This window comes from Aotus nancymaae, unplaced genomic scaffold, assembly GCF_030222135.1.
Source record: "Aotus nancymaae isolate 86718 unplaced genomic scaffold, 86718_ANA_hifiasm-v0.15.2.pri h1tg000059l, whole genome shotgun sequence".
NCBI classification, from domain to species: domain Eukaryota; kingdom Metazoa; phylum Chordata; class Mammalia; order Primates; family Aotidae; genus Aotus; species Aotus nancymaae.
Window position 1 is genome coordinate 47939767 of NW_026988473.1, and position 288358 is coordinate 48228124.

The 288358-nt window shown below is 39.8% G+C and overlaps 2 protein-coding genes across 3 annotated transcripts; one reads left to right on the forward strand and one right to left on the reverse strand.

Annotated features, from left to right (window-relative positions):
- Nucleotides 1-26302: 26302 nt before the first annotated feature.
- DKK3 (dickkopf WNT signaling pathway inhibitor 3) lies at nucleotides 26303-73733 on the forward strand. The gene is made up of 8 exons (XM_064365174.1): nucleotides 26303-26401; nucleotides 26749-26987; nucleotides 33727-33864; nucleotides 36799-36882; nucleotides 68250-68342; nucleotides 69869-70013; nucleotides 71016-71172; nucleotides 72265-73733. Exons 2-8 carry the CDS (start codon nucleotides 26775-26777, stop codon nucleotides 72485-72487), a joined length of 1053 nt encoding a protein of 350 aa, XP_064221244.1. The 5' UTR covers nucleotides 26303-26401; nucleotides 26749-26774; the 3' UTR covers nucleotides 72488-73733.
- A 3926-nt stretch (nucleotides 73734-77659) lies between these two features.
- On the reverse strand, nucleotides 77660-214426 carry USP47 (ubiquitin specific peptidase 47). 2 transcript variants are annotated; one of them, XM_012456659.3, is made up of 29 exons: nucleotides 214191-214426; nucleotides 175524-175583; nucleotides 168992-169195; nucleotides 164329-164442; nucleotides 156008-156146; nucleotides 150704-150800; nucleotides 145594-145739; nucleotides 145109-145188; nucleotides 142902-143051; nucleotides 124818-124913; nucleotides 124569-124721; nucleotides 122169-122336; nucleotides 109264-109395; nucleotides 108721-108797; nucleotides 108088-108143; nucleotides 104984-105096; nucleotides 104176-104280; nucleotides 101618-101825; nucleotides 99222-99337; nucleotides 96709-96828; nucleotides 94148-94925; nucleotides 89097-89272; nucleotides 88667-88747; nucleotides 86937-87052; nucleotides 86461-86579; nucleotides 84099-84229; nucleotides 82034-82081; nucleotides 81654-81784; nucleotides 77660-80817 (listed from the first exon to the last, which is right to left on the reverse strand). In XM_012456659.3, the coding sequence occupies exons 1-29, from the start codon at nucleotides 214227-214229 to the stop codon at nucleotides 80643-80645; spliced, it is 4128 nt and encodes a 1375-aa protein (XP_012312082.1). In that variant the 5' UTR covers nucleotides 214230-214426; the 3' UTR covers nucleotides 77660-80642. The 2 variants fall into 2 exon arrangements, with proteins under 2 accessions (XP_012312082.1, XP_012312084.1); XM_012456661.2 differs by lacking the exon at nucleotides 175524-175583 and having other exon boundaries at nucleotides 214191-214425.
- Between the last annotated feature and the right edge of the window lie 73932 nt (nucleotides 214427-288358).

Genomic DNA, 288358 nt, shown 5'->3' on the forward strand with positions numbered 1-288358 from the left:
ATGGTGTTGTCTAGGTATAGAATTACATAGTCTGCAAACAAAGATAGTTTGACCTCTGTGAATCCATCTGGTCCTGGGCTGCTTCTGATTGGTTGGCTTTTTAGTACTGATTCAATTTCAGAACTCCAGGTTATTGGTCTATTTGGAGATTCAGTTTCTTTCTGGTTCAATCTTGAGAGGTTGTATGGTTCCGGGAAATTATCCATTTCTTCTATGCTTTCTCATTTGTATGAATAGAAGTGTTTACAGTAGTCTTAGAGGGGTTTCTATGTTTCTGAGGGGTAGGTGGTAATGTCTCCTTTGTCATTTCTGAATATGTTTATTTGGATTTTCTTTTTTTTATTATGTATTAATCTTATTTCATTCTCTTGCCTGATGGCTCTGGCTAGGACTTCCAGTACTATGTTGAATAGGAGGGGTGAGAGTAAGCATTCTTCTGTTGTTCCAGTTCTCAAGGGGAATGCTTCCATTTTATGCTTATTCAGTATGATGCTGGCTGTGGGTTCATCATAGATGGCTCTTATTATTTTGAAGTATGCTCCTCTGATGCCTAGTTTCTTGAAGGTTTATAACATGAAGGGAGTTGAATTTTATCAAATGCCTTTCCCACATCTATTGAGATAATCATGTGGTTTTTGTTTTTAGTTCTGTTTATGTAATAAATCACATTTATTGATTTTTATATGTGTTGAACGAACCTTGCATCCCTACTTGAGTATGCTGGATTTTCTTTTTGATATGCTGCTGCAGTTGGTTTGTTAGTATTTTGCTGAGTTTTTTTGCACCTATGTTCATCACGGATATTAGCCTGAAGTTTTCTTTATTTGTTATGTTTCTCCCAGGTTATGGCATCAGAATGACGCTGGCCTCATAGGATAAATTATGGAGGATTGCTCTCTCCTCTATTTTTTTAAAGAATAGTTTCAATAGGAATAGTACCAGCTCTTCTTTATATATCTGGGAGAATTTGTATGTGAATCCTTCTGGTCCTGGGCTGCTTCTGATTGGTAGGCTTTTTATTATGGATTCAATTTTGTAACTTGTTATTGGTCTATTCAGGATTCAATTTCTTCCTGGTTCAATCTTGGGAGGTTGCATGTTTCTAGGAATTTATCCATTTCTTCTAGGTTTTTCAGTTTGTGTGAATAGAAGTGTTCATAGCAGTCTGTGAAGGTTTTTGTATTTTTTGTAGGGTCAGTGGTAATGTCTCCTTTGCCATTTCTGATTGTGTTTATTTGATTCTATTCTCTTTTTTCTTTATTAGTCTAGTTAGTGGCTATCGATCTTATTTATTCTTTCAAAATACAAACTCTTGGATTCATTGCTCTTTTGTATGATTTTTCACATCTCCATTTCCTTCAGTTCAGCTCTGATTTTGGTTATTTCTTGTCTTCTTCTAGCTTGGGGGTTGGTTCACTCTTGTCTATTTCCTCTAGGTGTGATGTTAGGTTGTTAATTTGAGATCTTTCTAACTTTTTGATGTGGGCATTTAGTGCTATCAACTTCCCTCTTACTTTAGCTGTGTCCCCGAGATTCTGGTATGTTGTACTTTATTCTAATTAGTTTCAAAGTATTTCTTTATCTATGCCTTAATTTATTGTTTACCCAAAAGTCATTCAGAAGATTGTTTAATTTCCATGTAATTGTATGGTTTTGAGCGATAGTCTTAGTATTGATTTCTATTTTTGCACTGTGGTCCAGTAGTGTGGTTGGTAAGATTTTGCTTTTTTGAATTTGCTGAGAATTGTTCTATGGCCAATTGTGCAGTCAGTTTTAGAGTATGTGCCATGTGGTGATGAGAAGAATGTATATTCTGTTGTTTTGTGTTGTTTTGGGGTGGAGAGTTCTGTAGAGGTCCATCAGATACATTTGGTCCAATGTTGGGTTCAGGTCCTGAATATCTTTGCTAATTTTCTGCCTTGATAATCTGTCTCATACTGTCAGTGGAGTGTTGAACTCTCCCACTATTATTGTGTGGGGGTCTATGTCTCTTTGTAGGTCTCTAAGAACTTCTTTTATGAATTTGGGTGTTCCTATGCTGGGTAGACATATATTTAGGATAGTTAGGTCTTCTTGTTGAATTGAATCTTTCACGATTATGTAATGCCCTTCCTTGTCTTTTTTTTTTTTTTAATCTTTGTTGGTTAGAAATATGTTTTGTCTGAAATTAGAATTGCAACCCCTGCTTTTTTCTGTTTTCCATTTGCTTGGTAGATTTTCCCTCCATTCCTTTATTTTGAGCCTATGGGTGTCATTATAGGTGAGATAGGTCTCTTGATGACAACATACTATTGGGTCTTGCTTTTTTATCCAGGTTGTCACTGTGTGCCTTTTAAGTGCGGGCATTTATCCTATTTACATTCAAGGTTAATATTGATATGTATGGATTTGATCCTGTCATTGTGTTGTTAGCTGGTTGTTATGTTGGCTTGTTTATGTGGTTCTTTTATATGACACTGGTCTGTGTGTTTAAGTGTGTTTTTGTATTAGCTGGTAGCAGTCTTTCTAAATTTAGTGCTTCTTTTAAGGTCTCTTGTAAGGTAGGTGTGGTGCTAACAAACTCCCTCAACATTTGCTTCTCTGAGAAGGATCTTATTTCTCCTTCACTTATGAAAGCTTATTTGGGTTGATATCAAATTCTTGTTTGGAGTTTCTTTTCTTTAAAAATGCTGAATATAGGCCCCCAATCTCTTCTGGCTTGTAGAATTTCTGCTGAAAGGTCCACTCTTAGCATCATGGGGTTCTCTTTGTAGGTGACCTGCCCCTTCTCTCTAGTTGCCTTTAACATTTTTTTCTTTCATTTTGGCTTTGGCAAATCTGATGACTGTGTGTTTTGGGATGGTTGTCTTGTATACTATCTTGCATGGGTTCTCTGCACTTGAATGTTGGCCTCTCTAGCAAGATTAGGTAACTTTTTATGAACAATATTCACAAATATATTTTCAAAGTTACTTGCTTTCTCTTTCTTTCAGGGATGCCAGTGAGTCAAAAATTTGGCCTCTTTACATTATCCTTGATTTCTCAGAAGTTTTGTTCATTCTTCTTTATTTTTGTCTGAGTTACTTTGGAGAACTGATCTTTGAGCTCTGAGATTCTTTCCTTGACTTGGTCAATTCTGCTGTTAATACTTGTGATTGTATTATGAAATTCTTAAAGTGATCATTTCAGCTCTATCAGATCAGTTTGGTTATTTCTTAAAATGGCCATTTCATCTTTTATCTCCTGTGTTATTTTATTGTATTCCTTAGGTTTCTTGGACTGGGTTTTCACTTTCTCCTGAATCTTGATAATCTGCATTCCAATCCATATTCTGAATTCTATCTCTGTCATTTCAGCCATTTCAACCTGGGTAAGAACAATTGCTGAGGAACTAGTGTGGTTGTTGTGGAGTTAAGACACTCTGGCTTTTTGAGTTGCCAGAGTTCTTTCACTTGTTCTTTCTCACTTATGTGGGCTAATGTTCCTTCAATCTTTGAAGCTGCTATCCTTTGGGTGGGAATTTTTGTTTTTATCTTTTTTGATGCTGTTGGGGGTTTGATTGTAGCATGTAGTAGGTTCAGTCTACTGGTTATGCTATGGTTCAATCTAATGATTATGTGAGATTTTAGGGGGCCAAGGCTCAGCACTCCTGGCCCATGTGCTCTAACTCTGGGGAGGGGGCTGGCACTGGGCCCCCAGCTTTGTTTTCTGGCCCTTTGAAGTTAGAAACCTGCTACACTGGAGGGATCAAGGTGTTCCCAGTCCACTGGCCACAACATTCCAATAGTTGGTGCCAGCCAGAGAACTTCATCAGGGTGATGGCAGTGGGATCCATGCTCGGTCCCATGTGCCAGCAGCCGTGGCAGTGCAGCTGGGTGCACATGTCAGCTGGGGTTCTCACTAGTGGGAGTAGGGCTGCTGCATTCCTGCACATGCTCATTGCAATGGTGGTGGCAGCATGATGGGCGCAGGGTGCTGGTGGGGTGAGATTGTTGATGTCCATGCTCACACTCACACCAGTGAGTCAGTGGTGGAAGGGGCAGGGTGCTGGCAGGTGTGGGGCTGCCAGCCTCCATGCATACATTCACTAGCTGCATTTGTTCTAAAGATTTTCCATGCCATTCATCCTTCCAATACTTCCTGAGTGCCCACCATGTACCCGACACATGCTATGTGTCATGTGATAGGGAATAAAACATAGTCCCTGCTTGAAGGTAGTTTAAACCGTATGAATGTGCCATAATTCAGTTTCTATATTACTGGACATTTCAGTTGTAACACTTTTTCTCTGTTGGTAACAATAATTATAGATAAGATTTGTTAAGCACATACAAGCATTTTATGTGGATTATTTCATTAATCTTTGTAAATAGTCTACTCGGGAAGATCTAACAGATGAAGAAATGGAAGATAACAGTTAATCATTTACTCAAGCACGCAGTCATTTAAGTGGCAGGGCCACAATTCAAATGTGGACAATTTGACTTCAGAGCCCAGACTTTTCCAATAAGAACTATAATGAATACATTTGTTCAGATTTCTTTTTACATTTACGTCAATATTTTTCAAGAATAGATCCTTAAAATTGGGATTAGTGTGCCCAAAAATATACAAATATTTTTTAACACTTTAAGAGGGAAATGAAAATATCCATTCAGCACTGTTGAAAGATCATTTTTGTGACTAATCAGCCCTGTGCTGTTCAGCAGGGCAACCCCTAGCCACATGTGGCTACTGAGCCAGTGAGAGTTGAGATATGTTCTATGTGTAAAACACACATGGGATTCTGAAGGCTTAATATGAAAAAGGGAATATAAAATATCTCAATCTCATCAATAATTTTTCTATTGCTTACATGTTGAAATAATAGTATTGTGTGTCCATTAGATTAAATAGAATATAGTATTAAAATGTATTATACCTGCTTCTTTTTATATAATGCAACTACTAGAATATTTAAAATAACTTTTTTTTTTGAGATGGAGTTTCACTCGTTGCCCAGGCTGGAAGGCAATGGCGCCATCTAGCTCACCGCAACCTCTGCCTTCCAGGTCCAAGCTATTCTCCTGCCACAGCCTCCTGAGCATTAGACAGCACTACTGGATGAGAGGCTGGACTCACAGCGGACTGAGAGGCTGGAAACCCCTTTGGAATAATTCAGGTGGCACATGATGAGGACAGGCTTGGAGCAGAGGCCTTGTGAGTAGGCTGGAGCTGAGGGGCTGCCCCAGCAGGGTAATGAGGTTTTGGTGCCCGGGAAGATCATGGTTGTCAGACTCCTGGTTCCCTGTCTCTGCAACAAACTCCCCTTCCCCACTTTAATTTCTGCACAGGCCCTTTTCCTTGAAGCAGAACCGTCCCCATCTGCAAGGCTTGGCCAGTTTTCCAGTTTCTAAGTCTAGTCCTAACGCAAAGCAATGTACGTCAAAGTCCCACCAACCCCCAGCTACCAGGAATTTGGCATCTAGTTGTTCTCCTGTTTTTTAACCACTTCAGAAATGGTTTTTCTCCACGTCACGGGCTTCTGCTGTGGTTTCTGGCTCTGAGTTGCTTTAGAGCAGCCACCTGGAGCCTATTCCTTGGGAGGGCCAGGCCCTGTTTGTAGCCTGGAGACCAGAGCTGTATGTCCCCTGAAGGACACAGAGTGGGGGACTTGCCCAGTTGGAGATGCCACTGCTGGGCTATGTCCTCCTACCATCTGTCTCACATTTGCCTGCCAGAATAAAGAGAAGATGCAGTCAAGAAAGGTGGGCTCCCTGGAACCATCAGAGAGGTAGAGAAAATATCCCCCCTGCTCTCAGGAATTTTCTGTTCCCTGTTGCCCTTTCCTTGGGCTGAACCCCTGGCCCATGCCTCTCAACCCTCAGAGATGTGGGGCTGCCCGCTCTCTTCTGGAGACAGGGCCCAGAAGCAGCCCGAGGAAGACCTGAAAATAGAGAATGGCCACCTTGACCCCAAAGTGGCAGGACGAGTGTCTCTAAGGGATCTAAGGAAGGCTCATTTGAAAGTGACAGGACTTGTCAAAGAAAGAGCAGATTCAGATTTGGATATTTTCCCCACTGCTTAGACTCACTAATTAAAAAGCCACTGTAATTTCTATGGAGGGACAGTCTCTTCTCATAATAGGGACAAGGTGGTTCTTGTTCTTTTTCTCTTTTGATAGAGGTGAAAAATGAAATTTGGCTTATCTCATTCTTGTTCTCATTCCTATTCTTAGACCTCCTTGTAGTTCTCAAGGAATGTTTAAGCTTCCATTGTCTGGCGTCTGTATGAGGATACAATGTATTGCAAATTTAAGCTTGTTTGTCAAAATAAAAGAGACAATTATTGGGAAAATTTTTGTATGAAGGAAATAAAAAGCAACAAAAGCCTAGACTGTAGGCACTAAAATCTACTGTAGCAGAATTTCTGGATATGAAGATCAGGCATTGATGGTTTAAAAGCTTCCCAGAAAATTCTATATGCATCTAGTGTTAAGAAACTGGCCAAAATTAATATCAATGACTAAGGCCACTACACATTAATTTTGAGTAACTTTTGAGTAAGACCTCCTCCTCCTCCTCTTTTGGGTTTCACACATACACGCAAATGAATTTCCTATGGAAAAAAGGTCACCATTTCTGCTGCATCTGTTAATGTATAGTGAAGGTTGGTGTATTTGTGTATTCTCACACTGCTATAGATAAATACCTGAGACTGAGACTGGGTAATTTATAAAGAAAAGAGGTTTAATTGACTCACAGTTCTGCAGGCTGCACAGGAAGCATGACGGCTTCTAGGGAGGCTTCAGGAAATTTACAATCATGGTGGAAGGTGACTGGAAAGCAGGCACATCTTACAGGGCCACAGCAGGAGGAAGAGAGAGAGGGAGGAGAGGCCACACACTTTTCAATAACCGGAGCCGGTGAGGACTCTGTCATGAGACAGTACTAGAGGGATGGCGCTAAGCCATTAGAAACCACGCCCATGAGCCAAGCACCTCCCAAGCCCCACCTCCAGCGCTGGGGATTACAATTCAACATGTGGAGGGGGGAACACAGACCCAACCATATCAGATGGGAAAACTAAGTGAACTTTTGTTCCTCTTTCTACAAAAATAAATACTATGCTCGTTCCCTCTTAGAATAATCATGTTTAATCTTCACTTCTGATGTATAGTTTTGGCCTGGAAGATAATTAAGAATATGGTATTGGAGCGTTTATACATGGTGACAACAGAAATTCATGAAAAGGTGGCAGCATGTTATTTCGTTACTTGCTGTTTTTCCAAGTAGTCATTGAATACATGCATTAAGGTACGACTCGTGTTCCACAAAATCGTTGAAATCCACTCTAATTACACTTTACTGGGTCTGCCTTTTGCCCTTCCATGGGGAAAGGGGTGGTTTTGTTTGACAAGACCTTCGTGTGACACAGGAGAGCTGGGCAAGCCATGAGCCGCAGGAGGTTCCGACCACTTGCTATTCATTAGAGCTGGGACCTCCAACAGCAGAAATAAGGAAGGAATTCAGAATTCCAGCAGAGTCAAAGAGGCTACAGATGACTCACAACTGAGTGTGAAAGGTCAAATAGAGCAGCACCAAATTTAGGGTAGCTGGTCAGGTATTAAATATCTTGAGAACCAAAGAAAGGCAGACTTAAAGGTACACTTTCCGTTATCTACACATTAAGCATGACCAGCATCCCCAGCCCATGGCCATGTAAAGGCAGGTATTCCCATTCTCAGTTACACCCCCAGCACCCAAGAGTGGCAATAGAAGCAGAGAGGAACGTCAGCTGCCATCTCCGTGTCAGGCCTCAGGCTTCCATGAGTAGATAGAGTGCCTGACACAGATCAATAACATTAGAAAGACTTTTGAAATAATCTTTATTCATGATTTGAATGAGACAGTGGGAAGGTTAATTGCCTGTGTGTTAGAGCATTACTTAGATTTAGCAAAGACTTGGGAGCAGGGGGTGTTAAAGAAAACATTATTCATGATACTTATCAAAGAACAGCAAGGCAGACCTAATTCAGGGGAACTATTGCCATCGGTATAGGGGCTTCTGCAGTGGGGTTTGGCAGTGGGGCAGAGAGATTGGGCTCAACTCTGAATACAACAAGGAAAAGTGGGAATTTAAAGCTAAGGAGCAGGATAGGATGTCAGGGGTGAGCAGCAGCTCTCTGGGCCAGTGGTGCAGGGGTAAAAGAACTTACCAACACAGTTGTAGGTAAAGAAAGGCAGATTTATTGCAGAAAGTATAAAAATACATTGCCAGGGAGCAACAGGCAGCCAGCAAGAGAGAAGCTGATTGCAAAGAAACAAAAGCTTGCTGGAGATTTTATAGAATAGTTCTTGGGCTACAGGGTGTTATGTGCAATACTGATAATGCCAAAGTTGCAGTGAATTAACTTGGAATTTTTTTGTATCAGCTGAGGGTCTGGTGATAGCTGGGTGCAGAAAGATTGTGAATTATTTGTGCAGGAGGGCTATATGTCCTGGACCATGAAGAAAAGGAGACTTGTAGCTTACCTGCTTTTTCTTTGGCTTTCCCCTGGTCGCACCAGCCTGACTATTTTTCCCGAATTAGGACTCCACGTAGATGTCATTGGATGGGAAAATACCAAGAGGAAACATTGGGGTATGAGGGAATTCTGGCTAAACAGACCCAATCACTTTCTTGCTGAAGACAGGCCAAGGTGATTGGAGATCACCTATGGGATAGTAGAGGAACCTGATCGGATATGGAGGGTGAGAGGTTCAGGTTACAATGACTTAGAAGGATCCTTACTAAAATTGGATAATGCAGACACAAACACAGAAACCCAAAAGTCAGAGCCTATTTAAGAACAGAATTCAGAGTTTGGTCAAGGAGAGAATCTTGGTCAGTGGTGCAATGGAGTATTTAGGGTAGGCCTGAAGCACACATCTCCAAGCTGCCTCTCACTCGTCAGTCCTCCACCTAAGCCACCTCTTGGCCTTGCCACATCTGGGAATGTGGTACTTCACGACTGAAGAGGAAGAAACTGGGGTGGGGGAATGTGTGGGTGCATGACAGAGCCAAGCTGCAGAATCAATTTGTTTTGTCTGAGATGTGACATGGAGTGATGGAGCATAGAACCCAATTCACCTATTTATTTCACATTTACTGCACAGTACAGTGCACCAGGGGTTCTGCTAAATGCCAGTGCTGAGATTAATTACACAGTGGCCTGGACATCCAAAGGCTCTCCGACAAAGATACGACTATAGAATGGTAAGGTGAAAGGACATGTGTAAGTCCCCGGTGACACAGCAGCACATTGGAGGGGCTTCCAACCCAGGCTGGGGGGCCAGGGAGGGTGAAGGAAGGTCCAGGGAGGCACCAGAAAAAAAGGAACAAAAGGCTTTGTGAGAGCTTTGGAGAGCTACCATGGAAAGAATCAGAATTTTGTGTCCTTTGCAGTTCTTATTTTTAAACAGGCTGATCCCATTTGTATTTGATTGCAACTGGGGGCCACCATTATTCTCACCCAACTCTGCCTCTCAAAGTTAACACTTAGCAGGCCTTGGAAACATCCTTCTGCCTACCTCACCCCTGCCCATCCTGGCTTGCACAGAATTTGTTTTTTGTTGGTTAAGCAAAGCCAGAAATGTGAATAAAAAGTGAAACCAAAGGGTTAATTTGATCAGGTCTGCCCATACTGTTTGCTTTTCATTATTTTATTCCCTTTACCCATTAAGCTGAAGGTCAACATAGCTGAAGGCTGTGCTGCCGAATGCAGAAACTTAACCTTCACTGGCTGCTTTATAGATAACATTCACAGGTCACTATGGTAATGGTTGATTCTGATGTTTTTCAGAAGCTTGGCTCTGAGAGCCTTTGGCTGTCCAGGACACTGTGTAATTAATCTCAGCACTGGCATTTAGCAGAAGGCCTAGTGCACAGTGCTGCCCAGTAAATGTGAAATAAACATGGACCAGTTTCTGTCCAGTTCAAACTGGTTGAGACCTCTGATCCTTCGACTGGGCCTGTGCACATGCTTGAGAGGTGGCCTTTTATGTTGGAGGGACAACAACCTCACCTTCAGATCATGCAAACGATGTCATTTTCTGTACATATGTCCTGTGAAATGCCATGAACTCCAGCTATGCTTCTGCAGAACGAACCTGTTACTTTATTTCATCCACTGCCAATTACCTTTCCCTATGCCTTAGCCACTCCACTTCCCTCACCCATAAATATCCCTAAGCCTTATCTATGGGAAGGCAGATTTGAGAGCTGTTCTCCCACCTCCTGGCTTGGTGCCTTTCCGAATACATCTTTTCTCTTTTGCGAAACCCACATTACAGTGATTGATTTACTGTGCATGAGCAGAACAGACCCGGACTTGGCTGGTAACAAAAGAGGTCTCCAGAGTTTTTCTCTCTGTGTTAGCTAGGACTATTTAGTCCTAGCTATAACATAACCGATTTGAGCTAATTTAAGCAAAATGAAGAATTCATTCTAAGTTGGCAGAGGTGCCTCATGGATCTCAAAGATGTGGGGAGGTAGGCTGCCTCTGAAAGGGGCAGGAACCAGGGACAGGAGTGCCATCTCTGGGCTTGGTCTCTGCTTCTCTCCAGGTGAGGGATTTGTTCTTGCCTTCCTCTGCTGACTGGCTTTCTCTATGTCCATGCGTGTGGTCGAGCTCTATCCTGAAGCCCATACAAGAACACACTTGACTTCAGTGTGCACGGGCAGCCCAGAACATGGGCTGTGGTCACCACTCTCAGACTTGGAGTGTCTCACTGGGGTGTCTGATGCATGTGAAACTGGCCCAATCGTCCCACAGAACTGTAGTTTCTATAGTTTCTTTTAAATAAACACAGAAATTGATCCCCCCAATGTTAAAACTTAAGGAAGTTACATTTCTCTTATCTGAGTTATTTTCTCAGGAAACCAACCATCAGGCCTCCCAGATGTATCAAGGAACTGAAACTTACCAGATCATCACATCTGGACAATGAGATGCCAGACCCTCACCTATCATGATTGCCTGAGTGACTCCTTGCTTCCTGTTGACCACCTCCTCTTCCTTGCACTTCCCTAATTCCTGTTTTCCTGCATGTAGTTAGCATTTCTTCTCTACCATATAAACCTCTGATTTTAATTGGTCAGCAAAATGGAATTGAGACTGATCTCCCACATCCTTAGCTGCAGCACCCGATTAAAGCCTTCTTCAGTGATTGGCTTTCTGCGCAGTGAGCAGCAGGACCTAGACTGAACCCTTGGTGTTTCAGTAACACATGGCTTTGCTTTTACCTTTGGTTTGCAAACCCTCAAGGCCTCTTACACGATTGAAAATAAAAAATCATGCATAGATTTGGGAAGCGGGGTTTAAATTGCATTTTTCTTGCTTTCTCTTTTCTTTCTTCTTTTAAGGACCTGGTTGATAACAACCAGTGGCACAATGGGAATTATATATTTGGTCCTTGACCCTGGTTCCTGGCACACAGCTCCTAAAATCTTGGAATATCTGGAGTGATAAGACTGTCTTTTGTATGCTAATGAGATGATGTGTGGCTGGGGGTGGGCACTACATAGCTTCAGGTCTGGTCACCAGATAGGCCAAGGTATGATTAGAGGACTAGAACTCTCAGCCCCAGCCCTGACTTTGGGAGAGGCAAGAGGGGCTGGAGATAAAGTTAATTATCAATGGCCAAGGATTTAATTCATTATATCCGTGTGTTAGAACCTCCATAAAAACCCTAAACAATGAACCCTGGAGAGCTTCTGGGTTTGTAAACACCTTGAGGTGCTGAGAGAGTGGCGCACCTGGACGGCACATGGAAGCACGTGCACCCCTCCCTGCCCCCCACACCTTGCTCTGTGCGTTTCTGCTCTTTGGTTGTTCTTGAGTCATATCCTCAATAATAAACTGGTAGCAGTAAGCAAAGCACTTTTCTGGTATTAATAAGTAAAGTCAACAAATGAGCAACAATGAGTGCTTTTCTGTGAGCAATTCTAGCCAATTATCAAACCTGAGGAGGGGTCCATGGGAACCCTTCATTTATAACCTGTTAGTCAGAAGCACAGGTGACAAGATGGAACTTGCCATTGGCCTCTGAAGTGGGGGCAGTCTTGTGGGACTGAGCCCTTAATCTGTAGGGTCTGCACTACCTGTGGATACTTAGTGTCCGAGCTGCATGAGCTGTATTGAATTCTAGAACACCCAGTTGGTAGCCAAAGAGTTGGAGAACTTGTTGCTGTGGAGAAAACCTAAACATTTAGTGTCAGAAATGTGAAAAAAAAACTATCCACAGCCACTTACTCAGCATTCACTGAATCCCAAGAACTGTGACCTTCACATGCACAATCTCATTAACATACTTGACAACTGGGAAAATAGGTAGAATTATCATCCCACATTACAGATGTGGAACCCGTGACTGAGACAACTCAAACGACACAAGCACATAAGCTGGGGAGCGGATGATCTGGAATTTCAGCCCAGGTCTGACTCTGAACTCAGCACTGGTTTTTAAAAATAGTTTTGTTTTGCAAAGGTAATAGATGCACTAAATTTCATCAGGTACAGAAAGGTAAATCATAAATAGGGGAAATTCCATGCTCATATTTGCACAGTAATGTACTGCACACAGTGTTTTGCACTTCTTTTTTGCCTTAGCAATTTGTCTCGGCATCGTTCCATGCCTCACTTTTTTTTCTAGTAATTTATTGAGGTGAAATTCACATAACATAAATCAATTGTTTTAAAGTGAACAGTTCAATGGCACTTAGTATATTCACAGTGCTGTACACCTAACCACCTCTATATAGTTCCAAAATAATTTTCATCACTTCAGAGTAAAACCTTGTACTCATTAAGTAAATAGTTTCTCCTCTTTTCTCCCACCCCCTCCCCAGCACAGAGCAATCATGATGAATGTATCTATTGTGGATATTTCATATAAATGAAGTCACAATATTTGTCCTCCTATGGCTGGCTTCTTTCACTTAGAATAATATTCTGGAGGTTCACCCACATTGTAGCTTATATCAGCATTTTATTCTTTTTATGATCAAATAATATTCCATTGTGTGGATATACCACTATTTGTTTATCCATTCATCTGTTGAAATTTGGGCTGTTTCTGCCTTTTGGCTATTATGAAGAGTAGTACTATAAACATGTGTGCATATGTTCTTGTTTGAACTTTGGCTATTATGAATAGTAATACTATAAACATGTGTGTATATGTTCTTGTATGACTCCCTGTTTTCAACTCTAGGAGTAGAACTTCTAGCCGTATGGTAATTCTGTGTTTGACTTTTTGAGGAACTACTTCCAAACTATTTTCCATAGTGACTGAACCATTTTACATTCCCACTGTATTAGTCCATTCTCACACAGCTATGAAGAAATACCCAAGACTGGGTAATTTACAAAGGAAAGGAGTTCAGTTGTCTCACAGTTCTGCATGACTGGGGAGGCCTCAGAAAACTTACAGTTATGGCAGAAGAGGCAGCAAATGTGTCCTTCTTCACATGGCAGCTGGAGAGAGAAGTGCCAACAGGGGAAATGCCAGACATTTACGAAACCATCAGACCTCAAGAGAACTCACACACTATTACAAGAACAGCATGGGGAAACCACTCCCATGGGGAAATCACTTCCCACTGGTTCCCTCCCATGACACATGGGGATTATGGGAACTACAGTTCAAGATAAGATTTGGGTGGGGACACAGCCAAACCTTATCATTCCTCCTTGGCCCCTCCCAAATCTCATGTCCTCACATCTAAAACACAATGATGCCTTCCTAACAGTCCCCTAAAGTCTTGACTCATTTCAGCCTTAACTCAAAAGTCCAAGTCCAAAGTCTCATCTGAGACAAAGCAAGTTCCTCCTGCCTATGAGCTGGTATAATCAAACACAAACTAGTTACTTCTAAGATACAATGGGGGTACAGGCATTAGGTAGATACACCCATTCCAAATGGGAGAAATTGGCCAAAACAAAGGGGCTACAGGCCCCATGCAAGTCCAAAATCCAATAGGGCAGTAATTAAACCTTAAATTTCCAAAATGATCTCCTTTGACTTTATGTCTCTCATCCAAGCAGTGCTGATGCAGGAGTTGGGCTCCCATAGCCTTGGGCAGCTCTCTGCCTGTGATTTTGCAGGATATAGCCCCGCTCCTGGCTGCTTTCATGGGCTGAAGTTGAGAGTCTGTGACTTTTTCATACACACAGTGCAAGCTGTCAGTAGACAGATCATTCTGGGGTATGGAGGACAGTGGCCATCTTCTCACATCCCCACTAGGCAGTGCCCCAGTGGGTACTCTGTGTGAGGGCTCCAACTCCACATTTCCCTTTCACATTGCCCCAGCAGAGGCTCTCCATGAGGGCACTGTCTCTGCAGCAAACTTCTGCCTGGACATCCAGGAATTTCCAGACATCCTTTGAAATCTAGGTGGAGGTTCCCAAACCTCACTTCTTGTTTTTTGTTCACCTGCAGGTTCAACACCACATGGAACTTGCCAAGGCTTGGGGCTTGCACCCTCTGAAGCAATGGCCCAAGCTGTCCATTAGCCCCATTTAGCCACAGCTGGAGCTGAAATAGCTGGGATGTAGGGCATCATGTTCTGAGGCTGCATAGAGCAAGGAGGCACTGAGCCCAGCCCACAAAACCATTTCCCTCCTAGGCCAGGCCTGTGATGAGAGGGGATGTGTGAAGGTCTCTGACGTGCCCTGGAGACATTTTCCCCATTGTTTTGGTGATTAACGTTCAGCTCCTCATTACTTATGCAAACTTCTGCAGCTGGCTTGAATTTATTCCTGGAAAATGAGGTTTTCTTTTCTATCGCACTGTCAGGCTGCACATTTTCCAAACTTTTATGCTCTTCTTCCTCTTGAATGCTTTGCTACTTTGAAATTTTTTCCAACAGATATCCTAAATCATTTCTCTCAAGTTCAAAGTCCCACAGATCTCTAGCGCAGGGGCAAAATGCCACTAGTCTCTTTGCTAAAGCATACCAAGAATGATCTTTACTCCAGTTCCCAGCAAGTTCCTCATCTCCATTTGAGACCACCTTGCCTGCACTTCACTCTCCATATCACTACCAGCATTTTGGTCAAAACCATTCAACAAGTCTCTAGGAAGTTCCAAACATTCCCACATCTTCCTGTCTTCTGAGCCCTCCAAATCTCCAGAAAGTTCCAAACTTTCAGGCCGGGTGCTGTGGCTCATGCCTGTAATCCCAGCACTTTGGGAGGCCGAGGCGGGACGATCACCTGAGGTCAGGAGTTTGAGACCAGTTTGGCCAACATGGTGAAACCCTGTCTCTACTAAAAATACAAAAATTAGCTGGGTGTGGTGGTGGGTGCCTGTAATCCCAGCTACTTGGGAGGCTGAGGCAGGAGAATCACTTGAACCCAAAAGGCAGAGGTTGCAGTGAGCCAAGATTGCACCATTGCACTCCAGCCTGGGTAACAAGAGCAAGACTCCATCTGAAAAGAAAAGAGTTTCAAATTTTCCCACATTCTCCTGTCTTCTACTAAGCCCTTCAAAGTGTTCCAACTTCTGCCTGTTACTCAGTTCCAAAGTCACTTCCACATTTTTGGGTATCCTTATAGCAGTGCCTTACTCCTGGTACCAATTTACTATATTGATCTGTTCTCACACTGCTATGAAGTACCCAAGACTGGGTAATTTATACAAGAAAGCAGTTTAATTGGCTCACACTTCTGCATGGCCCAGGAGGCCTCAGAAAACTTACAATCACAGCAGAAGGGGAAGCAAACATATCCTTTCTTCATATGGTGGTAGGAGACAGAAGTGCCAGCAGGGGAAATGCCAGACACTTATAAAACCATCAGATCTTGTGAGAACTCACTCACTACCATGAGAACAGGATGGGGGAAACTGCTCCCATGATCCAATCACTTCTCATAGAGTTCCTCCCACAACATGTGGGGATTATGGGAACTACAATCCAAGATGAGATTTGGGTGGGAACACAGTCAAGCCATATCACCCACCAGCAATGTACGAGGGTTCCAATTTCTCCACATCCTTACCAACACTTGCTGTTTTCCGTTTCCTTTTTATTATAGCAGTCCTAATGGGTGTGAAGTGGAATCTCATGGTAGGTTTGATTTGCATTTCTCTAATGACTAATAATGTTGATTGGTATTTCTCTAAAGAAGATATACAAATGGCCAAAAAGTACATGAAAAGATGTACTAAAGGTTTGGTTCCTGGACCAATAGTATTAGAATCATCTGGGAACTTGCTAGAACTGCAAAGTCTAGGGCCCAATCCAGAAGCTTGTGTTTCACATGCACTCCCTCTGCCCCCAGGCGATTCTGAAACTTGCTAAAATTTGAAGAAGATAGAGGTTGGTATGTGTTCCTGGCAGTGGTGGCCAGTGGGTGAATTTCCAAAGTAGCACAGCCAAACAGCCAAGAGGCTATCATCTTGCAGAGATACAAAGCAAACAGACCCACTCCTGGGAGGGAATAAACGGAGCATGACGATAGAGGAATCAAAATGAGAAGATACAATTTTAGCAGTATCTATCCAAATTGTTCCAACCCTGTGAAGTCTTTCCCTTGTTACCAGTGGGACTTTAGATAAGTCCCTTAATTTGAATCTTGTTCATATTTCATCAGAGGGCCCGGTGGAAATTATATTTCAGGGAGAAATGTGGAGATCCTGAGATTTTGAGAAAAAAAAAATGAGTCTAAAATATGAGAGCCTCAGCCACAGGACCTAGGCGTGGACGGGAACGCATTCTGGGTACAGAGCATGTTTATTATGTGAACTTCTTCTGACCCAGCCATCCTGGCAGCACTGTGCGCTGAGGCCGATAAAAGATTTGCCTGCATAAACAGAAAGAGCTGTCTGCTCCAAGACCCTCCATAACCCTTTGTGGTCTAAGCAAAATTGTTGTGAACACTTCCCTCTCCCTGCCTTCCCATGAGCCCCACTGGGTACACACAAAGGGAGCTCTGTTCTTTGCTCACTTTGCAAAGCGTTGTGGGCTGGGCCTCGTGATGAAGTGGATACTGATAATATAATAATAGCTAACATGCACGGATGCTTGCTCCTTGCCAGGCATTTTACTAAGTGTTTTAAGGAACCATTTCTTGTAAGACTCATAACAGTCCTAGGAGATGGAGACCTCCTTTTATAGATGAGAAAAATGAAACTCAGAGAAATGGAGAAATTTGTCCAAGTCACCTGGGCAAAGAGGAATGCAGAGCTGGGGTTGCTCCTAAGGCCCTGATTTTACAATTAAATTGCATGGCCTCTCAACATGGATCTTTTTAAAGGTAGGCTTTTATTATTCTCAAAGGAGAAACTACATAAAAGATGAGAAAATTAAGGTTTAGAGATATATATTAGCTTATCCAGTATTACAAATCTATAAGGTAGCAAAACGACTAGAACACAGTTCCTTTCCCCACACTACGATGCCCCACTGCTTGCTTCTTCCTCTGACAAACCTGACCACAGACAGCGCACCCTTCCCTAAGAAGTGGCCCTTTTCCCCTGTAGAGCTGACCAAGGGTTTTGAGGGGTCAGGGGTCGGGAGCTGGGAGTTAAACACACCTATCTGAATCCCTGGCTCTTATCTTAGGCAAGTAACTTTACTTTTCTTCCATTTTATTTTAATTTGGCTATAATTTTTATATATATTACATTTAATATTTTTAGTGTACAGTTCTATGAGTTGTGACAAATGTATACCGATGTCATGTATCCACCACCACAATCAAAGTATAGGATCCTCCAAATGTTTCCAGGCTCCTTTGTAGTTCACCTGTTCTCCAACCTAGACTCTGGCAACCAGTGATCTATGTACAGTCCCTATAGTTCTGCCTTTTCTATAACATCTTACAAATGGGATCAGCGTGTGGCCTGTTCAATCTAGCTCTTTTCACTTAGCATAATACATTCAAGATGCACTTACAGTGTTGTGTAAATAAGCGGTTCATTGCTTTTCACTGCTGACCTGCAAGGATCTTAACGTAGCAAAAGATCAGCAGGAGCTGCCCCACCTAACTGGAAACACCCTGTCTGAGAGCAGCACCTGTGGGTCTTGGCTACTGTCTTTGAGATGGCTCAGCTCTTTTGAAGATAGCGGGAATGAAGGTGACTGGAAATCTTAAAGGTACAAACACATCCTTTGGAGCTATCTTAGATGACCTGAGTGACAGCTAGTGGGGGCTAGGAGCCCTGTGGTTTGAACTAGAGAGCCCTGGGATAGTCAAGTCATGGTAGGTAGGGTCAGAGCCAGAACCCAAACCCTGGCATGTGTAGTACAAGTTCAGCTCTTTCCCTTACTCCAGCAGCTTCCAACCGCATCCACAGGAAAGCAAGCACTGCTGGGCCCGACCAGGCTATGCCAGAGGTTAGAAGAGAGGTTGATGGGGTGGGAGGAGGGCTTTGTAGTGAGGCCTGATAAAAGACTCCTTAGCAAGATTCTCCCTTATGGTCTGCAGAACTAGGAATGGGCCACAGTACTAAGGGGCCCCATCTCATCATACTTACTGAATCAGCATCTCTACATGCAGCACCCAGGTATCTGTATTTGCTTGTCAAACTTCTAAAAAGGTGACACTATTTTGCAGCCAGCATCAAAAACTGCTCCAGAGAAGAAATAAACATATCATTCTGTCCCAAGCGGTGGAGAGAATTGGGTAGAAACACATTTCTAGATATTCTTCCTCTGAAGTTGTCTAATAACATCAATTATTATTTCCCTTTTATGGCACTGGTTCCACCAAAATTCTCTTGCTCCTTAGTCATCCTCTACTTTAAACACACATGCAAGAAAATACAGAGCACATGTATCCACCTGCTGAATAAAAAGGCAAGACAGCCAGGCTTGAGGCTTATCCCTCCTGTGTTACATTTCAAGGGTGATGGCCAGAACATGGTCCTCTGGGTCTCTTATGCTCACCCACCCACAGAAAGTTGGCAAATTAAATGTATGTTTTGGACATTCAATGGCTGTTACTCATGGAAACCCTGAATCCATGTGAACACTCTTTCCAAAGCCAGATGGAATTTCCACTCAGAAAAATCTTGGCACCAATAGGCAGGAACTGGGAAGCCTCCATTAAATTAGTGGCTGGCACTGCAGACTAACCAGGGGAGGTGATCCTGGTGGGAGGCTAACCAGGGGAGGTGATCCTGGTGGGAGGCTAACCAGGGAGAGGTGATCCTGGTGGGAGGCTAACCAGGGGAGGTGATCGTGGTGGGAGGCTAACCAGGGAAGGTGATCCTGGTGGGAGGCTAACCAGGGAGAGGTGATCCTGGTGGGAGGCTAACCAGGGGAGGTGATCCTGGTGGGAGGCTAACCAGGGAAGGTGATCCTGGTGGGAGGCTAACCAGGGGAGGTGATCCTGGTGGGAGGCTAACCAGGGGAGGTGATCCTGGTGGGAGGCTAACCAGGGAGCGGTGATCCTGGTGGGAGGCTAACCAGGGGGAGGTGATTCTTTTCCCTGTTTAGCAGGACTTGGTGGCCCTCTGATTCTTACTCATGGGTCTCAAGGCAGGGTGGCAACTTCCTCGAAAGCAGACCTCCCTCAAAGAGGAATGCCTCATTAAACTACAAGCAGCCTCAACGCAAACATTTGTAAGAATGATCAGTGTCTAAATTAAGACAGTTTGATAGACAGTAACAGAAAGCCACCAAACATAGCTCAAACCAAAAGGAAAGTATATAAGAAGAACGCCAAAAACATCTTACCATCCTTCAGGGCCGATAGTGCAGCTGGTTGTCAGAAAGGCTCATGCAAGACTGGAACCAAGAACGAGAGTGACATTGTGAAATGAAACAGCTACTCTCTTCCTCTCACTCTTCCTATCCCCCACCATGCCCAGGTTCAAAGACAGCTAAATTTTTCTCTTACTCAGTTCAATGGTTTTTTCAGCTTCAAAGTCCAAGGAAGAATCTGATGGGTCAGGCTTTAGTCAGATCTCCACCCATGGTCCAATCAAGTGGGGTGGTCATCCATACTGGTACCACGTGACCTCCCGCTCTCATCTTAGTGGGACCAGGGATGGGCGCCGTTCATGGGCATTCAGAAAAGAGCCCACTTTTATTATTTTCTTCACCCTCCCTTCCTTTAGTTGCCAGTGTCTTCTTGTCCATCCCTCCATCTTACTGTCTCATCATCGCCTATTTACCCTGTTTCTTTGCTGCACTGTAGATTCTTTGAGGGCTGGGATCTCAGCCCCTAGCAGGCCTGCCTTTATTCAGCTATCCATATTGAGTGCTAATTCTCTGCAGGCCCTGTGCTGACCTGGAAATGGCTGCAGGGACCAGCATCATTCCAGTCTCACATGGCTTGCATTCTAGCAGGGTCAACAGATGCTAAATAGTCACGCAGGCACATTATCTCTCATCACAACTCTTCACATTTTTTTCTCAAGTTATGTTCAGTGTAGTCTGTCTAAGAAGGAAGAGAGAAAAAAAGAGAAGGAAATATGTAATAAACTCTCCCCTTGTCTAATTAACTATTCAGAATGGTTAAGGTTTTGAAAATCAGGGAATAACAGTCACCTGTCCAGACTCAGTGCCCTTATGTTCCAGATATCTGAGGTTTCTTCATTTGAGGAGTGTTCCATTCTGGGTAGCTGAGGGACATAGACAGGTAAGTCCCATCTATTCCCTCATCCTTACCACCTCCCCACTCACAGCAGGAAGTACCTAACCATTCAGACAGACAAGAGGCCTTTTATTTTTATTTTTTTTAATTACAGATTCAGGGGGTACATGTGCATTATGCTGGGCTTTGGTCTCCTAGTGAAACTGTCACCCAGGTAGTGAGCACAGTACCCAATAGGTGGTTTTTCAACCCTTGCCCGCTCTTTTCCTTCCCACTTTTGGAGTCCCCAGTGCCTGTTGTTTCCATCTTTAGGTCCATGTGTACCCATTATTTAGCTCCACTTACAAGTGAGAACATGTGCTATTGATTTCCTGAGTTATTTCACTTAGGATTACAGCCTCCAGCTGCATCCATGCACACATCACAGGTGTATTTGCCCAATGCCTGTACCCCAATTGTACATAGAGGGAAGTAACATGGGCAAATGACATGATTTCATTCTTTTTCATGGCTGTGTAGTATTCTATGGTTTTATATATATATATATATATATATATATATATATATATATACACACACACACACACATATCACTTTTTAAAATCCAATTATCTGTTGATGAGCATTTAGATTGATTCCATGACTTTGATATTATAAAACTGCTGTGATAAACATATGAATGCAGGTGTCTTTTTGATAAAATGATTTCTTTTCCTTTGGGTGGATACCCAGTAGTGAGATTGCTGAGTTGAATAGTAGTTCTATTTTTAGTTATTTCAGGAATCTTCATACTGTTTTCCATGGGAATTGAACTATATATTAGTCTATTCTCACACTGATAATAAATATATACCTAAGGTTTGGTAATTTATAAAGGAAAGAGATTTAATTGACTCACAGTTCCACATGACTGGGGAGGCCTCTCAATCATGGCAGAAAGCGAAGGAGGAGGAAAGTCACGTCTTACATGATGGCAGGCAAGAGAACATGTGCAGGGGAACTCTCCTTTATAGAACCATCAGATCTCATGAAACCTATTCAATATCACAAGAACAGCACAGAAAGACCTACCCCTGTGATTCAATTGCCTCCCACTGGATCCCTCCCATGACACATAGAAATTATAGGAGCTAAAATTCAAGATGAGATTTGGGTGGTGGACACAGCCAAATCATATCATTCTACACTGGTCCCTCCCAAATCTCATGTCCTCACATTTCAAAACCAGTCATGTTTTCCTAATAGTCCTCCAAAGTCTTAACTCATTCTAGCATTAACTCAAAAGTCCAAGTCCAAAGTCTCATCTGAGATTAGTCCCTGGGTATCCACCCAAAGGAAAAGAAATCATTTTATCAAAAAGACACCTGCACTCATATGTTTATCACAGCAGTTTTACAATATCAAATGATTTTACCTGAGAGCTGGTAAAATCAAACACACATTAGTTCCTTCTAAGATACAATGGGGGTACAAGCATTGGGTAAATACACTCCCATTCTAGGTGGGAGAAATTGGCCAAAGTAAAGAGGCTACAGGTCCCATGCAAGTCCAAAATCTAATGAGACAATCATTAAATCTTAAAGTTCCAAAATGATCTCCTTGACTCTATATCTTACATCCAGGTCATGCTGATGCAAGAGGTAGGCTCCCATGGCCTTGGGCAGCTCTGTTCCTGTGGCTTTACAGGGCACAGTCCCCCTCCTGACTGCTTTAACAGGCTGGCACTGAGGGTCTCTGTGGCTTTTCCAGGTGCACAGTGCAAGCTGTCGGTGGATCTACCATTCTGGGTTCTGGAGGACAGTACCCCTCTTCTCACAGCTCCACTAGGCAGTGCCCTAGTGGGGAGCCCCTGTGAAGGCTCCAACTTCACATTTCCCTTCCACACTGCCCTAGCAGAGGTTCTCCATGAGGGCACTGTCCCTGCAGCAGACCTCTGCCTGGACATCCAGGTGTTTCCATACATCCTCTGAAATCTAGGCGGAAGTTCTCAAACCTCAATTCTTGTGTGCACCTGCAGGACCAACCAACACCACATGGAAGCTGCCAAGGCTTTGGGCTTCCACCCACCAAAGCCACAGCCCAAGCTAGATGTTGGCCCCTTTTAGCTATGGCTGAGGTGGCTGGGATTCAGGGCACCAAGTCCCAAGCTGCACACAGCAGGGTTGTCCTGGGCCCGGCCCATGAAACCATTTTTCCCTCCTAGGTCTCCAGGCCTGTGATGGGAGGGGCTGCTGTGAAGGTCTCTGACATACCCTGAAGACATTTTCCCCATTTTCTTGGTGATTAACCTTCTGCTCTTCGTTACTTATGCAAATTTCTGCTGCTGACTTGAATTTCTCCCCAGAACATGGATTCTTCTTTTCTACTGCATTGTCAGGCTGCAAATTTTTCAAAGTTTTACACTTTGCTTCCTCTTGAATGCTTTGCCACTTAGAAATTTCTTCTGCCAGATACCCTAAATTATCTCTCTCAAGTTCAAAGTTCCATAGATCTCTAGGGCAGGGGCAAAATGCTGCTAGTTTATCTGCACAGCAAGAGTGACCTTTACTTTAGTTTCCACCAAGTTCCTCCTCTCCATCTGAGACCACCTCAGTCTAGACTTTATTGTCGATATCACTATCAGTATTTTGGTTAAAGCCATTCAACACGTCTTTAAAAAGTTCCAGACTTTCCAATATCTTCCTGTCTTCTGAGCCCTCCAAGTCTCTGGGAAGTCCAGACTTTCTTACATTTTCCTATTTTCTTCTGAGCCCTCCAAACGCTTCCAACTTCTGCCTATTACACAGTTCCAAAGTCACTTCCACTTTTTCAGGTATCTTTAAAGCACTACCCAGAAAAATTTGCTGTATTAGTCCAGTCTCATTCTGCTAATAAAGATATACCTGAGACTGGGTAGAGTGTGTGTGTGTGTGTGTGTGTGTGTGTGTGTGTGTGTGTGTAAGGTTTAATTGACTCACAGTTCAGGGAGAGGTCCAAGGAAACTTACAATCATGGCAGAAAGGGAAACAAACATGACCTTCTTCACATGGCAGCACCAAGCAGAAGTGCAGAGTGAAGGAAGGGAAAAGCCCCTTATAAAAGCCTTCTGCTTTTATTTACCAATTTATTCACAAAATATTTAAAATATACCAAAAATAATAAAAAGAACCAGTCACACACATATACCCTGATGTAAGTAATCATCATGGTTGATTAAACATATGTGAATATTTGGAGACTTTTGTTTCAGAATTCCTCCATGCTGGTACACTCCCTTTCTTGAAGAAATAAAATGTTATGAATACAACTGAAGACATCCTCCATCCCTTCCTTGCCTCCCACCTCAGGGGCAGCCTGCACGTTTCTATATTTTTATTATATGTGAGCATCCATAAACAATATGTGCTACTGTTTTTTAATTCTAAGGTATGTACAAATAGTATCCCGTATGTGTCATTTTGCCTTTTCCACCTCATATTATATTTTTGAGAGTTAGTGATGCTGCTGCCTATAAATATTATTCCTTGTTCTACCTGCTGTACTTTATTCTATTATTGCAAAAGCCCTGGTCTATCTAGTCTCTTGCTGAAAAACACTGGCAAGTAATTTCCACATTTTTTACTATTGTAAATATTGCCTCAGCAAACATCTTTATACATGTCTTCTTTTGCACGTGGTCATGAGTTTCTGGAGGATGGACAGCTAGATGTGAAACTGCTGTGTGGCCACTTTCTAGGCAAATTTCTGCAAGTTACAACCGCTCTGCTGCTATTTCCTCAACCATGAAATGGGACCCCAGTTTATGATCCAGTAGCTCCCTCATAGAGAAAATGTGAGAATCTAAAATTTTAAGTAATAATTCCAAAAAGTGTTTCCAATGCCCTAAAAGAAAAAATGAACTGTTCCTAGTGGATACAGAGCTTAGTCAGTGACACAATGGGAATTGTGGAAATGTAGAATGTTCTCTACATATGGTTGTCCTGGGTGGCTCTGCACTCTCTCCTTGCTCTGTGCCCATGAATGTCTCAGGCTGGTGATAGGACTGGCATGGAGCTGGGCAGGAAGGCCACTTACATTTGAGACCTGTAGATTTTCTTACCGTTTCCTCTCTCTCATTTTCTTTCTCTCTTTCTTTCTTTCATCTTTCTCTTTCTTTCCATTTTTTTCTTTCTTTTGTAGTTTCACCTAATAATGAAACTGTTGATAAATTATTACATTTGGGAATACAAAATGTAGACTCCATACAAGAAAACAAGTGTCCCTTTGCCTGACACTTGGGGCAGTTCAATATATAGAGATTTTTAAGTTCAGCCTTAAAGTCGAGACCTGGAGACTGCATGGCAAAAGATGTAAGGCAGAGGACAATGTTATCTGGAGAAATTCCTGGTGGTTTAAGCCAGCAACACGAAGGACTGGAAGAGTGTCATGTGCTCTGTAAACCCGCACCACTGCAATTCCTAGCTCGGCCCACAATATGCCCCACAGCATCCTTCAGTTCAGCCTTAGTTTCTTCCTAATGTCCACCTGCCCAAAGTGACAAGCTGGGGCATGTGGAGACTCCGCTCCAGGTTCCTCAACCCCGGGGTCAGCCACTCCCAGAAAACTAATGAATGCTCAGCCAGGGCTGCCAGATGCCTAGAGGACAGAGCAGGAAATGCAGGAAAGGGGGCTTTCCTTGCAGTTTAGGAGGGCCCTGCCCTGGAGGCCCAGAAGTAGAAGGGAAAGCGGCTGGAAGCTGTGTCTTGGCGGTAAACAGCAATGTGGGGAGTGCTGCAGAGAAAGGCAGTCTTGAGGCCTCTAGCTGGAGGTAACCAGCTGCAGAGTCAGCTACACTCAGAGCCTCTGGCCAGCCCTGCCTCCACCTGCTGCTTGGCCTCACCGTCTAACTTCTCTGATTCTGCACTAGTCACTCAATATTACGTTTCTGAGACTTACCAATATTTTACATTAGGGCTAATTGGGACGCAAACAAATGTGGTAACTTGGCAGAGCAGGAAGGTAGGAAAGAGCTGAGCTGGTTGCAGGTGTCTGGTCCTGACCACTCCGCTATGCCACCCCTGAGGAGCTTGCTGACTTTCTCATGATGTCCTCCTATTCCAGGAGCTGCAGGTGCGCTGCCCTGGCTGGAGCACGGTGTCAACCATGGCAGACTAAGGACAGCGGTGATGGCTTGAAAGCCAGGCTAGGGGACCGGGGATTTTTCCTGAGGATTGCACGCTGGGGCGGAGGTTGGCTTGGAAAGCCCACGGTGGGGACTGAGGAACACTCCCCCCGCCACCCCCAGCCTGGAGGCCGGCGAAGACAGGGGCCTGGGATGCCGCGGGTGCAGGGGGATGCAGGGAAGGAGATGGCTGCCTTCCGTAGAGCTGGTCGCGGGGGCAGAAAAGAGGGCGTGGGGCGTGAGGTCGCCTGCGCCCCGGCTGGCCAATGGCCGGGCGGCGGCCCCTCCGCGGGGCGGGGGCCTGGCGGCCGGGTGGGCGGGGCGCGGGCTCTCTCCGCTACCAGCGCTGCCGCACCCCGCCGCGCTCCCGCACCAGCGTCCCGCCCACCGCGTCGCTCCCACGCCCGCAACTGTACCCGCAGCCCGGCGGCCTCCCGGCGGGAGGAGCAGATCCAGTGCAGCTCGCAGCGCAGCTCGGTCCAGTCAGGGTGGGTGAGGGGCGGCGGCGGGGTGGGGAAGACTCGGCTCAGCTCTGCCTCCCTTAGGTGGGTGTGGGGCGGGGCGCTCAAGTCGGACCCGACGCCGAGGGGAGGGATCTGACCTGTGCTCTGCCCACCCAAGGTAGGAGCTGAGAGGTTTGGGGTGGAAGCGGGAGTCGGACATTCTGACCTGGTTGAGGAGGGCCAAGGGTTCGAACCGGCGACAGAGTCGAGGTGAGCTGGGGCTTGGGAGCTACTAGCGTAGAGGATCCAGGTTCGGTTGCTCTGGCGAGAGAGCTCCGGCATCGCAGGTGATGGATGAGCAGAACTCAGCTTGTGCTCGAGGATGGGGGTGCGGGGTCGCGGGGCGATCGGGGCTTGGGCTGGAGCGGGTGGGGTCGCGTCTCTTTGGGTGTAGGGGAAAACGCGTCTCTTTGCGTTTTCGGGTGCCTCGGTTTCCTCCCGTCTCGGGGCAAGTGCGGGAAAGAGGGGCGCCAGGGGCCGACGGCGGGGCGGGGCGGGGCGGCGGACCGGGCGAGAGGGGTGGTCCGCGCCCTCTGATCGCGTTCCGGGACACACAGGCGGCGGCTGCGGGCGCAGAGCGGAGATGCAGCGGCTCGGGGGCACCCTGCTGTGCCTTCTGCTGGCGGCTGCGGCCCCCACGGCCCCCGCGCCCGCTCCGACAGCGACCTCGGCTCCCGTAGAGCCCGGCCCGGCTCTCAACTACCCACAGGAGGAGGCCACGCTCAACGAGATGTTCCGCGAGGTTGAGGAACTGATGGAAGACACGCAGCACAAATTGCGCAGCGCGGTGGAGGAGGTGCGTGCGCCCTGGCTGCGCGGGGCTCTGGGAAGCGCCAGGCTGGGGGGCAGCGGGGGCTGGGAAGGCATGGAGGAGCGCTGGCCAGGGACCTGGGATCCCGCGGGGGCTGAGAAGGGCCGACAGCAGATGCGGAGGGGCCTGGAGGCAGCGCAGTTTGATCCCGACTCTCGCCTCGTTTTGCCTTCCTGCCAAAAAGTCTGGATCTGAGCCTGTCCACCGAGAGTCTCTGAGGCTGGACCCTCACTAGGTAGCTGGGGCCACCACCTGCCTGCAGTTGGCGTCAGGCACGCAGTTGGCCTTTTCTATTGTAAGCGAAGGTTTGCAGGGCCCCTGGTATTCCAGCACTGTGGTTTCACACAGACCCGGGGCAAGCTCCAGACATCGCCAAGTTCTAGCTTGTCCGTTATGCTTTGAGCTTGTTGGGATGCCATGTAGGGACAAAGAGGCAGAGTCCTGAGCTTTGCTGGCAGTCTGTCTGGGCTGTCTTGCTTGTCATGCCATGTGGGGGCAGAGAGGGAAGATGGAAATCCTAAATCTCAGCACTGTATGAGTGACAGATGAGGATGTGAGAGGCAACCCTACCTCCACCCAACAGTGCTTCGCTGTTATTCCTGGCCTCGGGTCCTCCTCTGCCACTCAGTAGCAGGGTGACATTGGGCAAATCATTTAACATCCTGCACCTCAGTTTCCTATGGCAACTAAATGTCATAAGTGTGGGCACCTGGCAAATAATAGGTGCAGAGTATTTAGCAGCTATTATTATCGGATACCTTGTACCTTGGCAAAGCTTTGCCTATCTTCTGACCTCCATCACCTCCAGGTCTAAACACTGTGGGTGGCATCTTGTTCTGTCCTCTATGGCGGGCACCCATGCATGCCGAGGGCTGCTTGGGCAGGAGATGTCACTGTCCCAGCCCTCTCCATCCAGGTGTGAGCAGCTGTCCCTTGTGTCTGGGGTGGGTAGGCATGGGCGCTGTTGGGTCCGGCTCTGGCTGTAGCCTGTGTCTGGAGAGAAGCCAGCCATCCCAGTGAAGGAGCCAGCAGGAAACCACTGTCCAGGCTGGTTCACCCCGGCTTGGTAGCCCCCGTGTGCAAAGCCTTAACTGCTGGCGCTTGTCTCCAGGGAGAAGCTGCTTTCTCCTCACAGCCCTTTGTAGTTTAGGGCTATATTTCCTTTCCCACTCCCCACAGTCAGCCTGTGTAGTTTGCAGTGAAGGGGACACTCACTGGCTTGGGAGGCAGTGAATTGGGCAGCTGTCCTTGCATATCCACTGGACAGTCCCAGATCCCAAGACCCATGATCTTTCTGTGATTCATGTTCCTGGGATTGCAAAACAATCATGACATGGAACAATTAAAGGGTGAAGGGAGTCAGATAGGCCCCAATGTCTCTTAACTATGAATCTTCAAATTAAATTGAGTTTGTGATGCCTCTGGTTCTAGGGCAGGCCATCTGCTTTCCTTATCTTATCCTAGGACTTTCCCTCCTGCACACAGATTCCCAGTAAGACTGACTAAGTCACCTCTATGTTTTTGTGCCTGCCACTGTTCAGAAAGTTTGTAGCATGGTCCTCTGCCGTTAGATCCTGCTGAGGGAGGAGAGGGAGCAGCAAGGGCTCTTCAGTCTCCTCTTGAGCAGAGCAGTGTGGGGCCCTGCGGGACCTAGTGATGGGGTCCTCTCCATGGGCGTTATCCACAATGGGTTTTGCCAAGACCCCAGCTTTCCTCCCTCTAGATGTGGCTCTGTGTAGGTTGGCGGGTTGAAGTTTGCTCCAGGGGAGACACAGGCTATCACTTCTACCCCACAAAGAGTGTCCTCACTGACAGTGGGTACAGGACACCATGGCAGGAGAACAGGCAGTGGAGACTGACTTTCCCTCATCCAGTCCCTGCTCTGCCACTTACTGGCAGTGGCATCCCGAGTCTGAAGTGGAGAAACGTCCATGTCTTGGGGTAAGGGGAGAATTAAATGAGAAGATGCAAGTCAAGCAAATCAGTGAGTTGGGCAGCTGTCCTTGAATATCCACCAGTCAGGTCCAGAGCCCAAGATCCACTGTTTCTGTTTCCTATGATTGCAGAACAATCACGACTTGGAACAATGAAAGGGTGAGGGAGTCAGATAGGCCCCATTGTCTCTTAACTCTGTAGCTTCAAATTAAATTGAGCTCGTGTTGCCTCTGGTTCTAGGGCAGGCTATCTGCTGACTGCCTAAAATGGGGTTAAGTAAAACAGGTGTAATATAGGTAGCTTCATTGTGAGGTGGCTGTGAGGATTACATGATTGTTGGTTGTAAATAATAGCTATCATTATCATATTAATAGTAGCAGTATGAATGGTAACAAAACACCGCCAGGGTCTGATAGATTCTCAATAGAATCTGTCTTTTAAAATATCTTAAACCATTAAAAATTAGTCTTAAAATATTTGAAATATCTTTTAGATGTTTTCAAAAATAGAATACAACAGGTTGTTAATAGACTATGGTTATTAGTATTAATTTTTTGTAAAGAGACTGCCAGACAATCATTAAAAAATCTGGAGACAACAGATGCTGGAGAGGATGTGGAGAAATAGGAACGCTTTTACACTGTTGGTGGGAGTGTAAATTAGTTCAACCATTGTGGAAGACAGTGTGGTGATTCCTCAAGGATCTAGAAATAGAAATTCCATTTGACCCAGCAATCCCATTACTGGGTATATATCCAAAGGATTATAAATCGTTCTATTATAAAGACACATATACATGTATGTTCACTGCAGCACTGTTTACAATAGCAAAGACCTGGAACCAACCCAAATGCCCATTGATGATAGACAGGACAAGGAAAATGTGGCACATATACACCATGGAATACTATGCAGCCATAAAAAATGGTGAGTTATTTTTTATGGCTGCATAGTATTCCATGGTGTATATGTGCCACATTTAAATGGCAATTATCCCATGTCCTTTGTAGAGACATGGATGAATCTGGAAACCATCATTCTCAGCAAACTGACAGAAGAACACAAAATCAAACACCACATATTCTCACTCATAGGCAGGTGTTGAACAATGAGAACACATGGACACAGGGAGGGGAGCATCACACACACTAGGGTCTGTTGGAGGGGACTAGGGGAGGGACAGTGGGGGTTAGGGAGGTTGGGGAGGGATAACATGGGGAGAAATGCCAGATATAGGTGATGGGGGGATGGAGGCAGCAAACCACATTGCCATGTATGTACCTATGCAACAATCCTGCATGATCTGCACATGTACCCCAGAACCTAAAGTACAATAAAATATATATGTATATATATATAAAGAGACTGCCAGAAAGCCCCCTAAATCTCATAGACAGGGGATAAGTGCCATTTAGTCACTGTTCAGGGGAAAAATCAAAAAGGACCTGGGCCAGATGCATTATTTGCTTACATAGTTGCATCATGAATCTGCTTTCAAGTAACTTCCTGGCATTTTCCATGTTCCAGCTGACTCAAGCTGCTGAAGTTTCTTTAGGGGAAGAACAAAGCAGCTCTACTTGTAGAGTCATTATTGGGAGAAGCAAATCTTCAGATGGCTCCAATCTGTATTACCATTCTGTATGCTACCAATTAATGTATTCTGAGGATATAGCCACTGTATTTCTCCTCCCCTCGTTGCCAGCTCGGTAGCTCGCTAGTTTTAGAATGTTCTTAACTGCCTTACCTATTCCTAGCAAGAACTCCAATACCAAGCCTGGATTCATCTCTTCAGTTTTTCCTGCTGTACCTCTTTTGCAGACACACAGATTTAACCAACCATAAATGCCATTTTTAATAGCATTCACATTCCTTCTCTATGAAACAGCTCCTTTTGCTTCAGACTTAAGTTTCTCTTGCTAGTGGCAATAATAGTTGTGGTTGAAATTTCCATTGTAAACTATACTTTTAGTTCATGGTGCCATTTAAGAACCGTTAGCTCGTTCTGTTGAAATAACCAGTGGCTGAGCTGAGGGGAGAAAGGTTTTAGAAAAAGACTATATCTGCTCAACCCAGAGCAAACTCTAGGTTTGGCAACTTGTCAATTATTTGAAAGCCAAACTGATCCCAATGGGAATTTAAAAAACACTAAAAACACATTCTCTTCTTCTGGGTGGATCCTCTCCAGCACCTTCAGTCTTCTCTTCCCAGCTGTATCTTTTCTGTCATTGACCAGAGTGGTAACTGGGGGCAAGGTCTCTTGCTTTAAAAAAAAAAGTCATTTTCTTGCCCATTCTGTCTTCTGTCTTAGCCTCATTTCTTCTCCGCTTTGTCGGCAAGCTCTTCAAACACATGATATCAACTGCCTGCTCTTCCTGCTTCTAGTTCCCCATTCCCTTCAGAACTCTGGCACAACAAACTGGCTTCTTCTGAAACTGCCTTCTTAAAAGGCAATATAATGAAAACTGCTGTGTATTTCATTTTTGCTGTGTGGCGGGTTTCATACCTGAATTCTTGTATTTACTTCATGGTCCTTAATTCTTGTATCTACTCAACAAAGTAGGACATCCCTAATTTACAAATGAGCAAGCTGAGGTCTAGTGGGATTTGGTATCTTGCCCAAAGTCATAGAGCTACTTTGTGGTAGAGCCAGGACTTGAACCCACCTTGTCTGACTCCAGAATCCTGGTATTTTCTACTGTGTTCCTCTCCGAGGATGCTGCAGGCAACGACTTCACTCATCCAGTGGCCATCTCTCAGTGACTTGATCCTTCTAGACTTACTTAGAGTCTTTCTCACCTAGAAGGCCACTACCCAGATGGAGCCTCCATCTCCTAGCCTAATTCTGGCCAGTTCCCTGACTCCCCTCTCTTTCTTGTCTAGTCTTTATGTTACTTTCCCGCTAGCCTTCAGGAACTTGCTGTAACTCCCTATTGCCTAGAACAGAGAGGTTCTTAACTGCGGGTAGAGGAAGGGGAAGGAAATCTTCAGAATCATCTGAGAAGCTCAGTGATATCGGGGGTCTCACCTCTAGAAATCCTAATTCAGTGGGTCCGTGAAGGGATCCAGCTATGTCGATTTTTCAAACTTTTGGACATGACTCTAATCACAGCTTCCCCATAAAGTTGCTGTGAATATTCAGGGCATCTGGTGCAACGGCTCAGACATAGTCAATGCCCTAAATGTGGGCGCTATGCTCAGAATTACTATTGTTATGAAGCCAGTGATCAAGTTTCAGACATCCCAGCAGCCGTCTCAGAGTTCAGCACAGCCCTGTGTGCACAGCAGCCACTGACTAAGTCCTTGCCAAGCCTTTATGCCTACCAGGTTTTCTTCACACTTCGAGTTGTGTTTTCATGTTGCATTGAGACCTCTGATCCTCCTCAGCTCAGCAAAACTGGTGGTTAAGGTGGGGGCTCATCTAGTGCTTAAGGGGATATAGAGGACAGTGATTTTTTTAAGAAAGGAAAATACTTATTGAGCATTCATTTTAAAAAATAAAAATAGCCCAGAGATAAAAATAACAGTGTTGGAAAATTGCCAACTATCAAGTAGAACTTCTCTTTGTGTCTCTCATTTTACGTTCCTAGAGAGAGTGTCTGATTGGCTCAATTAGTCCATGATGTGGCCTCCCTTTGGGTCCCATCAGCCGTGAACAGGTCACATTGTCAACTGCCCGCTCATCAGGAATACGACAGGGGATAAGTCTGGAAGGGGAAGTGGGTGCAGACGTGAGGTCACTGACTTATCTGATATAGATGTTACGGAGGCTCATGAGACTGGAGGATTTGAGGACAGCGGCCACAGAAACCTGACAAACAGAGAAGAACATAGGTTCAAGAAGATCAGAAGGGGTGTGGACCCCGGGGATTGGTTACTTGACCCTCTGCAAGGATCCCTCTGCAAGGATTTCCTACAAGGGTACCCAAGAGATGGGGTGGGGAAGGAGACACAGCTGTGGCCCTACCTGCAGGGAATAAGGGACTGCCTTGGTTTGGGTTCTCTCCATCCCCTGCACCTACCACCACCACCAACAGGCCAAAGGATTTAAGAGCAAATAGTGTATGTCAGATGTGTCCCCAGAAAACGCTAGCAGGAAGTGGGAAAGTGAGATGAAAGAAAAGAAAGACAATCAATGGTATGCCCACAAGCAGGTTACTGCTGCGGGCATCTAGGGCTCCATCCCACGGGGGCCTCAGAGGAAACTACGTAGATTCTACGTGCTTTGGAATTGTCTACCGAAGGGAGAAGCTGGAGTGTTTACCTCCATAGCCTGCCTGTCTCTCATTGCTAGAATAGTAATTCCCTAGCACTTGGGGCCTGTGCAGACTGAGCATACTTTGGGGACCATAGAATGCTCTCAGAGAGAGACAGAGTTGGTTGTTGGCAGGTATGGGAATTGGCTGCAGGTGACCTCCAGATTAGACTGCCAGGAGATGGGCAGGGCATCAACAGCATCTGTACAGGGAGCAAGACTAGCTAATGGAAACATGTTCAAATCCCAGCTCCACCCTTTTCTGGGAACCTGGGGAATTTAGTCTTCCTGAGCCTCAGTTTCCCTATTTGTAATATGAGGACAGTAACACCCACCTCCCAGAGAGATTGTGAAGTTTCAGTGCTGTAATATATGTAAAACACTTAGTATAATGTCTTGTCATAGTGAGTACTCAATTAATACCTATTATCATCATTCTTTGTAATTGCAGAAGAGGAAAAGAGATTTTTTTTCTAATAGACTCTCATTTGTAACAGGAGAAAATAATTTTGCTCATTAAATTCATTGCCTTAATAGATGGAGGCAGAAGAAGCTGCTGCTAAAGCATCATCAGAAGTGAACCTGGCAAACTTACCTCCCAGCTATCACAATGAGACCAACACAGACACTAAGGTTGGAAATAATACCATCCATGTGCACCGAGAAATTCACAAGGTAAGTCATGGCCAGCACTTCCTCCTTTCTATAGGAATTCCCATCAGAGAACTAAGGTTGTTTTTTTTTCATATGTGATATACAAGCCCAAAATACAAGTGAGAATTGTAAAATACAAATTAAAAACCAGAAGGATTCTGTTTAAAGTGGAGAGAGAATGTATCAGGATCCTAAATTGCTTTTGCATTTATGCAATATATTTAACCCTAGGCTTCCTGCCAGTCCAGTTGCAAAGGAATGTTCAGGGATTATTATTTGAAAAAAGAAAGCAAACAAATGTCTAAAAAGACCTTTTCCTAGCATTGAATTTGTGGAATTGATCTGTCTCATAGGCTTCTATGTATGTCTCAGTAGAGATTGAACCAGAGAACACGTTACAGTGAATTGACCTTCACTATTTTTTATGATATATCCCATTTCTGGAAGAGAAACCCTCTACTGCCACAAAATTAAACATTCATTTGTTTGCTGGTTGTGTGTTCAAAATTCTATAGCAGATTTTCCCCTCAAACTACCACCTGTCTGAGTGCCTCTTGGTCTAACATCATGCATTAAGAGCAACCAGGTTCATTCCCATTCTGACCTGACAAAGAAAGCTTTGCAAATCTCGAGGAACATAGCACTAGCCTGCCCCTGGTGTGCAGTGTCTCTGATGTGATTTGGCAGGACTCTGAGAGCAAACTGCAGAAGACTGTGTGCTGTGCAGATACTCAGGGTTGTTGTTAGCATCCTGTTGTGAATATCAAGGAGCTTGCCCTGTCAGCTCATCTCAGCTTCGGCATGCAAGGCCACAGTGGCTTTCACGAAAGAGCTTCACTTTTGTTCAAGGGCCCAGGTAATGACTTGGTTGAAACAATAGTGCTTCTGTGCCACAGCGCTAGGGGATCAATTTTTATGTGCTGTTGCCTTGACTATAAAGTAGCTTTTGTGTGGTGCTTCTCCCACTGCATAATAATGGGCTCAGTTAGATGGATCAGCTACAGAGTGTATCCCCCAGGTAAATGAATGAGTTTACCTGCAGAACACAATCCTTTGGCATTGCTCATCTGCGACTGGAGAATGTTTTCAAAAGTGATTATGTTGTCTTGTCAAAACCAATATCAAGTCATCCTTTCTGATAATAATTAACCAAAAGGTTTGGTTGCTCCTTAAAGTTGCTTCTTGTAAATATCAAAATACCTGAGTGTGAGTCCTACCAGTCACTAGTGTGATTTCTGAAAAATGATTTAAATGTTCTGATTCTCACTAGTTGCATTTATAAAATAAGAATATCAACATCTATATGACAGTATTGTTCAGGTCAAATGACCTAAAGTATATGAAAGCTCATTGTAAAGTGCAATGCAAAAATCAGTGTTCTTATTATTACTATTGGTATAATAAAGTTATGTCATCAACGCAGTGCAATAATTCTTACCTGGGTTTTATAGAATACTAATCTTCTGCTGGGCATGGTGGCTTATGCATATAATCCCAGTACTTTGGGAGGCTGAGGCAGGAGGATCACCTGAGATCAGGAGTTTGAGACCAGCCTGGCCAACATGGTGAAACCCTGTCTCTACTAAAAATACAAAAATTAGCCGGGCATGGTGGCATGCGCCTACAGTCCCAGCTACTCGGGGAGGCTGAGGCAGGAGAATCGCTTGAACCCAGGAGGTGGAGGTTCCAGTGAGCCAAGATCATCGTATCACTGCCATCCAGCCTGGGCAACAGAGCAACTCTCTGTCTCAAACAATAAAAATAAAAAAAAACAAAAGAACAACCAAACAAAAAAACACTAGTCTTACGCAATGCTTCATAAAAGAAGGGCTCAGTAGTGGCGAAACATATTTGTAAAACTTCTTATATATTCTTCTGGAGATTTAAGAAAAATACATATTGTTATAATAAAGGTTCTAATAAGTCATGCAACCCATACATACAGGCTTATAGAATTTTTAAAAATATGATATTGGTTGATTCTATAAAAAGCTAGCATAGAGGAAGAGATCATTTCTTTTGGGGAGAGGAATTATTTAGGTAAAAATTTAAAAGCATAGTGATTAAGATGTGGTTCTTACCTTCTCAGAACTAGAACTTGATTCCTTACTGCAAATTAGTACAAGAGTTTCCACCTTGTCCCGGCTGCAGGTCCTGTGATATTAGAGCTAGCAGAGACCCTAAAGATGACGTAGAAGTGAGAAAATTTTGAATCAGAGAAGAGATACAATTTGTTGCAGGTGACATACTAGCTGGTTATTGGCGACTGAGCCAGAGCTCAAAGAACACACATCTCCTAGCTCCTGAGCCAGCATCTTTTCTATCCTTTATCACCAAACCAAACTTTGGACATGGCCTCTCATGGGGCACGAACAGCCTGAGTTCTGTGTTAGACTTAGCTGTGGGATGCCTGCATCTGGTTAGAGAATTGGAGGCAGACAACAGATAGAGGAATATTGAAACAAGTCTCTCATTGTACTTATGCACTTTTTTGATGAAATGAAACCATTCACCAGAATCAGATAGGGCTGCTAGAGTTAAAACCTGCTTGCTTTTCATGAAAGATGTTCAACCGGACACCCAGACTTGCAATTTGTCAAAAACAAAGCTGACATTGAGTTTCAAGTGATGACCCCCAGAACGATAGCAATAGCTGACATCTTTGACCATTTTGCTGGGTGTCAGGCACTGTGTGGAGTGAGTTCTCTGGATTGCCTCATTTCCTCCTCATAGCAGCCCTATGAGGCTGACTCTGTTATCTCTTATCACTGTGTCCAGGGGAAGCTGTCCATCTCACAGCTGCTGTGGGAACTCAGGAAGAAAGGGAGGTGGGCATTTCGACTCCTTTACCGGGTGCTCCTGCTTCAGAAAATGGAAAACAAAACACAAAAACAACTTGTGGAATTTGTCCAGAAGTCCTTCTATTTTACTTTCACTGTACCTGTTTTACTATAGATAACCAACAACCAGACTGGACAAATGGTCTTTTCAGAGACAGTGATCACGTCTGTGGGAGATGAAGAAGGCAAAAGGAGCCATGTGAGTTGTCATTTCCCCTGCACTTGCACCCTGGCAAACTCACTCTCATTCAGTTTGCCCACAGCGACTCAGATGCAGACCATGGGCGGGAGGGGGCTGACTCTCCTGTGCCTCTCCTGACTCATTTCTACCACGATCCCCCAATGCCTACACTTCTGACCAGACCGATGCAGTCCAGAAATAGGTTACGCCTCCATGAACTTGGCATCAGAAACAACAGAGAAATGAAATTCAGTGGTCATTTGCATGGCCCGTCTCAGCTTTGAAAGGGGACAAGGAAGTATTAGACTGTTGACTGGAACCCTGGTGACAGTCCTGGTGTATCAGATGGTGAAATCCCCAAAGCCTCGGGGACGGCCCCACCTTTTGTAATCCCACCTCTGGGCGGGCGGTTTGAGAACAAGAACACCTTATGTGGAGCCCAGTGGCCTGAAGGGAAGAAGGCTGTCTGTCCATTCCAGGGTGAGGCTCTGGTGCCTGTGATTGCTTCTGTTAGTTGCCTGTTGCTTAGTCCAGAGGCAGGATGGATTTCACAGAATTATAGAGTCCTAAATTTGGAAGGGATGTGATTTCACAGAAAGAAAACCTGGGCACAGGTCGGGGTATGACCCGGTTGGAGTCACTGGTCTCCTCCCTCCCGGACCAGAGGTGGCTCCGCTGCACTTCATCTTCTCAAAGAGATGTCTGGCTTCAGATGCACATGCCTGCTGAGGAGTGGACGGCAGGGAGTGTGCCTTCTTTATGGAGACTACAAGAAGCCAGCCTCTCTGTACCCAGATAACTTGTGCATCCTTGGCCTTCCCAGGGCATTGAGGATTTTCCCCACCTTTTCTTGGTCTTATGGCTGGAAGAGAATCAGCGTACTGATAACAGTTAGGAAGGTGATGCTGTCTTGGTTAGTAGGTGATGGATGTTTTTTCTTATTTTTGGCACAGTGCTCAAGTGTCGGGAGCTGGCCGACATTTACAGCAGGCTGGGGGTCCAGTTGGCCTTGTGCAATGGTAGTGACCCACCATTCAAGGGAGGTTGGGGGTGGTGGGGAGGAACTGCAGTGAAATGGAAAGGGCACTGGCTGTGGAGTCTAGAAGCCTCACTTTGTCACCTACCAGCTAGGGCACCTCGGTTTCCCCATCTTCAAGTGAGGTAACAATGTCCATCATCTCTCACCGCCCTGGCAGCACAGAAGCCTCTGAAACAAAATCGAGATTAACTAAGACAGGGATGGAAGAGAGGCTGGCTTCCAAAGGTGGGAAGAGAGAGAAGAAAGCAAAAGAAAAACCAGCCAGCCATAGGTATGATCATGGTTCTAGAGGGAAGTGCTTTAGAGTGTTCCAGATCTCAGGCTGTGTTTGGGGCTTGAAGGATTGAGGCCGGAGCAGAGTTGTGGAATGGAGAGGGCAGGGGAAGCAGAACTCACAGGGCTGTGAATTAGGAGAAAAGCCTTTGTTCTCAAGTCAAAAAAACTTAATCTATCATTGCACAGTGGTACAGCTGTGCTCTGGGGAGGGCAGCAGCTGTGCCTATGAGCATCCCTGCACCTGCTGGAGGACCAGGTATACAGGAGGCTGCCGCACCTGCATCCCATGCTGCCCCCTCCACCCTCTCAATGAAGCAGCTGGTCAAGTTTGTGCCTTTTAGTTGGGGGAACTGAGACTCTGAGAGTGGGGTGGGGAAGAGACAAGATCTTGAACATGCCAAGGGCATGCTTGGAGCAGAAACCAGTTGCCTGCACTTTTGTGCCGTGTGTCAGTTTTTCCGAGCATGCATGGCCTCATGTGCCCCTGTGTCCTCTGCTTCAGGACTCTTCTGGGAGGTTCAGAGTCTCCACTCCTGCCCATGCAGTCTCCTGTGGCCCTTGTGTGACAGAGGACACACCTTGGTCCCCTTGTGCAGGGCAGAACCTGAACCCCTATATATGACAGTCCTGAGAATGCAGGAGGTTGAGGGGAGCAGTAGATCTAAGAACCCCACATGCTGGAGGCTCACCAAGGTTGTCTTGATGCCTGCTCAGACTCTCAAAATAGGAGCATATCAGGTTCCCGTATGAGAATAAATTCCCGTTTGATTGACTAGAAGGGAGACCTTGGTCATCTGATGCTTGGCTAGCTAGTGTCTGGAAGATCCCACTGGGCTTTGGAGAATGGATTGGAGACTTTTCAAGCCACCTGTGAGAGGGATGTCATATGGCAGAAAAGGTGGCATGTGTGCCTCACTTCAGAGCCACACTCATTGTCAGAGTGGCTTGCCGAGAGTCAGGAAGTGAGATCCAGTTTCACATGTCCACAGAATTGTTTCATTCAACTGCCTTCCTATTCCTGGGCTCACCATCGTCCTAGCACAATTGATCTAGGGCTTCAGCATTGTCTTTACAGAGACATGAAGCTCCTTTTTCTGAACAGAAAGGTGTAAAGACTAGTTTACTATCAAAGGAAGGCAAGGGCTGTGCATTGTCACCACTGTCCCATTCTATCACTTTGCAATTTAATGATTTTTACAGTTTGCTCTGAAATGTGTTACACACTGCAGAAACTTTCTCTAAAAGGGATTTGCCATTGCAAAGGACAAATCATATGCTGTGCAAACCTTAAAATACTATAAACAGGAGCTAAATTTTCAGGATTTAAAATTTCCAGATGAATGCAATTCACCAGGCACCTTACACTTTCCTTTCTTCAAGTGCTGGAATGTGTATTAATATGTATGGGAACCCGAGGAGCCTCACAGAAAGTTACAGACAGTAACACTATATGGCTGTCTAGAAATTGCACGCAGTATGTGCAAGGCCCTGGTCTGTTTTTACACTCAAATGTGAAAGGGGAAGAGGATGCCGCGGCTTGTTATTTCACCTGAGCGCGTCGGCCGATGGGGATGTGGTCTGACGTCTTTGTTGTGAGGCTTTTGTGCCAGACTTTCTGCCTGCCCCACTTCACAGGCCAGGGGCAGGCACACTGATGCTGTGCTGCTTTCGTGCTGGGAGTGAGGAGGAAAGCAGCACGAGAACCTAGAGCATGGGCAAGCCATTGTGCATTAATAGGACGTTTTTATTCATGGAACCGTGTCCGCACGTAGGAAGAGTCTGGCCCAATTAGCCAAGGCACCCTTTTGATGGGACACATCCTCTTTAAAATCCAACTCACAGCTACAGGGCTTAGCATGTCCTGCATGTGTGGTCTTTCCGGTTTCACGCTAGAGTATGATGTTAAAAAGTGAGCTGGTTTGTATCTATGTGAACACACCTACTTTGAAGCTATAGGTTCAATCATGTACAAGCGACTCTGAGATACTGGCCAAGACTTCTGAGAGGCTGGGTACAGTGGCACACGCCTGTATTCCCAGCACTTTGGAAGGCTGAGCAGGAGGATCACTTGCAGCCAGGAGTTTGAGACCAGCCAGGGTAATAAATTGAGACCCCTCTACAAAAAAATTAAAAATAATAGCTGGGCATGGTGGCATGTGCCTGTGGTCCCAGCCACTCAGGAGACTGAGGCAGGAGGATTGTTTGAGCACAGGAGGTCGAGGCTGCAGTGAGCTATGATTGCATCATTGCATTGCAGCCTGGGTGACAGTGATAACCTGTCTCTAGAAACAAACAAAAACAACAGACTTCTGAGGCCACAGGTGGATGCATTTTCCTGCTAAAAACACACAGCTTGTAGAGATTTGAGTGATCCAGTGATTTCCTTGTTCCAGTGCTGGTGGTGCCTTTTTGACTGGGTCAGCAGACTGAGGACAGTGACCCTGGAGTCCTCTACAAGTGTGAGGCCACTTGTTGTGAGGATACTTTGCCCGTGAAATGTGTTGGAGCCTTGGGAGAATGGGCTGTTAAACCGTGGCCATCTTTTCCCATGGAGCAGTGAGCCTCCATCACCTCCAAGCCCAGAGAGACCAAGTGAGAGAGTGGGAGAGGAAAGTGTGTTGAGCAAGCCCTTTCTCCCTCAGGCCTCATCAAGGTCATTCCTCAGGCCTATGTATCATTCCCTGACCCTAACTTGTTCATTCATTCTAGAGTGGACAGTAGGGTGCTGGCTTTGTTTTCTCCCTGCACCCTGGTTTTTGATGCTGAGCTCTATCCATTTAATGGAGTGTCCAGAGGCACCCTGATGAGGAATCCCAGGGGGCTTTTATTTTAACAGAAGTTGCACGGGGGGAGGGCGTGGCACCTCTAGAGGGACTCGATTAGTTCCCAGAGGATCTGCCTCTTGGGGAAACCTGCAAGGTCCAGGGAGGCTGGGGTGGGGGCTGAGTCCCAGGAAATGCAGCCCTTCCCTTTTGAGGCACAGAAGTCTGAACAAGGTGAGATGCAGACCTCGGTTGGAGCCCTGTGTTGACCTTACAAGCTCTGCCCTTTGTGACTCTGTTTCTTCAACTATCAAATGGGGCTAATAATCCCCCTTTCACAAGACTGAGTGAGAATCTAGTGTGGCAAGTTTCTAGAAGCTCTTTGTGTGAGGTTCATTATTACTGAAGAGTAATTAAAACTGGGTTCTAATTGGCTGGTTCCCAGCAACTTTACTGAAAAAAGAAGGGCGTGAGACTGGGGGAAGTTCGTAAGGCCTCCACAGGCACAGGCGTCTTTCCGCTGACGTTTGTAGCCTCAGGCTGTTTTCATTCTGCTGCAGCCTGCCTTGCTCTCTGAGTGACGTTCTCTGCCAGAAGCTCTGTGCTCCTGGCCACGAGGCTGACTCATCCCGCTATTGTTCCTAACTCTGCCTGTCAGGTATGTCTAGGTTGGGCACTGGGGATACAGACAAAGGGAAGTATAGGTCATATGAAGGACCAGGGGAATAGGCGACGATTGGGTACTGGCAAGTTCCAAGTTGGGGCCCGAAGTTGGCAAGGGGTGATAGTGGTTTCTGCAGAAAGAAACAGACGTGCTGTCCTAAGCTTGACAGCATAGGCTTGTGTAAATGTTCCATTCCATATTCTGATAAGCACACAAAGAGTTTGGGTACATTTGTGTTTCTAGATTTATATTTTGAGTTGACTGTGATTTACGACTAAGTATAAGGCCCTCATGCCTTATTCAGTAGGAAAAGAGATAGAAATGGGTAAATAATTCCCAAATAAATATAGTTGATGTGGGTGAGCAATTTTTATGGGGTAGGCATTTCTTTTTGTGCTGTTACCTGGTGTATTAAGTTGTACTGTCCTCAACCTAAATATCTTCCAAGAAGTAATTTATTAAATAGAAACGATTCCACATCGAAAATCAAAATACTGTGGAGTTAATACTGTGAAGATAGTATAAAAGGTTGTCTTCAAGCAAACATTAAGTGAAAAAAAAATTACAGAACAGTATATATAATATTTAAAGTACATAAAATATACATACACAGTGTATGAAATATCTTATTTTTAGAAAAAAGTATCCATAAAAAAGACTGGTAAAATATATATTAAATCATTAATAGATCTTTCCAGAGGATTTTAAGTTTGCAGAGACCTTTCCTTTATAGATTTCTTTATTTTAAAAAGAGTTTGTGAATTATTTACAATTTTGGTATAAACATATCTCTATATTTTTGAATGGTTTTGCAAATGCTTTCAGTATAAATACTAGAAATTAAATTGTAAGTCAAAGGTTATGCATATCTAAAATTTTGAGAGATACTGACAAATTTTCCTCTAGAAAGGTTTTACTTATTTTTATTTTTAGCATCAATTTCTGAGGCTGTGTTTCACCAGCCCTCACCTACCGTGGGTGTTAACAGTGGGTGATCATATGATAGGCAAAGAAAAAAGATATCTTCTTTCTGTTTATATTTCTTTGATTATTAGGTCAAGGAAATCTAAACAAGGGGGATGGCTGTTTGAGAACTGTTAGTTGTATCAGATGTAGAGTCTGCAAATGCATCTTATCCCTTCTTCTCTTTGCCAGGGAGAAAGGTCAGTTTTGCATTCCAGGTCATGGCTAAGGCCAAATACCATCCATTCCAGTATGAGGTGATTAGGGAGGTGGGAAGTCCTAGCGGGAACATCTGAGTGCTCAGTGTCTTTGTGAGGCGGCTGATGGGCTGAGTCACAGGGCGTGGGTGGTAGGGACATGCAGGCTACTGCCTCCACCCCCCGTAAATACAAACAAGGTTTAGATGACGGCTGATAGAAGCAGCACATCAGCGCGGGTGGTTAACAGCTCTTAACAGCTCGGGCACCGGCAGATCCAGTTCAAATGGCAATTCTATCGCTTATTAGCTGTGTGCCTTTGTTTAAGTTCCTTAATGGAGTGTCTAAGTGCTCTAAGCCCGTAGTTTTCCCTTATGTTAAATGGGCTTAATAAAAGTACCTTCCCTATAGTATTGCCATGCAGATAAAAAAAAAAACCCAGGTCAAAATCATATACAATACCTGGAACATGAAGAACAAGAAGTCAGTACATAGCAGCTATTTGTTATGATTTGATTATTTTGATAGCCCAATCCATGGCTATCAAAATTATCAGTATTAATTATTCAATTCATTTATTTGCACATTCTTTGAGCACCTGCAATGTTTCTGGCAGAGAAGTGTAAAAGACAGTCTCTAACATCAGAGAGCACCCAGGCTAGTAGTGTACAAAAAAATAAACAAGTTGTTACAATACGGGTGCATAATTTTGAAAGGCAAAGGTTGCACAGAGCATTGTGGGGGCATGGTTATGGGGACCAAACCAGGAAGCCAGGGAAGACCTGCTTGGGAGACAGTTCTTTATGAGTTTCTTGTTTCTCTCATTTTATAAGCAAAGGCACTTCTTAGTCCATTTGTATTGCTATAAAGGAGTACCCAAGCTGGGTAATTTACAAAGATAAGAGGTTTATTTGGCTTACAGTTCTGCTGTACGCTGTACAAGCATGGCACCAGTATCTGCACCTGGTGAGGGCTTCAGGAGGCCTCCACTCATGGCAGAAGATGAAGGTAAGCAGGTATTACATTGTGAGAGGAAGGGGGAGGAGAGAGAGAGAGAGAGAGAGGAGATGCCAGGCTCTTTTTTGTTTTTGTAGTGACAATGTATCACTATATTGCCCAAGCTGGTCTTGAACTCCTGGCCCCAAGAGATTCTCCCACCTCAGCCTCCCAAAGTGTTAGGACTATAGGCATGGGCCACCATGCCCAGCCTCCTCTTAACAATCAGAACACATGGGAACTAATAGAGCGAGAGCAGCACCAAGCCACTCATAAGGCATCTGCCCCCATGACCCAGCTACTTTCTATTAGGTCCCACCTCCAACGGTAGGGATCAAATTTCAACATGAGATTTAAAGAGGACAAATATCCAAACTATGTCTGACACTAATTGACCTCTTGTTCCAGACGGTCTTTTCAAGGATGTTGTATAGGCAGTGGCCTTGAAAAACAGAGGTAGCCTTGAAAATCAGAGATAGCTGTCCCCCCATGGCAGAGGGCAGGTTTGCTTGCAGTCCATTATCAAAGGTTTGGGTTCTCTGAGCTTGAGATTCCTTAGGTGTGATGTAAACCCAATGCATGTGCAGCATCCACCCGGACCCCTCCACGTGGCAGTGTGGAACCTGCAGGCAAGGAGAACTGACTCGGACAAGAGGGCTTATGCTGTTTCTGTATTGCCGAAATAAAGTCCTTTGTCTCTGATCCAGGAGTCTCATGTCTTCTGCTAGTAGCCATAAAACTGGGACAGGCACATGTATCATCTTGCAAATAGAATGGAATCTTAGACCCTTCGCACTTCTTGACAGGCTCCCTGGAAGAGGTGGCAGTTGAGCTGCATTTTGAATGATGTCTAAGAATTCTCAGTTGTGGGGAAGAAGGGTATTCCTTGAAGAAGTATTTCTTGTTCAAAGTCAAGGAGGCATGTGGAAATAAGAATATGTTGGAGGAACACTAAATGGTCTAGAATGCTAGAGCTGGAAATGTGCTTGAGGGGCAGCAAATGAAGCTGGGGAAAGGCAGGGGTAAGATCAGGCAGGCCTTCGAGAGCCATGCCAAGGAGTTAGGACTACATGCTGAGTAAGGAACATATCCTGCATCTGCAGTGCTTTACCATGCCTTGTACTGTCTAATGAAACTTCATGGAATTCCCAGAGGAAAGGGCCAGAAAGACATGGTTTGGAAGACAAAGACATTAGTGGACACAGGGCTTTGCTTAATCCTGCTGAAGCTGGAGGCCTGAGTCCCCTTTGGGCTGCAAAGCCTGTACCCTGCAAAAAGCCTGGCTTCTGGCCTTGAAATCTGGAAACTGTTACTTAGAAATGGAGCACTCTGCTTTTGCTTGGTGCCAGTAGACAGGCCAGATAAGTGACAGTAAATGACTTGAAATCTCATTAGGCTGATGGTGTCGGCTGCAGAACAAGCTGATTTCTGTGGTCTCTGAGTAGCCTGGGCATGTCAGGGGCCAAACAGCTCCTCCATGCAGGTGTGTGGCTGTCCACTGCTCTCACGACCTGGGGATCCCTCCAGACCAGCCTGGATAACTTTCACCATAGGTCTTTGTATCCTGGCTGCCAAATACGTGGCCCTGTCCTTCTTTACCTGTTGGCATTATTCCAAAAAACTGTTTTGTTTTTAAAATAACATCAAGGGCTGCAACATTTCTCAATAGTCCCTTATTTAGTCAGGCACTGTGCCAAGGATCTGACTTGCGTTCCTTCACACAATCCATGTGACAGTGCTACAAGGCAGATACAGTGGAACCCATTTTACAGATGAAGTAACTGAGGCTCAGAGAAAATTATAAAACAGAACTTGTAGGTGGGTGACCCAGTACTAAAAAAGAGAAATAAAATGAAACAGGTCTTCTTGATTCCAAAACTTCCAAGACTAATTTTTTTTTTTTTTTTTTTTTTGAGATGGAGTCTTGCCCTGTCTCCAGGCTGGAGTGTAGTGGCATGATCTTGGCTCACTGCAACTTCCGCCTCCCGGGTTCAAGTGATTCTCCTGCCTCAGTCTCCCAGGTAGCTGGGATTACAGGAATCCGCCACCACACCCAGCTAATTTTTTTATTTTTAGTAGAGATGGGCTTTCACCATGTTGGCCAGTATGGTCTAGATCTCCTGACCTCATGATCGCCCACCTCAGCCTCCCAAAGTGCTGGGATTACAGGCGTGAGCCACTATGCCCAGCCAAGACTCGTGTTCTTAATGGAACATACAAAAATTGTGGTAAAATGTATATAATATAAAATTACCATCTTAACAATGTTTAAGCATATAATTCAACAGTATTAATTGCATTCACATTGCTGTGCAACCAGTCTCCATGATTCTCTTTGTCTTGAAAATCGGAGATGCTATATCCATTAAACAGTGCCCCCCTCCTCCAGTCCCCTGACAACCACCATTCTACTTTCTGTCTCTATGATTTTGACTACTCAAGATTCCTCATATGAGTGGAATCATACTGTATTTGTATTTTTGTGACTGGTGAATTTCACTTAGTATAATGTCCTCAGGGTTCATCCATGTTGTAGCAGGTATCAGAATCTCATTCCTTTGTAAGACTGAATTATACACTGAGTGCGTATATACGTGGACATGAATATATGTATATCTATGTATACACACACACATATTTTGTTTCTCCATTCGTCAGTGCACCTAGGGTTGCTTCCACCTTTGGGCTATTGTGAATAATGCTGCTATAAACACAGGTTTGCAAATATCTCTTTGATATTCTTTCATATCAAATGCTTTCCATTCTTTTGGCTGTATACCCAGAAGCAGAATTGCTAGATCATATGGTTATTCTATTTTTAATGTTTTGAGGAACCACCATACTGTTTTCCATAGTGGCTGTACCATTTTGCATTCCCACCAGCGGGGCACAAGGTAGAAGTTTTTTTTTCAACCTTTCAGTCTTCATGACTGTAGACACCAGTGGACATAAGCGCCCAATGTGAGCTGAAGGACTGTCGCAAAATTCCTGGCGCCTGCTGCCCTTGCATAAGGCAGGGCCTTCCCCAACTCTGGTTCCAGCAGTTGCCTCTGCAGTGTGGCAGCCATAGTCTCAGAGGGTGTCTTTAGAGCATAACCGATGCCACTGACTTGAGTTTCTCACCCCACACCCTGGCCTGTAGCCAACATGCTGAAAACGTCCCTGAGGTCTGGTGTATGCAGCTCAGGCTGCATCTTGGAGATTGGGGGATCAAAAGACGTGATTTTTTTGACAATTCAGGAATTAACACCCACTCCACACCCTCCTATATGACCCCCACCCCCACCCCCTCCATGGTGTCCTCAAAGAACTCCCAGAGGCATGAAGGGCCTCCCACTTCCCTGTAAAGGGGCTCCAGACTCCTAAGAGGGTCCTATGGGAGACTCAGGTCCCCAAGGAGGTTTTGTGGTGATGATGGTTGTTTTTTAATTCCTGCCAGTGGTAGTGAGGGGTTCCGGGAGGTAGACCAGGGGACAATGCCAACAGAGGCCTTGGTCATGCCGTCTCCTCTTCCAGGGTCACAGCCAGGAGCAGTGGAAGGGAACTGGATCTGGATGGGAAATGGGGAATGCAGAAGGACATGTTTGATGCTCCCAGGAAATTCACAGTCATGCTCCCAAATCTAATAAATGAGCTGGTCTCTCAAATCAGGCAGGAAGCCTCTACTCTTGGTCACATCCCCAGCAAACTGTGGGAAAAATGATGGATGGAGACTGAGTCATCTAAATGTTTGCTCAGATCTCATTGCTCTGTCTAGACCGCCTGTCAGATTCAATTTTCAGCTCCACCTCCTGGAAGAAAAGGAATAAACAAGATATTTGGGTACGTTTTAGGGGAGCATAGTGTGGTAGAATTCAGAATCCAAACTGCTGCGAGTTGAAATCCTTGCTTCTGGGGCAACTTCCCTCATGGCTCTGAGCGTTGGTTCTTGCTCTGTGAAAGGAGGATTTAATGACCGCCCAAGTAGGGTATTTTACAAGTAGGAGGCAATGTCTGGAAAATGGTGTTTAATAGATGCTGAATAAGTGTCAGTTCTCCTTTCTGACCTAATTTCCTGGACCCCTTGTGGCAGGAAGCAGTAGTTTACTGAATATGAGTGTGATAAATCAGTAAATATGTTTATTTTGTTGTAAGGCTGCTGTTGCTTTGAAACGGTAACTGAGAAGGCTTCTGAAAGGTGATGGTGGCTAAGGTGCCAGACCAAACAGATGAAAACGCTATTTGTGTAAAGACAGGCCTCATGCCAAAGATAAAGTAAAACAGTATTTCACTGAGTCACACAATTATAAATGGTAGAATTCACAGGGTCCCTTGAACTCCTGTAGACCAGGAAGGAGCACATGTGGCCCATCCACTGCCGTCCCCCACCTCCAGGCACATGCAGACATTGCTAATCTATCACAGAATTGTTTCCTTATGAGCCCAGATAGTCTCAGTACTTGAGGGAGCACAGCACTTCAAGCAGCCACTGACAGTTGGAAAAGGACTATCCTTGAAACCTATTTTCCACTCCTGCTTTAAACCAAACCTCCCATTTTACAGATGAGAAAACAGAGATGGGGGGATATAATTTTCTCCAGATCATGCAGCCATCACATCTGGAACCCATTTCCAGTTCAGTTCAGTTTTTATAGCATGGTGGACCTGGAATTTCCCGTTTCAGGAAGCAGGGTCTGGGTGCCCTTGTTTTTGTCATGTCGCAAAACATTTAACAATTGAGAAAATGGGCCACCTAATGCTGAGAAAGATGGTGAAGACCAATAGGGAAAGAGTGTTCTCAGGCCCAGGGAAAAAGTTTAGAAGTTCATAAAGAATTGTCTAAAGACTGAGCTCTGGGAAGACAGGGACTTCACCTGTCATGTGTCACCTCTGCGTCTCCGTATCTGTGCTTGGATGGATAGGTGTTGAATAGTTGAATACATACTTAGTAGATGAAAGCTGTGTGACCTAGATGCAAGTTGGGGAATAAAAACAGAAGTAAAAGTCCTTGAAGATAAGATTCCATAAAGAGCTGCAAGAAGTAAATGAGTTTGATTTGTTTGAAAAATGAACCTCTGTTTTTCTCTCTCTTTTTTTTTTTAAATAAAGATGGGGTTTCACTGTGAAGGGCAGGCAGGTCTTGAACTCCTGACCTCAGGTGATCCACCCACCTCGGCCTCCCAAACTGCTAGGATTACAGGCGAGAGCTACAGCGCCCGGCCGAACCTCTGTTTTTCTTGCCTGTGTTCATTCATCTACATTATTAGACACCTACTGTTTGTTGGGTTGTATACCCAGTGTTTTACATGTTTTATTTTCTAATTCTTTAAACACTATGAAGTAGACATAATATAGTTTTATAGATGAGGACACTGGTATTTAGGGAAGTTAAATTGCAAAAGCCATGGCAGATGGTAAAATGGTAGAACTGGAATATGAACCCAGATGTAAATTTTGGCCATTTTATTTTTTTTGTTGTTATTTATTTATTTTTAAGATGAAGTTTCACCATGTTGGCCAGGCTGGTCTTGAACTCCTGACCTCAGATGATCCACCCACCTTAGCCTCCCAAAGTGCTGGGATTACAGGCGTGAGCCACCATGCCCGGCAATTTTAGCCATTTCAATAAAAAGATATATTTCTGATAAAGTCATGGTGGTTTGCAGCCATAATGTTGGGTTGTTTTGATCACAAGCCTTCCATTCCTGGGTTACAGCTTGTGTCATTTATATCAAGAGTCATTGAGCCCCTCCCCCTTCCAAAGGCCTCAAATGGAAAAATCAACATCCCAAAAGGACAACTGTATGGTTTTCCCCTCCCAGGGATGGCAGAGCCCCTTGGGCTCAGGGGAGAAGTTATCAGAGGAGGATGGTTAGGAAACTGTGGAATCTCTCACCCACTTTCTTTTGTTCTCACCACTGATGGGGTGTCAGACTTGCTGCTGCTGAAAAGGAACATTCTAAACCACCAGAGGGGCATTTTAAGTGGGTGGCATGTTCCCTTGTCTGAAGAAGTTGGCCATTGACACATTTCAGTGATGCGATGTGGAAAATAACAGCCACAGGGAAAACAGCCTGAATTTTCCATAGTCTCATAATTCAGGGCCTCCCAGAAAGGAGGCAGGAACAAAAGAGTAGTGGCTAGGATAGAAAAACACCCTGGCTTGAAGATGGCAGAGGGCCTGCTCACAGGGCAGGGGTCCTTGGGTGGCTGGGGTGGGCAGAGGCCAGCACATTCCACCCTTCTCATGCCTGGCAAGCAGCAGAACATAGGCTCAGCCCCACGTGCACGAGATTGCTAGCAGCCTTTGCTTTTCCCATTGTTTCCAGTATCCTTCTTTTTTGATTAAATCTATGGGGACCTTCTTCCCCAGAGAGAACACATATCCTGTAGCAGAAAGTTCAAATCAAAGGCCAGAAGTCATACTCAGTGCCTGCCTTGTGCCGAGCTGCTCTCCTCTCCCCGCACCCCTGGGTTTTTGCTGGGATTTGGAAGGTGAGAGGAAGGAAAGAGAACAGTCATTAAGCATGTACACAGGTGCTGTGTGACCATTTCGTATGAGCTGTTTTCCTTCATATTACCAAACCTACCTACAACACAGTGTACTAGCCCTGAGTTAAAGATAAGAAGTGCAAACTCACTCAGAGTGACTTGCTAAGGTCACCCAGCTAGTCAGTGGTACAGTTGGGATTTATAATTATTTCCAAGTAAGTCTGTCTTACTCCAAAACCTAGACTCCTTCTAGTGCACAGAACACTGCCTTGCAAAATGATCAGATGGTGGGAAGGTCACTAACAGTAATGGAATGTCTGGCACACACCATGAAATGTGGTCATATTTATCACCCTTAATCTTTCTGACAACTTAACTGGTTAGGTTTTATCATGCCCATTTTATAGATGAGGAAATGCAATGTAATGAAGTGAAATGACTTACCCAGGCTTGCCCAGCAAGAACTGAGGAGGACAGCAGGCTTGGGGAGCTCACTGTGCGGGGAGTGGGTCATTTTAGAGCTTTTTGCCTGAGTCTTGGCTTGGAGAGCTAGGGCAGGCCTGGGGTATGGCTGGGCTCCTTGGTGGTGGGGCACAAAGGAATCCCCTAGCCCCAGCCAGAAGCACCAAGGCCGTCGTGAGGATGGGCGGCTCCATGGTGTCTGGAGCAGGAAACTTAGGTGTGCCCAGACCACCTTCCCTAGACTATCTGCACATGGCCTCCTCCTTGGAACTGAAGCTTTCCAAGTTTCTTGCCATCCCACAAAAGTGAAGCAAAATTCGACGTGGCCACTTGTGAGCAAAATGAGGTCAAAGCATATGTTTTTCCACCACTGAAACATTAAAGTTTTTCCCAGGCTCATTAGCATACATGGTTCAACTTGAAAAGTTAAACAATTTCGGGAGACCCCTTTCCATCCTCACTGTGGAAGAACGTTGTGGGTAGTGTTGGAGGAAAGAAAGAATAATTCCTCAGGGCAGGGAAGAGGCTGGAAGGCAGGAGATTGGGCGCTCTTTAGAGGCTGGGGTGGGGAATGCCAGGCGGTCCCAGCAGCCCTGCCGGGGGCTGGGGAAGTGGCTTTTTTTCTGCCCAGGGGAAAACAAACTGGTTTTTGTTTTGTTCTGCTTTAGATTTTCTTCATCCTCCCCACCTGCCCCCGCCCCCTGCCCCCACCCCTGCCTTTGTTTTAGGAAATTGAGCGAATTCTTTGAGTTGTGTTTACAAAGAGGGCAAGGGATTAGAGGCACTGAAGCAGTGGTTCTTCACTTTGGGCATACGTCAGAATTATTTTCTTAATCTGGATACAACTCATGGGAAAAGTAATGCGTTTTTGTTTTCATTTACTTTTAAATTAAATTGAGCACTTCCTTTAATCTGAAATGTAGACAACAGACCCAGTTATTATTAGCAGTACCTTTGTATCGATAGCAATCACAAATATTTTTATTTTCTCTGCTGTTTTATACATATCTTAACATAGCATTTATGCTCAGCCCTTAGGGAGGAAGCGAGCTGTCAGAGCTGCCCGTAGGTCTTGCTATCCAGTGTGTTCATTAGAAGCCCACAAAATGCTGTCTCTCAAAATGTTTGATAACTTGATTTCAATGCAACCATTTTTTCTTTGTAACCCTGTATATTTGCCTTTATTCATCTAACTCTGTTATTCTGAGAATAGGCTTTATCTAGGTATTAAACGAGTCCCTAGTACAAAAAAAGTTAAGATGCCTTATTTTATTTTATTATTATTATTTTTTTAGACAGAGTTTCACTCTTGTTGCCTAGGCTGGAGTGCAATGGTGCGATCTTGGCTCACCGCAACCTCCACTTCCTGGGTTCAAGTGATTCTCCTGCTTCAGCCTCCCAAGTAGCTGGGATTACAGGCATGCACCACCATGCCTGGTAAATTTTGTATTTTTAGTAGAGATGGGGTTTCACCATGTTGGTCAGGCTGGTCTCCAACTCCTGACCTCAGGTGATCCGCCCGCCTTGGTCTCCCAGCGTGCTGGGATTACAGGTGTGAGCCACTGCGCCTGGCCAAGACTCCTTATTTTAAAAAGGTCAGTGTTCACACTGGGGTCTCCTAGTCACTCCTAGTCACAGATATAGACATGGCCTAGTGGGCAGTGGGGAGGCTGTAGAAGGGTCTCCTGCCTCTGTTGGAGTGACATCCCCACCATTGTAGATAAGACTTAACCCTGAGGTTTCTGGAGTCGCGCCAACCTCCTCATTCAGATGATTTGAATCCTGAAGACTATGACGAGCCATTTTTGGGAAACTGAAGATTGAGAAGATTCTGATTATCAGCATTGTTGGGGTGGGGTCTTGAAAATGCTGGGCCTGGGCTCCGTCTCAGATGTAGGAGTGCCCACCTCATCCTGGGGAGTCTCCCACACGGACCATTTGACACCAGTGTAGCCTAGATAGGGGCCCGCACTGACTCCTGCTGCTCCCAGCTGCAGGCAAGGCTGATCTTCGGTGGAGAAGGTCCCCGGCCCCTGGCCCGTGGCCGCAGCTTGGCAGCCTGAACTGTTGGGTGAAGCGTCCTCTGACTCCCTTCTCCCTCGGCAGCCTGTCTTACCCATGGCGTAGCTGGAGGATGAGACATGACGTCCAGTGGAGATGTGTGATATGTCAGGAGGGGGCACAGGCCACGGCCCCTGGAACCTCATCTGTCCCACCGAAGGCTCCAGGCCTAGGCCTTTGGGATGGACAGAGAAAATACAAAAGGATCCAATTTTCATCACCTCCCGGTTCTTTCAAGTCCACCTGCCTAGAAGCACTGTCTCCTGAGGAACCAGCTCTTGCATAGGCACTATCTCCAAGTGCTGAGAGTGTAGAGGGACTTGGCACATTTATTACTTTCTTCCCAAGGTAAAGGAAAACCAAATTTAAGAGACTGAGCCAGGCCAAGTCAGCTCGCTGGCTCATGTAAAAAGAGCAAACAAGAAACCAACCGAGTCAATCTGGAGAAACTCTATCCGTCCCCAGGGCGTGGGGGAGTGTCCTGAATGTGATGAACATGAGGCTGGGCAGTGAGGACACTCTCAGAGCCTGCTTGGCTTTTCGTAATTACTGAAGAGCAGAAGCAGGTGCTCAGACCCTGTCCCTGAATCCTGCCCAGTTCCTAGCCCTCATCCCCTGCATCATTCTTTCCCTTGCATGAAGGAAGGAATAGCACAACCAATCCTGTGGACAGTCCCAGGCTTAGCTGGGTGCAGGTAAATCATCCAACCCACGCTAAACTTAATCCTATTAATTGCCGTGTTTGAGAGAAGGGATTTCATTACGGCCTGCAGAGGAGTTTTCTGGAGGAGACACAAGCTGTGGCTACCCCAGCAGGCCCTGCCTGGACCCTCAAACCACGGTTGTGGGAACATCATCCTCATTTGTGACCTGAGGACTGGCTGTGGTCTCCCTGGCCTGTGGAAGCCGGAAAGCTCAGAACTCTGTGGCTGTGTTGGAGCGCTGGTATCCTCCACCACTGAACACTGTTAGCCTGGGGCAGATGTCAGCTCTGAGGGGTCCGCTGATTCTGGTGCATCGCAAAATGTGGCTGAGGACTAGATACACGGAGATGCAGGATATGGATGAAGCTGTGAGCCAGAGCTCTGTTTGCACCCCAAAGCCAGAAAAGGAGGAAGAGAAGGTGGTGGAGATTTGTGGAGGTGGCTGAGTACATGGAGGAGAGGCTGGGGTAGAGCAGGTGCCACCCTTCAGACAGTGCCATGTGGAAGCTCATGGGACATGTTTCTGCCAGCTTGCCAGCTCCTAGGAAACCTGGCATGTCACCCAGACTCTTTACCCAGCAGGCCTGTCATCTCCCCTAGGAGGGCTTGTCATGATTCCCCAGATCTCTCTCCTCCAGCAATCTTCTGGGAGGCTTGTCACCATGCCCCTGACACATCGTGGTCAGGGAGCCCTGTGACTCCTTCAATGACCTTGGAGCATCCACAGCACTCCCCAGAGGCATCTCCAGATGTCTGCTCTTCATTGCCTAGAACATTTCTTTTAAAAGAGAGGCCCTCATCATGGACTTCTAGCATCACAGGGGGCAAGGCTGGGACTGGGGGTGGTCCCTTCCTCAGAGACCAACCAGGACCATGGGGAGCACCTGCAGCAGCTGACCCAGAGACCAGGACATCCACAAGGACAGATACCCTATGAAAAGTCAGGTTCATAGGAACGCTAGCTCTGCTGGACCCTGCATGGTGGGGAGAGCTGCCTAGCCATGGAAGATAATATCGAACTGTTTGGCCTGGAGAGCAACCAAGAAGGCCCAGGGGTTCTAGCTAAGGCCAGGCAGGATCAAAGTGAGATGGAAAAGTTGGTGACATCAGCCACAGAGCTATAAAGTGGAGGGATGGAGAGAGGGATAAGGCAGAGGGATATGAGACAGGCCTTTTTTCTCTAGGTGACTGTGTGATTGCAGAGGGGACAAACTCCACCATGGTTATGCTTCTGGTTAGCCTCACTGCAGGGAAGCAGGCCCCCCAGCCCCATGGGCATTGGTGATAGCTGCCGAGCCCTGAGACCATCACCTTAAAAGTGCCCAGCAAGAAGGCTGGCAAGGCAAAGGGCGAGTTTGGGTGCACCGTGTTCTGGGCATCTGTTACCCCAAACTTAGCAGTATGAAACAACCATTTATTATGTTCCTGGATTCTGTGGGTTAGGAACTTGGACAGATACCATGAGGATGGTTTGTGTCTGCTCCATAATGTCTGAGACCTCTGACTTGAAGCCAGGGTGACTCAATGACCAGGGCTGGAGCCATCTAGAGGCTCTTTTCACCCAAGCTCCTGGCTGTTGCCTAGGACCCTAGCTGGTGCTGTTGGCCTCCTCATGTGGCCTGGACTTCCTCAAAACATAGTGGCTTGGTTTAAAGGGCAGGCACCTGACAAGGGAAAGAGCCAAATGGAAGCCGTGTTGACTCTTAGAACCCAGCCTTGAAGTTATACAGCATTTCTTCCTCCACAGTTAGTTTATTAGAAGTGAGTCATTAGAGCCAAGTGCTCTGCTAGGATGAGAATGCTATGACTGAGGGGTGGGTATGCTGCCCTTCCAGCCCCTACTGTTTTGTTTCTAGAAGCAATCCCTTGGTCAAAGAAGCTCTGAGTACTCTGGGTAGAGAAGAGGCCAGTGATTTCAGTGCAGGTCTTGGGGGCTTTAGGGACAGAGGCATTCCCCTCCTTGGGTTGCCTGGAGACATCAGTGACTAACCAGCCATGGGTCAGCTGCACAGGGCCATCCCTCAGAGAGAAAAGCCAACTGTGAACACTTGCGGCCCTCCCATATGAATCTTGGCTTTCCCAGCGTGAGTCTTGGCAAGTCTTATAACCACCTGTTGATCCTTTGAGCCCCGAAATATTATTCTTGTCTTCATCACCCTTGCCCTCAGTACCCAACTGGGTGCCCAACTGGGGTGGGTACTGAGGGCTGGGGAGCACTCAGGAGAGAGGCACTAGCTGCCCAGTGGGAGAGTCGGGGAAGGCTTCCTTGGGGAGGAGACATTCTTGTGCTGCTTCTTAAAGATTAATTGACAGATAAGGAAGGTAAGGGCATTCTAAAAGCATGGGCCAAAAATCTGGGTCCTAAGGAGGTCAGAAAAATCAGTCTGGAAAACAAGTTGGGAGCTGACCATTAAGAGCTCTGTATACCCTGCAGTTTGGACTCTGGGTTATGGTTGCTGGAGAGGGTGGAGAGATAGTCAGTTGCAAGGCAGAATATGCTCAGGGTGACAGTCTTATGGGAACTCATGACCTTGGTCAATTTGCTAGAGTCCAGAACCCATAAGCCCTGCAGATTCAGAGACCGGACCTTCTCAGCTATTTTGCTAACTAAATTCCGACCTCCCTAGTGTGTAAACCAAAAGCAGAAGTTATTAACTGGCAGGGGTGAAGAACGCCTTTTCAGTGGCAGGAATGTGGGGCCCCCCATCCAGAATGCCCCTATGTGGTGTCAGGGTCCTGGGGGTCAAGTTTGGTTGTCCGTAGGTTGCTGGGTGAGTGAGAATTAGAGCCAAGGCAGCTTGAGATGGTTGAAGGGACGTCATGGGTTCTAGGGTGCCTGATGCAGTCAGAGCAGAGAGCTGCCATGGAGCTCCAGGCCTCCCTCTTCCCGGGTCACTGGGGACACACCTTTTGTTCACTGCTTCCCTCCTTGTCACATTCTTTTATGATGCCAGAATCACAAATGCGGGCTGACTGTTCCCAGGGCCTGGAAGGCAGGCTGTCTCCTCTGATTATGTGTTGATCGAATCTGTGCAACCCTCAGCTTTCTCCAGGGCCCCTCGGCTGGAGCAGCTTTCTGAACAATTATGATCAAGGACGTGCATGATCAGGTTTGTGTTTTAGGCAGATAACTGGGGCTGCAGAAAGGAGTCTGGTGGAGAGGGTGGTAGGCTGGTGGCTGGACGCCGGCCTCCGTGCTGCCACATTGTGCTGAGAATGAGGTATGACTTGGTGGGAGCATCCGTGAGGGTAGCGAAGGCTTTTCCCTGGCTGGGAGGACACCCCGTGACCGTGACCCCCAAACCACCAGAGCCCCTCCTCACCAATTTCCTGGCCTTAGCAGGAGCTGAGCAGAAATAGAGACTTCTCAGGAGGGTAGAGTTAGGAGTGAAGCCAGCTTCGTGTCTCTCTGGCACTCATCTCCTGGGATCCACATCCGGATTCAGTTCCTGGGAGCCTGGTGAGAACTTGGCTCTCTGCCTGGGACTGGAAGCATTTCTCCTGGAGTCACATGGGGGACTTCACACTGACCTGGGCCGGCTCTCCTGTGCTCCATCCAGATACTGTAGGCTGGGGGAGGTTTGCAGCCTGGAGTTTGCAGCCGCTGAAAGGCCTGTGAGCCCTGAGCAGATACAGCAGCAGCTGCGAGGGGCTGCTCCTGCCAGGGCTCCCCCGCCCAGCCTCCATTTCCTGACACAAGGGTAGGACAGTTGGGGCTGCCTGCGGGTTGGGGAACAGAGGCCAAGGCCCCTGAGCGGATGGGAAAAGTCAGCCTGGGGAGAGTCTGAGGCTGTCACTGCCATGATTTGTGCCTTTCTTTGTGTCGAGGAACCTGTCTGCCACCTCTGTGGCTGCTCTTGTTACCATAGGACACTCAGCCTGGCCATCTTTTTGGATCCCAGCCCCCATCTGCTGCCTGACCTAGCAGGAAAGCCAGCCTCCTGCCTCACATCCCAGCTCCAGCACTCACTAGCTGTGTGACTTGGGCAAGTTACTCAGACTTTCTGTGCCTCCGTTTCCTCATCTGTAAAATAGAAAGGAATGATAACAGTCCTCTCTTAGTGGATTGTTTTGGAGATCACATGAGTTAATGTTTAGGATCCAGGACAGCTCTGGGAACAATATATAGGAAGCATTATAAACATTGGCCATTATGGCTATGATTGTTTCATGACAACCCCATCATCACACGGAATCCAGAGGGTTTTTCTCTAAGTACAGAAGCTGCACCTGAGCATGGTTGCTCACACCTGTAATCCCATCACTTTGGGAGGCCAAGGTGGGAGGATCACTTGAAGCCAGGAGTTAAGGCCAACCTGGGCAACAGAGAGAGACTCCATCTCTATCAAAAAAAAATTAAAAACAAAACAAATTTTTTTTTTTAAGAAAAGAAAAGCTGCACGTGCTCACAGAGCCCCTGAAGCACAGGCCAGAATCTAAGGTGGCGAGTGGGTGGGGTGGGGGAAGGGCAGTGCTTCTCGGCCTCCCGGGGAGTGCTGTGTCGTCCACTCCTGCCTGGGGTCAGGAGCAGGCACCCCCATGTCATTGTTGACTCATCTTCATGGATGTCTTTGAGGCCCCCTCTCTTTCTGCGGCCACCAACTCCTCCTCAACCTTCTCCTGCTCAAGGCCAACCCCAAGATACATACCTGTTGAATCTTCCCGTTGATCAGATCAGCAGCTAAAAATACAAGAAACCCTGTATAATACTAAAAGAATTTTTGCTATGAGTCTGTCCCATGCAATAATTGGGGCATACTATATGAAAATATTATTCATTGTTTATCTGAGATTCAAATATGACTGGGCATCTTGTAATTTTATTTGCTAAATCTGGCTAAATCTCCTTTGATCTGTCCAGTAACCTCATGAGCTTCCCTACTTTGAGGCCCCTAAACTAAGAGGTCCCGTGCAAGGGGAACAAGGAGCCATTGAGGAGGCGGTGGGGCTGGGAGGCTGGGAGGTGCTGCTGCACGTGTCAGTGCATTTGGGCCTGAAATGCCCGTCAGCCTCCTGGTCTTCTGTATATGGAGCGCTAGCTGTGGGCTAGGTGTGTCTGGGGAAGAACAGACGCAGGCCAGGCTCAGCGGCTCCAGCCATACAGCGTGCCTTTGGATAGGTGGTGGGGGCTGTGCAGACCCTAAGTCCCCGGAGAAGTGCTGGTGGGAGTGGGTAGAGAGGGCTCTCCCCATGGCTGTCAACCCAGGCGGGATGACAGGCACTCAGATGAGTAGAGACAAGCCGCTTCCTTTGGAGTTAAATATGGGTCTCACTTCTCGAGAGGAAACGCCACTCAGGCTGAAAGAATGTTGGAAGGCTCTGTGTGTGAAGGGCTGGCTCTCTGTGGCCTGGCAGCAGGACAGGATTCCTGGAGGAGGGAACAAGCTTTTCCAGGGACTGACAAAGAGAGGAGGCTCCCAGAGGAGCCCTGGAGGTGGGAGCACATGTATATATTGGAAGGGAAAGAGGGAGGACAGGAGGAGAGGGAGAACTCCAGGACTGTTTCCTTAATGAGCAAGGCATGACAGGCACTAAAGGGTGAGGAGCAGCGTTCTCCATACCAGGGGGTGCCAAGCTGTGCTGCTGGGGGGTGCATTTTCCTCTTTCCTGGGCTGTGTGACTTGGGGAAGAAAATTAGTGGGAGCAGCCCCAGGCAAGCCAGGCTATTGCAGATATTGGCACTTCAGAATAATAATAGCTGGCGCTGATGGGCTCCTGGCTCCTGCCTGGGTTTTTCCACGGGGCAGTCTCTGCGCCGGGTCAGGCGAGAGCCCCTCAGTGAGGTTTGGGGCCCCCACCTCCTGAGCTGGCTGAGAGTTTCCAATGTAGCAGCCAGCCGTGCTGTGTTCCAGACAAATGTGCATCTTCCAGGCTCCTGCCACTGGCCTGGTTTTAAGGTCAAAAATGGACTCTCAGGAATGGGGAAACCTGACTCAGGAATCCTATAGTATAAAAGGGAGGCTGCCTGCTGCTCTTCCCCTGGACGCCGTTACTAATTCTCCGGTCACCTCATGCCAGGGCCAGCCTTGTGGACCCTGCCGTCCTGCAGCAGGCACAGCTGGCAGCACTCCGCCTCCCTGAGAGTACCAGAGCTCCCTCCCGCCTCACACTGCTACCTCCTGCCCCCTGGCTGGGGCCCCAGCCCAGCCCACCCGCTCCCAGGGACAGCTCCGTAAAGCACTGGGTTGCAGCTGAATGGAACCTGGCTTGAGTGCAGCTCTGCCACTTCTTACTTCTGATTTTGGCAGGTGACTTCATTGCACTGTCTCAGTTTCCTCATCTGTCAAGTGGGGCTACTCTTGCTTACTTTGGAAGACAGGATGGTGTGAGGATGAGCTGAGGCCATCTTGTTGGTAGTTGGCCCATCCTGGGCCCTCTGGTAGTTCCATGTAGCTGTCCTCCTTCCTCTTGTCTTCCCCTCCAGAGCACAGGGCTCTGGGATGAAGCAGGAGGTTGTGCTGTGGTGATGGGACGGGCACTGGCTCAAGCCAGATGTTTTGGGCCTTTTCAGTAGAAACGTATTCATTAACAAATGAGACCCATTGGCCCACACTTCTCAGGAGAGGCCATCCTTTGAGCTTCTGCTGTGAGTTAAGCACTGCAGATAGAGATTTGCTCTAGGGGTAGAGTGGGTGGAGGCCGCTAAGCACTGTGCACCTGTTATCTCCTTTAATCTCTCCAGTAACCCCGTGAGGTTCCCCACTTTACAGATAAGACCCAGAGAGACTCACTAATTAGGCCAAGATCAGCTAGCTTGTAAGCGAACATGTATTAGAACCCAGGCATGTGCGCCAAAGCCTGTCTCAGCCATACGTGGCCCCGACACACTTGTGCCATATGGTCTTGACTTGAGACCCGGCAGTACGGCAAGTGCAGCCGCAGAGCCTGGAGAGGGAAGTGCGGGAGCCCAGTGGGGAGTGGGGAACTGTGCCCGAACTCTCCCAGTGTTGGCGCTGCCAGTCCTGCATCCCAGGATGCCCCTAGCCCTGGTTGAACCGGGACCTTGGCCACTTCACCCGCACTGCTGGCTCTTGACCAGGGGACCACCTCTGCTCAGGAGAGTGCCTGGGCCAAGCTGCCTCCCTGCCCATAGGTTCTGGGAACCACCTCACATGCTGAAGAGGATATTTGTTTATCTCACAAATGAGACCATCTGTTCATCCTGGGAGCACGCAGGGCCTGGCATGACCACCCCACACCCAGGGTGCCAGGAAACGGCCATCCACAGATAACATGCCCCACCCAAACCTTCAGTGACCAGAATGTGTGCGGGCTGGGCTGCCAGAGCCTGGTCAGCCGAGAGACCGTGTTCTGGTCCCTGCGGCTCAACATCCTTTGGAATGCACCAGCGCCTCCCTGCTAGCCACCCCTCTGTTACCTTCTAGCAAAAGATACTGAGGGCTTGGGAACAGAGTTGACTGTGCATGGAAGATCCAAAACAGAGGACACCGGGGCTGCTGGCTTGTTTGGGGGGAAGGTGCACGTATTAGTTTGCTAGGGCTGCCGTGACAAAGTACCCCAAACAGGATGACTTAACAGAAATCTATTCCGTCACGGTTCTGGAGGCTGCAAGTGTGAAATCAAGATGTCAACAGGATTGTTACCTTCTGAGAGCTGTGAGGGAAGGATGCGATCCAGGCCTTTTTCCTCGGCTTGTAGATGATGTCTTCACACCACTTCCCTATGCATGCCTGTGTCCAAAGATCCCCCTTTACGAAGGCAGCAGTCACCCTGATGCCTGCTGCACCCTGATGACCTCACCCTAACTGTTTGCATCTGCAGCTGTCCTATCTTCAAATAAGGTCACATCCTGAGGTACTGGGGGTGGGACTTCAACCTATGAAATTTGAGGTCACAGATCCAGAACAGGGCATGGGGAGGCAACGGGGGGGCATTGGAAAGACTGGGTGCTCTTATGGACTTGTGGGTAAATCAGAACTTTCCTCCATCAGCACTTTTGGGCTCTGAGGCTCTATGACCAGAGGTTCATCCACTCATCAGTTTATTCTTTCTTTTATTCTTTTTTTTTCCAAGATGGGGTCTTACTCTCTCGCCCAGGTTAGAGGGCAGTGGTGTGATCTTGGCTCACTGCAACCTCCACCTCCCAGGCTCAAGCGATCTTCCCACCTCAGCCTCTCAAGTGGCTGGAATCACAGGTGCATGTCATCATGCCCAGCTAACTTTCAATTATACTTTTAGTGAATGGCAGCTGTGAGTCAAGCACATGCTGGGAGAATCAGCAGTCAGAGACTGCTCCAGAACTTACGTTGGAATTCAATTGCCCGTTTTAATGGTATTAAGAGGTGGGACCTTTAAGGGGTGTTTAGATCTTGCGGGCTCCACCCTCATAAATGGATTAATGCTGTTATTGTGGGGGTTGGTTTCTTATAAAAGGGCAAGTTTGGCCCCCTTTTCTCTTGCTTTTTCTTGTGGCCCTTTCACCTTCTACCAGGGGATTATGTAGCAAGAAGGCCCTCGCCAGATGCTGGCCCCTCAGTCTTGGACTTCCCAGCTGCAGAACCATGAGCGAATACATTTCTGTTCATTATAAATTACCCAGTCTCAGGTATTCTGTGATGGCAGTGAAAATGGACTAAGATGGTGACTGACCTCACAGGGTGGCTGTGGGGATCCGAGAGGCACACCGTACCTCATGCCTGAAGCACGTGCAGGCAAATGGTTGGCGCTCTCTAAGCCTCCAGTCTTGTCCTCTCTTCGTGCACAGCGTGAGGAGCTCTGAGGACAAGTGCACCTGTTGGTGGAGGTCCTGGGCCTCCATTCCACCTGCAGTTGGCCCTCACCTCCTGCCCTGACGATGTCCTCTCCAGAGCCATGAGCTTGAGAGGAGCTTGGGGAAGGCCCTGGCCCTGGAGGCATCCATCCCCAGCAGCCTCCTTCTTGGGGCCTCCAGTGAACAAGAGTGTCTGGGATTCCTGAGAAGTATGGGAAATCCACAGCCAGTACAAGGAATGAGGCGCAGCAGCAGAAGGGTCCCAAAGAAGCGGTGCCTCCGCATCCCCCACGCAGACCCAGGGAAAGCCCCCAGGGACTCGCGTGTTGGCCGCGCCCTCCTCCCAAGTTGTGACTTCTGCTCTCTTAGAGCCTCTCTCCTCTGATCAACTCTAAACTGGAAAATGGAAGACTCAGAATGGCTCCTTTGCCATTTTCCACTATTTCATGATGGGGTGGAAGCACCGGGGCTGCTTCCAGCCCGACATCCCTGCCAAATCTATGCCGTGTTCCCGGTCAGCCCTCGCTCCCGCCAGCTTCTGAGCTTTCTAAATATAGTTCCCTCTTCGAGACAACAAAGAAGCCATCCCCTGAATGGCTGCATTCCCCATGGCCAGCTTCTGGGCTGTTTGTCAGGTTTCCCCGGCAGGATGGGAGGGAGGGGTGGGGACAAACAGTAGGGTCCAGGCCCGGAGAGGAGCTGCTGAAGTCTGTGCCGCAGGGTTTTGTCTTCCAGCCGTATGACATTTGGGCCCAGATGCCCAGGGGCTGGGGCCTTGACCATGAGTTCCTGCCTTCTGTCTCTGGGGATGTGTGGACCCAGGGCTCTGTCCGAGCAGGCACTGCTAAGTTGGGACTGAAGAAGAGAGAGAAATGGTGATCTCCCAGCAGGGAATGGAGAGAGTCTGTCAGTTCCACTCCCACCAAACTGGGTGACCTCTCGGCAGATTCCTTCCTCCAGTCTTAGTTTCCACATCTGTGAAGTGGGTTTAAGGACTACGTCAAGGGGATTAGAGAGAAACTGTGCCAGGTGGCGGGCCCCAGTGGTCCCATCGGGCCAGGGCTCCGTGCCTGCACAGGGTGGATTGCAGGGCAGCTTCTGAACTGCTTTCAGCGTGCCTTTCATATTAGCCTGGCGCAGAATGGAGTCCCTCTTCCGGTCCCAGGGCTAAGAGGTAGAGGCCCTGCAAGGTCTCATTCCTTCTGAAAACAAGACCCCAAGCCCAGAGCCTCCGCCTTCCCTCCCAGGCGTCATATTTCTGATCTCAGCTTCTCACCCATCCCCCGCCCAGTTGGGTGCTGAGGCCCCTTCAACACCTTGGCCCAAATGTGGACAGAACCCTTGAGCACACCTAACAGCAATTGGAATCATTGAAAAGAACAAAACCTGGATCTCTCAGCTCTGGGCCTGGCTGTGCTTGGGAGCACTGGCACCTGTCCTCTCCACCCACCCACTCAGCTCTGCTAAGGGTGCAGGGCCTGAGCTCTTCCTCAGGTCTCTAACAAACACCGGGAAAGGTGAGGCCTGCCCCCACTGCTAGAGGTCCTCAGGAGAGACTCAATACAAACAGCTTTACTGGATGGAGAACCTGGTCTTTGTACAATGAAAGGTCCCTCTGTCCCAGGACTTCCCTGGGGTGGGCATACAGGCCGCTATCCACCTGTTTGACACTCTTAGGATGTAGGTAAGCCAGGACTAGGTGTTTGATCCCCAAATGCTGACCAGGACAGATGTCACATTCTGGTGGATGCCTTAGGGCCCTGTTGTTTTAGACCTGCCTTTCTGCTCACAAGCTGGTCCCCTGGCGGGGGTGCATCGTGGCGGGAGCAGGCATTGGAGGGCGGAGGAGCAGATGCATAGCTATCTGTTGCTATGGCCACCGTTCAGCGAGCATGAACTCAGTACAACAGCCCTGCACAACAGCTCCTGCCTTCATCTTTGTTTCCAATAGCAGTAGAATCAGCATTCCAGGGTTTCACCGCTGGTAAGTGGCAAAACTAGGATTCAGTTTGTGCACCTTGGAATCCCGAAGTTTCTAGTATGACCACAATTCTTTCTGTTTTTTTTTATACTTTAAGTTCTAGGGCACATGTGCACAACGTGCAGCTTCGTTATATAAGTACACACGTGCCATGGTGGTTTGCTGCATCCATCACCCCGTCACCTACATTAGGTATTTCTCCTAATGCTATCCCTCCCCAGTCCCCCCACCCCCACATGACCACAATTCTTAAGGAGTGTGTTCCTGCTGGGAATGGGTTGCACATCCAACCAGGCAAGCGGATGGACTTTATTATAACAAAAGCCTCCAGCTTTCTTGAGGGGAGTCATGCGGAACGAACCTACCAGCACTCTTTGCTGACATGTTTCTGATGCCCCAAAGGAAACCAATAGCTTTGGTATATTTAGATTTTTCAAAAGTCTTTGGCAAAGTTCCATGCCAAAAAAATCCTTTTCCATACCTAGAAAAACAGTTAAGTCTGAAGGGAATGCTTCGTCATAGGAGCCTGTGTAGGGAAAGGAAGATGTTCCTAAGGAGGAAAGTGTACTTTGTCTTGAGGGATAATTGTAAACAGCAGGGTCTTCAAGGAGTGGGTGCTGGAAGAGTCTTAGCTCGTATTTTTAATTAAAGATCTGGAAGAGGAACTATATAGTGAAAGGTCCAAGTCTACTAAGGCTTTTTTGGGGGAATGAGAAGCCAAATGAATGGAATGTATGCTTTTTGCACTAGTTCTCAAGTCATTGCTAATGACCAGCATTTTGTTAGCCTGCTTGCCACAGTAAGATGCAAGTGGTATCACCCACTCAACACATATTTATTGTGTGCCCAGGCACTGTACTGGGCACGGGCACGAGTGTGGTGTTATTCCGCTTTACAAAAGCGTATGGTTTCAGCATTTGCTTGCTTTTGTTTATGGTTCTCACACTTGCTTGTCTTAGAAATCATTATGCAAAGAACGACTTCATTCTTTTTAATGTCTGCATGGAGGGGTTTTTCCACGAAATGACTGTACAATAATCAGCTCCTTCTTGTTGGACATTTCTGGATTATAAATAATAAAAGAATATAGCCTTAAACGTTCTTGTTCTCAGATATTTACATATATGGACAAGTGTTTCTGAGGGTAGTCACCAGGACGGGAAATTATTGGGTCAAAGGACATATGCATTTAACTATTTGATGGATGCTGATAGATTGCCTGTTGAAAAAAAACTTCAATTTTTTTTTTTTTTTTGAGACGGAGTTTCACTCTTGTTACCCAGGCTGGAGTGCAATGACGCGATCTCGGCTCACCGCAACCTCCACCTTCTGGGTTCAAGCAATTCTCCTGCCTCAGCCTCCCAAGTAGCTGGGACTACAGGCATGTGCCACCATCCCCAGCTAATTTTTGTATTTTTGGTAGAGACAGGGTTTCACCATGTTGACCAGGATGGTCTCGATCTCTTGACCTCGTGATCTACCTGCCTCGGCCTCCCAAAGTGCTGGGATTATAGGCATGAGCCACCGCGCCCGGCCTTCAATTTTAATTACTCCAAAGCATTTAGCAATGCCTATTTCCTGAAGCCAACATTGAATATTATGTTAGTTTCCTATTGATGCCTTAACAAATTACCACACATTTAGTGGATTAAAACAACACAAATTTTTTATTTTCCAGTTCTGGAGGTCAGAAGTCCAACACAAATCCCACTAGGCTAAAACCGAAGTGTGGGCAGGGCTGTGCCCACACTTAGAGCCTCCCTGGAGTCTCTAAGAGATTCCGTTCCTTGGCCCCTGACCCCCTTCTGTCTTCAAAGCCAGCGATGGCCAGCGGAGTGTTTGTGACATCTTGTTGCATGATTTCACTCTGACACTGACTCTTCCTCTATGCCCTTTTCAATTTTTAAAGTCCCTTGTGATTCCATCGGGTGCTCCTGGATAATCCCAGGTGCACTCCCTGTCTTCAGGTCAGCTGATTAGCAGCCTGAATTCCCTCTGCCTCGAATTTCCCCTTCCTGTGTAACACAACATACCCACAGGTTCTGGGGAATAGGTTATGAACATCTTTGGGGGTGCCATTATTCTGCCCACCATGGAGACCTTCAGCTTTTCTAATCTTTTCCATTCTAAGTGAAAAAATGGTATTCTGCTCTTTTAACTTGCATTTCTTGGTTGATTTCATTGTTGAGGTCGAATGCCTTTCTATTTGAAGAGGGAGATTTCTGTTTTTCTGAGTTGTCTGTTCATCCCCTTTGTCTCCTTTGCTCCTGGGTTGCTCTTTCTCTCCTTTTTCTCTCTTTCCAATTGAATCATGCATTTCTTAAGGGCAGAGGCCTCCTCGCATTCACCTTTGTGTCCCCAGTCCCTCAAAATATGGCTGGTTCACAGAAGGGATTCCATGCCTGTTGGCCCTTCGTTTCTCCCAAATGTCATCCCTCCCACTCTTATTTTCTTGCCATTCTGCTTTGGAAGGAATGTCAGAAGGCTTCCGGCTGAGCAGCCTGAGTTGTGTCTGTGCACGGGCGCGTGTGCTGGGCTGAGATAAAGCCCATCTGTGATTTGCTCCTAGCCCTGGGACTTCTCTGGCCACTGGGGCTCTGGCTGAGACTCAGCCCCTTCACTTGGCGGCTGTTCACCCTATTCAGAGCCTCAGTTTTCTTATCTATAAAAACAGTGATGGTGTTGATGGTGTCGCCTGACATTTGAGGGGTACTAGGAAAGTAATTGAAACAAAAGTATCAGTGCTTTGCAAGGGAGCCTCCTGGTTGCTGGGCTGCCAGCACTTGCAGTGTTGTTGAGAGCAGCAGAGCCCCTGGAAGGGGACGGGAGGCAGCTGTCGGAGGTCCAGGCTCTTCCAAGTGTGTCTCCACACCAGCCTTCAGGATGGGAGGATGCTCTGGGTTACAGTGGGGAGCTGGTCCCTCCCTTTCTCAAGATCCTTCTGGAAGGTCTACTGGCCTCCAGAATACCAGCTTTGGGAGGGTCTCTCTCACCTCTGGCTGCTGCATGTGGAGCCCTGAACCCCCTCAACTCAAGGACTGGTGGTGGAAAGAGACCTTCTACCCTGAACTAGTCACATTATCTTGGGGGACCCCTCTGCCTTCATTTCCCAGCTGGCAACGTAGAGAAGGCAGTCCCTACCTGCTGCCTGCTGGGAGGAGTCACTGAGCCAGATCAGGGCCGTCAAGCCTGATACCTCAAAAGGGCGATCAATGGCTGTTCCTGTCATCACGTTTCCTCCTCCCCGGCCCTCCTTCCCCTGCGTTAAAGCTGCCAGTTCCCAGGGCTGAGCCTGACAGCAGGTCCAGGAGCTGAGGCAGCCCTGCTCTTGCCAGTGACCAGTGACTGTTGACCACGGCGGGCCACAGTGCCCTCGGCCGTGCCTCCCTGCTCTGCAACTCAGGCCTTGGGGTGGACAGACTCCGCCCACTCCCTCTCTCCCTGTTTCTCCAGCCAGGTGGAGCTGGCAGCCGTGAGGAGACGGCACCTGGGCTGGGAGGGCTAGACTCCAGCCCCTTCCTCTAATTCATTTCCCAGTTGGCAGCTGCCTTTGCTTCTTGCAGGGACCCTAGACCCAGGACCCTAAGCGCGCTCCCTGCGGGCAGGGCTGTGGCCATGTGGCAGGGTCCCTGGTGATGCCCCCTCTGCTGCCTCCAGGTCTTCACAGTCAGCAAGGCCCTTGGGGCCTGGGCTCCAACCCTTCCTGTGCAGTCAGGCAGGCCTGGACTTCATTAGCACTTTTTATTAAATCCATCTGTTCTGAGTGGACGACCGGCCCTGAGTCCCTGTGCTCCTGCCCTGGGTGTGGGCGGGGGAGGACTGCGCACAGATGGCGATTGTGTGCATTTGGTGTGGGATCCTCCAGGCTCTGAGTTGCCAGGCCTGCCAGGCATGGAGACGCTGAAGGGCAGCACAGCCAGGTAGGCTTAGAAGTGACTGGAGTCCGGAGGGCTTTCCTGACCCTCCTGAGCCTGTGGGGTCAAGCGTGGAAGGTGGAAGCGGGCCCGACTCTTCCTGGGCACGGTGGGCCTGCTGCTCTGCTCTCCATTGATGCAGCTGCTCCTGTGCCCTCCCCCAGGAGTGCATCATTGACGAGGACTGTGGGCCGGGCAAGTACTGCCAGTTTGCCAGCTTCCAGTACACCTGCCAGCCATGCCGGGACCAGCGGACGGTGAGTATGCCAGGGCCTCTGGGGCGCTGGCATCAGGGTCTTAGGCCCTAAGGGAGAAGGCCAGGGTCTCCAGGGTTCTCAGCTGGGCTTCCCAGAAGAGCTTCACAATGATGGGGAGGACCCAAGAGGGATCCCCAAAGGGCTGACTCCTAGAGTGACCAGGAAGTCATTCCAGTCTGGGATGACAGGAAGCCATCTGCAGACCCAGGGCCACTCCCATCCTGCCCCATGTCCTCTGGTCATGTTGTGTCATTGATGGCAGAGAAGGGGAGGGACGGCCAGGCACCATGGCTACACATAAATCCAGCACTTTGGGGAGACCACGGCAGAAGGATCACTTGAGGCCGGGAGTTCAAGAGAGGGGAGGGAAGGAAGAGGAGGTATCCCTACAGCTGTTCCTTCCCCTGGGGATAACCCATCCTTGTAGACAGAGACATCCTGGCAGGCCCCAGGCAGGGAGAGGGGCAGCTGCTCTCCTTCTGGGCCTGCACCCCACCTGTCAGGTCTTTCTCCCAATCTGCCAATAAGAGAGGGCAGAGGGACGGGGAAGGAAGAGGCCAGGGCACGTCCCCAGTGGAGTTTACACTGGGAAATGTGAAGCCAGGGCAAAGGAGACTCTTCCTCCACCCAACAGGCGTTTTGGATGAAGACATGTGAACCCACAGACGTTTCCTCATCATTTTTCCTTATTCAGACAGTAACATAGCATGCTAATAAGTTTGGAAAGTAGAGTGGTTCTTATGACCTTACCCGGCTGTCTGTGGTGAGGCCACTGCCGTTGCACTCCCAGCCAGCCCCACTCGGTGCCATCACTGGGCACAGCTGTGGGGACCTCACTTTGCTCTCTAATTGCCATGCCCTGTGTGGCTGCAGGACCCGGCACCCACAGGTCTTCCCCATCTTGGGCCGGCCTGGGCCTTAGTTTAATCAGCTCATCGTTGGACCTTGCCTCTTTGGGCCTGGACCTAGGGACCTAAGGAGAAGAGGGAAGGGCACAAGTCTGTGGGGACCCACAAAGACCCTCTGCTGTCCTTTGCAAAATCTTAAGCTGCATAGAAAGACTCAGATCCGACCATCCTGGCCAATATGGTGAAACCACATCTCTACTAAAATATATAAAAAATTAGCCGGGCATGGTGGCACGCGCCTGTAGTCCCAGCTACTCGGGAGGCTGAGGCAGGGAAATTGCTTGAACCAACCTGGGAGGCAGAGATTGCAGTGAGCTGAGATCATGCAACTGCACGCCAGCATGGGCACAGAGTGAGACTCCATCTCAAAAAAACAAAGAAAGAAAGACTCGGATCCATGACACCTCCCAGTACCATTTTTCCAGTGTTCTGACCCCTGTATCTCACCAGTCAAGCTCCCTTCTCTACCCTGCTGACTTTCACTAACATCTCAGCTTGGTCTACCTGTCTCTACATGGGAGGACGCAGGTTAGCACACCTGTGGTATCTTCAGGCTGGGCTCTCAGCAGGTCCCCGTCCCTGAGCCGCTGGCTCTAGGCTCTTCCCACCCCTCCGCAGCTCTGCACCCGGGACAGTGAGTGCTGTGGAGACCAGCTGTGTGTCTGGGGTCACTGCACCAAAATGGCCACCAGGGGCAGCAACGGGACCATCTGCGACAACCAGAGGGACTGCCAGCCCGGGCTGTGCTGTGCCTTCCAGAGAGGTGAGTGGCTTCTTCTCAGATACAGGAAAAACCCTGTCCCAAGCTCCACCAGACTGGGCCTCCTGGGGCCACGTCCATGCCAACCACACGGGTTTGGGTCCCACCTCCTGGGTAGGCTCCCAAATGCTCATCAGTGTGTGCTGACTCCCACAGGCTCTGCCCAGAGTGGGAAGACCACCTCCTTTTCTAACCCCTGTTGATGCTCAGAAAATCTAAATTACTTCAGAATGCAAGAGCCCAGTCTGGAAGGAACACCCCCAGATGGGTGGGACTGGGGCAGCCCCTTCCCTCCCTCCACTCCCTGTTTCCCAGGTTCTTTTCCTGTGAATCAGCTGCTTCCACTCCCATCTTCCCTTCCCACTGCCTCTCCCAGGTGAGGTCTGCTCAGGCTCTCTCCACCCCCACCAGGGTTTTGAAGAACTCTCATTTGCTGCCTCCGCAGCTCTGCATCCCCAGCCCACTAGTCCTACCTTGCCTGCTGCCTCTGGGATCTTCCTACAGGGCTGCTTTTTGGGTGTTGCTCCCTGGGACCTGCAGCAGCTCCTGCTGTCTCCCACGTTGTTCAGGCCCCTTGGGCTGGCCTGCGAGGCCTCACCCAGCTCCACTTACCGTCCTCCTTTTCTCCCCACTACTCCTTGGCCTATTTGGGAATTTCACAGGCCCTGACATTTTCCACTGAGCTCAACCCCAGGCCTTTGCTGGTGCCGTGCCTGGGCCTGAATGCCTTTGCCCCACTGTTAATTTCTCCAGACTTTCTGGTCCTCAAAATCCAGCAAAGCCCACCTCTTCCAGGCAGTCCTCCCTGCTTCAGCCCTACTGATCACTCCCTCCTGAGCTTAGGCTGCCATTTTTGTTTCCTGTCACTCCATGTCTTCAAACCTAACCTGCACTTAGGGGTTGAGGGTGGGAGGTGGGAGGTTGCACTTCATTTCTTTGTCCCCTCCCCGTGGAGCCCTTCTGCCCTACATGGGGCACACAGGGGTGACTCCGGGCTTGTTCCAGGCCTGCTGTTCCCTGTGTGCACACCCCTGCCCGTGGAGGGCGAGCTTTGCCATGACCCTGCCAGCCGGCTTCTGGACCTCATCACCTGGGAGCTAGAGCCTGATGGAGCCTTGGACCGATGCCCTTGTGCAAGTGGCCTCCTCTGCCAGCCTCACAGGTGAGGCCCCCCTACCCTCCCTCTCAGGGAGCCAAGGGCCAAGGAGGTGCCATCCAGTAGGGGCACAGGAGCAGGAGCAGGTTTTCCCTGGGGAAGATGTAGATTCCCTTTAGGATTGCTTTGAGAGGTCATTGGGTCATGCAGATGGAAGGGTCCAATCAGCAGTCGGTTCCAGGAGTCTGGGGTCCAGGCTGCCCAGGAGGCACAGATCTGGGGCTCATCCAACTGGTGGCTAAAGTTTCATGAGTAGATGGCCCAGGGAGAGGGCATGCGTGGAGAAGAGCCTGGACTCCCTCCCTAGACCCATCACAGTGATGGATAAGCAGAGAAAAAGGAGCTGGCAGAGAGGCCACAGGGAGGCCAGGAGTGGCCAAGGCTGCTGAGACTCCATGGGGCATCAGGCTCGGGCCTGGCCAGCTTCTCAGGGCACATCTTCCTGTCCTCCCCACAGCCCCTACTTAACCTTCTCTCCCAACAGAATCCAGGGCTGCTGGGCAGACAGGCAGAACTCCCATTCCCCATGGCTGTGTGCAGTGGCACAGGCCTGTAATCCCAGAGCTTTGGGAGGCCAATGCAGGAGGATTGCTTTCGGCCAGGGGTTCAAGCCCAGCCTGGGCAACATAGGGAGATCCCGTCTCTACCAAATAAACAAGTTAATACTTTTTAAAAAAGGAATTCTTCCTCCCCACTCCCACAGGGGTCCATGGCTCCCTGCATGTGGCTAGACTACACCCCAGGGTCTGGCTGACTCCTGCCTGGAGGCCCAGGGTCTTGGAGGAGCTGTGGTGCTGCTGTACAGCCCTCGGGTCCTGCCCCTGGCTGCGGGGCCTGAGAGTCACAGGGGGTCAGGCCTGTGCTGGAGGAGGGGAAGCTGTCCCCCCGTCGGCACATTCTTCCAAAGTGAGCCTCCTTCAGTCATCATTTTAAGATAGATGTTGGTGAGAAGTGAGGCGTGTTGAAGAGACAGGAGAGGAGGGGGTGTGAAGGGGAGGCTGGGAGCCCCACAGGGTCAGGGTACCTTAGCTTTGGGCCTGGGCCTCTCCCAGGCGGGCTCCCACATTTAGAGCCTGGCTTTGCCCCATCTCTCCCCAGCCACAGCCTCGTGTACGTGTGCAAGCCAGCCTTTGTCGGGAGCCATGACCAAGATGGGGAGATCCTGCTGCCCAGAGAGGCCCCTGATGAGTATGAAGTTGGCAGCTTCATGGAGGAGGTGCGCCAGGAGCTGGAGGACCTGGAGCGAAGCCTGACGGAGGAGATGGCGCTGGGGGAGCCTGCAGCTGTCGCTGCTGCACTGCTGGGAGGGGAAGAGATTTAGATCCGGACCAGGCTGTGGATAGATGTGCAATAGAAATAGCTAATTTATTTCCCCAGGTGTGTGCTTTAGGCGTGGGCTGACCAGGCTTCTTCCCACATCTTCTTCCCAGTAAATTTTCCCCTCTGGCTTGACAGCATGAGGTGCTGTGCTGTTCAGCTCCCCCAGGCTGTTCTCCAGGCTTCACAGTCTGGTGCTTGGGAAAGTCGGGCAGGGTAAGGACAGGACCAGGCTGCCACCCCTGTCCAGATCATTGGCTGCTTTGCCGGTTGGCAGACGGCAATTTGTTCTACATGGCTTTGATAATTGTTTGAGAGGAGGAAATGGAAAGAATGTGGAGTCTCCCCACGATGGGTTTTGGGAAATGGGAAGAGTGCCCTGCTTTGCAAACATCAACCTGGCAAAAATGCAACAAATGAATTTTCCACGCAGTTCTTTCTATGGGCATAGGTAAGCTGCGCCTTCGGCTGTTGCCAGTGCAATGTTCTGTTCACCCTGCATTACATGTGTTAATTCATCCAGCAGTTTTGCTCAGCTCCTACCTCTGTGCCAGGGCAGTGTTTTTATATCCACAGTCAGTTCCTTCTCTCAGCATAGCCTGGGGAGGGGGCCATTCTTCTCCTCATCCATCAGGGATCTCAGAGGCTCAGAGACTGCAAGCTGCTTGCCCAAGTCACACAGCTAGTGAAGACCAGAGCAGTTTCACCTGGTTGTGACTCCAAGCTCAGTGCTCTCTCCACTACCCCATACCAGCCTTAGTGCCACCAAAAGCACTCCCCAAAATGAAGGAGAATGGGATTTTTCTTTTGAGGCATGCACATCTGGAATTAGGGTCAAACCAATTCTCAAATCCCTCTAAGATTAAACTTCTGTTAGGAACAGCAGTGCTCTCACAGTGCGGGGCAGCCGTCCTTCTAATGGAGACAGTGGTGTTGACACTGTCCCCCTTCGGCAGTTGCATTAGTAACTTTGAAGGTACATGACTGAGCGTAGCATATAAGTTAACTTGCAGAAACAGTACTTAGGTAATTGTAGGGTGAGGATTATAAATGATATTTGCAGAATCGCTTAATGAAGACCATTATCAACTACATGGAGAAAATCAAACCAAGCAGGGCTGTGTGAAATATGGTTGTAATATGCAGACTGCAAACACTGAACTCTACGCCACTCCACAAATGATGTTTTCAGGTGTCATGGACTGTTGCCACCATGTATTCATCCAGCGTTATTAAAGTTTAAAGTTGCACATGATTGTATAAGCATGCTTTCTTTGGGTTTTAAATTATGTATAAACACATGTTGCATTTAGAAGTCAAGCATAAATCATGTCAACTGCTCTTCTGTAGTTCTCGGATTTCTTTTCCCTTCTGACTTTGAATAAATGTAAAATCCTTTTAGCCAGAAAAAGTAAAAAAGAAATGACCTGTATTAAAAATTCTTCCATAGAAGCGAATTTTCCACACAACTGAAGCACACCTCTTTGAGCATCAAAATATTTTAGGAATCTTAACTATCTTTGGATGGGAATTTGTCTTAAACAGTGTAAATGCTTCACTGCCCTCTGAAGGGATAAACGGAACATGACTGCTATTTTTAGGGGAGCCTTCTTCAATCAAATGCAGTTCTGGGCCATAACACAGAAAGATCCTTAGGGACCATAATATTAGAGCTACTATGTTGAAGTCAGCTGCGTGGCAAGTGCCAGATCAGGCAGTCTACCTATATTCATTCATTTTATCTTCACTGAACTCCATGAGTATTTCCTTCATTTCACAGATGAACGAATGGAGGTGCAAAGAGATTGACAGAGTAGAAGTCAGATGAAAATAGCATCTAGTACAGTATGCCCAGGTTATAGTGATTTTTAAGATCACTAACGGGGAGCTGTTCTCTATTCAATGTCAAAAACCCTCAGGAACATCCTACTTTCTTATTACTCAACCGATTATCTACTGAGAGCCTGTCAGAACCAGGGGCTGTGATACGCTCTGGGGTGCCAAGCTGACCCAGATAGGGTCCCTCCCCTGAAGCCGTCCCAGTCTCATGAGGGAGACACAGCCAGAGCAAGCAACGACCTGATGTGGGAACAGTGTTGCGGAAGCCTCAGTGGAGCACTTGGCTCGGGAAAGCTGTCATGGCAAGTGGCTTTCAAAGATGATGGGAGTTTATCAGGAAGCCACGGGGCACAGGAAAGGGCTTTCTGGGCCGTGGGCAGAGGGAGGGAGGCGCAAGGGTCAGGTGCCATGTAGGGGAAACGCCAGGTCATCTGCAGTGGCTGGAAGGCAAAAAAAGCTTGAGGAAGTGTTTGGAGGAGGCTAAAAATTACATCATCCAAAAAAATGATTGAAAACATTGTGGTGAATGAGATAAAACTAGTTTCCTCCACAGTTGCATATGCCGATATAGTAGGCTGCTCCATCTTGTCATGACAGCCACAAACTTGTAAGACATGAGAGGCTTTGCAAAACCCTTAGCTGAAGCCTGCATCTTAGCCGGAGAGTATCCTTTACTCAATCCTGAGTGAACCGTGGGAAGGGCTGGGTGGAGGTGGAGCTTCAGTACCTTGCTGCTGCTGTCTCCCAGAGCCAGGGTTCCTGCCAAGAAGCCATGGCAGATAAACTCAACAACTGCTGTCAGGTAAAGTCAACGGCTGTTCCCAGTCCCCCCTCCAGCAGCTAGGGCTGGCCGCATGACCCAGGAAATGTAAGGCAAGGGCTACCAGAGTTTCTGGAATTTTTTTCCCAATTGACCAAAGGAGAGTGGGAAACAAGAAGGGAGCCCCTGCCCTCCATCCACTTCCCCTACCTTTCAGTATGGTGCTCAGGAGGCGGCATTGGGCTCTGGGGCAGCCATGTGATGATCATGTGACCTACAGTGCTGCATTCCTCTGGACTAGGAATGGGGAGAGTCCATTTCCTTGCTGTTTTTTAGCCTCTGTGGGTCACTGGCATTCCTTGGCTCATTGCCCCCTTCATCTTCAAATCCTGCAATGACAGTTCTGTCCTTCTTAAGTGCCAGCTCTCTGGCTTTCTGCAGCTGGGAAAGGTTCTCCACTTCTGAGGACTCGTGTAATCAAACTGCACCCACTTTGATAATCCAGAATAATCTCCCCGTGTCAAGGTCCTTAGCCTTAATCGCATATGCAAAATCTCTTTTGCCCTGTCAGCTAAATATTCACAGGATACAGCATTTAGGACGTGGCCCTACCACAGAAAGATAAAGAGCCTGAGTCCTTGACGTTGAGGAGGAAACCAATCCTGGTCTCCACCATCTCTGAACACCTTAAATAAACCGCCGATATTATTATTAATAAAGCTGCTGTTAGTTTTTCTATTTGAAGTCAAAAGCATTTCCGACACAGGAGCTATTTGGATGATGAACTATAGCCCGCAGGACACAAAGCCCAACCAGTCCGGTTCTCTGGGCCTGTGGGGAAGGAGGATGAGGCTGAAGAGGAAAGGGAGGGGGCATTAGGTATTCCTGTGGCCCACATCCCCTCCAGATACTCAAGAGATGTAATTTAACTCTTGGGAGATTACTTTTGGATAGCGATGGTTGGTTTCTGAATTCAGGGCAAACAGCTATGGAGCTGGGCTCCGGCACACAGGGTTTGCTTAAAGTGGTCACCTGAGCAGCAGCACCAGCAGCACAATTGCCCTGTATAAAGATGACAGAGGGAGGATGAAGTCCCCTTATGGGAGATTGTGGTGTTTGGAAAACAGATTCTTCCCCTCCCTGACACTTCCCTTGAGGGAGGAGAGATTATATTTTATTCCCTTAGCTGAAACCTCTGAGGGGAACTTTGAGACACTCAAGGAAGATCAAATTGAGGGTTGAAGACTTGGTAGGGACCAGTGCAGCATGGGATAGTGGTATGCAGTTAGGTGGGCAAAAGACACAGTTTAATTTCATCAGGGACAACCAAAGCTGTTAGGAGTTGGGTCCTTTGCTGACAGGACCCACAGAGCATCTACCTTCTCATCTATAAAAAAGTTACTAGTGACCAGGCAGAAGGGGACAGTAACCTCACCACCTCCACTGCTAAGAGCCGGTAAGCACATGTCTTTTCCCTGCTTTTCCTGGCCTCTTCCAACACCAGTCAAACTGGTGAGGAGCTGGCAGGGACAGCATATCTAGGAGGCACTATATGGACATTCAGGAGAGCTTTGAATGAAACCACTGAAACTTCAAGATGGTCTTAATAATGCAAAATAACTTAAAAGTTATAGGATTGCACTGAGCACTTGATAAGCCCACTGCCCAGTAGGAAACTGCATTTGACAAAACAGTTGGCACAATTATGAAAAAAATGGAAGCATCAATATTTCCATCTCCATAAATAATACTCTTCAAGCAGGTTACTTAAGCATTATAAAGACGGTGAAAACAGTTGGGGAAGGGGCCAGTTGGAAACATGGAAAGCAGAAGGAAGGGAAGCTTGGTGCCCGCCTGTGAGGGAGGGTTATGGGGTCCAGTGACAATTTTTGACCTGGTGAGCTGACGCTCACAGTCGAGACCAATTTCTCCTCTTGGACAGGTGAGCTGGTAGGGAGGTGGGAAGAGGCAGTGCGGTCATGGGGAAGGGGCAGAGCACTCCTCTCAACTCTCTTTTGCCCTCCTAGCTTGACCTACTGATGGCTGCCCTCTTTTCTAAATAGTAACACATGCTCCAATGCATGCTTGAGTTTGTGCAGTATTCTGGTTTCTGAAAGCCAAGTTGTGACAGTTAATGCTGTATCTAACGAAATGATCATAGCCTCCCTCTTCCCCACAGGAACTAAAATCAAGGAGCATCTTCCGATTTCATGAACACTAAACCTAGGTGGCCACAAGCTTCATTTGGGCCATGAACTCCTTTGAAACCCTCATAAAAACTGTTCTACCAGCTCCCTGGAAAGTCACACACACACATGGTTTTGCCTTTCAGGACATATGGCCTCCTAAGATTTTGACTACTAGTGACCAAAATATTGGTGTTTTTTTTAAAAATTACACAGAATTGTTAAGATGGAATAGTTTTATTTAGCAAACAAAAACTTGCTATTTCAGAGTATCTTCTAGTCCATGTACTGTGGTTTAGACTACATTTGCAAAATTAGGGCCTTGACGCTGAGCAAAACAAAATCCAGAGGAAGAACTACAGTATCCAATCAAAAAGGAAGTACTAGCAAATGAGCCAGAATAAAAGATTTTATTGTATTCCATACATTCACAGGTCACGTCCAGATTTAGTAACAACACTGCAATGCTAAGATGCCGTGCGGTCGTTTAGCTTAAAACCACAGTGTAAGTTGGTAGTTCTCTCCTGCTCGCTTGGCCTCTAGATGTATCACAATACAATTCCTAACTGTGGCCTGGCAACCAATGCCTATTTCCTTTGATTATTTTCTGACTGGGGCATGGGTTCATCACAGCTTCCCAGAATTTTGAAGTATCTTCCCTTACATTAGAAGCGATGGCCAAACACTCTAGTGTGAAGGCTGCTTCACACACTGTTTTCCTCTATCATGACTGCTCTTTCTTACACACACTTCCTGTACAGACCAGCTACACATGGCATGGTCCTGAAACCACAGCTTTTGTTTCTTTGGCCAGAATGCACCCCTCACCTTGAGTGCCTGCCTTAGAAACGCAGGTACTTTGTTCTCACAGGGTGTGCATGATTGACAAGTTCATCTGCCCCACGGTAAAAGCTCTTCAAAACCTTTGCACAACTTGTGGGGAGCAGGGTCACAATTTGTTGCATGTGGCCTGCCTCAGCCTCAGAAGGTAAGAGATCATGAGGCTCCACTGCCCCCAGGCTCAGGGAACTCGATCTACACTGCTGGGGCTCTGCCTGTTAGGTTATGGGTGCTCACCTGATTCTATGAAGCAGAGGGAGGCTGACACAGATTAGCTTTTATTAAAGTTATTAAAGTGCAACATTGTGTTTTCACTCTATCAGGCACTGAAAAGCAAGAAGCTTTTAATTTTTCTTTTCGATAATGAAATATATTTTCTTTACTCTTATTTGTATTTGTAATACACCTGCAATTAGAAGCAGCAGTTAAACACAAAACAAAGAACAGAGCGGAAGGCACAGTCTAAGGAGCGGGTATCAGAAGAATTTTACCATTTACTCCCATAGGAATACTAAACCAAAGCCAATCAGACCAAACTCCAAAGCCCATTTTGTTTACAAGTCTGCCTCCTCAGTGCGATAGCAAGTCAGTCCTTTAAAGCAGAAACCCCATTTATTAACCCTATATCCCAAGTAAGCAGGCCTGTATCAGAACCAAATAGCTGTCCTCTTACATCAGAAAATCTAAGTGATCTGAAAGACAATTCATCACAAGTGCTTCCAATGTTCTGAGAACATCACCAATCCCACCAATGCAAACTCAAAACATTACTTCAGTCAAGTTTAGCTCAATTGTACACAGTTTCTTGAAATAAAAATTAGCCAGAAAAAGACCTTAGAAAAGATTTTTTTTTTCATTGTGGATTTCAGGAGACTTTTAAGACATTATGGAATTCTCATTGATTATATTCAAATGGCAGAGCCATGTCTGCTAACACTATTTTCTAATTTTATCTTTCTTATAAGAAAAAAAGGGTAAAAATCTGATCTGAAATACTGACAGGATTCCCCAAAGTTAGATATTAAGACATCTTTTCATTTCTCTGAGAACTTTACTGTAAATATACCTTTATCGTAGAAATGAGATATTCAATACACATTACAAAATGTTGTATTTAAAGATGATGAATCTATTCTTAACCCAGATTCTTCATCCACAGAAGTTTAATGACTAAAATAACACAACAGAATGAACGAATGTTTTATTGGCATGTTCATTGTTGTAAACAGCATCTGGCATGAAAAAGTTTTACCAAAACCTTTTTTATTGATTTTTATAAATTAGATGGTATTTCAAAATTTATGTAGAATTGTGTTCATTGAGTACTTTTATTTAGCAAAGCAAAAACTTGCTGATTCTAATAAACTTTGCAATGAAATCATGTTGACTGCATCAGTCTGTACCATGACCTGACCTCACTAGCAAGTTTATTCAAAACAATGTTAAGACGTTTCCCCAAAGTTTTAAACTACATGTAACTACAAACTGACTCTAAAAATTAAAACTGGACTTACAAGCATTCTCAAAGATTCAAACTTGAAGTAATCTATCTTCAAAACTAGATGTACAAAGAGAAAAAAATTGAAGCCACTCAACAGAAAAACCTCACTAACAAGGGCAAGGACAATCCTATGGGACCTAGCACTGAGGAACCTCACTGAGGATTACATTTATATAGATTGCTATACTTCTCAATGTACACAAATGTACATAATGAATGATACATGAAAAGAATAACCATGGGAGATAGTTGAACTGCAAATTTATGATAACTCAACAGGATCAATTTTATTTACATGCTGAATAAATGAATGAAACATATTCTCTACATCCATAACTTAAGTACAATCAGTTATAATTACAACACTGCAGCAATCTGAGCTGCCACCTGCTGGGAGCGGTCTAAGGGAAACGTTTTGATATTCCAGAATAATGTCTTAATACTCTGCAAAAAATGAAACAAAATAAAAACACAACTTCATAAAATTCCTTACTGGGTTACGGCTGGTTCTAAGAATTTCTTTTCTTTAGCTCCTGTTTTTGCTGCTTTCCAAGAGTCAACACACGTTGCATTTACTTCTGAACTGTCAATGAGGTAATGTGTGTATCAGTGAAATAAACAGAAAATTCATTCATCCATGGCCTTTGCACGGCTTTTATTATTAAGCTATGAGCATCCTGTTTGAGGCTAGTTTTACTAGCGGCTATGTGCACATTTATCCGCAATAAAAGATGCTTACTCATTCCCCTGTCCCCTTTCCTAGTAGAAGGTTTGCTTTTTTTTATTATTATTTTTTATTTTTTTGCACATCCCTTTTCACTTTACAGTACATTTGACTATAGTGCACAACATGATTCCAATTCAAAACAGCGGCCCACTGGGCACTGAACTTCTGATTGGTGTAGGGCAGTCCAATCAGTGCTGGTGTCACCGGGTTACCCCAACCATGTCCAGCCAAAATGGCACTACTCAGTGGTAGTGAACCATCTAATTAAAACCAAACTCCCCCAGGGAAAATGCTACACTATCAGAGTCAGTCTTGAGTCAGATCTTTATTTGGTGCTCCATCCAGATATATTTTTAGTGCTTTCTCTTTACGAGGTGAGTATGTTACACGATGTCCAGTCTTCTGGAGTCGACTGCTTTCTTTTTTCATCAGTTCATTTCTTTGCTCATCTGTCAATTCCATTAATTCTTCAGTTTTATCCCTATATATAAAATATTAATCACATATTAGGCCAGTAGAGCCCTCTGCCTCTATTAATGTATGCTTCAATGCTATGATGCTCCTCAGCAAGATAATGAAATCTGATTGTTACCAGTGAAGTAATATTATTTCATATCCTAGGATGTCCCCGATTTCTAAGGTGTTTATCACAGGAACATATTGCTCACTTCTAAAAATGGCTGAGAATAATCTCCATGTCATTAGCAGTAGTAACAGCTATCACTATTGAACATCTATTTATAACAGGCACCGTGCCAGTTATTTTACATGCAATAGCTCTAATTCTCATAAAATCCTGCAAGGTAGACATCATTGTTGCAATTTTATAGATGAGGAGCTAGGTAAATCAGAAAGCTAGTTTTGAACCCAGATCTGTGAGGCTCCAGTGACTCTTCTTTTTCCTCTACATCTGTGCTATTAGCCACATGTGGCTATCAAGCTTGTGAAATATGCCTGGTCCATATTGAGATGTGCTGGAAATATAACAGACATACAGTATTTCTAAGACACAGTACAAGAAACAAATGCAAAATATCTTATGTTTTTTTATATCGATGACATGTTATAATAATAATATTTTGGATATATTGGATTGGATTAAAATATTTTAAAAATTAATTTCACCTGTTTCTTTTTATTGTTTTTAATGTGGCTATTAGAAAACTTCCAATTATAATCATGTATGGCTGTCACTGTATTTCTATTGGTTAGTGCTGCTCCATACCATAAAAATAGTAAAGATATTTATGGAAAGTAAGCTATTTATGCACACCAAAAATGTATTACTAAAAGTAACAAAAACATTATGAATGTTACCTATAAAATATGACTGCACCATCGTCACAGATATAAAGAGGCCAGACATTCAGGGTAGAAACTTTGGGATTCCAGTCTAAATCTTGATGAATATCAAGGACAGAAATATCACAGGGAAATGTTCCTCTACCCTAAAAAGAAAAAGAATGAATGAGTGAATTCTGCCACTAGCCATGTTTATCTTGCAGAAATACACAGATGGAAATGAATCACTCCACTAGCCGTGTTTATCCTGCACAAATACACAGATGTGAATGAATGAATCATGACACTAGCTGTGTTTATCCTGCACAAATACACAGACGTAAATGAATGAATCATGCCACTGGCTGTGTTTATCATGCACAAATACACAGATGCAAACATCCTCAGGGCTTTACCTTAGCGAATTCAATATCTTCCAAAGCAATCCCGCTGATTTCACTAAGCTGTAAAATAAAACATTTTACTTGAGTTCATTTAAAAAAGAAACCTGCTTAGAAAAGTTGTTTTCCTTTACCCCACAAACAGAAATAGCTTGGTTTAAAAAATGTTTGATATAAAAAAATTAGAAGAAAAAGGATGTGGCCACTCTGCAAATCCCATGTCCCAGAAATACCAAATATACAGATTCCTTCGGATCTTTTCCTATGCATACACAAACTACATCCACACATTTCTAAAACACGTACAATTAGATTAATATCTCTATATAGTAATTCTGTTCCCATATAGAGGAATAGGATACAAAGTGACCACATTCTCTTCAATAACTGAAGAGTATACCATTTTATCTTCTGTTGATGGACACTGAGACTGTTTTCAGGTTTTCCCAGTTACAGTGCTCTACTGTATACCTCCATGATATCCTTGCACATGGTGAAACCCTATCTCTACTAAAAATACAAAAAATTAGCTGGGTGTGGTAGCATATGCCTGTAATCCCAGCTACTTTGGAGGCTAAGACAGGAGAATTTGAACCCTAGAGGCGGAGGCTGCAGTGAGCTAAGATCGTGCCATTGCACTCCAGTCTGGGCAACAAGAGTGAAACTCTGTCTCAAAAAAAAAAAAATTCTTTTTTCTTGAGACAGAGTCTCACTGTGTCACCCAGAATGAAGTGTGGTGGTGCAATCTTGGTTCACTGCAACCTCCACCTCCTGGGTTCAAGCAATTCTCCAGCCTCAGCCTTCCAAGTAGCTAAAATTACAGGCATGCACCACAACATCTGGCTAATTTTTGTATTTTTAGTAGAGACAGGGTTTCACCATGTTGGTGAGGCTGGTCTCAAACTCCTGACCTCAAGTGATCTGCCCGCCTCGACCTCCCAAAGTGCTGGGATTACAGAAGTGAGCTACGGCACCTGGCCTGCAAATACTTCTATAGATCGAATTCCTAGATGTTTAATTGCACATCTGAAATATTGATAAACTGAACGTGAAAAAAATCGTATCAATTTATACACTCAACAAAGGTATGTATTGTCTGTATCCCCTAAACCTTGACAACTCAAGGTATTTTTTGATTTTCTAAATCTTCAGCAATTTAAGAAGTGAAAAATAATGTTATTGTTTCAATTTGTATTTCTTTTTCTATAAATTGCCTATTTATGTTGTCTTTCTTAAAATTAGATCTGTTCATCTTTTTCTTATTAAGGTAGTAGCTCTTTATAAATTATGAACAGCATGTTTAATAAATATTTTAAATAATTTCCTCCTAGTTTATTGTCTTTTAGCTTTATGAGTTCCTTTTTAAATACCTTTTTCTTTGGCTGTGCAGAGAATAGGTTTTTATATGGTCTATAGTTTCTTTTTTTGGCTTTTGGTATTATGCTTACAAATATCTTTCTCTAGGAATATGAAAATACTTTTAGTATTTAATATTTTACATATTTTCACCTAGTACATTTACTATTTTATTTTTTATACAAACTTAATACATTTAAAATTTATTTTTGTGTTTAGTGTGAAGTATGGAAATGAATCTTTTTCAAAATGCCCACTGTGCTAGTACCATGGATTGACTAATTCACCCTTTCCCCAGCGATCCTTAGATAAACCATCTTAAAATACAAAACAGACCTTTATCTGGATTCTCTATACAATTCTACTTCATTTGGTTTTTTTATTTTAAAAGACATATAGCAATTTACTCTATTAAACGTCTAACTAATTCTAACTACTTAGGACAAAATTGGTCCAAGTAACAGAAAGTGAGAATCCACTTCTCAATGGCCAGGAGCCAAAGTAATTTTTCAAAGAATCAGGAACCTGAAAAAACAACCAGAGTGTGCCACAAGGTGAGACAGAAACCAAAAAGAAAGGTTGCTGCACCAGTGTTTGGTACTGCTTCCTAGGTTTTCTCTTATGCAACATGGGAAAAATATACTGTTCATATGGTATATATTTTATAAGTACTGTGATATACCAATACAACATAAGATACATATTTTGTTTAAAATGAACTTACCTTCTCTCGCAACTCATCAACACTACTGCTTTCCAATACAACCTCCTGGAAAGGATCCAACTTCATCTCTGAAGGCTTCCACCGTCTTGACAAAACTGCAAGCTGTGACATGGACTTCATCTTCTCTACCCCTAAGAATATGCAAGATTAGGTCATCATTCTATTTCCTCTGAAGGTTCATAATTTGACTTTTCCCTTAGTGCCTGACTAAACAAAAAGACTTACTTCAAGTGTTATTCTTCAAAAGTGGACACAAGAAAAAACCCAATTATCCTAAGGAGTTTTTGAGAATGAAATATTTACTCTCTTCTCTCCAGTCTCAGAAGTTAATTCCTCTCTTCTGCAAACTATCGTTTAACCAGTACTCATAATTCCACTCTCTCCTGACTCCTGTTGGACACTGCATTAACAATTACTCTCTTCTCTGGATCTCCAATCTTTGCTTCTCTATTGGCTACTACCCTTATCTAAAATCATCATCAAATCAACTTCACTTTATCCTCTTTTTTCACTCAAGCTATTATTAACCCTTCTCTTTCCATTTACTCCCCAATTTAGTGATTCTTCAAAATTTTCACTTTTCCATTGTGTCACTTTTCAAGCATTAGCTCAACTGTCACTTTTCTCTCTGGTGTACACATGAACAACTTCTAATGATTCAGTCCCTTAGTACCTATTATTTTAGAATGACAGGTTTGGAGCTCTGTTTCTTCCACAGACTGTGAGCACCTGGAGAGCAATCAGTTGTTCTTACTCATTTTTGTAGCACAAGGGATTAGTAGTGTCTGGCAAATTGCAAGTCAATAAATAGCTCTTGGATTTAATCATATGACATTTCTTACTCAACTATTTTGAGGCTAAAACATACTGAAATAACACTGATGCAGGCACCCATCATCCAGTACTATTTTTAGACGAATCCATCCCTGCTAATACCTACTTAATCCTTGCAAGGGTGACTTGTCATTAATGATCTCTTCCTGACTTACCCAGACACAGTGATTATTCCCTAAGACCCCAGACACTCAAAGAAATCACAATCTGGAGCACTTGCCTATGCACCATAGTAGATGATGTCCTAGTTGTTTCTTACCTCCCAAGTTAACTTGTCAATTAATCAGAATTTCAACCATTTAAATTTATGGTTGAATTAGACTTGAAGTAGCCTGAAATAGGGGAAGTGTTAGTATTATTGAGCCCTCTAAAAACTAGTATAATCTTCTAACAAAATATCCACAATATTTTACTTTCTATAGACGAAAAGGAAAATTTAAATTTTTCTAAGCAACAGCAAAAAATATATAATTAGTTATTTACCTTGATGTGATCTTCTAAAAGCCAACTTTCCCCCCACAGCCTCCCTCCAAAAAATAATACTTTAAAGCTACCAATGTTGACAATGAAAACTGGGAGGCGTGACAAATAGGTCTGCTACTTAGACCTCCTCAAAGTCACTGTTATGGGTTGAATTGTGCCCCCCCCCGCAAAAAAGACATGTTGAAATCCTAATCCCTAGTACCTCAGAATGTGACTTTATTTGGAAATAGTGCCTTTACAGTGGTACTAAAGGTAAAATAAGGTCTTTAGGGTGGGCCCTAATCCAATAGAACTAGTGGTTTATGAAAAAAGGAAAAATAATACAAACAGACAAGCCCACAGAAAGAACATCATATGAAATTGAAGGCAGAGACTGGGGTGATGCATCTACAAGTCAAGGTTGCCAATGATGGCCCAAAACCACAGAAGCTAGGAGAGAGTATGGAACAGATTCTCCCCAACAGCACTCAGAAGGAACCAACTCTGTTGATACCTTGCTCTCAGATTGTGAGACAATACACATCTATTGTTTAAGCCACCTGCCTTAGGAAACAAAGTCTCTGATAAATTATCAGTACCATGTCCTCAATACAAAATAAGCCATAATAATAACAATAAAGAAACTAAATAACAAACATGGCTAAGAAAATATTAGCAGAGTTTTCTTAAAATGTATTACAAACCTAACTTTGTAATTTCCTTGTAAGGGGAAATTAATATTCTCAACATTCAAAAAAAGAACATTTAAAAGGCAAATGGGAGCCAGAGAAAGATAGGAGAAAGCTGAAAGACACCGATTATTCTCTCAAAAATAACTTAAGCAGTTACACAAAGACACAGGTGAAGAAAATAAAACTCCCAGGGATAAGACGTAGGTAGAAATCACATCAATCCACACTAAGGATATCTTTATGCTTAACATAACACAAAACACTATATTGTATATTAGATTCCTTGTAACTCATTATTTGATTAAAAACTTTAAGCTTCTATGAGTTCTAAAGTATTTCTAACTAATGCTTCCCCCCCAAAATATTAAAAATACCATCAAGAACTTCAAGGAAAACCTCCCAGTTGCTGGAAATATTAATATCTTCTTCATAAATATGATAATCCAAAAAGACAGTGCCAGGATTCTTCCATGTTTTTTTCCTTAGACGAAACCTACAAATGTGAAGACATTTAAAATGACTATAATTTGAAACTCTCAATTTAAAGACTGACACTAATCTGACACCAAAGAAAAATGAACTATGTTCAAATACAAAAGTCAAATAATGAGTTGTTAAAATTTGGGGAAATAAAAAAATGCTCCCAGTAATTCTAATTTAGAATCCTCTGTAGGAAATCCAAACAAAATTGTAATATTCTTGCTTAGTCCTATTAAACTAATCTGTTATACTAAAATTCTGAATAGTATAGGAAATTTTAATTCTCCTAGTTTTAGAAAATCATACCAGTCCATTTTAACTGACCACATAGTCTTTCTTCAAATCGCTGATGACATGGATTTTACTTTACCTGTCAATACTGAGCTCTAAACCACATTGCTCCCTGAGCTGAGGAATTAATTCCTCTTTTGATTGCCGGACAGTCATTCCTTTAGCAAACACAGCATCTAGCAGAAACTTGCATGGCTAGAAATGTAAACATAAACTATCAGAGCTTGAATTACACGTTAATTAAATACATTAAAATAAAAATTACGAAAATATTTTATTTGCAACTAAGGGCCTGAGTTTCAGAGTCTATCTTCCTGTTTTTCGTTTTATTTTTGAGACAGAGTCTCACTCTGTCATCCAGGCTGGAATGCAATGGCAGGAGCTCAGCTCACTGTTCACTGCAACCTCCGCCTCCCGGGTTCAAGCAATTCTCCAGCCTCGGCGTCCCAAGTAGCTGGGATTACAGGTGCCCTCCACCACGCTTGGCCAATTTTTTTGTATTTTTAGTAGAGATGGGGTTTCGCCATATGGACCTCAGGTGATCCACCCACCTTGGCTTCCCAAAGTGCTGGGATTACAGGTGTGAGTCACCATGCCTGGCCTATCTTCCTGTTTTGAAACCTTAGGTCTACTATTAATGAGCTCAGCTATCTTGATCAAGTTTACTTAAAATCTCTGTGTCTCAGTTCTGTAAATTGGGAACAGTATTTTCTTCACTGAGTCATTGTAAAGATCAAATAAGATAACACATTCCCTTCTTATAATAGTTACAATTTTCAAAGCAAAAAGAACCACTTTTATGGACTAAAATGAGAGAAATGCATACTAATTCTCCAAATACATTAAATAATTGTCTTAAAAGATTATACCATAGTTTCCACAAACTCAGATGAAATATGTAAGTCAAAATGACTGCAATGGGTCACATTAAGAGAAGTAACACGTGTGAGATAAAATACCTTGTTGTATGAATAAAGGCATTTTATGATAAATTTATGGTTTTTGTATTTGTCTAGTTCTATAACAATGTTATAACAGAATGTTATGACAATAGGATGCTGTAACATTCTGAAAAATATAATCTTTGCCTTTTTCTTTTGGGTGTTCATGGTAAGGCTAGTATACCACAGGGACTAAAATGGTTCATTGATGATTCTTTAAAAACCACAGCATGTTTAGCTCACACCATTTACAAGCAGTGTGACCTTGACCAAGATACTTAACTTCTTTGTGCCTCAGTTTCTTTATCTATAGAATGGGAATAAGAAATAATGCTTGTATCATAGTTAATTGATGAGGATTAAATGAGTTAATATTTGCAAACACTTAAAGCACACAGTAGATACTATATAAATGCTTGTTACATAATAAAATGACTTTCAACTGCTATTCACCTGTAGCATTATATGATAATTTCCAGAAAGTAAGCATACACAAACACACACAAAATTCTTTTTAAAAGCAGGAAAATGTTGTCTCATTTCAGCATTTGTAGCAACACTTTAGAGCAGAGGGATGACAAACAGTGGTCTGAGGGCCAAGTTCACTGCTGCCTGCTTTTGTAAATAAAATGTTGAGACACAGCTATTCTCATTGGTTTATTATTGTCTATGGCTCCTTGTGCTACAATAGCAGAAGTGAGTAACTGCAACAGAGGCAGTATGGCCTGCTAAACTACAACAAGGCTCAGAAAAAATTTGCTGACCTCTGCTTCAGAAAAATAAAATGACTAGGAATAAAATCTCTACAACGTATGTTTTTAGTAACTGTAAAAAGTAACCTTATATTGTTCTTAAACGTATTACTTACCTCTTGTTCATTGACCAAAAGCTGGTACACTTTAACTCTGTATTCTCCTTTTTTAAGTGCTCTCCCCAGTCGAATTGTAATCTATAAGTTAAAAACATTTTTTTAGATATGCTATCTCAGCAGAATAAACAACCCATTCTCATCCCATTTCTAAACCTTCCAAAATTCTCTAGATTATAGGCTGAGAACAGGCATAACTTTTACCTCTGAATCCCCAGCACCTAGAACAGTAACTGACACACAGTTAACATTTTACAAACGTTTGTTAGATGAGTGAAGAAAAACAACAATAAACCCCCCAAAGTACCATTAAACATTAAAAAAAAGTTTGTTCTAGTGTATCTACTTCACCTTACTTGGAAGTAGTAAAAGCTGTTCTCAAATCTATCATTCAGAATACTCTAACTACTTGAAGATTATTTTAATCAACCTTATTGTCATCAGAAAATGATGAAAGTGTCTCATTCAGCCGGACGCTCTCAAACTCTTGATTGCTGGCATACACTCGAAAGACCTTGAAGTGAGAGGATAAAACTCCAACAAAGGGCTCTAGGTGTTGTTTGAAAGCTGCCAGAGTAATTCTTTTATCAACATGCACCATCAACCCTAAGCACACACACACAAAGAAAAAAACAAAGCAGGAACAAAAATGTAAAAGAAACCTCTGAGTATAAATAAAACAGATCATATACTTTTTAATTACACTGTTGCAGGAAAAAGTACCCCTTTTCAGTTACTTTAGCTAATATATCACACTGAATGGAGAAAAAACATGGACACAGAATTTCTGATAAGTATTATCTGACAGCTTAAAATGTTCTGAGCTATTTAAGTGTTTGCTTGTTTAGGTTGCCAAACTCAAAAACAAGCTTCTAGGAATTCTTTTAAAATAAATACATTTCTAGCTCTACACAGTAATAGTGTAAGCTCTAGTGGTTCCAATCCCACCTCCTCTGCTTACTTACTATATGGGACATGGGGCCAGTAACCAGCCTCTGTACCTCCATTTTCTTTACTAGAAAAATGGAGATGATAATAGTGCCCACCTGAGTGATGCAATGTGAATTCAGTGAGGTATTTCATTTACCATGTTTTCGGCGCAGTGCCAATACATAGTAACTACCTCAAAAACTGTTAGTAATATTATCTAATTTTCAGATTTTCACTAGAAAAAATGTCATGACTAGCATACTAAGATGTCTGATTTATCATATGGTTGGGCTGTAACAAAAACTGTATTTAAATGGATCAGAAACTCTTACCTCTTCCAGGCTTAAATTTAAGCTCTCTTGCTACTGTAATAGGATTATCTCTGATGAGCTTCATTTTTCTCTAATGCTTATTATTTTAATCTTTTGTCCCTAATTTTATAAGCCACTCATGAGGACACATCTGGAATGCTTCTACTGTGGTCTTCATATTATAGTAAAAAGCAGAAACTGGACTCTCTGCTAATAAGGCAGTGCTGCCATGCTGCCTCAGGCTGCTGGACCTCCCTGGCTCTAGGGCTCCCTCCATGTTAGGTCTTGGTTTTCTGTGAAAGCTACTTGGAAGGTAAAGGATGAGGCCCTAAAACACTCCTGGTTTACATTCCCATGTCATATCAATGCTTAGGCTGAATTCTTCTCAGATGATTTTTTCAAATAAAATAATGTTCACTGCTTTCCTGGCTATAAAATAGAGGTTTATTAACAGAAAATGTGACAAGTACAAATTAGAAGAAAATATAAAGAGGATGATGAACTTTACTCATTATCTACCTTTTGAGTTTTGAGGCAGTATTTCTCTTAATTTGTTTAAAATGTCACTTTTTAATCTATAAGGAGTGCCCTTCTATGTCAACAATCCAGCTTATGGTAAACAAGCTTCTGGTCTATGCTATCCAATAAAGGTACTAAATTTCTTAACAGAACAGTGTCATCTAAAAATTACTTGATTAGAATTTGAAAGCCTATGGCTAGATTTCAGTTTTGTCACTTTACTCTGATAAATGGCTGTAGGCAGGTCATCCAATCTCCCTCAGCCTCAGTTTTCCCATGTGATCATAATATATAAAATTGTTGTGATGAATATAGTAAAAGTCTTTTCTAAAGCATTACTCAAATGCAAGCTTTTATGGATATTTTGGTTTCTTTCCTAACCTCTAGTAGTGTCATTTCACAGGAAGACAAAAATGTTTGTTGGTTATTGATATAGTTTAATGTGGTGATTACAATCGACTGGTTCTAGAATTTGATGGCCTGGACTGAATGAATTCCTGGCTCCTCTTCATATATCAGATTTGTGACTCTGACTTCTTAACTTCTCTGTACTTCAATTACCTTTGCTATAAAATGAAGATAATAGTATTTAAACCTCAAAGTTGTGTTCTGAGGTCAATACATGTAAAATGTTTAGGACAGCTTTGGTAAAGAGTGTTAATTTATTGGCTATAATTATTTTGTAGTTGTAGAGATTACCATTGTATCATTTTTCTTATCTATCTCTTCAGACTGAAGAGTCATGTCTTCACAGAACAACCTTAAAATATATTTATGATTTTCCTTTTTCTGTACTTTCTCTTATGTATTTCTTCTTTTATTCTTTTTCCTTTTTTTTTTTTTGTGAGACAGGGTCTCACTCTTGGCCAGGCTGGAGTGCAGGGGTACGATCATAGCTCACTGCAGCCTCTCCCCTCAAGTGATCCTTCCACCTCAGCCTCCTAAGTAGCTGAAACTATGGGCATGTGACCATGCTGGCTAATTAAAAAATTTTTTTTTGTAGAAATGGGGCCTTACTATGTTGCTCAGGCTGGTCTTTAACTCCTGGGCTCAAGTAGTCCTCTTGCCTTGGCCTCCCAAAGGGTAGGAATTACAGATGTGAGCCACTGTTACTGGCCCTTACGTATTTCTTAAGTGAAATGGTAACCAAAATTGTACAGAGAAATTTCAGTGCAAATGTGCTACCATCTTTATTTAACCTTGGCTTTCCTGTTTATACCCAAGTGCCAATAACTATAACTAGGTCCTAAAAGGACAGTGTTCTCAGAGAATGATCCATAATTATTCTCTGAAACAACTCTTGGATAATAACTGCTATCTCAAGGACCATCATTTTAAGGACAGTCTGATTATTGCCTGAGTGAAGTGCCTATACTGTGCATAGTACATCATCCTTCAAATATCAAATTCATTGTCTACCTGTTCTTTATTTCAAGCCATTTTATCACTCTGAAGAATGTATATTATTATTCATCATCCACGTTTTCCCAGGGATGTAATTTCAGATGACTGAGGAGCTGCAATGAATCAGTCTTAGTACATGTACTGACTCAAGAAAAACCTGGCTGCTGGCTGCTATCCCTACTTCCCTATCTCCAAACCAGTTTTCTACACATGAGAAGGCATTTTCCAGGGTCACATTTTCTTTTCAAACAGGCTCTTTTCTGAGGCTTCTAAAGGCCCAAATACATAAGTTACAATGAATGGCTTCTCTTCTTTACCATGTTTACTATTTCAATGAAAATAGTATTTCATTTACTCTTTCAATGAAGTAAATAAGCCTAGTACGAATTTTCAAATATATTAAAATGGCTAACAATCTCTTTTTTAAAGATTTCATTAACTGTTCTAAGATGGAATTGAGACTTTTCAAACTATAATTCTAAGTATTCCCACTGAATTCTTCCTAAAGTTAAGACTATCACCCAGTCAAATTTTTAGCACATCATCCTAAAACAGACCACTTAAAAGAAATTTCCAACCTTTTACTAAAGTGGAACTACTTTTAATTTTTCTAACGCCCTCGAAGGGTTGAGTATGATAAAAAAGCAGACTAGTTACTACTATTTTTCCTTTACTAACATGCAAGGAAAAAACAGTGGCAGCAGCTATGGGGTGGTGGCTCCTAATATCTGAGTCTCATCCTAGCAGTGTGAGCTGTGTGACTGCAGGCAAATTACTTAATCTGTTCGACCAGTTTCTTCATCAGTGAAAACGGTCTAATAATATCAGTTTCACACAGCTGTTAAGAGAACTAAGATTGTATTTGCATGCTGATCCAATGTAAGCTAATGAGTCTTATGAGGTAAATGCTCCATAGAAATTTAAAGCACCATTATAATATGATTTTCCTTTCTCCATTTTGTCTGGCCAATCCTCATTTTCACACTTGAGTTTCTGCAAGATATATGTATGAATGTCATATGATTCCAGTGTTATTTAACCCAACTAGTTAAAAAACACAAATTTAAATACTTGTATTATTTCATAATTTCTACTACTTCCTTTTAGCAGATAGAATTTTGAGACTATAAGCATCATAGCACTTGACTTTTAGAGGGTGACTGTGCACCTCCTCCTCCTGAGATGAAACAAAAGGCTGCATCTCAGTCGTCTCTACTTCTAACAGCTACACAGGGCCTGGCATCTAGCATGGATTTAGAAAATATTACTTGGATGGGTGGATGAATGGATGGACAAAGAGTGGGGCTCTTTTCCAAAGGTAAAAGGAACAATTAGATGCCTTCAGTTCTAGTAATGGCCCCACTTACTAGCTACACATGCACTTTTGGGCAGTCATTCATCCTCTATGAGCTTTGATTTTCTTATCTGTCAAAGAAGGATACTAATGTTTGCTTTATGAAGTTTGGAGAAGCTTTAAGTAAGAACAAATAAGTATTCTGAAAACTAAAATATAAAAGTATAAAGAGTAGTATTAATATTTGCTTTGTTAGAACTAATGCAAAGTATTTACTTTTTCAGCTACTTCTCTTTTATACACTTTTATACTCTTTTGTATATTAAACCTGGTTGTCTTGCTAATTATTTGGCTGGCACTTGTCTAAGGTTTTATAAAGGTTCTTTTATTTTAAGTCTCATACAATGCTGGAATGTTTTTGTTGTTACTACTTATGCCAAATGCCAAACTCTCAGATCTCTTCCATATTTCTGAGATTATGCATCGGAATTTCTAGTAACTCCTTGCTTTGGAGTTACTTCAAAGTACAAAAAAATTTTTTAAGAGTGCTTTTTCTTACTCTGACTTTACCAGTTAATTAGGGACTTTTAAGGGGGTATAGTAAGGGAATTGTTGTTTGCATTGGAAATAAAAGAGCATGTAGAAGTAAAACAGTTTCTGGGCATTGAATATCAAATTTTCTAAAGTGTCTGAGTTTTTTTAAAACATATTACTTACTTTTTAATATATTCTTGATTTTTTTACTTAGTAACTATATCGTAATTCTTTCCTAATATTGAATATTATTTTTTTACTTCTTATGTCAGAGTTCTGACATAATTAACATCTAATTTATTGCACAGGTCTAAGAAGAGTGTTCATTATAACTGCATCAAAAACGAAAGTCAATAGAGAATAATCTTATAATCCAGAAAGTTACAAATGATCTTAGAAATAAGTACCTAACACTTAACTGAAAATTTAAGTAAACTGACAGAAAAACTGACGCTGTTTCAAGGACCTTTTTTCTTTTGAAGTACATACATTTATGTCCTTCCCCAGAACCTTCATCTGCAGGATAGGGTTCTGCTTTGAAATACATGTACTGCATTTCTCCCCTACTCTTGCCACTCTCATCATATTCACTATCAGTTCCAGAGTCTTCTTCTGCCGTATCCCATGTCTCTTTTTTCCCTTCATTTGCTTTAGTTCTTCTACTACTTGTAATACTGTGAGAGTCAAGTCCATTAGCCAAAGGGATTTGAGCATTGTCTGCATTGCACAAAGTATCACTGCTATGACTGGAGCTAAGAATATCACTGTCCACTGAACTTGTACTCCTGTCATTATTCACATCCGAGTCTGATCGTTCCTCAGACTGAAAATTTTCTGGATCAGAAGTCTGAATATGCTGTTCAAGTTCTCTGTTATCCACTGATGCTGAAGAGTCCCTCTCATTGAGAGGTGATTCAATGTTTTCAAAGTCACTTGTCTCAGTGCTTTTACTGCTGTCCCCATTATCTCCATCCTGCTGCTGCTGCAGTGACAAGCTTTTGAGTTTTTCAGTGCTTTCTTCTAGAATAGCTTCCACAGACTTTAGGCTTCCTACAGGTCCTTTGACTCTTTCACAATCATCATCCACATTACCAGAATCGCCTCCAGTTTTCTGGTATGCTGTCCTTTTGGAATAAGATCCTGGGGATTGTTCAGGTAGCAAAACAAATAATCTGATTGTATTTGCATGCCGATCCAGGAGTTTCCATAAGTGAGAGTCCGCAAAGGCCATCTGGTAATCCAAAGTCTCCGAACTTTCAACAAACACCTATATAGTAAGTCAGAGTTTTATTATATATTAATTTCAGTGACATTCTCATTCATCATCATCATCATATTGCATCAATACAAGACAATACACAGTTATGTTAGAAAATGTGATGATAAAGTTTCTGAAGGACACTGTATTGTTTTGGAGACTGAATAAAATAAATATTAGGCTCAAATGTCTTTGTAACTAGCCATAAAACTACACAAAGATAGAGGACATGGACATACACATATACACAAACACCTTGTTTACTGGGATGTACAATTTCAGAAAGTTGTTGTATTATACATCCTTCTCTTTAGGAAATTAATAATCTGGTTTTTCTATAGATTGTATAAATCTTTCACCTTTAGGAAAACCAAGTTTAGCCTGAATTACAGACATAGGAACATGTGTAAAGACACCTTGTGAATACAACACCAAAATCCAGATCAAAGAAAAATTTAATGGGCAAATAACCTGGTTTTGTAACAAATAAACTAGAAGAAAGCAAATGAAAAAGACACAGGAAAATTTACAGAAAAAAATTTTCTAAGATAATCAGAGAAATTTGAACACTGACTAAGATATTGGCTGCTATTAAGGTATTTTTTAGGTACATAACGTAAATTTCATTTTTTTTAAGAGTTCTCTTCATTTAGAGATATACATTCATATTATCTATAGATGAAATGATATGATCCTGAGGAAGTTCATAAAATAATCTGGGGGAAGTAGGTGGTTAAAATATAGATAAAACAAGAGATGATAACTGTTGAAGCTGAGTGATGGGGATGTGGTGGGGGGGTCACTATTTTCCCTATTCTCTCTACTTTTGTTTATGTTTGAAATTTTCCATAATACATCTTTTTTAAAATATGAAATTCATTTTTGGCATAAATTTGGGGATAATCAACAGCATGTTGGCTTTTGCATAAAAGGATAACACTATCATTATCGTATATTCAGTAAATGTTACAAACTGAAACTAGTAGGCTAACCACTTAAGGCAAAAAAAAGTTAGATCCTTCCTGTACTTCTTACCCTAAAGTAGTATTGGAGGGGATTAGAGATTTTAATGTTTTACATATACACATACACCCCCCCTCCTACAACACAAAAGTTTTAGAAGCATAGGTGAATAAAAATTACATATTGGGATTAATAAAATAATACTAAAAAAGTTAAATGAGATAAAAGACTAGACTGTACTAAGATAAATGAGACTAGAAAAAGTGATAGACACACATGAAAAATGATAAATGCTGAAACATATAATAATATCAAGACAAAAGAAGAGGATTAACACGAACTTTCTCCTTTCCAATAGAGAAATATGAGTAGGCAATAGAGAAATATGAGTAGGCAAAGGGAATAATGGTGGGTAAACTCAAGATGATAATTTTTTCTATACCAGGTATGCCTCTGACCCTCATCATGAAGTGAACGAAATCCAGGGGACATAATCACTGTGGGTAGAAATGGTTATGAAGGTTTCACCAAAGAGGTAGGACTAATCTAGAGATTGAAAAAAAAATGCAGGGAGAGCAGGAAGAACTAGGGGGGAGTGTACATGAACAAAGGCAAAGAAGAGGAGAACTGGTAAGACTGATTGACAGGACACAAAGGAGCCTGATCTGACATGACTACAAAGGAAGGTAATAATTAGGAAAACCTGAGAATTTTAAGCTAAGTTTCAGACAGATGTTGAACAGCTGTGGAGGCCAGGCTTATAATACTGAACTAATTTTATTTACTATTACCAGCACAGAAAATAGTAATAAAAAAATAAGCAACATACCTTGTTACTTCTAAAAAATCCTTCAGCTTTCAGGGTTTTACTGGGGACACTGAGAAGACGCAAATCATTATAGCAGCGTTCCAGCACAATTCTCATTGTTTCAGCAGGTAAATGGATGGCCTATAATAAAAGCAATTTAATAAAAAGTACTCTTTCAAAAATAATTCTGCTTGACTTAGAAAGCAAGACACTGCTGAATTCTTCTTAAAAGCAGCAGAGAGAAAAATAATATTAGTAGAGGTTTTAAAATTTTTAAATAATTAAAGGGAAAAATTAGTTATAGTCATAAATTATGCTGCAAATCAGGAGAACAAAATACCACTTATAAATGTATGCTCTGAAACTATTTTAAAGGTAAGGATTTTGTCCTTGAAACTCTATTCCTCTCAAATTTGCCAAGTAAATGAGTGATCTGATTCCAAAGAAACTGAATAACTTGACTTTTTGATAGTGATATTAAAATGTTGAACTTCTTGGCTTTTGACAGGCCCTTCTGTAGTCTGTGAATAGTTGTTATACTTTTATTAAAGCAATAAGCATTTTCCTTTGTGTGAAATGAGAAGATTAGTAGGTAAAATTTTAAGTTATTCTCTAAGTCCACATCTTTAATTTTTGGAGTGATTTCATAAATTTTACATGAAATCAGGTAAAAATTACCTCCATTTTAAAGAACACAATTTATTTTCAATACAACTTAGGTTATTAGTTATAAATACCTAATTTTTAAGCAGTCTGATTATACTTTAAAACACTGTATTTGTTATGATGTTTTGTGACTGCCTTTATTCTCTATAGACATATTTTTCTTGGCTCACTGCAACCTCCGCTGTCTTTCTTTCTTTTTTTTTTTTCTTGAGATTCAGTCTTGCTCTATTGCCCAGGCTGAACTGCGGTGGCACAGCCTTGGCTCACTGCAACCTCCGCTTCCTGGGTTCAAGCAGTTATCCTGCTTCAGCCCCCAAGGAGCTGGGACTACAGGCACGGGCCACCACGCTCGGCTAATTTCTGTGTTTTTAGTAGAGATGGGGTTTCACTGTGTTGACCAGGCTGCTCTCGAACTCCTGACCTCAAATGATCCACCCACCTCGGCCTTCCAAAGTGCTGGATTACAGGCATGAGCCACCATGCCTGGCCTTAGACATATTTTTCTCAATAAGATTATTAACTTCTTTGGGAAGAAACTATTGTGTCTCTTTCTTTTGTATTATGCCTGAATGCTCACTAAACTGAATTTTTCTACATTTGGTATTCAAATTTCAAAAATGTAATACAGAGTATATCATACCAACATAGTATGCATTTACAAGCAATTTCATCATAAAATATAATTTCACAAAAATGATTTATTTCCTGGTTATTAATTTAGCAAAATTGTTAGAAGTCATATAAATATAAGTCAAAATATATACTTTTTTAAGAGCATAATAACCACCAACTCTTACGTAACATCTCACAACTTTTTTTCCACAGAGCATTTATTTTTCATTAATGCTCACTATAACCCTGTTAAACAGGTATTTAAAACCCCAGCTAATGAGATGAAAGACAAGACTACCATAAGATGAATGACTGAAACCTGAACTCGACTTGTAATTATGGAACAATTTCCACTACAAGAGGGGATCTTAACCTATGGTTTGAGAACCCTGAAAAATTTTGCCTGTTTATATGCTCAAGGTTCTGAGGAGTACAGGACCCTCGAAAGGATGATAATCGTTTGTCTGGTATGGACTAATCCTTTTGCCCCCCACTCCAAACTTGAATGTTTTCATTGTTATATTTTTCCAGCTCAAGAAATCTGAATGAGCCTATGTTCTTTATCATTAGCTCATATAACGGCGCCAGTATTTAATTCATCACGCTCCCTGTCAAGTCTACATGCTCACCTTTCTTCTCTATTTCTAATAATGTATCCCTGTTTTTCTGGTTACCCAACTTTGAAACCTCTGGCTTAGGTCATGGCTGCATCTGCTTTACCCCAACATTTAATAATTACAAGTCCTGCAGATTCTATCCCTCTTGGAATCTATGTGTTCTCTCATTTCCAGTCATACACCTGCACTTGAATTATTTCAACAGCTTCCTCCTCTCCATTCCTGACTCTCTCTCTCAAGGCATGTGGAACACTAGTCTAGTGTCACCAGACACTAAGTGCAGCATTGCTGCACTTAAAAACAACACCAACAACAAAAAAATCGACTTCTTATTGCCTACATCAAAAAGGAACCCAAACTTTTGTGTTTACTGTTTAAAGCTCTTCATGAAATAAACTGTACTAATATTTCCAATCCTGTATTTTATGATAATCCAGCCAACACATACAAGTTGTTATATGTACTTGCCCCACATTTTCTTACTTCCTGTTCAATCTGTTTCTTTTAACCACAGCTGTCTCCTAACTACAAATATTAGCTCCTGGAGGTAGAGCCTGTATCTTATTCATAACTATCACACAGTGTCTTGTATGTAACAGGCACTCAAAAATATATTTACTAATCCTTTTTAAAACTTACCTTTGAAATCAGTTGTTTGAACTCTGTAACGGTCTGATTTAAGTAAGCACGAACAGTTATTGGAGCAGCTACAGATTCTGCTTTTAGATCAACAACGTGAACTTTCACCATCACTTCTGTCACATTTGAAGATATAAACACGTAATTGGAGGTTATTTTTTAATGTATTTCACATGAGTGATGCATTATTAATGTGTTTCTAATAGATGACAAATCCAAACTTCCAAGTACAGACCAAAACAACATTGAATAAATATAAATCACCAGATACTGCAAAACAAATATTAAAGGCCACACAGCTCTCCCGCTTGCTTTTGAGTAAATGCCTCATTAAGCCACTCAAAACCTTGTTCATCATCAAAAACTTCCTATTCTCAAAATAATATTTTCTATATCCCAAGGAAAATTCCACACAAAAACTGTTGTGATTATGTATCTGTTTTCTCACTTAAATCCTTTTATTAAAATTGAATCCCATTTTCTTCTCTTCTGTTTTCAGGTTATGTTTATATAACTAAATTCTTAATCTTCAAACACTGTATTTAATATGTAGTTACTATGTATCTGTTTTAACCACATGTTTTATGTCAATCCTTATTTTTTTCCCTATGCTGTTATCTAAATCTAACAAAATACTCTGCTAAAATCTAGATTATTAATGAATAAAGACTACTTTATAAGTCTTACAATCTGCACTCGCATTTAGAGTTCTCTTTCAAATAAGTGGTATTACTGCTGACTCATGTTACACCCTAATCATTCTTTTTCCTGCCTAGCTCAAAAAAAAAAGCAAGAAAATGTCCTTAAGGGACTTTTTATAGATAAGGTAGAGTAGAGTCTTAACTGAAGCAGGCATCATAAGGTTTTCAGAAACGAAATTTTCCCACTTAAGGGATGTAGGCTCCTTGAAAGAGTATTACATCTAACCTACTCTGTAAAGAGATGCCTTCATTTAAAAAGGATATATACAGGATCCATAAAGGAATATCATTGTAAAAGGGCAGAATAAGGTTTTGTAAGTTCAACATTTAGGAAAACAACACAAAGGACTTAAGTCTGAATTCTAACTAAACAGTGATGCAAAGGAGTTAGGGTCAAGCACAACAGTAAGAATTTTGTAAAATTATTTAAACATTTTGCTTTTCTTGTATTTGTTACAATTTACATATGGTAATTATAGAAAACTCTGGACACAAAACAGACCATGTAACTGTCTTTAAGGAAACTGTGCTGGGTCTGACCAGCAGACCCTGACCCAGTGATAGATGAACAAATGGACTAAGATACAGGTATCTAGTGAAAGAGTGGGATGAGGGTCCAGACAGCTTACAGAGGTTAACGGGGGTGCTATAAAGAGTCAGCAGCTGCAGCCCTGACCAGCTGGTACTCCAGGCATTTATACAGTATAGATTTAATGACAGAGGCTTTGAGTCAACACACTTGTGGATAATGATTAAAGGCCAGGTTCCAAGGCCTAAAGCAAACACCATTTGTGGGTAATAACACTGTTGACCCCCAGAGTAGAGAGCAGTCATGTGCCTGAGGGTGTTGAACAGTAGATCTTAGGATCACATGAGTAAACAAGCTCTTTAGATAAACTCCCCCACATTCCTTTGGACCTACTTCTGCCTAACTGCCCCTGGGTAAGAACTGGTGCCTTCAGCTCATTCCTTCCCAAGGCTTTTGAAGAAACCTTCCCGCCTTCCAAGAAGGTTTGTGTCTATTTCACAATTTTTCCCTACACCCTGACTGAACCCCTACAAAACTGTCTCTGGAAAAACAAGGGGCATGATATTTTGGTTTTCCTAAGCAGTCTCAAAGGAAAAAAAAAAAAAACTCAACATGCTGAGTGAATGTGATAGATTTTATGAAGAAAGAAAAGCTGAAGTCCCTGAGACCTGTAAAAGTAGAGAGGATGAAGAAAAACTTTAAATGCTTAGAGTGATGGGATAACAAATCCACCCTTCCAAAGAAATTCTAAACAGCCTCTACTTCTGAGACTTTATGAAAATATACTTTTTTGGACCAAGATCTCCATAAAGAGAAAGAAAGAGAAAGACAGATCTTCCTAAGAGAGCAGCTGATAACTTTAGGGATTTACAGCATCCAAAATGATTCAGTATTGCATACTGGAGAAGGAAAATCTCACTGAAGACTGTAAGCTAGAAGTTTTGTTGTTTTTCATTATTGTTTTTAAAATTATGTATAAAATAATTTGCAAGTAATCTAGAACTTAATTCCAAGCTATTGCTGAGTACTTCTCAACCTGTCAAAATTATTCTACATTTTAATACCATATAAAAAATTTAAATTATGTTCTATAACAAAAAAACTTCCCATGAAAATTTTAAATAGAGTATATCTCAAAACAGTGTAAAATTGGAGTTTTTAGATACCTCCAGGTTTGTAAGACTGGAAAACCTGATCGGGCTTTCTCGTCTCCAACAGCAGATCAAACATATATGTTGACTTGACGCCACCTAGTAGAAGTCCCATTGGTGTATCTTCTTCTCCTTCATATGATCGTTCTAGATAATCATGAAACTCATCGTATTTAACAAGGCGACAGCAATCCAGGGGTATTACCTCTTCTAAATCCATCATCTAAAAGAAAGTAATCCCCCAGAAAGAAAAAAATATACATATATAAATACATATATAGTGTTATTACTCTGTATATAATTAACACTACGAATAGGCCCTAATAAATAAAATCCACACATTTATGATTGCATCAAAGACATCAAAGTTACAGGTACAACTTAAATGTTATTTTATATAATTATGTTTCATTATCCCTCAGATCATATAAAGCATGTACTAATTTAATGATAATTTTATTTTTAAAAAGCTAACACCATAAATTTTAGATGTAGAGACAAAATCAATGTATTATAACCTACTGCTTGTAATCAACTAAGCTGGAAACATAGAGGAAAACAACCAAACAGCCAACTAGAATATGCATTTTTTGTTTTCTTAATCCAATTGGGAGTAGATTTGCTAATTCATGTATCTAGTAACAATCTAAGTACAGGAGGACAGCATGTCTCATAGAGCCATCACGAAGGGTATGGCTTCTATGTCTCTCAGGTGTCACCTCATTCCTCTCCAGATATCCCCTTTTAATATTAGCCTCCAGAATACTTACAGCTCATAGTATAGGAATTTCTATCATAAAATTTCCTTCTAGCTTATGTCACTAATAGATGACATACCCTGGTTGCAACAACTCTCTTGATAGGAAATAAGCCTCCTGGAGGAACATAGTAGGATTGCTTAGAAGTATTCAATGTTCATTTAAGGTTGTGATTATAATTTTAAAGACTTGTAAGCCTCAGTATATCCCCACTGATCTCTACTGCTTCCCAACTCCCATCCCCAGCAATGAAGCTCTATTTTTGGTATATAAGATTTACTTATTTCTCTCTTCTGTTTGGTTCTTTTGATTTGCAAACTTTTACTTCCTATTTTTAAGACTAATGCTTGCAGTCCACCGTTATATTTAAAGATTTTTTTACCAAAATGAGGCAAATCAAGAGCCATTTATCCATTTTAATGTTTGTTCATTCATTTATCCATTCTCATAGCTAACCAATTTTGACTTTTCTATATACTAGGCAAGAGTATTGAAAATAAAATTGTGAGCAAAACCAGAATGGTTTCTGTACTTGTGTTTATAGTCTAGTGAGGGATAGTGATATTAAAATAGTCAAACAATTAAATGTAAAATTTCAATAATGATAAGTGCTATGCAGGACCAGATGTATAACACAAATGATTCTCAAACTTGATTATGCCTAAGAATCACCTGAGATATGTGTTACAATGCCTATTTCCGGGCTCCAACAGAGAAATTCTGATTCATAAGCAGCAATTAGCATTTTTAATAGGAGGTGACTTTGGTGCAAATTGTGCTAGATCACACTTTGAGAAACAATGTCAGCTATCTTGTGTGTTCAGTTCTTTTATCGGTTCCATGTATAATTATACACAAAATGATACAGTATGCAATTTTTTCTCTAGGTAATGACTTTAGTTTCAGTCAAATTCTGTTAATGCTTATATGGAAAGGGAAAAACTTCAATTTGTTAAGTATCATAAATGACATTTAGAATGATCTGGTGAAAGAGCATGTCACTATTTGCCTTTCAAACCTCATTAATAACTTTCCACTACTCTTAGAGAACAAAATGCAAACTTCTATTTCACAAAAATCTCTAATTTCCTTTTATGGTACTCTGTGCTCATTGAAAACAATCTAAACATATGACTCCTTTCTTTGGTTTCTTAAACGTGCCAAGCATCTCCTCACCTCAGCATTTTTGAACATGCTGTTCACTCTACTTAGAATATTCTTCCTTGGGCATGGGCCAGTGACAGAATGGATAATGCATCTGACTACAGACCAGTATATTCTTCCTCAGCTTTTTGCATAGCTGTCTCCCTGTCTCATGGTTACAGTCTCAAAATAAATTTTCTCAATTTACTACTACTGTGTTTATAGCATCTAAATAATAAAATAATTGCAAATTGTGATGTTTAAATATGTTTTGTTTGTTCTTTCCAATAGATTGTAATTTCCATGAGGGCAGTGACCATGTCTTGTTCCCTTTGGTATCTCTAATACCTCATGTTGTCTTATTCAATCTGGTATCTCTGTTTCATACAGTAAACACTCAAGAAATGTATGTTAAATGAATAGAAAGAGCAAATAAAATTTTGTTTCTAATTCTGGGACCTAGAAAGTTTAAATGGCTTCCAGAGGGAGAAAATTTTCAAAATCAACTGAATATGCTCCAAAGGAGAGATATAAATATATTCAGTAAGAGATAAATTAACTGGTTACCAAGGTTACTGCAAGTGCTTATATAACCATTATCCATAATAAAAACTTGGGAAATTATGTTAATACTGTTATATTAGTAAATGTCAATGATGCAATTAAACATACCTTATAAGCCATTTCTACTGCTTCCTTTAATGTCTTATCCTTATGAACCTCCAATTTATTTTCCATCATAACTTGTTTTGCAGGATGCAAACAGAATAATTTTATCTAGAAAATGTAAAATATCATCATCAACTCCACAATTCGAGTCAAAATTCAATTCTTCTGTAGATAGCATTCTAATTGTCAAAATACTACAATTTTTTTTTAAAAAAAACATAATTGAGATCATTCTTTCTTGTATCTATTCTTACTTAGTAATTGATACTGACTCATGCCATAAAAAAACTAAAAAACATTAATTTTAACAACTGTATGTTTCCTCATACACATGTATAATTTACGTAATCACTCCCCTACCAATAAACATTTGGGTTGTTTCCAATTTTTCCCTAATTTGTAAAATACTATAATGAATATCTCTGTAATCAAGATTTTTACAGTAATTGTGATTATTTCATTAGGAAATAATTCTGTAAGAGAAATTATGTAAAAGAATATGAATTTGCTTAAGGCTCTTGATAAATACTATTCAATTTCTATACAGTTTTTACTGATTTATTTTCTTTTAGTAGGATAAGAGAATGTCTACCTCAACTGTGGCTTCACCAGCACTGAGCACCGTCACTATATATATTACTGTGTTTTTACACATCAAATGAAATTTTACCTTTATAGTATGATTGGTTACATTGTTCAATGATCATGATGGCATAACTGTCTAAAGAATCAATGAGTTAGTCATGAGAATTGCAGGTAAGCAAGCTTTAAAATAGCACTTTCAATTAAAAATAAAATTATGGAATTCAACCTTGCATGTATTGCGCTCAATTTCTCGTTGTCTCTTTTCTTGTTCTTCCAACTCTCTCTCTTTCTGCACCAAGTTTTTAATATGTTCTGGGTATTCATCCACTTCTAGAAATTCTATTAGTAATAAAAACAGGATAAAACAGTGTCACTGAAACTGAGCTCCCTTTATTCATTCTGCTTCACTATGCTCCCATAGTATATACTTCTACTATAGCACTCATGGAGACATATCTCAATTATATCCTTCTCTCAACTTGGAACACAAACTTCATCCAGAAAAGGGTGAAGAGATAGTTAACAGGGACACATGGTTAGGTCTCACATCTTAAAGAACCATGTATTTATTCAAAATGGCTCTTGGCTCCAGAACAACTCCAGTATGTGAATTAATATTTTAGAATGAAAAAGCCCTCTGAAACTTGAAAATAAAATTATTTCTGACTTCAAATCATACCATCCCCATTAAACTGTGTGACCTTGGGCAAGTTTACTTCTCCAAATGTAGGTCTCTTCAGCTTATTAATATCATCTACCTCATAAAGTTACTACCTGAGATATAAAAAATTTAATAAATGCTGCTGCTGTTGCTGCCACTAAATGCTATCTATTTGTTTACTACCATCTTTCCTGTGTTCTCAAAGCAGTCTTTAGCTGCCTCCTAATCAAAGAATACAGAGTCATAAAACTGACAACTTAATCTATTGGATTTCCCCCTCTCTATATGGTGAAGATTTATGTGAATACAAAAAGTGATAATTATTTGTGATATAGTTTGGACATCTGTCCTCATCCAAATCTCATGCTGAATTGTAATCCCCAGTACTAGAGGTGGGGCCTGGTGGGAGGTGTCTGGGTCATGGGGGTAGATCCCTCATGGCTTGGTGCTATCCTTGTGACAGTGAGTTCTCATGAGTTCTGGTCATTTAAAAGTGTGTGGCACCCCCTTGACCCCCCACAACTTGCTTGCTCCTGCTTTTGCCATGTGAAATGCCTGTTTCCATATCATATTGCCTTCTGCCATGACCAAAAGCTCCCTGAGGCATCCTCAGAGGTTTAGCATCATGCTTCCTGCAGAGCCTGCAGAACTGTGAGCCAATTAAACTTCTTTTCTTTACAAATTACCCAGTTTTGGGTATTGCTTTACAGCAATGCAAGGACAACCTAATATAATTTCTGAGGCTACTTTTAAACAACTAGTTAAAGGGAAAAAAATATATGTAAAAAATAGTTACTACAGACTCACATATAATTAAAGTTTTTCTTAATAATCACAACTTCATATGTACCTTTAAAGTATTCAAAGTGACAATATGAAATTATGACACCATTTAATAAAACCAATGATTATTTGGCATTAAAAAGGGAAATAATTTATATCAAAAATAGCATGCGTCTGTAAAATGTAAAAGCTGTTGCTTCTAGGAAAGTGCTGATTTTAAAAATATTCCATATCATACAGCGCCCTCTGGTGCTTTATTAACAAAACTAGAGTTGGGGGAGTAAAGGAAGGCTGAGTTATTGCACTTTTGGAAGGCTGGGTCCACATGAAAGACATGAATTACAATACTGGCTCTGCTTCCAGATAGCTATGATTTGGGACAACTTTGGCATAGATAATACAGTACAAATGATTACTTTTGTTCTGAAGTCTCTGTTCTGAAATGACTTATTATAATTTTCATTTATTTTTTCAATAATTCCATAGTAAATTATTGAACGTTACTATATGACAGATCCTGGAATATACTTTATGTGAAAAGATGAGTAAATCCTAATCTTGTACCAACTGAATTCACCATCTAATGAGAGTTTACAAAAATGTGAATAAAAACATAATGCTTGAAACAGACTAATAGCAACGTCAGTTTCTAAACAAAGGAAATATACTGAAATCAAAGATGTGATTACATTTTAATTATGAAAAGACCATGAGCAAACACATCATTTGTGTATGTATCAATATGTACACACTCCCCTACATATTTGCAATACAGCCTGAGAGAGTCAGAATTAGCAAGGAAAAACAAAAACTGCAATTTTTTTAAAGCAATAATTATTTAAAAAGCCAAACAAACATGCTTCATATACTGGATTATTTCTGAGGTTCTTAATACAACACATAAAACGTGTATTAGATACATAAAACTTCACTTGCTTTTAAATTAAATAAGTATAAATACTTAACTCTAGTTTCCTAAAATGTTTTCAGAGTGGTAAATCAAAAGTTCAGGTCACCCAGGATCCCCAATCAAAGCATTTAAATATTAAAATACTCCAATAACTTGACATTGAAAGAAAGAAATAATCATTAAATTTAATTTTTTACTATATATCAGATATGATGCTAAATGTTGAAAATGTTATCTCATTAAAATTTTTATAACAACACTATAAAATACTATTATCCACATTTTACAGATGTGTAAAGAAAGGCTTAGCAAGGTTGGCCGGGTGTAGTGGCGCAGGACTATGTAATCCTAGCACTTTGGGAGGCCAAGACAGATGGATCACCTGAGGTCAAGAGTTTGAGACTGCCTGGCCAACATGGCGAAACCCCGTCTCTATTAAAAATACAAAAATTAGCTGGGTGTGGTAGTGCATGCCTGTAATCCTCACTACTTGGGAGGCTGAGACAGGACAAGCACTTGAACTGAAGAGGCGGAGGCTGCAGTGAGCCAAGATTGCGCTGCTGCACTCTAGCCTGGGTGACAGAGCAACAATCTGTTTCAAAAAAAGAAAAAAAAGAAAAGAAAAGCTTCGAAAAGGTTGCTCTAGGACACGCAGATGATGAGTTAGGACAAAGCTGGGTTTATCATCCCTGCATCAAACTGCATTTTATACAGTCTTACTAATAACAAACATTCAATTTATTTAATGTAGTTTTGTCTCTTCATATCTTAAAAAAATAATTCAACAACATTGTTTCAAGGTCCTTACCATTTGGCATTTGGCATTATTTTATAACATTCTTTGTAAATAATTCTTCCAGGCATAAAACAACTTAATTATCCTATCATTTAAAAGTAGTTATCTGGGTTTTCGAAACTTACAAAAGAAATTAGTTAACAACACAGATTAAAATCATATAACTGTAGGTAAACATACTTGCATTTCTGGCTGGATCCTTCAGTCTATAGATCAGCATATATGCATTTGTGGAACTAGTAGAAATATAAAAAAGATTAATAGGGACAAAAAGTAGATTGTAAAGATTCCACTTCTAAGCATGAAATATTTATTTTAAATTGTGATTTTTTAAAAACAACTAGAAAATCATGCCACTGTTCACAGACGCATTCAGATTTAAAACATTGCAGATAAGAGGCAAATCTGTTTCCACTTATCACATTTAGAGAAGATTCCATATCTCCTCTTTATAACACAGTAAAGCCTTCAACAAAACTGTGTACTGGAATGTCTACATACAACAGTTAAGTCAGGAGCCAGCAAGTTTTTTCTGGCAAGGACCAAACAGTAGTATCATAAGCTTTGCAGGCCATATGGTCTGTGCTGCAACTACTCAACTATGTTATTATAGTGTAAAAGCATTAACACATAATATAGAAACAAATGGCTATGTCAGTGTTCAAACCTGATTTCCAAAATATGGAGGCAGGTTGGATTTGGCTTATGGGTTGTAGTCTGTCAACACCTGGGTTAAATCTTTGATAATAAAAAACATTGAGAAGCTATAATTAATTCTAATTTTTAAACACTGAAAATTAGAAAACTGCTTACCTTGCAAAAGCACTGGAATAATATCCTCTGCTTCCTGAAGATCCACCATGTGTTTTCTTAATATCCTCTTGTGTTATCTGAAAATGTTACATGATTTCTTTTTGCAAATTCTGTAACACCACATTAATGTCAATATGTAACTCAATCTTTAGCTTCAGAGTTAAATGCTATCAAAGACCTACATGATTGCTCACACAGATACCAATTCACAAAATTTAATCATAATCAGTGGCTGCTTACCAGCCAGTCAGTTCTAGTGTTCCTAATCACATGTGAAGTAAAAGTAGCGCCTATGAGGCTCAGGCCCAGAGGAAAATTGGTAGTTTATCTCTGGAGATATTCAGCAAGCCCCAAACAAGTAAGTAAAACAAATAATAAAAAAGGCAAGAACTTTAATAAAAGCAAAAATTAAAGACTGGTTTGATATGAGTCTTAAGATGTATCACCAAACAGATTCACTCATTCTTAATAAACCTTACTGTTGTTTAGAAACATCCCTATTCCCATCTTTCAGAGTAATAATCTTAAAGGACATATCATTACCCTGCTGACATGTTGATCATTGAAGCTGTACCACTGCTCATCACTGAATGACTTTATACATGCATAATAATGACCACCAGCAGCACTCCCGGAATGAACCATAACAGAGAAAAGTTCATAGATCAAGGAGTTCTAAGGGGAAAAAATAAAAGTAACTCAGAGGAGAAGAAAAACACAGAACGCTTATTTGTGTATTTCCTATTCTCTATTAACACACAGAGAAGTAACATAGTTAGTTGTTCTATGTACCATAGGTCAACTTTCCCTAAGGTAAAACAAAAATGGCAAGTTACCAAATAACTGTATATACCACAAGTTACACAAGTTTCATCGGTGTATTCTTTCACATTTTAATTATGCTATAACCTTTGAAACTATATATATATCTATAAACTTATATATGTAAAAATTAAATAATAGTCTAACATTTCAGAAACAGATGCTAACTAAAACTCTGTTCTAAAATGCACAGTTGACAAAAGAAATTCCTAGTAACATACTGTTTCTTATTCAAAGTCTATTTCCTTTGCAAAAGAGCTGAGGAATATAATTATTTGAAACATCTTCTAATGTATTCATACATTATCTGAGATGTCATGATCTACTAATTTTATCTCTCTCTTATATTAAGAATGAATCCTGAATTATACTATATCTACAATAAATTAAAATTATTTCTTTAGCTTCCTGTTATGCAAATAATTCTTTAAAGTTTGGAAGTAAAGATTATTTTAAGCAAACAAGTATTTGTGGAAGAAAACAGGAGAAAAGAGGCAACTTGTTTAAAAAAAGAGGTCATTTATAATGACTTGTTTTTAGGACAACTCCTAAGACAGTTTGTGATACTGAAGACTTTGCAGACCAGTAACTCTAACACAAAAAAAAGAACAGGTAGGCAGACAGAAACAAGAGAAGGAAAGGAGGTTAAAAAGGTAGTTTGACATAAGAAGATTCCCCTGTTTATGACAGACAAGCTTTATTTTATTTACTTTTCTACAAGTACTAGGGTTTGTCTTCTTTCTTCTTTGCCTAAAAAGCATTTTAGAGCCTTCTAGAACTTTCAAGACATTCCAATTTATCTTAAAACAACTTTAAACTGACCACAATATATTGCTAATAGTGAAATTTCTAGAACAAATTTTGAAAATGTCTGAAAACTTGTTTATGTCGTTCAAATTTTATTCCTAAAACTAAAATAAATCACAGTGGTGACAGACGGGAAGTTTCAGAATTTATTTGCAATCCAAAAGGTGTGTTTAAAGCATTTAAAAACTTATGAAATGTGGTAACACCAGGTTATTAAATTAAAATGCTTTGAATATGGTAATACACTAGACAAAATTCTGATATAACTGAATGATATGAACAGTATCTTATGATAAGCAGTCCCCCATTTAAAAATAAAATACAGAAAAAGCCTACAAATCAACATCTATACATTTTTTAAGTTTCATCACAATGATCAAAGCCAAAATAATTATTTTCCTGGAAAATTCTAATAGTAGCAACTTCTAGATGACAATAATTGTGGTATATTCAGAAGACTGAATCGCCTTCCAAATTAGAATTGTATATAACACATTTTAAAGCAAAAATAATACAGTTATGACAGAGTTAAGGGTTCTCAAATATCATAATTTTAGTTTCAAATCACAAATACATTGCTAAAAAGTAGGCAGGAAAGTAAAGTGCCATCATCCAAATCTAGCATAATTTGTAAATAAAATTACATAAAAACATATCCTGACATTTTCTTCTCTTTTAATACTATTTAACAAAGCAATACATTACTCTTAATAAAAAGGGGTTACATCTTCAAACATGGTACTAGCAAACAGAAGTATAAATTTCTAGATCTGAGTAGAAGAGAAAGCATCTAGTCCAAATTCCTCCAAAACGTAGCAAGTGAAAGACACACAAATTAAATGATTTGCCCAAAGTGATACAGTTTATTAATGGCAAATGAGAACTAAAATGTAAATTATTTGATCCACTAATGCAAGGGTCAAATAGTGAGTATTTTAGGCTTTCTGGGACATATGGTTTCTGTCACAACTACTCAACTCTGTCATTATAGTACCAAACCAGACATATACAATATGTAAACAACTAGAGTGACTGTGTTCCAATAAATTTTTATTTACCAAAAATGGTAACACTAAACAACAGACCTGGAAGATCAACACCAAACAGAATAAATACCCACCCTGCCCAATAAAGCAAAAACCAAAACAACAACAAAAACCAAACAAAAACTCCCATGTTTAGGCATATCACGTTCAAACTGAACAAAATCAAAGACAAAAAAAACCTGCATGAGAGGCGGCGGGGGAAACACCTTACCTATAAAGGAACAAGGATAAGAGTTATAGTACACTTTTCATTATAAACCACGTAAGCAAGGAGAGTGTAGTGAAATATTTCATGTTGAAAGAAAAATTACCACCAACTTAGAATTCTGTATCCAGAGAAATAATTTTTTAAAAGTAAAGGAGAGAAACTAGAAATCAATAGTAAAAGGAAAACTAGAAAATTCACAAATACCTGTAAATTGTTTTAAACGACACATTCTTAAACAACCAATGGGTCAAAGAAGAAACCACAAAGGAAATTAGAATATATACTGAGAAAAATGAAAACAAAAACATAACATACCAAAACTTATGGGATGCAGCAAAAAAGGATAGTTTATAGATGTAAATGCCTACATTAAAAAAAAAAAAAAGAAGATGAAGAAGACAACATCTAAAATCAACAATCTAACTTTATACCTTAAGGAACTAGAAATAGAAGAACAAACTAAGTTGGGGAGAGGGGATGTAAAAAAGAAGAAGAAGAAGAAGAAAACTAAATAGCAGAAGAAAGGAAATAAAGATTAGAGCAGAAATTAAATAGAGAATAGAAAAAAAATAATGAAACTAAGAGTTAGCTTTTTGAAAAGATCAACAAAGTTAACAAACCCTTAGCTAGGCTAAGAAAGAGACAAGACTAAAATAACAAAAATCAGAAATGAAAGAGGAGACATTATACTGATGCCACAGAAAGAAAAAGGTTCCTAAGAGACTACTATGAACAACTGTATGCCAACAAATTAGATACCCTAGAAGAAACAGATAAATTTCTACAAACATACAGCTAATGAAGCCTGACTCAAGAAGACATAAAAAATCTGAACACATCTATAATTACTAGGAGATTGAATCAGTAATCAAAAACCTCCCAACAAAGAGAAGCCCAGGACCAGGTGGCTTTGCTACAGAATTTTATCAAACATTTAAAGAAGAATTAACAGCAATCCTTCTAGAACTTTCTGAAAACATAAAAAGGGAAAATCTTCCAAACTCATACAAATGAGGTCAGCATGACATTGACACCAAAATTAAACAAAGATACTAAAAACTATAGAACAATATCTCTTTGATGAATATTCATGCATAAATTCTGAACAAAATACTAGCAAACCAACTTCAATAACACATTAAAGGACTACAGATCATGCCTAAGTGATCAATGTAATAACACCACATTAACGGAATGAAAAAAACCACAGGATCATTTCAATTGATAAAGAAAAAGCATCTGACAAAATTAAACATCCTTTCATGATAAAAACACTCAACAAACTAGGAATAGAAGGAAATTATCTCAACACAATGAAAGCCTTATATGAAAAACCCACAGCTACCATCACATTAAATGGTGAAAAACTAAAAGCTTTCCTTCTAAGATCAGGAACAAAGCAAAGATGCTCATTCATATCACTTCTATTCAACATAGTACTGGAAGTCCTAGCCAGAGCAATCAGGCAAGAGTAAGAATTAAAAGGAATCCAAATATGAAAGAAAGAAGAAAAATTATTTCTGTTCACAAATGACAATCTTGTATGTAGAAAATAAAGATTCCACATTAAAAAAAAAAAAACCTAACAAGTAAATTCAGCAAAGTGCAGGATACAAAATCAACACATTCACAAATCTGTTGCATTTCTAAATACTAACAATTTATCGTTACCCTAACACTAACAATCCAAAAAGAAAATTAAGAAAGCAATTCCATTTATCATAGCATCGAAAAGAATAAAATTCTTAGGAATAAATTTAACCAAGGAGGCAGAAGACTCATATACTGAAAAAAACCACGAAACATCAAGGAAAGAAATTAAAGACACAAATAAATAGAAAGATATCCTGTGTTCATGAACTTGAAGGCTTAATATGGTTTAGAATGTCAGACTACAAAGTGATCTACAGGTTTAATGCAATCCTTACCAATATTGAAAATAGAAAAACAACAGAAAAAGTGAATGAACAAAACCAAAAGCTGGTCCTTTGGAAGAAAAAAATGCCATACAGTTAGTCAATCTCAAGCCTAAGGAAAAAAAAAACACAAATTGTCAATATCAGAAATAAAAGAAGGTTCATCCTTATATTAAAAGGACAATAAAGAAATACTTTGAACAATTCTATGCCCACAAATTTGATAACTTAGATAAAATGCACCAACTTCTTAAAAACCACCAAAACTCAAAAAGGAGAAAGAGGTAACCTGAAAAGGCCTATATCTATTATAGAAATTAAATAAATAATTAATCACTTTTTAGGAGACGATCCAAGATGGCCGAATGGGAACAGCTCTGGAGTGCAGTTCCCAGCGAGAACGCAGAGGGTGAGTGATCACCTCATTTCCAAATGAGTTTTCACTGCCCACAGACCAGGAGATTCCCAGGCAGAAAAGTGCCACGAGTCTCCAGCATGGCTGTTTCAGCTGGCACAGTGGGTCTCCACACAAAAACTCACACAAATCTGGGTGCCATTTCAACTGGCAGCTGGAATGCCTGAGAGACAGAGTCACCCATTCAACTGAAAAAAAGGGGCTGAAACAGGGAGCCAGGTGATCTGGCTCAGGGCGGGGGGGTCCCACCCCTAAAAAGACCAGCAATCTGAAACACTCCAGATTGAGAATTTCACAGCAAGCACAGCTGGACAAGGGACGGTCCAGCTCTGGAGGGGGAAGGGCGTCTGCCATTACTGAGGCAGTTCTAATTATAGCTCTATAAACAAAACCACAAGGAAGTTCACACAGCAGCTGGGCAGAGCCAACGGAGCTCAGCAATGCCTCTGCTGGCAGAATGTGACTAGCTACCTCCTTGCTGGACAGGGCATCTCTGAAAAAAGGCAGTAGCATGTCAGGAACTTACAAATAAAGCCCCACCTTCCCAGGACAGAGCACCAGGGAAAAAAGGTGGTTATGTGCTCTGCTGAAGCAGACTTAAAGGTACCTAACCAGCAGCTCTGAACAGAACAACAGAGCTCACAGCTCAGCACCTGAGCTCCTATAAGGGACAGACTGTCTCCTTAAGCAGCTCCCCAACCCCCGTATATTCAAAGAGACACATCATAAAGGAGAGCTCAGGCTGACAACTGGCGGGTACCCTTATGGGACAAAAATAAAAGAAGAAGAAACCTGCAGCAACCCTTACTGCTCTGCAGCCACCGCAGGTGATCCCCAGGCAAGCAGGGTCTGGAGGGGACCTCCAGCAGTCCTACAGCAGAGGGGCCTGACTTTTAGAAGGACAACTAAAAAACAGAAAGAAATAACTTCATCATCAACAAAAAGGATGTTCACTCAGAGACCCCACCTGAAAGTCACCAAATACAAAGACCACAGGTAGATAAATCCAAAAAGATGGGAGAAACCAGCACAAAAAGGATGAAAACACCAAAAACCAGACCTCTCCTCCTCCAAAGGATCACAACTCCTCACCAGCAAGGGAACAAGGCTGGATGGAGAATGAGTCTAATGAATTGACAGAAACAGGCTTCAGAAGGTGGAAAATAACAAACTTCTCGGAGTTAAAAGAACATGTTATAACCCAATGCAAAGAAACTAAGAACCTTGAAAAAAGGTTTGAGGAAATGCTAACAAGAATAAACAGCTTAGAGAAGAATAAAAACAACTTGATGAAGCTGAAAAACACAACATGAGAACTTCGTGAAGTTTTAATAGCTCAATTGACCAAGCAGAAGAAAGGATATCAGAGACTGAAGACTGACTCAATGAAATAAATGAGAAGCAAACATTAGAGAAAAAAAGAGTAAAAACAAATGAACAAAGCCTCCAAGAAATATGGGATTATGTGAAAAGACCTAATCTACGTTTGATAGGTGTACTTGAATGTGATGGAAAGAATGAATACAAGCTGGAAAACACTCTTCAGGATATTATCCAGGAGAACTTCCCCAACCTAGCAAGGCAGGCCAATATTCAAGTCCAGGAAATACAGAGAACACCACAAAGATATTCCTCAAGAAGAGCAACCTCAAGGCACATAACTGTCAGATTCACCAGGGTTGAAATGAAGGAAAAAATGCTAAGGGCAGCCAGGGAGAAAAGTCGGGTTACCCACAAAGGGAGGCCCATCAGACTCATAGCGGATCTCTCAGCAGAAGCCCTATAAGCCAGAAGAAAGTGGGGGCCAATATTCAACATCCTTAAAGAAAAGAACTTTCAACCTAGAATTTCATATCCAGTCAAACTAAGCTTCAAAAGCAAAGGAGAAATAAAATCCTTTACAAACAAGCAATTGCTCAGAGATTTCATCACCACCAGGCCTGCCTCACAAGAGCTCTGGAAAGAAGCACTAAACATTGAAAGGAACAACCAGTACCAGCCATTCCAAAAACGTACCAAATTGTAAAGACCATTGACACAATGAAGAAACTGCATCAACTAATGAGCAAAACAACCAGCTAGCATCAAAATGGCAGGGTGAAATGCACACATAATATTAACCTTAAATGTAAATGGGCTAAATGTTCCAATCAAAAGACACAGACTGGCAAATTGGATAAAAAGTCAAAACCCATCAGTGTGCTGTATCCAGGAAACCCATCTCACTTGCAAAGATATACACAGGCTCAAAATAAAGGGATGGAGGAAGATTTATCAAGCAAATGGAGAGTAAAAAAAAAGAAGGAGATGCAATCCTAGTCTCTGATAAAATAGACTTTACACCAACAAAGATCAAGAGACAAAGAAGGGTATTATATAATGGTAAAAGGATCAATGCAACAAGAAGAGTTAACAATCCTAAATATATACGTACCCAATACAGGAGCACCCAGATACATAAAGCAAGTTCTTAATGACCTACAAAAGACTTAGACTCCACACAGTAACAGTGGGAGACTTTAACACTCCACTGTCAATATTAGACAAATCAATGAGACAGAAAATTAACAAGGATATCCAGGACTTGAACTCAGATCTAGACCAAGCAAACCTAATAGACATTTACAGAACTCTCCATTCCAAATCCACAGAATATACACACCTACTCTAAAATTGACCACGTAATTGGAAGTAAATCACTCATCAGCAAATGCAAAAGAACAGAAATCATAACAAATGATGGGGTCTTCTAAATATACAGTTATAAAGCAAGTTCTTAATGACCTACAAAGAGACTTAGACTCCCACAAAATAGTAGTGGGAGACTTTAACACTCCACTGTCAATATTAGACAGATCAACGAGACAGAAAATTAACAAGCATATATAGGACTTGAACTCAGATCTGGATCAAGCAAACCCAATAGACATCTATAGAACTCTCCACCCCCAATACACAGAATATACATTCTTCTCAGCACCATATCACACTTACTCTAAAATTGACCACATAACTGAAAATAAATCACTCCTCAGCAAATGCAAAAGAACGGAAATCATAACAAACAGTCTCTCAGACCACAGTGTAATCAAATTAGAACTCACGATTAAGAAACTCACTAAGAAGTGCACAACTTCATGGAAACTGAACACCTAGCTCCTGAATGTTGACTGGATAAACAATGAAATGAAGGCAGAAATAAAGATGTTCTTCAAAACCAATGAGAATGAAGACAAAACGTACCAGAATCTCTGGGACACATTTAAAGCAGTGTCTAGAGGAAAATTTATAGCAATAAATGCCCACATGAGAAGCAAAGAAAGATCTAAAATCGACGCCCTATCATCAAAATTGAAAGAGCTAGAGGAGCAAGATCAAAAAAACTCAAAAGCTAGCAGAAGACAAGAAATAACTAAGATCAGAATGGAACTGAAGGAGATAGACACAAAAAACCCTTCAAAAAAATCAGTGAATCCAGGAGCTTGTTTTTTGAAAAGATCAACAAAATAGACATACTGCTGGCCAGATTAATAAAAGAGAAAAGGGAGAAGAATCAAATAGATGCAATAAAAAATGATAAAGGGGATATCACCACAGATTCCACAGAAATACAAACTACCATCAGAGATTACTTGTTACAAACAGCTCTACGCACATAAACCAGTAAACCTGGAAGAAATGGATAAATTCCTGGACACTTGCACCCTCCCAAGCCTAAACCAGGAAGAAGATGAAAGCTTGAACAGACCAATAACAAGGGCTGAAGTTGAGGCAGCAATTAATAGCCTATAACCAAAAAAAGCCCATATCCAGATGGGTTCACAGCTGAATTCTACCAGACATACAAAGAGGAGCTGGTACCATTCCTTCTGAAACTATTCCAAATAATCCAAAAAGAGGGAATCCTTCCCAAATGATTTTATGAGACCAACATCATCCTGATACCAAAACCCAGCAAGGACTCAACAAAAAAAGAAAACTTCAGGCCAATATCTATGATGAACATCGATGCAAAAATCTGCAATAAAATACTGGCAAACCGATTGCAACAGCACATCAAAAAGCTTATCCATCACGATCAAGTAGCCTTCATCTTGGGGATGCAAGCCTGGTTCAACATACGCAAGTCTATAAATGTAATCCACCACATAAACAGAACCAAAGACAAAAACCACATGATTATCTCAATAGATGCAGAGAAGGCCTTTGACAAAATTCAACAGCTCTTTATGATAAAAACTCTCATCTCAAAATAATGAAAGCTATTTACAACAAACCCACAGCCAATATCATACCGAATGGGCAGAAACTGGAAGCATTCCCTTTGAAATCTGGCACTAGACAAGGATGCCCTCTCTCACCACTCCTATTCAATATAGTATTGGAAGTTCTAGCCAGAGCAATCAGGCAAGAAAAAGAAATAAAGAGCATTTAATTAGGAAAGGAGGAAGTCAAATTGTCTCTATTTGCAGACGACATGATTGTATATTTAGAAGACCCCATCGTCTTAGCCCAAAGTCTCCTGAAACTGATAAGCAACTTCAGCAAAGTCTCAGGATACAAAATCAATGTGCAGAAATCACAAGCATTCCTATACACCAGTAACAGACTTAAAGAGAGTCAAACCAAGAATGAACTGCCATTCACAATTGTTACAAAGAGAATAAAATACCTAGGAATACAACTAACAAAGGATGTAAAGGACCTCTTCAAGGAGAACTACAAACCACTGCTCAAGGAAATAAGAGAGGACACAAACAGATGGAGAAACATTCCATGCTCATGGTTAGGAAGAACCAATATTGTGAAAATGGCCATACTGCCCAAAGTAATTTATAGATTCAACGCTATCCCCATCAAGCTACCTATGACCCTCTTCATAGAACTGGAAAAAACCACCTTAAACTTCACATGGAACCAAAAGAGAGCCCACATAGCCAAGACAATTCTAAGCAAAAAGAACAAAGCTGGAGGCATCATTCTACCTGACTGCAAACTATACTGCAAAGCTACAGTAATCAAAATAGCATGGCACTGGTTCCAAAACAGAGGTATAGACCAACGGAACAGAACAGAGGCCTCGGAGGCAATGCCACACATCTATAACCATATGATCTTTGACAAACCTGACAAAAACAAGCAATGGGGAAAGGATTCCCTGTTTAATAAATGGTATTGGGAAAACTGGCTAGCCATGTGCAGAAAGCAGAAACTGGACCCCTTCCTGACACCTTACACTAAAATTAACTCCAGATGGATTAAAGACTTAAACATAAGATCTAATACCATAACAACTCTAGAAGAAAACCTAGGCAAAACCATTCAGGACATAGGCATAGGCAAAGACTTCATGACTAAAATACCAAAAGTATTGGCAACAAAAGCCAAAATATACAAATGGGATCTAATTAAACTCCAGAGCCTCTTCACAGCAAAAGAAACAATCATTAGAGTGAACCGGCAACCAACATAATGGGAAAAAATTTATGCAATCTACCCATCTGACAAAAGGCTGATATCCAGAATCTACAAAGAACTAAAGAGATTTACAAGAAAACAAACAAACAAACCCATTCAAAAGAGGGCGAAGGATACGAACAGACACTTTTCAAAAGAAGACGTATATGAGGCCAACAAACATATAAAAAATCCTCATTATCACTGATTATTAGAGAAATGCAAATCAAAACCACATTGAGATACCATCTCACGCCAGTTAGAATGGCAATCATTAAAAAATCTGGAGACAATAGATGCTGGAGAGGATGTGGAGAAATAGGAACACTGTTACACTGTTGGTGGCAATGTAAATTAGTTCAATCATTGTGGAAGACACTGTGGCGCTTCCTCAAGGACCTAGAAATAGAAATTCCATTTGACCCAGCAATTACATTACTGGGTATATATCCAAAGGATTATAAATCATTCTATCATAAAGATACATGCACAGGTATGTTCACTGCAGCACCATTTACAATAGCAAAGATCTGGAACCAACCCAAATGCCCATTTATGATAGAATGGACAAGGAAAATGTGGCACATATACACCATGGAATACTATGCAGCCATAAAAAATGATGAGTTTGTGTCCTTTGTAGGGACATGGATGAATCTGGAAACCACCATTCTCAGCAAGCTGACACAAGAACAGAAAATGAAACACTGCATGTTCTCACTCATAGGTGGGTGTTGAACAATGAGAACACATGGACACAGGGAGTGGAGCATCACACAATGAGGTCTGTTGTGGGGGACTAGGGGAAGGACAGCAAGGGGTAGGGAGTTGGGGAGGCAAAACATGGGAAGAAATGCCAGATATAGGTGACAGGATGGAGGCAGGAAACCACATTGCCATGTATGTACCTATGCAACAATCCTGTATGTTCTGCACATGTACCCCAGAACCTAAAGTGCAATTTTATATATATATGTATATACATGTGTGTATATACATATATATATGTGTGTATATATATATACATGTGTGTGTATATATATATATGTATATATACATATATATAAAAAATCACTTTCTACAGAAGAAAGCACCAGGCCCAGATAATTTCCCTGGTGAATTCTACCAAACATTTAAGAAAGAAACAATACCAATTTTCCACAATCTCTTCCAAAATTAAAGGCAGAGGGAACATTCCCTAACTCATTACATGAGCCCGATATCACCGAAACCAGATAAAGACACTATGAGAAAGGAAAACTACAATGCCTCTCATGAACACAGATGCAAAATCCTCTGCAAAATATTAGCAAGTCAAATCAACAATGTATAAAAAGATACACCATAACAAGACAGGATTTATCCCACGTATGCAAAGATAGCTCAACATTTGAAAATCAATATATGTAATTCAGGCTGAAGAAGAAAAATTACATGATCATATCAACTGACACAGAAAAAAAAAATCTGAAAAAATGCAATACCCATTCATGTTAAAAGATTTCAACAAAATAGGAGAAGAACAGAAGAAACTGAAAGTCAACATCACACTCAATGGTAAGAAATTGAAAGCTTTTCTCTGAAGACTGGGAACAAGGTAAGGATGTTCTCCCTTACCACTCTACTCAACATTTCATTGGAAGTCCCACCTAGTGCAGTGAGACAAGAAAAGAAAAAGGCATGCAGATGGGAAAGGAAGAATGCTGTCTTTATTTGCAGATGAAATCACTGTGTATGTAAAAACACAGGCAAGGGTCCAGGTTTAGCTCTTGAGCCATAGTTTGCCAACTCTTGCTAGAATGCCATGTTTTTATACTAAGTTACAATGTACTTATTACATTATTCATTACATAGCAATCCCTACTCAACTGTCTGCCCTGAATGAAACAGATAATTTTAAAAGGTAAAAGGTTGTGGTGATAATGAGAAGAACGGCCTCTGTCTAAAAACAGAATTATGAAAGTAAAACTCTATTTTTAAATATTGTCTTAAAAATCCCTATATTTAATGACTCTGTAATACTTGAGCTACTTATCGGTCTTCTCAGTAGCTTATTATTCACACCATGCTCAAGACATTTTATCTACAGTCCTTCCCTCAATAAAACAGAACATATGTGAAAAAAAATGGTCTGAAAAAACGTTAAAATCACTGACACAGGGGCAAGATTCTACCCTAGAGATGATCCAGTTCTGTGGTTTTCAAATGATAATCCACAGAACTGTATCATTTTTGAAAGTGTCTTGAGGACTATTACAGGACAGGGGAGAAAGCCTGGGGGTTTTGGCATTTCCTACTCAGAAAGATCAGATCCATTATTAATTGTCTCATAAAGTGTTCCATGGCCAAACTTTTAAAAATCTATGACTCTAACCCAACACTTTGCTTTTCTCAGAGGCTGGCTGCAACCTTAAAAGCAAAAGTGGTAACAGAATCGTGGTTTCTTGACTATCAGGCATCCTTTCTATACCATCCAGCTTGCTTAGACAGTTACAGTATGGTCTCCCAAAAATTAATGTTCCAACTTGTAAGCAGTTTCTCTTGAAGTTTAATTATAATCATATATATGCATATAAACACACACACACACACACACACACACACACACACACATACATATATACATGCACCAAAAAAAAAAACTATATTTGAGAAGTCTTAACTTTAAAAAATTAAGTTTCTTTTAAAGAGAACTTTGTCACAACAGCTACAGAATTATACAGCAAGTCAGAGATTATTCTCACTTTCAACTAAAAAATGCAGCCTACAAAAGGTACCTTTTCAAGTCCAGATTTTGAGATCTTTTCAGTCCCACTATTGGTTTCAAGGCAGATTCCTTCATCAACACCATCATCATTGGAGAAATCATTGCTCATCTGATCACTGTGACAACTACCTTCATTTTCTGCTCCACTGTCAGTGCAACTTTCAGTCTGAGGAGATTTCTTAATAAGACATAATTATTTTAGTTACAAACCAAATACAGCGCAAATATGTTCAACAAAACTTTGTACCTATATAGTGCTAATATTTTCACACAATTTAACATATTATTAGTAAAACTATTTTACTTTAAGTAAATTTATTTTCTCTTAAAAAGTGAGACCTTAAGTAAAATTAAACAGGCAAAATGTATTTTAAAAGGATTTCTATTATGTCCTTAAACTTTAAACACAACAAATTAGTGATTCAGAATTCTATTAAACTTTATTTATGTGTACTGTTACAACATAACAGTTGAAACTATGTTGAAATTATTGTTTCTTTTAGCAAAATCCACAAAATCAGAGAAGCTGAGCTTCAAAAGGAGCTTTTGATGTTCTCAAATTATACAAGAATATCATCTCTTTTCTTGAACAAAAAGTTGAACACTAGCAACACATAGCTTTAAAAATAAAAAGTTCAACTCAGTTTATCAGTGATATAATTATCAGGTATTATAATTAGAAAGAAAAACAAGACATTGCATTTATCTTTAAGAACTTTATAGTCTTTTCACAGGAAGTAGAAATAGTTATAGAACATTATACTTTTCCACTTTATGGTTTTTAAACCACATTCACACAAATGTAATTTGAAGAATTCTCTTTGTTAAAAAACCCCAAACAATCTTTTCTCCTCTTTTTAATGTTTTATATACATCCCTAAAAATGTTATTTAAATAATTTGAGAATTTTCTATTTTTGAAATGTGTAAGGCTTTGCACAGAAGTTCTTGAGTGCAACGAAGCAATATACAATCAGCACAAAGTTTTCGCCAGGAACTCTGTAGTAGGTACTACATCTAGTATACAGTTTTCATCTCTCAAGAAGGTTAGGTTCAAGGAAAAATGGAGGTGAAATCCAGCTATAGAACTAAGTCCAAAGAGATACTATAATTCCTGAAACTCCTTTAGCTGAGCCAAAACATTTCTTGTCCCAAGAACTAGACCTAGAACTCTCTAGAAAGTTTCTACTAAGCTTCATATATAAGTTTTCTTTCTTTGGAAAAGATTTCCCTTTAAAAGAAATATATTAGGCATATTCAGAAGACCAATCTAATACCGATCTCTGAGTAGAAATCCTACAAAGATTATGTCTCCTTTGAAAGTCTGGCACACTTTGGGTAGATTTCCAAGCTTAAGCACAAGTGTCTTAGACATTACTTTAAACTTTTCAAAACGTAATCTGATCATGGTTACCATTCAATGAGCAGCTACTTCATCTAAGGCATCTGGAAATGAGGCTCAAAAGGTTTCATGACTTATCCAAGGTCAAGAGGCCAGCAAGCAGTAGGACAAGAATTTGAACTCACATCTAGCTAGGCCTAAAACATGTGCTCTTCTATACCACACTGCCTCATAGTACTTAATAGTACTAAATAAAACTTAATGAATGTTTAGTTTTGAACTCCTAAGAAAAGGCATCTTTATAACTACAGTAATCAGTTCCAATTAAAAAAAAGCTTCAAGGTAATTCTGAGACTAATATTTATCACTTTGAAATAATTAGCCTAAGTGATTATAAATATTCCACATAATAAAATCAGAAGTTTCCGTAACAATAGAGTGGAATATTGTAAATCTTTCATTGAAAAAGGATAGAGGAACCAGAGAATTCTGGGAGGCCAATGAGCAGGAAGAAATTGATAAGCATTACATGTGTCATTCAATATTCCATGCTTAAATTATTTAAACAAAGTTTCAAATTTAAAAAATTAAAAAAGGAAAACAGACAAAATAGTAAGTAAATATAAAATAGTAAGTAAATACAAGAATTTAAGCCCATGTTACTCAGCTGGTTCATTCATTCCATCATAGGCACTTGTCTGCATTTGTTATGGATCAGAAACATGAGTATGGCTTACCGGCAGACTAGTTTCAGTAACAACACAATTATGGAACATAAGATTATCACTCAACTTTAAGAAATAATTCCAAAGCTGAGATTTCTTATTGTCTTTTCAAACAGTACCATAAGTTACTCTGATCAAGCAAGAATATTTAAAATATAATTTATGCAGTCAGGAAAAGCTTATACAAAGTTAAGTCATTTTACTGAACTCTGCATTAGAAAATAAGAAGTTTCCATTAAGATAACAGTCTAAATAACATCAGTGTTGTTACCAAACAGCTCTTTCAAAAACATGACTGACTAATGTGGATTAATGAAAACTACTTTATACTAACAAATATTTACCTCATCTTCAACATCAATAAATGTACTCATATCTAGTTCCTCAGGAAATGTCATTCGATCATTCAGTTTAATCCTATGCATGGTCGTATAATCAAAATCAAATCTTTTCAGCTGTAAGGTCAGTAGATAAGGGAAATGCAAAAACCGAAGGCCCTAAAAAACAAAAAACAAAAAACAAAAAGAGGAGACCGTATTGAATATGGAATATTACCTCAGATGCCTAAGTATTAATCTCTACATGGCACTTACCTTCCGTGCATCACACTTCTTCTTACAACGTTCACAAAAGTATTGATTTGGGCCATCCAGAATCTCTGGCTGAATAAATGCATGCAATGCTTCTTCCTAGTTAGAAAAAAAAATTACTTAAAATATTATATTAATGACAAAATCCTGAATAAAAAAAAGACTGCAATTACCAAAACAGTTATAAGTAGAATGGTTAGAAATTTAGGAACTCAAAATGTACCAAGGAAAATTATCAACAGTTAAATAACATTATCACTACAAAGATTAAGCCAAAAAAAAAAAAAAATTTTCATTCTATTCAAGATTTGCCTTTCTTAGTATTGCAGTATCACAGTCACACCTGATTTTCATTGACTTTACATGGCAGTTTTTGGCTAAATAATCTTTCAAAAAAAATCCTCAGTCCTCAAATAAAATTCAATACTTCTAAGAAAAACAGTTGCAAGTATCATTTCAATCTTCTTATATAAGGAGGCATTTTAAAACTGTACAGTAAACATCAATGCTCTCTAAAGAATTCACACTTTTCATACACTTAAAAATCATGTAAGCATCCTTAATCACCATAGTTAGGATCAGTCAGTAATCTACCACTGCACTAGCTATAAAGATTGAAAAACACTGTGCAACCTTCTCAGTGTGTGTGAGATACTGCTCCTCCATTTGGAAATGTATAATAAGGCTCCTGGATTGTTAAATTAGTAAAACCATGTGGTTCTCTTTTCTCCATACAGCATTACAACAGAAGTAAGAAACTTCGTATAAATACTGCTGAAGAATCAGTGGGTATAAAGTTAATTTTTACTTTAACAATTGGTTTTTCACATTAAAAAATTCATTAATGTAACATCTAAGATTGGATGCATAATCTCAAATTTCATCTGATGTTCTCTCTTTTCTTCACACATGGGCTAGGCAGAACTACTTATATTAGTTTACATTACACATAAACTAAAAGAAATGAAATTTTTTTTTTTTTTTTTTTTTTTTTTTTTTTTTTTGAGACGGAGTCTCGCTCTTGTTACCCAGGCTGGAGTGCAATGGCGCGATCTCGGCTCACCACAACCTCCGCCTCCTGGGTTCAGGCAATTCTCCTGCCTCAGCCTCCTGAGTAGCTGGGATTACAGGCACGCGCCACCGTGCCCAGCTAATTTTTTTTTTGTATTAGTAGAGACGGGGTTTCACAATGTTGACCAGGATGGTCTCGATCTCTTGACCTCGTGATCCACCCGCCTCGGCCTCCCAAAGTGCTGGGATTACAGGCTTGAGCCACCGCGCCCGGCCAAGAAATGAAATTATTAAGATAAAGTTCTTCAAATATTTTTCTTTTGATATAGAACAAACTGTTCCTTGAAAGATAAAGGAACTTAATGGTTGTAGTTGCAAAATAGCTGGCAACGCTTAGAAAACTACTGTCTACATATTGTTTGATAGATCTCACTTTGGAACAAGATAAAAATAAGAAAAGACATTGATATTTAAAGGTGTCTAAACCCATCTGATCCCCCATTTTGTTCTCAGAACACAAGGAAATGAGTGGGGAAGAAACCAAACAGCTGGGTTTTTTCCCCACATGACCATGCATTTTATTGGTGGTCAAAGGACACATTTAGAAAATGTTTTTTTCCTATCAAGTATATTTTAAGGAAAAAAAAAAGGCAAGTTCTATAAAAACGTAACAGAAAAACAAGCTTTAAAAGAAATAACATCTATAGCTTAATACAGACTGATATTAAATGGCAGGCTTTCCAAAGTGGTAATTTGAACTGGTAAAACATTCAATATTCAAAGGAGGAGGGGAGAGGGAGAGTGAGAAAATTATGTAACTAAAATTCTACTTTGGTGTATGTGTATTGATCTCTGGCTTATAGTTCAAACCTAGAGATCTTTAAAAAAAAATTTTTTTTTAAACTTGGAGAAAAGTTTAAAGAACAGAGAACTCACAAATACTTTACTCAAATTCGTCAACTTTTAAGCATTTTTGCTAACTTTGCTTTATCTCCCCCAACCCAACATTATGTTTCTTTGTTTTAGCCATTTGAGAGTAGGTTCACACCTCATGCTTTGCCTCATAACTTCAATATGACTTTTCAAGAATAAGGATATTCTTACATAAACAGTAATCAAATTCTGGAAAATTTAATATCGCTAAAGTAATTTAATCATCCATATTCCAATTCTGTCAATCACCCTAATAATGTATTTCTCTCCATCTAACCCAAGGCCACAGATTTTGTTTGGTCTTTTGAGATTCCTTTCATCTAGAGGAGTTCCGGAGTTTGCCTTTCTTTTATAACATTGGTATTTTTTGAAGAACAGAGGTCACTTATTTTATAAAATGTTATGCAATTTGGGTTTGTCTGCTATTCTTCATTATTAGATTTTACACGTTCCTTGCTAGGCTACTATAAGATGTGCCCTACTAAGGGTAACATAGTCACAGGCCATGATGTACCTAACTTTCTCTTTGGTGATATTAATTTTAATTATCTGGTGAAGGTACTGTCCAGTCTCTCTACTATATAGTTATTATTTTTACCCTCATGGCTAATGAGGAATCTGTAAGGAGATACTGTAAGGAGAATCTGTAAGGAGATCATGCAAAAATCCTGAGCCTTACCAAATCTTCCACCCTTGATTTTAGCATCCACTTACAGATTCCTGCCTAAACCAAATTTTAACATTTGCTTTCTGAACCAACTTGAAAATCTTTTTAATAGGCAATTTAAACCCCTCATATTTGATATGACTGATATGCTTGGTTCTATGTCAGTCACTACTGTGTAATTACTGTGTATATTATGTAATATTTACTGTGTTCCTTTCTCTACATGCTTTGCTATTTTCACATTTTCTTTTGGTATGTAGCAAGGTTTATAGTTTTATTCTAGTTACTTTTGCATTTATAGTGTTTTTACACCCCTTTAATTTCCACCTATCCCCTGCCCCCACATTTATTTTTTCTTAAGCTTTTTGTGTCTGGTCTGTCAGTTTTATCTTATTCGGCTTTCTGTTTCTCTCCCCCTTCTCCTTTTGAAAAGTGGTATTATTTGTACTTTGTCTAACATGTAACATTTCATACTGTTCTTCTACCCATGTTCCCACCCTTGTATTTAGTCCTTAATTTAATATAGCAAATGCTCACAGTTCTTTTACTGAAGCTGCCCCAATTATCTCTTGGTTGGGTTAAGCTCATCCTCTAATGAACTCCTCAAGGGCTCATGGATACAACATCCAATGAGTTCTTGAATATTCAAACATGTCATTTTATAGCTGTCATAATTAAGAAAAACTTGGCTGGCTATCAAATTCTTGGCTGGTACTTTCTTGAATTTCTGGAAATTGCCACTCTGTTGGCATAATTTGCATGTTGTTCTTCTGAAATGTGTTGCCAGTCCAATTCATCTTTTTTTTTTTTTTTTTTTCCAGATGGGGTCTTGCTCTGTCACCTAGGCTGGAGTGCAGTGCCATGGTGGCTTACTGCAGCTTTGATCTCCCTAGCTCAAGCCATCCTCTTACCTCAGCCTCCTGAAAAGCTAGGACTACAGGCACATGCCACCACAACCGGTAATTGTTTTTTTAATTTTGTAGAGACATGGTCTCAATATGTTGCCCAAACTGGTTTCAAAGTCCTGGGTTCAAGGGATCCTCCTGCCTCAACCTCTCAAAGTGCTAAAATTACAGGCATGAGCCACTGCACCCAGCCTCAATTCATATTTATTTATTTATTATATTTTTAGAGACAGAGCCTTGCTTCGTTGCCCAGATTGGGGAGTGCAATGGTGCAGTCTTCGCTCACTGCAGCCTCCGTCTCCTGGGTTCAAGCGATTCTTCTGCTTCAGCCTCCCAACTGGGACTACAGGTGCATGCCACCATGCCTGGCTAATTTTTGTATTTTTAGTAGAGACAGGTTGTTGGCCAGGATGGTCTCAAACTCCTGACCTCGTGATCTGCCTGCCTCAGCCTCTCAAAGTGCTGGGATTACAGGTGTGAGCCACCGTGCCCAGTCTCAATTCATCTTTAGTATTTTACTAAAATACATCTCAGAGTTTATCATTTCAAGTCCTTCAAAAGGTAGGTTTAACATTTCCCTTATTCCCAGAAAGTTTATCTGAATTATAATTTATTAATTCTTTTCCACTGTTTCATTTTTCTTCTTCACAGACTCCAGTTATGTTGGACATCCTTTGCTGGTCTTCTCTTTCTATATATTCTTTTTCTAAGATCCTTTGTATTTTTACAAAAAAATCTCATTTCCATTTAATGTCCTTCATTAGATTTTCATTCTTTCTATTTTCTCTTGAGCATTTGGTAATTTATCCTTCACTTCCAAGATTATCTTTGTCTTTTTCTTCGTTTCTTTCCTGAATGTGATGAACTCCCATTTCATTTCTTCCAGTGTTGTTTTTGTTTTTTAAATCTATTTCTCTACTTGAGTTTTTGGACACCAGGTTTTATTTTGCTCATCTGAGAATATTTAATTTAATCAGAGTACCATGTTGATAATTCCAGTGACAACAGTTTCATATTCTAGATCTTACTGTCCCCCATATATTATGCAAAATGTAATTCTGCACATCTATTTATTTGTTTGTTTGTTTGAGACAGGATCTCACCATGTTGCCCAGGCTGGTCTCAAACTCCTGGGCTCAGGCAATCCTTCCACCTTGGCCTCCCAAAGCACTGTGATTACAGACGTGAGCCACCATGCCCAGCCTGGGCATCCTTTTACATTATAATTTTCAGAATTCAGGATCGAACATAAAGAAATCTTACATCCTTAGTTCTCCAACCGAAAATAATATTGGTTATCTCGATTTATGAGCTAATGCAGATAAGCAGGCACAGTGAAACCAAAAGGTATAGTAAGGAATGGTATTGCCTATAAATCCTTTTCTTAGCCATTGATATGTATATATGAATTCTTACTCTATTAATTAAAATCTGTTTAATTTTGAATAGAGAAATGAGTGTTAAAATACAATACTTCAATTTTTATATAAACATAAAAGAAAGTGGATCCACCATTGAGAACTATTTCCTGATTTTGACGTACTAAGCAATTCTGGTGCTTCAACTGTCTTTCCCAGAATATATACTTTAATCTTACTACTTTTTTAACTAGGAAAAGGGTTATATACCTTTACCTAAGCCGTCTACTTTTTTTTATTGAAATTTTTAAGATAATTGTAAATTTATGTGCAATTGTAAGAAGTAATAAAGAAAGACCTCTTGTACACTCTCTCCAGTTTTCTCTACTGGAAACATTTTACAAAACTATAGCATATCATAACCATGATATTGACATTCATATACCTAATTCAGATTTTCGCATTTTTAGTGAACTCATCTGTCTGTGAATGTGTCTATTAAGTTCTATACAATTTTATCACCTGTATAGGTTAATGTATCCAACATCTGTCAAGAGACTGAACAGTTTCTATGCAAGGATAACTCATGCCACCCTTTTATAGCCACAACCACCTACTTGTTTCCTCTCTGCTCCCTCCAAATCCATAAGACCTGGTAATGATTAATCTGTCCCACAGTTCTAAAATGTTGTCATATCAAAAATATTACACAAATGGAATCATAAAATATATAATAACCTTTTGGGACTGGCTTTTTTCACTCAGAATAATTCCCTGGACATTCATTCAAGTTTCTGTGTTTATTAATAGTTTGTTCCTTTTTATTGCAGAGTACTATTTAATGGTTTGTATGAACTACAGTTTGTTAGTCCATTCACTTAATGAAGCAGATACAGGCTGATTCCAGTTACTGAATATTAAAAATCAAGATGGAATAAATATTTGTGCACAGGTTTTCATGTGAACATAAATTTCTATTTTTCTCGGATAAATAACCAAGAGTGCAATTGCTGGAGTTTGTGGTAATTGTATGTGTCATTTTATAAGAAATTACCCATAACATTTCACATTCCCACCAGCAGTGCATGAGTGATACAGTTTCTCTACATAGTCACCACCTTTCCATGCTATCATTATTTGTAGCCATATGATAGGTATAGAATAATACATTCATTATGGTTTGAATTTGCATTTCCCTAATAGCCAGAAATGTTGAATGTCTTTTCTGTATTTATTAGACATTTGTTTATCCTCTTTGATAAAATGTTTATGTCTTTTGCCAATTGTCTAGATGGATTTTTCTAAACTGATATTTCGAGAGTCCTTTATATATCTAGATATGAGTCCTCTGTCAGACGGCTTGCAAATGTCTGTAGCTTCTCTTTATCATATGGGCTTTCATAGAGTAAATATTTTTAATTTTAATGTTTGTTAACTGTCCCTTTTGTAGACTGTCTTTTGATGCCAAATCTAAAAACTCTGCTTAGCCCAGATCTGGAAGATTTTCTCCTATGTTTTTTCTAAAAGTTATACAGTCTTACATTTTACATTTAAGTCTATGACCCATTTTGAGTTAAATAAAGTTATTTAAGTCAAGGTTCATTTTTGTGATATGGATGTCCAATTGTTCTCTCACCATTTGTTGGAAATACCATTTTTCCTCCATTGATTTGCTTTTGTGTCTTAGTCAATAATCAGCTAGGCCTACTTGTGTGGATCTATTTCTGGATTTTCTGTTCTATTCCACTGATCTATTTGTCTGTCCCCCTGCCAATGTCACACAGTCTTGATTACTATAGCCATATAGTAAGTCTTTTTGGCTAAGTACTATTCCATTCCAAATCACATAGACTGATAACTTGCATTTTATTTTTCATTTTGAAAACTCTTAGCTATTCTAGTTCCTTTACCTTCCATATATATTTTGAAATAAGCTTGTGTATGTCCTCAAAAAATCTTGCTGGACTTTGATAGGAGCTGTATTAAGACTATGTAATTATCTTTACTATGTTGAATCTTCCAATTAATAAGTACAGTATGTCTCTCCATTTACTTATTCTTTTCAAATTTTGACACATAATATTGTATACTTGATACATGCATAGAATCAAATCAAGGCATTTGGGATATCCATCACCTTGAACATTTACCATTTCTTTGTATTGGGAACATTTCAAATCTTCTGTTCCAGCTATTCTGAAATACACAATATGTTGTTGTTAACTACAGTCACCCTATTCTGATGTCAAACACTAGAACTTGCTGCTTCTATCTAACTGTATGTTTTTACCTACTAACCAACCTCTCTTCATCCCCCCTCTTTCAAACACACTGTTCCCAGCCTCTGGTAACTATCATTATATTCTCTACCTTCATGAGATCAGCTTTTTTTTTCTTTTCTTAAGTTCCCACATGTAAGTGAGAAACATGTGATATTTGTCTTTCTGGTCCTTGCTTATTCAACAGAATCTTTCAAAGTTTTATAGTTTTGAGCACATAGGTCCACTGCATTTTTTGTTGGATTTCTACCTTTCCTTTTGCAAAACTATAAATGGTATTGTATTTTAAACTTCACTTTCTACATGTTCATTGTTAGTGCCTTGAAATATGATTTATTATGTTTATTTTTATCCTGCTACCTTGCTAAACTCACATATTTCAGGGGGCTTTTTTGGTAGAAGTCTTGGGATTTTCTACATAGATTATCATATCACCTAAAAATATAATTTTATTTCTTTAGTATTGCATCTCCTCTTCTTGCCTTACTGTGTTGGCCAGGACTTCTAGGGCTATGCTGAAAAGGAGTGGTAGGAGCAGACATCCTTGCCTAGACAAGCCTGACATTCCCTAGGAAGAAAGCAGTCTCTCACCATGTTGTATGATGTTAGCTATAGATATTTTAGATATGTTTTTAAATGAAGTTGAGGAAATTTTACTCTATTCCTTGCAATCTGCATTATTATCATAAGTGAACATAAATTTCAATTTTTGCTGGGGTAAATAACCAAGAGTGCAATTGCTAGAGTTTATGTTAACTGCATAATCTTGATAAGTGAAAACATAAGTGAATTTTGATAACTGATATGATCATATGAATTTCCTTTTTTTAACCTGTTAATATGGAAGATTATACTCATTGATTTTTTAAAAATATTGACCAGTCTCGAATCCCTGAAACAATCCTACTTAATCACAATGTATAATTCTTTTTTATATATTGCTTAATTCAATTTGCTAGTATTTTGGAAAGAACTTTCCTAACTATATATATGAGAGATATTGGTTTTTTAAAAACTGTCTTGGTTTAATATCAGGTAAGAATAGTGTCACAGGACTATGGGTTTCTCCTTTTTTCTTTTTTTGAAAAGAAATTGTATAGACCTGGTGTTCACCATTCTTCGAATATTTGATACAAGCATCCAAACAATCCAAACTTGGAAATTTCCTTTTCAAGAGGTTTTAAATTATAAATGTAATTACCTTAACAGTATAGGGCTATTCAAATTATCTAATTCCTACTGAGTTCTTTTCAAAGATTGGTTCATTTTATCACAGTTGTCAGATTTATGTGTACAGAGTTGTTTGTTGTGATCCCTTTTATATCTGCAAGATTTATAGGTACATCCTTTTCATTCCTGACACTGGACACTTCTGTCTTCCCTTTTTCTCTGTCAGTCTGGCTATCTGTCAATTTTATTGTCTTTTCAAAGAGTCAGTCCTTTGTTTTGTTGATTTCCTCTACTGTTTTCCCATTTTCAATGTTACTGATTTCTCCGCTTTTCTTTAATATGTCCTTCCTGTTACTTGCTTTGGGTTTCTTTTGCTCTTTTCTCAGGTTAGGTGTGAGCTTAGATTACTGATTTGGCACTTTTCCTGTCCTTTAGTATAAGCATTTAATACTGTAAGTTTCCCTTTCCATATTGCTTTAGTTGTACCTCAAAAAATTTGATGTTATGTTTTAATTTTCATTAAGTTCAAAATATTTTTAAAATTTCCCTTGAGACTTCCTCTTTGACCCACGGATCATTTAGAAGCGTGTTATTTTCCAAGTGTTTTATGATTTTCCTGCCTTCTAATCTGATTCCACTATAGTTGAAAAAAATCACATACTCCATGATTTTAAAGTTTTTGAGGTTTTATGGTCCAGAGTATATGGTCTATCCTTGTATATATTTCATGGACACTTGAAAAGGATGTGTATTCTGCTGCTGTTTGGTAAAGCATTTTAGCAATGTTCATTAGGTATGTTGGTTGATGGTGTTGCTGAGTTCTGCATCTTTGCTATTTCTGTCTAGTTGTCCCATCTATAGTTAGTAAGAGAGGGAGAGGGACTGAAGTCTACAACTGTAATTGTACTTTGTCTTTTTCCTTTTAGTTCTGACAGTTTTTGCTTCATATATTTTGACAGCTGTGTTATTTTCTGCATACACATTTAGGATTGGTGTCTTCTTGGTTGTTTGACACTTTTATTATAATGCCCCTCTCTGTCTCTGGTAATTTTCTTTGCTCTAAAGTCTTCTTTATCTGATACTAATATGGCCATTCCTGATTTGTTCTGATTAAAGTTCACACGATATACCATTTTTCAGCCTTTTACTTTCAACCTGCCTGTATCAATATATTGTCATGTGCCACATAACAATGTTTTGGTCAACCATGAACTGTATATAGAACAGTGATCCTGTAAGATTATAACGGAGCTGAAAAACTCCTATCACCTAGTGACATCAGAGCCATTATAACGTAGTGCAACGCATCATTCATGTGTCTGTGGTGATTCTGGTGTAATAAACCTACTGTGCTGCTAATCACACAAAAGTACAGCACACACAATTATGTATAACATGTAATACTTGATGATAATAAGTGATTATGCTGGTTTATGTATTTCCATACTGTACTTTTTTTTATCGTCGTTTTATTTATTTAAGACAGGGTCTTGCTCCGTAGCCCAGGCTGGAGTATAGTGGCACGATCTTGGCTCACTGCAACCCCCGCCTCTGGGGCTAAAGCAATCCTCTCACCTCAGCCTCCCAAGTAACTGGAACTACAGGCATGTGGCACCATGCCTAGCTAATTTTTGCATTTCTTTATAGAGACGAGTTTCACCATATTGCCTCAAACTCTTTGGTTCAAGCAATCCACCCACCTGGGCCTCCCAAAGTGATAGGAATACAGGCATGAGCCACTGTGTCCTCAGCCTTGTCATTTTAGGTGCTCCTTCTACCTATTTTTTTAAAAAAATTAACTATAAAGTAGCCTTAGATAGGTCCTTCAGGAGGTATTCCAGAAGAAAGAAGACACTGTTAACACAGGAGACACACAGGCTCCATGTATGTTATTGCCTTTGAAGACCTTCCACTGGGACAAAATGTGAAGGTGGAAGACAGTGAAATGGATGATCCTGACCCTGTATAGCCTAGGCTAGTATGTGTCTCTATGTGTGTGTGTCTTAGTATTTAACAAAAATGGTCAAAAAGTAAAAAACAAAATTTTAAATAGAAAAAAGTTTATACAATAAGGAGGTATTTTTCTACAAATGTACAACATGTGTTTTAAGCTATTACAAAAGAATCAAAAAGTCTAAAAATACTCAAAAAGTATATAAAGAGTTATAGTAAGCTAATTTATTTTTAAGAAACAAAAATATGTTATAATAAATTTAGTGTCACCTAAGTGTGCAGTGTTTATAAATCTACAGTATAGTATATACAGTAACGTCCTAGGCCTTTGCACCCACTCACTCACTGACTCACCCAGAATAACTTCCAATCTTGCAAGTTCCATTTATGAGAAGTGCCAATATAGGTGTACCATTTTTTAATTTTTTATACTGTATTTCTACTTTAGTGTGTCTATATTTGGATACATAAATACCTACCATTGTGTTACAACTGTCTATTTAGTACAGTAACATGCTGTACAGGTATATAGCCTAGGAACAACAGGCCACCCCATCCAGCTTAAGTGTGTAGTGGGCTATTCCATCTAGATTTGTGTGACTCTATGACATTCATATGATGAAATCATCTAACAATGCATTTCTCAGAACATATAACCACCATTAAGTGATGCATGACTGTATCTGGAGTGAGTATCTTGTAGACAGCATACTATTGGGTCATTTCTTTTTAATCTATTATGTCAATCTCTACCTTTTAGTTGGTATATTTAGGCCATTTACATTGAACTAGGTCTGCCATTGTCATTTTTTTAGTTTCGTTTTCCATTCTCCTGCCTTCCTATGGGTTACCTGAAAAATTTTTTGAATTCTATTTTATCTATGGTGTTTTTGGATATATCTCTTTTTCAGTGGTCACCCTAGGTATTCAGGAGTTATTTACATATTCTGGTTATAAGTCCTTTTTAATTACATTATTTTCTGGTCTTATTGCACTGGCTAGGACTTCCACTACATGGGTATCTTTATCTTGTTTCTGATCTTTGGGATGTATTTTATATATATAATAAGAAACTTAGTCTACTGGTGCCATTCTTTTAGCCTGTTCAGTATAGAAACCTTACCTCACTTTATGTCTTGGCACCTCCTCTCTTTATAATATAATGATCTTAAATATCTCTTCTACATGCATTTAGAATCACATTGGACAGTGTTGTCATTTTGTTTCGACCATCAAACATACTTTAGAAAAACTCAGGAAGAGAAGGAAAGCCTATTCTATTTACTCATATGTTGATTTACCTTATTCTTCCTTCCTTCCTTCCTGACATTCTCAGATGCCTTTTTCTTATCATTAACTGTTTAGAGAACTTGCTTTAGCCGTTTTTTTTTTTTCTTTTAAGGATTAGTCTGCTGCTGACAGATTCTCTTAGTGTTCCCTCATCTGAAAACATCTTGGTTTTCCCTTCATTCCTAGAGACTATGTTCACGAGGTATAAGACTTTGGTTGACAGTTCTGTTCTTTCAACACTTGAAAAAATGTGCCACTTTCTCCTGGCTTCCATTATTTTTGGTGAGAAATCAGAGTGCTTTGCCCTTATAAGAAAGGTGTCTTTTCTCTCTTGCTGCTTTCAAGCTATCTTCATCTTTGGTTTTCAGAAGTTTGGCTATAATTGAACTTGATGTAGAATTATTTTGGCTTATTGTGTTTGGGGTTTGCTCAGCTTCTTGGATTTGAAGGTTTATGCCTTTTGCTAAATTTGGAACATTTTCATCCATTATTTTTTTGTACCTGCTTTCTTTTTCCTTTTGGCTCTCCTCCCAGGACTTCAATGACACAAGTATCATACCTTTTGCTATACCTTTTGCTCTCCTTACAAAATTCCAATGACACAAATGTTAAACCTTTTGTTATAGTCCCATTGGTCCTTGAGGATTTTTTTTTCCAGTCTATCTTCTCTCTGCTGTTTAGATTAGGTAATGTTTATCATTCTATCTTCATGTTCACAGATTGGATCTATTGTCTCTTATTCTGCTGTTAAGCCTATCCACTGAGTTTTTAATTTTGTTTATTGCAGTTTTCAGTTCCAAATTTCCATTTCTTTATATCTCTAATTTATTCCCTAAAATTTTCTATGTTCCCATTGTTTTCAGTGTGCTTAGGATTGCTCACTGAAGTGTTTCTATGATGACTGCTTTAAAGTATTTAGCAAACAATCCTAACATCTTTGTCATTTCAGTGTTTATGTCTGCTGGTTTTCTTTTTTAATTCAAATTGAGATTTGTGATTTTTAAAATTGAAACATGGACATTTGGGGTGTTATGAGATTCTGGACCATGTTTAAACCTTCTAATTTAAATTGCTTCCTTTGACATTGTGCCATCTGGGGAAAGGGCTCTGCCACATTAGTGCCAGATGGCATTAGAAGTCCAGGTTTCCCATTTGGCCTATGATGACACCTGAATGGAGGAAGCTCCGTGTTAGTGCTGGGCAGGGAAAGGAATTCTGGCTGCTCAGTAGGCCTCTGCCATTAAAACTTTGGCTATGAGGGGCAGGAGTATCTCAGTACTGCACCCCTACACTGACACCACAAGCAGGAGGGGCTCGCCCCTGGGAGGTGGTGAAGGAACAGAGAATCTCCTTACTATCACGTGGGGGCAGAAGGCCAGGCTTCCCACATGGCCTCTAACAACAAAAAATCAGGGGAACGGGGATGGTGGTGGGGAGGTTTGTTACTGCCTGGCAGAGATGAAAGTCCTCCTACCTCCCTACTCAGACTTCTGTGAAACCACCCAGCAGCCGAGATGGTCAGGAAACTTTGTTACAACATTATGAGGGTGAAATTCTAGGCTCCCCACTCAACACTGGCAGGCACAAGTTGAGGTAAGGTCATTTTTTTTTTTTTTTTTTTGTGGTGTTTGGTTAGAGCACAGCAGTTATGGTCTAAAAGTTTTCTGCCTTGCTAGGCTGTCTCCTTTAGTTAAAGAGAACAGACGTTTTTAGTCTGTGCCTATTGTTTTTTCCAGGCTGCCAGCTTCTTCAGTTCCAGGTTTGGGATATATTAGGCAAAAAGAAAACCCATGGAACTCACCACCGTGTCATTCCTTGGGTGCTGAGGTCCCTAGTGTGTATGCCTTCTCTCCACCTTTCAGTCTTCTTATGTTTATTTTATATATAATGCTCAAGGTTTTCAGTTGTTTTAGTGGGAGGAATAGGGCAATGTACATCTACTCCATCTTCCTGAAAGCAGAAGTCCCCACTTTTTAAACTGGTTCCCACTATGTCCAACCACACAAATTCCTGGAAAAATGAGGGTAGAGTCTGTGGAAGAATTTTTCTTTATCTGATGCTTACATATTTGGACAAATTGGACCACTCCTTTATCCAAATGAGTTCTGCAGCTGATTTAGCCATATAAGAATATCCAAATCACGTGCTATGTCAGGGTAGGACTTCTAATATAAACTTGTGTAAATTAAATAGTCAAAATGCTTTTGATTTCATAAACACTAATTTAACAATTTTCCATTCAAAACGTTAAAACAATCATTAAACTATGTTTATTTATGGAACAAGCCCTTTATATAATCTTCTCTCTCCAAAGTCACTATATGAAATTAGGCGGCTAAACTTTGATCAAACTTTTGAACACATTTTTTGTCATAATAAACAGGTATTTAAACGTACATAATCAATAATAGGATAAAAGTATCCTAAAAGAAAATGGCCTAGAACAGTGTCTGCCACAGAGAAGGCACTAAATAAATGTTTTATGACAAAATATACCAATGAAAAGACAGTGCCTAAAATTTTACTGTTAAATAAAAAAGCACTTCCCTAGATAATGTCAAACATGAGGCTACATTGTTTTTCTTTAACTTATACATTATGCTTTCATAATTAACCAACAAAAAGTTATATTTGTAATTTCTATGTATTACTAGAATGTACTTAGAACTATCTCATTTAATACATTCACACATATGCTTGGCAATAAGCATATTCAAAGTTACTTTGATCTAGTCAGTGAGTCAGTGAACACAGAAGGTTCTAATTATCTATTAAGTCATTAAGAACAAAATTATTTAAGGATGAATACAAGTAATTCTTCAGCTGATATTAATTTTTCAGAATTAATAAAAAATATGCAAAAGAACAGGAATTTGTAACACATATTTTAGTATTCTCACTCCCTCTTAACATCCCAAGGACATAAATATAAATAAAGTAGTGATATTCTTACATCACCTTAATCTAATGTAGAGCTTCCCATATTATGCTCCTCAGAATCCTAATGTCTCTTGAGATATTAACAGATATCCCACAGAGAAAGAAAATGCTAGGTTAAACACATTTAAACAAATTTCTCTACTACAGGAATCACTGGGCCAATTAAAATATAATATGCAACTATGATCTTTCCAAAGCGGATTATTGTTATAGTTTCCCAAACCTATTTAATCAAGGACACCTTCCCTAGAATATCTATTAAATCCTTTTACAGACTAGCATTGAACAGGACCCGATCTGAGATTTACAGAATGGCAGAAGAACCTTTAAATATTGATTCCCTACTTGAATGAGGAAAATGAAGATCAGAAATCTAACAAATATCAGTTATAATAATTAAAAATCTATTGAATAAAGAAAAATATTATAATGAAAGGCTTTTTTTGGCCTCCCTACTTTATGGGAGCTTTTTTTTTTCCTTAAACTGCAGAAGACACCCAGCACTCATCATAAAAATAATCTGTTATCATGCTGAAAAACAACCATAAAAATTGATTATGGATGTTACTGTAATAAATTAGATGAGTGCTAATTTCATCCCTATTTCAATCTTCCCTATTAGTTTCAAGTTAATTTATTTGATCATAAATTAACTTGGACACTTTAGATGAAGGTTTAAAAAAGAAAAACCCTGGCTGGGTGTGGTAGTGCATGCTTGAAATTCCAGCACTTTGAGAGGCCAAGATGGAAGGACTGCTAGAGGCCAGGAGTTTGACACCAGCCTGGTCAACAGAGTGAGACCCCAGCTCTAAAAAGAAACATACATTAAATAAATTTTTAAAAAGAGAGAGAGAAAAAAAAACTCTTCAATTTTTAAAAGACCTCACCTTTAATTATCTGAAATTAAACCCGTAATATTGTGGTACACTAAACAAAACATACAATAAACAGAATATATAACCATTAATGTGTACGTATGTGTATGCACGTGTGCTAGTGTATATGTCTACAACTATATCTTTTTTTTTTTTTTTTTTTTGAGATGGAGTCTCCCTCAGCCTCCCAGGCTGAAGTGCAGTGGTGCGATCTCGGCTGACTGCAGCCTTTGCCTCCTGGGTTCAAGCAAATTCTCCTGCCTCAGCCTCCCGAGTAGCTGGGAATACAGGTGTGTGCTACCACGCCCAATCATTTTTTGTATTTTTAGAAGAGATGGGTTTCACCATGTTGGTCAGGTTGGTTTCAAATTCCTGGTCTCCAGTGAGCTGCCCGCCTCAGCCTCCTAAAGTGCTGGGATTACAGGTATAAGCTACCACATCCAGCCTACATCTATATCTAAAATATTAAATAAGATGAAAATACCAGAGTCCACTAATAGAGGTAGAATAATAATTTCAAGAGAGTCCAGTTAAAATTCAGGGCAATTTTACATAATCTGAATGAGTGATTTTATGATATCTCTTTTAACTTGATTTTTGCAATCCATAATTCAAATTCTTTTTAAAACATATCAAATTCTTTTTAAAACATATAGAATTAACAAAATACAGAATGGCAAGCAATGACATTACCAATTTTAGATGCTGTATGATGATATTTGTGGACTAAGAAAAGTAGGTTATAGATTTGAATTCAGAAAATAATGAGAAATCACTTACCTCTAACTAAAGTTCTCCGAAGGTAGTATCCTCCTTAGAACCCCTATCTTGGGTAGTTTCACCTGCTGTAATTTCCCTCAAGAGATTCCAGCCAAGTCTAGAAAGTTTTAAGTTCTCTTCCGCAAGCCCTATTAGCGCATGTGTGTTATAAACCTGCTAACATACTGCTTCACAGCTGCAACTTCCAATTCCCATTGAACCACCACCACTACTAACACCCATGTATCATCAGTGGAGGATACTACCTTTGGAGAATTCTATTTAGAAATGTGATATTGTTCACATCTCCAGAAGTATCCTCCAAATCACTCCATTACTGTGTCTATTAATGTACTTAAGAGAGTGGTGGCAAATCAGCAGGTGAATAAATAATGACATAAAGATTTAGCTAAGCAATTATATTTGCTGAATACACAATTAGAAGATTTAACAAGCAAAAATTAGCTTCCTCAATATTCAATTAATATGTTAAAAATTAAACTAATGGCTATATAAAATTTTTTCATAAAAATACTTTAATAGATAAGGTAGAAAAAACAGTCCGTATCGATTGGGACTACCAAATATTTCCCTAATATATTTTGTCACAGAAATGCCCATATTTAAAAATTAGTTAGGAAATCAGTCATCGAAAGACAACTGTTAATTTTCAATGATTTTTTCAGTATGTCATTTCTACCTTGAACTGCCAAAATAAGGTTTAAAAAATAAATAAAAATCAAAATTAGCCACCCAAACCAAAGCTCATTTAACATACTTTATGGCCATTTAAAAAGAGAGTACTAAACATTTAACAAAATTTTTCAAATAGACTCAGGAAGCTGACTATGAAAAACAGTAGTGGAAAGGAGACTTGATCTTACTCTACCCAGAAAAGGTCTTTTATTTAGATGCTTGCTTTGGATTCCCACTGATTGATTCCATAATTTATTGCTGATTATTTCCTGATAGTCATATAAAGGTAGGAGAAAAAAATCAAAAGGAATCAATCAACCTAGGGGCCAGAGGACTAAATCATACTTGTAGCACTATTTTAGAAGTATGGAAAAGCTTTTAAAAAGCTGATTTTTAGCTATAATCTACCATCAGTTTAAAAACAATATAAATAAGACCAAAACATAAAATATAATGAAACTCTACTTTTCAACAATATCTTATTTAGCTTTGAAAGCTTCCCCTGGAACATGGTAGGTTCAAATAAATGTTTTTGAGCATTTTAAATATCAACTTAAGTTCTTCCATGATTTTTCCTGTTGTATAAGTAAACACACACGTATAGATAAAATACAATTAAAAAATTAGAAAAAAAAGCAACTAAGAAATGGATGACAAGAGGAGGAATGAGAAAATCTTAGCAAATCCCCCAATTAGATACTCAGTATATGAATAATTAAGGTGATTACAGTTTTGATTCTTTGAATTGTCTGTGCTATTACAATGTATTTTTTTTAAACTAAATATTTAGAATAGGGATGCTTCTTTTAAAAATATAGGGTCTGTCTGTCATAAAAACCAGAGGAGGTAATTTTACCAATTTTAAAAGTGTATGGATCAAAACAATTCCCCCAAAACAAAAAAGTACTTTCCAATGCAAAAACTGGTCACAATAACCGCATTTATAAAATAGACTGTTTAGAGGTGAAAAAAAAAATAGGTAAAAGTGAAATCATCTAATCACCTATCCAAAAGAATAAAACACTGAACCATGAGGCAGTACATTTGCATTCACTTTCTCTCTTATACATGCACTATTAGGACTCACTGAAGGGTCAAAAATCTTCTAGATCTTGCTAGTTTAAATGCAGGAATGACTAACGACCCAAGAAGGTGTATCTAGGATGATACTTACCTTACAAGAGATTATACCACTGTGCTATTATGTATTCTGTGTAAGGATACACAAGCAGTCAGGTGAAAGGTACACACCACACTAGCAAATGCTTGGCTGGACCCATAAGGTCGGATGACCAACGGAATATCAAGATATGTGTCGATTCGCCAACCCTCATAACCACATTCCAGACATCTCACGTAGTCCTTCAGCTTGCCTTGATATAGTTCATTGATAAGATCAGCCTAAAAATAAGAACATTTATATTTTTAAGTGTTCCTTAAAAACAGTTTTTAAAATATGTAGCAATTTACAGAATGGTTTACAAAAGAATATTGCTACTTACAGCTAAAATCTTAGAAAACTTTAATAAAAGATTTATCTAAAATTTTATTTAAAAAAATCAAAACAACACAAATCACCTAAAAATCAGTAAAATTAGATTAACACTAATTTGAGTCAATGTGCAAAAATAAATGATTTCATTGATCATCAAGTGAAAACTCAATTACTAATACAAGTTTTGATGAAATTAGTTACCAATTTCTTATACCATTAAGCCTCAAATTATCTTTACATTAAGATGAGTGTAAATCCTAATCTATCACTTTAGGCATGTTAATAATTATAGAGCTATTTCTTAATATCTCTTTCTTGGAAAAAAAGAAAAAGAAAAGAAATAATTATACAGCTAAATGGTTGAGCTTTTATAACTTACATATGTGTATCATCACTTCTCACAATAATACATTCTGATGTATAAATCATATCCTCTAGCTCAAGATGCAAATCAAACTTTTTAGCTTTCAGTAATATACATAAAACAATTTTAAGGGGAAATACTACACCATAATTTTTTGAAATGTATGGAAATTCCAAAGAAATTTTAAAATCCTCCTCCCTCAAAATATCCTCACCTGAAAGAATGGATCTTTCACCTAGTCCCCAAACTTAGTTAACTAGGGCTTTTCTGGCTCAAAGGCGGCAGGTAACTCCCTAAGTAAGGATCCTCTAAGAGTCTTGTACCAAAACTTGGGAACTCAGTAGGAATGCCCCTGCTAATCTTAATGGACCCACAGAAAGGGATTTAACAAGGAAGGATAGCTTCAGACCTACGAAGAAGGAACAGCCCCCAGTACCATCTACATATTTACTAAAATACAGCCTCATATGACTATGGAGAGAAACTAGATCTCTAAATGAATTTAAAAATTTTTCATTATCTTTTAGGTAAGAAAAGGCATGAGGATAAGTGTTCTACATTTTGCCTCTTTCATAAATTTACATTTCTTCAAACAGGATTTAGAAGTCTTCAAATTGGATTTACCACCAATTCTTAAACTAATACCACTTATTTAAAAAAGCCTTCTTCATTCATCACTGTGCCATATGTGATTACGTCTTCTTCACCTAGGAGGGACTTTTGAAGTGGTTCAAATCAGTGTTTTTCAAATACTGTACAGCAACCACCATAAGAAAATAATTTACACTGCAACCCAGTGCATAACTCTTATGTGATGCTCTGTGATGCTCTTAGGCTGTAATCTATTCCATTTTTTGAAAGTGCTGTTGTAGGCCCAATAAACTGATTTCATAACTATGAATGGATTATAATCTACATTTTGAAAAACTCTGGTCCAAACCATCACACTAGTTCCAATCAGAAATCAGACCCTCCTAGCTGCCTTATATACTCTTCCTCTTTTATCCCTGTGACCTTCCATTACTATATCTAGTATAAACCTTCCCATGTACTGAGCCTTATCCCATTTAGCCCTACTCTTCATCCTAATGATATATCTAATGCTCTTTCCACTCCTAACCTGCTCTTCTTTCCATTACGTAAGAATAGGGTCAGATTAATGAGGATCCTAAATATCAAATACATATGACTATACTTCATTGGTCAAAATAAAGGTAATGCTTAATGACTATACTTGCATTACAGATTATAAGACATATAATTTACTTAGTAATTATCTGAAAACACTGTTCAAAAATCATCCCCCAAAAACATATATACAGTTTTTAAATGTATAATTTTTAGAGCTAAAATAGAACTTCTTGTTTATACAGCCCAATTTCCTTAAAGATGAGAAACTGAGGTCTAGGGTGGTTTAATGAGTTATAAATAAACTCAGGTAATGGCTAAATGAGAACTCAGTACTTTCAATTCCCCATTGAGTACTTTAACCATGAGACTAATGCCCAAGTTTTAAAACATTCCAACAGAATAAAAGTTATTTAAGGTAATGAATGATTTATTAGGAAACAGTCCCCTTGATTTAGAGATATGAATTACCTGTTCTGTTTGCTTCCATTTCTGTTCCAAAGCATCAAACATGACTCTGCATAGTTCTTGTACATCATGTTGCTGCCAAGCTATTTTAAGATAAAATTCAATTAGAAATAGCAATAAACTTAATGTAATGAAACAATCTGTTGTTTAAAAGCAAACAGGCAGAAATATTAAAAAGTCTACTTTAAATAATGCTAAATTTAAAAAAAAACACAAGAATATACATGACAATCATGAAAAGGCAATCACACACCAAAAAATAAAGACTGCGGCATTCTCTAAATAGTATATGCTTTATGGTGCGACAATATTTGTCATGGTTGCTATTTTCCGTCGTAGAGTTATGAAATGTGTAAGAAAATCTAGGACAAAAACTTGTAATGAAAAGTTTAAGATAAAGATAATTATGTGTAATGTGTTTGTAATATTATTGTCTCCTAGAATTCCTTTGAATATTAGAATACTTATCATTATAAGACAATTAGTACCCTCACTACTATCCCATCCAAAGCTCCTTGTAACATCTGTGGTTTCAATTGCTCTCTTTTTGCTGGTTTGTAACAAAACAAAAAGCCTTTGAAGTTGGTATGGAATACTTGTCACTGGATCTTCTTCAGAGTCTTCAAATTCCCACCTATTAAAATGAAATATTTAGACATTATTTATAATTTTATCCTTTAAAAGCATAATTAATATCAACATCATAATAATAGATTTTAATCCTGGAAGCTATACAGAGTTTGGATGCTAACTGAAAATAATATCTAATGAAACATTAGTCTTTCCTTAATTCATAAATTCAGAAGAACTTTAGACTTTAACAAGAAAAGGCATAACAAGGCAAAAGTTCTCACGAAAAAAAGGCAAAGCTCATTTAACTGTGGAACCTGAATCTGACCATAACCTCGGTCCTAATTATTAATTCACAAAAATAAAGGAAAGAGAAGAATACTATTACATGAGACACTATGGCATTCAATCATCAAAACCCAAACTGTGGAAACTATAGGATAGATGACATTAGTTTTCTTTTCTTTATTTTTTACAGGAAATAAACTGCAAGGGTGAAAAAATATGAAAGAGGATTATAAACAAATTAAATAGATTAAGAATCTTATTAATCAATTGCAACATACAGCTCATATGGATCCTGATTTAAACAAACTGTTAAATGGGGCAATCAGGGAAATAGTAGCCCTGATGTGATGGAGGTGTGCTTCCAAATAATCAAGGTGGAGGTTATAGACAAAAAAGATTGATATTAACAATATTCAAAGCTGAATGGCTGGTGCAGAGGGATTCATTACACTATTTTTTTTTTTTTTTGAGATGGAGTCTTGTTCTGTCGCCCAGGCTGGAGTGCAGTGGCACAATCCTGGGTCACTGCAATCTCTGCCTCCTGGGTTCAAGCAATTCTCCTGCCTCAGCCTCCCGAGTAGCTGGGATTATACACATGCGCCACAATGCCAGGCTAATTTTTGTATTTTTAGTAGAGATGGGGTTTCTCCATGGTGCCCAGGCTGGTCTCGAACTTCTGACCTTAAAAGATCCACCCACCTTGGCCTCCCAAAGTGCTGGGATTACAAGCGTGAGCCACTGTGCTCAGCCTACTTCCCTCTTTTTGAATGTCTAAAATTTTCCACAATAAAATGCTTTTAAAGAGGAATATAAGAAAGTAAACAAAATAATAATCTAGGTAAGATTTTTACCCTCATAAACTTATGATATAACAGCAGTCTAGCCTTAGCTACAGGAACTGTCTCAATAACAAGTGAATTCCCAACTGAAGAACTTAAGATCTCATGGAAGGAAGGAAGACTAGGGTACTAAAGTTGGTAATATACCCACAGAAGTCCTTAATATAATTCTATATTCATAATATATTATACACCTAAGACAAAATATCAAGTAACAACAATATTAATGATATTCTATATCTTAAGTTAGCAGTAAGATTGTTATTTCCTCACTTTTTAGTTTCAAAAGGTTTGTGCATTAATTTTTCTCGCAGTTTACAGACATACTAAAAGGCTTTTCTTTTTCTTTTGGGTATGGCTTTCTCATAGAGTGTTCAATATTTTTCTTACATTAGGACTGAGAGGTCATAGCTCTGTTCTCATCCTCCTTTTTTTATGCACCTTCTGTCTCACAGATGTCAGTGATATATATTTCACCTTTTCCTTCTCAAGGCTTCCCTGTAAACACCTCTATGCAAACCTGACTTCTGCTTGAATCCTCTCCTGTTCTATTCTCAATCCCCAGCTCCCTTTTTTTCTGGTTATCTTCATTAGTGGGTACTTACAACTGACATTATGAGATCAAAAATTCTCTTAGTAACTGTGAGAAAATATTGTTTAAAACAGAAAATGCTCAGATTTCTTGTGCAGGAAATTCACTAGTAGGGAGGAATTACTGCAATATAAAACTGAATTTCCACATGTCCTTTAGTTCTGGTAGAAATATCTGAAAAAGTTTTAAACCTTGCTGGTACTTGCTGTTACTTTAGTCACCTAAGTTAGAAACTTTGGTGCCTATGTGATTCTTTCCTTTCCTTTACTCTTAAGTAAAATTTGTCACTAAGCCATGTTAAGTTTTCGATCTGAAATATAACTACTGCCACCATCATCATTCTGACTCTAATATATCCATGCCTGGTTTAATAACAGATTCTTCCACAGTTCTCTTTCAAATCAATCCTGTACACTGCACTATATAAACTTTCCTAAAATAATGTACTGAACACATCATGTACATGCCTCCAAATCAAAGTGGCAGGTTCTCTGTTGGCTACTACACAAAAAGTGAAGAAAATAAAACCCTATCTTTTTATGCTAGCACTACTCTGGAAAGTTTATCCTTTTACGCTGGCGCTAAGCTAGCACTACTCTGTGGGTAGTTTATCCTTCTATGCTATCACTCTGGATAGTTTACCCTTTTACGCTAGCGCTACTCTGTGGATCATTTATCCTATGCTAGCTACTCTGTGGATAGTTCAATGAGGTTCTCAGTTCTACATTAAGAAACATCATCAATGCCCTCAGGCTTTGTTTCCCTGCCTGCTATAAACTTCACTCTATTCTCGCAATCTCAAGGCCTTCTTTTCTGTTTGACCCTAAGTCTGACTCCCACTTCCTTACTCACTGGGATCATCACAATGAATTTCTAGATTTCTTTCATTTTTCGAAACCCGTTACTCTTCCGGCTTCTTATGCCTTGTAAGCTCTTACTACAGATCTTTAGAAGGCTTGCTCCTGTGAAGTCTATTCCTACGGAATGCCCTCAGGGAGGCCCTTCCTGTCTACTACCTGAAGCTGTGATCTTCCCCTTCTCTTCTGACAATTACTCTTTCCACATTACCCTGCTTTACTTTCTACCTGGCACACATGATTCTATGAAGTGAGCTTACAAAACTAAGGAAGCTCTAAATGAGGGACTTTGTCATACTCATCACTGTAATCCTAATACCTAAAAGAATGCCTAGCACACAATAAACGTGTAATATATGTTTGCTGATGAATAGCCCTGGCTATGCTCTTAATTTCCTCTACAGTGCTATAAATTTACAGTCCATTTTCAGAGTATTAAAACAGATGGTTAAACAAGTGCCCAGGATCCCTGTTCCTATGCATACTCCCCAAAATAGGCACATCGTCCAACTATCCAGTCCATGCTAGTTTTGAGAGCAGGCTCTGAACTCTATTAACCTCATCCTTCAGTACTCTGACAAAACTAGTGTTGTTAAAAAAAAAAAAAAAAAAATCCAGGTAAAGTGTTGCTCAAAGAAAAAAACAAAGAAAGAAAAGAAGAAACAACAACAACAACAAAAAACCCTCTAGTTATGCTAATCCCTGGAGCGCCCTACAACACACTGTGCTTATTGGCATCAGCTAGTGTACAAGCAGAATAGGGTAGTGAATCCTCACATATACTAGGTGAAACTTCTAGTAGTGTGCCTTCAGGCAAAGCTACTTCTCTGTGCCTTCAGTAACCTTCTTTGTAAAATGTGCATAATAATAGCATAAAATTCATACAGTTACTATGAGAATTAAGTGAGTCTATATATAAAGTGCTCAGAACACTACCTGATACAAACACTAACTAACACTCAGGTAGCTCTTACCATTACTCACTTTCACTTTTGACAGGCCTCCTGTCTGCAGTGTATTCTCTTTCTTCTCACCTGGCCAAACCACACCTAGCTTCATGACCTACCTGAAGCTTACTTTCTTCTCCAAGTTTCAATAACCTCACTTCTCTTTAAGCTCTAAGGGAATTTAGCTGTCCTTAAATGTTATTTAAACTATTTCAAACATATACATATTGCTATGGTAGAAAGATCTATAAATTACTCAAGAACAAAGATCTTATTTCTAATTTCCTCCCTATCCACCAAGTGCCTAGCATGTAAACAGTACAGGGTGATACATGCATACAGAATGACAAATACATCACTTCTACAAGTAAGTTCAGATGACAAGGTGATAGATGAATCTTTTTTTTTTTTTTTTGAGACGGAGTTTCGCTCGTTACCCAGGCTGGAGTGCAATGGCAAAACCTCGGCTCACCACAACCTCTGCCTCCTGGGTTCAAGCAATTCTCCTGCCTCAGCCTCCCAAGTAGCTGGGATTACAGGCGTACGCCACCATGCCCAGCTAATTTTTGTATTTTTAGTAGAGACAGGGTTTCACCATGTTGACCAGGATGGTCTCAATCTCTTGACCTCGTGATCCACCCGCCTTGGCCTCCCAAAGTGCTGGGATTATAGACGTCAGTCACCATGCCCAGCCTGTGATAGATGAATCTAATGGTGGGTGATATAATGTTGCTTGAGTAATATAATCAGCAATATTAAAAGTTACAAAAATAACATAAATACATATTTACAGTAACTTAAAGATGGTACTAGAAAGTAACAAAAAAGAAAAATATCAGTTTGCTCATACTTAAAAGTATCCTTAAAAATTAAAAAATTTTGAGTTAATCTTAAAGGAAATATACAAAGCAAAGGTGCATTAAATATGTCATAATAGGATATTTATAAAAATAAATGTCTGACTTCAGGGTTTACTTAAATATAGACTTCCGCCATACAGCATTTTAAACTATCTGATGTGTATGGAGTCATTTAGAAACCTGTGTGTGCGTGCACGCACGCGCGCACACACACACACGAAACAAACTAAGTATTGCATTTTAATTAGAAACAAAGCTTGCATGTTAAAAAAAAACAACTTTGGATTCTTAAACTGAGATGTAGAAGGAGAGTATGGATTATATATTCAAATTCTCTCAAAAGCAGATATTTATTTCTTCATAAAGAGTGTTAAGGCTTTAAGAGAGGGAAGCTTTTTGCCCTATATGTAAATCTTATCAATTTTATCCTTTTGCTGTCTATAGACTTCTGACTCTCTCTCTGCACACATTTTTCACTTGCCTGTTTTTCACAAGATCTTCGTTATTATGTAAGGAAAGAAGTTGTATCTTATGGTGTGAGAAATGCCCCAAACTTTAAAATAACTTCAAGAAGGTAAATTTTATTAAAAACTATGTTTTCATTATTAAATCAATTTTATTTATAAATTTTTTTTGAATACTCACTTGTATAATGCATTCCTAAATTCAGGAGTCATAAAAAGTGTTTGCAAAAGACTATTCAAATAGCAAGTCATTGCTTGGTTTACTAGTCCCACATATCCTTTAAAGAGAAAATACAAATATACATTAATCAGTATTTACATTAAAAATAACAAAAACATAATATAACTAATTCATAGTGAAGATTCAGAAGTTAAAGTTACTACTCATTTGGAAATTATTTCAATTTTTTTCAATAGCACCTAAAAAAAGATCTCTTTTCTAATATGTGCTCTAAGTAAGCTCTGTTTTGCAGAAAATGTCAGGATACCTTGTTATAGATATGTCCAGAGATACACATGGAGATTATATGACATTAAATAACATTTTATGATTAATATGTTTAGTAAAGTATGTGTTACTGGCATAGACATAATCTTTTTCCCCCAAATCTAAAAGTTTAAGCATAGTAAACTTTTAAACATATTAAACTAGATTATAATGAAAAAGTATAAACTATTCACTTTAAATAGCATCATACACATCCAATGTAGAAAGTCTCTACAGAACCAGTTATCCCTGTCATGAAGCCCTATAAACCAATTTCTGTAAGAAAGAATAACATTATGAGATAAATTCACTACATGCAAACTCATAAAAGACGAGACTCTAAGTAATGCAGAGTGACTTTGTCCGTTGTCAATGAAATTCTATAGATCAGCATGCTATTCAAAGGGTAATATGGATCCACACGATCTGTACTTGTATGATTCCAAGAAAAGACCAAGTACAGTAGCTATTTGCTTTTCACTTTGTACTAAGGTTCAAGCTTTTATTTCTTATTTGTTTCACCTTTAAGAACCATGTATGCATGGGTGGTTTACATCATATTATACATCATGACATTATTTTAAACTGCTTCTACTGCAGACTATTCCCCACTTGAGTTGTTCTCATACGATCCTGTACTTAATCTGTATCAGACCCTTTATCTCACTTTTTTGTAATAACCTATTTGCTTATCACGGCTTGAATCTGATTTCTCTCTCTCCTATGCTTTGCACAGCAGCAGATGCACATGAGGGGCAATGCATAGGAGGTACATGTAACACAAGTTTGTATAATATCTAACCTGATTAGTAATAAGAAGAAACATTATTTCAGTATTTCATAAAAACGGACCCTTCCTCACAAACAGCGAAAACCAGGTTCTTCTATATCTTCTTCTGAGCTGAGGCTGCCCTGGGATTTCCTTTCTTTTCCGTCTCCTCCCAAATCCTCAACAGTCTCGGGGAGAACCAACCTACTTGGAGCCTTACAGGGTAAATGAATACTACTATCATCCTTTGCATACATACACATCAATCAGGTATCACTTGTTTGCGACCTTGTTTCCCTTTACTGGGCTTAAAAAAATGTTCTGGGGGTAGGCTTGAGAGAAGAAGAGAGTAATGGCAATTAATTTTTGCCATAGCTTTTTACCATTAGCTATAAAAATCACATATAACTATCTTTTGTACATGATTTAGCACCATATTTAAACAGAATGAACATTGTGCCACATAAATTAGCACTATTAAAAGTGCTAATGAATTAACAGAAACCTTTCTCATTATGCATTGTCTAAATCAATAAACTTCAAATGGAAGCTATTATCAAGTGGATTCTATATCTGAAATAGTTATGAATCAGTATTTTTAGTATAAGTCAGTAAGGGAGAAGAATATGAGAACATATACCATCCTGTAGAGCGCACACGCAAAAAGAAATCCTAAACAGAACCAACTGCTAAGGAAGGAGAAATCAAACAGCCCCAGTTAAGTGGACTCAAACAGGTCAACTCCTGAAGTAAATAAAAACATTATTAAAGAAACTGGCCAAAGACAGGTATCATGGATTGAGTTTCTAATCACTTGTAAGTCCACATCAGCCTTTAATATACTCCTTATTTCTCCCCACCCACCATCTCCTATCAACAGCAGTTGGCCACCAGTGGGAAGTGGTAGGAAAGAAAGACAGGAAAGAATATGTTGAGTACCCAAACCCATTAGTTACTGAGAAATGTGTTTCTAGAGCCCTAAGTTAAAATCAGGAAAGTATTTTTTAATAAGAACACTTCATACATGCTGCCAAAATTTATAATAATCTCTTAAAGAAAATGCAAACTCAATAGTGACTGATAAAATAATTTCTGAACACAACTCCTTTGGATACTTATAGAGTAACTCAGAAAGGCAGGACCCCTAGAATCCTGGAGGAAAATGGACAAGTAGGCAAAGGGAGTGGAGTAGAGGTATGTGAGGAACAGTAAATGGGAACAAAGATTATAATTACATGGCAATTATAGCAAAGACTTCTAAAAATATTTTTAAAAATAAACTTCAACTTACTAATATAATTTCTGGGAAATTTACCAGAAATTTTAGGAAATCATCAGAGATAAAAACAAAAATGTATGTATAAGAATTTTCATAATAACATCAGTAATACTGATAATTAGTTTAAATATCGAAACCTATAGAATGAAACAATTTTTTCAGTCATTTAAAGACCCATATGAAAATACTATTTAATAACATTAAAAAACACTTCTCATATGTGTTAAGCGAAATTATTGATTAAAAATCTACTCATGATTTCCGATTTTCCGAAAAGTACACATATAGAGGAAAGCGAAGACAAAAATAAGCAAAATTACTAGAAGTGGTTTCTGCTAGTAGTATTGTAAATTATTTTCATATTTTTAAATTTTATAGTAAGACAATGACATGTATTACAGTTGTATAATCAAAGACCATTTTTTAAAAGCATGTCTTAGTCTCAAAGAATTCAAAGGCCTCAGAGAGCCACACGAAGTTGAAGTTAGTACACAGCACAAAGTAGGAGTTCTATAAATGTTGCAAAAAAGACTGAATCAACTGTCAGAAGATGAAGCAAACAAAGAATCTTGACTTGTTAAATCTGGAACTCTCTCAAAGTGTTTCAACTATCTCAGAACAATCTAGGGTGCTTATTTAAAACAAAACGCAGTTTCTTCCAGCCTACTACAGAGCAGCTACATCAGCATTTTGGGAAGTAATGCCTTGGAACCTACCTTTTTTCTTTTTTATTTTTTTGATACAGAGTCTCACTCACTTGCCCAGGCTGGAGTTCAGTGGTACAATTTCAGCTCACTGTAACCTCCACTTTGTGGGTTCAAACAATTCTCCCACTGCAGCCTCCCAAGTAGCTGGGATTAGGGCACCCGCTATCATGTCCAGCTAATTTTTGTATTTTTAGTAGAGACGGGTTTTCACTATGTTAACCAGGCTGGTCTCGAACCCTGACCTCAGGTGATCTGCCCACCTCAGCCTCCCAAAGTGCTGGGATTACAGGGATGAGCCACTCTGCCGAGTCGGAACCTGCATTTTTAATAAGTACCCCCTCAGATTACTTTTAAAGAAATTAAAATCTGAGAATCACTACTCTAGATAGTGTAATGGGAAACAGTTTTATTATCTCCTATTATCTGAAATCGAACATAATTTTGTATTCTTTTTTATCGTGTTGTTTGCTAGAAAAAGTTATACTGATAGAAATGATCCTAAATATCAAACATAATCAGTTTTTACTGTTATTTCCAGAACAAATAAACCATTAAAACTACACAAATCTAGATATGAGGAAAATATTCTAAATTGTAATTACAAAATATAGCAAATGAAATATTACAGGTGACATTAAAACAAAATCTGGAGTTGGGTACCATGGCTTCTACCTGTAATCTCAGCTACTTGGGAAACAGAGGCAGGAAGATCACTTCGAGACTAGCCTGGGCAACGTAGTGAGACCTCATCTCTACAAGAATTTAAAAGCCAGGTGTTGTGATGCACACCAGTAGTCATAGCTACTTGGAAAGCTGGGGTGAGAGGATCGCTTGAGCCCAGGAGTTCAAGGCTGCAGTGAGCTATTATCTTACCACTGCACTCCAGCCTGGGTGACAAAGTAAGACTCTATCTCTATAAAATAATAATAAAATTAAAAATAAGAAATCTCCAATGTAACACTATAGTGTTCTTTTTACACTGATATTTGTAATGTAATATTTACAATCACCTCTGTTTTGAAGTTCTAAGCATAAAGGTTCTAAAGCCATACTTAGCACGAAACATCATTAATGAGATATACAATCAAAGGCTTCTCTGAACACTAGTTTCAATTTCCTTCAACATAAAACATACTATCTATTGCAAAGATTTGTTTTAAGGTGAAATGACATGTAAATGTATCTAGATTTATTCCTTAGGTGATTAAACAATCTTATATGTAAATAAACCTTTGCATAAAAAAGTCATTTGACTTGCTCAGTAAAGTGAAAAACTAAAAAAGTAGGCTTAATCTATCCAGAAAAATGGAGAAATTTCAAAATGACATGATTCATTTCAAGCACATGATTAAACTAAAAGATAACACAATAGACCCAATAAAATAAGCATGGCCCATGTGCTTCAAAATGGAAGTACTATAAAAGCAGACAACAGAGACTTTCCTTTCTAGAGAAAGTCCACTTTAAAAATTTAAGACTATAGTCAAAATAGAAAATTATTAAAAAGAAAATTCTTGAACTTTTCTTTTTTTTAAATTTGAGATAGGATGTCAAATCCTCACCCAAGCTGAGTACAATGGTACCATCATGGCTCACTGCTACCTAGACCTCCCAGGCTCAAGCAATCCTTCCACCTCAGCCTCCTGAGTAGCTGGGACTACAAGCAACAGTGACCACACCCAGCTAATTTTTTTTTTTTTTTAATTTTTGTAGAGATGATATCTGGCTATGTTGCCCAGGCTGGTTTCCAACTCCCAGGCTCAAGCGATCCTCCTGCCTTGGCCTCCCAAAGTGCTGGGATTATAGGTGTGAGCCACTGTGCCCAGTGTACCTGTAATCCAGCTACTTGGGAGACTGAGGTGGGAGGACTGAGTCCAGGAGTTCGAGACTGCAGTGAGCCATTATCATGCTTCTGTGTTCCAGCCTGGGCAACAGAGCAAGACTCTGTCTCAAAAAAAAAAAAAAAGAAAGAAAGAAAAGAAGAAAAGATTTCTTCAAAACATAATCTTCAATAATTTTTATTAGTTATTAAATAGTGGCAGTAGCAATATAGTAGAAACAACAATGGGTTGAAGGAAAAGTAAACCACATACTTTTTCTAACTTTGTGGCTGCTAGCTAGTAATTTTGCTCTAGGTCTGTTTTCTCATCCATAAAATACGAGGATTAGGCTTGAAATAGCTAAGATTACTTTGGATCTAATGCCCTATGATTTTACGAAAATACAACAACAACAAATCTTACCCGTTTCTGATTTATTCAAAATAGATGAGTAGGAGTAGCTTTGGCTGACATAATCACTGGTAGAACCCACAGAACCTTCTCTTGGAAGTGGACCTATAAACCTGTCATGAACACTGTCTTCCCCAGCACTGGAATCCTCCTAAAAAAGCAACATATTCAGAAAGTTAATAAATACAAATGTTGCTGAAACAACAGCACTCACCATTTCCTATAGGAAGGTTTGAATGATGGCTGATACAAAACACTTTGGAAAGGTGCTCATGTCCCCTTCCAAGGTGTTACTCTCTAAATTTTCTTTCAAATTTTCTGATTACATGAGAGAACATTTTTGGTACTACTAAATCAAAAGTACCATTGTACTCCTTGATGACAGTCTATGATTCATTTTTATATCATCTTTGCCAGGTAGGCCTAGCACACTGGGGACACACAATAATTGTTGGATGAGATGGATAGCTTCCTACAGTCTCCAACAAGAAACTTCATTTTAATAAGGAAGATGCTGAAAAGGATTAAGGGACATAAAAACAGCACAAGCAATTAGGACAGAACTGCAAAATTCTTATACATTTAAAAACATGAATCCCTGAATTGTAAATCAAGAGTTCCCTAAATTAATAGTTATTTTAGATTTCAATGACACTCAGACTAATCAAAATCTTCTCGTTATCATAAAAACAAATAATGCAATTAATGAAGATCAGAGAGTATATTTTGTTACCGCCTGAATAAAGATGGACTGTGTTTAATTTCTGTCTACTGTCCAGACAGGCACTGTTATTCACAATAAACGTCTAAATGAAAAGCATCAAACAGAACAATCTTTTCTGAGCAAAGTGTCATTAAAGAGAAAGATTCTGAAAAAGTCCATAAAGCCTTAGATTTCTCAGCTTGTAAAAGAGTGAAGTAAATCAGACCAGGTTTTCTTCACCTTTTTTTTTAAGCATTTCAATTACTTTTTTTGGAGACAGGGTCTTGCTCTGTCGCCAGACTGCAGTGCAGTAGCACTATCTCGGCTCACTGCAACCTCCACCTCTTGGGTTCAAGCAATTCCCCTGCCTCAGCCTCCCAAGTAGCTGGGTCTATAGGCGCATACCACCATGCCTGATTGATGCTTTGTATTTTTGTAGAGACAGGGTTTCGCCACGTTGGCCAGGATGGTCTCGATCTCCTGATCTCGTGATTTGCCCGCCAAGGCCTCCCAAAGTGCTGGAATTACAGGTTTGAGTCACTGTGCCCAGCCTATTTTTTCTACTTTTAAGTTTAGGTGTACTTGTGCAGGATGTGCAAGTTTGTTACACAGGTAATGTGTGCCATGGTGGTTTGCTGCACAGATCATCCCATCACCTAGGTATTAAGGCCAGCATTCCTTAAATATTCTTTCTGATGCCCTCCCTCCAACTCCCACAGCACGCCCCAGAGTGTGCTGTTCCCTCCCATGGGTACATGTGTTCGCATCATTCAGCTCCCACTTATAAGCGAGAACATGTAGTGTTTGGTTTTCTGATCCTGTGTTAGTATCCTGAGAATAATGACTTCTAGCTCCATCCATGTCCCTGCAAATAACATGATCTCATTACTTGTTATGGCTGCCTAGTATTCCATGGTGTATATGTACCACATTTTATTTATCCAGTCTATCATTGATGGGCATTTAGGTTGATTCCATGTCTTTATTATTGTGAAGGGTGCTGCAATGAACATACGCATGTATCTTTGTAACAGAATGACTTCTACTCGTTTGCCTATATCCCCAGTAATGGGACTGCTAGGTCAAATGGTATTTATGCCTCTAGGTCTTTGAGGACACACTATCTTCCACAATGGTTGAACTAATTTGCTCTCCCACCAACGGTGTAAAAACATTCCTTTTTCTCCACAACCTCACCAGCATCTTTTTTGCCTTTTTAATAACTGCCATTCTGACAAGTGTGAAATGGTATCTAACTGTAGTTTTGATTTGCATTTTTCTAATGATCAGTATGTTAAGCTTTTTTTCATGTTTGTTGGCTGCATGTATGTCTTCTTTTGAGAAGTGTCTGTTCATGCCCTTTGCCCACTTTTTAATGGGGCTTTTTTTTTTTTGTAAATTTGTTTAAGTTTCTGGCAGATTCTGGATATTAAACCTTTGTCACATGGATAGACTTTAAAAATTCTCTCCCATTCTGTAGGTTGTCTGGTCATTCTGAAGATAGTTGCTTTTGCTGTGCAGAAGCCCTTTAGTTTTAATTAGATTCCATTTGTCAATTTTTGCTTTTGTTGCAATTTGCTTTTGGCGTTTTCATCATGAAATCTGTGCCCATACCTGTTCCTAAATAATATTGCCTAGATTTTCTTCTAGGGTTTACTTATAGTTTTGGGTTTTACATTTAAGTCTTGAATCTGTCTTAGGTTAATTTTTGTTTATGGTGTAAGGAAGGGGTCCAGTTTCAATTTTCTGCATATAGCTAGTCAGTTCTCCCAGCACCATTTATTAAACATAGAATCCTTTCCTCATTGTTTTTGTCTGGTTTGTTGTTGAAGTTCAGATAGTGGCAGGTGTGTGGTCTTATTTCTGAGTGCCCTATTCTGTTCCACTGGTCTATGTATCTGTTCTTGCAACAGTAGTATGATGTTTTTGTTACTGTAGCCTTGCTATACTGCAAGTTTAAAGTCGGGTAGCATAATGCCTTCAGCTTTGTTCTTTTTATTCAGGATTGTCTTGGCTATTTGAGCTCTTTTTTTTTGGTTCCATATGAATTTTAAAATAGATTTTTCTAATTCTGTGAAGAATGTCAATGGAAGTTTAATGAGAATAGCATTGAATCTATAAATTACTTTGGGCAGTATGGCATTAACATGATATTGATTCTTCCTATCCATAAGCATGTAATGTTTTTCCATTTGTTTGTGTCTTCTCTGATTTATTTAAGCTGTGGTTTACAGTTCTCCTTGAAGGTATCCTTCACATTCCTCATTAGCTGTATTCCTAGGTATTTTCTTTCTGCAGCAATTGTGAATGGGAGTTCATTTGTGATTTGGCTCTCTTCTTGCCTGTTGTTGGTATACAGGAATGCTAGCAATTTCTGCACACTGAATTTGTATCCTGAGACTTTGCTGAAATTGCTTATTAGCTTAGGAAGCTTTAGGGCTAAGATGATGGGGTTTTCTAGATATAAAATCATGTCATCTGCAAACAAAGATAATTTGACTTCTTCTCTTCCTATGTGAATACCCTTTATTTTCTTGCCTGATTGCCCAGGTCAGAACTTCCAATATGATGTTAGACAGAAGTAGTAAAAGAGGGCATCCTCATCTTGTGCCAGTTTTCAAGGGGAATGCTTCCAGCTTTTGCCCATTCAGGATGATACTGGCTGTGGGTTTGTCATATATGACTTTTGTTATTTTGAGGTATGTTCCTTCTATTCCTAGTTCATTGAGAGTTTTTAACATGAAGGGATGATGAATTTTATTGAAGGCCTTTTCTGCATCGATTAAAATAATCATATGGTTTTTGTTTTTAGTTCTGCTTATGGGATGAATCACATTTATTGATTTGCATATGTTGAACCAACCTTGCATCCTGGGAATGAAGCCAATTTGATCATGTGGATAAGCTTTTTGATGTGCTGCTGAATTCAGTTTGCCAGTATTTTATTGAGGACTTTTGCATTGATGTTCATCAGGGATATTGGCCTGAAGTTTTCTTTTTTGGTGTATCTCTGCCAGGTTTGGGTATTAGGATGATGCTGGCCTCATACAAAGAGTTAGGGAGGAGTCCATCTTTTTCAATTTTTTGGAAGTTTCAGTAGAAATGGTACTAGCTCTTCTTTGTATGTCTGGTAGAATTCAGCTGTAAATATATCTGGTGCTGGGCTTTTTTTGGTTGGTATGCTATTTATTACTGCCTCAATTTCTGAATTCGTTATTGGTCTATTTAGAGATTCAATTTCTTCCTAGTCTTGGAAGGTGTATGTGTACAGGAATTTATCCATATTTTCTAGTTTATGTGCATAGAGATGTTTCTAATATTCTCTGACAGTTGTATTTCTGTGGGGTCAGTGGTGATATCCTCTTATCATTTCTGATTGTGCTTATTTGTTTCTTCTCTTTTCTTCTTCATTAGTCTAGCTGGCAGTTTATCTATTTTATTAATTTTTTCCAAAACCAACTCGTGGATTTGTTGATTTTTGAAAGGTTTTTTGTGTCTCTATCTCCTTCACTTCTGCACTGATCTTGGTTATTTCTTGTCTTCTGCCAGCTTTGGGGTTTTGTTTGCTCTTGGTTCTCCAGTTCTTTTAGTTGTAATTTTAGGTTGTTCACTTGAGATCTTCCTAGCTTTTTGATGTGGGCATTTAGTGCTATAAATTTCTCTCTTAACACTGCTTTAGCTGCATCCCAGAAATTCTGGTCTGTTGTCTCTTTGTTCTCACTAGTTTCAAAGAACTTCTTGATTTCTGCCTTAATTTCATTATTTACTCAAGAGTCATTCAGGAGGAGGTTGTTCAATTTCCATGTAGTTGTGTGGTTTTTGAGTGAATTTCTTAATCTTGAGTTCTAGTTTGATTGTGCTGTAGTCTAAGAGATAGTCTGTTGTGATTTAAGTTCTTTTGTATTTGCTGAGGAGTGTTTTACTTCTGATTATGTGATCAGTTTTAAAGTGCCATGTGGTGATGAGAAGAATGCATATTCTGTTGTTTTGTAGATATCTATTAGGTCCACTTGATTCAGAGCTGAGTTCAGGTCCTGAATATCTTTGTTAATTTTCTGTTTCAATCATCTGTCTGTCAGTGGGGTGTTAGAAGTCTCCCACTGTTATTGTGTGGGAGTTTAAGTCTCTTTGTTGGTCTCTAAGAACTTGCTTTATGAATCTGGGTGCTCCTGTATTGGGTGCATATATATTTAGGATTGTTAAGTCTTCTTGTTGAATTGAATCTTTTACTATTATGTGATGCCCTTCTTTGTCTCTTTTCAGCTTTGTTGGTGTAAAGTCTGTTTTGTCAGAAACTAAGATTGCAACTCCTGCTTTTTTCTGTTTTCCATTTGCTTGGTAAATTTTCCTCCATCCCTTTGAGACTATGTGTGTCTTTGCACATGTGATAGGTCTCTTGACGACAGCATATCAATGGGTCTTGACTCTTTATTCAGCTTGCCATTCTGTGCCTTTTAATTAAAGGCATTTAGCCCATTTACATTTAAGGTTAATAATGTTATCTGCTAATTTGATCCTGTCATCATGATGCTAGCTGGTTATTTTTCAGACTTGTTTATGTGGTTACTTGATAGTGTCACTGGTCTGTTTACTTGAGTGTGTTCTTGTAGTGGCTGGTAAGTTTTTCCTTCCCATATTTAGTGCTTCCCTCAGGAGTTCTTGCAAGGCAGGCCTGATGGTGATGAATTCCCTAAGCATTTGCTTGTCTGAAAAGGATCTTATTTCTCCTTCACTTATGAAACTTAGTTTTGGCCAGATACAAAATTCTAGGTTGACAATTCCTTTCTTTAAGAGTGTTGAATATTGATCCCTAATCTCTTCTGGCTTCCAGGATTCCCGCTGAGAGGTTCACTGTTTGTCTGTTTGTAGGTGACCTGGTCTTTCTCTTTGGTTGCCCTTAACATATTTTCTTTAATTTCAACCTTGGAGAGTTTGATGATTATTATCTTGGGCTTAATCTTCTCATGAAGTATCTTACTGGGGTTCTCTGCATTTCCTGAACTTGAATGTTGACCTGTCTTTCTAGGTTAGAGAAGTTCTCCTGGATGATATCCTGAAGTATATTTTCCAACTTGGTTCCATTCTTCCTACCTCCTTCAGGTACCCCAATCAGTTGTACATCTGGTCTCTTTACATAATCCCCTATTTCTTGGGAGGTTTTGTTCATTCCTTTTCATTCTTTTTTCTCTATTCTTGTCTGCCTGTCTTATTTCAGAAAGACAGTCTTCAAGCTCTGAGATTCTTTCCTTCACTCAGTCTGTTCTGCTATTGATACTTGTAATTGCACTGTGAAGTTCTTGTAGTGTATTTTTCAGCTCCTTCTGGTCACTTATGTTCCTCTCTAAACTGGCTATTCTGGCTGTCAGCTCTTGTATCATGATTCTTAGTTTTTTTGCGTTAGTTTACAACAATCCTTTAGCTCAGCAAAGTTCGTTATTACCCATCTTCTAAAACCTACTGTCAATTCAGCCATCTCAGCCTCACCCCAGTTCTGTGCCCTTGGTGGAGAGGAACTGCAGTCATTTGGAGAAGAGATATTCTGGTTTTTTGAGTTTTCAACATTTTTGTGTTGATTCTTTCTTGTCTTTGTGGACTTACCTATCTTTGATCTTTGAAGTTGTTGACCTTTGAATGGGGATTACGTGGGGTCTTTTCCGTTGATGTTATTGTTGTTATTGTTTTCTGCCTGTTTGTTTTTCTTTTAACATCAGGCCACTCTTCTGTAGGGCTGCTGCAGTTTCCTGGGGGTCCATTCCAGACCCTAGTTGCCTCAGTTTTTCCTATATCTGGAGGTATCACCAGTGAAAGCTGTGAAACAGGAAAGATGGTAGCCTGCTCTTCTTCTGGAAACTCTGTCACAAAGGGTCTTGACCTGTTGCTGGCCCAAATGCACCTGTAGGAAGTTGCTGGAAACCCCTTTTGGGAGGTCTCACCCAGTCAGGACAAACAGGATCAGAGAAATGCTTAAAGAAGCAGTCTGGCTGCCTTTTGGTAGAGTAGGTGTGCTGCATTACAGGGGACCCTTCCTCATTTGAACTGTTTGAACTTTCCAAAGCCGGCAGGCTGGAACAGCTGAGTCAGCCGAACCACAGAGACAGTGGCCTCCCCTCCCCGCAACCCGGAGCTCCATCCCAGGGAGAGATCAGAGCTCTGTCAGTATAACCCTGGCTAGAGTGGCTGAAGCCCCGACAAGTGAGGAGGAATGGATCAGGGTCCCACTTAAAGAAGCAGTCTGGCCACAATCTGGCAAAGCAGCTGTGCTGCACTGGGGGGATCCCTCCTTATCCAGACCATTTGAACTCTCCAAAGCCAGCAGCTGGAATGACTGAGTCAACTGAACTGCAGAGATGGCAGCCACCTCTCTCCCCAGGAACTCTGCCCCATCTCAGGCAGACTCCAGCCTGTTGCCATTGGCTGGCTTGAATTTCATGTCAGTGGGTCTTACCTTGTGAGGTACTGTGGAAGTGGGGCCCACAGAACAATGCTGTTTGGTTCCCTGGATTGAGTCTCCTTCCTAGGGGTATGGATGGATGGACCTCCCACCTTGCTGGGGATCCTGGTAGGAGTATATAAAACTCAATGGGTCTCTACGTGTGCCTGAGTGGCTGCTCTGCTGAGATTCCACACAGCTCTGTGTACTGGACCCAATGCCCTGGTTGTGTGGGCTCCTGAGGAGATCTCTTGATCTTCAGGTTGCAAAGATCCATAGGAATAGCATGGTTTACTGGGCAGAGTCATACAATCACTTACAGCTTCCTTGGCTGGGGATGGGGGTTCCTTTGGCTCTATGACACTCCTGGGTGGGTCATTGCCTTACCCTGCTTTTCTTCCTTCTGCTTGAGTTGAGCTGTTTGCCTCATCAGTCTCAATGAGAGAACCTGGATATTTTAGTTGAATGTGCTATATTCACTTGCCACCTTCATTCCTCTCTGTGAGTGCTGCAGACTGCAGCTGTTTCTAATAGGCCATCTTGGCCCCTCCCTTTTACTCTTTAACTCATGGCCTCCCTCTACAATGTATTGAGAGGGAAAAAAAATCTCTGGTGGAATAGCCTTCAAATTGGGAGTTACTGCATTAGATAATCTCTAAGGCAACTGGGCTGAAAAGGAAAGTCTACTGAAATGTGAATTGGGATAAACATTAAAAGAATATAAATGAAACATTTAATGTATACACCAGTCATTCCAAAAAAGGGGGCAGCAATGAGAATGGAAATGATCTTGCAGATACTGAAGAAATCTGACAAAAACCACCAGAGATTTACAGCAACCACGCAAATGCTTAAACAAAGGAAAGGTTACTACTGAAAGAGGGTTACTACAGGAGATCTTTGTGGCACTTTAACTTATCCTAGACACACCTTCATCCCTGGTGTGGCAGTGGTCTTGAAGATAGCAGTACATGTTAAACCCAAGGTGGCAACAGACTGTATATACAAATAATGGTGCTTTGGATGTCCACTCTAACTATGTTATTCTACACGCTTATAACAAGTCAACATAGAATGAAAAAATAATAATTTATTACACAAATTACAAAACATATCTTATTTTCTTTGGGAAATTGCATCCTCAAGTAGTAGGTGACAGTGCACAAAAATGATAAATACAGGGCTTTCTAAGTAGCTTACCAACAGTATTTGAGGTTGTTCTCCATCTTTATCTGTCAAATGCAGAAAGTTCTTCTTTCCTGGCTCAAAATTAGCATCGAGAAGAGACTTGTCACTGGTATGATCCAGTGGAGCCTAAGGACATAAAGCATAATATTTCAGATTATGAGAAACATAAAATGAAATAAGTAATCTATAAATGGACACATATCTACATTTAAAGACTATTTTTTAAGTAATGATCTGGTAAAACTCTGTTCATGTAGGCTTGGAATTAACTCATTTATTCACTAACTGGGATAGCTAAGCCCAGTAACAGTGCATACACTGATAGGTATCCCAGAGACTCACATTCCCCAACATCTAAAAAACCAAAAACAGAAAAGGTAAAAGTTAAGAAGTAATGTTAAGTACTGCATACACATATAAAGAATATATAAACATTTCTCTTTCCATGTTCTGTACAATATATGCAATATGATATTTAATGAATTTTCATGAAAACTGACTAAAGATAATTTTACATAACTAAAAACTAAAATGTTTTGATATACAAATATGATGAAAAATACCAGATAAGCAATATACTAAAAAACCCAACCAAAATAATTACGTAACATAATTATGCAATATATAACAAAAATATAACTAATGTAGTATATAATATAACCTTCAGAAAGACTCCTTAAGGAAAAACCTGTCCTAGTAAATGATACCTATTTCAAACGTACTGCTAGGATTCAGAGGACCCAGGGGGTATGGAAGTGACTGTGATCAGACATTTGAAAATTAAACATCTAAAATTCAAGTCTTCACCTAACTTATACGGTAGGGCAATTTCAACTCTAGCTGTCATTCTAATATACTCTAGTTGGTGGATAAGAGAGGAAACTCTGTATGCCCCAAGCCCTACTCACTCACTCTAGACCACTGTTGAGAAAAATGAGGCAGTAGAAATAAACATCTTTAAAACTTTTTTGTTGCATTAAGAAATGTTTTCAATGTTTCAAAGACATGGGCAGAGTCTCCTTAAAAAGACTCATTTTATGAAAATGCCTTTATTTCTTAAGAAATTAACACTGATTAACACTGTATAAAAGTGCAGGTACTGAGGAAAAAAATTAACTAAGAGATTTTCTACTTACTATCTGTGTGACTTTGGAAAGTTATTTCACTTCCCCATGACTCGGTTTCCTCAACTATGAGTCTCTAATAGCACCTACCTTGCAGAGTAGTTATTAATATAAGGATTAAATAAGACTGTATTTGTACAGAGCTTAGAATACTACAAACACAGTAAGTGCAAAAGATGTGTTAAGTAAATAAAAAAGCAAATATATGATCTACCTCTTAACTTTGGCTCACATCTATCAATCCACAAGAGAAACAGGACATAGAAAACCTGAAGCTAAAAGAAGCCACATGGAAGGAAAAAAGGGACTGCTGGGTTCCTTAAAATCACTGATGGGACATGATCAGGTGATATAGCTGAAATACACAGGGGTTTTACCTCAGTAAGTGTCTGTATACAAGGTGATGGGCAGCTAAATGGGCTTGGTTTTCTGAGGAGTATCCATTCAGCACTATGCAGTAAGCAGGTGAAAGTAATCATATTTGTAGAAATGTACAGGTGGCAAATAAAAATACAGAAATAGAGCTCTTGAGTACAGTTATAGCTGGAGAGAGAGAAACAGGTAATTCTGACATATAGCTATTTAAAGCTATTGTGAAAGATAATTTAACAAATGCTTTTTGAATGCTGAGAAGGAATGTTTATGGAGGATATGAAATTTATATGAGGTTCTTGCCATAAAAATGCTTACACTAGAAACGGAAAGACACAGATTGATAATACTTATAACAAAAAGGAACTATATGATACGTGGCCCAGCCAAAGGGCATGGGAGGTCAATGAGAAAAACATTACTTTTAAAGCAGCATGAAGAAACATCGAGTAAGGCTTCTTAAGGGTAAAAGATAAATAGGACCTGGGAAGACACATAGGACAGTACAGAAGTATCCTTTAAATTGAAAAAGGGACCGCACTAGAAATTACGTGGTGATGTACCAAAAAGTATTCAAAGTTTCAGATTAAATATTGTTTATCTTTCAGGTCTTGTCTGACTACCAATTTTATTGGTTAATTTCAGTTTAAAACATTAGTTCTATACATTTTTAAAAAAATATTGTGGAATAAAAAGCGTAATATCATTTTTAAGGGCGAATCAGGCAATATCAAACATCTTTGATTCTCCTGTGGAACCAACTTAAAATATGTACTCCAAATATCATAGGTATACACATTCCATTTCATTGGCTGTTAGAGGTATTTTCTTGGAAAAATTAGAGCAGTAATGGCATAGGATAAAAGAGGTAATATAAACAAAAACATGGAGACAGAAAATTATGGAAATTTATGTTAAGAAAATAAATCAATCCAATATCTGGGATTTAAGAGTATAAAACCTTAAAGAACCAATGGTAGCTTGTCTTAAATGCTATCTTAGGGAATCTGATTTTTCATCAGTAGGCAATGAGCAGTGATTGAAGGTTACTGAACTAGAAGGTGATGTAAGTGCTACAATTTTAGATGACTGAAAATAATTCTAACTATTATGCAGGGTGAATTTGGACTGAGAGAATGGAAACAAAAAAGACTATCTAGAATATACTAATCTAATAATGCAAATGAGATCCAATTCAATGGTCTCCTTCCTTAACCACACTTCCATGCAAGTGATCAGTGCCTCTGCTACATTCTGAATGTCTGTTTTTCCCCAAAATTCATATGCTGAAACCTAATCCCCAATGCAATGATATTAAGGGGTGAGGCCTTAGAAGCTGATTACATCTTGAGGGTGGAGCCCTCATGAATGGGATCAGTGCTCTTACAAAAATGGCCTAAGGACAGACGTCTATCATGGATTTCTAGAAAATTTTTTCGTAATTGCAATTGTTTATTTTGGTAGTAAACATTAATATAGGATTAGGTCAAATGATGACCTAAGTACATGTCTACCAATAATCCTCCCCAAAAGTCCATAAAATGTCAAAAAACAGTTTTTTAATGAAAAAATCTTACAACAGTGCAGGAAAACAAACAGCATGCTTGGCAAACCAAAAATTCTGAGAAATTAAAAAACAGAAAGCAGTAGGATCAGATCTATGGAAAAATAAAACTAGGGGGAACTATAGCCCAAAGATCCTATAAGAGAAGACTACCGTAGAGATAAAGGTAGTATAGAACTTCAGACTAAGGTCAAGACATAGAAGCCAGGAAACAGTTAACAGTGAGCAAGTGGGAAAAGGCATTCTGATGGGTTTGGCGTCTCCTCTTTTTCTACTTGGACTAAGCAGCAGACAGTAGTGTCTATTTCCTGTCAGGGTAAAGGGTGGGCACCATGACTAGAGAGGCAGTGCAGTACTATCTATCTAGGTACTGATTAACTCCTAACCCTAAAGAGTCAGGAACCAGCCAATCCCAGAACAAATTATAAACACATGACACCTAGCAGCATGTCCCACCCTTTTCCCACAACACCAAGAACTGAATAGGGTAAGTTTAATTAGCATCCACAGAGAAGTGAACAGAGGTTCTGGAATACAAAGATGAGCAGAAAGCAAGAATCACTAAGTATTTAAAGAAATGCTACACCATGAAAGAGAGAAACTAAATAGATAAAGGATACATAATTAAGGAAATAGTTAATAGAAGACTGAAATAAGAAAGTATACCCTCAAAGAGATCTGAGCTTAAAACGTTACAGTAGTTAAAAATGTTTTTAACCTTGAGAGTTAAAAGTCAAAAGCTATATATAGAAACTATACAAAGTTCATACAAAGAAAAAGAAACATATTAAAAACTTGCCCAGAAATACATATACACACACAAATAAAAAGAAATAAAAGTCAGCTAGAGATAATCTTGGTTAACACTGAAATGTATGAGGTGCATATCCTTCCATTTCTCTTACTATGAATATTTTTTCTTCTTTTCCAAAAATCAGATCATAAAATACACATGATTCTGCAACCTTTTTTCATTGACAAATATAAGATGGTCATCATTCTGTTCAGTAACTACAGAATTTTTTCTTTAGTAAACACAGTATTATACAGTCACATTTCCAAATGAAAAAACGATGAAATGACATTATGTAAACTTTAGGACAAGCAAATATTAAATCCAGAAAGGAGGCAAAAGGAAGAAGGATCCAATTACTTAGCAGCACACAGGCTCTTACTGTAGTTGTTACACTCTTTTTTTTTTATTATTTTATTTTTTGAGACGGAGTTTCGCTGTTGTTACCCAGGCTGGAGTGCAATGGCGCGATCTCGGCTCACCGCAACCTCCGCCTCCTGGGTTCAAGCAATTCTCCTGCCTCAGCCTCCCGGGTAGCTGGGACTACAGGCGCGTACCACCATGCCCAGCTAATTTTTGTATTTTTAGTAGAGATGGGGTTTCACCTTGTTGACCTGGATGGTCTTGATCTCTTGACCTCATGATCCACCTGCCTCGGCCTCCCAAAGTGCTGGGATTATAGGCATGAGCCACCGCACCCGGCCTAGTTGTTACACTCTTGTTTATGATATTAAAAAGAGTTCCAGGATTTAACATTATCATTAGTAACAACAACAACAATGGCTATAATAACATTTTAGAAGCTTAAGTCTAGGATTTTACCATATCAGCAGTATTGATTCCATTTCCCCACACCAAATCAAAGGTTCCATTTATGTAGCCTACTTTGTTGGCCACATCTTCAAAGAGCTTTCTGACTGGAGTAGATGCTGGTAAATTTAAAGTGATCCGTTCATTCACTGTCTTTGAATTAGTAGTATCTTGTATTATACATAAGACTCTAGGTTCTTCAGCAGCATTTTCTATCTGAAATTTTAAGAAAAATATGACTTCATATATTATTTATCTTTAAAGCAAAAGTATAATTAGCCATAAAATTTTATGATTAAATGTAAAAGACTTCACAAAATATTAAGTATTTTCTCTGTGCTATTTTCTCCATTTTACTGTAGTCTGAAACACATTCTAATGGATATGTCAAACATATAAGTACCATATATGTTTGTTTTGAGAAAACCAGGGCATATTTCAGAATCAACAATCATTCCTGTGATATGTGCTTTCACTTTTAAGATTATAAATCCGTGGTCAATAAGCCATGAAGATAGTAATATTTAAGCAATTTTAAGTTAAAAATTATAAAATCTGATCCTTAAAAATGTATCATTATCATGCTAGCACAGTCTAATCAAGTATTTCTGGGTCTCCTAAAAAAAAAAAAAAGGAAATTGTGCAAAAATGCAGTAAGGACTGTCTAAAGATTACAAAATCTGTAACTAAGGGATATAGGCTACCAGACCTCTTGACCTTTATGCTGCTGTACCCATAAGCCCAGATGTCCGAAAAGCTCCATTTATCAATGTTTCGGGAGCTGACAAGCTTATCCAAACAGATGAGCCAGGAGGAGGGAGAGGGAAAAACAAGGAAACAGTTTCAATTACCAATACAGAAAGGAATTAGGGTCACCAATTCTTCTTCCCGCTTTTTCATCTAGTACATAACCCAGTAATTACCAAGATAAAAAAGAGTTTTTAAAAGGAAACTTTCTCAAATAAGCTATGCCCTCCCTCAAGCTGTTCAAAGACATCACCTTTCCACTTTCCACAGGGGTAAAAGACTACATCAAAGATACTTAATGAAAGAAATTCCTTTCCCTCCTTCTATAATAGCCATCTCAATGAACGGCACCATCATCTGCCTTGCTGCTGAAACCAAACAGCTGAGCCGAGCATCTTCCTCTTTACCTCACATAGTCTCCAAATCCTATCAATTCTACCTTTTGATTATCTCTTGAACTACCTCCTTCACTTTATTCCTGCTCGCAGCAAAAAGAATATCCTACAACAAAATTATGAAACAGCTTCCTAAGAAGTTTAACTTCCGATCTTATATTCCTTCAACCCAGAATAGTATTTCTGATATACAAATCTGATGATGTAAATCTCTTGCTTTCCCTGAAAGTCAGGTGCGGCATTAAAATGGATCTAGATGTCTCACTACCTCCATAATGGGCTATTCAGAAATATGATCTCTACAAACCGGTGGTGTGCACAAAAATTGAATTCTTCCTTCTTTTTTATGACACTATCAATCTCAACCTTTTGTTGCTTCTATATTATCCATTTTTAAATAAGAATAATTATAATTGGCTAGTACTGAAGATGGGATAGCCACAAAGTTTCTTGTTTGAAGTAATACAATTATCATTTGTTTCTGTGACATACAATTTTGAGTTTCCAAGTGATCATTTAAAGTTATTCCAATTAGTTTAGAAAAAAAGTAAGTTGCCATGATAGTATAATATTTAAAATAAATTGGATAGTACTACAATTCAGACACATCAAAATATTTAATGACCAATAACTTATTTAAAAAATAAAAAGAAAATACATTTCTGTAAAATAAAAAACAAAAGAACATTATATTATTAATATACATTTCAAAGAGGAAAAAAGCCTTCACCTATACATTTAAGATGTTATATTAACACATATAATAGATTATTTTACATACTTTAATCCTAAACTAAAAAACATAAAATGGATCTTTTTAAGAATGCTTTATGACAAAAGAGTAAACGACTCAAAATATATTTCAACTACAAAAGGTTCACTTTCATGGATTCAATAGTCTACTTCAGGCATAGGTCAGGTCTGCATGATTCAGTGTTCTTGGTATAAAATACTGTAGTAGCCAGATTTTAAAGCTTCAAACAGGCTGCAGTTGATAGTCAAAGGAAGACAACTCTAGGCATTTAGAAATCAAAAGTGCTGTAATAGTAATCATACATAAGAATGGAGATGTGGCAACATCCTATGGCCAGACATTAGCAGTTATTGGTTCTTTCCCTAAATATGTGAATGCAGGGTACAAGCACTCCAAATGCTTCTCCTTCCATATGGGAAAATTATCCCTCAATGGAATCCTGTCTAAACACTAAATGTATTATACAGAAAAAACAAAATTTAATCTCATGTGTGGCTTATATTCTTTTTAGTAACAGTCCTTCTTTTCCTTTTCTGTACATATAAATAATTTTGCTTTTTAAAAAAATAGAGTATAAATGAAAAAATGGAAATAATCTGAAACTCTATAACCCACAGGTAACTATTTACATTCTCACATATATCCTCCCAAATATTTTATCTGCAAACACACACACACACACACACACACACACACACACACAGAGAGAGAGAGAGAGAGAGAGAAACAGAGAAAGAAGCATACATGCATGCTTCATAATCACAAACACTGGATTACAATATACATGCTGTTTTTTAACTCCTTTCTTATATCATGCAATCTTTCCCCATAAAGCTTTTCCTAACTCATCATTTTAATAGCAAAGTAGTATTTTTTAGTACATGGATTAATAATAATTTAGTTAATAAATTCTATTTTACTGACTCTTAGGCTAGACTTTATTATACTTTTACAAATAATTCTGCAACGAACACCTACATAAAACTTCATATATTTTGTTTCCTTAAAATTCCTATACATAGAATTTCTCGGCAAATTACATTTTACCCTCGAATTCTGTTGTAGGATGATTTAAACAAATAAAAAGTTCCGTCGTTCTTTAAAGCTCTAAGCTAGCCACTCGTTAAATTCTATTTTATACTCAACTTTCTGGGCCTATTCTTATTTCACCTATACTTTAGTCTAATATGTGGATTTCATCTGAATTTTAGAATCACCACTGCCAATATTAATCACACTAAAGTAAAATTTCTCTCTTCCTTTCCCCTCTACAATTTGGGAACTGATAATAAAACAATTCTTTTGTTGTTACAATTTTAAGATACCACCAATAAGATGTAGCAATAGTTTTTTTTTTTTTTTTAACAGCTTTTCAGGAATGAAAAACAATTATACAATATAAACTAAACATGGAGGAAACATTTCCAAAATATTTAAATGTAAAAAGGTATTTCTTGGAAATGGGAAATTAGGGCAGCTATCTTCTTAATTTCTTTGTGGCTCTAACCCAGACTGATCCTACTTATGTCCAAAGGTAAAAACAATTACATCTTGAGGTGGATTAAAGATGGTAAAAAAGTTCTTTGCCATTCTTTTTTCTTTTTTCTTTTCCCATGAATCTGACCCGGCCACGTGACTATCTAAGACCAACAGAATGTGACAGAAGTGATACTGTGTAACTTAAGGCAGGACCTTAAGAAACCAGCAGTTTCTGCTTTTGTATTTCTTGGAACATTCCCTCTTTTAAGGCAGCCACCATGTAAGAAATCCAGTTACCCTGGGATCAGCATGCTGTGAGGAAGCAGTAGCAATCCACAGAGAGGAAGTGGTCACTTGGTGGAGACACTGGGGTGCCTGATCTATGAGAAAAGCCTTTTGGACATTCCACCCAATGCCTGCCACCAACTTAATGGAGCCAAGTAATTCTAGATGATGGAGCCAAGTAATTCTAGATGATGCCACCTGGAGCAGAACTGAATAGTTGGTGAGCCCTGGCCCCAATCCCATCCCACAGAATTCAGAACAAATAAATTAATTACTCTATTAAGTCCTACATTTTAGGGTCCACTGTTACATAGTAATAGATAAAAAATAAACATACCTAAATACCTTTAAGCACATCCAAGTTCAAGTGGAGAAAGATATGATGATGGTGCTGTTGGTAGGGATGGGAGGGTACTACTTTTCATTTAAGACTACACCCAACATTAAGCAAAGGCATCTGAGGATACATCATGATTTAGGGAAGGGGGCAAAAATTTTTAGTCGAAAGGGTTCTTTGATGAATCTGAGGTAACAGAAAACAAGTGCAAAGTTTTAGAAAAGCCTAAAGCAGGTTCCATTTAGAAAAACATTTAATGTAGTATAGATGCGCTATCTGAAGGGCACAAAGTTTTCTACACAGAAAATCTAGCCAAGTGCAAAAAAAGGTATAAATCATAAAGTTGAAACAATTTATTTTAGACAACTCATAGCAATACTACACTTGTGAGACTAAGAGAAAGTCAACAGCAGTTACATTTACTGTATATGCTAACAGAGCGTTCTGTGTTTAGGTTCATTGCAGAAACAAAGCTAGATTTCCTAGCAAAGTTTGAAGGAAAAAATCCTTTTAAAAAAAGTAAAAAAGGCCAGGCAAGGTGGCTCATGTCTGTAATCACTGCACTTTGGGAGGCCAAGGTGGGCGGATCACTTCAAGTCAGGAGTTTGAGAACAACCTGGCCAACCCAGCAAAACCCTGTCTCTACTAACAATACAAAACTTGCCGGGCATGGTGACACATACCTGTAACCTCAGCTACTCAGAAGGCTGAGGCAAGAGAATCACTTGAAACCGGGAAGGTAGAGGCTCCAGTGAACTGATATCGTACCACTGCGCTCCAGCCTGGGTGACAGTGAGACTCAAAAAAAAAAAAAAAAAGAGTGAAAAGAATAAAACCATAGTCTTGTTTATAAAAGGTGAAACACATGGGATAAAAAACACTAAAAACAATTTTCTTTCAAAGACAGACTTAACTGCTAGAAACATCTAGAAGTGGTTGGTATAGTTGTAAGAAATTTTAGAGCTCGCTGAAGGGATGTTTGCCTCTTAAGTCATCTTGTCTCCTTTTCTTAACATTTCTAATAGTTTTAAGTTCAAATCTGAGTTATCTGATAACAATATCATAATTTTTATTTCAAAAAAAATACTTCCTATATGTTTCTTATTAAAGAATACAAACTAAGGTTTAAAATTGATAGTATATGTTCCGAATGGCATTAGCAAGTAGAATATAAGTTAATATCAAACAAAATTCAAAATTATCAAGATTTAAATATTTCTAAGAGAAAAAAATTTAAGTATTTTTAAATTATGAAAGTACTTCTTTACCTCTAAATTCAACACATGCTCTCTAAAGACTTTCTTCCTCTCAATGCTACTGCAAAGGCTAATATTATGGTTACAAGCTTTTACACACACACACAAAATAAGCCCATTTTCTCTCCCTTTTGGTACAGGTGCTGCTATAAGCTAAGTAATTAGGCCTTACAGCATTACCCATCAGGGTATCCACAGTTCAAGATTAATGTATAGCCACAGATTTTAAAAGAGAATTGATGGTATGAATATTTTTGCTGATTGAAATTTATAAAATGTATCAGCTGCTGGGTGAGGTAGCTCATGCCTGTAATCCTAGCACTGTGGGAGGCCAAGGCGGTTGGATTACCTGAAGTCAGGAGTTCAAGACCAGCCTGGCCAACATGGTTAAACCTCATCTCTACTAAAAATAAAAAAATTAGCTAGGCGTTGTGGTGCATGCCTGTAACCCCGCTACTCTGGAGGCCGAGGCAGGAGAATTGCTTGAACCTAGGAGGTGGAGGTTGCAGTTAGCCAAAATCATGCCACTGCACTCCAGCCTGGGCGACAAGCAAAACTCTGCCTCGAAAAAAAAAAAAAAAAAAAAAAAAGTATCAGTTTTATTCAGACTCTGCATCTTCATTTTAACAAGTAACAATTCTAGGGCTATTAATGAAGGTCCTAACTTACACAAAAAAACAGATTTTATTTTTAAGATCCTCTCTTTACCCCACCTCAAAACCCCAGCCAACTCTGATGTTATCTACATGATCTTTTTCTAAGTGGTCTCTTGCTACACTTGGGAAGCATAGAAGAGATTAAAGGAGGAACTCTGGGAGACAAAAAACAGAGCAAAGGGACTAAAGGAAAATCAAGTATTAAGTAAAGGTTAGACTGGAATGCTACATCACATGGAAGTTTAAGTCTGTAGTACACAGAGGCTCTCAGGAAGTTAATATTAATAGGATTTCTGGATTTCGACTTTGTAAATTTTTAAATGATTTAATTTCCTACATTATTAATATTTCAGAAAATAAATACATCTGGAAAAATAGGCAACTACAATAACCAACATCATAGCAAAGAGTTCTTTAGTTTTTCTGTCAATTTTTTCTCCCTCATTCACTAGTTAAAAACAATGTACTATCAGACATAAATTCATTTAAGGTGACTTTATTATTAAAACTGGGTAAAATAAAATAGTCAAACAAGCATAAAACATAAGACATGCCTTGATATTAAATAAAAATACTAACATGCTGTTACTCGCTCTGCTGATTATCACACTAAAGCAATTACATCAGCAGTCTACCTGTAAAAATTTCTTCTTCATTTCATCAAAGATATTTTGTCTGCATCTCCAAAACACATCCTATGGTATATAAGAACAAAATGAATTACAAATTATTTATATAAAATAAAGGAAGAAGACAGTGAAATGAGAACAATTAACCTAAAAACATTTTTGCAATAAAATATGTATTAAAGTATTAGTATATCAACTATAATTTTATTCATAAATGTGCAAGGTTACTGAAAATCTATGATAAAGATGTGACAAAGAATAAGATAAATATGGAAAACAGCCACATTTTAACAAAGAGTGATAGCTTAACAATTGTGTATAAATCGAACGCCGTTAAGTCACATATTTTGCGTCCAGTAAAGAAATTCTGCAGCTCTTTATACTAATGAAAACCAAGAGATCTCTTGATTTTGCTAGTCTCTAAGTGAACTGTTCACATGATAGCTACTCTTAAAACAAGATTGCTTAACAATATCGCCTACAACTATTTTAATATATATCTCCTTATTAGTTTTTTAACAGTTAAATTACAATTAATACAAAAACATATACAAGGAAATAAAAGTAACATATAATCAAGAGAAAATCTCTTGGAAAATCTTGGTTTTACATCATTCTACACTTTTTCTGTACATATTTTATCTTATTCCCCCTTCTTTAGTTAATAAAAAGGTATCAACATATTCTTTTAAAAGGTGCTTTTGCTTTTACAATAGAAATATAACAGCAACAGTTTTCTGAAAAGCTACTCTAAAATAGTTACCATTGCTTTATCTTATCTTACCTTATCTTATCTTATCTCAACTCATCTTTGGAGATGAAGTCTTACTCTGTTGCCCAGGCTGGAGTGCAATGGCACAATCTCAGCTCACTGCAACCTCAGCCTCCTGGGTTCAAGCGATTCTCCTGCCTCAGCCTCCCTAGTAGCTGGAATTACAGGTGCCCACCACCATGCCCAGCTAATTTTTTTGTATTTTTAATAGAGAAGGGGTTTCACCATATTGCCAATCTGGTCTTGAACTCCTGACCTCAGGTGATCCACCCACCTCAGCCTCCCAAAGTGCTGGAATTACAGGCATGAGCCACCACACCCAGCCTATCATAGCAGTTATTAATAATTTGATATACATCTCACCAGAACCTTCTCTATTCTATGCATATATTTATTTATTATATAGAGAGAGTGCTTTTAACCAAATAGGACAATTTTATTTACCAGTATTTTAAATCTACTTCTTGTCCCTCAATACTCACTCACTTTTCTGTGTCAAATATTTAGTTTAAAAACTGCAGTGTTCCATTATATAGACAAAGCATAATTTAATTAATCTGCTATTAATGGGCATTTAAGCACTTCCAAATATTCACTACAGCATTGCTTAATTTTTTTCCTTAAGATAATTTCCCAAAGAAAGAATTGCTAGATCAAAGTTTATGTACTCATTTAAAAAAATTTTAATACATGGGGCCTTCTACAAAAAAATTATTGAACTGCAACTATCTTTCAACACTGTTCTCCCTGCCTTCAAGGAGGTGATGCTGTGCGGTGGTAACTAAACTATAAGCAAATCTAAACTATCAGGCGTCCAGCATCCTTTAGGGTCTTTATGTATCTGTACCATGTACCTGGAACACTTTTCCCTGGATGTCCTCACCTCTTTTGCTCAAACATCACTGCCATCGAACTTCAAAACATGTCCATAAATTCTTTGACTTGCCTCCCTACAAAGTAGGAGTCTAACTTGCCTCCGGCAAAAGTAGGAATCGAATTCCAGTCCCCTTTAATGTAGACCAGCCTTAGTGACTCCCTGTAAAGCACAGCATGATTTTTAAGGCTGGGTTAGAAAAGGCATATTAACTTCCTCCTGGCCCTTTCTCAGGTCTTTACTCTTAGAATCCAGCCTCCATGCTATGAGGAAGGAAGCCAAGTAGCCAATGGAAAGACTATGTATGGGTTCTAGCCACATCCCAAATGAGATCTCAGTAGACAACCAGCATCAACCACCTACGTGTTGAGTGAGGAATCTTTCAGACGATTCCAGTCCCTAGCCTTTCTACTGCCCTCAGCTGATGCCTAGCAGAGCAGAAACAAGCTGTTTAAGCCTAACCTTGCTCAAACTGCACATCTATGAGAAAAGTCACTAGATCCGGGGGCAGATCATTACATAGTAAAAGATAATCAGAATAGTTTATTTCTCAATCAAGTCCTTCTCTCACCATCTATCTTATCTAACATTCCAATCCTGTTGGTACTCCTTATCTCCCTTCCTTGCTTCTTCAGGTTTCTTAATAGTACTTATAGCCACTTGAAATATTTGTTTTTATTTTACTTGTTTATTGTCTGTCTCTAAAAAACTTCAACTCTAAGTCAAATAAAGTAGTGGATTGGATTTACTCTCCCCACCTTAAACAACTAAAAAGCTATATGAAATGCATGAAACAATGATTTTCAAACACTGAACAACTGGCAACACAAGGCAATTATCCCTGTGAAAGCAGAAACAAAAACAGTAAGCCAGCTTCTAGGCTGCAGTGCAGGAAGGAGAACCAGGTAGAGTCCAGCAATCTCCCTCAGTTAAAAGATGAAGGAGTTCAAGGAGTGAAAAGAGCTACAGTTCACAGAGCAGGATACAGGGCAGAAGAAAGCTAGACACTGTGCAAATAGCAAGCTCCAAGACCTACAATGCAACCCCCTCAAGTGTTCCTTGGAGTTCTCATCAGCATATGTATGTAAAGAGTGTGCCAAAGGCAAAGGAAAGAACCCCGGAAAGGAATCCCTGGAGCTCACTTAGGTTCCCACCAACAAAGTTTTTTTTTTTTTTGGAGACAAGAGTTTTACTCTGTTGCCAGGCTGGAGTGCAGTGTTGCTATCTCAGCTCACTGCAGCCTCTGACTCCCGAGTTCAAGTGATTCTCCTGCCTCAGCCTCCCGAGTAGCTGGGACTACAGACATGTGCAACCAGGTCCACCTAATTTTTGTATTTTTGGTAGAAATAGGGTTTCACCATGTTGGCCAGAGGGTCTCGATCTCTTGACCTCGTGATCCGCCCACTTCAATCTCCCAAAGTGCTGGGAGTACAGGTGTGCGCCACAGCACCCAGCCAACCACCAACCAGAATTTTTTAAATCTCATAATACACATGTCATCAGATAAGGATACTCAGAAGGGTACTGTGTTACTAATGGGACCAAATTAGACCTAAATCTAAAGACTATTCTGGTCCAACCTTAGAAAGCCTAAAATCAAAACTCAAAAGGATCAAACTGTTTATAAATAAACCATTTACATCTAAGAACATCTTTGTTCTCACTTTTTTGTGTCACTTTTAACGTCTTTGTTCTTAGATGTAAATGGTTTATTTATAAACAGTTTGATCCTTTTGAGTTTTGATTTATAAACAGTTTGTTTTTATTCCCACAAGAATATTTGCGGGAATAAAAAACATCCAGGATCTATCAAGGTAAAATTCTCAATGTTTGGCATCCCACTGGAAATAAACAGACGTGCAAAGAAGCAGGAAACTATAACCCATGTGAAGATTTTAAAAAATCAGTATTTAAGATAAAAAATAATATGGATGGGATTAACAAATTTAAGCACTGATGAAGATGAACGAATGAATGCTTAAGACACAGCACCAGAAGCTATCAAAATTAAAAAAGAGGAAAAAGAATGAAAAAAGAAAGAATAGAAAAGTGGGATAATTTTCTTACAAAAACCATGGAGGCCAGAAGGAAGTGGCACAGTATTTTTCAGGTGCTTACAGAAAATAACTGTCAAACCAGAATCCAATAACCATAAGAAATGCCCTTCAAGAACGACCCAGGAATTGCTTTAGTAATCAAGTAGAAGTCAAGATATACTCAAATGAAGGAAAACTCAAAGAATCTGCATCCGGTGGAAGTACCTACAGGAAGAAAGAGCTAAAGAAAAGTTCTTTAAACAAAAGAGAAATCATCAAAGAAACCTTAGAACATCAGGAAAAAAGAATACAGAAAGCAAAAATATGGCTAAATGTAATACATTTTCCTTCTCCTCTTGAGTTTTAATTAAAGACGTGACAGTTGAAGAAAAAATTAAAACATTTTCTGATGTGGTTACAAGTCAAGAAAATATTTAACACAATTATAAACAGAGTAGGGTAAAAATAGGTAAAGAGAGATAAGGTTTCTACATTTCACTTGAACTTGTAAAATAACACCAGTAGACTGTGATAAGTTGGTATATGTTATGTCATACCTACACAAGCCACCAAGAAAGCTATACAAAGGGAAACAATAAAAATACTATAAGTTAATCAAAATAGAATTAGACAAATGTTCACATAACCCACAGGAAAACAAAAAAAGTTAACAGAAATAAAAAATAAAATAAAATGTCACACTTAAGCTCTAACACATTAATCATTACATTAAATATAAATGATCTAAATACACCAATTACCAGAAAAGAAATTTTTTTGGCTCACAGTTCTGGAGACTAGGAAATCCAATATCAAGATGCCAGCATCTGGCAAGTGCTTTCCTGCTACATTATAACATGGTGGAAGACATCACATGGTACAAGAGCAAAAAGAGGGTGAACCCACTCCCACAATAATGAATCCACTCTTGTGATAATGACAGTCCATCCGTGAGGGCAGAGCACTCACGATCTAAATACCTCTTAAAGATATTTGACATTCTCAGTACTATTATAGTATAAACTAAATTTCCACAAGAATTTTGAAGATGACAAACTTTCAAACGAGAGCAAAGTTTGATGCAAATTCTATCAAAATCCCAGCAAGAGTTTCTGAAAATTTGGATGATTATCCTGAAATTTATATGGAAAGGCAAAGGAACCAGAAAAACTAAAAGGATTTTGAAAAAAAATAAAGTGAGAGGTCTCAGTTTAGTTGATTTTAGGATTTAATAGATAGCAACAGTAATCAAGATTGTATGGTATTGGTAGGCAGAAAAATAGATCAATGTCACAAATTAAACCTATACAAATATGCACAACTGATTTTTGACTAGGTACGAAAGCAACTCAATGGAAGGAAAAATAGTTTTTCCAAAAAATGATGCTGGAACATTTCTTTTAGACATCTAGGGGCAAAAACAACAACAACAACAACAAAACAAAACACCGCCTCAACCTAACTCTCCAACTTATATTAAAATTAACTTAAATGTCCATCATAAGCATAAATGGAAAACATAAAACTATAGAATCTTTAGGAAAACACAGAGGAGAAAATGTTCTCAGAACTCAGGCTAGGCAGAATCCTCAGCCTTGACACCAAAATCATGATCCATAAAAGGAAAAATTGATAAATTACACTTCATTAAAATTTAAAATGTCTACTCTGCAAAGATTCTGTTAAGGATTAAAAGTTACAGACTGCGAGAAAATATTTCAAGCCACATAATCAATAAAGGACTAGTATTTAGAATATATAAAGAACTCTGAAAACCTATAATAAAAAAGCAAACTCCAATTAGAACATAGACAAAAATCATGAAAAGACATTTCAATGAAGAACATAAACAGATGCAAATAAGCACATAAAAAGATGTACAACATACTAACCATTAGAGAAATGCAAATTAAAACCATAATGAAATATCATCACACAGTTTTCAGAATGGCTAAAGTAAAAAAATATAGTGGCAACATAAAATGCTGGCAAAGATGCAGAGAAACTGAATCTCTCATACCTTCCTGTAAAATGGTACAGCTAGTCTGGAAAACAGTCTAGTAATTAAAAAAAAAAAGCTATATATGCAACTACCATACAACTTCGAAACTGCTCTTTACAACACTGATCACAGATGAAACACTTTACAACACTGATCACAGGTTTTTATGTTCACACAAAAACCTATACATGAATGTTTATAGCAGCTTTATTCACAATAAAGTTTATAGCCCAAAACTGCAAGCCCAGATGGCTCTCAACAACTAAATGGTTAAACAACTAAATGGTACATCCATACCATGGAAAACTACTAAGCAATAAATAAGAACCAACTACTGATACATGTAACAACCTGAATAAACTTCCAGAGAATTATACTAATTTTTATAAAACCAACCCCGAAAGACTGTATAATCTGTGATTCCATTTTTACATCACTCTTGAAATGACCAGGTACAGAAATGGAGAAGAGATTAGTGATTGCCAGGGGTTAAAGGGGGAATAGGGAGTGAAAGGCAAGCGAGTGCGGTTACAAAAGGGCAACATGAGGGATGCTTGTGGTGAATACAATGCTCTATATCTTGACTATATCACTGTCAAAACCTTCACTATGATACTGTATTATAGTTCCATAAGGTGTTACCATTAGTGTAAACTGGGTAAAGAGTACGTGAGGTATCTCTCTTTTATTTCTCAAAACTACAAGGAAATATACAATTATCTCAAGTGGAAAGTTAGTTAACCAAAAAACCGTCTGTCTATTCTACTCCATTTCAACTTCTCCTTCCTAGAAACTGAAAGAGAACTGCCTGTTCAAAACCTTGGAGATGATGGGAGAAGGGTAATCCTGAATGCACAACCAACTGCTGGTCTTCCTGCTGATTTGCAGCCCAATTTACACCATCTGGTGCTAAGAAAAACTCCAAACCAAGAGTAGCTTTGAAAATGCTTCTAAAATAGTGGTATTCCCAGGCACCTGACAGAAACAATCACAAATTCTTCCTGGAAGGAACCACATATACTCCAAAGTGCAACAAATTTCCACAAAAATTATTTTCACACTTGTAAGAAAAATGAACAGCTCACATTTTAAAAAAAATCACTGTGTGCATATGTAAACATGATACCATTAAAGAGAGTCAGCTAAGAATAAAATACAATAGATGACATCTACAAAAACTTCAATACTCAAACTATTAGTTAATTAATATTAAACATTATTAAATGTTATAAACATTATAAATTAAACACTATTAAACATTATAAATGTTTAACATGCTTCAAGAAATAAAAAAGTGGTTCAAAATTGAGTCTGAGCAGAATTCCTAGAAAATAATAATAGAAATTAAAGACATAAAATTTAACAGCATATTTAAAATATTTGAAAGAATAATTAATGAACTCTTTATAACAGAACTAAAGACATTTTCTAAACGTCCAGTGAAACAAAGATATAAAACATTAGAGCATTAAGAGATATGAAGGATATAGCAATAAGACCTAATATCTATCCTGAAGGGAGAATGAAAGCAGAGGGAATATTTAAATAAATAATGGCTTAGAAACCTTCAAGACCCAATGAAAGACACCAATCCATAGAGTCAAGAATCTCAAAAAATCTCAAGCAAAGTAAAAAGAGAAGAATTTAAATGTAGTCAGAGCAAGCCGGGCACAGTGGCTCACACCTGTAATCCCAGCACTTTGAAAGGCCCAGGTGAGCAGATCACCTGAGGTCAGGAGTTCGAGACCAGCATGGCCAACATGTCAAAACCCGGTCTCTACCAAAAACACAAAATTAGCTGGGTGTGGTGGTGCACACCTGTAATCCCAACTACTTGGGAGGCTGAGGTAGGAGAATTTCTTGAACCCGAGAGGCAGAGGTTGCAGTGAGCCAAGATTGCGCCATTATACGCCAGCCTGAGCGACAGACTGAAACAGTCTCAAAAAATAAAATTAAAAATTAAAAAAATGTAGTAGAGAGAAACAGATTGCCTTAAAAGAAATAACTAGACTAATACCTGATTTGTCATTAGAAAAAACTGTGGGCAAGAAGACTGGAGTATGATACTTTCATTGTTGTGAGGGAAAGTATCTGTTACGCCAGAATGCTATAAACGGCAAAACTATCTATAAAGATGGAAAAACAGAGATTTCTGTCAGCAACAGATTATCATTAAAGAAACTCCTTTAAAAAAGGTACTATAGGAAAAAAGAAAGTGACCCCAAAAGGAAGGCGATGAATCCTGACCTAGCCACCTAGCCTGATGACAGGTATGTTTAAAAACATTCTTATTAAACTACCATAATGCCATCATCATCTGTTAACCAAATCACGTTCACCACCAAGACATCTTTCCAGAAAAACCACCACCAACTCAGGGGAACACAATGCCTAAACAGTTAGCTTATATATGCCATCTAATCAGGCACAGACAGACTTTGTTTATCTGATATGAAACAGATTGTTCATGGGTTTCAGCTCTAAAAAACCTACAACTTTCCCTCTCCTGAGCCTTGAGTCTTATCCTGACCAGCACCCCTTTGTATTGGATCTAGTTCCCACCTTAATTAATAGTAAAATTGTTACTCAGTGTTCAATCTTTGGTCACGAAGCTTTTGTTTTCTTTTTAACAAAGGAGATAGGAGAGAAATGGATAGCTACAAAGATTAACTCAAAATAGATAAAGACCTATATGTAATGAGGTAAAACTATAAAAACTCTTAGAACAAAACAAAGGGGAGAAGTTTCATGACACTGAATTTGGCAATGATTTCTTGGACACGTTACCAAGATACATGCAGCAAAATAAAAATAGGTAACTTGGATTTCATCAAAATTAAAACTTTTGTACATCAAAGGGCACTATCAGAGTAAAAAGACAACCCACAGAATGGGAGAAAATATTTGCAAACCATATATAAGAGATTAATACCCTGAATATATAAACAACAAGAAAACCCAAACAGGCTGATTAAAAAATGGACAAAGAACTTAAACATTTCTCCAAAGAATATGTAAAAATAGCCAATAAGCACATAAAAAGATGCTCAACATAAGCAATCATCAGGAAAATGCAAATAAAAAACCAGGAGTAACCACTTCACGCCCATTATAGGATGGCTACTGAAATGAAAGAAAGAGAGAAAGAAGGAAAACAAATGTTGATAAGGATGTAGAGAAACTGGAACTCTTGTGCACTGCTGGTAGGAATGTAAAATGGTACAGCTCCTGTGGAAAAGTTTGGTGGTTACTCAAAAAATTAAACATAGAATTACCATAGGATCCAGCAATTCCATTTCTGAGTATATTCCCGAAGGAACTGAAAGATTCCCACACCTGCCTGGCCTGAACAAGAAACTCCCTTCCCCTCGCCCCCATCAGGGTGGTGTAGAAGAAGGCTGAGTAGGCTGATGGAAACTTCATCACAGCCCAAAGGTGAGGATAACAGCTTTCAGTTTTACATTAATAAAGGCTACGTGGAGAATAACAACAAAGTGCCCCTACCCCTTCCAGCAAAGCAGGTGTCTGCAGAAGCTTAAGGGGAGCCTGAACATCACCCCCACTGAGCAGTAACAAGGCACCCTTCCCACTCCAGGTTACAGGAAAAAAAAAAACCAGATGAGGAAGTTGGACTTCTACCCCCACCTTGTAGTAATGAGAGAGTGCCCCCTTTCCACTGCTGGCATGGTATCAGAGGAGATCTGTCAAAAACAGAAGACATAAATAAGATCCAGTCTCATAATACCCAAATGTCCAAGATATAACAAAAAATTCACTTATACCAAGAACCAGGAATATCTCAACTGGAATGAGAAAGACAACCAAAAGATTCTAACAAAAAGATGACAACAGATCTTTGAATTATGTGACAAACATTTTAAAGCAGTCATCACAAAAATGTTTCAACAAGCAATTACTTACATGAAATGCCTGAAAAAACAAAGTCTCAGCAAATAAATAACAGATAAAACTCAAATTAAAACTAATTAGGAGGGCTCAACAGCAGAATGAAAATGACAAAAGAATCAGTAATTCTGAAGATAAAAATAATGAAAATTACCTAATCTAAACAATAAAGAAAAAAAAGACCGTAAAACAGTGATCAGTGGCAAGCATCTGCAGGATTATAACAAAAGATCTAACATTCATGTCATTCAAATCCTGGAAGAAAAGGAGAAAGAGAGCAAGTTTAAAAAGTACATAACAACTGAAAACTTCCCAAATTTGGCAAAAGACATTAACCTACATACTCAAGAAGCTGAGCAAACCACAAATAAGGTAAACCTAAAGAAATCCATCTCAGGACACATCATAATCAAATCCCTTAAGAACTAAAGACAAAGAGAAAGATTTTTTCAAGTATTTAGGGGAAAACCCATCTTAACTATAAGGGCAAAACAATTCAAGTGACAGCAGAATTCTCTGATCTCATCATATGGAGGCAGAAGTACGTGGCACAACACTTTCCAAGGGCTGAAAGAAGAGCTGCCAATCCAGAATTACATATCCAGTGAAAATATCCTTTAGGAATCATGGAGAAATCAAGATGTTCTCAGATAAAGAAAAACAGATTTGATGCCAGCAGACTAATCTAAAAGAAAATGGCTAAAGAAAGTTCTCCTAAATAGAAATAAGAATGCTAAAAATCTACTTTACATTAAAAATATTATATTCTATGATAATGTATAAATATGATATACACACACACACAGAATGGGACATTATTCAATTTTTTTTTTAATTGTACTTTACATTCTGGGGTACATGTGCAGATCATGCAGGACTGTTGCATAGGTATACACATGGCAATGTGGTTTGCTGCCTCCATCCCCTAGTCACCTACATCTGGCATTTCTCCTCTGTGTTATCCCTCTCCGACCTCCCCAACCCCCACTGTCCCTCCCTTGGTGCCCTCACCCCGGAACAGACCCCCATGTGTGATGCTCCCCTCCCCGTGTCCCTGTGTTCTCATTATTCAACACCCGCCTATGAGTGAGAACATGCAGTGTTTGATTTTCTGTTCTTGTGTCAGTTTGCTGAGAATGATGGTTTCCAGATTCATCCATGTCCCTACAAAGGACACAAACTCATCATTTTTTATGGCTGCATAGTATTCCATGGTATATATGTGCCACATTTTCCTTGTCCATTCTATCGTCAATGGGCATTTGGGTTGGTTCCAGATCTTTGTTATTATAAACAGTGCCACTATGAACATACATGTGCACATGTCTTTATAATAGAACAATTTATAATCCTTTGAGTATATACCAAGTAACAGGATTGCTGAGTCAAATGCAATTTCTATTTCTACATCCTTGAGGAAGCACCAGTAATTCCACAATGGTTGAACTAATTTACACTCCCACCAACAGTGTAAAAGTGTTTCTATTTCTCTACATCCTCTCCAGCATCTGTTGTCTCCAGATTTTTTAATGGTTACCGTTCTAACTGGCGTGAGGTGGTATCTCAATATGGTTTGATTTGCATTTCTCTAATAATCAGTGATGATGAGCATTTTTTCATATGTTTTTTGGCCTCATATACATCTTCTTTTGAAAAGTGTCTGTTCATATCCTTGGTCCATTTTTGGATGGCTTTGTTTTTTTCTTGTAAATCTGTTTTAGTTCTTTGTAGATTCTGGATATTAGCCCTTTGTCAGATGGGTAAATTGCAAAAATTTTTTCCCATTTTATTGGTTGCCAGTTCACTCTAATGGTTGTTTCTTTGGCTGTACAGAAGCTCTGGAGTTTAATTATGTCCCATTTGTCTATTTTGGCTTTTGCTGCCCAATGCTTTTGGTGTTTTAGTCATGAAGGCCTTGCCTATACCTCTGTCCTGAATGGTTTTGCCTAAGTTTTCTTCTAGGATATTTATGGTGTTAGGTTTTATGTTTAAGTCTTTTATCCATCTGGAGTTAATTTTAGTGTAAGGTTTCAGGAAGGAGTCCAGTTTCTGCCTTCTGCAAACTGCTAGCCAGTTTTCCCAACACCATTATTAAACAGGGAATCCTTTCCCCATTGCTTGTTTTTATCAGGGTTGTCAAAGATCAGAAGGTTGTAGATGTGTGGCATTGTCTCCAAGGCCTCTGTTCTTTTCCATTAGCCAATATCTCTGTTTTGGTAGCAGTACCATGCTATTTTGATTACTGTAGCCTTGTAGTATAATTTGAAATCAAGTAGCGTGATGCCTCGAGCCTTGTTCTGTTTTTGCTTAGGATTGTCTTGGCTATGCAGGCTCTCTTTTTCTTCCATATGAAGTTTAAGGCGGTTTTTTCCAGTTCTATGAAGAAGGTCATTGGTAGCTTGATGGGAATAGCATTGAATCTATAAATTACTTTGGGCAGTATGGCCATTTTCACAATATTGATTCTTCCTAACCATGAGCATGGAATGTTTCTCTATCTGTTTCTGCCCTCTCTTATTTCCTTGAGCAATGGTTTGTAGTTCTCCTTGAAGAGGTCCTTTACATCCTTTGTTAGTTGTATTCCTAGGTATTTTATTGTCTTTGTAGCAAATGAGAGTGGCAGTTCATTCTTGGTTTGGCTCTCTTTAAGTCTGTTATTGGTGTATAGAAATGCATGTGATTTCAGCACACTGATTTTGTATCCTGAGACTCTGCTGAAGTTGCTTATCAGTTTAACAAGAGTTTGGGCTGAGACGATGGGGTCTTCTAAATATACAATCATGTCGTCTGCAAATAGAGACAATTTGACTTCCTCCTTTCTGAATTAAATACCCTTTATTTCTTTTCCTTACCTGATTGCTCTGGCTAGGACTTCCAATACTATATTGAATAGGAGTGGTGAGAGAGGGCATCCTTGTCTAGTGCCAGATTTCAAAGGGAATGCTTCCAGTTTTTGCCCATTCAGTATGATATTGGCTGTGGGTTTGTCATAAATAGCTTTTATTATTTTGAGATATGTTCCTTCAATACCCAGTTTATTGAGAGTTTTTATCATAAAGCGCTGTTGAATTTTGTCAAAGGCCTCTGCATCTATTGAGATAATCATGTGGTTTTTGTCTTTGGTTCTGTTTGTGTGGTGGTGCGTTATGTTTATAAACTTGCAAATGTTGAACCAGCCTTGCATCCTGGGATGAAGGCTACTTGATTATGATGGATAAGCTTTTTAATGTGCTGTTGCAATAGGTTTGCCAGTATTTTATTGCAGATTTTTGCATCAATGTTCATCATGGATATTGGCCTGAAGTTTCCTTTTTTTGTTGAGTCCTTGCTGGGTTTTGGTATTAGGATGATGTTGGTCTCATAAAATCATTTGGGAAGGATTCCCTCTTTTTGAATTGTTTGAAATAGTTTCAGAAGGAATGGTACCAGCTCCTCTTTGTACGTCTGGTAGAATTCGGCTGTGAACCCATCTGGACCTGGGCTTTTTTTGGCTGGTAGGCTATTAATTGCTGCCTCAACTTCAGCCCTTGTTATTGGTCTGTTCAAGGTTTCAACTTCTTCCTGATTTAGGCTTGGGAGGTGCAAGTGTCCAGGAATTTATCCATTTCTTCCAGGTTTACTGGTTTATGTGCATAGAGTTGTTTACAGGAATCTCTGATGGTTGTTAGTAATTCTGTGGAATCGGTGGTGATATCCCTTTATTGTTTTTTATTGCATCTATTTGATTCTTGTCCCTTTACTTTTTTATTAATCTGGCCAGTGGTATGTCTATTTTGTTGATCTTTTCAAAAAACCAGCTCCTGGATTTATCAATTTTTTTTTTTTGAAGGGCTTTTTGTGTCTCTGTCTCCTTCAGTTCAGCTCTGATCTTAGCTACTTCTTGTCTTCTGCTAGCTTTTGAGTTTTTTTTATCTTGCTCCTCTAGCTCTTTCAATTTTGATGATAGGGTGTCAATTTTAGATCTTTCCTCACTTCTCTGGTGGGCATTTATTGCTATAAATTTCCCTCTCGACACTGCTTTAAATGTGACCCAGAGATTCTGGTACATTTTGTCTTCATTCTCATTTGTTTCAAAGAACATCTTTATTTCTGCATTCATTTCAGTGTTTATCTAGTCAACTTTCAGAAGCAGGTTGTTCAGTTTCCACGAAGTCGTGCAGTTCTGAGTTAGTTTCTTAATTCTGAGTTCTAATTTGATTGTCCTGTGGTCTGAGAGACTGTTTGTTATGATTTCCATTCTTTTTCATTTGCTGAGGAGTGATTTACTTCCAATTATGTGGTCAATTTTAAAGCAGGTGCAATGCGGTGCTGAGAAGAATGTATATTCTGTGAATTTGGGGTGGAGATTTCTGTAGATGTGTATTAGGTCTGCTAGGTCCAGTTCTGAGTTCAAGTCCTGGATATCCTTGTTAATTTTCTGTCTTGTTGATCTGTCTAATATTGACAGTGGAGTGTTAAAGTCGTAGTCTAAGTCTCTTTGCAGGTCGTTAAGAACTTGCTTTATGTATCTAGGTGCTCCTGTATTGGGTGCGTATATGTTTAGTACTGTTAGCTCTTCTTGATGTATTGATCTTTTTACCGTTATGTAATGCCCTTCTTTGTCTCTTTTGATCTTTGTTGGTTTAATGTCCATTTTATCAGAGACGAGGATTGCAACTCTGGCTTTTTTTTGCTCTCCATTTGCTTGATAAATCTTCCTCCACCTCTTTATTTTTAGCCTATGTGTGTCCTTACACGTGAGATGGGTTTCCTGAATACAGCACACCAATGGGTCTTGACTTTTTATCCAATTTGCCAGTCTATGTCTTTGGATTGGGGCATTTAGCCCACTTACATTTAAGGTTAATATTGTTATTAACCTTAAATGTGAATTTGATCCTGCCATTTTGATGCTAGCTAGATGTTTTGCCCATTAGTTGACGCATTTTCTTCACTGTGTTGATGCTCTTTACCATTTGGTACGTTTTTGGAGTGGCTGGTACTGGTTGTTCCTTTCCTTGTTTAGTGCTTCTTTCCAGAGCTCTTGTAAGGCAGGCCTGGTGGTGATGAAATCTCTCAGCAATTGCTTGTCCGTAAAGGATTTTATTTCCCCTTCGCTTATGAAGCTTAGTTTGACTGGATATGAAATTCTAGGTTGAAAGTTCTTTTCTTTAGGGATGTTGAATATTGGCCCCCACTTTCTTCTGGCTTGCAGGGCTTCTGCCGAGAGATCTGCTATGAGTCTGATGGGCTTCCCTTTGTGGGTAAACCGACCTTTCTCTCTGGCTGCCCTTAGCATTTTTTCCTTCATTTCAACCCTGGTGAATCTGACGATTATGTGCCTTGAGGTTGCTCTTCTTGAGGAATATCTTTGTGGTGTTCTCTGTATTTCCTGGACTTGAATATTGGCCTGCCTTGATAGGTTGGGGAAGTTCTCCTGGATAATATCCTGAAGAGTGTTTTCCAGCTTGGATTCATTCTCTCTGTCACATTCAGGCACACCTATCAAACGTAGATTAGGTCTTTTCACATAATCCCATATTTCTTGGAGGCTTTTTTCATTTCTTTTCACTTTTTTTCTCTATTCTTGCTTTCTCATTTTATTTCATTGAGTTGATCTTCAATCTCTGATATTCTTTCTTCTGCTTGGTTGATTTGGCTATAGAAACTTGTGTATGCTTTACGAAGTTCTCGTGCTGTGTTTTTCAGCTCCATCAACTCGTTTATATTCTTCTCTAAGCTGTTTATTCTAGTTAGCATCTCATCTAACCTTTTTTCCAGGTTCTTAGTTTCTTTGCATTGGGTTAGCACATGTTCTTTTAGCTCTGAGAAGTTTGTTATTACTCACCTTCTGAAGCCTGTTTCTGTCAATTCATCAGATTCATTTTCTATCAATCTTTGATCCTTAGCTGGTGAGAGGAGTTGTGATCCCCTGGAGTAGAAGCGTTCTGGTTTTGGTGTTTTCATCCTTTTTGTGCTAGTTTCTTCCCATCTTAACGGCTTTATCTACCTGTGGTCTTTGTAGTTGGTGACTTTCAGATGGGGTCTCTGAGTGGATGTCCTTTTTGTTGATGTTGAAGCTATTTCTTTCTGTTTCTTAGTTTTCCAACAGTCAGGTCCCTGTGATGCAGGAGTGCTGGAGGTCCACTCCAGACCCTGCTTGCCTGGGGATCACCAGTGGGGCTGCAGAATAGTAAGGGTTGCTGTGAGTTTCTTCTGTTATCTTTGTCCCAAAAGGGTACCCACCAAAGGCTGGCTTGAACTCTCCTTTATGAGGTGTCTCTTTGGGTATACGGGGGTTGGGGAGCTGCTTGAGGAGACAGTCTGTCCCTTATAGCAGCTCAAGTGCTGTGCTGGGAGCTCCACTGTTCTGTGCAGAGCTGCTGGGCAGGTACCTTTAAGTCTGCTGCCACAGAACTCATAACCGCCTCTTTTTCCAGGTGCTCTGACCTAGGAAAGTCAGCTTTATTTTTAAGTCCCTGACGTGCTGTTGCCTTTTTTCAGAGATGCCCTACCCTACACAGAGTAGTCTAGTCACAGTCTGCCAGCAGAGGTGTTGCTGAGCTACTGCAGGCTCTGCCCAGCTGCTGTGTGAACTGCCTTGGTATTGGCAGACTGCCTTGGTAGTGGCGGACGCCCTTCCCCTCACTGAGCTGGATCGTCCCGGGTCCTGTTGCACTTGCTGCAAAACTCTCAATCCAGAGTGTTTCAGATTGCTTGTTTTGTGGGGGTGGTACCCGCCGAGCCAGATCACCTCGTTCCCTGTCTCAGCCCCCTCCCTTTCAGTTGGATGGGCAGCTCTGTCTCTCAGGCATTCCAGGCATCAGTTGAAATGGCCACCCAGATTGGTGTTTCTGTGCACCAACCTGCAGCACCAGCTGCACTGAAAACTTGTGGTGCTTTTCGGCCTGGGAATCTCCTGGTCTGTGAGTAGTGAAAACTTGTTTGGAAATGCAGTGAGCACTCACCCTCTGTGTTGTTCTTGCTGGGAACTGCACTCTGGTGCTATACCTATTCAGATATCTTCAATTATTCAATTTTAAAAAGGAATGAAATCCCAACATAATCCCACAACATGAAAAAACCTTGAGGACATTATGCTAAGTGAAATAAGCCAGTCACAAAAGGACAAATACAATATGAGATACCTACAGTAGTCAAATTCCTAGAGACAGAAAGTAGAATGGTGGTTGCCAGAGATTAGGGGGAGGGAGGAATGGCCAGTTGTTTAATAGATACATGGTTTCAGTTTTGTAAGATGAAAAGAGTTCTGTGGATGGATGATGGTGATGGTAAGTACAACTGAGTACCACTGAACTGTACAAACTTAAAGACAGTTAAGATGGTAAATTTTGTTATGTATATTTTACAATTAAAAAAAAATTCAAAACAAAATTGCTTAACTCCATAAATCTGTGAAAGAAGCAAAACTGCCACGAGGTTTCCAACATTACAAATGTCTACATTACAAAACACACTATACAGTCATATTATAAATACGTATAAATATGTAAGCACAAAATAATTTCCTACATTTTTCTTGTAATCCAAAACATTTTTTAAAACCTGTTTATTGAGGGAGTTAATATAATTTGAGTGGATATATATGTACAAACATACATAGAAATAAATATAAAATAAATATAGCTCTCACTCACATATGTGTTTGTGTGCATATTTTCTAGCTCCTTCCAGTGAGAGAGGACTAGAAGCAATGATAGCACTGTAACAGTAAGTACAATTAGAGCCCAGATCTCAATTTCTAAGTATCATTCTCTGGAAAAAGGACCTAGAGATCTTTGTAGAAATGGCAAATCTTAGAATCAGGGCTGAGAAATTAGAAGAATTTGGGATATCTTGTACTGCCAGAAAGTAAGGGCTAAAAGAAAGGTGTGTGTATGTTAAGGGGACATCAAAATCAGGTGAAAGAGCTCTCAGTGGCCAAATTTGGAAATTTTTAAACATTAAAATAAATAAATGATTTATTCAATGTAAAAGTTAACATTAAAAAGATAGTTATATACCACGGGAAATAAGTAACTAAGAATGTATCTGTAGGTACTCCGAAAATTTAAATAAACATGTCCTATTTCCTAAATAATACTAAGATATTGATAGCGGACAGTAAAGATTAAAGAACAGTTACAATTGGCTTAATACTCAAGGATCCCTTCAAAAAATTTATTTTCAGTATTAAAATTTACTTTGTTTACTTAAAATCTAAAATGTTAGCTATAGAAGTTAAGTGGCAGAAAGCTGTGTTCTTAAATATGACAAGTTTGATCATACTTTTAAAAAATCAGACAACTTTTTACTCGGTATATTTCAATTTAGGAATAAACGTAAATAAAACTAACAGTAAAAACATCAACAAATTTGACATTAATCAAGTTATAATTTTTTAGCCATTTTTCACTTTTTAATTTTTTGAGCATCAAATTGCTTTTCTATTTTTGTGATTTCATGTTTTGAATGCTTCCATCTTAAAGTGGATGAAAACTGAAGTTAAAGTACATCATTAAAATATACCACATTTCCCATGACTCGTCAATTTAAAAATCAAATCACAACATTTCTAAATAGTCAAGCCTTTCTAACTCCTGGGCTCAAGTGATTCTCCCTTCCTCTCTATAAATCATTATAATCAGAAAATAATGCAAACTACACTAACATAAAAATTGAAGACTTTCTTAGCATCTACTTTATCTTCAACTCCATTCCCACTAGTATCCCTCTACAAGGTCCCCTAAATGGCTCAGTCTTTGTAGCCCTAAGGTGGTAGGAAGAGGATAGATGAGGAGAGATTACTTAAAGGATTCAATATATGTTATTGGGCAATGGATACCCTAAAAGACCTGATATCATTACTACAAAATCTATGCATGTAACAAAATTACACTTGTAAACTGGGTGTGGCGGCTCACACCTGTAATCCCAGTAATCTGGGAGGCCAAGGCGGGAGAATCACTTGAGCCCAGGAGTTAGAGACAAGCCTGGGCAACACGGTGAGACCCTATCTCTTAAAAAAAAAAAATTACATTTGTACCCCATCAGCATATACAAATTAAAAAGAGAAAAGTCTTCTTACCCTTAGCTTTTGTACCACCGTCAAATTATATCCAGAATAGCTAGCTGTAGGCTCAAATTTCTAGGATTTATAACAGCTCTTCTAAAAATGCAAAATGTATTTCCTCTTGCTTGTATACTCAAGGAAAACAAACTCGTCAAAGGATGTGAGGAGACTTGTCAGGAATACACAAATACTTCAAGATATAAGAATATAAATAAAAATCACAATGTATACAAGAAGGTAAGTAGATTCTTATGCATGATTCTGCTTAGTAAGAAATGAAAATGGCTATTTTACAATCTTTACTACTAAAAACAAACCACAGAAGTAGAAGCCCTACACAGAACTCTCTAAGCAAAAGTATTCATTCAGAAAAATAATTTCATAATATGTTACAGCTGATGCTTTTGGAAGCATAAAGGATGCTTTAAAAATTTTTAATTTCTAGAAACTGATTTTGAAACAGAAAATTTTGTAATCTAATTTTAGATTGTGAATTTTTTAGTGCAATAAGGGCTTTTATCATTTAAATGAAGTTTGATGATACTTATTCTGTTTTAATTTGTTTTCTAAATTCAAACCTTCCTATGTGTGTTTTTCTTTTAAACAAAAGACTTTGTACCTGTTCTAAAAGCCTAAAACACTAAATAAATTATAAGTAGATTTACTTTATCGTTCTAGTTAAATACAAATTCTGTGATAATTTGTTTTAGCACATGCTGTTCAATATCACCATAGTAGAAATTTTCTGAATTTAAATTAATGAACATGTTATAAATTACATGTCATTATATGACATTTGTTTCTAAATTATATACCATAAAAGCACTCAAGTAATAAAACATAACTAGGCTGACTTGGATAAAGTATGCTTTTAAAATTTTATAAAAATACTTATTTTCATACCTGTGTGCTCTAGTATTAGGGTGTCTCTCTCAGGTAACTACATTCCATTTCATTCCAAAACAGTCATGAAATAGGCTCCCAGAACCCCACAGTATTAAAATTAGAAAATAAATAAAATTCTTTTGGTCCTATATAACTTATTTTTAGTTGTTACAACAAATAACATGAAGCACTCATTCAATTAACAGGGAACTAAAAATGCAAAGTTTCAGGACTTTAAAAGAATAGTTCACAATCCATTTAACAATAATTGATCTATTTTGACAATCAAAAACCAACCAACCAGATGGGAAATGGCACTCAACATAGAACTGTATTCAAAGTTGGATGGGGTCAGGAGCAATGGCTCAAGCCTGTAATCCCAGCACTTTGGGAGGCCGAGACAGGCAGATCACATGAGGTCAGGAGTTCGAGACCAGCCTGGCCAACACAGTGAAACCTCATCTCTACTAAAAAAAAAAAAAAAAAAAAAAAAAAAATTACAAAAATTAGGGTGCGGTGGTGCACGCCTGTGATCCCAGCTACTCAGAAGGCTGAGGCAGGAGAATCGCTTGACGCTGGGAGGTGGAGGCTGTAAGGAGCTGAGATCCCGTCATTACACTCCAGCCTAGGCGACAAAGTGGGACTCTATTTCAAAAACATAATAATAAAATAACATAAAATAAAGTTGGATGGACCTTTGCAAGGCTCCTTATTTTACAGATGAAGAAAAAGAAATTCAGAAACCTTAAGTGACTTGCCCAAGGTCACATTTGAACACAGGTCTTCTAAATAACAGAGGCCTTCTGATGACTATATAATGCTGACATGTTTGTAGCATTAAAATTGTAATGTATTATTGTTCCTCTCACTTCCATCCTAATACTCTTTCCACTCTGCCTTGCTCTTTTAATAGCTATTCTAGTACTGGCAATGGGTAACCCACTAATAATATACTGTAGGTATCTAAACTTAGAAACCAAAACTATTCTCAGGAGGAGAAATAATATGTCCTTTACTATTTCTGTTATCTTTACTTTTGATTACAGTTAAGATTTCCTCTGTGAGTAGGCTGTTGTTGACAAGCAGTGACTCAGCTTATGAAACAACTGACTTGTTTATAGGCTATGAACATTCTACTCATTATTACTAAATCAAGGGAGCTTGTTTATATTATGTTACCATGCATTTTATTTAAAAGCAGGGATAATAATTCTTAAGTAAGAATATATTCTTTTAATACTCTGAACATGAAATTATACATCTGAAAAAAAATGTCAAGGTTACTTAACACTTTTTAAACATTGTTTATTTCCTATTAGAGTGGCCTATAGTGAATCCTTAGGTCAAAGTGGCTACTTTTCATCTAGCTGTGTAATCCTACACAAATCACTTAACTTATCTCTCACTCTCTGGGTCCTAAAAGTAAATATAAAATATATCCTCCACACAGTTTTTCTTTTTCTATCGCCCAGGCTGGAATGCAGTGGTGTGATCTTGGCTCACCGCAGCCTCCACCTCCTGTGTTCGAGCAATTCTCCTGCCTCAGCCTCCCGAGTAGCTGGAATTATAGGCGCATGCTACCACTCCCAGCTAATTTTTGTATTTTTAGTAGAGATGGTATTTTGCCATGTTGGCCAGGCTGGTGTCGAACTCCTGACCTCAAATGAGTTGCCTGCCTTGGCCTCCCAAAGTGCTGGGATTACAGACGTGAGCCACCATGCTCAGCCATCCACATAGTTTTTCTATCAAAGGGAAGAACTCTATATAGTCATACTATATGCTCTATATAGTCATACTATACAAAAGTAAGGTATTATCATAGAACTATCAGTTACTATCCTTAAAATATATTTAAGAAATATGTAATTCTTGTATATAATGAAATTTATATACAAAAATTTTAATATTTAAATTTTCAAAAGATTATCTTTTGAGGAATTTCATCAGATTAGGAAAATCTGAAAAGATCTTTTGTTTTCTGACTGCCTAGGCTTCTTGTAAGGTTTAAAAACCTGCATGGAAAGAAAAACTTACGTAGATACACAATTTAGAGACATACCTAATACTTTATGTGGTATTATTCCTTCATTTAACAAATGAAAGAAGAAGAAAAAGAAAGACCAGGAAGGTTAAACAACTAATATAAAGTCAAAGAACTGAGTTTTCTGATTCCCAAACTACTGTCCTTTCCACCAGACCAGTTACTATGCAAATCCCTTTCTCAAAGAGCCTACCAAAATTATAACTAGCATCACGTTAACATTATTACCAGTATTCCCTATATAAATCACAAATTCTTTGAGGATAAATACTCTTTTTATTCATCTCCCTCCTATTAGTACCTAGGAAAACCTTAAATAGATAATACATAAAGGATGCTAAATTAAGCTTAATAAAATCCAGTATTAAGCACATGAAAAGATGCTCTACATTATCAGTCATTAGGAAAACGCAAATTAAAAGCACAAACAGATACCACCAGTACATATTTATTAAAATGGTTAAAAAAGCAAAACTAAACTTAAAAAAAAAAAACAAACCCTGACATTGCTAAGTAATAACAAAGATGCAGAACAACCAGAATTGTCATCTAGAATGCACAACGGTACAGCCATTTCAGAAAAGAGTTTGACAGTTTTTTACCAAGTTAAACATACACTTACCATATGAAGACATATGTCCACCCAAAAACTAGTATACAAATATTTATAGTAGCTTTATTCAGAATCACCAAAAACTGGAAATAATCCAAATGTCTATCAGCTGGTAAACGGATAAACAAATTGTGGCATTCAGCAACAAAAAGAAATAGACTACTGATAGAAGCAACGACATAAATGAATCTCAAATGCTTTATGCTAGGTGAAAAAATTACTATCCAAAAAGCTACTATACTATATGATTCCATGTACATGACATTCTGGAAAAGGAAAAACATGAGGACAGAAAACAGATCAGTGGTTGCCAGAGCCTGGAGGTAGGGGAAGGGAACTGATTACAAGAGACAACTGAGAACTTTTCTGAGATGACAGATATATTCTACATCAGGACTTATGGTAGTGGCTGTACAACTGTATGTCAAAACTTATAAAACTGTATACCTTAAAAGGATGAATTTTTCTATATGTAAATAATACCTCAGTAACACTGATTTAAAAAAAAAAAAAGGTCTCACTTATGCCCTTTCATTACCTGAAACCCTAAGTAATTTACTGAGTTTCTATGGCCTTAATAGTTTTTCTCACTTAAAAAATGGAGGGACTATAACATTAGTATTTAACCGTTACCACTGAAAGGTGTCCAGGTTTTTGGTGTTTTGAACAAAGAATTGGACAAAACAAACAAACAAAGCAAGGAAAGAACGAAGCAACAAGAGCAGAGATTTTTTGAAAACAAAACTACATTCTACAGGGTGGGAGGTACACCAGCAGCAGCTCAAGTTCCTGGACACAGAATCTTCTTGGGTCCAAATATCCCCTAAAGGTTTCCCATTGGCCACTTGGTATTCACCTCATGTAAACAAAGTTGTGCCCAATCAGAGGCTGAAGTGAAGTTACAAAGGTCACACTCCTATGCAAACATCTGATTGGTTGTGGAAAGCAACCAATCAGAGGCTAAAGTGAAGTTACAAAGTTGCCTTCTATGCAAAGGAGGATTTGGCTCACAGTCTGTTTGCCCACAGCCAACCAGAGGCTGAAGTGAAGTTACAAAGTTACACGCCTATGCAAACGTGTGATTGGTTGCTTTCTGCAACCTTACCATCTGCCAGGCAGAAAAGGTAGGAGTCTGCAAAGGAAGTAGTCTCTGGCTCTTTAGTTACTTAGGCATGGAAAGTGAAGGGTTTCCTTTCAGTTTAGTTCTAAGAAGTCATTGTGAAACGGCCTTAGGTTCCCTGACTCCAGACCCTATTCTCCTGCCTCATAACTACTACCTCCCTTCCAGTGTTAAAATCATATTACTCAATTGTAGAAACATTTTTGTGTCATGTCTATTTTTCTTAGAACTCTTAAAATTATATTTGTGTTGTGTTAATGGTAAATAAAGTTAAATAAGCATTTCAAGTCATAGGAATTTAAAATGTCAAAATTAAAGCAGTATTTTTCAGATATCTTCTAAGAAGGTGTGGTTATTAGATATATAATTTTTTCACCAATTCTCTTTTGTTAACACAAAGTACTACAGACATAAAATAACAGAATATATAAACTGGTGTAAACTTAAAGGCAATACAGGTAAAATACCTAATCACATAATAGGACAGATACTGTAAAATGAAAAAAATGTATATAAATTCATTCATAGCTTATATTTACTGAAGCAACATGTTGCATCTTTTAGGAGATGAATCATACAAAAATTCTACTTATTAATGTAACCTGGAACTAGGTTTTTAATCCAGAGCTTCTCTTGATTAAATATTTTGTTTTATTAAATAAATGTTATTTGGAGCACTGTGGATATCCTTAGGAAGATTCCATTAATTCTCAAATTAAAGACATTCCTTACGGTGTTCTCAGTTACCGCACTGTGACTGCCACCCACAGTCATCACTGCCTAGCACAGTGCCACCTTTAGCTTGCAGAGCTTCAGTCAAGATGGGAAGTAAACAGGGACCTTCTCTACACTGCAGTTCCTACCAAGCCAAATGCCCACAGAAAAGCCAGTGGTAAAGCATGCAGGAAGCAACTAGCTACAAAAGCCACTCACAAGAATGTGTTGTATACTAGAAAAGTTAAGAAACTACATCATTATAAGCCTTGTACTGTGGCTCTCAGTGAATATCAGAAGTTATCAAACACACATTGAACTTCTCACTTGGCAACTTCCCTTCCAGCATCAGTTAAGAGAACTTCAAAACAAATCTACACTCCCAGAGTGCAGCCCCTGACATTTTTCTAAAGACAAATGAGGCCTATCTGGCTAGGCTATTTGAAGACACTACCAACCTTTGTGTTATTCGTATCAAACATGTAACAATTATGCCAAAGGACATCCTGCCAAAAAGACCCTATGAATAGAAAACGTGCTAAGATGTATTATGAAAGGAAACATTTTATTCTTAAAAAACAAAAAAATACCTAATTGTATGACTGAAAATGGGGAAAAAAATGGATGAGACAATAAGGTATTAGCAAGTTTTTTGCCCATTTTGATTTGCATGTAAATTTTTAGTATTGATGTTAGGGACAAAAAACATTCATGCAAGTAAAAAAACGTTTCCATAAACAGGTTTCAGCAACTAAACTTTATAACGATTATTAAAAAAAAAAAATCTGTTGACTTTTTCTGAGAAAAAAAAAAATATTTCTTGCCCCCTAATGTCTACACAGTAAAAATCTAAACTCTTTCTAGGCACACAAAGTCTTTGAAATTTTTAGACACAACCTGCCAGAACCAGGCGCCCCATGCATCTACACTAAATTTTTTGCCACTTTCTAAAATGCACTGCAAACACTCTTGTTTTGAACACTCTTCCTCCTTCTCTACATAATAATCAAGTCAGCCTTTATGATTACATTCTCACCAAATCCCCTAGAGAAAGCTGGCTGTTCCACCTCTATGGTCCCACTTTATTTCCACATTATACATTTGTCTGGTCACCTGTTTGTCTCTTCCACTAGACTACACTAGGATCTAGAACTAGGCCAGATTCCTTATTCGTCTTCGAATCCCTCGTAGTAGTTCTTGACAGCTACTAACTTAATGTTTAACTGAATGAATTCCAGAAAATCAGGAGTCATGGAAATCTATACTAAAAAAAAAAAAAAAAAAAAAAACTAAAGTGTATTTATGACTAAATACAAGTAAGTATTTAAAACAATAAAAGTATTTATAGTAAACAAGAATGCTTTGGTTATACTAAAAAATTTTACTGAGGTTGTAAATGAGGTCCATGATTTTCCTTAAGTTAAACCTATAATCTTATCAAAGGTATCAGATTAACATGTTTATTTTTTCTGAATTATGTCACTTAGCCTTTAATTTTTCTCTACTAGAAAGTCACTTTATTTAATATAAGCATATTACACTAATATCTGAAAATTATTAGTGTAGAAGCAGTTCACTACACAGCGTCAAATCTAAAGCATTATCACAGTACCACTGACAGCAAGTCTCTTCCATCCATGTCAACTAGTTCCACACCAAAGCTACAGAACATCAGAATTGTCAAACACACCAAAATCTCTCAGAAACCATGACTTAACATGGATCCTGCTTTAAAATAACATTTCACACATCCTAATAAACAAGAAATGTATTCATCTAGTGACTTATTTTGACAACCACCTATATAAACCAAACTAATTTTTCTCAGGACCTCATTAGCTTAACTCGAAATTTCTTTTAATACTTTCACTTTGTTATGTGTTCCAATTTTCAAAGCTGTAACAATAGGTCTTACTTGATCATGTAAGAGAACCTATCAAATCTAACAATCATTTAGGATTAGTACTATACCCATTAAAGTGTGTAGCTGACAGGATGTAATCAGAACTATAACTTCAAATGACTTGCATAACTAAAATATAATTTCGTTTTAACTTAATGCACAAATATTTATTGAGCAACAAAAATGCACAGCACGTTGTGATAGACCCTGGGGAGGATATAAAAATGAAGGTAATAGTAGTAATCATGGTAGTAACAGAAGGTGGTAATAGCTAACATCTATTGACAGCTTATTACATGCATGACACATTACATGTATTAACTCATTTAATCTTCACAACAATGCCAGGAGGTAGTTAGAATTATCCTTAATTAACTAAGGTACTGACAGGTTAAGGAATTTGCCCAACGTCAGACAGTTGGTATTTGAACCTAGGGACTCCAGCTATGGTGTCCTGACTCTGAGGAACCTCCAATCTAATAGAAGGTATTAACTGAAATAACAAATAACCTATAATAAAGAAGGAGAATTTTTCAAACGCCAAAGGTGCTGTAGGATTTTAGAGTTAAGAATGTGCAATCAGGTTGAGAGAGGAGATTTTTCAGGCTGGATTTTGCTGGTTGGATAGGATTTTAAGAGCATGTTTTAAAGAACATCAAAACTTGAGACATCTATGTCAGTCTCATCTATGCAGTCGATAAAAACTGCAATCTCTCAACAGCAGGTTATATCAATAACAGTTTTGTATAAATTAAAACATCCATATACATGGATACTTTATGTATGCATGTTTCAGTTTAGTTTCATTAAATGAAAAAAGAGGGCAATTACTTACACACCTAAGGACAAAGTAAATGGAAGTATGCAGTAGAGTAGAGAGGACACATGGATTTACTCACACTACGCCTACATCCATTCCTTCTTACACTATACCAGTAAAAACTAGGTTCAGGAAAAAAACATATTCTTTAAGAATGTTGATGTGAAAGATCACATCATTTTTTGTCGATCATCTGCCATCACTGCCAAGCGTGATCATTTTGCCAAAGACATTTTCACAACGGAGAATGTCTGTCTGTGATTTTAAGCCAGCAATACCTGGAAAGAACCCTTAAAAATCTGTGTCATAACCCTCATAACAGAATATGCCTCTGCATATCATGCCACCTAAACATGGTGCCTAAACTCAAGAAAGTCCTTAGCACCAAGGAATTTGTTTTAAAAGTGGATGTCTTTTGGAAATTGAATTTACAATAGATATTTAAATATATACTTAATGCTATGTTTTTTACAACTCCTGTTTTTGATACAATCTTTTCTAACTTGGGCTACCACCATACCCTACTATTCTGGAGATGCAGGAACTCCTCTTTTCCATTTGGAAAAAAAAAAAAATTACAGTATCTGGGCAGTAAGACACAAAAAATTTATACGCCTAATCCATAAAAGTGAACATAGAAGATCTGCAGGAATCCTAACTACTCAAACGGTCATTTTCATGTAAAACCAAAGTCCACCCATTTAAAACTCCTTAAAGACTGTAGGACAAAAAGAAATACTTCATAGCATTCACTCAGGGCAAGGGCACGGAAATGACACATGAACATATAATAGCACATTTGGGGAATGGCAACTAATGTAGTGGAATGTGGTTTGAACAAAACTGGCTTGAGGCATGAGACAAAAACATTAAGAATCTCTGGTTAAAGAAGATAGACTGAATATAAGGATTTAGCTCTAATGCCCCCCAGTAAAGAAATTTTTGAAAGACTATTAACCCCAAAGAAACAGAAACACAATTTTAAAAGCTAGAAAACAGAGTAAGTGGCAATGACAATTACACCTGGGAAGGCTGAATTCCACGTTAGCCAAGAGGAAAACCACAAACACCTAGTTTATATCACATTGACATTTAGTACACCAAAAGACTTCAAAACTCCCTGGAGAAGTAGTTGATTCCAGGGTTGGGGCAAGGAAAACACAAGATGGGCTGAAGCATTATGTGGTGTCAGAAAGTAAGGAAGTGAGTGCTCAAAAAGCAAGGATGAGCACAGAAGCCAACCAGAACGAGCACTCCCTGGCCAAAATTGGAACAGTTTGATCAACAAAATAAATGATATAGAATTGAATTATAATCCAAAGAATAAATATCAATAAATCCATACTCATATAAATAAGTAAATAAACGGGAGGGAGGGACAAATTCTCACAGAATTCCAATTAATAAATGTAGAAATAATGAGAGAAATAGAAAATCACTACTATTAAGCCACAGTAATAATTGCTGCAGACAAGACCACAGATGGATGATAAAATTAGTGGGCAGAAATTTAGGGGGAACAGGATACCTCCATGGTCTCAAAGACTCTGATTTTTAAAAGCTATTTTCTTTATTTTTCAAGTTTTACCTGCCTCGTTGAGTGACTTTAAATCAAAGTATTTAACAATTATTAAAGGGAAAAACAGTAAATTCACAGTGGAGAAACCTAGCAGACAGCCCCTTACCCAAGTGATCAAGGTTATCACCAGTAGTGCATGTCAGCATCATGGCACCCCCAACATAATGCACTGAGAGAAACACATCCCATCTAGTGATATCCTTCTTTTAAATTCATAACCTCAATCTATGCATGAGAGAGCATCCACAAACCCAAATGGAGAGCCATTCCATGAAATAACTGACCGATACTCTTCAAAAGTGTCAAGATCATGAAAAAGAAGACTGAAAAATTATCACAGATAAAAAGAAACTAAGGAGATACAACTAAATGCAATGTGGTATCCTCAATTTGGATCTTGAAATAAAAACCTTGAGTGAGAAAACTGGTAAAATCTGAATAAATTCTGTAGTGTAGTTAAATAATATTATACTAAGTTTAATTTCCTTTGATCATTGTTCTACGGTTATATAAGATGTTAAGATAAAAAGAAGCTGGGTGAAGGGTATACAGAATTTATACTCTTTCTGCAATTCTTGTGTAAATACATTAAAATAAACAAACAAAAAAATAAACTAAGGGGCTCAGGAACTGGAAGTCTCAGACACTCTGGGAGTGAGAGTGGAGTCCAAACTAGACTTCCTCTTCTACCCTTCAACCCCTTCTGATAAAAGAGTAAACAATCTCTGGAGAGCATATAACAGCATATATCTAGACTAGAGGACAACATGCTCAATTGAATTTGAAGGGTGCCATAATGAAAACTGGGGAATTAGGTTAATCTGCATGCTTAAAGATGAGACCCATGTCCCCTTTTCCTACTCAGCTCTCAAGCTTGTTCTCTCCTGGCAAAAGATGAGAAATTTTTTCTGGGAAAACAATCCAGCACAAGAGAAAAGATGTGTCACTGGATGACCTGGTCTAAATACCTATGTTTCCCCACCCCAAAATTCACATGTTGAACCCTACTTACAATATGATGATATTAGGAAGTAGGGTCTTTGGCTGGTGACTGGAGCAAGAGGGCAGAGCCCTCATAAATGAGATTAGCGCCCTTATAAAAGAGGCCCCAGGGAGCTGCCTTGTCTCCTTCCACCATGTGAGGACACAGTAAGATGGTGCCGCACTGTGAACCAGGAAGCAGGCCTTCGCCAGACACCAAACCTGCCAGCACCTTTACCCTGGACTTCCCAGCCTCATTCACAGTAACTGTGAGAAATAAATTTCTGTGGATTATACGCCACCCAGTTTATGGTATTTTGTTATAGCAGCCCAAACAGACTAATAAGACTGGTAGTCTGCAAGGGAATTATCCAGATTTACCCAGAAAACCATAATCACCGAAAAGGAGAGCTTCCATTCAGCTTAAGGCCTGTCTCTTAAGTGAGCACAGACTTCCAAGGATCATGAGACATCTAAGGAAGGCAACAAATATGAAAGAGAAAAGACCAAAGCAAACAAACAGAAAAAGGAAATTTGGAAGAAAGAAAGAATATGCAGATTTAAAAAAACCACCAATATTTCCTGAGAGAAGACTGCATCCATAAAACAAACACAGGATATTACTTTTCAGAAAAAGGAGTGGAAACTACACATATTAAAGCAGCAATAAGGACTTAGGAGAAGAACTGGAAGACAAAGTTGAGAAAAATCTCCCAGAAAGCAAAGAAAAAAATGGAAAGAAATGGAATATAGATGAAAATGGACAAGAAAATTAGAGAAATCCATCAGCAGGCCCAACATCTAACAATACGAATTCAAAAGAGAGAAAAAATAAAAGAGAGGAAATCAAAGAAATTAAGGAAAACTTCCAGAATTTATGAGATAAATTCCAGATTAAACAGCAGTAGAAGAACGGATTAAAAAAAAAAAAAAAACCAGACATATCTAACTACATAATATAAGAATTTCAGAACTCGGGGGACAAAGATTCTCTCTCTAGCTTGCAAAAAGAAAAAAAGAAACTTTCAAAATAGTTGAAAAGGATCTTCTAAGCATCTGATCTCAACATCAACACAGAAAAATAGAAAATAAGTAGAGCAATGCCTTCAAAATTCTGAGAAAAAATTATTTCTGACTCATAGCTCTCTGCCAAGCCAAACTATCCATAAAACAAGAGGGGAGAAAAAACATTTACAGTCATGTATAGCCCTGAAAAAGTTCTATCCCATCCAGAAAACTATTGAAAGTGGCCCTTCGAAATCAGAAAGTAAACAAAGACAGCCAAAGACATCAGACACACACAGAAAGAGGGGCTCCAAAACAAGACAGAACTGAGAGAATCATTAAGATGACAGTACAGCAAGTCCAAGACAATAGCTGCACAAAATTTCTAGGTTTAACAAGGTCAAATTGGAGCAGGTCAGAAGGCCCTGAAAAAGAGCTTCTTACGAAGTCAGAGTTGGTAGGTTTGAAGAAAGCCATTTATACACTTAATCAGGGTTTCTCAACGACAGCCCTATCGACGTTGTGGGCTTTGTAATTCTTTGTTATGGGAGGCTGTCTTGGGCAGTGTAGAGTATTCGGCAGCATACCTGGCTTCTACCCACTAGATGTCCATACCTGGCTTCTACCCACTAGATGTCAGTAGCACACACTCGCACTCTTCTCCACTCCCCCAACATTGCAAAATGTCCTCTGGTGAGAAAATGGCCCCCAACTAGTAACCACTTGGCCAATTTAATAAGTACACAGAAAACTAAGCAAAGCAAAATTGTTAAAAATTACTAACTCTGCCTGTAATCCCAGTACTTTGGAAGGCTGCGGCGGGCGGATTTCCTGAGCTCAGGAGTTCGTGACCAGCCTGGGCAACATGGTGAAATCCCGTCTCTACGAAAATACGAAAAATTAGCCGGGCGTGGCGGCGGGCGCCTATAGCCCTAGCTCCTCGGGAGGCTGAAGCAGGAGAACTGCTTGAACCCGGGAGGCGGAGTTTACAGTGAGCCGAGATCGCGCCACTGCACTCCGGCCTAGGCCAAAGAGTGAGACTCCGTCTCAAAAGAAAAAAAAAATTACTAACTCTGGCCTGGCTAAAATGGTGAAACCCGTTTCTACTAAAAATACAAAAAATTAGCTGGGCACGGTAGCGCGTGTCTGTAATCCTCGCTACTCCAGAGGCTGAGGCAGGAAAATCGACCCGGAAGAGGGAGGTTGCAGTGAGCCGAGATGGCGCCACTGCACGCCAGCCTGGGCGACAGAGCAAGATTCCGTCTCAAAAGAAAAAAAAAATTACTAACTCTGACCTGGCTAACACAGTGAAACCCCGTTTCTACTAAAAATACAAAAAATTAGCTGGGCGTGGTGGTGCAGGTCTACTAGCGGGGTGTAATGCCCGCTACTCGGGAGACTGAGGCAGGAGAATCGAAACCGAAAGATGGAGGTTTCAGTGAGCCAAGATGGCGCCACTGCACTCCAGCCTGGGCAACAGAGCGAGTCCGTCTCAAAAGAAAAAAAAATTACTAACTCTAGCCTGGCTAACATGGTGAAACCCCATTTCTACTAAAAATTCAAAAAATTAGCTGTGCGTGGTGGCGTGCGCCTGTAATCCCAGCTACTCAGGAGGCTGAGGCAGGAAAATCGCTTGAACCTGGAAGGCAGAGGTTGCAGTGAGCTGAGATCACGCCACTGCACTCCAGCTTGGACAACAAGAGCCAAACTCCCTCTCAAAAAAAATATATATATATTAGCAACTCTGAGAAAACACAATGTTGTATAGGGAAGGTAAATAATCAAAGTAAACTACATGGAGTCATTATAAACTCTGAAATACTGATGTATCCAAACTTAGAGTATGAAAATATTGGGAGTACCGGGCAGGGTTAAAATGTGTGTTTGTGTGTGGTTGGGGACAGTGGTAAACCTTTATTTTTATTTAAAATGAAAAATACCTTAAACTGAAATAGCAAGAAGGAACACCATAAAAATGCTAGTTTCAATTATGGAAGTAAGTATCAAAAGAATGAGTTGAAAGCAGCTGCCTCTAGGCAGCCCAAAATGAGAGGAAATTTGCAGAGACCTACTATTTTTGTAAATACAGTCATGTGCCACATAAAGACATTTTGGTCAACAACGAATCACAAATATGACAGTGGTCCCGTAAGATTATAATACCATAGTTTTACTGTACTTTCTGTATGTTTGGACACACAAAAACTTAGGATGTATTACAACTGCCTACAGTATTCAGTACACATGCTACACAGGTCTCTAGCCTAGGAGCAATAGGCTATGCCATATAGCCTAGGTGTGTAGCAAGCTAAACCATCTAGGTTTGTGCAAGCACACTGTATCATGTTCAAATGATGTCTAATGATACATTTCTCAGAACAGATCCTCACTGTTAAGTGACATGTGACTGTAGTTCTGCAGAGCTTAATATTTACATCTTATAAATATGTGCATGTATTAAATATAACTGATAAAAATTAAATTAAAAAAAATCAACTGAGTCCCCATTATCAAAGACTTTCCTACTGGTTAAAGCTACCTTGATTTAGAATCAAACAGCTATATGTAACTTTGAGCAAGTTACTCAACTTCTTTAAGCCTAGTGTCTTCATGTGTAAAATGGATAATGAAGAATCATAGCTAATACTATCAAACTGTCAAATGACATAATGTATGTAAACTGGTTAGCATAATGTCTGGTACATACTGTTTACAAATAGTACCTATCATTCAAATTGCAATCAGAGGGTAATAATTATAAACTGTAAAACAAGTAAACCTTAATCTCATATGTTTTGGAAAGTAACCCTGGCAGTTGTCGGAAGGATGGTTAGGAAAGGAAAGGCCTCGGAAGCTGAGTGACCAATTAGAAGGGTTATACTGGAGAAAATACAATAATCAGACAAATGCAGGGCCACGGAGAGAAAGATAAGGATACAGAGACGTTTTCTAAATGGTGAACTCCATGTGAGAAAAAGGAAAAGAGAGGAGTCAAAAACTGTTCTAACTTAAGCAAATAAATAGATGGTGATAACACTAACTGAAACAGGAGAACACCAAGAATTGGGTTGCAAGAAGGGAAGGAGAAATGAGCTTGATATTACTATTTTTAATTTGTGAGTCCTATATTACAACCAAGTAGAGATATCTAGCATGCAAGTGGAAATCTGAATCTAGAAGAGGTCAGGGTTAGAGATATAAATGTGTAAATCACAATCAAAGGTTGAAGCTATACCAGTGGATCAGATTACTCAAGGCAAATATACAGAGCCAGAGGAGAGGAAAAATATAAAAACTGTGAGCACAAAAAAATTACAACACTATGGAAATACCTCCAAAACTACAATCAGATCATCTAAATTTCTGTTTTTGAAAATAATGTTGCAATACCACTGATTTGATAATGAAAACAAGAAAAAAAAATAATGTGCATGCTCATTGCTTAAATGTGAAAGAAATCTAAACATATCCCAATAATCCAGACATTCAGAAACAACTCTTAATATTTTAATGTATTCCTGCTCATCTTTCAATGCATATAACCCTAAATTGTTCATTTTTCCTTGACAAAATTAGAATTCTATACAACTCTGCATTCACCTTTGCTTTCACTTCCTTAAATGAATGTTTCCAATATCTAAAATACTGAGTTTTATTAGACACTCCAATTTATTTAAAACACTGATGGGTATAACTTGGCAAACTTGTCTCTTACTGGTCAGAGAGAGTCAACATCTGAAATTTAAGAAAAAGGCTCATTTTAAAAGAATCACTAAAATTAAGAATGACAATTGTAGCATATTTCCTCAAGTAATTTAATTAGGAGAAATAAAATTAAAAGAACATGTATTTGATATGTTCCATAATAGATACTGATGAATGGATTTTATAAGAAGTCAGACAATAGAAGTAAAAAGCAAGTTGTTTTTGCTATCAGTGTGTCCTATATGTACCATGAGGTTGCAGTAGAGTTCAAATGAGTTAATACAAAGCACAACCAACAGTATCTGGTATATACATAGATGCTCAAAAAATACTGGTTATTACTATCATCATCATCATCATTAGATGCCAAAAGTGGTTCCAGACAGAAGCAGTAATTGCATGAAAGAGAGGACAAAAAAAACTCAGAGACAAAGAATTTATATTTCTACTCTTTTTCTTTCATTTTTTCCATTTCCTCTGGATTTAGAGTCCATGAGCGATACTTTAAGTACTGCAGTTTAAGTATTACTTTTAACGCATCAGTAAATATGTACCTTATCCTTGATTATACTATAAGATACTTGAGAGAAGAACACATTTTTCTATTCTAAGTTTTCTCTATTCGGCAGAATACAGTAATATAAAAAGTGAGTGCTCAATGACTGTTAATGACATAAATCCTTATAAGAAAACAGAATAACAAAACAACAACCGAACAATAATTAAAATTGGGATATTGAAAGAGACTTCAAAACCAAAATCAATATACTACAATTCAAAGACAAAGAGCAGAATGAAACAAGTAAAAAGTTTTGTTCTTCACCATAATAACAGATACCACTCTCTTTGCTCTTTCTGGGTACAACAATTTAGGAGGAATATTAAAAACCCTGGATTATGTCCAAAAGAGAGCAACTAAGAAACAGTTGAAGAACTGAGGATGCTCAGACTCAGAACAGAAAAGGTTAGTTCTCTTGCTTCCCTCTCCCATCTTCAATGATAAGAAAAGTTTTAAGATTTCTGTAAGGCAGCTATCAAAAAATGGCAACTATAGAGAGCTAGACTTCTCTCAACTCAAAAACTTAAAAATAACATCTCTTCTAAGACAAAGATGTTACCAAAGATTAGTCATGAAAGTATGTATTAAAGCAAAAGTTGGAAAACAGCTTGCCAATGATGCTGTGGGAAGTCTCCAAGGACAAGATAATTAGTTAGAATGCTCAGTTTTGCTTACAACCCTGTGACCACATAAACGAATTTTTACTGAATATCTGTTCCAGGACACTGTCCTAAACCGAGAATACAAAACCCACAAAAACAAAAAGCAAAGAAAGAGAAACACACAAAATCAAAATCTCTGCTGTCAAGGAATTCACAACAAATAATATATAAAATGTAGATTACAGTTTCAGATCATTATAGATGTCGCTAAGCACCATCTATTAATTGCCAAATGAGTTCTACTCATACATAAGTCTTCTAAGAGGGAGTAATCTCTAAGGTTAAAATGGTAAGAAAAGGCTATTTAGAATAAATGAGATATGAGGTGCTTATGGAAAAATGTGTATGAAGGTTTGAACAGGAAGAAGGGGAGAGCACAAATAGAAGTGAAATGCAAGTTAGAGAGAAACCTGTTTGACTACATTAAAAACCTGTTTCATGGGAGAAGAGATAAGCTGGGAGAACAGGTTGTGGCCAGAATCAATTGTACTGGGCCTTGAATACTAAGCTAAGTAATTTCAAATTTATCTTGCATAGAGCCTCTGCAGCAACTATTCATCTCTGCTGCTGTAGCCATAAAAAATACTAAATAAATGGCACAGCTGGTCCAAGACGAAAATTTGAATTGCATATCATTTTCATGTGTCACAGAGTATTATCATTCTTTTGATTTTTTTCTTCAACAATTTGAAAATGTAAAACTCATTTTTAACTCATGGGCCATACAAAAACAGGCTGTGAACTGATTGGGGCCACAGGCCATGGTTTGCTAATGCCTGTACTACACTAAGCCGTCTTCTTCGTCTTCTAGAGGTACATTTGTCCTTGAATTTCAGGGACCAGAATAATATATGATTAACTAAACAACTATACACACCAACATATGCACACACACATGCTCACATCTTACCAAGATCTAAATCTAGTAGGGGTCAGAGGTGCCCTATATAAAGGTCCTCAAAAAAAAAAAAATCTTTAGATTATTGATAAGTCATTAAAATAAATGCAAGATTTTTTTATTTTCCTACTTACTTTCACACGATATATGTACTTAGAGAGTTAAAAACTATTCTTACAGAGCCTCTAAATTACATTGAGAGCTCTGTAAAATAGAGTATAATCAAGGGAATAGTAGCAGAGGATGTGAGTTCTAGCACTAGCTCTGCTGTTTACTCATTATTTGACCCTGAACGAGTCACTTTCAATCTTCTGGGCCTAATTCCCTCAACTGTAAAGTGGAGAGGTAACTTAGATGATTATGCTTTCTCTTACCTCTAGCACTGTATGATTCTGCTACTACTTAAAAGAACCTGTCTGGGAGCTTCAAATATCACACAAAAGTGCTAATTAAGAATACAAAAAAAGAAGAGTAAGGTCTTGACTAAATGAGTGGGAAGATAGGACAAACAGGTGGGAAAATGACCAGAAAAGTGGTTTATCACTAAATCAAGAAATTGTTTTTTTAAAAAACTATCAAACCTTGCAGAGAATTCAAAGCAGAAGAGGCAAGAAAAGAAAAAGCCAATGAATTTGGTTATTTAAGAGATAAACAGTGACTTTCACAAACAGTTTCCAGTAACCCAGAAGCAAATACAGAAGTGGAGACAACCACTTTAATAAAGAATGAGTGTGGCCATCAAAGAAGAAAAAGCTAGCTGGCTAGCTACAAAAGGCAAGGACCACAAATCATGCTTCCAGGAATCATGAAAGGAACCAGAGAAAAAGAAGACTGAAGATGAGACTAAGGAATAGACAATAAAGGCATATGGTCCATAAAAAGTAGAAAGAAAGAAAAAAACAGTTGTGATGAATTTAAAGCCTCGGAGAAGGGAGTTCATCTTATAGGACAGATATTTAATCTTTAAACTTCCATTGCAGTTATCACTTCTTACACAACAGATGTTTCTGCAAAGCTCTGTATCTATTACTACCTCATGCCTTCTATAAATCAAGTTATTAGGGAAATAAATCTAATATTGGGTTTTCTTAAAGCAGAGTTCTACCTATATATTTTTCTAATGGTCAAAAATTGAGAAAGAATTTTGTTTTCTATAAAAAATAGTAATATGTAGCTCTAAAAGGAAATACATATTTATACCTTTCTTATAGCACCTATCACTTCCTTCCTTGTTACTTACGTGGTAAAGCACCTAGTCCCTAATTGGAGTACAACAAACACCAGTGTTCCTTTCTTAGTAGCTCATAAAGTTCCCAAGGCAAGAATTCTGATTAATTCATCTGTTTATCTGCTTTGCACAGAGTTGGTGACGCTTGATGAACAAATACTGACACATAACTCTCTGCCTTTTACAAAAATCGTCCTTGTAAAACTATCACTGTCCATCTGACAAACCTGGGAAAATATTTGTATCATACAGGTACGTAACTCCAATAGTATCACCTTTGCATAGTGTCAGAGCTTGCTTAAGTAGCAAAGAATTGCTACAAAACAAGTAAAACACACAAAAAAATTTAAGAATCTGTAATGATCACTCATAAATTTCAAGATCCCAAATAGCTAATTTCAATCCAACACTTGTCTCTATTTAAGGTATATGAGAAATAAAAATCCAAAGCCTTAGCCTGATGATCAGCCAGTTAAAAATACACTTTTGAATACGCTGAAGATATTTATAAAGCCAACAGAGATACTATTAATATGCTGAAATTCGCTGGCCAGTGCTGGATTCTACCCTTACTCTTCTACTACTATTCAGGAGAAGCCAAGTAGTCAAGGCTTCTCGTAACACTTGCTTTTAAGAATTTAAGAAGTCACTCAAATTGGCATACACAACCCAACCTCAAAAATAAAAATAAAAATAAAAAAGAGTTCAGCTCTCCATATGGTAATGTTCGCCTATCTCCTTCCTTTACATGAATGTCCCAAGTACTACTTTTCCACGATCTTCGGTAGGCCCCATTTAGGCCAATAGTACTACCAAGTAACAGAAGTTGAAAAAAAAGTCGTAACAGTTAAGTCTGCCCTCCCACAGATCTCACTTGGGTGTAGATTTCACAAGCGCTGAAAGCCATACGCTGCCACTGTCAAACCCAGAAGCAGCACCGTCACCCTGCCGTGCCCATCGGCAACTGTTTCAGAATGTTTTCTTTGAAATGATTTCCCTCTCTCGGCTGGACATGTTAAACAAGAACTTAAAAGGCCACCTTCTCCCCTAAACCTGAACCTGATTCCTTTCTGTCCGCTCCTTTAGTCGTCCAGTCCCACAAACCCGAGGCGGGAGGTCCGCTCTCCGGCCCCTAGAGCCAGCGGGTCTCCCAACTGCTCACCGCACCCACCGTCCACCCCTCACCGCTTCACACCTCCTCTTTCCCCCATAGCTGAGCCCGCACCCCGGCTGGGCCCTCAGGCGGCCCCCCGGCCCGGGCCTGTGCTGCCTTGAGCGGCTGCAGGCCTCAGGCCTAACCTCCTCCGGGGCCCCTCACCTCTTTCGGGACCAGTTGGTTCTCCTCGCCGGGCACCATCGCTCAGGCTCCTGCCGCCTCCTCTCCGCCCTGCCGGGGGAGAGTGGAGGGTGGTAGCGGCTAGCTAGCTCAGGAAAGAAACGAAGCGGCAGTCATCCTCTCCGCCGCCTGCGCTCCAGCAACCGCGGAGGCCTCAGGCTGGGCCTCAGACACCAGCACGCAGACACGGACCCAGGACTCCTCCGCCGCCGCCGTCGTCGTCGCCGCCGCCGCCGCTACCGCTACCGCCGCCTTCGTCGTCGGCCCCTCCCCCAGCCCGCTGCAATCAATGGAAAAATGGCGGCGGCCGCTCTCGCGAGAATTCGGCCCGTCGGGCTCGGGGCCCGGCGCCTACCGCCCGAGGCGGCCGGCACTTGTCGTTCGCTTCTAGTCATCTCGGCTCTTCCTCAGCCCCGGGAGGTACAGAATTGGCGGAACAGCCAAGCAAACGCTTTTCGTTAGAGGAGAGCTCGACTTTTCATCTCGGGACTCCCTCTACCGGCCGGGGAAAGACCAAGCCCACTATCCTCCTTGCCTTCTCCGGCTCTCACGACTCCCTGCTCAGCAGGGAAAGACTCGAGCCGAAAGCCCCTTCTCTGGCCCTAGTAACTCGTACTCTTCTGGCTTCCCGTTAGCAAACCGCAGACGTCATCCCCTCTTCAGATACCCCAGGTCTCGTCCTTGTAGAGACACTACCACAGACCACCTCCCGGCCTCCACCCTTAGACACGGCTCTGGCCCTTCCAGCCGGAATGTACGGCGTTTTATTTGCTCCCGTTCACTCTGCAGACGTTCTTTTCCCCTCACCCCACCCTTCTTCTCAAGGCTCGCCAGCTGGAGGGACCTCGGGCCACCTCCCGCTGGGGGAGGCAACCACCCCTCCCGTTGTGAAGCAGTGTCCTCAACGCCTGCCCGCCGCAACTACATTGGAGAGGTGCTCCCCTGCCCGCTTCCAGGGGACTTCCTGATGGCCAAGTCAGACTGAGCTGGCCTCCAAGAGTAGAGCTGCAGTATGCTTCAACCTGAGATATCCGTTAGCAATGTTTTTAGAGAACTTTAATCTTCTCTAGCAGTAAGCATGGTGCTTTGTGTTGTAGTAAACAAAGTTTGCAGTAGTCATTTTTCCAAATCCTACTTCCATTATGGTGACTCGGCGGGACTGCTTCATGAAGACTTTTATGGATACAGTGATCTTACAGCATGCTGAGATAATATAATCCTGTCATGTTCCTAACACCCACAGCATTAACTGCCTGCACTTGTGTTTTCCAAACTTTTTTTGATTGTGCTCCCATTAACAAAAAAGAAAAATGATATCCATTTACTTACATAAGTTTTATATGTGTCCTGCTGTGTGCAGAATTATAAAACATTGTAAAATGTAAGAAAGATGAGACAAAGATGAAATTAACATTTAAAATAAGTTATTTTCCATATTAATGGTATAAAATCTTTGTTATTCCCACTAAAAATATTTAGTGAAGTCACTATGATTGACTAGTATGCATTAGTTTTAAAAATCTTTAATACTTTGTGAAATAGTTATTCAAATGTCTAATTCACGTCAGGTTCTTTCTGTACTGGGTTTTAATGGCTGTCATAAGCTGAAAAAAAGACAACTCACAAAGATGTAGATCCTAAAGGAAGAAGTACATTTTTGACCACTCTTCCTAATGCATGTTTAGGAAGATTTAAAAAAATAAGATATAAAAAAAGTCCCATTTTTATCCATTTCATCCGCCAACCATGTAAAGGTTTTTGTTGAAAGTCAACTAGTAGTGTTCCATCTTCCCTGATGTCAACCAGAAGATATTGCATTTTTATATTTTTATAAATGGGTTCAAAGCTCTTTGGAATAAATTGCTCAGAAAATTTTTAAGAGGTCGAAAATTTCTGTCTTCAAGTTTTAAGTATTTATGTATGAGTTTTGGGGAGGGTATTGATCTTGTCTTTTAAGATTTTGCTATTTTGATTATCATGGATTGATTAAAATGAATTTTGACTTTTTACAATATTGCATTAAAATTGGTTATCTTGTTTATTGAATTTTTGGCACCCCCCCTGAAATTTTGTGCCCAAGGTGAATGGTTTTCATTGCTTCACCATAGTCCCAGCCTTGGGTGGCTCACATATATCATTTTTGCATCAAAATCACATGATGGAAATATTTCCAAACTTCTATTTTCAAAATGTCATCCCCATGACTTAGTAAAGTGTCTTCTGTAGTGCTGGCCAGTGCTGTAGTGCTCACACTAGAAGTAGAAATGTCATCTCTGTCATCATCTTTTTTGCTTACACTTGCAATATTATCTCCAACTCATGTTATCTTTCCAGAGATCCTTTTTAGCCACTATCATTTTAGTAAAGGTTGATATAATGAAATAAGAATGTAACTGATAAATCTACTTAACCCAGCACACATGAACTGGAATAAGTCACAACATACTAAAAGAAAATAAAATGAAAAAATCCCTGAATTTTCCACATTGCAGAACTCACACTTTTCACTCAGGAGTAGTGAGATGTCAGTGTTTGTATATTCAATATAAGTAAGATTTAATTTTGTGTTTTAGATTAAAATAAATATAAAAAGAAGGTCTAACATTTTCTTCCCACAATCCCCTGTTTCTGATTGCACACTCTTTTCTTTATAGGCCACTGGCTTGACTGTAGGAGAGCCTGATAGGTTGGTAGGTATACAATTAATATTTGTGGAATAAGTATGTGGATTTAGGAATCGATTAATGAATAAATGGACAAATACAAATATATGGCTACTCTTCCTAATATATTATTACTGCGATTACATAGATATGTGTTTATTTATTTACTTTATATGTGAATTTTATGTCTCCAGTCCTCACCTCTCCTATAGGCTCTAAACTTATACATCTACCTTTTTAATGGCTCAATTCCTCCTAAATTTAAACTTGACCTGAACAGAACATTTGATTTCCAAGCCTCCCCTACCTCCTGCAACAGATCCTCTATCAGTTCTCCCCGACCTTGATAAATTACACCATCATCAATTCAGTTTATCAAACCAAAAACCTAGACTCTTCGTCTTATTTTCAGTCTCTTCTTTGTATGGGCTGTTACTTCCACCTCTGAAACAATCTCAAATCCATCCACTTTTCTTTGTATCCACTGCTGCACATCCTACTCCAATTACTTTATTCTTTTGCCTGGACTACTGCAGTTGCCTCCTAACTGGGTTCCTGTTTCTAATCTTATCCCTCAACAATCCGTATTCTATCAAGCAACCAGAGTGATCTTTCAAAAATATGTCAGATCCCTCCCAAATCTTCCAAAGACGTCTCATCTCTCTTAGAATAAAATTTATGTTCTTTACCGTAGCCTGTAAGACTCAACATAATCGAACCCCTGTCTGTCTATCTGCAGTCATCTGCAACTCTTCCTCTTAGGCCCAGTGACCCAGCTACTCTGCCTTTATTGAGCTTTTTAAATACATAAAGTTTATCTCTGCCCCAAAGCCTTTGTAGTCATTTTTTTTTTCTTTCCCTGAAATGTTCTTTTTCCCAGATCTTTTCTCTTATCTGGTTCACCCTTTTCATTTGGGCTTCTCAATTGCTAAATCTTCAAAGAAGCCTTTCATGATAATCCAATCTCAACTTGTATTATCTCAGTGTCTAGAACAATGCCTGACACATAGTAGGTCAATTAATAAATTATTGTTGAATTAAAAACAAAAACCAAATGCCAAGACTGGTGTAGGTCAGATTCTAATAATTTCTTTGGGAATATTTTCCTTTTCCTTTTCACATGAAAATGTTCATAGTATAACCAGTCAAAGCATAAAAAAAAAAAAAAAACCACACAAACCCAGTTTGGAGGACATTCTACAGGATCCCTGGTCAGTATTCCTCAAGACTGTTAAGGTCATAAAAAACAATGGAAGACTGAGATACTGTGGTAGACCAGAGGAGACTGAGGAAATATGACAAGTAAATGCAATGTGGTACTCTGAATTGGATCCTGAAACATGAAGAAGCCATTAATGAAATAAAACTGGTAAAATTCAAATAAAATCTGTATTTGGTTGATGTTTATGTTTAATGCCAATTTCTTAGTTTTTAAAATGTTTTTTAAAAAATTTAATGCTTCATTTTTATTAACAGCAAAATACCTTATTTTTATTATTAACAGCAAAGACTATATTTAAATGGTAAATGAGAAGAAATTGTAATTAAACTTTATTTTTTTAGAGCCATTTTATGTTCACAGCAAAATTGAGCTGAAAGTACAGAGAGTTCTCATACACTCACTGTCCCTACACAAACACACCCTCTCCACTATTGAAAACTCCCACCACAGTGATACATTTGTTACAACTGATGAACCTACATTGACACATCATTATCCAAAGTCCATAGTTTACATTAGGGTTTATTCTTGGTGATGTGCATTCCATCTGTTTTGATAAATGTACAATCATATATATCCACCATTGCAATATCATACAGAATAGTTTCACTGCTCTAAACAGTTACACTATGTTCTACCTATTAATCCCTCCCTCTCTCTTAACTCCTGGCAATCGCTGATCTTTTTACTGTCTCCATAGTTTTACTTTTTCCAGAGTGTTGGAATCATATGGTAGGTAGCCTTTTCAAATTGGCTCTTTCGCCTAGTAATATGCATTTAAGTTTCCTCTGTGTCTTTTCATGGCTTGATAGTTCATTTCTTTTTAACACTGAATAATATTTCATCATCTGGATGTACCACAGTCCATTTATTCATTCACCTACTGAAAGACATCTTAGTTGCTTCCAAGTCTTGGCAATTACCAATAAAGTAAACAAAATGCGGGTGGTTATCCACATGCACATTTTTGTATGGGCATAAATTTTCAATTCATTTGGTTAAGTACCAAAGAGCATGACTGATAGATTGCACAGTAAGGGTATATTTTAGTTTTGAGAAAACCTGCATGATGTCTTCCAAAGTGACTATGCCATTTTTTATTCCCACCAGCCATGAATGGGAGTTCCCATTACTCCACCACATCTTTGCCAGTATTTGACATCATCAGGGTTTTTATTTTGACCATTCTGACACATGTATAGTGGTATCTCATTTTAATTTGCAATTCCCTAATGATATATGATGTTGAACATCTTTTCATATGCTTACTTGCCATCTGTTTATCTTCTTTGGTGAGATGTCAATTCAGGTCTTTTGCCCATTTTTTACATTGGGTTGTTCATTTTCTTATTATTGACTTTTAAGAGTTCTTTGTATATTTTGGATAACAGTTCGTTATCAGATGGTTCATTTACAAGTATATTCTTCCTGTCTGTGACTCATCTTCTCATTCTCTTGATATTGTTTGTCACAGAGCAGAAATTTTTAATTTTAACAAAGCCCAGCTTATCAATTACTTATTTCATGGATCTTGTCTGTGACAGTGTATCTGAAAAGTTATCGCCAAAGCCAAAGCCGTCTAGGTTTTCTCCTTTGTTATCTTCTAGGAGTTTTATAGTTTTAAATTTTATATTTAGGTCTATGATTCATTTTGAGTTCATTTTTGTTAAGGGTATAACGTTCATGTCTAGATTCATTTATTTGCATGTCAACATCCAAGTGTTCCATTTTTTCACCATTTGTTGAAGAGACTTTTTTCTTTGCATGTGAACATCCAGTTGTTCCATTGTTTCACAATTTGTTCAAAAGACTTTTTTCTCCATTATATTCCCTTTGTTCCTTTGTCAAAGTTTAGTTGACTATGTTTATGTGGGTCTATTTCTGGGCTCTCTATTCTGCTCCATTAACACATTTGTCTATTCTTTCACCAATGCCACACTGTCTTGACTACTGTACCTTAAGAGTAAGTCTTGAAGTCAGCCCTCTAACTTTGTTCTTCTTCTTGAATATTAAGTTGAATATTTTGGGTCTTTTGCCTCTCCATATAAACTTCAGAATCAGTTGTCAATATCCTCAAAATAACTTGCCAGAATTGTGATTTACATAGCACTGAATCTGTAGATCAAGTTGGGAAAAACTGACATCATGACAATTTTGAGTCTTCCTATCCATGAACATGGAATATCTCTTCCTTTATTTAGTTCTTTGATATCTTTCATCAGAGTTTTTTCACTTTCCATATATATATCTTATACATATTTTGTTAGATTTATATGTAAGTATTTGACACTGGGGGTTCTAATGTAAATGGTAAGGTGTTTTAAATTTCAAACTTCACTTGTTCATTGTTTATATTTTCTTAGTTTTTATGAGTGTAATATGGTAATGTAAGAGATTAGCAATGGGGGAAAGTGGAGGAGGTATATGCAGGCTCTATGTCCTATCTTCATAACTTTCCTGAAAACATAAAATTATTCCAAAATAAAAGGTGTATTTTTAATGTTCATGGCAATACTTAAGATATTTCTTGGCAGGGCGCGGTGGCTCAAGCCTGTAATCCCAGCACTTTGGGAGGCCGAGGCGGGTGGATCACGAGGTCAAGAGATCGAGACCATCCTGGTCAACATGGTAAAACCCCGTCTCTATTAATACAAAAAATTAGCTGGGCATGGTGGCGCGTGCCTGTAATCTCAGCTACTCAGGAGGCCGAGGCAGGAGAATTGCCTGAACCCAGGAGGTGGAGGTTGCGGTGAGCCGAGATCGCGCCATTGCACTCCAGCCTGGTCAACGGGTGAAACTCCGCCTCAAAAAAAAAAAAAAAAAAAGATATTTCTTTTCTTTCTTTTATCTTTTATGACTCTTCACTGCACAAGTCTATATTTAAAACTATTCTTTAAAAGCGTGTAGTCAAAGTCATATTATACAATTTAAGAACCAGTGGTAATCAAAGGTTAAATGCGTATTATAAAAATGAAAAGAAAATTTCACCATGACTATGTTTTAATAAGGTTAAGAAGAAAATCTTTAGTCAGTGTAATGTGGCTTTGGTGCCAGATTTGCCTGTTTTGAAATCCAAGCTCTGCCACTTCCTCCATATAGACCTCTCTGAACCTCCATTTTCTCACCTATAAAATGGGGATAATAAAGTAGATCCTTGGAATTTTTCAGTTTAATATTTGTTGTGTTGACTGGAAAAGTCTATGACAGGTAGCGTAATTATGATAGAGAAGAAATTTGAACTTTATGCATTAGCCAAAGTACAGAAGACCAAGGAGTTAAGTGGTTAAAAGAATAAGCTGAAAATACATTATTTGAGTTTGAATCCTACCTCTGTTATTATTAACATGCCTTGGGTAGATCTCTTAAAATCACTAAGCTTCAGTTTTCTTATCTGTAAAATGGGGATGAAAATAGCCTCACTTCATAAGGCTGTTATATTAACTAGTAAAGAAAGTAATAATCACAAAACTAGAACAGTTAAGACTGATGGAGGCTGGGCATGGTGGCTCATGCCTATCCTAGCACTTTGAGAGGCCAAGAAGGGTGGATCACCTGAGGTCAGGAGTTCAAGACCAGCTTGGCCAACATGGTGAAACCTCATCTCTACTAAAAAAAAAAAAAAAGAAAGAAAGAATACAAAGATTAGCCAGATGTCATGGTGGGCATAATCCCAGCTACTCAGGAGGCTGAATTAGAAAAATTGCTTGAACCCAGGGGGACGGAGTTTGCAGTGAGCCGAGATTGTGCCACTGCACTCCAGCCTGGGCAACAAGGGCAAAACTCCATCTCAAAAAAGATTGTTTGAATAGCCAGGCATGGTGGCTCATGCCTGTAATCCCAGCACTTTGGTAGGCTGCCACAAAAGGATCACTTGAGCCCAGGAGTTTAAGACAAGCTTAGGCAACATTGGGAGACACCATCTCTACAAAAAATAAAAAATTAGCCAGGTGTGGTGGTGCACCCCTGTAGTCCCAGCTATACTGGAGGCTGAGGTGGGAGGATCCCTTGAGCCTGGGAGGTTGAGGCTGAAGTGAGCCAAGATCACACCACTGGACTTCAGCCTGCATGAAAAAAAAAAAGTTGGTTGAATATATAGATTGAGTCCTGTTTTAGATTCTTTGCATATATAGAGAGAGATATATACATACAAACATATATATACACACACACACATACACACACACACACATACACACACACACACACACACATATATATATATATATGACAGAGTATCATTCTGTTGCCCAGGCTGGAGTGCAGTGGCGTGATCTCCACTCACTGCAACCTCCACCTCCTGGGTTCAAGTGATACTCCTGCCTTGGCCTCCTGAGTAGCTGGGATTACAGGTGCATGCCACCACACCCGGATAATTTTTGTATATTTAGTAGAGACAGGATTTCACCATGTTGGTCAGGCTGGTCTCGAACTCCTGACCTCATGATCCACCTGCCTCAGCCTTCCAAAGTGCTGGGATTACAGGCATACACCACTGCGCCTGACCCCTTTGCACATGGTTTTTATTCAGTTCTCTCAGCAACTTTATGCATAAGTACTTCTAATATCCTCATCTTACAAGTGAGGAAATGCATATAAACTGTTTAAGGCACTCAACACACACTGCCTGGCAAATACTAAACAATCAGTATGTGCTGGCCATAATCATCCCAGCAGTAGACTGAGTTCCATGATGGAATACACAGCCCTCACAGTGCCTGGCATAGAGTAGGTGCTTTTAAATTCATGTTGAATAAATGAATAAGTGAACTAGTCACTTAGCTAGTGAGTAAGTCTTGTTAATCATAAGGCAACTGCACTTTGATATAGTCTCATTGCTGCCCACTCGTCTTCACTTACTTAGTTCTTCCATGAATTTTCTTTGTGGAAAATGGCTCTGAAAAGAAATTCAATTATTAGTAATAAGATTGAAGGAATTATTAAAGTGATGAATCTTAGCCACAAAATAAGCCTTCTAAGTTAGAGTGGGATGTAAAATTAGTCAATGGCTTATATTTATGATGGGAAAGACATCGTCAATAAGGAAGCAAGAAAAAGTAATTTGGGAAACTATTAAAATGAGTGTATCCACTAAGAAAAAAAAGCTTATTAATTAAATTAAAAACCACTGAATATTAAAAAGATGACTAACTTTTGGTGTGAAGATGAGAATAGAAAAAGTGATGCTCGAGAAAATGTAATCTGAGAGAAACCTAGGAACATGTATAAATATTTTCATGAGGTAAGAGAGTGAGGACATTTGTGGGGCTCTTAACCCACTGTGACCTCAAAAAAAAGATTGGTTCTGTGACCTAAAGTAGCATTTTTCTATTGACATTTTATAAAGGTGAGAGTCCCTGCCACAGAAGTGCTTTCCTGCCTCTTTCTAAGTTGAAGAAATTCATAAAGAAAAGGTTAACAGGTCAGTGTGTTCAACAGTATTAAAAAAAGGCTAACATCCACAAAAAATGCCTTGGTAAACAGCTTGAAGAAGGAGAGGCAAACATCAGCACTTAAGGCAACCAAATACAAGTTGACCACGATTCACTCAGCTTTCTTTGGGATCTCCAAGTGCCCAAATTTTAAGGTGCAAGAATAAGAAGGAATCTAGCAAAATAAAATTGGAGTCACAGTGTTTAACTTTCTGAAATGGTTTCGTAATTTCTTTGAAATAGAGTAATATTTATGAATTTGTCATTCAAAGAGTTCTCAATATTCCTGAGAATGTGAAGGGTGAGTTGTAATAATTACTTGATAACATTGTGAAAATTACAAATAATGTCTACAAAGGTGAATATTTTATAATAATATGATTTGAAACAAAAGTCAGAAGCTTAAAGGGAAAGATGGTAATTTAAAAATTTTAACTCATGCATAGCAAATATTAATACAAATAAAGTTAAAAGACAAAATATCATCTGGAAAAATATTTGCAACAAATATGCCAAGTGGCTGATTTCTTCAGTATAAAAGAATGCTTACAAATTGATAAGGAAAAGATGAACAACCCAAGAGAATGCTTAGGAGGTAAGTTAGCACCTCATAAAAAATGAAATATAAATTGCCAATAAATACCTGAAAAGATGCTCAAATGTACTTGTAATTAAATATCTGCAAATGAAAACAACAGAAAGATTAGCAAAACTTATGGGAAAATAAAAACTCTTGTTTGAATTTGGTGGAAAAAGAGTTATTGAAAACATTTTAAAGGCAATATGTCAATATATAAAAAAATTTCAAGTGCGCCTATTCTTTGACCCAGCAATTCTAAGGTTATCCTACATCATGAGTGTACAAAGTCATATATATATTTATGCTCATTATGGCATTGTTTGTAATATCCCAAAACTAAAAATTATATAAATATTTGGCAGTAGGATCATGTAAATTATGGTACACTCATGCTATATAATACTATGCAGTTATTAAAATAGGATGAGGTAAAAAAATAAAAACTGATATGGACTAAATGCAACATGATGTGTTATATTGGCTCCTGGAACAAGAGGAACATTAGTGAAATTCAAAGTCAGAGTTTGGTTAGTAGTAATGTACCAATGTTAATTTCTTATTTTTGACAAAAGTACCTTGATTATATAAAATGTTAATATACAACTCTACTGTAAATCCAAAATTATACAAAAATAAAAAGTTTATTTTTAAAAAGGTGAGATAGAAGATCAAGATACCATAAATAAGAAAAAGAAACTTGCAGGATAGTATGTATAGCATATGTATACAAAACATGGTGTTATAAATATATATACCAGTATAAGCATAGAAATCGCTAAAAGAATATGCTCCTCCCCCTTCTTCCTCTCCTCAGAAAAGTTTGTAGTAATTATCTCTGAGTACTGTAATGAAAGTTTTCAATGTTGGTAGAAGTAAGGAGTCAGTTGGAATCTCTTCCTTCCTTCCTTCCTTCCTTCCTTCCTTCCTTCCTTCCTTCCTTCTTCTTTCTTTCTTTTTCTGATGGAGTCTCACTCTGTTGCCCAGGCTGGAGTGCAGTGGTGTGATCTCAGCTCACTGCAACTTCTGCCTTCCAGGTTCAAGCAATTCTCCTGCCTCAGTCTCCCAAGTAGCCGGGATTACAGGCATGTGCCACTATGCCCGGCTATGTTTTGCATTTTTAGTAGAGATGGGGTTTCACCATGTTGGCCAGGCTGGTCTCGAACTCCTGATCTCAAGTGATCTTCCTGCCTCGGTCTCCCAAAGTACTGGGATTACAGGCCTGAGCCACCATACCCAGCTGGAATCTTCTCTTTTTCATTTTCACATTAAATCATCCCATGTTCTTTTAATTCTTTTAAAATAATTTAGACAACGAATTAAAAGAAATAAAGTATGAAAACTAGTTAATATAATGACTGACACGTTATAGATGCTCAGTATATAAAAACTTTCATGTTTTTTACTGTCCACTTTGGTTCACAGCTTTTTATTGTATCTCTACTGATAATCACAAGTTTTGTAGAGTAAGTACTCTACTATGGCCCAGGCTCTGTATTGAGTATTTTACACACATTGTCCTACTACTCCCCACAACAACTTTATGATTTGGGAACAATTATTATCCTAATTTTACAGACAAGGAAACAGGAATAGAGAAGTAATTCCAAAGTCATAAGACAAATAAATAAATAATGGAACTGGGATTCAAACCCAAGCAGTCTAACTCCATAGCCTTTCATCATAGGTGAATCCTCAGTTGCTTCTCCAGATACAATCTTTAAACATTCTGGATGGTTGTGTGGTAAGTATAATCTACCAATAGTGGAAGAAAGCAATGGCTAATCATTTTCACCCTTTAGCAGAGTTGGATAATTTGAAATCTCTGAATCTTTCTTTAAAATTTTTAGCCAATGGATTTTGTAGCTTGATTCTTTAAATTTTAAATGTGCCTACTGGTCTAATTGTTTGGTGATTTTCACTAGACTAAATGATCCCACTTTCTCATCATTTTTTTTTGAGACCAAGTTTTGCTCTTGTTGCCCAGGCTGGAGTGCAATGGCATGATTTCGGCTCACCACAACCTCTGCCTTCTGGGTTCAAGCAATTCTCCTGCCTCAGCCTCCTGAGTGGCTGAGATTACAGGCATACACCACCATGTCTGGCTAATTTTGTATTTTTAGTAGAGATGGTGTTTCTCCATGTTGGTCAGGCTGGTCTTGAACACCCGACCTCAAGTGATCCACCCACCTTGACCTTCCAAAGTGCTGGGATTATAGGTGTGAGTCACTGCGCCCAGCTGAGCATTTTATTTAAGAAGGTAGTTGGCAGTTGCTATCCCTTTCTTCTTTCTCTGTCTTCATCTGATAGAGCAGGTGTTTTTGCATAATACCACCTAAACTTGTCAAAGTCTTTCACAGACCAATACATGTAAGTAAAGGAATATCTTCTTATCTTCTTACATGAGTCCTCTGATAGAAGAAATTGAAAATGATACTTAGATGTTAGCTGTTAAAATTTTCTACTGGCACAGATAATTAGGTCATTTTTTATTTAAAAATATTTCAGAAATGCTATCTCATTTTCTAATGTGTTGGCAGAGCATGGGCTTTTAAACCCAATTATCATCACCATTGTTGCCCGAAATCAACACTTACTAGATTCTTGTGGTTTACATGGCACTGTCGTTTATGAGGAATCATACATTCCTAGCCAGACTTAAAGTCTCATTTGATTTAACCACAAAAACCTTAAAATTTATTATGTGTGTGAGCACTGCAATCATACAAGATTCTTTGGAAGATAAAATATAATAAATATAATTTAGAAGGTAGACCATAAAAATAGATCAGAAAACATGTTGGAAAGAACAGAAAATGAGCAAGGGTCATGTATCATAATAAATTAATCTCCACTAAATACCCCCAAGGTGTTTGACATTGTGATAGATGCTTAAGAGAGCATAAAGTCAGTGTGGTGACTTATTGCCTACATAATTGAATAAGGGAGATTAAAAATGATGGAGCATGTCAGAATTTTACGTCTGAAAATGTACTCTGAAATTCACTGCAACAGATATCTATTAAAAGAGTCTTCCGGGCTGGGCGCAGTGGCTCAAGCTTGTAACCCCAGAACTTTGGGAGGCCGAGGCAGGAGGATCACGAGGTGAAGAGGTTGAGACCATCCTGGCCAACATGGTGAAACCTTGTCTATACTAAAAATACAAAAATTAGCCAGGCGTGATGGTGTGCGCCTGTAGTCCCAGCTACTGGGGAAGCGGAGGCAGGAGAATTGCTTGAACCTGGGAGGCGGAGGTGCAGTCAGCCAAGATCGTGCCACTGCCCTCCAGCCTGGCAACAGAACAAGGCTCTGTCTTAAAAAAGAAAGAAAAAGGGTCTTCTGACAAGGCATGTTGCCAGGAACTATGTCAAATAGATGACTAAGAATGTTCCCTACTCTCAGGAAGCTCACAATCTAGTTAGAACAGCACTAGCCAATGTGAAAATTGGGGAAGGCACTCCAGAGCTGACAGCTGAATGAGCACAGCTTGGGCTAGACTTGAACCTTCATTCACCCTTAGCCAGGCATCTGTGCACATTGCAAAACTCGCACAATCACACAGAGCAGCCCTAGCTATAACTAAGATAAACAAACATGATGGAAAGATATAATAATAGATGTTTACATAAAATCCTGAGTATAGAAAAATGGGTTCTGTGTGAACATGGCAATTGAACCTCAAGATGATTGGTCAAATGTTTTACAGAGAGAAAAAAGATCCCCTTTACCTATCATTGGCCCAGTATGGGTCATATGCCTCATGAAATGGCCAAGACTGAAATGAATGCTGATCATCCCAATAGACACACAAGTGTGAAGACATTCCTGGCAGGCAAAAGCAACGTGGGAATCCTGGAGAAGAGAATTACAAATCCCATACTGAGAAGTTAGGCATTTTTTGGTTATTAGTAGAGAAATAAACATTAGAAATAAATTTGTCTTCATAAAATGTTTCATAGTGATTTGGGAAAATCGAGTATTATTTAAGTCTACATGTAATAAGTGGAATTTGAATCTTAAAACTGTTTTCAACACACAATCTCATTTTCCAGAAAGTAACTACAATAAACATTTTGGAATGTAAGCTTCTGGACTGTCACAGAAAGTTGTTTAACTGTTAATTTTGAGGGCAGTGGTCTCCCAATTTTTTTGACCAGATGTTTATTTCATAAATCACTAATATATAATGATTAGTTTATTCACAAACTCAATATATGTCTTACTAGTATTGGGTAATATCCTGAGACTTAATAAAGAACTTAGAGCAAAGTTCATCATTAAAGACATTGGTGGCAAAGTTCATCATTAAAGACATTGGTGGCTCGCACCTATAATCCCAGCACTTTGGGAGGCTTAGGTGGGAGGATTGCTTGAGCTCAGGTATTTGAGATCAGCCTGGGCAATATAGGGAGACTTCCATCTCCAAAATAAATAAATAAATAGCTGGGCATAGTGGTGTGTGCCTATGATCCCAGCTACCTGGAAGGTTGAGGTTGGAGGGTGGCTTGAACTCGGGAGGTCAAGGCTACAGTGAGCAGTGATGACACTACACTCCAGCCTGGGCAACAGAACAAGAACCTGTCTCAATAAATAAATAAAGATAGTGATTGCAAATCCATATTTCAATATCTTCTTGATAGTTTCATAACACTCTGTTTTGCTGACGTACTTGTCAGACTTGAAAACACTGTCACTGCTTCAGCTTCCTAAGATGGCCGCTGAGCTGTTGTACCAAGAGGAGGCGGAATGTTTGCTCTGCCATTTTCTCATCTCCTTGTGTTTACAAGCAGCATCATGTTGTGGTTAAGGCCACTAACCCCAGAGGGTAGCTTCCTGCTTTGCATTGCAGCCCTGCCATTGACTAGCAACATTCTTAAGCTGTCTAGGCCCCAGTTTCCTCATGTTTAAAATAGGAATTAAAACAGTACCTTTCTCACAGGGTTTTTGCATGGATTAACTAAGTTAATAGAGATGAAACACTTAGGCCAGTGTCTGGCTTGTACTAAATGCCACAGAAAGATAATTGATCCTTGAACAAGGTGGAGTTTAGCTCCCCTTCCTTCCCCAATCAAAAATTTGGGTATAACTTTTGAGTACCCCAAAACGTGACTGCTAATCGCCTACTGTTGACTGAAGCCTTCTGTATAACATAAACAGTTGATTAACATATATTATGTATGTATGTATGTATTATATACTGCATGCATATTATATTACTTTATTACTAGAGCTATAAAAAAGAAAATGTTATTAGGAAAATTATAAAAAAGAGAAAATATATTTACTGTTCACTAAGTGGAAGTGGATTATTATAAAGGTCTTCACCTTGAGTAAGTTAAGGAGGAGAAGAGATGGGGTTGATCTTGCTGTTTCCAGAGCGGCAGAAGCGGAAGAAAATCCACCAGTAAGTGGATCCACGTGGTTCAAATCCATGTTGCTCAAGTGTCGACTACATTTGATGTTGTTGGCATTATATTTAAGCTACAGTGTTTTTTTTTTTTTTGTAAAAATCTTTTAAAGTCACTTTTCTATTTTGGTGAGGGCAAATTAGTTAAAACCAGATAACATAATCTGTAACTCTGCCTCACCAAAACTTTAGTGACCCTGCCTCTTTGCTGTGAGAGCTCCCCTCCACCACTTCCTTTCAGGTGGCCTGGGTACAGTGTGGGCACAGTGGATTAATGTCAATCCACACATAAAATGTCAGTACTTTTTTCTTTTTCTTTTTTTGATAAAAAGTAAATATGTGTATGTATGTATACATATGCACATATATATATGTATATTTGTGTAGTATATATACAGTCATGCCTTGTTTAATGATAGCTGTATGTTCTGAGAAATCATTAGATAATCTTATCCTTATATGAACATCATGGAGTGTATTTACACGAATTTAGATGGTACACCTATTAAACCTAGGCTGCACGCTATAGCCCCAATATGCTTTGGGTCTGTGTCCCCACCCAAATCTCACCTTGAATTGTACTCCCATAGTTCCCATGTGTTGTGGGAGGGACCTGGTGGGAGGTAATTTGAATCATGGGGGCAGTTTTGCCTATACTGTTCTCATGGTAGTGAATAAGTCTCATGAGATCTGAGGGTTTTATCAGGGATTTCTGCTTTTGCATCTTCCTCATTTTCTCTTGCTACCACCATGTAAGAAGTGCCTTTTGCCTCCTACCATGATTCTGAGGCCTCCCCAGCCATGTGGAACTGTAAATCCAATTAAACTTCTTTTTCTTTCCAGTCTTGGGTATGTTTTTATCAGCAGTGTGAAAACAGACTAATACAGTAAATTGGTACTGGGAATAGGGCATTGCTGAAAAGATACGCGAAAACGTGGAGGTGACTTTAAAACTGAGTTATGGGTGGAAGTGAGATAGTTTGGAGGGCCCAGAAAGCAAAAAGAAAATGTGGGGAAGTTTGGAACTTCCTAAAGACTTGCTGAACGACTTTAATAAAAATACTGATAATGATATGGGCAATGAAATCCAGGCTGAGGTGATCTGAGATAGAGAAGAACTTGTTGGGAATAGGAGCAAAGGTGATTCTTGTTGTTTTAGCAAAGAAACTGGTGGCATTTTGTCCCTGTCCTAGAGATTTGTGGAAGCCTGAACTTGGGAGAGATGATTTAGGGTATCTTCCACCTATGCATAGGTGGAAGAAATTTCTAAGCAGCAAAGCATTGAGGAGGTGACATGGGTACTATTAAAGTCATTCAGTTTTAAAAGGAAAGCAGAGCATGAAATTTGGGAAAATTAGCAAGCTGATAATGCGATAGAAAACAAAATCTTATTTTCTGAGGAGAAATTCAAGCTGCTGCAGATATTTGCACAAGTAATGAGGAGCCAAATGTTAATCTCCAAGACAATGGGGAAAATGTCTCCTGGGCATGTCAGAGACCTTTGTGGCAGCCTCTCCCATCACAGACCTGGAGGTCTAGGAGGAAAAAATGGTTTCATGGCAGGGCCCTGGGTCCCCATGCTATATGCAGCATAGGGACTTGGTGCCCTGTGTCCCAGCCACTCCAACTGTGGCCGAAAGGGGCCAACATAGAGCTTGGGCTGTGGCTTCAGAGAGTGCAAACCCCAAGCCTTGGCAGCTTCCATGTGGTGTTGAGCCTGCAGGTACACAGAAATCAAGAATTGGGGTTTGGTAACCTCTGCATAGATTTCAGAAGATGTATGGAAACGCCTGGATGTCCAGGCAGAAGTTTGCTGCAGTGGTGGGGCTCTCATGGAGAACTTCTGCTAGGGCAGTGCAGAAAGGAAATGTAGGTTGGAGCCCCCATACAGAGTCCCTACTGGGGTACTGCCTAGTGGAGCTGTGAGAAGAAGGCCACCATCCTCTGAACCGCAGAATGGTAGACCCACGTACAGCTTGCACTGTGAGCCTGGAAAAGCTTCAGACATTCAACACTAGCCTGTGAAAGCAGCTGGGAGAGAGACTGTACCCTGCAAAGTCGCAGAGTGGAGCTGCTCAAGACCATGGGAACCCACTTCTTGCTTCAGCATGACCTGGATGTGAGACCTGGAGTCAAAGGAGATCATGTTGGAGCTTTAAAATTTGACTGCCCTGCTGGATTTCTGACTTGCATGGTCCCTGTACCCTCTTTGTTTTGGCCAATTTCTTCCATTTGGAATGGCTGTATTTACCCAATACTTACCCCCAGTTTATATAGGAAGTAACTAGTTTGCTTTTGATTTTACAGGCTCACAGGTGGAAGGGACTTGCCTTGTCTCAGATGAGACTTTGGACTGTGAACTTTTGGATTAATACTGAAATGAGTTAAGACTTCTTAACTCATTTCAGTATTAATCCAAAAGTTAGGAAGGCATGATTGGTTTTGAAATGTGAGGACATGAGCTTTGGAGGGGCAAGGGTGGAATGATACCATTTGCCTCTGTGTCCCCATCCAAATCTCATCTTGAATTGTATTCCCATAATTCACACGTGTTGTGAGCGAGATCCGGTGGGAGATAATTTGAATAATGGGGTGATTTTCCCCATACTGTTCTTGTGGTAGTGATTAAGTTTCAGGAGATCTGATGGTTTTATCAAGGGTTTCTGCTTTTGCATCTTTCTCATTTTCTCTTGCTGTTGCCATGTAAGACATGCCTTTCACCTTCCACCATGATTCTGAGGCCTCCCCAGCCATGTGGAACTGTAAATCCAATTAAACATGTTTTTCTTCCCAGTCTCAGGTATGTTTTTATCAGCAGTATGAAAATGGACTAATACAAGCCCATTGCTTCTAGGCTACAAACCTATACAGCATATTACTTTACTGGATACTGGCAGTTGTAACACATGGTAAACATTTGTATCTAAACATGTCTAAACATAGAAAGATATGGTAAAAATATGGTATTGTAATTTTATGGGACCGCCATCAGATATGCAGTTCATTGTTGACTGAAATGTTTTTATGTGGTGCATGACTGTACATGCATATGCATGCATGTGTGTATATATGTATATATAATACATGTGTGTATGCATGTAAGTGTATATATGTATATGTATGTGTTTATATGCAAATATGTCTGTGTGCACATATAGATGCATGTAGATATGTATGTGTAGATATGTATATGTATATACATTTGCATGTGTATTTATGCATGTGTATACATACATATACACATGCATGTATGCATATGTATGTGTGTGTATATATGTCTGTGTGTATATATGCAAATATGTGTATATATGTATGTGCAGAAATATATATTAGAAGATGTATATATTCCAATATTTTCTTCTAGAACCTCAGTACACTTCCTAGGGTATTCCCTGTGATGTGCACACACCACTTTGGAAGCCCCCATACTAGAGGATCCACTGCTGAGAACACATACTGACTGTCATAGACAGCTGACAGCTATGGAAGCAGGAACTGAGCAAGATTGAGCCTTGGATAGGAGAAAAATGTAGGGTAGGAAAGGGCAGGTAGAGCAAAGGAAACCTGGCAAAAGCCCATGAATCAGATTAGCTATAGACATAATCTTGCTCTGAAGTCTCTTCCTATGCATAGGAAGAGAGGCCTTGGATTTTCAGATACATCATATGCCAACAGTTCAGATATATTCATTTGCCAAGTATGGACTGAGCATCTATTGTGAATCAGCACTGTGATGAGGGTGCTGAAGTTATGTAGTCATTTATTCTGTGATTTTATAGTCTCTGATAGAGATGACTCACACCAACATATAGCTTCAAAAGGAATTATTTGTTCATATCTGTTAATATATAAATATACATATAATTTACGAATAAATAGTATAGCCCAAAATGCTATAACACATAGAAGTTTTCAGAGAAAAGATTTCCTGGGAAGTAGGAGATGGTACCTGGGATAAGTATTGCAAGAACAAATTTTCCTTTATTAAATGTTAAATAAGCAAACAAAGATCTTCTTTTAACTGTTTATTAAAATGCTATTATTAGTGACCCAGGATTTGTGTAGAGCCACCTATAGACACTAGAATATAAATTCTATGAGGTTTTTTGGTCTGTTTTTGTTCACCACTGTGTGCCTCATGCCTACAATAATGCTGGACACATAGCAAGTTCTCATTTGTTAACATCAATAGTGAATGATTAAAGAAACTGTGTATGTGAAATGTTAGGGAGGAGGCTTCATATTTTCTCTTTGAATCACAGAATGAGCATTACAGGGACCCAAGACTTAGTCTAGTTCAAATTCCACAGTTGAAAAACTGAAGCACAGAGAGACCAAGGAAGCAATTGCTATAATTTGAATGTTTGTCCCCTCCTCAACTCATGTTGAAATTAATTGACATTGTAACAATATTAACAGGTGAGAACTTTAAGACACAAATTAGGCCATGAAGATTTTGTCTTTATGAATTAATAAATGCTGTTATTTCAGGAGTGGGTTTCTTACAAAAGGATGTATTTGATCCCATTTTCTCTCTCTCTCTCCCCTGCTCTTTGACCTTCTGCCATAGTATTGCGCAGCAAGAAGGCCCTCACCAAACACCAGCTCCTTGATCTTGGACTTCCCAGCCCTTACAATCATGAGCCAATGCATTTCTGTTCCTTATAAATTATCTAGTCTCAGGTGTAGTGTTATAGCAGCAAAAATAGACTAAGACATCAACTCAAGGCAATCTGAGAGGCCAGGTATAGAACTGGAGTTAGAATTCATATTTCTTAACTCCTAGCACATGATTTTTCTTCATAATCTAATGGCACCTCCTCAAAAGTACCAGATGGCCACAACTCATAGTTTTCTGTTTAGACCTTCTTGAGAGCCAGAAATGAATCTGATTCCAGAAGGTTGAAGGAAATTAAGACAGCTAAAGATTTTTATGTCCAGCTGCTGTGTTCTGTGTTTGGCTTCACCTAAAACCAATAGTTTCTATTGTGGCGAGTCCCTCTTCTGTCAAGAATGAAGAAGAACAAAAAAGTAGCATTATATCTGTAGGTACAATTTAAATTATATAATACAAACACATTCTCTAACTACTTCAATTATTTTCCAAGCAAATAAACCAGCCTAATAATTGACCAATCTGTGTAGCAAAATGTTCAACAGGAATATGAGCTGAACATTTCATAGTCTTGATTGTTCTTAAGGATATAATTTGAATACCAATATATTCATAAATATAATATGAACATGTATTTATATTTTATATAAATATATGTGAAGTGAATGTGCAATTTATAAACTTATGATTTATATAAAATATATAATGTGTGTGTGTGTGTCTGTGTGTGTATCTCCAATAACCTAGAATTTTTGCTTTAGGTTTTAGGCATGTATTTGACCTTGCCATATCACATCTAAGTCCCACATAAATGTCATTATCTCAAAGAATACTTCTCTGCCATCCTTTCTAAAATAGGGAAATAAGTAGGGAATTTCATGATTCTGACTTAGTTATTTTAAAAAACTGAAATTCATATCTAATAGTTTGAATTTTTAGGACTTAGTTGTTTGGCAATTCTAGCTCCTAAATATATATCAAAACTGCCCAGCTTTTTCCATCTCCACTGCCACAAGCTAGGCCAATCCACTATCATCTCTCATTAAGATGAATGAAATAGCCAAATGGGATGGTGGGTGCCTATAGTCCCAGCTATTTGGGATGCTGAAGTGGGAGGACTGCTTGAGCCTGGGAGCTCAAGGCTGCACTGAGCTATGACTGTGTCTATGAATAGTCGCTGAACTCCAGCCTGAACAATGTAGTGAGACCCTGTCTCTAAATAAAAATTTTTGTAAAAGGCTAATGAAATAACTTCTTACCTCTACTCTCTCTAATATCTTTCCCACAGAGCAGTTAGAATAATCTTTTTTTTCTTTTTTTCTCATCAAAATGATCTTGTTGCAAGAATAATCTTTTAAAAACATTTCATGTAACTTTTTTGCTAAAACATCTCTCAATACTTCCCATAGCTCATAAGGTAAAGACCAAAGTCTTTAACATGGTCAAGAAAACACCTCAAGATATGGCTCCTGCCTGCTCACTAGCTTTCTCTTGGGCACTGTGTCTTTTTGCTTTAAGACAGGTCTTGCTCTGTCACCCAAAGGGCAGTGCAGTGGAGCACTCGATCTTCCATGCTTAAGTGATCCTCCAGCTTCAGCCTCCTGAGTAGGTGGTCCTACAGTCATGTACCACCACACCTGAATAATTAATTTTTTTTTTTTTAAGAAATGAGGTCTCCCTATGTTGCCCAGGCTTGTCTCAAACTCCTGGGTTCAAGTGATTCTCCTGCCTTGACCTCTCAAAGTGCTGGGATTACAGATGTGAGCCAGTAGGCTTTTCCCTTCCCCAGGGCCTTGGCACATACTGTTTCAGTTTTATGGAATGTTCTTTACTATGGCACTTTCCTTTTAAAAATAATTTTTTTGAGAGAGGGTCTCATTCTGTTATCCATACTGGAGTGCAGTGTTGCAATTATAGCTCATTGCAGTCTTGAACTTCTGGGCTCAAGTGATCCTCCCCACTCAGCCCCTTGAGCAGCACAGGTGCATGTCATCATACCTTGCTATTTTTAAAAAAGAGATAGGATCCTGTTATGTTGCCCAGGCTGGTATCGAACTCCTGGCCTAGAGTGCTCCTCCCAAAGTGCTGCGATTGCAGTTGTGAGCCACCACACCTGACCTGCCCCGTTATTCTCTACTTACCCTCAGAGTTCTGCTCAATCACGCTTTTTCAAAGAAGTCTTTCTGGAGGTAGTCAGGCCTTGTCATATTCTCTCTTAACAATCTATTTTTCTCTTTTTTAGCACTTTAAACAACTGTAATTCAATACTGATGTTATTGGTTATTTAATATTTGTCTATCACAATAGAATGTAAGTTCTTTAAGGTGCCTTATTTATCACTGTCACAGCATTGGCAGGAACAAATATCTGTTTGAATGAATAAATAATACAATAATAATTTTTTTTTTTTTTTTTTGAGATGGAGTTTCGCTCTTGTTACCCAGGCTGGAGTGCAATAGCGCGATCTCGGCTCACCGCAACCTCCGCCTCCTGGGTTCAGGCAATTCTCCTGCCTCAGCCTCCTGAGTAGCTGGGATTACAGGCACGCACCACTATGCCCAGCTAATTTTTTGTATTTGTAGTAGAGACGGGGTTTCACCGTGTTGACCAGGATGGTCTCGATCTCTTGACCTCGTGATCCACCCGCCTCGGCCTCCCAAAGTGCTGGGATTACAGGCGTGAGCCACCGCGCCTGGCAAGAATAATTTTTAAAATGAAAGATTGTGTGTCACAACGAGGAAGATTTAATTATAGAAATGAATAATTGAACATATAAGTGAATATAGTATAAATATATACTGAGAAACAGGGCTAGACATTGCTCTGAAATAACACACAAACACCGCCCCCCCCCCCCCCACACACACACTCACTCCGTACCTCTCAGAAAAGAGATCAAGGGAAAAAACGTGCAGCTCTAACTAGACACATCTTGCCAGAGCAGAAAGGAAGCAGAGAATGCACTAGATCAGGTAATTTGGATGGTTGAAGGACATGATCCCCAACTGAAGAAGACACAGCCTCACCCTAGTGGGGCCCACTGGGGTCACCTCCTCTGGGGAGTCCTCCATGCTGCCTGTCAGGGCGAGAGGAAGGAGAAAGACTGTGGACTTGACTGAGACAGGAGAGGCAGAGAAGCAGACACTCCAGGCTTCTGGGGGCAGGAGCAGGGAGAAAGCCTGAGGCAAGGTACATGGGTAGTGACTTAAGCAGCTGTCTCAACCAAAGGCCTACAACTCTTCCCTATAGCAGTGCTGTACTGTGGAGGAGGTGTCTCCGGGTTTCAGAACAAAGCCACATATGGGCCTCTGGTGGCTCTCAGTGCCCAGGGATAGAGCAAGGGGAGGGTATGAATACCCATCCCTGAGCTCCTAATAGTTATGAGAAGTTAAATGAACTAGACAGGAAGAACGCTTTGGCCCAAGCTCCTCTTGTGTTCTTGGCTTCTTAAGTGTCATACCCAGGATGGTGGTTTATGAAGCTTTATTCTATTTCTCTATTTCTCTACTTCAATAAAGTTAATCACTGTTAATTTATAGCTATGTTGTAAATGATTGTTATATGTTTACTGATTGGCCATAGGATATTTGGGATTGTATCATGCAACAGCACATGAGTAACCATTTATTAGAAATTCACATGAAAGGAAAATACCAGCTGTTTATCTTGTTTTGGTGTTTGAAGTTAATTTTTTTTTCAAACTTGTGATACAAGTGGGGTCATCTGGTTGGGTATTTGCAAGTTAACTTTTGGCTAATAGTGAATACTCATTTTGACTGTGCTAACATCTGCACAATTACACAAAATAAAAGATTGATAAATTTAATTAAAAGATGTCCATATCAGCACATTTGTAACAGAGCATCCCATCTTCTCATAGGAGCCATCTCACACATTTCTTTTTTTTCTTTTTTTGTTTTTTTTTTTTTTCCTGAAACAGAGTCTCGCTCTGTCACCCAGGCTGGAGTGCAGTGACACAATCTGTAACCTCTGCCTCCTGGGTTCAAGCAATTCTCCTGTCTCAGCCTCCCGAGTAGCTGGGACTACAGGCACACACCACCATGCCTGGGTCATTTTTGTATTTTTTAGTAGAAATGGAGTTTCACTGTGTTGGCCAGGCTGGTCTCGAACTCCTGGCCTCAAGTGATCCATCTGCCTCGGCCTCCCAAAGTGCTGGGATTACAGGTGTGAGCCACCATGCCTGGTCCATCTCACAATTTCTGTGAGTGGCAACTGTAATACCTTCTGGGGCTGTGGAGCTACTGGGAGCTGGAGAGCCCTCTCGCATGGCTCAATACGGGAAGATGAAGGGAGAAGTAAAGAGAACAAGTTTTTGAGGAAACCATGAGATGCTCTTCGAGGACTTGCAAAATAATTGTGAAGAGTCTCGGTATGGCAGGATTTTGGAGAAAAGAGAAGCAGGAAGAGGGTTAGGGTTTGATTAAAAAATACATTGTTCTGGATCATGTAGGTTTTTTTGTGTTAAGAAAAACTAGCTAAATTAATATTCCCCAGTAAGTCTGGGTAGACATAGAGGAGCTCTATGCATGTTAATTGACTTGAAATAAATAGAACAGCAGAAAACGTTTCTGTCTAGAGTGTTTAATAATACATTCAAAACAGTTGTGCCTATTGGTTGAACTACATGTTTCATATTGTACCTGTTTCACATTTAATCCTCATGATTAACCACAGGTGAATGTTTTGAAGTTCACTATTTTTTTTTTTTTTTTTTTAGAGCGAATGATACTGAGGCTTAGAGAGGTTAAGTTACTTGCCTAAGTCACAGCCAGTAAGTGTCAGAGCCAAGAGTCAAATCAACAATTGCCCAACTCCATTGTTTGCAAATTAATGTGTTCCACATTCCCATGCTGCTCTGCCTTTCTGTGTTACGGGAGAATCAGAACTAAGGCAGTTTCCCAAGTGATAATAATCAGATTTCCTGTTGAATTATTATGTATGTTTATATTCTCCAGCAATGTGTAAACTTCCTAGGAGGACAGAGCTATCTAATTCCTCTTTTTTTCCCAACTGCTTAGCACTTAGTTCACAGTGCTCTATGCATAATAACTTAGTCCTTACAATAACATTATCAGATAGACAGTATTATTATCTTCACTCTACAAATGAAGAAATAGAGCCATAAAATGATTAAGTAATTTGCCCGAGATGCCATAGAGGCTTTTAGTGCTCACCCTCTCCTGAGTCTCCAGTTTTTCCAGGCATGTGGGAGGATCACTTTCCTACCCTCTTGCAGTTAGGTGGCCTTGTGACTAGTAATGGTCAATAAGCTATGATTGGAATTGACATGTGTCACTTCTGTGCTATGGGCCACTTTTCTGCTGAAGCATTTAACTGCTGATATGAGACCCTCCAGTGATCAAAAGAGTTGAAGTGCATATATAGTTGCAAGACACTGGAGTCTCTATAATCCTCGATTCCTGAGCGATTCCATGGAGCAGAGCTCCCTCTCCTTCACATGAACATGTAGCATGAGTTGAAAATAAATCTCCATGTTTTAAGCTACTGAGATTTGGGTTTTGATATGTTACGATAGCAAACCTAACTCATCCTGACTAACACACAGGATCAGAACTCTAGTAAGTGATGCAGTAGAGATTTAAACCCAAACAATCTAGCTCTCTAGCCTGTGCCTTAAATCACTGTCCTTTAAGTGATTAGTAAATGAATGACTAAATGAATGAATTGACTAAATGAATGAATAAATGGTAAGAGGCTTTTGTTATCCACTCATACTTAGCAATCAAGATATCGTTTTGGTGAGGGTTGAATGCTTCCCTTTTTTTAAAAAAAGAATATCATCTCCTTTTCATCTTGCATTGGACACTCTTGATGTTTATAGTGAGATGAATATATCTAATTGCCACAATATTCATCCTGAGCAAGTCTTTTGAAGGTATTTGGCTAAATTAGTGCTTTCAGATCTCATTAAAATTGAAACATTTGGTTGGCTTGATTTAGCCACTTTTGACTCTGTGTATTTAGAATGACAGTACTAGCAACCAAATGAAACTTTAACTACAATGGGAATTTTTAATAACTAATAAAAGACGCAGTCAATCTGATAGTAAAAGACAGTTCTCTACAGAAGATACCCACAGGTGCTTTTGAATTTATTGTTTACACTTGTAAATAATAAAGAACAACTTGCAACATTCACAAAATCAAAATGTAGGGAAAAATTGATTCACATTTCAACCATGTGTTACAATTATTTTGCTTTTTACATTATCTTTATAGTTTTTAAGTCATGGTAATCAGAGAATGTCTTCTTTTTTACTTAATATATATCATGTGTATTTGAATTTTCCCAAAGCAAAGTTTGTAGTGATGTAGTCAAAGCATGGTAATTTATTGGCCTCCTATTCTTGTGCAACTGTGTAAGACACCCCATCTTTTTTATTTGTTAAAAACAAACTGAATTAATAGACTCAACATAGAGCTTGTTAAAGAGAACCTATGACTTTGCTGTGTGACATAGAGGAAAAGTCTTGTTTATTTCTGTGTTTATTATTATCTTGCAGTTTACACGACAGGTGAAAGCACCTAACCAGATCCTGCTGTCCTCTACATTGACTAGCCACAGAAAGAAATAGAGGGCCAGCAGCAGACCCAGTTTTCCTGACACCTGACTGTACAGTGTACTCATGTCCCAAGGGTGACTGCATGGGTTATGTCTAAGTGTGCGTTAGTTTGCTCAGCTGCCATAACAAAATACCACAGTCTGGGCGGCTTAAACAACAAAAATTTATTTTCTCACAGTTCTGGAGGCTGGAAGTATAGAATCACGGTGCCAGCACGGTCGAGTTCTGGTGAGAGCTGTCTTCTGGCTTGCTGATGGCTCCCTTCTGGCTGTGTGTTCACATGAGGGGGCCATTTGGGGTGTGGGATAGGAAAGGAAGAGAGACATCTCTCTTCCTCATCTTATAGGGCCACAGTCCTTTCAACTTAGGGCCTCATGCTTGTGACCTCATTTAACATTATTTTCCTCCCAAAGGCCCTATCCCAGAAACAGTCACACTGTGGTTAGGGCTTTAACATACTCATTTTGATGGGCCACAATTCAGTCTATAACGAAGTGTCACTAAGGTACCACGGTCTAATGGCCAAAGAGAATGGGACACAATTAATCTTTAACAGGATTCCAAACTTCAATAGCTTGTTTTCCTGAAGGACCTCCCACATTTTCCACTTTCTGATGACAGTTACGTCTAGTTATGAAGTTTCCCTCTGGGTCTTAGTACCAGGGAGCTCAGATCCCCAGCCCCATCCCAGTAACTAATGTGGTCCTTATTAGTGGAATTGCTGCAGTCTGCCCTGTTTTCATTTGTCCCTTTTTGTTAGCCCATCCTCCCTGGCCCCCAGGTAAAGTAGAAATAAACAAATAGACAACGATGACTCAATATTTACAATATTAAGTAAAAAGTTAAGACATTCTCTGATTATCACGACTTAAAAATTATAAAGATCATGTAATGATAGTAGTGCTTTTGGTTTCCTTTTCACATTCTATAAGGTTTTGTATGTTTGTTTATTTGTTTGTTTGAGATGGTATCTCACTCTGTCACCCGGGCTGGAGTGCAGTGGCGTGATCTTGGCTCACTGCATCCTCCGCCTCCCGTGCTCAAGCAATCCTCCTGCCTCCCACCTCAGCCTCCCAAGTAGCTGGGATCCCAGGCATGTGCCAGCACACCTGGATAATATTTGTACTTCTGGTAGAGATTGGGTCTCACCATGTTACACAGGCTGGTCTTGAACTCCTGAGATCAAGCAATCCACCTGCCTCAGTGTTCCAAGGTGCTGGGATGACAGGTGTAAGCCACTGTGCCCGGCCTCACATACTATCAGTTTACGGTGGTACTATATGTATTTTTCACTGGAACATATTGTACTCAACAAAGAAATGGGCCGAACAATGTTTCGTCCCAACAGGGGCTTAATAGGTTCCCCATATAATAATGTATTACTTTGTATGTGAGGATTTTCTGTTTTCTAACATTTAAATTACCTTACATACTGATTAAGTTTTATCGAACTTCAAACATTCATTCATATTTCTTGAGTGAGAGACCAATAAAAAAAATTAATTCACCAAAAGAGAATGTGAAACTAGGTTAGATTGTAAGGTCCTGAAAATGCTGGATTATAATAAAAATATCTCCTTAACCATGACAGCCGTGGTTAAAATTTAATGTGACATTAACAGTGAAGTAAGGTTCTTCTAATGGTCTCTGCTTTTGCTTTGTGAAAGTTCAGCAAAGATTTATGCTATAAACAGACTCTGTATTCATGGAAATACACAGCTTAGTTTTTAAATATCCCCAGCACATAAAAAGGCCATTTGCCTTGCTTTACATAATTCATGTATCTAGTGGTTTGTAATAATAACTATGACCTCCAGAGGCTGGACATCTGTTGGGAGCTAATGGTCTGTCAGGGTTAGAGACCCAAGCTTCATGCTGAGACCATTAATTAGCTCACCAGCCCATAACTTGTGGGCAATACCCTCTTGCGTCACTGTGACTCTGGTCCTCCAGGCCAGAGCATGAGCTTTGGAATGCTTACACCGTAGGCCAGCTTCACTGAATACCACAGGACACTGCTATCAAACCCATGTAAACCAGTGTCAGAAACTTCACACTACAGAGGACATATCTTCTATGATTGCCACCATTACAAGCTCATGAGCCTGTATCTCAAAAGATGAGAATCCTGGTCAGATCATTATTAACTCCCTTTTGGAAGCCATTGGTCAAGTACTATTACAAATATTTCAAAATATTTTCATACAGATGAACTCTATTAAATGAGCTTTTTCATTTTTATTAAAATTTTTTTTTGAGGTGGAGTCTTGCTCTGTCGCCTGCCCAGGCTGGAGTGCAGTGGCACGATCTCAGCTCACTGCAACCTCCACCTCCTGGGTTCAAGCAATTTTCCTGCCTCAGCCTCCCAATAGCTAGGACTCCAGGTGTACGCTACCACACCCAGCTAATTTTTGTATTTTTAGTAGAGACAGGTTTTTGCCATTTTGGCCTGGCTGTTGTCAAACTCCTGACCTTAGGTGATCCGCCCATCTTGGTCTCCCAAAGTGCCGGGATTACAGACGTGACCCACTGCGCCCGGCAGAGCTTTCCTAATAATCGAAAAACCATCATGGATTTTGTAGACAGGAAAATCACACATGAGCCCAATATCCCATTTCTGTTTGTTTCATTTTGTTTGCAACTGTATTGTGATGAACTGAACTCTAGGACAGCTTATCTGTTGGAGCAACAACTATGCTCCTCCACTTCTCTCCCTGGAAATTTTCAGAATACTAAAGCTGAGAAAACCAGGGGACTTCAACTTTTAAGCCTGCTACCCCTGGTTCCAGCTCAAACTGCAGTAGCTTTTTTTTTCTGTTTTTCTTTTGAGACGGAGTTTTGCTCTGTCGCCCAGGCTGGAGTGCAATGGCACAATCTAGGCTCACTGCAACCTCCACCTCCCGGGTTCAAGTGATTCTCCTGCCTCAGCCTCCCGAGTAGCTGGGATTACAGGTGTGCCTCACCACACTTGGCTAATTGTATTATTAGTAGAGACGGGATTTCACCACGTTGGCCAGGGTGGTCTCGAATTCCCAACCTCAGGTGATCCACCGGCCTCGGCCTCCCAAAGTGCTAGGATTACAGGCATGAGCCACTATGCTCAGCCTCCAGTGGGCTCTTTAGAGCTCTCATCCTTCATGACTTCTCTGTGGCCTGTTGACCGCTGCCTTCTTCAGGACACGACTCCACCATGCATTCAGCAAGTCGTTATCTGGCATCCACAATGTACCAGGCACGGGCGTCTCACTTAGCCTCTGGGTTGTCTTCCTTCTTCCATCTGTCCGACTCCTTCTCGCCTCCTTTCCTGTTGCCTCATGTCTACTCATACGTGGGGTTCCCAGGATTCCCTTTTGTTCCTCTTCCCTCTTAGAATAATTATTATTATTCACAGTGTATTGAGGTATATGCAGCCTACCACAGAACTCACCCGTTTTAAGTGTACAGCTGAATGAGTTTGGGGAAATGTGCACTGGTGATGTGTACGACCTCCATCACAATCAAGTTTCGGAACAGTTCCATTGCTCCAAAAAGATCCTTTTTGCCCCAGCTCTGGCCCTAGGCAACTACAACTCTGCTTTCTGTCACTAGAGCCTTTCCTTTCCTAGATTTTCATACAAATGGAATTAGTGTGTGCTCTTTTGTGTCTGGCTTCTTTCACGTAGCATGGTGTTTTTGAGATTGGTCCATGTTACTGACTGCATCAGTAGTTTATTTCTTTTTATTGTTGAATAGTATTCCATTGCATGGATATACCACATTTCATTTTTAAAAAGTCTTAAACTTTTTAACCACTCTGTGTCTCGGTCTCCCAATTATAAAATAAGCACAATACTGGTAACTTAATATTTATGTGTAGAACACTTAGGACAGAGCCTGGCACCTGGTGGGTACTAGATGTTAGCTCATATTGTTACATGTGATTGTCCACGCACTCACTAATAATGATGAGGCTCCCCGCGCCGGTTGACTGGGAGGTGGGAAATCGCGAGGCACCTGGGGACAGGGGGCGTGGCATAGCAGGTGGGACTGCTTGGGTGTGGGTGCGGAAGCGTGGGAGGAAGCGGAAAGGGCAGGAACTGATGGAAGAGAGGACAGTAGGGGGAGCGGCGGCACGGGGCGGGGCCTGAAAGGAGCGCGTGGCATGCCGGCCTCTGGGCACCGCGCGCCCACTTTAGGCACCCCTGCGGAAGGCCTAGGCTCCTTCTCCGCCCGAGCGCGCCCTGGCGCGAGTGCGATCCTTTCCTCCAGGGAAGGCCTGGTGGGGTAAACCCAAGAGAGGCCGGCTCCCTTTGCTGGGGTTTGACCCAACTCTGCCCCTCTACCCCTTTCTCCTTGTTCTACGCCTAGCGAGCCCAGGCCCTCCTGAGGAGCAGAGCATGGAAGGAAGCCAAGTTCTGTCCTGCGGGTCCTCGCCCTTTGCAGGAAGAGAATGTGGTGGAGGCCAGCTTTTCCATATGCAGTGAGGTAGGCATCAAAGGGAAGATCTGCTGCACTAAGTGGGTTGGGCGTTTTCTTTTTAGGGATTGTCTATTAAAATAATAAGTGGAATAGATAGTGCCAAAGCTACTTCTTAAAGTACCCGGAAAGTATTTAGATGATATTAACTAATAAGAAAGCCCTCCAGCGGCAGGGGCGCTGAGCTGGGAATCCAGATAGTCCTTCCTCTATCACTCTGTCATCTCGAATGAGTGTTAACTTCCTGGGCTTCCTTCATTCTGTCACCCGTAAAAGGAATACTACCCAAGACTTCTGTTCTGCAAGTCTGTTAAGGGACAGTCTGGTGAAGCTGCCCAGCTTCAGCCCTTGTATCCTTAATCACAGGATCGTGGCTGCAAACCTCCCAGCCCTTCAGCAGCAAACAGGTATTAAGGCGAAGGTAATGAAGGCAAGATGCTCAGGTTTCTCTGGGAAAGGAGAGAAGTTGCTGTGTGTTCTGGCACTCCCAGTCCTCAGGGAGACTGGAGAAGCCCACATTTTCTTTCCAAGCCCTCAGGGTCCAAGAGACTGCATACTAGATGTGTAGTGGCTGGGTATGAGGAGCAGTGAGGACTGGGAAGAGGGAGCCCAGTGTACAAGAGCCAGGCTGATGTGGTTGGAGGACGTGGGGCAAGGTCAGAGTATGAAACACTTGTGTCATTCTGCCGTTCCAGGGAATAAACAACGGCTCCGGGGCCAGGTCAAGCTCATCTTTTGTGGGTACTTTATGCCCAACCATGTACTCTAAAAGGAGACTCATATATAAGACTGCCTCATCCAAAAGCCAATGTGATTGTGATGCGCATGGGGTGAGGACTCTTTCAAGGCTGGATCTTATTCATTTGTTTCTCCAAAAATCTCTAGTGGAGAACCTTGAAAGCTAATACTTATTTTTATTTTGTAAAAATTTAATTCCGGAATCACAGAACGAAAAGCATGGTGAAACCCTCCTTCCTAATCCCATATGGAAAAACGCCCTGATAACCCACCACCACCACCACCACCACAAACCCTTCTCTTGTTTTTGTGATCCTTGATTCTTGAAGGCTCAGTTCTTTCAAAAGTGGACAAAGGCTTTCATTCCATATATAGGCCATTCTTGCAATATTGTTTTCTATTCTGGGTGACATTTTTGAACAGGGACTTTGTTGAACTGCAACATATTCAAGAGAGGATGACCAAGGTGGTTGGGGCTTATAAATCCTGTCCTATGAGGGACAGTTGGGCATATTTAAACTGCAGGGACACAGTGCTTGGTGGGAGGACAGCTGCCTTCAAACAAAGTGAAAGCCTGCCAGGAGGAGAAGGACTTGTTTTATATTTTTCAAGTGAGAAGAAACAGTAGGGGGCTAATTTTGGCTAGCACAACTAAGAAGATTTTAATGATTAGAACAATCCAGCAATGGAATGGGCTGCCCCAGGAGGCCTCGATTTACAGTCAGGGAAGGTGTTTACTCAGAGTCTGGGCTCCAAGTGTTAGGAATTATTCTAAGAGAATAGATGCAGAGGGTGAAACATTAAGGGGAAAAAGACATTCTAAGTTCTTTTATAGACATCTGATCCAATGTATTACGTTCTGGTTAGGAATATCTGACTTCCACTGATTCATGCTGAAGATCTTTTCCTGTTTCCAAGGCCTGGAAGTGGGGAGTGTGAGGGGTTGGGGTTGGGGTGGGGAGGGCCAGAGAAAATAGGAGGACAGACAAGTGAGAAAGAGCCTAAGAAAGGAATGACTCCTAAAGGAACTCCACCTTAGCCCACTTCACTTCACAGGTTTTTTTTGTTGGTGGTGTTTTCTGGGATCAGTTCTGGTCACCTTTGTATGGAGTGATTCCACCTGGCTTAGTATGTTGGTACATAGCTTTTCTCTCTTCCTACTAGGCTCTTTTTGTAAATCACACTTTATTTATCTGTTGCCAACCCGATGAGTTGGAGTGGCCGATTTAAAGGTGAAATTATAAGCAGTTTAAATTAACCAGTGGAACCAGCCTTATGTTCTATTTTTATTTCTTCCCTGGTACTGTGTAGGTCAGGGCTTAGAAGTGTGATTCAAATCATATTGGAATGTGCTTCTCTTGCCTTGCCTTTTAATTGGTTTTGTCAGCCTTATTTGATTTTGTTTTGATTGGAACCCAGCTTCATAGTCTGGGGTTTATCTTCACGTAGCGCAGTGTGCCAAAGACAGAGCTGTCCTGAACTGCAACCACTGCCTAACAGTCCAGACACTTTTCCCCTCAATTTACATTACAGCCACATCTGGCACACTGTACAACATTCTTTTTCATTTATTAATATGGAATGTGAAAACATTTTGAAAGCAGAAACACACTAGACAAATGTAAATTGCTATTATGAATAATATGCAGTTTTTAGGGAAAAGTTTATATAGATATTTACTTGTCCCTTATCAGCAGAACATGGCTTTGTTGGTTTTATGATATATATTAGATAGATACAGCTGTTATTGTAAATTGGCAACTTTTATTTTTTGTGACTTGTGTCTGTAGTTTTAAAATGGTTTTTCTCCTAGACATATGGTCCCTAGATGAAGTTTCATAATTTATTCTCTGCTTTCCTACTCAAAACATTACATACCTTTTTGATGCGATGATACTCTCCATCAAACATAAGCATTCTCTTTAAAATTCACTAAGTTGGCAACTTGGCAACAGAAACTTAAAAAAAATTTCTGCTTAAAAGTCAAATCGTAAGCTGTTTACGATTTGACTGTGGTACATGCCTGTACTTCCCAGCTACTCGGGAAGCTGAGGTGGGTGGATTGCCCAACCAGCGATATAGTGAGACACACTTTTTAAAAGAAAAAAAATCAAATCACATTCTGTACTTTGTTTGGGGAGCATTTGCTTATGAAAGTTACAATTTCTAACTAAAGTACATCTAATCACTCCTAGTTACAGCTGAATCATCTTACAATTTCACTAGACATATACAATACTACTTATATTACAAATTGTTGTACTGTGCGTAATGTTACTAAAATAATATAGATTTACTTTTAGTTATAGCCATCTTTGATCTGACCACCTGTTATGTAATTGCTGATATAGTGCCTTGATTTTTTTCTTCCAAGGACCTATATCTTTCCCTCCCCAATGAAACTCTGTAAGAGATTATAATAGATGACATCTAGTGAAGGACTGTGTGCATGTAGTGACCATTTAAATCTTTATTATATGGAAGAATAGAGCTTGCTGTGGTCTGTCTTATTTTAAGTATCATCAGTTGCAACCAGATGAGCACCAGTCTGAAAATCCTGATGTCTGTAAAGAAAAACTAAGAAAAAGATAAAGCTAGAAAATCACATGGATCATTAAAATATGCTTCAGCTGTATAAGAAAAATGAAGACATGACACTATTTAGAAAACATGAGTGTTTGGAAAAAAATCTCAAACATTCCAATGCCTTGCTTTATAAAAATAATAAAACTTCTAAAAACATCCTAAACATGACAAAAAGAATTTGGCAAAATCAAAGCCACTGAAAAAGACATTCATCAAGCCTTTTCTCTTTCATGTTCATTCTTGTCCATTATTGACAATAAAGAAAAGAAGAAGAGAAAAGCACATTAAAAAAGTCTTAGTTAAGACTCATTGTCAGACTTAACTTAATTTTGCAGAAATCTTATTTCTCTCAAGAAAATTAAAATCAAGATGAGGCCAAAAGAGCTGTATACATATTTATATATGCTTGTCTGCTGCAGTAAAGACAGTGAACACCAGGTAGCCAATATTTTCAGAGATAATTGCAATGAAGATCTTAAAATTGCTTCATACTGTTTTGATGATGGGATCCTAGCAAATTCCAAAAGCAAAAACAGGCACACAAGGAAATCATTGTAGGCCTTGTATTAGGCGTTGCCCTCCCTGAAATAAACAGCTGTCCTCATAACATAGAGCCCCCTTTGTCATCCAACCCATCTGTGCTTGAATTGAAAACATGTAACTCAGAAGATGAATTTTGGGTGGAGAGCCTGAAAGATAAGAGGGCTTCTCGAATAGGGATGATAAGCCCTGAAAAAAATGGGCAGCAGTTTTGATCATATCGAAGAGATTTTTCTAACTCAAAAGCCCCTCTTTCTTTCCCTCTAACATCTGGGCTTGTTCCCAATAGTCACAGTAGTCGCTGCAGTTGTCTTTAGCAACTCCCAAATATGTTAGGGTTGGAAGTGGAGAAGGAAGTCACCATTTCAGTGATTCTGCAGAAGTTGGGCAGAGATTGTAAGTGGAGAAGCAGTTTGATGGTGCAGCCATCTTCCTCAGAGCAACTTAAGATCCTCTCAGAGAATCAGAAGCCATATGGGCACCCAAGAGGAAGCCAGTCAGGCAGAAGAATTCTTTATTTCTTCAGCCATAGCCACCTCCTTGCTTTTCAGAAAGAGAAGATTTAGATGAACAGCCTCTGGGTTTGAGTTTGCCTGGAAGAAGTAGGTCACAGCTGAAAGGGGATTAGAGTGTATTTTGTAACATGCTGGATGCTGGTGATGAAATTCACGTGACTCCTAAAAATGTGTAGGAGACTGTGAGCCTTATAGAAGACAATTATGAAGACTCGGGTATAATGACTACCATCCTTGTGATAATAGCTAGAGGAAAAATATGTTTTTATCAAATTGCAAAAAACAAATGAGATAAAATATTCAGACAAAACTGAATTCATCCCTTTTCTCAGAAGTGGACATGATACTAATATTCCTAAAGAGCCTTCAGTGAAAATAAAAACCAAGGAAAAAGAAAGTGTTTAATCGTAGAAATTACCCAGAAATATGAGTTAATGTAAATTTCAAAGTAGAGTGTTTCAGTTTTTAAAGTTGTATTATTTTGTATTAAGAATATGTAAAAAAAAAGCACAACATAAACACACAAGCATATATATACATACATAACTTTGAATTTTAGCATGTATTTGTGTTATAAAATTTAGAAAATAAACTGAGAAAATGGAGAAACAGCAATTTATTATTTTTTTCAAACTGCTTTGTAGAGGTATGATTGTCATGTAAAAAACTGTGTATACTTAAAGTATATAACTTGAAGAGTTTGCAGATAAGTATTCACTTGTGAAACCATTACCCTTCAAAGCCATAGAAATATTCATCTACCTCCTAAAGTTTTATCCAGCCCTGTTTGTTATTATTATTATTATATTTTTGTGGTAAGAACACAACATAAGATCTACCTTCTTAGAAAATTATATGTATGTATTTTCGTTTCTCTAATAATTAGTGAGGTTGAACTTTTTAAATTTTTTTTTGTGTCCACTTGATTGTCTTCTTTTGAAAACTGCCTGTTCATGTCCTTTGCTCATTTTTTGATGGGATTCTTTTCTTCATGTTGAGTTGGTTGAGTTGCTTTTAGAGTTTGGATATTAGTCCCTTGTCAGAAGCATAGTCTGCCAATATTTTCTCCTATTCTGTAGATTGTATCTTTACTCTGTTGATTAATTTCTTTTGCTGTGCAGAAGCTTTTTAGTTTAATTAAGTCCCATTTGCCTATATTTGTTTTTATTGCCTTTGCTTTTGAGGTCTTAGTCATAAATTCTTTGCCTAGGCCAATGTCCAGAAGGATTTTTTCTACATTTTCTCCTAGGATTTTAATAATTTCAGGTCTTAATACATTTAAGTCATTAATTCATCTTGAGTTAATTTTTGTATATGGTAAAAGATATGGGTCCAGTTTCATTATTCTGCATGTGGCTATTCAATTTTCTTAGCACCATTTATTGAATAGGGTGTCCTTTCCCCCATGGATATTTTTGTTGACTTTGTCAAAGATCAGTTGATTGTAGGTATGGTCTTTATTTCTGAGTTCTTTATTCTGTTCCATTGGTCTGTCTATTTTTATACCAGTACCATGCTATTTTGGTTACTGTAGTCTTGGAATGTAATTTTAAGTCAGGTAATGTGGTGCCTCTGCTTTGTTCTTTTTGCTTAGAATTGCTTTGGCTATTTGGGCTCTTTTTTGGTTCCATATGAATTTTAGAATTTTTTTTCCTAATTCTGCAAAAAATGACATTGGTAATTTGATAAGAATCACATTGAATCTGTAGATTGCTTTAAGGTCATTTTAATGAAACCACAATGGGATAGCATCTTACATCAATCAAAATGGCTATTATTAAAAAGTCAAAAAAATCAACAGATTTTGGCAAGGATGTGGAGAAAAGATACTACTTATTCACTGTTGGTGAGAATGTAAATTAGTACACCCTCTGTGGAAAACAATATGAAGATTTTGCAAAGAGCTAAAAATAGAACTACCATTAGCTCTAGCAATTCCACTACAGAGTTGTCTACCCAAAGGAAAAGAAATCATTGTATAAAAGGACACCTGCAATTGTATGTTTATTGCAGCACTATTTGTAATAGCAAAGTCACAGAATTAACGTAAAGTGTACATCAGTAGAGGATTGGATTTAAAAAATGTGTGTGTGTGTGTGTGTGTAGTATATACATACTATTCCATATGTATATAGTATACACACACACACCATGGAATACTACTGTCATAAAAACAATGAAATCATGCCTTTTGCAGCAGCATGAATAGAAACAGAAAGCAAAATACCATGGATTTTCATTTATAAGTAGCAACTAAACAATATGTACACATGGCCATAGAGTGGAATGTAGGGGGTGAGGGACAAAAATGACCTTGTGAGTACAAGGTAGGCTATGTGGGTGATGGATACACTAAAAGCTCAAACTTGACAACACAATATATCCATGAAACAAAACTGCACTTGTACCCCCAACTCTGTAAAAAATTGAAAAAAGAAAAAAGAAAATTCTAAGTATATAATACAGTATTACTAACTATATGCACTATGCTATATAGTAGATCTCCAGAACTTACTTATCTTGCATAACTGAAACTTTGTACCCTTTGGCCATCAACTTCCCATTTCCCTCTTTCCACCATGCCCCTGACAGACACCATTCTACTCTCTGCTTCTATGAGTTTGGCTATTTTAGATTCCACACATAAGTGATTGTCTTTCTGCATTGTCAGTCTCTGGAAGTGCAATAAATGGAGAAGAACTGCTCTGGAGACAAGTCTTGGTACCAACCTATTCTTGGCAAAGATGGAGCCGCTGCCAGTGTGGCTCTAGGACTGATTTCCCAGTTAGCTAAGGACCTTTTCATGGTCTTGTTACCGATACCACCTAAATCTCTCTTTCTGACCAGCTTCTTCTTTAGCTCTCTTATGACTCATTCCTCCCCTGCCTGTTCTTCTTCTACACAGAGTCCTCTAGTCCTTGGCTCCTTTTTTTGTCCCAGCCCACAAGTACTGCCCTGCACATTTTTCCTTGTGCACTCACATGGTTAACTATCTGAGTCACTTCTTTCTCAAAACTCTGGGTTACCTCACTTTCTCTCCATTGGCTGGACTCATCCATCAGAGAACTAACTCTGAGTCTGTGAGACCTCTGTCTTCTCAGCTTCTCCTGGGCTGCTGCTGCTGCTAGAAGGAATGTAGACTACACACACTGTGCCCCCGTGACTACCTGCTCCTTCAAGAGTTCATTACTTGTCTTAGCCTTCACCACCTTTCTCAAGCCCTATACCAATCCTGAGTGCTCATCCCTGGCATGTGCTTTTTCCTCCTAAGGACATTGAGGCCGTTTCCTTACCTCATTTCTCCCTTTGATTTGCTCTTACTGAACTTTGTCCTTGCCAATCCCCTGAGATCTCTTTCCATATGCGTTAATAGCATGCATCTTGTAAAACCTGATGGTTAGTTCTTAGTCCTCTTATAACTTGAACTTGTAGTGGTATTTGACACAATTGGTTCCTTTCTCTTTCTTGACCACTTTCTTCATTTGGTTATGAGGACATTGCAGAAGTCTTTGACTTCTTTTCACCCATTGGCTGTTCCATCTTTTCTTCCCCAGTTTCTCCTTTGTTTCTGACTTCCAAATATTTGAATGTCTCAGAGCTCACTTCTCAGACTCGTTGCTGCTCTTTCTAACTCAGTAAGAAATCTCAGCTGATGTTCTGACTTTAAATGCCAACTATAGGCTGATCATTCTGAAATGTGCATTTCTATATGCAGTGTCTCTCCTGAATTCCAGACTTGTATTTCCAACTGCCTACTTGGCCTATTCCCTTGGGTCTCTAGTAGATGTCTCAAACTCAGCACATCTAAAACAAAGCTCTTGGTTTCTCCCTGTGAAATTGCTCCTCCATAACTTCTCCATCCTTGTTGTCCAAGCCAAAATATAGAGTCACCCTTGATTCATCTCTCTCTTACCTTCGACTTTATCAGAACAGGTCCATAATCCATTTACTTTGCTCCAGACCACCATCATTTCTCAATGGAACAACTTCAAAATCTCCCTGCTTTCACTATTCCCCTGCCTTAATTTTCCATATAGAAGCCGGGAGATCACTTAGCATCTTACATTAGATAAGGTTATTCTCTCGATTAAAACCTTCCACCAGCTTCCCATGATACTTCAAATAAAATCTAGGTTCCCAAACCTTACTTCCAAAGACCTGTGTGATCTGGCCACTGGCAGATCTCTCTGATCTTGCCTTATTCCCTTTTCTCCTTTGCCCATTCTATTCCAGCTTCACTGGCTTGCTTTGGATTCTCCCTACCCAATAAGCCACTTCCTTCCCTGATTTTCATATGGCCTTAGAAGGTCTAAATGACATATCCTCAGAGAAATTTCCCTGACCATTCATTCTAAAGAAGCCCCAACCCTATCATATCACCCTATTTTAATTTTCTGCATAAAATTTATCTTTTGGATATTTTTCTTGTTTATTTGGAATTGTCTGTTCCAACTAGAAGGCCACCAGAAACTTTGTTTTGTTCATTCATATATGCTCTGCACAATTTGACATAATACTCATGGGTCATTTACAAGATGATTGTATATGTGAGTCCAAGGTATGGGAGAATAGGCTGGAGATGCCATCGGTTGAAACCTTATATAATACTACCAAGACCCACTGATATTACCTACTACACATTTTTCTGTTCCAATGCTGTCCCTTTATATACAACAGATGGAGAAGGCACAAAGCTATCACCATTTCTCTATTACTTCTACAGTTTCCATCTTGTCTCCTGCCTTCAGTCTCATTTTCTCCAATCCATTCTCTGTTACAGTTCCTAAAACATAAGTCTGGCATGTCACTCTCCTGTTCAAAACTCTTCAAAGGCTTTCAGTCTTTTGCATGATAGTCATTAGCCTAACAGCATATTCTGTGTTGTGATAGGCAGTCTCTCTCTTGATGTCCTTCTTGTTGTATTCTCCAAGAATACTCAACTGCTTGTGGGGCCCTGTGAATACTCTGCTTTCCCTGTCCCTGTGTTTTTGTTCATGTGCTCCACTCTGCCTTGGATTGTCTGGCATTTAGAAGCCATGTGACCTTGGGATATCACTTATTCTTCTGAACCTTAGTTTCCTAATAATCATAATGCTTCACAGGGGCAGTGTGAGGGTCAAATGATACCATGTTCAGAGAATAAAGTACAATGCCTGTTGTATAGCATGTGCTCAACAAATTGTGCTTGTATTTATTAACAATGTTAACAATGTTAACGTTAACACTAATACTGCTAAACCATAAGATAGTAGAGCTAGTGTAAGATTTCTGATACTTTTTTGGGTTGTTTGCCTTGGGAGAAAGTAATCAGAGCTGAGCTGACTAAAAGTAACCAGCTCTGATTTTCCAGTCCTCTGAATTAGCTCTTCACTGTCCTGCCTAGAAATCTTGAAATTCACATAATTCTCACCTGACGATTCTCAGATCGGCGGGGACAAGACAAGCACTTGTTCCTCATTGGGCCCTGGGATCCTCCCTTGCTGTGCTCTCGGGTGAGGGCGTCATTTGGGATTGTCCAGCATTTCTGTGTCTTGGGATTGGAAATCAAGACTTTGGAGTTTTCCTCCAATTTTTCCCACAGACTTACTGAACAGCCAGGTTTCAGAGACATGCTGGAGCCTCCTGGTGGTGGCCTCTGGGCATGGGAATAGCCATAACTACAGGGTGAATGGAACCTGCGAAGTTCAAAGTACTTTCTTTGTCATTAGGTTATCTTGGTATTGCTGCAAGGAGGGTTAGGCATCTACCTGGCATCTTGTGGACTGACATCTGAGGGAGGATAATGACATGTTCTAACCTTCCAGGGTGTGGTGGGGATGATGGGAAAAGGGCTTTGGTGCCAGTGGGATGGTTTAGCCTGGAGTGCTCCCCAGGAACAAAAAGCAAGGTTGCTGTACATAATGACAACCTTTGGCTGGATTAGAATGAGACCCAGGTGAGCCAGGTCTCGTGGTGTTTTTAATGATTTAATCTACTTTCAAGGGTTAGCTGCTCTGAACTCTGTGAATTTCAAGTAGTCCAATAGTTAGTTTCGTTAATACATTTATTTACTTAGAGACCTAACAAATTAAGCCAATGAATACCTACCATGTACCAGGTGTTAAGTGCCGTGGCAAATTCTGAGATGAATCATGGCCTCCACCTTCCACGAACTCACAATCTGGTGGGGATTATAAGACTCATAGACAAATAATTGAATTGGAGAGGAGAAAGTGATAATGATTCAAGTATAAGTAAAATGTAAAGTGAGTTCGGAAGAGGGAGACATACCCAACAGTACCATTTTAGAGCAAGGGACATTTGAACTAAAATTAAAGAATTTGAATTGCAGAGGGCGTGCCAGGTGGAATGATGGCAGGAAAGCCTGTGTGTATGTGAAACTGTCAGAAGTTTTGCTTGGTGTATGGAGACTGGAAAGATAGACAAAGGCTACATCCTACTGGGTCCTCGTCATCTGTGCAAGGAGTTTGGGTCTCATTTCTTAGGCAATGAGCATAACCTGATGAGTGTTTTAGGAGAATTCAGTGATAGGACATAGGATGGATGGGAGGAAAGAAGGATGAAATGTGGAGAGACACTGGGTGACTATTAGGATAGTTTGGGCAGGTGGAATGGAGAGGAGAGGGCAACCTAAATAAGTGTTTCGTCACCTATTAACATGACTTGGCAACTGATTGTAAAAAGGGGCAATGGACAGAGAGGAATTTAAAAAGTGCCATGACATTTCCAAGCATTGATGGCTGGGAAGATTGTGGAACCCATAGCAGGTACAGAGACAAAGCATGTTTGAAAGGAATTGGGAGGTGTTCCATTTTGGACAAGAGGAGTTTGAGGAGTCTGTAGGGTGTTTAGGTAGAAATTCAGACTTGGAGTACAGAAGGGAAATGGCTTTGAGATATAGAATATGAGATCAGTTCCACTGAGAAGAAGACAAACCAATGGAATTTGGTAAGATTTCAGAAGAGGTGGGGAGATCTCTTAACCGTGCAGAAAAGAAGAGAGGCAATGTGAAAGTGGCTTTGTGCTCAGAGTCAGACAGACCTAAATTTGAATCCTAGCTCTGCCACATAATCTTTGTGTGACCTTGGGCAAGTTACTTAACCTCTTTAAGCCTCGGTTTTCTCATCAGTGAGATGGGATAGGATATAGCCTTTTCTTTGGAGGGGGTTATGAAGATTAAATCATATGATATATGCAAAATATTTAGAAGGATGCTCAGCATATGACTGCTTGATAAGAGCTAGTTATTTAAAAAATTATTACCACTAATGACAATGATTATTAGTGGATAAGAGTACAATGAAAATGATTAGTAGTACAATGATAGAGGATTGACGGCACTGACATTTTTGAGGGCTGGAGGAAAGAAAGTCAGAGAAGATAGAAACAGTGAAAGAGGAGCAATGAACTATAGTTTTGCAGCATTGGGCAAGAATTTCAAGGACTTGGTAGCCACCGATGATAACTGAGGCGAGAAGGTAATGTGGATAAATATAGAGAAAATACTGTTAAATTTGGAAGGGAAATACGTTCGTTCACTAGGGCTGCTGTAACCAAGTGGCACAAACTAGATAGCTTAAATAACAGATATTTATCATCTTCCATTCTGAGATCCAGGTATCCCAAGGTTGGTTCCTTGTGAGGGCCGTGAGGGAAGGATCTGTTCCATGCCCCTCACCTCACTTCTGGTGGTTTGCTAGCATCTTTGGCTTATAGATGCGTCATCTCAGTCTCTGTCCTCGTGTTCACATGGCATTTTCCCTGTGTGGATATCTCTGTTAAATTTCCCCTCTGTATAAAGATACTGGTCATTTGGGATTAGGAGCCTTCCCAGCTCCAGTATGACCTTGTCTTAATTAATTATATAATACTTATATAATTTATTATAATTTTAGATATAAAATGATTTTAGATAGAAAATTGAGGCTACTGACATGTTTGGGGAGTGGAAGAAAAGAAGTCAGAGAAAATAGGAAGAAACAGTAGAGAAGGATCAATGAACTATAGTTTTGCAGCATTAGGTTAGCATTTCAAGGACTGGGTGGGAAGGATCTGTTTCATACCCCTCACCTCGCTTCTGGTGATTTGCTGGGATCTTTGCAGACCAGGGCCAGATTATACACAAATTATAATCTGTGGTCAAATTATACCTAGGGTCAGATTATACACAGATCTGTGGACAGATTATACACAGATTTTTATAAAAATCTGATTTCTTTAATTGACTAAGTCTTTTATTTTTATTTACTTTTTATGATAATGTGCTCAATTGTATTGATAAAGAATTATAAGTTAAAATTGCAATGATATAACATTACATATTCACTAGATCCACAAAATTTAAAACATAAATCTGCTGACTAACTGTTGGAGTGAATATAGATCAGTAGAAAGCTATACCTCCCTGAGGGAACTATAAATTGATACAGCCATTTTGGAAATGATCTTAGTACTTGTAAACTTGAATATACTCCAGGACCCAGCATTTCTCTTTTTAGGTATATCCTAAAGAAAGTCTTATTTATAAACACCACACTTGAGCAAAAATGTTCCTACCAGTGCTATTTGTAATAGAAAAACAGTGGCAACATCCCAAATTCCATCATCATGTGGCTAGATAAATAAAATGAAATATTATACAGTAGTGAAGATGAACAGATCACAGCAACATGGCTATAGAATGAGTAAATCTTAAAACTTCATACTGAATGAAGAAATGCAGATCACAAAAGACTCCATACAGCACAATGCTATTAAAAAAAAGTTTGAAAAAAGCAAAGCTTAATTTAGTGTTTAGGAATGCATATATATGGAATAACACTATAAGAAAAGCAAAGGAAAGATAAACACAAAATTTCAGGAGAGTGATTAGTTCTGGGGATGTGGAAAGAGGTAGAGGAGGGGGTAATAAAGGGGCATGCAGGTTAATTCAAGGACATTGGGAATATTCTAGTTCTTTGGCTAGGTAGTGGGTTCATAGGATATTTATTTCATTGTTATGTTTCATAATTTATGTATATCAAACTTTCTTTTGTACATGCCCAGTATTATATAATTAAAAATCCAATAACCAGAATTATTTATAACTAGGGAAATTTGTAGTTTGTGGCTACTAGGTTGTAAATTTCTTGAAGGTAGCTATTTGGCAAAAGCAAAGTATTCAACAATAATTGGACCCAAAAATGAATGAAGAATGTTGTGATACGTGTATTCTGATACTTCTGGAGTGCCTTTAAATGTACTTAGAAGAGATTGAAGATTGATATGATATGTAGTTCCCCTGTCATTTTGTCTTCTTAAAAAATTAATTTTAAGTTCCAGGACTAAGTCTTTTAAATCGAATCAGTCAAAATAATTTCCATTTATAGATTCAGGCTTAATTAGACTTCAGGGGTATAGTATGGGAGTTGTGGCATGAGGACTAGGGCTGGAAGCAGAAAGAGTAGCATTCAATGCTGGTTCTATAGTAATTACAAATATTTATGTAATTAGTTAAGACAGATATAATTTTTAACTGTGCAGATATAATTTTCAACTGTGACACAGTTCAGTCCATAACAGGAAAGGTGGTCTTTGGGAGAACAGTATCAGCAGAGGTCCGATTATACACAGGGTAAGTGAAGTAAGAAAGTGGAACTCTGAAATAGAAGGGAAATAGAAGAGCATGGGACAAACGGAAATACACTCACCATAGGGGAAGGGAAGATGTTCAGATTGAGGACAAAGCAAAATGGATGGAGCAGTAATCTGTGTCCTTGTCTGGATGGCAGCAGGTGGACTCTTCTGCACCCTCCTGTCAGGCTCTGCATTCTTTTGTCTTCTTTTTTTTCTTGGTATAAAGTTTATGAAGAATTGGTTTATCTCTCCTCTTTGCTCATGAAAAAATATTGTTAAAAATCATCACAGAGCAAGTAAGCAAGCACATGGAAGCAACCCTGGTTGACATTGTACTATAGAAATATAATGAGGCGGGGAGGAAGGGGATTCTCCTTAGGATACAACCAGAGCATATGTACTTGTAGAATTTCAGGGTTTCTTTAAAAATTTTTTCCATAGAAGATATATAGCTTAGAATGAAGATCATTTCCCTTGAGAAAAAGCTTTAAAGATAGTGATAATCTTAATTAAATAGTCTTTTATATTCAGAAGGGAACAAAATTATAAATGTACATAGAACTTTCAAGCATATGTTCTTCTTAATGATATTAATATATCCCTAGAGATAGCAGTAAAACTTCTTCCTAATTAGGTAGTATTTTATTAAACTGAATACAATCTTATGTTAGTTTGAATACCATTTTCAAGAATTAAATAACATTCACAGAATCAGATAGATTTTGTTTCCTCCATGGAAATTATTGGTGCTGGTCAAAAACCAGTTGTAGGATCAAGAAAACAATGAATCTGCTTGATAAATAAAAACTCAAATTTCCCAAGATTTTGTCAAGCATGGCTATGTCTTATTGCTGATTCTGCTTATGCCAAGACATGTTTTATTAAGAGTAAAAATAAGAATAATTTAAACTTTATAAAAATCTGATTTCTTCAACTGACTGTCTTTTATATCAAATCAGTCAAAATGATTTCCATTTATAGATTCAGCGTTAATTAGGCTCTAGGGATGTGGTATGGAGCAGTGGTGTGAGGACTAGAGCTAGAAGCAGAAAGACTAGACTTCAATTCTGGTTCTAAGATTAAAGAAAAAAGAGCAAACTATAAATTTAGAAATGATAGAGATTAAAATAATTGTAAAGAGTATTACATGCATCTTTATGGCTATACATTTGAAAACAGATACAATAGTTGATTTTACAGCAAAAAATACATCTCCAAAAGGAATAAGCTAAAGTGAAAAATATAGCTATGAATTACCATACAAGATGTTAGAAAAGTCATTACAAAGCTACGATTGAAGAAAACAATAGGACCAGACAGATTCACAAGTGAGTTTCATCTCATTTTTAAAGAACAGGTAATTCAAATGTTTTATGCACTATGTAGATCATAGACAATGATCACATGTGATTATAAATGTAAAATTTCTAAACTAAATATTAGCAAGTAGGTTCTAGTACTGTATCTAATGAGTATTAAAACAAGAATAGTTTACTTCAAGAATGCAAATATAGTTTAATATTAGGAAATTGACCAATATTATTTATTTAGTTTTGAGACAGAGTCTCTCTGTATTGCCCAGACTGGAGTGCAGTGGCATTATCTTGGCTTACTGCAACCTTGACCTCTCAGGTTCAAGTGATTTTTGTGTCTCAGTCTTCTGAGTAGCTGGGACTACAGGCACATGCCACCACACCCGGCTAATTTTTGTATTTTTAGCAGAGACAGGGATTCACCATGTTGGCCAGGCTGGTCTTGAACTCCTGACCTCAAGTGATCTGCCCGCCTTGGCCTCCCCAAATGCTGGGATTACGGGAGTGAACCACCGTGTCTGGCCTTGACCAGCCTAATTTATTAATCAACAGGTTAAACAGGTTAAAGGAGAAAAGTCAACGTATAAGTTAAAAAGATATTTGCTTAAATGTAGCAATTATTAATAATAAAAACTCTCAATAAAACATATTATTTACCAAAAATTAAAGGCAAATATCCTAAATGGTGAAATAGTAAAACTAAGTTAAACCAAGAACTTGACAGGAAGGCCTACTCTTGCCATTATTAGTTAACATTACCTTAGAGGTTCCTGCAAATATAATAAACAAAAAACCCAACTGGTCAAAATCCTGAAAAAGCAGAGAAAAATAATCTTTTTTTCTGACCATATAGTTATATATATAGAAAATCGAGAACACTATAATAAAAACCTGCTAGAGTTAAAAAAATTTAGCTAGATGTATAGATGCAGCATAAATATATAAAAATCACTAATTTTTATCTATCATTTAAAATGCCACAAATGGAAATGTTAACAAGTATTCAATTAATAACAACAAAATTGTAGAACAAAAAGAAATTTAACAAGAAAGGCATAGGACTAACCTAAAGCAGATAATTCATTAGAAATTATATGTCTTATAGAAGGACATAAAAAAAAGAGGATATAAACAAATAGAAACACTATCATACTGAATGGGCAAAAACTGGAAGCATTCCCTTTGAAATCTGGCACTAGAAAATGATGCCGTCTCTCACCACTCCTATTCAATGTAGTATTGGAAGTTCTAGCCAGAGCAATCAGGCAAGAAAAAGGAATAAAGGGTATTCAATTAGAAAAGGAGGAAGTCAAATTGTCTCTATTTGCAGACAACATGATTGTATGTTTACAAGACCCTGTCATCTCAGCCCAAAATCTCCTTAAACTGATAAGCAACTTCAGCAAAGTCTCAGGATACAAAATGAATGTGCAGAAATCACAAGCATTTCTATACATCAGTAACAGACTAACAGAGAGCCAAATCATGAGCAAACTCCCATTCACAACTGCTACAAAAAGAATAAAACACCTAGGAATACAACTGACAAAAGATGTAAAGGACCTCTTCAAGGAGAACTACAAACCACTGCTCAAGGAAATAAGAGAGGACATAAACAGATGGAGAAAGATTCCACGCTCATGGTTAGGAAAAATCAATATCGTGAAAATGGCCGTACTGCCCAAAGTAATTTACAGAGTCAACACTATCCCCATCAAGCTACCAATGACCTTCATCACAGAACTGGAAAAAACCACCTTAAACTTCATATGGAACCAAAAGAGAGCCCGCATAGCCAAGTCAATTCTAAGCCAAAAGAATGAAGCTGGAGGCATCCCACTACCGGACTTCAAACAATACTACAAGGCTACAGTAATCAAAACAGGATGGTACTGGTACCAAAACAGAGATATAGACCAATGGAACAGAACAGAGGCCTCGGAGGCAACACCACACATCTACAACCATCTAATCTTTGACAAACCTGACAAAAGCAATGGGGAAAGGATTCCCTGTTTAATAAATGGTGTTGGGAAAACTGGCTAGCCATGTACAGAAAGCAGAAACTGGACCCCTTCCTGACACCTTACACTAAAATTAACTCTAGATGGATTAAAGACTTAAACATAAGACCCAACACCATAAAAACCCTAGAAGAAAATCTAGGCAAAACTATTCAGGACATAGGCGTAGGCAAGGACTTCATGACCAAAACACCAAAAGCATTGGCAACAAAAGCTAAAATAGACAAATGGGACCTAATCAAACTCCACAGCTTCTGCACAGCAAAAGAAACAGTTACTAGAGTGAATTGGCAACCAACAGAATGGGAACAAATTTTTGCAATCTGCCCATCTGACAAAGGGCTAATATCCAGAATCTACAAAGAACTAAAACAGATTTACAAGAAAAAAACAAGCCCATTCAAAAGTGGGTGAAGGATATGAACAGACACTTTACAAAAGACATACATGAGGCCAAAAAACATATGAAAAAATGCTCATCATCACTGGTCATTAGAGAAATGCAATTAAAAACTACATTGAGATACTACCTCACGCCAGTTAGAATGGTGATCATTAAAAAAAATCTGGAGACAACAGATGCCCGAGAGGATGTGGAGAAATAGGAACACTTTTACACTGTTGGTGGGAGTGTAAATTAGTTCAACCATTGTGGAAGACAGTGTGGCAATTCCTCAAGGACCTAGAAATAGAAATTCCATTTGACCCAGCAATCCCATTACTGGATATATATCCAAAGGATTATAAATTGTTCTACTATAAGGACACATGAACACGAATGTTCATTGCAGCACTGTTTACAATAGCAAAGACCTGGAACCAACCCAAAAGCCCATCAATGATAGACTGGACGGGGAAAATGTGGCACATATACACCATGGAATACTATGCAGCCATAAAAAACGATGAGTTTGTGTCCTTTGTAGGGACATGGATGAACCTGGAAGCCATCATTCTCAGCAAATTGACACAAGAACAGAAAATCAAACACCACATGTTCTCACTCATAGGTGGGTGTTGAACAGTGAGAACACATGGACACAGGGAGGGGAGCATCACACACTGGGGTCTGTCGAGGAGACATAGGGGAGGGACAGTGGGGGGTGGGGAGTTGGGGAGGCATAGCATGAGGAGAAATGCCAGATATAGGTGATGGGGAGGAAGACAGCAAATCACACTGCCATGTGTGTACCTATGTAACAGTCTTGCATGTTCTTCACATGTACCCCAAAACCTAAAATGCAATAAAAAAATACATACAGTAAGATAAAAGGAATAAATTCAATATTCCACAGCAGAGTAGGATGACTATGCTTAATAAAAATGTGTTGTACTCACATGAAAAAAAAAAAAGAAATTTAACAAGAAAGGCATAGGACTAACTTGAAGCAGAGAATCATTAGAAATTATATGTCTTATAGAAGGACATAAAACAAGATATAAACAAATAGAAACACTATATTTTTGGATAGGAAGACTATTAAAAATGGTAAAATTTCCCAAAATATATATATTTATGTAGTTTTTATTAGAATCCCAGTGGCTTTGGTGTGGGGGTATTTGATAAAATGATCTGGAAGTTTATATAGAAGAACAAATGCCCAAAGATGGCCCCCAAAATACGATAAAAAGACTAGTGAGAGTTTACAAGGCTTCAGAGCATACTAATAAACACTGTATTGGCATAAGAACAAGTAACTAGATCAGTAGAATAAAATAAGGATTCTGGAAATAGGCTCTGGAATACAGAAGCATCTTGGCAGTTAAGTTCAGTGGGAAAGGATGTTTTTATAATAAATGATATCGGCACAAGTGGTTGTCTATTTGGAGGAAAAATTTGGACCCATATGTTATGCATATTAAAAATGAGTTAAATAGAAGCATATAAACTAAATTAAAAAATTAAACATTAATATCTTGCGGGATAACATGGGGGACTAGTTTCCTAGATTTTTTAAGAATGCGAGATGATGGAGAAGACTCTTTTAACAAGAGGTTGATCACATTTAACCATATATAAATTTACATCCCTGTATTTCAAAGATATCATAGGCAGAGTCAATAGACAAACAATTGATTTGAAAAGAAGAACTGTACTGCAGGTGACAGGTAGAATATGTGTATTGAAAATATACAATGAACTCTTACAAATGGCAAGCAAAAGACAAACATCCCAATAAAAAATGGCCAAGTATTATAAATAGGCAATTTGTGGAAAAGCAAATTCAGTTGTCAACAAACATAGGGAAAGTTACTCAGATTTATTAGAAGTTAGAGAAGGCAGAGGGAAGTGATATGGAGATTATTACCCTGTCAGACTAGTGGAAAGCAGCAGTCATGCCGCCTGCTGGTGAGGTATAGGGAAAAGGTTCTTGCATAATTTTGCCCAAGGAAATGTAAATTCTTTCAGTCGTTTTGGAAAGTAATCTGACAACTTCTTTTTTTTTTTTTTTTTTAATATATCTTTCATTCCACCCAGCAATCCCTTTCATAGACTTTATTTTCTATACATAAACCCATTCTGATTGAAAGAGACTTCTGTAAGGTATTATTCAGTGAGAAAAACAAGATGTCAGGAAATGTGCATAATATGATTAGATTTTTATAAGACAATAGCCTCCATCAATATGAATATTAGCATGTGAGATCATATAAATATGTAGAAACATGTGGAAGGATCCATGCTAGGCTATTGACATGGATTTTCTATGACATGGGGGGAAGGGAAGAATTATAAACCCAATATGACTTCTTGAACGGATTTCTTATTGGGAAAATAAAAATAAAATTTTATTCTATTGAAGTTGTTTCTATTGAGGTCAATTTTTTCCACATAACTTTTTTTGAGGGTCAATAATTAGCATTTTCTCATCTTGTTTAATTATTGTTCTTACTATTGTAAGTTTTCATCTGGGCCATCGTTGTTAGCAAGTACAGTTCTCTGGGTAAAATTGGCAAATGAAAATTTTGTAAAGAAAACTATTTATTTTTTAGATGTGGTTTAAAATATGGTATTATCTCTGCTTACTGCAGTCTCTACCTCCTGGGCTGAAATGATTCTGCCTCAGCCTCCCAAATAGCTGGTACTGCAGATGTGTGCTACCACACCTGGCTAATTTTTGTATTTTAAGTAGAGATAGGGTGGCATCATGTTCCCCAGGCTTGTCTCAAACTTCTGGGCTCAAGTGACCCACCTGCCTCGGCCTCCCAATGTGCTGGGATTAAAAATTCTATTCTTTTATATGAAAGTTTTTAGTTCAAATTTTCTGTATTCAATATTACCTAAGAGATGACATTCTTTTTGTCTTTTTTTTTGGTCAGTAACACATTTTACTGTTTGAAGCTTTCGCCATTGTTAGTTTTACTTTGAACAGATTCTTTCTGCAAGTAAGATTTGTTAAGAACTGAATGAATTAGTGATTTTATATTCCTTGGCACAGAGAACAAAGCAATTGAGAAGAGCAGAAATGTGAGATTTAAATGCAGCATGGACTGAAAATATCTTTGGGGTCAAAAAGTTAGGGTCAAAGTACTTTCCTCTGTGCCTGGCACAAGCCAAGTAAGTGCTTGGTAATTACTAATTATTAACATTATTACTTGAAGGTGTAAATCCTTCTTTTATTCACTCACACTGCTCTATGTAGCCATCCTAGTCTATGTGACGCTTGTGCTTTGGTTTAGGGAGACAACAATTTTAGTGGAGCCAGGGCCAGGGCAGAGTGTAACCTAAGTGAAGCAGGTCAAGTGAAAGATTTAAAAGGGAGTGGTAGGGACTGTGTCACACTGGGGACGCCATGCTCAGGCTAACGGGAGCATTTGCCCTGGCTAATTGTTGTCATGAAGGAATGGGGATTATGTGTTTCCATATCTTTAGATTCTATAACATGCTGAAAATATCCACGTTTTTAGGTGAAATCCGATATTCAAGTGTTGGTGGGTAATTTGAATTGTATTAAACACCGCGTGGGCCAGTATTATGTAGTCTGAACAAAACATGTCTGCAGGCTGCATACTCGTTTTGGACTCCTGGGGCAACTCAGCCCATGGCTCTCCTCATGTTCCCGTTGCTGGGAGTTGTGACCTATTAGGCAGACGTCATATTGTCTGAAAAATACCTCCTGCCAAGTAAATTCCATTGTGGGAGTTATTGGGATAGCCCCAGGATCGGATAAGTCAGGGGTGCACTAGGTCCAGATCTGAAGGATGGAGGCTGGATGGAGGCCCGGGGAGTGTGTCTGGGAAGGGTTCACCTTGGATGCATTCAAGGTTGTCTCCCATTCATATCAGCGCAATCCCTTGAAAGAGCAGTGTGGGATGTTGGCTGTCCAGCAGGTGGCAGCATTAGAACAGAGATGGGCCAAGTTAGGCCCATGATAGTCACAACGCCTTCCTTATTTGCATATGAATAAGGAAAGAATAGATTACTGCGGATCAGCTTTAGAGGGAAGAAAATTATTTGCCATACATTTTTAATTAAAAAATACTTAAGCCCCTACTCTGTGCCGGCTACTGCGCTGTGCACTTTCTCAGCCATCATCTTATTGAATCTTCACAACCTGTGATGTAGGCAACCCTTTCCCCCATGGTGAAGATGAGGAAATGGAGTTTCAGAAGCTGAAGGAATCTACCTGATGCAGTACAGTTTCTGAGAAGCAGAGCTGAATCAGCAAGTACTTCTTTGGTCTTTCCACGGAATCACACCTGATGCTATAAGCCTTGTGGTTGCATGGTTTTGTGGCTGTCTCAGTTCTGTTAACATTTGCCTGAGTTATGATCTTGAGAAACTTGGTCTCTGTTCTGGGACAGAGAAAGCAGAAAGTAGTATGTCTGTCACATGGGAGGGGACATTTGCTGCAGACACTCAACAAGGTGGCTGTCCCCCAGAGCTGGTAATTGAGAGAAGATGGATCCTATGACAGAGGAATGCCATGTGTGCAGTCTGGAGAGTGGATGTGGACATTTGATGTGTTCCTCCTTTTCTAGATAACAATTCCTGTGACAAGGACAGATTGCTGTTTCCTTTATTTCTTATGTTCAAAGCATTGGCATAGAAAATGAGTTATCTAAGAAGCGGAGTGTTTCTTGTAATAAATGTGAGGGGCCGACCATCATTCCAGCCATTCTGTAATTAAGGCTGCAGGATGCTTGCATAACAGACCTACCCCTTGGCTATTTCATATGGTGTCAGATTGTGTTTGATTAAAATGATTAATTCCCATGATTATGTATAAATGGCTTAAATCTGTGAAACAATTTGCCAAATAAATTAGATCCACCAGCAAAGTTGAAAATCTTCTTCCAGCAGAGGCAGTGTTGGGTAGAGAGCAGATTCAGAGCATCCCTGCTTCCTTTGTGACTTCCTGCAAGTTTCCTAGGGACTCTGTTTCCTCACCGTAAAGTAGGGGCTGGAAAGGATGACATCAAAGGTTCCTGTCTGCTCTAAGAGTCTCTGATTTTCTGGAGCCTCAGTGGATCTGCATGTAAACAGAAGAGCTACAGAGATGGGTGCCTTCTCAGCAACGATCCTGTCACTGGCTAGTTGGAACCAATGAAAAGGACATTGTTAAATGACATTTAGAGAACATGGGCTGATCAGATAATTCTGATCCAGATCCTGGCTCTGCTGGTTGCTGGCTGCATAATAATCTTCGAAAGTCACTTAAACTCTTGGAACCTCCACTTTCTTAGTAGATAACCTGAAGATCTGCTGTGGGTGCTAAAAAAGTCACAGTGATATCTTTGACATGTGTTAGCTGCCCAATAAATGGTAACGATTCTCATTAATCATTGTTGTGGGTTGAATTGCATCACCTGACAATTCCTATGTTGAAGTTCTCACCCCCAGTACCCTACTTAGAGAGTGACTTTATTTGGAGATAGGATCTTTACAGAGGTAATCAAGTTAAAATGAGGTCATTCTGGTGGGGCCTAATCTAATAGGACTAGCATTTTTATGCAAAGGGGAAATTTGGATACAGAGACATGTGTGAAGGGAAGACAATGTGGAGAGACATAGGGAGAAGGTATCATCCACACCAAGAACACAGGTCTGGAACAGATCCTTCCCCATAGCCCTAAGAAGGAACTCACCTACTGACACCCCAGTTTTAGACTTTCAGCCTCCAAACTGTGAGACAATGAATTTCTGTTGTTTAAATCAGCGGTCCCCAACCTTTTTGGTACCAGGGACCAATTTCGTGGAAAACAATTTTTTCAGTGGGGTTAGGGCGGTACAGGGGAATGGTTTCAAGATGATTCAAGCACTTTACATTTATTATGTACTTTCTTTCTGTTACTATTGCATTGTAATATATAATGAAATAATTAATACAACTCAGCATAATGTAGAATAAGTGGGAGCCCTGAGCTTGTTTTCCTGCAACTAGATGGTCCCATGTGAGGGTGATGGGAGACAGGGACAGATCATCAGGCATTAGATTCTCATAAGAAGCAGGCAACCTAGGGTGGTACTGGTCCGTAGCCTGGGGATTGGGAACCCTTGGTTTAAACCACTCAGTTTTTGTACTTCATTACAGCAACTGTAGAAAACAAATATGGTTATTTTCAATGAAATTGCTATTCTGTTGCCATCTTCCCGTGTTCCAGATGTGTCTTGTAACCCCTACAGAAGAGAACCCTGTGGTCATGGCTCTATGTTTACTGCCTCAACTGCTTTAGAGTGGTCAGCAGGCCTTTGGGAAGACATAACAACAGGATTTACTGATATTTTTGGTACTTTATACACATTTCATTAGATAAATCCTCACAACTCTCTAAGATACTATTATTTTCCCATTTTATACCTGAGAAAATTGAGGCACAGATATGTTTAGTAGCTTATCACACATCTATGAAGTGGTACAGCTGGGAGGTGAATGGGTCCAGATGCTTTGACCCCAGAGTCCTTACCCTTGATTCTCACAGTGGGCTCTTAGTAGCCCTCATGCAGAGAAGCTTAGAGATGGCTGAGGTTGAAGGAACAGTAAGTCTGAATGGCCACCCCTCATCAGTAGGACTCTTGGCAGCAGGATGAAGCTGAAATCTCCATGCCTCAGCAGTGGCCTTTGAGGATCTCCCACATCGCATCACTGGAACATGCTGGATGCAATGTGCACCTGTCCCCCTGCGCCCATCCGTAGATCACTGAGCCCACCAAGGTGTCCCACTGGTCACAGCTCAGAACTGTTGCTCTCATTTTGGGTTCTTTGCCCTTTATCTTTCAGGTTTTCCCAAAAAGCTGCCACTGATGGGTTTCTTCCCAAGGAACTGATGTAGAGAACCACTATGGAGGTGCAGAATGCCATAATAATTTAGAGTGTAGGCCCTGATGTCAGATATCTGGGTTTGGATCCTGACTCTGTTCCTTCCAGTCTGTGTAAACTCAGGTGACTCATTTAACCTCAGATTGTCACCTATAAAATGGCGATAGTGATGGTACTCATAGGGTTGTTCTGGTGGGGATTTAAATGAACACATGTATGCCTCTTGGACCAAACTTGGAGAGTACTTAATACATGTTGGCTTTTATTATACAATCAGTGGGATCGGATAGAGTGCCATAGTGGTAACTGCCCAGAAGTGCATTTATTCTGGAAAGAGGACTATATCTGGTTTATAGTAATGAATTCATAAACTTTCAATAACTTGCCATCCATATTACAATAGAAACACAGAACCTGATGTGTATGTAAATTATTTTAGGACATTTATAGTTTGGTAGAAAATATGCATGATGTATAGTGGTATATAATAAAGATTTGTTGAATGAATGAATGAAATGTGAGATGAGGCCAGCCATGAGGCATCCTGGTTCCTAGTACTGCAGGAGGTAGGGAGCACAGGCTGGCAAAGAGATGCCTGGGCAGCTATGATAAAAGCAGGAGTGCTCAGTTGTCCAAATCCCCAATTCTGGAGGATGAGGTAGTTCTGACCCAGTCCAGGACAGAAGGTAGAGGAGTGAAAAAGCAGCATGCATCTCGAGAATCTCACCATCACTGTCAGCGGGGGTGCTGGGGCCAAGGCTGGTGCTGAGCTGCAAGGAGCAAAGAGAAGAGGTCAGAGCCCTGGTTAGTTGGGCTCCAGTCTTAGTGGGGAACTAAAGAGAAAGCCAGGGACCTAGAGCCTGTCAGATAGAAAGACTGTCCTATGGAACTTAGGGATGGCCAATGGCTCTGTGCTCATTTAGGGATCCCCGCATCACTCAAGGGATCTCTCGAGATAGTCATGGGGCAGCAGAAGCACTGCAAACTCTGCCATGTGAGCCAAACCTGATCCCATGTGGGTGAAACCTGATCGCATGTGACAGGTCTGATTCCATGTGAGTGAAGGTTGATCATCATGTGAGTGAAGGTTGATCCCATGTGAATGAAGCTTGATTACTATGTGAGTGAAGCCTGATTCCATGCGACGGAGGTCTGATTCCATGTGAGTGAAGGTTGATCATCATGTAAGTGAAGGCTGATCATCATGTGAGTGAAGGTTAATCCCATGTGAATGAAGCTTGATTACCATGTGAGTGAAGCCTGATTCCATGTGAGCCAAGCCTGATCCCATGTGAGTGAAGCCTGATCCCACGTGAGTGAAGCCTGGTTCCATGTGAATGAGACCTGATCATCATGTAAGCTGAGCCTGCCTCCTGTGGACTGAGGGTAGGTCCTCACACCTGGCAGCTGGGAGAGGTTGAGGGCACTTGGGCTGAGAGAGCATGCCAAGGACTGGTCTCCAGCTTACATATTGCAAGACAGAGGGACCACACCCAAGCCCAGTGAGAATAGGCTGTTCATTCTGAATTGATAGAAAGGACCTGCAGCTTGCATTGGCAACCTTCTGCCTCCTGCATCTCTTAAAGTGGAGTCAATTGATGGCTTTCCAGAAGCAAGGGAAAGCTTTCTACGGTGCTCATCATGAAGAAGAGTAAATTGTTACAACCTTTTCAGAGGGTGATTTTACAGTATTATCAAAACATTAAAGATGGTAATTGCAGTGTTGTTTGTGGCAGTGAAAAAGTGGAAATGATCTAAATGCCATCAACAGAGGATTGATTAAAAAACTGGAATTACCTCTGTACTAGGAATAATATGCATTAGTTAAAGATGAGGAAGTAAATACGTGTATATGGACATGGAAAGGTGACCACATTATCACATTATATTAAATGAAAAAAGCAGGTCTCAGAAGAATGCATCAGTATCATCCCATATGCATAAAAAAGAGTTAAATACATGTAATACAAATGTGTGAGTAATGCATGGAACATACCCTAAAGGACACAAACCAAATAAACAGTAACTAATTCTAGAAAGAGAGATTGATGGGAGATGGGAGGGAGAAGAAAGGAAACAGGGAATTTCACTTTCTATGTAATAGATTCCTGTACTATTTGCTTGTCATGTTTTGTTTTATAATAAGCATTTACTGCACCTTGCTTTTAAAAGATGTAAAAAAGAATCTCAAAATAAAACAAAACTTTGTTATGTTAGTATTTGGGTTTTATGTTTTCTTGGTTGGCTTCAGTTTTAGAGCAAGTTACTTGTTTTGATAAAATGCTATGATGTGGCTTATTTAAAGACACCAAGGGCCTGTGGAGAGGCTAGCAGTGAGGTTGAGATTTATCAGGAGACTAGAGGGGCGGTCCCACTTCTCCCTAGCAGGGAAGTTTGGGCAGGGGAGAACTTGCCAGGTGTGTCACTCACTAGGGTGTGAAGTCCATTCATTGGGCACCTTGCAGGCATCCAGTGGGCACTCACTGGACACTAGGTATTATACTCAGTACAGTGTCAGACCTCGTACTGGCATAGCTTGGAGCACTTTGTGGGGAATTGAGTTGAGCATGGCATAGAACTCTTGGCCAGATTGTATGTTTGGGATGGCTGAGGTCATCTCACTGGTCACTGCCCAGGCAGCAGTACCTTATAACTCACTGGGCTGAGGGTGCTCACTGCATAGAGCACTTGACTGGATGATGCATTAGGCGCTGGACGGCATCCTGCGTGCACCACTGCACAGGACACCCTGTAGAATTCCTACTGAATCCTACACAGAATGTGGCTTTCAGCAGCATAGTTGATACCATGCAAAACTCTGAACTGGTCTGCAGGAAGCACCCTTTCTGGGCACTACCATTACCCCAACAAGGGGCATGAGCAGGGAGCTGAAGAACCTAGTTCTTGTATCCAAGACTCACTCAGTGGATACCTTCCAGGAGCAGAGCCTATTCTATGGAGGAAACTGAGCTATAGGCCCACTAGGGCAGCCACGTCCCAGGCACCGGGGAAGGGGAGGAAAGCAGTAGAGCCCACTCACATCTGCTGCCTCTTTCCTGCTGCCAGAAATGCTACACAGGTTTGAAAAGGTTTGTTTGCAGAGTGAAACTCCAAGTAAACAGAAGCCACTGTCAATGGTGCGTGTACATCTGAGAGGAGTGCGTGGAGTGAAGGCAAACATTTCCTAAAGACCTTGGAAGGAAAGTGAAGCTCTGAGATAGGTCTGTGCCAGGCTCACTGCAGCTTGAATGGCAGACCCTTGCCTGGGGGTGTGCCTCAGCCTTGGGAAGTCCCCGTCCACGTGGGTTGCTTTAGTGCCTGTTACATCTCACATAAGGGGCAGTAAAGACAATCAAATACCTCAAGTGGCTCCCGAGATCCTTCATGAGAGTTGCTGTACCCTCAATGCCAAGATCAAAGCCAGCCCACTGGAGATAAGATGCTGGGCAGCCAGTTGTACTCCCTCATTAGTGAAGAGATTATTCCACATATTTCAGGTTTACAAAGATTCAGAGTTGCCCCTCAGCAACCAAGAAATAAGCACATTTCATAGACCCGAGGAATCACTTGAGAGTGCCCAAACAGAATACTGTGTCTTCTGAATTTAGGGGACCCACAGGAAAGGTGGTGTTCACCCCTCCCAACACCAAAATGCAACCAGAGGCATTTTGGACCAGCTAGGGCAGCTCTTTCTGTGATTAAGGAAGGCAGGTGTCTGTGCCTGGGAATTCTCTCACTCAAAACTAAGGAAAGTTACTCACACCTTTACCCAAATTCTTCATTTGAGCCAAGAAGAAAACGTTGGCTCATCGTGCTGCTCTGCTTGGCTCTGTCCCCTCATTGCTCCCCAGATATGCTGAGTGTCTTTCCATTTACCTGGTTTTGTCTCCTCAAACTCTCTTTCCTAATAGCTTTTAAAAATACAGGTAAAATGTACATAACATAAAGTTAACCGTCAACCACTGAAAGTGTACAATTCAGTGGCATTTAGTAATTCAGTAGTTGTGCAACCATCATCTCTGTCTAGTTCCAAGTCACTTTTATCACCCCCAAAGGAAACTGAACCCATTAAGCTCTCATTTGCCTTTCCCTGCTCCTCCAGGTCCCTGGCAAACACTGGTCTGCTTTCTGTCTCTATGGATTTACCTGCTATGGATATTTCATAGAAACAGTAGCATACCATACATGGCCTTTTGTGCCTGGCTTCTTTGACGTAGCATAAGGTTTTTGAGGTTCATCCACTTTGTCCTAGTAGCTTTTTATGGACACTCATGTGGTATAGAAAGAATTTAGTCTTCAGAGTCAGATAGACCTGGGTTTTCATTCCGGCTCAGCCATTTACTAGTTGTGTGTTGTGGGAAAGTTATTTACCCCTTCTGAGCTTCAGCCCTCATTCATGAAACAAGAAGAATAATCCCCACCTCATATATAGCTGTTAGGATTAACAGATAATATACGTAAACCTTATATATAGTTGTGAGGATTAACAGATAATATATGTAAACTCACCTGATGTTGTATCTGGCACATAGTAGGCACTCCCTAAATGTTGGAGGCATAAGAATGAAGTTGAATGTGAGAGCATTATGTTTATAGTAGGCTAATTCCTTGTCTTTGCCCTTTATATATGCATATTTTTCTGTGAGCACTTTACTGCCTGGTGGCAGCTCTTTTCTCTGAATTCCTTCACCTTCCCTTCCCTTTATCTAAATAATTTCCCTTGCACTGAACACTCACTGCCTTGTTCCTTTGTCAAGCAGGTTTTTGTTTTCTTGTGTGTGTACACTATCTCCCCAAATAGACTGCATATTTTCTCGAGTTCAGGAGGTATTTTCTTCTTCCAGGGCACATATGTTCCAGATTTTCCAGGATGGTCCCATTTTTAAACACTCTTTTTTTTTTTTTTTTTTTTTTTGAGGCAGAGTCTTGCTCTGTCACTCAGGCTGGAGTGCGGTGGAGTGAACCTTGCTTGCTGCAGCAAACTCCACCTCAGCAATTCTCCTGTTTCAGCCTCCTGAGTAGCTGGGAGGCACTTGCCACCACACCTGGCTAATTTTTGTATTTTTAGTAAAGACGGGATTTTGCCACGTTGGCCAGGCTGGTCTCAGACTCCTGATCTCAAGCGATCCACCCACCTTGGCCTCCCAAAGTGCTGAGATTACAGGCATGAGCCATCACACCCAGCCAATAATCTCTTATGTAGTCCCCCTACAGCACCACTAGGATATCACAGAAAATCCAATAGTTTGGCATCCAAACCACATCCCCCAGACTATTTTGGCATACAGAAGTGGCACAAGTTCCTTCTTTAGGCTAAGTTGGAATACAATCTCTTTTAACGTTTGGCGAAGGTGTTAGTTTCCCAGAAATGCCACCCCCCACATCCCCATAGAAAGGACATGGGTGGCAGTCAAGCCTCTGTCCCAATTATCAGGCTGTAAAAGGTGCAAGTTGGCATGCTTAGGAAGGTGCTTCTTCAAAGGCACTTGCTGCAGAAGCTAAAGTCCAAATTAAAATTGATTTACATTCTCATAGAAGCATCAGCTATTAGAGAGTAAGTTCTGAAATGGGATGTGTTACCAGAGAATGAGGTCAGTTATGGGCAGGGAAAATGTCTTTCAGCGTTTCAGCATAACTTAGACTCATAGCTGAATTTATATGTTGGGCTTTTACTACAAATAAAATGAATAATGCTCAAAGTGTCCATTTAATGTTGTTGACCTTGTCCTTTTTTTAATTTAATGTACTTAGAGAAGGGATAAAAACAGAAACCAAGAGTCAGAAACATTTATGAAGACAACAAATTTCTAGAGCAGTTGCTCCCAACCATTTTTTGGGTCACAGAGCTCTTTGAAGACTTGATCGAAGTTATAGACCCTCTCCAACAGAAAGATGCTCAATATACACACACACACGAAATAATGTGTATAGATTTGGGAGGATTTGCGACCCCGTTGAAGCCCACCTCAGGTTACTGCATTAGGATTTCTATTATAATAAGAGCCACCAGTCTGTCAAGTATCCTGTAAAGCACCAAAGGCACAAAGATGAGTAAGACATGGTTCCTGCTTTCAAGGGACTTATATTTGGGTGAGGCAGACCAGACATTTACCCAGAGAATGACACCTCGGCTAGTCAGTCACAGAAACTGACTAATACTCTGTACCATCTTTCCTTTTGCTTCCTACTGCCCTTACCCTGGTTTTGCCTCTCACTTTCTGGCTGGTAGCAATAGCTTCCAAGCTGCTGGCCTGTTGCTTATTCATTCCTCACATGAATGTGGTTCTCCTAAAGCTCATTCACTGAGAAAGGATCGGACTGGACCACTCCTCTCTTTGGAAACCTGTCCAGGTGATTTTCTATCCCCTACAGCATAGAGAACCAACTTCTTACCACAGCACTCAAGGCCTCTGGTTGGGTGTCATTAGACATTTTCAGCTTCACGTCCCATTCAGCCCTGCATGAATCCTTCTCTATCAATACCTGACCCATCATTATTTCCTAAATAGAACTTGCAGTTTCAAGCTCCCCTGACTGGCCTAGTCTGCTCTCTGACCCCAGACTGCTGTTTCCTTAATACTCATCTTTTAAATCTTTCTTATCCTCAGGGCCCCAGATGGAACACCTCCTCTGTGAAACTGTTTCCAACTCACCAAGTCAGAAGTAATGCGGGCTTTTTTGAGCCTGTATTTTACATGTAGTCAGTTCTGCCTTATAAGAGTGTATTGTCCATGTCTGTCTGATTCCTCTGAGGCAGAAGTGGCACCAAACTTATCTCTGGGGTTTAGAGTCTCTGCCATAAGGGTGGCCCACTTGAGACTGAATTCGTGCATTTTTCTCTCTTCAGTGAGAAGATGCAGAAAGCTACCTCTGAATCCAAGACTGGCATTCCTTAGAAAGAGAGAAGTGGAATCCTTTGGTGAGTCTTCCTTAGAAAGGCACTAAAGATAGATTTTGTTAAAAGAGTAGGTGTAGTATGATTGACGCAAAAGGGGGATCCACAATCCCTCATGTGAGAGTTCAAAATAAAAGCTTTTCAGCTCTTGAAGACAGGGTTCAGGAGGGAAGAGGATGGTGACTCTGGGTCTGTGAGGTGGAAAATCCCAGAACTGATCCCAGAACAGTTCATTCCTGAGCTGGGCTTCAAATAGAAAGTCACACTGTGTAAATGCTCTGGCTGGGCTGTCAATTAGGAGCGGAAGATCTGCCTCCCGCTCTGAGCTCCAGGCTGGCAGCTTTGCCAGCATGGACAATACTTTGCCCTCTTGAGCCTCTGGGTTCACCCCACGCCAGAGGACTGTGCTTTCCTCACGTGGCCTTCACTCCACATCCATGCAGTGCTGGGCAATGGAAAAAGCTACAGCAAGGGTCCTGAGGGTTTGCTGGGTCCTTTAGGTTAGCTTTGGGTGAAGAGAACATGTCCTAATGTGATAGCTGTTCTTGGAGCTGAGGACAGGATGCAGCTTCTGTGGTTTGAAGGCAGCTCTCCAGTGGGAACTTCTGCTTAGCCATCAGTGCCTATCTCTGAAGTCAGAGCAGTGAGATAGAGTCGAGGTGGTCTGGACTTTACCATGAACGCTAGGGCCTGCTGACCACATCACCAGGAGAATATTGTTATAGAATTTATGCTATTGTCAGAATGCAACCTGTAGCATTCTAATTGGATCCCAAACAAACAGGTTTGCAGAGGAACCTTCTGCAAATCTGTAATGTCCGGCGTTCAAGCCCTTGTTCACAGCCTGGACACGATAAATGCTCACAGAATTAAAATCCAAGTGCTTCATAGCCAGCTCCGAATATTGACTCTGCTATGCAAACTTTTCTTCCTATTTGCCGCCATACCAAACGCCACTGTTTTGGTCCCTCTCCCAGGTCTCTGTCTCTAAACCCTTAATTAGAAAAGGGAAGCAGTAATTATTAAGGTTATTAAAATATGGAATATTGCAAAGGAGCGGATTAGAAGTCTTCATGCTAATCCAAACAAATCGTGCTAATGTTACTTTGATTCTGGCAAACCCAAACCCGCAGAGGAAGATAAAAGCTAGGGCTTGTTTTTTAAGTGGAGAGTTTAGCCTATTCACTAAGCCAGGATTCATCAAGCATTCACCGGGAGCTGGAAAGGAGAAGCAGGAGGAGATGAAAAGAAGAAAGAGGTGAACACTACAGAAAAGATGAAGTAGGGAGGGGGAGAGCTGTGTCGAGAGAATCAACCTGGTACCATAATTCATCAAGCTCCTTTCACGAGCTCCTTCCTCTTCCAGGAGCTATGATCTGGGGTGCAAAGGAGCGCCTTTTCTACCTCACAACTTCAGTGACTGCATTAACGAACATGACTGCTCAAGCCTTACACCCAGTCCAGACATTTTTGCAGATCTATCTGCCTTAAATGGACATGGTCAGCTAGGGAGAAGGATGTATGCTTCAATCAGCACAGTCTGCAGAGCTCAAACAGAGTTATCCTTTGGACACATTTTGACTGGGAACCCACCTGACCTGGAAGGTACCCACATGCATCTGAAATTCAACAAATACTAGATAGAGCTCAAAATGCACACCCCCCTGTTTTTCCTACGTGGACCCCATCTTAGCCAATGGAACCACCACCCACTCCACACACCTCCAAGTCACATACCTGAGAGTCATCTTGGATGCTCCTCTTCATTCCTTTGCCAATGTCTTTTGGTTGCCAAGAACTGATGATGCAACCTCAGAGATGTCTTTTATATCTTTTTTCCCTCTTACCCTCAGCGCCACTGCTCTAGTTCATCATATCCTTAGTAACTTTGCCAATGTTGCTACTCCAATGTCTTCTCCTACCACTTTCCCAACCTACCACATTCTAGCTGACCCAAACTTCTCAGCATTCCCAAGTCTCTGTGCCTTTGCATGGACGGTTCCTCTGCTTGGAGTCTTTTCTCTCCGTTGACCACCTGTCAAACTCTTGCCCATTCTCTGAGGCCCAGCCTAAGGGTTGTCATCTCTGGCTGTCCGGCAGCAGTGTTGATTCTCTCAGAGCTTTGGGTTTTGTGCCATCACAGCTCAGGCCCTATGCCACTGCCATGGTGGATTGGACAGGCCTGTCTCTCTAGAGGCTCAGGGACTGTGGATTGCATGTTTACCTATCCCTGGGGCTTTGCAGAATACTCACTTGCACATGGTAGTGCTCATTATCCTTCTATGGATAGAACACCAGTTCTGGAGAGTGATTAATCCCATAGATTCTTACCTCTGTGAAAGACAAAAATGCTGGTTTGAAAGGAAGAAGCTCCAGAGATGCCACAAAGAACTATGTGTAATCTTGTGACTTGATGAATTATAAGGTGATTTCTGAGGCAAGAAGCAGGGATCTGAAGGGAAAAGAAGGATAACGAGGAAGTGGTACTTGAGTCTGCTGGCTGGAACTTTATTGTATTTCATAAAGTAGTGCTAAAAAGTCATTACCATAGTTAGGATTTGAAAGACTTGATGTAAAGATTTCTATTTAGAATAACTACCACTTTTTGAACACCCAATATGTCTAGACACTGTATTTTGCCTACTTTATATTTAAACCTGACTACTCTGCATATTAGGTATATTTATGCCAGTGTTATAGATGAAGAAATTGAGACTCAGAGAAGTTAAGTAACTCGCCCATGGTGACACAGATATAAAGGGAGTAGAATAATATTTTTTTAAAAGTTGAAACATAGATCTCATTCCCAAACCTGATCTCTTCATACTAACCTCAATTTACCCTGAACAGTAGACATGCACTACCTCTTCAGGATTTCTGCCATTAATCAATCACCTCTTCAACTTCTTCTCTCATTGAAAATATTACAGGATTAACAACCCCTGATGAAATGGACTGAGGTATGTGCAATTTGCCCTCCTTCCCTTCAGTCACTCCTGGTTGGTACCATGGAGAAAATAGGCCCAAAAGGAGTGGGTCAAATGAGGAAAGGAAGACAAGCAAAAAGCCCAAGTAATCCACAAGTCAGTAATAATATCTTTTGTACTTTCAAAGTGCTTTACAAAAACCATGATTTGGTTTGCTCCTCACCATAAGCCCGGGCTATGTACTGTCAGTCCCATTTTCTGGGTGAGGAAACTGAAGCTCAAGGAGGTTAGGGGACTTGACTAAGTCTGAACAACTAGTCAAAAGAAGAGCCAGGACTGAAACTCAGGTGTGCATTCTCCTAGCCCCACACCTGTTCCTTTACACCAGGAATGCTTGTGCCCCAGCTCCCAGCATGGTCCATGGCAACCACTTATGTTTGAATATATGATCTGTTATTGCACTAATAACTGGACAGGTACTCTACAAAATGCATTGCATGAATTATCTCTTTTAATTCTCATAACAAGCCTATGGTGTAGGAACTATTATTTGCCCCATTTTCTTACAGAGAAGGAAACTGAGGCTCAGAGAGATTAAATGACTTGCTTAAGTGGCAGAGCCAGGATTTAATCTGGCTCTAATAACTGCTGAGGCTTTGCTCTTGAAAGTGGTAACATGCTCCTTTCTGTCTTCTAATCATGGAGTGTTGTTCAATTATCTCCTCTCTCAGAGAAAGCCAGTGCTATCTTCATTTAGGGCTGGGCTCAGTTGAATAAATGTTACATGGCAGGCCTCTTCAACAGTCTTTTTTTCCCAGATTTTCAAAAGAAGTACAAACAGTCCCCTTGGAAGATGGCAAAGAAAGATAGTTGGTTGCTGGCTGACTTTAGTCAGTATTAATTAATATCACCTTTTGAAAGCCCCAGGGCTAAGGGATGGATATTTCCATGTATTTCATTTGAATTATTTACTGAGTTGAATTCTGAAATGAAACTCTATGCAAGCAATGACCCAGGCAGACACTGCAGGTGCTACTTTCATCCTGTTAATGGGTTTTACTAGCGAAAGACAACCCTCTTAGGGTTTTTATCTCGGTTTCAGAAAGAGGAATTAGGAGAGATGGTGATGAGAATACCACAGAGTCCCCAGCTCATGGTTTCCCCCCCCCCTCACTTCATGCTTTAGCTTTTGAAGGCCCATGGCTTCCTCCTCCTTATCTGCTTAGCTCTTTAATGGCTAGTTTTCTCATCTGTCAAATTGGGCTGTGTCGGGGATAATAATCATATAATAATGATAATAACCATGCCCTAACTCTGATTTCTTTTGGGTTTCTTACCCCTTAATATAAGATTGGGCCTGGCCCCATTGCATCTCAGTAGATAGCCAATAGACTCCCCAAGATTTTAGTGCATTCCCTGGGAGGGGTGGTGGTTCTTAACCTCATAGTCACCTTGTACTCTAAGCTCCTGCATTTGCAGAATCGTTTCAATCTTACCTGTCCCTGGCTGCTTCTGAGAGACAAGTCATTTTACTCAGCTTTCCTGGTAGCAGTCCTGATAGCCTTCTTTTTACATACATGTTGCAGCTGGAGTAGTTGAGCCACCAAGTAGGGTATAACCTTATGTTCTGCTTTACCTATCTACTTCTTGAGTCTGCTGCTCCTTCCTTCAAAGTAACAAATAGTGTCATGTATTGAGGGCTTATGGTGTGTTAGGCATGGGATCAATTGCCTACACATATTACCACATTTCATCTTCAAAATAGCCCTGCAAGATAAGAAGTTGTATTCCCATTTTGCAGATGAGAAAATGGCAACTCAGGTCATAACAAGGAAGTGAAGAAACCAGGGTTTGAAAAACTGTCTGATTCCAAAGTCTTAACCCTTGCCTCCCTGACACTGCTCTGAGGGCTGAAAGTTTGCTGTGCTCTGGCCTAGCTTCTGGGCTAGGGGAGGAGTTGAAGTAGATGCTTTTGTTCATTTCCATCTCTTCCTGTGCTGGGTATCCTGGCAGGGCACTGGGCTTTGTCAGTGGAGTCTGAGGACTGTGCTCTTTACATGGAAGACAGAGGCCTTTATCCCTTTCTTCCAAGTCTCCCATCTCTTCTTGAGTTCTATCCACAAGACTGTGCTCCTCCAGGAACCCACAGGTCTCCCGAGCATGCCTTTCTTGGACATGACTGTTGCCATGACACAATGACTGGTGAGAAGGAAGGAACCCTCCCATCAGCTCCAAAACACGATTGAGTATATTGGTATGTTTTAGTGCATTTTATATGCACCAGTCTCTACCTCATGGTCCTGACAATATATGCTTCATATATCTGACAAACTATATCTCAGTTCAAATGTTGATCTTTCTTGGAAAGTTTTCTCCCACTATCTCAAATAAGGGTGCATCCTTCTCTTGCTCCAGTAGCTTTGTCACATCTCTCTGATTCACTGAAATCATATTTATCTCAAATTGAAATTACTGGAGTGACTGAATTTCCACAAAGTGCCCCGAAAAGGCAAATTTATAGAGACAGAAAGTAGACTAGTGGTGGCCTGGGACTGGGGGTGGGAAAAGGGATTAACTGTAAATGGGACTGAGGGATCTTACTGGGGAGATGAAAATGTTTTAAAACTATAGTGATTGTTGTACCACTCAGTAAATTTACTAAAAGTCATTGAATTGTACACTGAAAATGGGTGAATTTTATGATATATAAAACATACCTTACTAAAGGTGTTAAAAAAAGAAATTACCCTGTATATTTTCCTCTTTATTACTGTCTTACATTCTGGTTAGAGTGTAAGCCTATGATGGCAGGGATCTCATCTGTCTTGTTCACCAATATATCCCCCCCACCTAGAACAGCACCTGGCACATAGGAAGAGCTCAGCATGTATTCAGAGAATGCTTGAATAAATGAGCTAGCAGTCTTTTGCCATTTTATAAACCCTCAGTGTAAGCCTGTGAAAAGACACATGCTCAATACAGAATCAATAACAAACTTCAAATCCAAAAATCACACATTGAGCATGAAAGGAATCACGAACCCTCCATTCTCAATGGGTGCCAGATTGTTTGCTGTTAACTCAGCATTTTCTCTACCTCCTTCTACATCATCTTCATCATTACATCATAATTATAGAGAAAGCTGCAATTACATTTCCCCAAATTTCTTTACTGGATGGTTCCTGTTAGATTCTGTAAATGCTTGTGAAAGCAGAGGCCATTATTCTCTGACAGCAATTGTGGGCAGATGGGAAGTGGGACAAAGGTGAGGTTTGCAGAGCTGTCACCTGCTTCAATGCTTCAGGTAGCTAAGATTGTAGGTTTCCTGTAAATTCTGAAGTTTGCAGCACCTCTGGCCCATCTCCTAGGAGTCACTTGCCTTGAGCCATGGGCAGCAGAGGTTGTTGGCTGCTGCTTCTCTGCTCTGGTCACTTATTAATTTCATGAAGATCAACTGTTACCCTGATCTTTGCTACCCAAATCTTTCCAATGGTTATGGCTGTATAAGTGTGTAATTCCTTATATTAAAATCTTTCCTGCTTGGAAAACCTGGAGGAGGTCTCTTTTTCTGATTAAACTCTAACTAATACAACGGGTATAGAGTATAATTTTTAAAAACTCAAGGTTGAATGATGATGAGGAGAAGGAATGGTAGAGCTTCTTTTGTGTCCTTTCTAGGCTTCAGTTGGCCTCAAGAGGAACATTCTCTATGAATTTCTGGACACCATGGATCTTGAGCGAATGAGCCTCTTTTCCTATTCCCATCATGACTTCTGTCATATCTTTCTCTTACTCTCTGGGCCATGGTCATTGTGAGTGGTTTCTTTCCTTTATTTTGTCTTCAGCAACTTCCAGAAGCTTCCAGTGTACCTTTTCCCAGAGCACTGATTTATGGAACTTGGCCATCTTTCCTGCTTTTTCATTCTTGATAAAATCACCTGGTTGCCCGGTTACACCAAGGGAGTAGAGCTGACACTGGGCAAAATTCTCCAAAGCAAGACACATCAAGCTTTGCTCACCAACCTTCCCAAAACTTGTGCCAGACAGTTATGGAGCCATGTACTTGGATTTGCTGCCTAGAAAAAGACATTGTAGCAGGGACATGCCAAGATGGCTGAGAGGAGGCAACGCTGGAATGCAGCTCCCAGCGAATGAGACGCAGAGGGCTAGAGGACTTCACAATTCCAAGTGAAGTGCTGGGTTCACTTCGGTGGGACTGATAGGACACTGAAAATAGCCCAGGGAAGGAGCTGCAGGGCAAGAGCCGCCCAGGGAGGGTGAACTGAGACAGGGTGGGGTGCGTCCCCACCTGGAACATGCAGCCAGCTTGGAGGGTTGGGGACTTCACCCCCTTGGTGCTCTGATTCAGATCCTGTGATTACCTCACCCCTCCTGCAACCCACGGTCCACAAGAGCCCCACCAGACTGAGGGGTGCTGTGGGTTGTTGATGCAAATCTGAGCAACGGCTCCCGCTGGGTGCTGCAAGTTGTCGGTGGAAGTTTGGACTAACACCAGGGGGACGGACCGTCCCACAGAAAGAGGCAGAGTTGAAAACAGGGAAACAGGCCATAAGGCCTAGCAGGCCCCACCATCACAAAACTCAAACTGAAGCCTGTACTAGAGAGCTTGGCAGTAAATGCATCAGTTTGACCCCAACCAGGAAGATTGAGCTCGGGGAAGAAGAGACGCCATTGGGAAGGCAGGGCTAATCTCACCTACAAACAAACTCCAAGGAAGAACCACCCACCCAGCACCTGACTGAATCTGAGACAGCCCAGCAGCGCCTCTACAGGCCAAAAAGGATATAGCTCCAACATAAACAGGATGTCCACTCAGAGATTCCTCCTGAAACCACCAACTTCAAAGATCAAAGGGAGATAAATCCACAAAGATGGGAAGAAACCAGCGCAAAAAGGATAAAACCATCAAAGACCAGAACACCTCTTCTCCTCCCAGGGATCACAACTTGTTACCATCAAGGGAACAAAAAAAGACAGAGAATGAAATTGACGAATTGACAGAGCAGGCTTCAGAAGGTGGGTAATAACAAACTTTTCTGAGTTAAAAGACCACGTTCTAACCCAAAGCAAAGAAACTAAGAACTTTGAAAAAAGGTTAGATGAAATGCTAAAGAGAATGACCAGCTTAGAGAAGAACATAAATGAGTTGATGGAGCTGAAAAAAACAGCGTGAGAACTTTGTGAGGCATACACAAGTTTCAACAGCTGAATCGATCAAGCAGAAGAAAGGATATCAGAGATAGAAGATCACATCAATGAAATAAAACCAGAAGGCAAGATTAGAGAAAAAAGTGAAAAAAAAAATGAACAAAGCCTCCAAGAAATATGGGATTATGTGAAAAAAACTAATCTATACTTGATCAGCGTACCTGAATGTGATGGGGAGAATGAATCCCAGTTGGAAAACACTCTTCGAGATATTATCCAAGAGAACTTTCCCAACCTAACAAGGCAGGCCAACATTCAAATCCAGGAAATGCAGAGAACGCCACAAAGATATTCCTCAAGAAGAGCAACCCCAAGGCACATAATTGTCAGATTCACCAGGGTTGAAATGAAGGAAAAAATCCTAAGGGCAGCCGGAGAGAAAAGTCGAGTCACCCACAAAGGAAAGACAATCTGATTCACAGTGGATCTCTCAGCAGAAACCCTACAAGCTAGAAGGGAGTGGGGGCCAATATTCAACATCCTTAAAGAAAAGAACTTTAAACCTAGAATTTCATATACAGTCAAACTAAGCTTCATAAGTGAAGGAGAAATAAAATCCGTTATGGACAAGCAATTGCTGAGAGATTTTGTCACTACAAGACCTGCCTTACAAGAGCTACTGAAGGAAGCACTAAACATGGAAAGGAACAACCAGTACCAACCACTGCAAAAATGTACCAAATGGTAAAGAACAATGATGCAATGAAGAAACCACATCAACTAATGGACAAACCAACCAGCCAGTAACAAAATGGCAGGATCAAATTCAAACATAACAATATTAATGTTGAATGTAAATAGCCTAAATGCCCCTATCAAAAGACACAGACTAGCAAACTGGATAAAAAGTCAAGACCCATCAGTGTACTGTATTCAGGAGACCCATCTCACATGCAAAGACTCACATAAACTCAAAATAAACGGATGGAAGAAGATTTACCAAGCAAATGGAGAGAGAAAAAAAAAAAGAGTAGCAATCCTAGTCTCTGATAAAGTGGACTTTAAACTGAAAAATATCAAAAGAGACAAAGAAGGACATTACATAATGGTAAAAGGATCAATGCAACAAGAAGAGCTAACTATCCTAAATATATATGCACCCAATGCAGGAGCACCCAGATACATAGGCAAGTTCTTAATGACCTACAAAGAGACTTAGACTCTCGCACAATAATAGTAGGAGACTTTAACACTCCACTGACAATATTGGACAGATCAATGAGACAGAAAATCAACAAGGATATCCAGGACTTGAATGCAGATCTGGACCAAGCAGACCTAATAGACAGATACAGAACAATCCACCCCAAATCCACAGAATACACATTCTTCTCAGCACCACATCACAGTTACTCTAAAATTGACCACATAATTGGAAGTAAATCACTCCTCAGCAAATGCAAAAGAACGGAAATCATAACAGTCTCTTAGACCACAGCGCAATCAAATTAGAACTCAGGATTAAGAAAAGCACTCAAAATAGCACAATCACATGGAAACTGAACAACTTGCTCCTGAATGATGAATGGATAAACAATGAAATGAAGGCAGAAATAAAAATGCTCTTCGAAACCAATGAGAATAAAGATATAACGTACCAGATCCTATGGGACACATTTAAAGCAGTGTCTAGAGGGAAATATGTAACAATAAATGCCCACATGAGAAAGAAGGGAAGATCTAAAATTGACACCCTATCATCAAAATGGAAAGAGCTAGAGGAGCAAGATCAAAAAAACCTCAAAAGCAAGCAGAAGACAAGAAATAACTAAGATCAAAGCAGAACTGAAGGAGATAGAGACACAAAAAACCCTTCAAAAAATCAATAAATCCAGGAGCTGGTGTTTTGAAAAGATCAACAAAATAGACTGCTAGCTAGACTAATTAAAAAAAAAAAAAAAAAGAAAGACTCAAATAGATGCAATAAAAAACGATAAAGGGGAGATCACCACAGATTCCACAGAAATGCAAACTACCATCAGAGATTACTACAAACAGCTCTAGGCACAAAACCAGTAAGCCTGGAAGAAATGGATAAATTCCTGGACACTTGCACACTCCCAAGACTAAGCCAGGAAGAAGTTGAAACACTGAATAGACCAATAACAAGGTCTGAAGTCGAGGCAGCAATTAATAGCCTACCAACCAAAAAAAGTCCAGGTCCAGATGGGTTCACAGTCGAATTTTACCAGACATACAAAGAGGAGCTGGTACCATTCCTCTTGAAACTATTCCAAACAATACAAAAAGAGGGAATCCTCCCTAACTCTTTCTATGAGATCAACATCATCCTGATACCAAAATCTGGCAGAGACACAACTAAAAAAGAAAACTACAGGCTAATACCCATGATGAACATAGATGGAAAAATCTTCAATAAAATACTGGCAAGCCAATTGCAACAGCACATCAAAAAGCTTATCCACCATGATCAAGTAGGCTTCATCTGGGGAATGCAAGGCTGGTTCAACATACACAGTCTATAAACGTAATTCACCACATAAACAGAACCAAAGACAAAAACTGCATGATTATCTCAATAGATGCAGAGAGGGCCTCTGACAAAATTCAATAGCCCTTTATGCTAAAAACTCTCAATAAACTAGGTATCGACAGAATATATCTCAAAATAATAAAAGCTCTTTACCACAAACCCACAGCCAATATCATACTGAACAGGCAAAAACTAGAAGCATTCCCTTTAAAAACTGGCACTAGACAAGGATTCCCTCTCTCATCACTCCTATTCAATATAGTACTATAAGTTCTAGCCAGAACAATCAGGCAAGAAAAAGAAATAAAGGGCATTCAACTAGGAAAAGAAATCAAATTGTCTCTATTTGCAGACGACATGATTGTATATTTAGAAGACCCCATTGTCTCAGCCCAAAACCTTCTTAAGCTGATAAGCAACTTTGGCAACATCTCAGGATACAAAATCAATGTGCAGAAATCACAAGCATTCCCATACATCAACAACAGACAAACAGAGAGCCAAATCATGAACGAACTCCCGTTTACAATTGCTACAATGAGAATAAAATACCTAGGAATAAAACTAACAAAGGATGTAAAAGATCTCTTCAAGGAGAACTACAAACCACTGCTCAAGGAAATGAGAGAGGATACAAACAGATGAGAAAACATTCTGTCCTCATGGTTAGGAAGAATCAATATTGTGAAAATGGCCATACTGCCCAAAGTAATTTATAGATTCAATGCTATCCCCATCAAGCTACCATTGACCTTCTTCACAGAACTGGAAAAAAACACAGTAAACTTCATATGGAACCAAAAGAGAGCTAACAAAGCCAAGACAATCCTAAGCAAAAAGAACAAAGCTGGACGCATCATGCTCCCCGACTTCAAACTATACTACAAGGCTACAGTAATCAAAACAGCGTGGTACTGATACTAAAACAGAGATATAGACCAATGGAACAGAACAGAGGCCTTGGAGGCAATGCCACACATCTACAACCATCTGCTTTTTGAAAACTGTACAAAAACAAGCAATGGGGAAAGGATTCCCT

Coding starts and splice junctions, on each gene's coding strand:
- DKK3 (XM_064365174.1), top strand. CDS start 26,775: ATGCAGCGGCTCGGGGGCACCCTGCTGTGCCTTCTGCTGGCGGCTGCG. Junction 33,865..36,798: donor TGCACCGAGAAATTCACAAG/GTAAGTCATGGC, acceptor GTTTTACTATAG/ATAACCAACAACCAGACTGG. Junction 36,883..68,249: donor AAGAAGGCAAAAGGAGCCAT/GTGAGTTGTCAT, acceptor GCCCTCCCCCAG/GAGTGCATCATTGACGAGGA.
- USP47 (XM_012456659.3), bottom strand. CDS start 214,229: ATGGTGCCCGGCGAGGAGAACCAACTGGTCCCGAAAGAG. Junction 150,801..156,007: donor TTTGAATAAATCAGAAACGG/GTAAGATTTGTT, acceptor TTCTCTTTAAAG/GATATGTGGGACTAGTAAAC. Junction 122,337..124,568: donor TTATTGATGTTGAAGATGAG/GTAAATATTTGT, acceptor TGTCTTATTAAG/AAATCTCCTCAGACTGAAAG.